This window comes from Copidosoma floridanum, unplaced genomic scaffold (genome assembly GCF_036245765.1).
Source record: "Copidosoma floridanum isolate Cflo_tuat_1 unplaced genomic scaffold, Cflo_Japanese_pri ptg000014l, whole genome shotgun sequence".
NCBI classification, from domain to species: Eukaryota; Metazoa; Arthropoda; class Insecta; order Hymenoptera; family Encyrtidae; genus Copidosoma; species Copidosoma floridanum.
This window is the reverse complement of record NW_028321891.1, coordinates 1,006,473-1,280,997: the sequence shown is the minus strand read 5'-3', so window position 1 is coordinate 1,280,997 and position 274,525 is coordinate 1,006,473. Positions and strand designations below refer to the sequence as shown.

At 42.2% G+C, this 274,525-nt stretch overlaps 11 protein-coding genes across 23 annotated transcripts in view; 4 read left to right on the top strand and 7 right to left on the bottom strand.

Annotated features, from left to right (window-relative positions):
- The first annotated feature begins 3,423 nt into the window (after positions 1-3,423).
- Positions 3,424-23,609, top strand: nau (myogenic-determination protein nautilus). The gene is made up of 6 exons (XM_014351932.2): positions 3,424-3,852; positions 4,088-4,272; positions 4,641-4,941; positions 5,017-5,208; positions 9,201-9,279; positions 22,956-23,609. The coding sequence occupies exons 1-6, from the start codon at positions 3,676-3,678 to the stop codon at positions 23,099-23,101; spliced, it is 1,080 nt and encodes a 359-aa protein (XP_014207418.2). The 5' UTR covers positions 3,424-3,675; the 3' UTR covers positions 23,102-23,609.
- An 11,797-nt stretch (positions 23,610-35,406) lies between these two features.
- LOC106638689 (uncharacterized) lies at positions 35,407-48,612 on the bottom strand. The gene is made up of 11 exons (XM_014351996.2): positions 48,518-48,612; positions 47,465-47,543; positions 43,503-44,088; positions 41,369-41,731; positions 38,935-39,516; positions 38,464-38,558; positions 37,767-38,003; positions 36,974-37,214; positions 36,284-36,410; positions 35,878-36,065; positions 35,407-35,693 (listed from the first exon to the last, which is right to left on the bottom strand). The coding sequence occupies exons 1-11, from the start codon at positions 48,558-48,560 to the stop codon at positions 35,448-35,450; spliced, it is 2,787 nt and encodes a 928-aa protein (XP_014207482.2). The 5' UTR covers positions 48,561-48,612; the 3' UTR covers positions 35,407-35,447.
- A 12,342-nt stretch (positions 48,613-60,954) lies between these two features.
- Positions 60,955-68,676, bottom strand: LOC106638626 (putative fatty acyl-CoA reductase CG5065). The gene is made up of 10 exons (XM_089591900.1): positions 68,491-68,676; positions 67,257-67,469; positions 66,864-67,112; positions 66,604-66,749; positions 66,412-66,521; positions 66,150-66,342; positions 65,793-66,041; positions 65,538-65,714; positions 64,989-65,069; positions 60,955-61,216 (listed from the first exon to the last, which is right to left on the bottom strand). Exons 2-10 carry the CDS (start codon positions 67,467-67,469, stop codon positions 61,087-61,089), a joined length of 1,548 nt encoding a protein of 515 aa, XP_089448026.1. The 5' UTR covers positions 68,491-68,676; the 3' UTR covers positions 60,955-61,086.
- Positions 68,677-71,696: 3,020 nt separating this feature from the next.
- LOC106638603 (dynein axonemal intermediate chain 7) lies at positions 71,697-80,040 on the top strand. Its single transcript, XM_089592096.1, has 15 exons — positions 71,697-71,800; positions 74,007-74,083; positions 74,149-74,335; positions 74,563-74,703; positions 74,862-74,936; positions 75,295-75,494; positions 75,649-75,821; positions 76,464-76,730; positions 77,038-77,199; positions 77,790-77,943; positions 78,854-79,130; positions 79,209-79,304; positions 79,387-79,608; positions 79,668-79,772; positions 79,861-80,040. The coding sequence occupies exons 1-15, from the start codon at positions 71,756-71,758 to the stop codon at positions 79,999-80,001; spliced, it is 2,322 nt and encodes a 773-aa protein (XP_089448222.1). The 5' UTR covers positions 71,697-71,755; the 3' UTR covers positions 80,002-80,040.
- Positions 80,041-88,185: 8,145 nt separating this feature from the next.
- On the bottom strand, positions 88,186-229,176 carry Syt7 (Synaptotagmin 7). Of its 9 annotated transcripts, none has more exons than XM_089591985.1 (11): positions 229,093-229,176; positions 227,123-227,476; positions 216,053-216,214; positions 187,400-187,638; positions 100,333-100,498; positions 98,787-98,927; positions 97,444-97,591; positions 96,014-96,123; positions 94,524-94,692; positions 92,480-92,692; positions 88,186-90,119 (listed from the first exon to the last, which is right to left on the bottom strand). In XM_089591985.1, the coding sequence occupies exons 4-11, from the start codon at positions 187,630-187,632 to the stop codon at positions 90,019-90,021; spliced, it is 1,281 nt and encodes a 426-aa protein (XP_089448111.1). In that variant the 5' UTR covers positions 187,633-187,638; positions 216,053-216,214; positions 227,123-227,476; positions 229,093-229,176; the 3' UTR covers positions 88,186-90,018. The 9 variants fall into 9 exon arrangements, with proteins under 9 accessions (XP_089448111.1, XP_089448110.1, XP_089448109.1 ...); XM_089591984.1 differs by having other exon boundaries at positions 228,835-229,154; XM_089591983.1 differs by having other exon boundaries at positions 228,839-229,154.
- A 3,908-nt stretch (positions 229,177-233,084) lies between these two features.
- RpS7 (ribosomal protein S7) lies at positions 233,085-235,030 on the bottom strand. Its single transcript, XM_014351895.2, has 5 exons — positions 234,938-235,030; positions 234,161-234,325; positions 233,507-233,688; positions 233,272-233,422; positions 233,085-233,193 (listed from the first exon to the last, which is right to left on the bottom strand). The coding sequence occupies exons 2-5, from the start codon at positions 234,323-234,325 to the stop codon at positions 233,116-233,118; spliced, it is 576 nt and encodes a 191-aa protein (XP_014207381.1). The 5' UTR covers positions 234,938-235,030; the 3' UTR covers positions 233,085-233,115.
- A 427-nt stretch (positions 235,031-235,457) lies between these two features.
- Positions 235,458-237,981, bottom strand: LOC106638625 (ataxin-3). The gene is made up of 5 exons (XM_089591820.1): positions 237,427-237,981; positions 236,957-237,121; positions 236,693-236,829; positions 236,401-236,555; positions 235,458-236,318 (listed from the first exon to the last, which is right to left on the bottom strand). The coding sequence occupies exons 1-5, from the start codon at positions 237,448-237,450 to the stop codon at positions 235,666-235,668; spliced, it is 1,134 nt and encodes a 377-aa protein (XP_089447946.1). The 5' UTR covers positions 237,451-237,981; the 3' UTR covers positions 235,458-235,665.
- Positions 237,982-239,612: 1,631 nt separating this feature from the next.
- Positions 239,613-245,284, top strand: LOC106638632 (BTB/POZ domain-containing protein 10). 2 transcript variants are annotated; one of them, XM_014351896.2, is made up of 8 exons: positions 239,615-239,964; positions 241,120-241,245; positions 242,097-242,195; positions 242,495-242,638; positions 242,708-242,979; positions 243,109-243,306; positions 243,398-243,784; positions 243,879-245,284. In XM_014351896.2, the coding sequence occupies exons 2-8, from the start codon at positions 241,130-241,132 to the stop codon at positions 243,935-243,937; spliced, it is 1,275 nt and encodes a 424-aa protein (XP_014207382.2). In that variant the 5' UTR covers positions 239,615-239,964; positions 241,120-241,129; the 3' UTR covers positions 243,938-245,284. The 2 variants fall into 2 exon arrangements, with proteins under 2 accessions (XP_014207383.2, XP_014207382.2); XM_014351897.2 differs by lacking the exon at positions 242,097-242,195 and having other exon boundaries at positions 239,613-239,964.
- Positions 245,285-245,813: 529 nt separating this feature from the next.
- LOC106638661 (protein nervous wreck) lies at positions 245,814-263,914 on the top strand. Of its 3 annotated transcripts, XM_089592184.1 has the most exons (23): positions 245,814-245,970; positions 254,614-254,711; positions 254,981-255,026; positions 255,115-255,197; positions 255,278-255,422; positions 255,509-255,645; positions 255,928-255,991; positions 256,072-256,200; positions 256,296-256,418; positions 256,666-256,769; positions 256,848-256,992; positions 257,062-257,139; positions 257,203-257,254; positions 257,335-257,438; positions 257,519-257,675; positions 257,859-257,879; positions 258,358-258,542; positions 258,611-258,949; positions 259,032-259,313; positions 259,649-259,751; positions 259,849-259,983; positions 260,070-260,104; positions 261,106-263,914. In XM_089592184.1, exons 1-23 carry the CDS (start codon positions 245,950-245,952, stop codon positions 261,664-261,666), a joined length of 3,147 nt encoding a protein of 1,048 aa, XP_089448310.1. In that variant the 5' UTR covers positions 245,814-245,949; the 3' UTR covers positions 261,667-263,914. The 3 variants fall into 3 exon arrangements, with proteins under 3 accessions (XP_089448310.1, XP_089448312.1, XP_089448311.1); XM_089592186.1 differs by lacking the exon at positions 257,859-257,879 and having other exon boundaries at positions 258,611-258,913; positions 259,080-259,313; positions 259,858-259,983; positions 260,070-260,128; XM_089592185.1 differs by lacking the exon at positions 257,859-257,879.
- scu (hydroxysteroid 17-beta dehydrogenase 10) lies at positions 262,747-270,709 on the bottom strand. 2 transcript variants are annotated; one of them, XM_089592187.1, is made up of 4 exons: positions 269,004-270,709; positions 264,626-264,790; positions 263,958-264,333; positions 262,747-263,412 (listed from the first exon to the last, which is right to left on the bottom strand). In XM_089592187.1, exons 1-4 carry the CDS (start codon positions 269,040-269,042, stop codon positions 263,195-263,197), a joined length of 798 nt encoding a protein of 265 aa, XP_089448313.1. In that variant the 5' UTR covers positions 269,043-270,709; the 3' UTR covers positions 262,747-263,194. The 2 variants fall into 2 exon arrangements, with proteins under 2 accessions (XP_089448313.1, XP_014207430.1); XM_014351944.2 differs by lacking the exon at positions 269,004-270,709 and adding an exon at positions 265,270-265,423.
- Positions 270,710-272,976: 2,267 nt separating this feature from the next.
- The window catches only part of brp (ELKS/RAB6-interacting/CAST family member bruchpilot), a 24,213-nt gene continuing 22,664 nt past the window's right edge, over positions 272,977-274,525 (bottom strand). Inside the window, exons 23-27 of the mRNA XM_023390103.2 lie at positions 274,459-274,525; positions 273,604-273,864; positions 273,351-273,538; positions 273,193-273,247; positions 272,977-273,112 (exon numbers count right to left, since the gene is read on the bottom strand). The exon at positions 274,459-274,525 is cut by the window's right edge and continues 557 nt beyond it. Of these exons, the coding sequence (XP_023245871.2) occupies positions 273,077-273,112; positions 273,193-273,247; positions 273,351-273,538; positions 273,604-273,864; positions 274,459-274,525 (607 nt within the window). The 3' untranslated portion in view covers positions 272,977-273,076. The remainder of the gene's footprint in view (positions 273,113-273,192; positions 273,248-273,350; positions 273,539-273,603; positions 273,865-274,458) is intronic.

Sequence of the window (274,525 nt, the reverse complement as noted above, 5' to 3'; positions counted from 1 at the left end):
ATCAGTGGATAGTCATGTATTGTACATATATACGAGCGTGTCGCAAAAGGCGCCGGGAGAGCTCGTAGAGCTTTATAGGATGATTTCGCGCAATTCTTTGCTGTATCCACACGTGCCCAAGTACCGTTCGCTCGCAGCTGTGTGCACACTTTTTTTCTCCGGTTAGGTGATGGGGCGAACATCGCTGTGCCTCGAGGACAACCTGCTCCGCAAAAGTTGTTTGTATACGGTTGGTGACCCGAGAGACTCTCTTTTTCCTTTTCATAGCCAGCTCTTATGGGCGAGAGAGTCCTGTTTATCGAGTTTGTTTCTACGCGCGCAAACTTGGAGTAATTTCCACCTCCCCCCCCCTTTTTTCACGCGATTTCGTCGAGCGGCTTTGGGCGAGTTGCTCTTTTTCCTCGGGCTTTCGTTCGTCGACGCTGCACCGACGGATTTGCTGTGTATATACGCGGACTTGCCGTCGTCGGGCCTAAATGTGTTTTAATTTATCAGCGGGACAGAATCCGTGGCGAATCATTGCATCAAATTTTTATTTATTTTTTTTAATTTCAAGCACCACCTGTGCATGTTGGTGTACGCACTTTCCACATTTGTGCCATCGATGTTGTCGAGCACTCGATGTGGACATGTGTCCTGGGAGTCGAATTCGTTGCGAATGACGATAATTCGTATTGTATGGACAAAAAGTGCCATTGTCGTGCATTGTTTCCGTCGAGCGAAAAACAGCGATCCGATAAAAAAAAGAAGAAGAGAATGAAAGGGGGCAACGAAAATGGCTTTCCGTCGAGCGACGACACCCGATCGGGAAAAATAGCTCGCTCGGGAGCGCATTGGCGCGCTTTGGGGTATTATCATTTAATCACTTTTCGGATTTCTGTCGTTTCCACGAGCCAGCGAGTATTCATTTCATTCCCCTCGTTACGACACTCCACGCCGATAAAGTGACAAAAAACGTGGATGCACGTAGAAGTAGGTGAGTGTTTTTCATCATCGTCGACTGCACTTGAGAGATTTTTCTCGCTCAAAATAGACCTGTATCCGTTAGATGGTCTTATTGAGTTTGGAGGAGAGGTAATATAAAACTGCCAACCAATTTAACCGATAAACTTTCAACAATTTTCGATATTGTACAGGAATAGTTGATGCACGTGACGTATAACGGAGGTTCCGATGATAGTTTCACAAGTCACGCGTGATTACCAATATTGATTCCAGCGCGTGTTCCTTTGAGCGTTTTTTTGAGACAAAAGTTTCACCGTTAAATGAAAAAAGTACAGGACCGGGCTACCCCCTGGCAGCAAGATGGAAATGGGCTCTTATACCAACAGACCCGCGCTGAGAAAGGGAGACGCTTTTAATCGAGTGCACGACGTATATAAAGCTCAAAGTGCCGCGGTCGGTTCGATTGGTTTTCTCTTTGTGCTCTTCTTCCTCCCTCCCTCTTTCTCTCCGTCGGCGACCCCATATTGTCCCTGCACCGGATATGGATTTCTAAAGTCGTCGCCCGGTGATAAATATACAGAAACTACTTTGGCTCCGTTGGCTGTTAAAAGTCAAATGTGGCGCTATTGCCTTACTTTCGATTCGCAGGAACAAACTTTTTTTTTTTTTTTCATTCCGCGCCCAAGGTAGCAAAGGGTACTTTTACCCACACCAGCAAAGAGCACTTTTATGCAACAGCAGTACAAGGTGCCATTATTACTTGGTTCTTATTACCTACCACTGGTTTTCCCTTGTAGACGCGAATTTTATTCAAAGCTACGTGAAATTGGACTGGAGCTGCGCGTTGGAATTAAAGTCACCGAGGAGCCGTCGTTGCCTTTGAAAGACGAGCTCCTATGATACGTACCAATGATGGGATTTTTATTTTTTCAGCGAATGCCAATAAAATTGACGTTTTCAAATCACACATTCGCTAAGGTACACCTGCGAATCCCCAATCACAAATATCCCAAAGAAAATCCTCTCGATTCGAAAAAATCCGATACTTTTGCAAGCAGCTCATATAGCATCAAAATATTCCCTCTCGTCTCTGAGAATCGGCACTTTTTTGGCACTTTTTTTTCATTTCTCACGTTTCCTCCCCTCCTGTTCCGATACACGAGTTACGCATCGGCATCCACGCCCCATCCATCGCTCACGCGCGTAGGTATACGCTACTTCCGGGACCGACGCGTCAATTGGCTCCTCGAGAAGCAGTTGATTTTCAAGCCCTATACACCCGGGGCACGTTCCCTCCCTTTCCCCCCATGGCCATTATTTTATCGCTCTCAAGTGGGCGAGGACGTGTCCGATCGTGTTTTCCTACATACTCCCCCGCCCGGGTGTACTTATACACCATAGTCTCGGATTTCCATCGGATATCCCCGCGTGCAGTGTGTATACACGATCGAGTGCACGCGCCGCTCTGCAGTAGGGGGGAGGCACTCTTGAGAGATATGCGGATAGGAGTAAGAGGTTTTTCCGTGCCGCGCATCCAATGGATACACTTCACACGGGACGACGTTTTTCACTATTCAGCTGCTACCGGATGCCGCCGCAAGAGTCGGCTCCTTTACCTTCCAAATGTGGAATCTGTTATTATGCTCCCCCCCCTCCTATCCAAAGCGAACTTTGAGACGCTTCCCCCCCCCCGTGTCATATTTGCACCGTTTGATTAGCGATGCGATAAAATACCGGGGAGGGAGGAGGGGGTTGATGCATGGCGGCCATCTATCAACTCGCGCCCGGATCGGCTATTTAAAGCTCCAGTGGTCAAGCGCGCGTCGTGCTTTATAATCGCGGGGGGTGGGGGGGAGATAAATTTTCGGTAGTCTCGCGCCATATCAATTAAAATTCTTTCCGCGGCCATCCACTTTTATTTATAGAAAGTAACTCAATCGCGCGAACAAAGTGTAAAAGAAAAAAAAAGAAAAAAAAAAAAAAAGAAAAAAAAGAAAAAGAAAAAAAATAGGCTCTCGAGAGCAATACTTGACGAGTCGTGCGTGTACGTATGGATGGAAATAAGCAATTGCATAACGTCGGGGCGATACCAAAATTAATTCGGGCTCGCGATTTATCTCGTCTCGGGGTGAAACATCGAGAATTATGGCGCGAGGGGGAAAAGAGAGTAGAACGAGGCGGAGAGAGGAGACGAGCGAACCGAGGCGTGAAGAAAGAGGAGGAGTTACCCAGCGGGCCGGAGCTGGTAGGGGTCGCCTCTGAATCGGTATTTCTGTCACTGTCACGCGCTCCGTCTCCCCCCACCCCACCTATAACACGCGTTTGGCAGGACCGCGTCCCCCTCCCCTACCACACCACGATCTCCATCTCTCGCTCTTGTCGAAAGAAGAAAAAAATAAATAAAAAGGCTAATAAAGAAAACGAGAGAAGGCAAGCCAGCCGAGGCGAGAGACGCGGGCACATGTGGGCTCACTCGACACTCTGACCTCAAACTCGGAGGATGAGAGTCGGACGAGCGCGTGACCGGCAATCGTGACCCGTCGATCCCATCGGGTACAGTTGTATAGTTTTAGTGGTGCTCCGTTGGTTGGTTGGTTTGTTCTTGTTGTTGTTGAGTGCAGCTTCCAGTTGTTGTGCCGTTACCGCGGATGCCCCCGATGCGGTGAGAGGGACGTCCCGACTGATGCCGAGACCGCGACAACCACCAGCGGCGCAGTCCCGAGCACGGAAATGATGACTCTGATGTCGGAGGTCGGGACTTACCTGCAGCAGTACGACAGCCTCGGCCAGCGTGGCTCTGCTTGCGCTTACCCCAGCCACCACCTGCCCCAGGATGTCTCGGTGTACCAGGGGAACAACATCCCCCGGCAACACGACCAACACCACCTACCTCAGCAGCACGTGGTCGTTAGTATCTATATATACAGCGAGTGAAAAAACAAAGTACTCGTTTGGGGTACCACGCGGTAGCTCTTTGATACTTTATTCACATTGATTTCCCTAACCCATCCTGTCCAATCAACCCAGATTTTACAAGCCGAAAGGCAAACCAACTCGATCAGCCGTCAAAGAGCTACAGTGGCACGTAGGTACATAACGAATTCCGAAGGCGACGAAATCGAATTTGTAAAATCTGTCGCAGCGACCGCGCCACTACCAGCAGCCGTACTACCCTCACCAGGAGTCACCCCGGGAAGCGCCCCGTCCAATAGGCCATCACGATCGGGAAGGACAGCACCACCGAGCCCCGGAGCTCGACTACCTCGGCTCGCCGGGCAGGGGCAACGCGCCCGAGGCCGCGGCCCACTATCGGACCGATCACTTTGGGTTAGCGTCGCTCACACCCCCCTCCCACCCTCCCATACTCAGAGGCAGAGAGGGTGTCCACCTTGACGCGAAACGACGTCCTCGGCCAACTCGACACTTTTGAGAAAGAGAGGAGACAGCTTCCGAGTTCTTCCCCCCATCGCCCGACAAATGGATCAAACGGCATCGAGCGACCATCTAGTGCCCGCCGCAAACCGCGATCCGGGGGTGGGGCGAATGCATCGGTAATCCGTAGGGATCAAGGGACGAGACCCGAATGCTCGGCCATTGAAACGAGACAATTGGACTCGTGTACACCCTCTCTGCCTCTCCTGCTTCCATATACGTACATTTTCCCGTTGACCGAAATTAATCGGCTTTGTCCGTAGGGCGCGTCAGCCGCATTACCAGACTGACACGGACGAGGAGGATGGAGAGGAGGACGACGACGGCGACTCGGTGGTCTCGGCGGCGACGACGACGAGCAGCGGCCTCGAGTCCCCGTGCACCGGAGCTGCGGAGGAGCGCCACGTGCCCCACCCGGCCCTCCATGCCCCGGACAGCGGCTCGACGGCCGAGTGCGGCCAGAGGCCCTGTCTCCTCTGGGCGTGCAAGGCTTGCAAGAAAAAGACCGTCACCGTCGACCGGAGGAAAGCCGCCACCCTCAGGGAGAGACGCCGGCTGCGCAAGGTGGGGGAACGACGACTTCTCGATGGAGGGGGGAAAAATAAAAATAAAAGGTTCATTGGTTGGTAATGCTCGAAGGTGAACGAGGCGTTCGAGGTGCTGAAGAGGCGGACGAGCGACAACCCGAACCAGCGGCTTCCGAAGGTCGAGATCCTGCGCAACGCGATCGATTACATCGAGAGTCTCGAGGCACTGTTGCAGGACAACTGCGAGCCTGGCGCCTCCGCCTCGACTGGCTCGTCCCAAAAACGGATCGCCCTCCACGGCATGGTGAGCATCCCCATTGAGGCGATCCATTTTTTTTCCCCCACTCCTAATGTTGGTCACGTGCATAGTACCTCTGCATCCGGGTTAGTGATTTCGGGGAAATCAAAAACCACCCCGTGAATTCGAGTTTAATAATCCGCAAATCCGACCTAGTTTATACTTTGGCGCCCACTCGGCGAGCGGTCGTTAAAAATGAGCGCCATCAATAACCCCTTACCCCCTCGGGGGAAAATTAAAAATATTCCTTGGCGGGGCGTACAGGTATGCCAATCGATCGAAACGCAAACGCCTCTATACATCGGTGGGGGGTATAACTTTACGGCTCTCGTTTCAATAATTCCTCGTTCGTCCGCTTCATGGTATATATATATATACGTGTATCCCCGGACACACATGTGCTTTACCACCTATCGCGTCGAACATCGAACGAACAAGGGTTATTCATATACGTATACATACACACATACAACGATATTCCATGATTAAATTCCGCACGAGCGGGTCGAAAGTTTTATACCTCCCTCCTTTGGCTCGGTGTATTTGGTACGTGTACCTCTCATCCGTTTGAACACGCATGTTTGACCTATTTTCGCGCGTCCGTCCTGGCTGCAGGTCCTTTGTGCCCCACGTTCGGAGGAAATCGACAATACGTCACCTGCCGGCCTACACACCCCATCCCCCTCATTTTTTTTTAGTTTTACGGTATATACCTCCGAGCACTTTACCCCCTCGATTTCCGGTGCGTTTTATGACCATGAGTTTGGGAGGGTAATATTTTCTCGCGGGCTCGGAACAAATGACGTTCCGTGCTAAGGGATTCGGCAGAAAAGCAATTGTTTTTTTTTTTTACGGTACGCTTCAATCGGAGATGCAATTCGCCCGTGGGGGGTTGAATAAAAAAAAAAAAATAATAACTCGTAAACTGTTTAGCAGTCAAACGGTAGCCACTTAGCACCCTCTTTCCGAGCTCCGCTGATGCCTCTTGTCTCGATTCTAACCCCCCCCCCTCCTCCAGCCGCTTCCTCGTTGCGCGAAAATGATGCAGCGCACGTGCTAGACACGTGCTCCGTCCCGGCTCTTTTTCTTTCCTGCTTGGCTATACTCATTTTCGCCCCTCTACCGCGCTTTTATTTTTCTCGCTTCGTTTTCACGCGGAGGCAAGGTCACGAGCCTTCCCCCACTTTGGGTAGCTATATGTTGTCATTGTGTGCGCACTGCATACGGAAACGATGTAGCCCTTCTCATTCTTTCACAATCAAAACACGTCGTTACGCGGCGTTGGTTCGAGAATAGAGGCGACTATATAGTAGTGTCTTAGGCCTTGCTGTTGGACCTATTTTTTTTTTTCTAACTGATTATAATCTCCCCAAAGACAGCCTGTCGAGGGATTAATTCGCTCCGGGTCCGTGGCTCAGAGGTACTCAATTACGAAGCCTCGAATCGATAAGGAAATAATAAATCGAAAACGTCCCTATCAGACGAATACATTTAATTATGTGTATGTATGCACTTGACCCATATATCATCAGCCGAACGGAGAACAAGGATAGTGTAATAATCTCCAATAAGGGAAAGTTTTCGGTTCTCTTGTATTCCAAGACATTTGTACCAGTAAAAAAACTAGTTTGTTTCTTTGTCCCCTCGATAAAACGATGTAGGGCAACTTGATGTTAGCAATTGCTGGAAGCCAAGAGCAGTGTATAGCATCATCACGTAAGGACATAGGGCAATTAATGAAGCTGCAAAAGTACACTGTCACCAGCCGAAGTAACAATAACAATATAAAGGCAGGGCAATAAGCATATGCAAATGCAATAAACGAGTCGAGTGTGCGAAGGCGGGGGGAGGAAGGAGGGATGATACAAGGAGTCCCGCGATGGTCGTATACGAGAGCTGTATGTACAAGAGGAGGAGGCGGCACATCGGTGAGTGCGAGGTGTACATATTATACTTATTATACTTGCAAAGCGAAAAAGAGGCAACCCACGCCTACATTCGTACACCGTGACCATTTTCCAAGTGCCTACTCCCGCGGCAATTGCATTCGGGTATACATACCTGCACTTGATGTATAAATTAATGTGCAGCTGTTACACTTACAAGAGTGTGTGCGCATCGAGACAATCCGCTCGGGTTTTGCCAGAGTGAGAGATATATCATGGTAGAAGGGAAATGTATAAGGCAAAGAGAAGCGGAAGGGGGTATTATTACGCGTCCCCCCCAACACAATGTACATCAGAGTTTCGACGAGAATAGAGTTCCCTTGGTGTATGTATATATACATATCATATAGAATAGCACAACGTGTACATCAGCAGTGCGGTCGCGCGGCCTCTATTTACTCATCGGTAAACGTCGAGCTGGACGATCGGGGCTTGATTGGGGCTAATGTTACATTCACGCGATGCCATTCGGATTAATAGTCTGGTGCATCTCTATAACGCTGATTGCTCGCGCGGTTGAATGGTTGGATTTTTAACTTTCCGCGTCCACGGGGAATTTCGCGAGTTCCAAGCCTACGCAGATTAAAACTACAGTTGTTGGGATGTCGTATCCCGAGAAAAAAGCATCCCACACCGATGTGCAATTATATTCGAGTTGGTCTTTTCTCGCGTTGTAATTGCTAAAAACGTCCAAAGCGACGACTCCTCCGAGATTCGACGTCTGTGCTTAACGAGCGACAGCAACTTACTTGCCCTGCAAACGCACACAAAACGCCGTTAAAATCAGCGCGCAGCTCGAGAGACGGCGGCAACGCTTTGGGATACGTAATGAGCTGACGAGCGCCTCCGCGTGTACTTGTTGGTGCAGGCACTCTTGTAGCATATACTTACATAATTATGTAGGTGTGTACAATCCAACACGTGCATAAAGTGCACTACTGCATTTGTGTTGTATGATGATGTTGGTGATGCGCGCGGCTGAGCACATCATCATGAAAAGCAGAGGCAGTGACCCGAATTCTTGACCTTTGACCGTCAAACACCGCGTTACAAATCCCGGGGTAATAAGGTTCGTATCGCGTGTCACTCGTATACCGTGCACTTCCTTTCTTTCTTCAACAAAGTGTAATCGATAGCATAAATTTTAGGTGATTACGTGTATATAGGGATATACTGCAGGTATACCGCCGCGCATTACCTATATATACGTGCCGCGGTGTGGCATATTATGACTTACACGCTATGTATATATACCAGTGCGATCTCGATTTTTCACTCGCATTCGTGCTTTTGGTCTGTAAAGCTGATATCGAGGTCGACCGATTGGAATAATCGCGGTCGACTACTGCTCGAGTCGTTTTCTGGCGTATTTGGCTATTATCGGGGTTGAGTATTATATGCTGAGCGTAATAGTTGGGCTTTCGATCGGAATTTTCATTTAAATCGATTTTTTATACATTTTCATTAGTACCGATTTTATTGGTGGACAGAAAGATACCTTACTTACCTTACAGGTTTAGGGAGAGCAAAGTGAGTCGTGTTTTAATGCTTTACGGTCAAGAGATCAGCTAAAATATAAGCCTTGTTTTCACACATAAATCGGTATTTATCGAAAATTCGACTGCTTTGAAATAAAGAACCAATAGACATTTCATGCACACCTCTACCAATGAATGCAACAAAACCTCGAATTAAACTCATTTATTGAGCTTTTTTCCTCTCGTACAAGAGGCGTTGGGCTAAATTAACTCACAAAGGAAATACGTAAATTAAAATTTGAAACTCTTTTTTCAATTCTATGCGTTTCAGGACGAAACAAAGGTAAAAAGTCATGTTTGAACTGTTTATCTGGGCTTTGCTCGCACACGAGATGGCTCTAAAAGTAAAAATAATATCCCAACTCGTGCGCAAAGGTAAAAGTATGATTGAAACAAATGACTTTTCACCATCTCCAACAATTGCAATGCCAAGCACGCCTTATCGCAATCTAAATGAATTTCACTCCCTGTACACGTGTACAAATATACGCGATTTATGTGTAATATGTTACAGAGTGCCGGTTCCCCGCAGTACGTGACGGAAAGGCTACGGCAATTCTCTGACCCACTGGCGAGGTTTCAACCTATCGGTGGTGAGTATATACAAACCGGAATTTCATTTTTCTTGAGTACCTTATCTAATTTTTCATATTTCTGTGAGGAAAGGAGATGTTGCAAAGGCCTTATTGGATTTTTCTTTTTTTTTTTTTTTTTTTTCATCTTCCTTTTATGTACACGGAGAAAAAAACTGGGGTAACTTTTAATGTGAAGCTACGCCGCGACGTCAAGCGAGACACCACAATATTTTCACTCGTATTTCGTTTACCATAGTTTAACTGTATATTTTCACAGTGTCCAAGCATTACCGCGTATAGTATCAAAGTAAAAATGACCGCACGTCCATTATTTATGCCTCGGGAGGTAGTCAGAAAATTCATAGCTTCCGAGCCGATGTAGTTGTTGTTGTTCGGACGTTATCAAACTGATCCGAAAGTTGTGCCGGTCAAACGGAGTTTGTGAATTTTCGAAATATTATTGGCCACCGCCCGGAGCGATATCGATTTTCCCCTCCGCACAGTACCTATACCTCGAGTCTCCTTCGTGCGGAGATCGAGCCCACCGCATATTTCATCGACGGCTGGGGCATAAAAGCGCCTCTTCCCGATCTCCTCCACGAGCTTATTTTTCACCACGGCGCGGATAAATCTTTCTGCAAAGTGGCCTCATCCGTATCCGTAAGACCACGGGGTATGGGGCAGTTTTGAAAATTTCAAAAGCAAAGAGGAAATGTGCGCGAGGGAAAGGAGTTATCGAAAGAGAGTTGCGGGGCAACTCCATTAGCTCGACCGAGTCGTTGCCAATACAACTTAGCGCGCAAGGAAAAAAAAAAAAAAAAAGTCTTTTCTGGGTCACTTCCTGGCTTCGTCACTCAATTGACCCATTCCGCACCTACTCTCCACTGCCACCTCCTCCCTCGTTTCCGTGTTTTTATTTTAATTTTGTGGGTTATGAAAAACAGTCCATCCCAACGCCCCCGAGGTTTTTATGGTCGCGTCGGACACCAAAGGGACAAATAACTTTGTGGACTTATTTTATTATTACATGTAAAACTAAAAGAGCTCAACTTTACCATACTCGAAAAATCTTTGCTAAAAAAAAAAACCTGCTTCGCAGTGGCACGTATACACTCGAGTTTCTCCATCTCCGGTCCCCCTTCGCGTCAGTCAAACTTGCCCCCCCCCCACCCTCCGGTGCTTCCACGCGCGTAAGCTCATATTATGCGCTCGTCCGCGACGGAGCTTTCAGCGGCTAAACGACCTCGCCTGTAACGCCGATTAACGAGCTCGGTTATAAATCCTTGTAAACGTCAGCCCAGCGCTGCCGACGAAAAACCCCCCCCACCCCATGGAGAGATACCTTGGGCTGACAAAAAACCAAAGTGAAACAGAGAGTGCTTTCCCCCCCCCATTTTTTTTTCTTTCGTTCGCTCCCTTCTTTTCGCCAACATCTTTTCGGTTTTTACCTTCCTGTAGTCCATTTTTCATACTCGTCTCCATACACGGGATAACGGGAAACGAGGGCACGCAAAAGATAAACAGGAGATCCTACCAAAAAAAAGAAACTGGTATTTGTGATGGAATCTCGATATTGCATGTTGAAACAACAAGCCTCTGGCAACCCAATGAATCTCAAATGAAGGAAACCCCGATTTGGTCGGATAACTCACGTAGATCGTGAAGAAAAACCCCGCACTCTCTCTCTCGTCTGTCGCCATGATACGTATGCATGTGTGTATGTATACTAATCCAAATCATTTCACTCGTGATCGAAGCGATGCTCTCAGCGTACGTGGGCACAAATCCCCGTGAAATCCCACTCGGGCCGAGTATAGCAACTTTTTCCACAAAAATAGCTTATATTCCCGATGCTTCGGAGGATGGGGGTGAGACCGTACGTATACACGCGGATTAGAGATTCCCGTGGAGCCCACAAGTCCCGTAATCCCGGCTTGCCGGTAGGTAATGTGACCGCTACGTGTAGGTGTATATAGATGGGCGCGCGAGAGCGATGCGGGACACATTAGGAAGATCGGTATTAATGAGCTTTGTCAAGCTCGAGCGACGCGTGGCACGAATTCTCGCTCTTCTTTGGCCGCATGCATACGTATGAGAGTGCCCCCCTCTCGGCTTTATATATTACTCATCCACTCGTCCACCTCGTGTAACTAACCCATACTCCTCTTTCTATACATAGCCCACACACGGCGCGCGCCTCGAGCTTCTCTTTCGTTTTCTCATAAGTGCGCTTATATGATGGGAGGATGGGGCACGACTGCCACCACAACTTTCTTTAAAAAATAATATAGGTACCGTGCCAATCATGCCTCACTCTGGGTGTATAGGACTAATCAGGAGTGTAAAAATTAATATGGATAAATTCCACCCTTGTATTACGTAGATTTTTTGGCCAATAACGTCACTTGGTTGGACCACCCGCACTTTTTCAAGTTTTCAAGCTTGAAAGATAGTACACCAACTTTTTTTTATCGCATAAAATAACAAAACGATCCCGTGACAGTTGTACCCTACGACGTGGTTATTCACAAGAAGAGATTGTGACGCAGCCATCACCTAATTCTCGAAATGTTGTTTTCGATGCCGGGAGACTTTTTCTCCACCCGACATTGTTTTCTCCTTTTAAACTCCTCTTTCCCCCCAACTGTAGAGGACGCATATATACGTATACGTCAACTCGCGAACTTTTCCCAGCTTTTTTTGTTCTTTGGCACACCCTCGTTTTATATCATTCTCGAGCACGCGTATACGAATTTATATCACGACTTTTACGACCATCCAACTTTGTACACGTACAAGCGCGTGTTTAACAGAGCGGCGCATTATACATGCTCCATTGAAATCATAAAATATATGTGGATAAACAATTCATGCGAGTAACAGCAGTAGTGACGTAAAGGGTAATCATCAAAACGCGAGTAATACGATTTCACGAATCAAATCGTCCGGCCGTTCACACTCGACCGGAGCCCTGATTTACAAGCAGCCCCCTCGTCCCTCTGGCCGTTAATCACGAATTGTAACGGCCCGTGAGCCGTACCTATGCACACATCGAATCGAGGCCCATCGAAACTTGGTTTTGCACGAAAGAGCGCGGGGGGGTAGCGCCAATACCTATTTTTGTAATCCTGTAATGAAAGAAAAACCGAGCGGAGCCGCGAAACAATCAAACCGCAAAAGAATATATACCTCGCACCGGTCGACCCGATGACCCAGATAAAACGTCCGCGCCCGAGCTCCTCGTCGCCCGGAACGGAGTGCCGTGTGGTCCTGCTTCATCTCTACTTTTCCTGTTTTTTTTTTTTTTTTTTTTTTTTTTAACATAAAACTTCACCTGCTCTGCTCTATAAAGATCTTCCGCTCAATTTGGTAAAAATATACTCGAAATGAGGGCCTTACGCCGGTGGTTCACGTGATATTACGCGGCGATTGCAAATAAAATGATGCTGATTGAAAATACCGAAATTGGGTCGCCACGTGAATCGGTAGCTAGAAAGAGTGGAAGATAAGCTTGGAAAAAAAAAAAAAATTAATTTTCCCACTGACGCTCCGATCCAAGGGAGTACCCCCGATTAAAAAAATCTCCGAAGCGCACTTTCGACGGATAGCCCCCTAACCCCCGTATGGTAATCGAATCGTCCTGCGCAATCTCTGAAATGTCACCTCCGGACCATAAATACACACACGGCCGTACGCGCAATTTTCCCTCTGTCCTCCGTGTCGACAAACAAGCGCACATATGGGTACGTGGGTATATATACCATCGGCGCGGCGTTCACAAGTGCAACGAGGAGGGCAAGATAGTGGGGTGGGGTGTATCAGCCGAGTTTTCCCTCGCGGCGGCGCTCCGGTTTTGTTCGGGCGGGGTCATCCTCGAGCCCCAGGGGTGGGGGGGAAATCGATCGCGCCTCTCGGCGAATATACAGCCGCACCGCGCGAAAGGATGCTGCTTCTCTCGCGCACACTCATTTCGCTCGGTGAATCATGCACGAGCGCAACGTAAGACCCCCATGGTTATTTCAATCGTGTTCTCCTTCACCGATACCTACCTCATTGCCGCTTAACAAAGAGTACCGTAATTCGCCCTCCTCCCCCTCTTTGAACTGCACTACCGTATAACATATTTTTTAACGCGCACCCTCGGCCTTCCGGGGGTGAAATTTCGAGACGTCAACCCTGACTTGCGACAGTTGTAATCTTTGCTCCGGAGGATTGGGAGCTGCTCGATCAAAAAAGCGTCTAATGTACCTTTACAGTCTCGAGACCCCGGAGCTCCGTATTACATAATAACGGATGTACATCCCCCCCGTCCCACTTTAATTGCCCATTCGCAAGAAGTTTCTTCCCAATTAATTGTGCGCCAAAGAACCATCGAGGCAAGAAACTTGCATGCTCGCGCTAACGCGTACGAATAGGTACGTGGCATTCACTTTGCAAGAAGTTTGCGCGGAATCGGGCCAGTCGAGGGTATGTTGGGGCGCATGACAAAACCACGACGCTGTTGAACCACTTACACGAAGCTGCTATCGCTCCACGCACTATATACATGTATAATCCTTTCGCGGATGTTATATAACGCGTCCCCAACTTGTACGATTACACACACATAATATGATTTGACGTTAATTACCTTTGCCGTGATTTCCACGTACTCGTTGTTAGTCCCGGCTCGTCTACTTTTTAAGGGAGATATATAAGTACACGCGAAGACGAATCGTTGCTGGCTGTTTATGGATTTCCGTACTGAACACCCGAGCGCTCTTGCGATTGTCACGGAATATTTATACCCCCACTGAGCGCGCGGTGGCTCAGTCGGCTAGGTCTTGGATTGGCACGCGGGAGAGACCGTGGTTCGATTCCCGTCCAGTACGACTTTTCGGGCAAGTACTTACCTCTGTGATTTTTCACATGTGCTTTTTCATCACGCAATGCTTCTCGAGGAGGGTTTAGGCGACCTTCTCGCAGCATAATTGCCTATTTCCCCCTACCCCCCTCTTGTAATGGGAGGCCTCCTATCCCTCTTCCCTTCCTTCTCCAAAGTGCTAAGTGCCCATAGATAGTAGTGCCCTTATTAAAGGAGCCGGACGTAGAGCACTATAATATAACAAAAAAAAAAAAATTAATACCCCCGCGGTAAAAGTTGACGCGCCAATGAATATGGAGATCATTGCCGGTGATGAAGCGCGGAGTGGCTGCCGATGGAAGAAGCTCTCCTCGTTACGGGAAACATATGATTTGTGGGAAAAGTGTCTCTGTTGGTTGGACAGCTTCGCAAACGTACAATTTTTGGACGGAGAAAGAGTACACGTATACTTCGCTAGCTCGAGGTTGAGAAAACCGGTGCAGGATCGATGGGAGCCGAAAAATGACCATACATGCGCGGGGGAACGTACCGCCTCTCGTCCCGAAATACGCAGCTGCCGGATTGTTTTCAACTCCACTCGTCAGATACACAAAGTTTAGGTAATTTTGCGGGGGACTGTTTTTTTTTTTCTCTTTTTTCTTTCCTGAGTCTCGCGTTCGGACACGTTTTCCAGCGCGTGAGAGATTTCGTGCGGGGACGCCTTGCAATTGACGTCGAAGGGCCGGCAGTTGCCGACGCTGAAGCGACGATGACAAGGGAGCGCGTGGAAATAGCGTTCACGTGTAACTGATTTCGTTGGGAGAAAATGTTGTTACCGCTGGCTCTTAAAAATATCATCACTTGGGGCTACTTTTTTCTGACTGTCTTTGTTTGCGGGTGCAGGGCGTTAGCGTTGCGTGGCATAATTAGTGTAAAATTATTCATCAATGGTACAACAGCAGTACATGATGATGAAAAACGGCGCGACTGCAAGCGACGTGCGTGTACGCGTACAAATTAATAAATCAATGAATTAATTAGGATGTACATCATTTTCCGCGGGTATATAGGGAGAGAAAAGCACCGCGGAGGGGGAAAATCTGAATTATTATTATCATTTAACAAAACGAAACTGGGTCGACCCCATAAATTCCCGCGTTTAGCGCTTGGCGTGATTTTGCATAAAATCCACCCATTCCCGCTCGCGCACGTGTGCCTTTTTAAAGAGCAACGCTTTGAAGGATTTTTTCTTTTTTCTTCCTCCCTCGTCGCGTTTGTGTGTGCGTCAGAGGCACAAAAGAGTGGCTTCACCCCCTCCCAAGTGCTAATTAAGTCGAGTGCGCCACTCAATTCTACAAATTAGTCGTCACGGCCGATCACGGGCGGCCCAATGGAGATCATCCGGTCTCTGCTTTCCGCACTCGCGTGCTCTCTCACCAAGTGCGGAATCCTTGTGTCTCCTAATTAGCGTGTAACACTCGCTGTGCACGCTTTGATTCGCCTGCGTCGAATATGTATACTTTTTTTTGTCTCGCCACGACCGGGATGTACAGTTATTTAATTGGGTGGGGGGTTGTTTGGCACCGAGCAGATGGGGAAACATAATCGTGGGGTCAATTTCACATCTCGACCTTACACTTTGGCAAAAAGTTTTAACCCGAGTGTATAATATTGGCTGTACTTGTCACAATGACGGGAAGTAACAAAATCATCATCCCTGAGCACAAGAAGCACGGCTCGCAGTTAAAAGTTCCGTTCCTCGCCCCCCTCAAATCGTGTAGCTCCTTTAAAGCCCGTGTCTCCATTCACAGAGACAGCTCGCCTCTAATGCGCGTGTAAGCCGCGTGCGCGCCGACAGCCGGACACAAATCCAAATCAGCGTTTCCGCGAAAAACGCGGCTCGCACTCGCGAGGGCATCAACTGCGCTCCCTATCCCGAAATCCGCTGATACATCACGCACCACGGTCGCAGCGGAGCCGACACGCGCCCTCCCTCCTGTCTATTAATAAATCACCCCCCCCCCTACCGAGCTTTTACGATTCCGGCGTGTAGAACACGGCTGTTCTCTCCACCGATGGCGGCCGCGTCGTTTTGTTTTGGCGCAAAGACCAATGCGCGCTGACAACAACGACGACGGCCACGAGCACCTATATGTATAAATAGCCGAGCGCGCGCGTATTAATTAGCGTTAATGAATACCTGAAGCGCTAAGCGCGACCAGATATTGGCAGAGCCCGCTGGTGCCGATCTCCTCGCCTCCCTTTCTCGTGTCCCCCGATGGTCCGCGTTGCTGGTGGTCGGGAATGCGCTCGAAACTTTTGGCGAGCACGTTACGCCACGGACGCCCTGGAATTTCACCCGAGTGCTCCCTTCCGGGGGGTCGAAGTTTAGGGAGCTTTTTGCATCGTCAGAGTGTGTACGTAGCTTTATTTTGCGTACACGCGCGCTTTTGTACTGTGAAGCACCTGCGGGTCGCTTGGGACCAACTTTCGTTTTCGCGGCAGGGGAAAAAAGTGCTTTTGACGTCCCCTCCCCGCTGGAAACTTAATTACGTGCTTGGTGAGCGTGATTAGGGTAGTGGGGGGGGAACTTAATTTTTTACTTTTATTTTCATCCCCCTTCCAAGCGACAACCTGAAGCGCGAAAAAACGGAAATTAATCCGTTTGCCTTGGCCGAGCTGTGCACACGGGTTTCCCATATCGCGATGGCGAAGATTCGTCGCGGCCTTTGGACCAAAAGGGCCGAGTATAATTAATTGCGGGACGAGAGCTGGGTTCGTCATTTTTCTTCCGGGGATCTCGCGCTTTGGCCGCTGGTATGATTAATCTCGGCCGACCGATGAGTCGGTGGGAATCGAGAGGCTCCTACTCGCCATACACACCATACACCGGAGTAACGAGTTGATCGATGTCTCTTTCGCGCAAAGATGTTTTATACGGAAGAGCTCCCATGATGATTATTTATCGTAACCTTTTTTACCCTCCGGAAAAGTGTATTATTTTAATGATGCGATGGAAATTACCAGCTATAGCGTATTGGAACGGACTTGCTGCGGCGGTACGGCCCAAGTGAGGCTTTTAATAAAGTTTAAAAAGTAGAGTAATGAAATTAACTCCGTGCGGAAGCGCCCGTCGGGGTGGTTCGATATTTTTTCCCTTCCTCGAAATTTCACGAGGTAAAACTTTAATAATTTTATATTCAGCTTGAAAATAGCTTATTGATACATTTTTTGTTTTTCATACTTTATAAGGTTTAATGTATAAGATGCACTGTCGTCATTTGTATTCATCTGTCGTATAAAAGTGTTATTAGAGGATACGAAGATTTGGAGAAAATCAATTTTTTTTGTATAAATTGATATTCAAAAAATCACAAACCACCCTGATAATACATACACAAACATTGCAGGTCAAAGCATTAGATTTTTCCAAAAAATTCATGTACCTGTACTCTGTAAAAATAAAAACCGATTAATTTTGAAAGCGCAAACCCAGAAGTGCCCCTCACAGCGCTCGATTCAATGGATTTCAATGGAAGCAGCGTAGCCACATAAATCTCGAAAAAAAGAAAATTCAACTCCCAACAAACTGAAAGCCCCATTCAACTCCGTCGATGGCAAAACTAGGAAACGCCGGGTAAATAAAACACGACTGTGCAGGGGCACCCGAAATTCCACGCAGAGAAAATTGACATCACGCCCCGCCCTCCGTGCCCCTTTGTGCGCGCTCCTCGGACAGGCAAGGCGCTCGAATCGGCTTTAATTAACCTTAATCGCCCCGCCGGAGGATTTATTATGATCAAAGTTTACCCGACGCGCACACAAACACACGCTTGTGTATTTTGGCCGAGGCGGGCGCGCGGCATACGTATCCGCACTTCGATTCACGGCTCTCGGGCGTGGAGGCAATGCGTCATGCTAATGTAGCGTGTACCGGAGCTCCGGCACTCTCGCCGATTCCAAGGGGCGCTGTGACTTTGAGGAGGGAAAGCCACCGGCGATGCTGATACGCTGCCTCTTCGCGGGACGTGTGTTTTCTTTGCCGCGCGGTTCGACCGACACCTCGGACTTTGCTCTTTGAAGCACTGAAACCTGTACACAACGAGTCCGCCCATTGGTACTTTGATGCTTTTTACTTGCAAGCATTTTCTTTAATTTCGATTCGTTTTTTTTTCGTTTTTTTCTTTTTTTTTTTTTTTTCTTTTTTACTTTCCCCTCCCCGAAGATCTTGCAACCAACTATTCTGGTGACAACATACGAAATGCATTACACGGAGCTTGGCCTTTTTAAACATTTCATTTTGTTAGTCTATACCGCTGTTCTTACTTTAAATTAACCAAGATCAGCTCCAGTTTCGACGAGTAGGTATACCTAAATGGCTCCCCTTTTCGTTACAAGATTCTCTTTTTTTGCCAGCGAATCCACCGTCGGATGTAATCTTTTTCCCTCAATTTTTTATCATTTTCTTTTTGATCGTATTGCGCAAGGAGAAACCTTTTCAGTCACTGTGTCAAGATACGACTCTTTTTTTTTCCCTTACTCCAATTACAGTAAACTCAGAAAATGATAAAACGCCATGTCTGCCGGAAAACAATTTTATGTAATTACCCGCGTAGAAGTACATTTATAAAGTTTTTATGAAAGGCCTCGTACAAAAATTATATACTTACGTTTGAAAAATCCGAAATTCAGTGTGTTAATACTATTTTGAACAAAAAAACAAATTACTTTACTTTCCATCCCAAGTGTTTATAGAGTTTCCATAAAATCTTACATAGAACCAAATGTATGTAATACACGAGATCTTGGAAAAAAAAAATTTTTAAAAGAGACGTTAAAACAATCGATGTTAAGTATTCCAAGGAAACGATTTTCCGTAGCTGCTTGATACAGACTTGTTCAATGGAAATACAAATTTAATTCACTTTTACTTTTGATTGACATTTACGTGATTTGTATTATAAAAGAAAAAAAAAAAAAAAAAAAAAAAACCAAAGCATGTGATTCTCCAACTAAAACTCGGACGCTCGACTATTACACTTAGTCCCAGGGGCGCCATCAGCAACGCGGACAAGAGATAGCCGTCAACAAGCCTAATCTAAATTGCAAAAAGATAACACGGGCCGGCCCCGCAACCCCGTTTCCCCGAAAGGCGGAAAAGAAAAATCCCATCTCCAGTGCACACGTATCAACACCAGCCCAGCCTCTACCCCCTTGGTTTTTCTCCTCTCCGCTTCAAGCATCGGAGCGGGGCCGCAGCGACGAGTCTCGCTGAAAGGCACTCGTCTAACCAAGACGTGCATATTTAACGCGCTGCCCGGAAAATACGGGAATTTAGGGCTGTCTCTCTCTCCATTCGGGCTTTCACCGGCACCCACGGAGATGAGCCCCGAGAGAAAATCAATCCGCCTCGCGGCCTTTTTCTCGTATACCTATGTAGCCATCCCCAACCACCGGTGGCCCCCGGGACTGCTTCCAAAGAGCGTATAGGGAACGCTTCCTCGGGACTCGCGCTTTTGACTTACGCCACTCGCCTCCTATGCCCATTCGATACAGGTAAGCAGCTCCCAACTCGTGTACACTTTTATCATTAGCCCGATTAACGAGCAGAAATTACGTTGAATTTGTATATACGGGCATAAAATGGGGGGAACGGGGGGGTGTAAAAAAACAGCGGCGTGTTTCGTCTCTCTCTCTCTACTCCGACCGGGAATGATTTATGCATCTCGCCGACGTGGAGTTTTATCCGAGAGAGACTCACTTAGAGAGAGTTTATTTTCGTGTACGCACTTTCCTCTGTTGGTGTGTACAAGTGGGTTTTCTTGATTTAAGCGACTTTTTCAGCGTCTACCAAGTGCCCCTTTGTTCGAAAGCCCCCCCCCCCCCGTGGATACATATTTACTATATCACAGGAGTAGTGGCTCTCCGTCCCTTGGAAAGCCTGCAAAACTTTCGGCTCGAGTGTAGTCGAATAGAGTCTGTTTCGGTCGCTCCACGTCAACCCGAAACTTGACTATACATATATATAAATATACACCTGCGTGGGAAAAGACGAGGGACACATCGTAATATACCTACTCGCTTAATAGGCAAATCCGCAGTTTGTCACTCGGAAATTTCCGAAAACTCTATCTCGAGTCTCCGCCGACGAGCCCCAAGCTGGTGCATCACGTACACCAGACGAGACGGCCTTCACGGAAATTAGCGGAACAAATTGCGTTTTCGCGGTACCCCTCCCCACGCCCTAGGGGGGAGGGGGCTTAATTAATAGCCTTTGTGCGTTATTAACTTGTTACGCGTCAGCCAAGCCTACTTGACAATTAAATCAAGGCCTTTTGTCTTTCCTCCCCTGCACGTGTATTTATACAGTATTTTTGCGAGCAGATCGAATCCTCGATTTTTCCAAGAGGGGGGGGGGGTGTAAAGTGTATCCCATTTGGCACATTGCAGGTACATATGGGTCCAGTTTTATTTTCGTGTACCACTAATTATGCGCATATACATGCGAAAATCGGAGCACTGAGTTATAGATGCGCGCGAACGTACATAGCGGCGCGGCCGAGACTAACGCGCGACGGACGGGATCGCTCGCGATTTGTAACGCGCCCCCCGACAGCCGAGTGTGTGTATATACCTACACACATGCCACACGTAACTCTCGGGGTTTCTCTTGTGCGGTGTTTTTTCATTTTATTCCTCGCTTGTTCCTCGCCTATCTGTCACAAGTGACGTCACGCGCGGCGTGTATGTGTTTTTTTTTTTTTTTTTTTTTTTTTTTTTTGCTTATTTCGACTCTCTTAGGCTAAAACGTTACAATAACTGATGGGCAACGCCAGTGGAGCGTCGGCCGTTTTGAGCGATGGTACGAGCGGCGCCACGTTTGCGTCCGACGCGCTCTGTCGAGCTTTTCTTTTTTTTTTTTTTTTTTTTTTTTTACCCTCAACCGCTGTCTCTTGTCCGGCTTTATGTCCACGATCCGACGCGCAAACGCATACTTACGGACATTCTAATTTAACGACTCGTGACATCATTGCAGCCGGGGGACAATGCATCGGGCCCCCGTCGGGTCTATTCCGAGGCGCGATAAAACCACCATGGGCACACGTACAGCACGCAGATAGTGAGAAATATCAAAATTACTGTTTCGCACTTGGAAAAAAATACCCTCGAACGCCAGCAATTTACAGTTTTTGGTACGGTTCACATACGATTGAAGCTCCACCCCCTAGTGGCATCCCTGCTATAGCTGCACACACGCACAATTCTTGATTGCACATAAATTTTCGTCAAAGCTTCCGAGAAGCTCTATCCATATCTGCTTTGACTTTTAATCCACTGTTTACCCAAAGTCACCGATCCAAGGGGATGGCGGGGGGTAAGGACATCGCTTATACTTATATACACGGTGTATCCAAAACACGCGACGGATTTCATCGTAGGGCGGAGCTTATAGCTGCAGGAAATCATTTTTAAGCACGTCCGCGTCGAGGCTTCTCGGAAACTGTGTGTGGATCTCCCTCGTGTTTACAGGGCCCTTTTTTTTGTGCACTCGAGCGCAACCAAGAGGAAGAAGAAGAAGAAGAAGAAGAGAGGGGACGTAAGAGCCTCGGGATCATCGACGTGTGTGTCTCGGCTCTCCATCTTCCTCATCGCGCACTCTCGGGCGCTTTCATTTATAAATATATCTCTTTCCCCGATACGTGCCTGCGCTCTCGGCGGCTACGTTTCTCTCGCCGCAGCCCTTGTTCAACTCCGTGTACCCAAAGTGGGTACCTATACTTGGTTGACCAGTTATTTTCGCCGCTCTCAGGCTCCGCGTGATATGTTGCGACGACCGGGACGGACGATTTATCGAGCCGATTAGATGTCCCACCACCGTCTGCTCCCATACACCATACCCCCTTGTGTCTTCTTCTTCTTCTCTCGGCCCGCGGGCTTTTTTACTTTTATTGTAATGGACGCGCTCGACGACGCGGTTCCTGGGCCCTATACACCCATACTCTTGATCTATCGAGCCGCGGACGCGGGGTGTTAACTTTTCGACCCACTTGATCTTGCAAATGATCGTTTCTGTGGACGATCGGCTTAAAAAATCGGCAAGAGACCTGCGTATTGAAAGATCGCTCCACTCGCACAGGCCGATTTTCTATCCACGGACGGGTGTGCGTGTACGCGTTTTATCGCTCATCGGGTGAAATCAAACGCAAATCCCTAATCTCTCTCGTTGCCGGGATTTACCAGTGGGTGGGTGTGCGGTCGTAAATCACAAACTAGGGCTCTCCAGAGAGTTTTGCCGCGCCGGACTCGCAATTTTTTTTTACTTTTGGGATATAGGTACATATATGCATGCGATCGCGGTAGAATTTAGGGGCGATTTTTCATTCGCACCCTTGTGTGTATTGAAATACATGGCATCCACTCTTCGAGGTACATACATACAGTGTTGGATGATGCTTGGCGGGTTACGGTAGGGGCGGTGGAGCAGAAAAAGGGAAATTATCGCTGATTCCTGGAACGATTGTCGAACGCGCGAAGGTAGATGAAGCTTGACTAATTGCACGATTTTCCCGTGGGACGCGCAGTGATGGGTAAAATTGGCGCAGAATTTTTTTTTTCTTTTCATTAGTTTAATCGAAAAAGTCATTACGATATGTAATTATATAGATTTCTTACCATATATACGTATATGTCTTACAAGTTTACAGTCGACAAATTTTTAGTTAAATTATGGAGTAGCAGTAGCGAGATCCCTATGGTTGAAAAAAAATATTTAATCACAATTTCGCTCTGCAAACACCGTTTTTGAACTAAAAAAATTATTATTATTTTGATGGACTGCGTTTTGTTTCAGGATACGATCAGAGCGTGGAGTCGCCGGCCGATCAGAACTCGAGTAGCAGTTTGGATTGTCTCAATTTGATAGTTCAGAGCATCAGCGAGACAACGGCCGCGACGACGACGCCGGCGAACAGAAATCACTATTCCGTCCAACATTGAAGGCTATTTTCCTATTTTTGTACCAAAAAACGTTAACACGTTGCCATATTGTAATAATAATAATATACGATTGACACCAAAAAAGAACGAGATTCTAAAATAATAATAATAATTAAAAAAAAGACTATAATTTTGCACGGGAGACACGACTGATGCGTCGATTACTGGGGCAAAAAGTGTGCAAATGTTGCAAATTTTTTTATACCAAAAAATTGTTTTCTCGAGTATACAAGTTTCGTACCTAAAAATTTTTTTTAATAACACATTTGCTTGTCTTTAAGTACAAAGCAGTAGTGCCTAAAAAAATTTCATGACGAGTATCGAGCGAATCATTAGCTGTATGTACAAGTATCTATGCAGATATGTTATATACTATCGTATTTTCTAAATACTGTAAATGTATGTTTGAATAGGTGATTTTCAAATTAACGTTAGACAAACTGAATCAAGAGTTAGTTTTGAAAATGAAAAAAAAAAAAAAAAAGTATAATGTGCCTTACGAGCGTGTTTCTCGACAAATTCATATTGAAAGTATTTTTTATCGCTAGTACATAAGTAAGATTTGGTTATGCAACCACTTAGAATGTACACAATAGGTTAAACAATAATATCATATAATTAGATGGAAAGTATTAAATAAAAATTTCAAAGTACAAAATTTACCCCACAAGTGTTGACTTTGTTTTAACCCCAAACACCCCAGCATCCCAGGGGAAAATGGCTCAGCGAACCATCGGTATTGCACAATCCCCAAAACGTGCGTGCAAACGTGACGGAACAAACGAGAGCATCGCGACACTCGCCATCGACATTCATCACACGCTCTCGCGAGGTGTCGGGTTTCGCCAAATTTTCGCGTCTATTTCCAGCGATGAAAGGATGAGCACCGAGATCCGTCCGCTCCCCCGTGGACTTCCTCCTCGGCACCAAAGTCGCCGTCGTCGCATCACCGGGGATATTAAAGCTCTTGGGATGACGTTTCAAGCGGACACCTACTCGTCGCCCGCACCTTTCCGCCTCGCGCCGAAAATTACCTTCAGCTGTTTGGACAAGCTCGCGAGTCGTAATTTTGGCCCGGGAGCTGCCGCGCGGGGCAAAAGGGGCCGATGGGTGTTTGTAATGTAAACAGCTCTCGTGTCGCGCTCGATGTAAAGTTATTTTCCCGAGCGATGGACGCATGTACCGCTTGAAGTGTACCTCGAGTTGAGCGAGATTTGCGCGTCACAAGCAAACTTGGGGAGGGGAAAAAAAAATGTTCTTCGTTGATTCGATCCTGTTGTTGGAGGATGCAATTACCACGAGGAGATTGTGAGAGTTCACTCTTCGGTTGATCATCACTTTTCCGCTGGTATTATGATGAACGTTCTTGCATATAGCGGACGAAACGAGGTGAGCTTGAAATGAAATTCCGAAATTATCGATCGCGAACGCGACGCTGTTTAAACTGGGGTACAAGGTCATTTTTTATATACATCCTTTTTCTTCACCCCTTTCTCCTCCTTTTTACTTAACACCCGGGGAATGTATTCCGCACACGTGCACTCGATTCACTTGCGCATTTCGTGGATAAAATGCTATCCTTGACACACTTTTTTTGTTTTCTCTCGCGGAAAGTCGATTTTTCAGATGCGCTTTGACCGAGTGGTGCTTCCAAAGCTAACAAAATCAGAGACCTGCACCATTGCTAGCTGTTTGATGATGGTGATAATGATGAGATTGCCTTTTTTTATCCGCGGATAAAGTCTTGGGAGACAAAGAGATGGATTTTTCAAGCTAAGGCAGTGTGGAAAAAGAGAAAGTAAATCAAAATATATATAAGTAAGCGGGTGATGGTAGCACCGAAGAAAAAAAGAAAAAAAAAAAAAACTGATACCCAGAGAGTGGGGAAACAAAATGCATCCACTTAGTAAAAACAAGAGGATCACTTGGAGAGAAGAGAGAAGCGACGCGCTGGAAGAAAAAAAAAATCCATTTGTGACCCCGCCCTAGTCGTAACTTGATCCGCTTGAACTGCTAGTGTATATAGTCCTCCTTTTTTTTATTTTTGAAATGGATACACTTCGTCTCGTGTCAACGTCACATTAACACAAATGTGACATTGATGGCACTACGCAGATACAAAGTTCCTGCTTAAACGTGTATATGTATATAAATCCCAGGGGATTACGTGTGTGCAATATTTCATCTATTGTATTTTTAAGCTGCTACATCCAACGATAATGGAGGTAAAAAAAATGTACCGTTTCCATTAAAGCCGAAATGTATGGATAGTAGGATTGTTTGACACTTTTATACAAATCAATTCCCTGCATTTCGAAAGTGTCACCGGCAACACTTTTGTTACCAGAATATGTCAATATACAACACACAATATCACGACGGAGGGGAGAAGCGGACTCGTTATTTTTGTTGTTGTTGTTTCCCATACACACAATCGCGAAAAACCCACAACCGAACGAATCCTCTGTCACGCGCACATGTGCATCGCAAAGCGTTAATACCAAAAGTTGGGGTCCGTGGGCGCACTCACGTCGGCATTTATCATACAGATACAGGCACTGTACGGGAAGTAACAGCCAAACTTTCCGTGTACGTGTATATATATACGTATACGCAAACTACTCGGTTTAATTAAATTTCTCGCAGCGCAGCTCATTTGGATGTACGTCCTGCACGTAGGTATATATACGCGACAACAAAACCAAGTTCGCAACGGTAAAAAAAAAAAATAAAAAAAAAAATAAGAAATTTATCCTACTCGTACAAGAGCGTCGACTGAAAGGCAGGCGGTGGAAAATTAAATTTTCGAAACCCGAGCCCTTGAGCCACTCGATTCGAATAACAAAGGGGGAGGGGAAGGGCTCGGCAAAACTTTCAGCCGTACACGCGCACCGTTTCTCTCTCCCCTCCCTGAGCGCGATTTCACTTCCTGACTTTGGGAGTTTGTAAAAATCACCCTCAGTCCATTAGAGCTAAATGAAAAACACGATGGGCTATACCGAGCCCATGGAAGTGCCGATACATCGAGGCGATGAATAATGTATCGCTCCGAAAACGCTCATCTATCCGAGCCAATATCGATTTTGGTACATGTTTACCAGGACCTTGGCAGATGCTGTAGGAGCTTGTCTGCATTGTACCTGCACCACCTGTACAGTGCACATAAGGGCAGGGCCGTGGTCATCGCGATCCTCTCGCAACATCACGGAATAAAAAAAGTATCGAAAGCGCGGAACAAGATACAACTCGCCCGGAGCTGTGCGGATTAAATTTGTTATTGCTCGGTGGGCAAGTAGGGAGAAATCGTAAGCTGAAACAACAATGAGGGACAAGGAGCAAGGACGCGGGGGTGTAGGTACGTGAAAAATGTAAGGACTGCCGTGTAAGCGAGGAGGAGTGTATATATACACGGAAGGAGAGAAGGGGGGGGGCGGGGATAGCATCTGTGGCCATCGATCAGGAGAGACCGCGGAGGAGGCCCGTAAGGCGTGTGTCTGAGTTGTCGAGCTAAACGCTCTCTTCCGGCCAGCGCGCGTGTAGGGGCGATACCGATCGGCCGTTTGGACGTGAGACTTTTCAAATTCCCTGTCTTTGCTCGGTACGGAGTGGGTATGCCTATACTTGTGTGCCGGATACCGTCACGATCGGGGCTTCCGAGTGTTTTTACGTGTATGGTGTCTCCGTGGGGAGGGCGGGCGCCCTGTTGTTTCAAAGTGTTTGCGTGTGTAACACTTCATGGTGGGGTCTTTCGAGTGGCCGGGTATTTATTGGAGTCGATAGTTTGAAAGGTAACGAAAATTGGGGCTTTATTTTTATTTATACGCGCCTTGGAAAACAGGATGCGGATTTTTACATCTAATGCTAACGTGGGCTTCGTTTCCCGGGAAATCGTGGGCATTTTTTCAACAGCTTTAAGTATAAATGAATGAATGAAGTACTTTAAGTATGAATGAAGAAATGTGGAATAAAGTTATTGAGTTTTCAGTCGAAACTCATCTTGGGTTCGAAAGGGAAAGAGGGTTTTTGTTAAGAAAATGCTTGCATGTGTTGACATTTTTTAACTGTAAATAAATAGTTTTAAGGTAAAACAAGGCGCGATCTTTCGAAACGGGGAGTGTGAAAAATGCCGATCTCGCAAACTTTTCCTCGTAAAAAAGCCGTAAGTGCAAAGTCGATGAGTTCCTCTTTCGATTCCAAACTGAAAAAAGCTTTTTTTCTGTTCGGGGCTACTCTTACTGGAGAAAAAAAAGCGTAAATGCCAAAGATTTCTTCAGTTTGGGGTTTAAAGCTGAGCTCACTGACTTTATTTGGAAAAAAAACGTTATGGTTGCCTGCCCGGCGTCAGTTTAAAAAATTTTTTTTATCTTTTTCACTGATCTCAATTCAAATATTATCAATTAATAAATTAGTTGAAACAGTATTTTCAGATCAAATGGATGTGTGGTATGTATGACTACGAAATATTATTAAAAAACGGATTGGTCAATAGAAAAGTGACAAGGGATCTTTTCTCTCTTTAAAAACAATTCTAGTATCACCAATTACGATAAAAAAAAAAAATTGAAAACTTTATTCGGGTTGGAAAAAAAAGATACCCAAAAAGGTTTAAAAAAAGTTGGACACTCTTCGCGTTCAACTTCACACCGTAACTCTTTATCGCAGTTTTTTTTTAAATAGCTCCTGCACCATCAGATCTTGAAATTTCTGATTCACATACCCCCGACTTTCATTAGTTATCTCAGCTCAATAAGTAGGTACATTATCCAATATCTCGAGTGCACTAGCCACTACCCCCAATCCCCACTAGATTCGGGGATATACATATTGAGTTCGTAACAGAAGTTTGACTTCCCCGCCGAGTTGATTCCACGCTCGAGCTTCCCTAATTCCAACTGGTTTGTTTCCGGTCTCAAAACACGGTAAGATGAACGACGACGCCTCGAGTTTCCCAACTCCGCAAAGTAGCAAAATTGACCCGCGGTCCAACTTTTCGTTCAAGGGGTGGGGGCTAAAACGATTCAACGAGAAACTTTTTACTTTCTCCCCACTTTTTTCCAAGACAACAGTTACTTCGGTTTACAACTTAAGCCGTTGGAAACGTTTTTTGCCCCTCCACCCCTGCGGAGCAAAGATAAATAACACACCAGTGCGCCATGTAGCAACGGGTAAGTACTTGCGATTCAAACAGAAATTAATGTTTAATCGCTCCGGCGAAGAGAGAGAGAGTGTCTGAGCAAACGTACAGCGAGGAAATCTCAACGTCGTGCATAGACATTCCAATTACCGGGGTAAGCGCTGGAAGTAGCGTCGCTCGAGCTCGTAATACCCCATTAGCCGAGCCCCGGAAATTCGGAAGATTAGACGCGAAAAGGCGTCCCTTGTTTCGTATGGGTGTACAGTCAAAGGCATCGCGGGGTCCGAAGACCCGATACTCTCGATTTGCGATCGAGTGGCTCCGTGCGCCGGTCCCCCGAGTCCTTGTTGCTCAGTCCATCGACGAGGGACGCCCACTGATGAATTACAGCTCGTCACACCCCGAAGCCGAGTACTCGAAAGCTCTCGAGCGTGCATAATATACACTCTCGTGTTGCCCCGTACGTAGAGGAGCCAGTCTCGTTATAGGTGACTTTCGCTGGCTCGTCAATTCGCCGTGAAAGGGGTTGAAAGCTGTGCTTACAATGGACATGCGCCTCTAAAAGGTAGGTATATGTTTTGTGAAAGGATTATTGACACGGAGGAGCTTTACATGGAGTGCGAAATATATATATATATTATAATTTCAGATAAGCAGTCGAGAGGTCTTGTGTCTTGTATTCGATGGACCTGGTCGATAAGTAGATCCAATGGCAGTAAATAAACTTGGAATGTGAATTTCGTAACATTGGATTGAAAGTGCAAAGTAATAAAAATCAAAGTACACATCCCAAAGGAGCGAAAGGATGTGGATGTCGGCTATACGGTGGTTGATGACAGAAGGCATGACGTAGTAAGTAAACAATGTGCGGAGGAAAGGCATGGCGTGGGCTCTAATCAGCCCTGGTTTTCTCGCTCACGTGCCCCTCATTTTCCGGCGTCGAGATTTTACGAGCTACTTGCTCGAGCTGCTCAGCGGGGGACGCATCTCATTCTCCCCCCTCCCGCTCTCGGGTTCGTCTAACGCTTTAGGCTAATTCCCCGGACGATTTCAAAGCGTACATGGAGGATCGCGTCTCTGCTCTCTCGCTTTTATTTTCTCCTCTCCCCCTCACCCGTAAATATTGGACTCTCTCGGGGGCTCCTCGAATATTTTTTTGGCCTTTTACCCGGACGAGAATAGATGGGTTTTCGAACTTATATGGATTTTTAATTTTAAATTCATCGGAGTTGGACGTTTTTTGTTATTGAGTGAATCTCTTTAAAATTGTCGAAATGAGAATTTTTTTATTCATAAATGATAAAAATCTGTACAAGACTAAGGTACGTTGAGTTTTTAAGTTCATCGATGGTTTGGATACATATTGCGTGACCAGACTTTTTTCGAGATACGAAAATAATTTTAATGTGTATATTAATACACGTGAATCCTATCCTTCAGTTTGTGGACCTAAATCTACAACAAAATCGAGATATTCTATGAAAAGAAAAAAATGTTGTTAACTTTGCACATTGGCATATTGACTAATGTAAAAATATCTGTTTGTATGTAGAAAACTGAAAAAATGTTCATATATGTGTTTACACTAAAGTCACACAATTCGACAATTATTTTACCAGCTCTGTTCAATGAAGCGGTAAAATTAAGCGGGGCATGGGAAAACAACCTCGAATTATCCACTATTCCAGGATCGAGAAAGCATGAGAGCCACCGAGTTCAAAGGCTGTCTTCCAGTAAGACACTTTCTCGGTTTTGGCAACAGAAATCCCTCGCGGCTTCGAGTACAATCCGCCCTCTTTCAGGAGCTCTTGGCGGCAGCTGCGGAGATACGGCGCAACGCCGCGATTACAATCTGCTCTTGTTTGACGGAAATAGGCTCTCGCTGCTCCTCATTATCGCGAATATTCTAAAGACATGCAGATGCGCGGTAAGAAAAGGATCTTACAGGAAATTGTGACGTGCCGCGGGGTTGGCCTGTGCAGTACTCCCCGCGTGAAGAGGGGGGACCGGCAAAAGATAAACAGATCTAATTATTTTGGTTAACCGGAATACTGTTTTATTATTAGTTGGGATTATTGGCTTTGCTTGGTAATAACTGCACTCTACGGAGACATATATATATATACACGGATTTATTGGAAATTTTATATACGCGCGAGGAAGGGAATGTTCATCCAGTTGTATTGATCGAACAATAAAACTATCTCCCATGGTTTTTTGAAATTTTTCACTGCTAGCTTTTTTTTATGTTTTCATGAGGAGAAATATTCCACACGATTTTATTAGGTAACATTTGGCATACATATAAATACGTCATTTTTTAAATTCCTGAATTGGTTCATAAAATTTTAGTGTTTATTCTCTAGACCTCTTTTACCTCTGGACCCTCTACTTTTCATTGTTCGTAAAAGTACACAATGTGATTGTACGTAAACTTCCCGGTAAACTGTTTCACAAGAATACATAGAGATATTCTGTTTTCGGCACCATTTCAAGAGGTAAATTTATAGTTCATCAAAGTTCCGTTTGATATCTTGGTAAATTTTTGTTAACAATTATATAACATTTTTTAAAAAAGGCAAACAATAATATCATACTATTGTTACTGGTTTTTAAAAATATTTTATAAGCATAAATGATTATTGAAATTTTTTTTTCAACTTACGATTTTTCTAAATAATAGAAGTTTATTTTTTGTAGTGGCCAAATTAAAAAAAAAGTTAAGCTAAAATAGTAAATTACGTCACGAGGAAGAGAAGTGGCACATTCTCGTACATGCGTAGATTGCTCATGTGCAATGCTAATACGTGGACGAAGATGTACGACTTCCCTACCGAGTACGTTAGTGCGCACCACGAGAAGGAGGAAATGCACTTCTTCCCTCCCGTTCATCAGGTCGGGAATGCAAACTTACCATCAAAGCTTGATAATAAAATAGTTTTACAGATGTCAATTTCTTATGAATTTACTCACAAAAAAATAGAAAAATAAATTATAGTAGCATTTAATTAATAAAGCAAATAATAGTCTAACAGGACTTCTTTTCTCTGTAGGTGGTAGGCGGTGCTTATCGCCGTAAACAAAAAACACTCCTGTTTTTAGCTTCCAAAAAATATTTCCGCTTATTTATTAGGGAAAAAAACCTGTTTTTGCTCGTACATAAGTATAACATTTATAAGCAAAAGATATCCTGAAATTTACAACCACCCTAATTTTTGTTAAAGAACCTTTGTTTTAAACATTTGTAAAACCGACTGTTTTCTGTTAAATACCTTAGTTCAGGATGAATAGTAATAATAATCAAAAACACACCTTGTTTTTACAAAAACCATCAATGCAACGGCAAAAAAGTGCCGTCTAGAAAATAACAGGGACATGTTTAGCTGGAATCACTCGGTAAGCACAGTTATCACAGCACTTGCTATACGCGCTACTTCTCTGATTCTTAGTTAGATGTTGTCTTTGTCATGCCATCGTTATCGTCTTCAAACTTGTCATCATTGCCGCTGTCGTAGTTTGTTATCGTACTTACAGAAACAATTCCACGTCCAAACATTTTGTTGCCACCGTCGATATCTTGCACAGACTTCTTTAAAAATATCAATTACCAATAAGTAAATAATTATATTGCCATGATTCCTACGGAGCAATTCTTAAAGCATTAAATAATAGGTCTTAAAACCTCGGGCGTTGCAACAGCTGAGATATAACGTAGAAGAGAAGCTACCGGTGTATTGTTTCAATTTCGCATCATTGATTTTGAGCGGCAGTAGCAGAGAAGCTGTAGGGATGTATCAACACCACCACCACCAGTAGAGAGTCTGCAGCCCACAACTACAAAGCCGCTATACCATCACCTACAAAAGCCACTCCTTTCTTCCTTCTGACTTCTTGTCAGGGCGTGTTCCGTACTCCTCTATACCTACCATCCAGCTTAAAGGAGATGCCAGAGTATCTCTGGTCTACGGGCTTTAACACCATCATAAGCTCGAGGATGTGGACTCTTCTGCAGACGTTTATTTTATTGCTTGGACAAACTAGTTTTAACTTTGGAGTATAGCATTTTAACAATAAACACCCATACGACTTGCAAACTGCTCCAAACACATCTCGGCTTTACTTCGGAATGAGGAATCGAAAATAGTTTTTTTTTTTTTAATCCCCTACCTTTCAGATTGAATGATAATAAAATTTTTCCCCAAGGTAGGCAAACATTATTTGACAATGACAAGAACTAATAGAAAGTGGTTGTCATACTGTGGCTAGATAACTCTCAAGAGACTCTCAAAGCATAGATCTTGCGTTGCGGAGGTCACTCCTGTCAGTCGTGTTCGTCTACTTGAACTTGGTCGTGTGACGATTGGGTGGAGTCGCTGTCGTGTTCAGGATCACGTATCGATTCCTCAATGCTTTAAATGTTGGGGATTGGGGCACATTGCCGTAAATTGCACGGGTCGGTTATCTTGTGAGCGTTGTAGTGGGCAGCATCCTGGTCGTGAGTGCACACGGTCGCTGATAAACAGAAATATCGTTGCGTAAATTGTGTGACTTCAAAGCTGAAACCTGTCGCTTATGCTGCTTCGGATAGGGCAGCTTGCCCGCTGTTGTTGAGATTCATCGATCGTACAATTTCTTCGACAAACGATGTCACGTGATACCAATTTACTAAAAGTGGCACATTGTAACGCGCAATCTATTGAACCGCATTTTCAGGAAATTAGATCGATCATTCTTGACAATGGTTTGCATGTTCTTGCTGTCAGTGAATCGTGGCTGAAGCCGACTAAACATTTTGGCCAATTTGATATTCCGGGTTATACCCTCGTTCGTCATGATAGGCTCTGTAAGACCTCGTTCTGGATGATTTTAAGCGTGACCTTATATCGGTTGACTGGCATTCTATTGCTCGTATGTGTCATGTTGACGAGAAAGTTGAATTTTTTACGACTGCTCTTACAAACCTCTTCAACATCCATGCTCCTGTCCGTGCTTTCATTCCTCGGCGCCGCCCTTGCCCATGGATGACGGATGAGATTCATTCTCTCATTCGAGAGCGTAATAGGGAGTGGAGGTTGTATAAGAGAACCAGGCGTGATACACATGGAGTAGCTTTTCGCCGTCTGCGTAACAGGGTGCAGGTGCTTTCCAGAAATGCGCTTTACGCTTATAATAGAGATAGGCTTTTGTCCTGTAGGCGTCCTGCGGACATGTGGAAATGTCTTCGTGATATTGGAGCATCGTCGAGTGCGAGTGCATCACCTGCTATCGCATTCGATGGTGACGCCCTTAATCGACATTTCGTGGGTGCTCCGTTGGTTACTGGCTCCTTTGCTGGCCGATCATGTGATGTGCCATTTGAGGATAGATTTTTTTTCGGCCATATTAATGAGTTGAGTTTGCTTGAGGCTTTTAGTGGATCAAAGACCAATGTCTGTGGAGTAGAAAAAGACAAACAATGTGTACCTACGTATTTTATCAATTTGAAATATGTGGCTTTGCGCTGGGTATATATTTGGATTTCAACTTATATTCAACTATCTTCAATTATCATTGCTCGCTTTTCTACTCTATTTTTTTTTGTTTTTTTTTTCACAGTGTTAGGTCTCCCAATATCAATGCGTTTTTCTTGGACTCTGATCGATTGAAAAGCTCATCTATGAGATCGGAAATACTTCCAAAGATTTTCTAGTCTTGTATATTTTGTATGATGCAGTTGAATATTGATAGTGAAAATAAAATTGTATAACCATAAATGTTCGTAACAAATGGCCGATTTTTTATTGAGTTAATTTTTTTTTTTCCTTTACAACTTCTATAACACATCATTTTTAACATACTTTGTGTCATTCGCTTGTACAAAAAATTACAATGAACATTGCTTGCACAGTTGAAAAAATACGTACATTATATTCGGTATATGTATATGTTTACTGACAATTTGTCTGAAAACAGTAGGCAAGTACGTTATCACAAAATTTGATTCATCCCTTCTTCCTTTGTCGTTTTAAAATCATTGTTCTGCTTATATATTATAATTGTAAGATTTGGTTTATGTGATGTATTAATAAGTGCTCTAGTTTTTAGAAATTAAGAAACAAAGACTATTTTACGCATATAAGATGTTTGTAAGTTAAAAAAAATTATTTTCTATAACTCGTTGAAATGATTTTATATGCTATAACAACTTTCTGTGCATTATCGTTAACTCTATTTACAGTTATATGCAATTATAAAAGTTTTTTTATATAAGATAAAAAACAATTTTGTTTGGTATGACATTATGTGGAAGACTGTTTTTTCTTATGTTCTACACAAAATCTAATTATTTGTAATAATTATGTTCATCAGCTATAACAAAAAGGTGATACTAGTAATAATAATAAAATACATTAAGATGAATTTGACCACTTTAGTTGACATGTACATATACGTAAAAATATACGTATAGATAGTATCTAAGATTTTGAGACAAAAACGTATCGTACGACTACTTAAAAATATGTATGGAAAAGTAAAAACATAGTCACAACCTATGCTTTATTTTGGATTATTAATAGAAATAAAGTCTGTATGTTGCTATAACATCCAGATTCATTTAAAGTAATATTCTATAATACAATGCCCAAATGTATTTTGCTCTAAACACCTTATTATGTTCCTGTTAATCATATCAATGAAAAAAAAAAACACAATTACAAATACAAATATTACGCATTTGAGTACGAGTGTAATGATAAGTGTTTTCTTTACTACTCAGTAGTAAAATGTATCATTTTCATCCACTGTTTGCAGGCAAGTAAAATTGATTTACTTTTTTGATAAGTTCGCTGCTGCGTGTAACAGTACGAAAAGTCTAAAATATCGGAGAAACAGACTGGGTAAAACTATTTATAATTATTATCAGCCACTATATACCATCGTCAAACATGACAGATTCCTAGTATACACATATTTATCATAATAATATCTAAGATAAAATTTTAAAGCTCACGAGCTCATCACTAACCGACGTTCCAACATTTCACTGTTCATACTGGCTGTATTTAAATCAATGTTGATTTTTTTATTTTTTTATTAATTATATCACATCGATAGTTATTTATAAATATCCACCGCAATTATATTACAAAATTATGTACAAAAATTAATATGAATGAAAAGAGTTATGGAACAGACAGCACTATATAGATATATGCTGCGGTGGACGAGCAACTACGTAATTTTGTAGAAAATCCGTCGGAGATGCTCCTTCCTATCGGCCGAGACGAGCGCCAGCGGAGTTTTACCTTGTCGATTGGTAATGTTCGACCTCGCGCCCGCGCTCACCAGATGCCCGCAAATTTCGGACTGTCGTTCCAGGCTCGTGCGATCTGAAATCGACGCGGCCAAGTGTAGAGGCGTGTTCCCGTTGTAGTTGGCAATGTTCACGGCCGCGTGGCCTCCACCAGTCAGTAGCGACTGTACGAACATAAAGTTTTACAAAATTTGTTAAAAAACTGCAGCAGTCCTACTTTTTCGTAGATACACATTTGCTTTACATTAGATTCAAAAATCCTCAAGGAGATTTTCAGCAAAACCATTTTAATCCGCAAATTTTGAATTTAGTGTTTGAAAAATGAACAAGTTGGAACTGGTTTTTTACCTTGACGAGGGAGGGATCACAACTCAAGGATACGGCTATGTGTAGCGCAGTGTCGCCAGATCTGTCTTCACGCAATGTTGAATCGGCGCCGCTTTCCAGCAACAGCCTCACCGTAGCTATCGATATTGTCTTGGAATTCCTTCCCCGTGACTCGTGGGCCTCGGCTGCCACGTGGAGAGATGTCCTACCTTTTGGCCGCAATAAAACAAAAAAAAAAACGAAGAGGTTGTTAAAACATAAAGTTGGCAATCATATTGTTAGAGTGGTTTTAACGGGATACTTGTGTAAAAGTATATACACATTTCAGTGTTGTCTCAGACATCATGTTGTTTGGTAAACGAGGCAGATTTTTGTCTTAACTTTGGGTTATTAAGCACACTTTATTGGTAATGGCTCAGCGACTCACCATCGTAATTACGCTTTGAAAGGTCGAAGACTGCATTTTGTTGCGGTGTCTTGAGTGAAAGTAGCTCCGCAAGAACTCCACCGTGATTGTCGCCTTTTGCTGCCAGCGCGTGGATCAGTGTATCTCCCTGCATAAGCAACAAGTTATAAAATACTTACAAATAAACAGGACTCACTATGCACTTGTTTTTCACTTCATTTTTAATCTTTATTAATAATCGTAAAACTTTAGCATATTTACTCACATTACTTATTTCCTATATAATTTTACAGTCGCTTAATCGGCGATATTTTGTTCAACAATCAAAAAAAATGCACAAAATTTTCAGCAAGTTCAAATAAGTTTTTTATTTTCAATTGGTATGATTACTGAAAAAATACGAGTTTATCAAATCAAACCAATTTTATTTAAGGATATATTTCGTATAAAAATGAGAGCAGGTGTAGAGAGCTGCATTTATGTTTTTAATATAATATCCCAATGAATCCCGCAAAAGTTTTACAGAAAAATCGTTCGTCTGTCGTAATTTGTAGGTTTATATTATAAAACTACGCGCAAAAGCTGAAATCTCGCGAATTTGATGCTTGTATTATTTTCAACAGTTGCTGAAAAAATTTTTTGTAAAATCATGTTTCCGTGGCATAACCAGACGTGGCAAATATTTGAAAATTATAACTCGACGTAACTAACCCTGGATCGATACAGTCTCTGTCCGATGTCGATATTATTCTGCAGAAAGGTGGCCGCGAGGTAACCGGTTACGAAGGCCATTTCAGGACAATTCATGGCAGCGAGGTAGAGCGCGTCCTCGCCTCGGCAGTTGAGCATCGATAGAGCCCCGTCTATCGTGCCTAGCCGCTCCACCAAAGGTGCCAGGTACGCCAGCTTCTTCTTTAGCTCCGTAGGATTTCCCACCAGGCACATTAGGATTCTGAGCAAAAGTTGATGAATTTTTCTTTTTTTTTTTCACAAGTCATTTTGTTTGTTTTTTCGAGTTGCCCAATGGTATAGGGATGGCCATGCAGGGTTTTATTGTCCTAGAGCAGGGATCAAATGTCAAATGAGTTGGAAAGGATTTATTTGATGTTTTTAACTAAATGATTGGGTATGATGAATTTTCTTGAGCTCCAATCACAAAAAGGAAGGTTCGTTCGAAAGCCGTTAAATAACGCTTTCATTTTTTAAGATGAAAAAAAAAATTACTCCTGTTGAACTGTACGTCACCGATTCGGCATGAAACTCATACTTCTGGGATGGCCAGGACAATAAAGTGCACGAGAACCGATGGGGTGTAAGGAGGGTTTGAATGAAGATACCTATAGAGTCAATCTCCAAAGCAAAGAACTAATTTTATCTTAAGTACCAGCAGAATCGACGAGAAAAGAGATGCAAAAGTCATGAAAGGGAAGAAAGAAAGAAAGAGTCGATATGAGCCATTAGGCATACGGTGCACTTGTACAACTAGGAATACACATATACTCACGTGTCTCCGTCCTCGTCCCCCTTGGCCAGCTGGTCGAGCGACCTCTTCAAGAGGCTCTTCATGGCCCTCGCAACTTCGCGCGAATCGGTCGCTTCCTTCAGCCGCTCGCTTGCCTGCGTCGAGGGTAGATTCAAGAACGGCCACGGCGCGAGGACACGTTCGCCGGGACTTCCTCCTTCCTCCCCTGTTTTCCCCGTCCTCGGGGTGCAATTGAGTCTGCCACTCCCTTTACTGGAGCTACCACATAAATTCAATTCTCACCGTCTGGCGTGCTTGCGTTCTATGGGTTTCACCACTATTGTCAATTATACCCATTACGTCCATTTGCGTGCGTGATGCAAAAATTATTTTTACTTTTATTTTCTATGAAGCGTCTCAACCCTTATCACATCAACTATTGTTTGGACCTACAGTGATTCATCCATAGAAACATAGTGGTGGAAAAGAAAAATAGTTTTTCTCTATTTTTTGGGTCAACAAATCGACAAATAATAATAACAATAGATACTCGTGCGGACTTTCTCGAAAAATCCCCACGGTGAAATTAATGAAAATTGTTTGAAAGTCTTACTTATCGGAAAATTTTAATAAGGAGTTTGAACGTAAGTATATACATCTATAAAGTGTCCGAGCTAGCTCCCCTTCCATCGCGAACCTCACCAAAGAAAAAAAAGAAAGAAAAAATAAACGCACTCACCCGTCAGATCGTTGAGAGCTGTAAATTGGCACTGATTTTGGTAACTGGAACTCGATGTGGTTGTTACCCAAAACTGAGCTAGACTGGGGGAACACCTAAAATCCAAAAGAGCTCTTTAAAGCATTGTTATATCGCTGCTCTTGTGCTTAAATTTGGCTAATTTGTAGGTAGACATTAAAAAAAAAAAAAGACGAGCCTACGCAGTGTATGAGAAGAAAAGGAGGAGAGAAAGGAAAAAACAAAAATTACATCTCGTGAGTTGATGGAAAATCACACTTGGATGCAAGTTATGTTTAGATTTCAGTAAAAATTGGTTGAGGGGGAAGGTAGAGATACAAGGTGTATTTATCAGAAATAATCATCACCCGAAATCGATGCTTTTTTCTGTACATGACAGCCACGAATACTTAGATTAGGAGACTTGACAACGACCCTGCCACTAACTTGAAAATTCATCGAAATATGGAGTACCTGCGCCTGCATCCTCGAGGAGAATTCGAGCCCCGCCCCCAGATCCGGTTGGCCACAGCCAAAGTCGCAAACTCTCCTGGCCTCGCTACCGGTGCTGCTGCTGCTGCTGTAGCCGGAGGTCGAGTTCTGGCTCGGCTCTGGCCTATCCCGCGACCCCAAAGCCGGTTCGCCGCAACCACCGGTGAAGCGCACCAGCGACAACTCGTCCCCGTCGTCCACCCCGTCCAAACACGAGGCGGCCGGCGACACCACCTGCTGGTGGTGGTGATAACCACTCGTCACCGCTGGTATCTGGTTGGGAGTCCTCAGGTCGCCCCGGATGACCTCGTCGACGATCTGAAGCTGTAACTCGCTGCTGATCAGACCGACGGTGGTGTTGACGAGGGTCTCCGAGGACTCGAAGACCTCGTGCCAGGCCGGCATCTGCGTCATCATGTGCTCGCCCAGCTGCTCCTCCAAGTGGTGGTCGAGGGGGCTATGGTAGTTGGCCGGGCTCGGGGTCTCGCAGTACGACTGCCCGGACGAGGAGGAGGACGAGGGCCGGGGGTAGCAGCGGAAGCCGTTGTTGGCCAGCGGTGACACCTAAGACGAGCACTTTTTTTTTTTAGGGTCTGCATCCACACGCGCGTCATCTCTCACGAGAGCGTGTTTCCACCGCGACCGAGATTCTAGCGCGAAAAATCTCTCTCTCTCTCTCTCTCGACTGATAACGCCGCGGTCGTTGCCGTTCAAGGCCTCGCGTGTGCGTTATCTGCGCGCTCGTGCAAAAAGTCAATGCAAGCAAGTAAACCGTGTCAAAATCGAATTAACGAGTATATCGCCCGTACAATAATGTATACGCGACTCGGGTCCCTGGATATACATATGTATGCGCTTTACCGATGGTTGCCCCGGCTCCAGCGCTACAACGTAACATTCTATCAACTCGATAAAAGAATATATATATATATATACATACGGGGCTGCTGCAGCGAGAGCACGTGCTTCTCTCTCCGATCGTCTCGCGCTTGCTCGGCTCGGATAAGAACGCTCGTTACGCGTGTATATATAGTGTGTTTATTATGTAAGTGCTCGCGAGAGTAACGCGCCGAAGGAAGCCCTGTTTCTCCGTAGGGGAATACCTTGGTCAGGATGAGTCTTTTCTTTTTTTTTTTTTTTTTTTTTTTTTTTTTTTTTTTTTTCTCAAGGGTAGGTGTGTATGACGTTGAGAATCGGGGATTCCGGTGACGCGACGATGTAAAGGAGCGTCTGAGGAACAAAGAAGTTGTCTCGCGCGGGGCCGATAAGCATCTTTGGTCGTGTTGTTTCACGGATTGCTTCGATCGCGGGCAATATTTTTCCCGCTCTGTTGACCCAAGATTGACGAATGTTTTTTTTTTTTTTTTTTTTTTTTTTTCTGCTTTATTTTGACGTTGGCTGTGATAATAATTTTCAACAACAAATGTGCAATTCATCTTTTGACACATTACTAAAAAAAAAAAAAAAAAAGAAAAAAAAACGATCGTGCAAACTTTGCGTCAATTGTTTTGGTATTATTTCTTATTGCGGATTAAAAAAAATTGGGGCAAATAAGCGTGGTGACACCCATACGTGAGATTTTTAACAAAAGTTTTATGTTTTGTAACTTTTTTCATTCCCTACCCGCGACGCGTTGTCTACAAACTCAAAGACCGTCAAATACACAGGACGAACACTTAGTGGTGTGTGTAAAACAGCAAGATTTTTGGTGTCTTTAAATACTTGAAGGATACTTTTAAGAGTAGGTGTAACGTAATCTTTCAAATATAGAGTTCGTTGCAAAAACAATTTCGGGTAACCTTCGCTGAAAAATTTGTCTTAAGCTTGCAAATATGGACGATGGATCGGTTGTTGATGTCGCGTCTGTCATGGCAATTCAACATGATATTATACGGTCGGGCAGTAGTATATAATGCCTAGCGCACGAATTTGCCCCACTTATTGTTTGCATATTTTTACAGAAGATAAGGTATTATTAAACAAAACTTGTTTGTTGTTGCTTAATAAAAGACTCGCGCGAGTCGTATATTTTTTTTCACTTCTCACTGACGCGAGCACACCTTTATTATCAGTTGCGTTGTTCAAAACTCGATCTCGGCTCGAAAAAAAAAGTACGCGACAATCATCAAAGACAAGAAATTAAAGTTTAATGAGATTTTAATGTTGTTTTCCGAGCTCACCGACAATCGAACTCCACACTTGGCGAGGGAATAAAAAAACCAACCGATTCCACATAGCGCGGCTGCAATTATAGTAACCGGTCGTGCGAATCATCGCTAGAAAAATGAAGATTGAGCAGCAATTTTGGTCTTCGTGCCACATACAGGTGGAGTCTGTTATGCTCGCAAGCATTGTATAAAGTACAAAAACGCGGTGCGCATGTTATAAAGGACAGATTTACCCAGTCGTGAATTACCTGGGGCGATCCGATGGGGCTGCCTACGACGTTGAGGAAAGAGGGCCCACCGTAGACGGAGCCGTTCATGGACCCTGGGCTCTGCGCGGGGCTGGAGGCCTGACTGCCGGGTCTAGAGGCGGCACAGGCATTGTAACTGCCGGCCGGCGAGTCCGGGCAGGTGTCTAGGGCGATGCAGGCCACGCTCCCGGTGCTGGTGTGCTCGGGCGTTTGGGCCGACTGGAAACCTCCCCGCGACAGGATCTCGAGTAACGAGGACTCGGACTCGCTCACTGTGATCGAGGGCACGAAGCACGAGGAGGACCCGCCTGTGGGCGATCCATTCGACTGCTGCCACTGGGGCTGCTGCTGCTGCTCAGGTGGCTGTTGATAAAACAATATATTTATGTACTTATTTATGTATCTGTTTCTTAGGTATAGACTTGGTTCGCTTGTTGGAGGATTTTGCCTTAAACTCTCTGGCCTGCTATCAAATGCACAGAGCAAGGGTTGTTTTACAATAATTTAACGAGAAAAACGAGGTTACTCTAATTCCCGACGTAGACGTGATCTTAATCGTTAGGTCCGGCGTGATAGCTTTTTCGAGATATTAAATGAGAAGGGATGTACTTTTATCAAATTTAGATTAAAAATTATACCCAAAAAGATTAGTGCCATCGATCGAAGCCATAGAGGATAATAAAAGTTTCGAAATAGTTGTTATATATTTTTTTGGAAAATACACATATTTTTGTACAAATCGTATGCGTCTGTCGTCACAATTCATCCATTAACATATATCAATTATTTATCCCGTAACAATTGCTCATCTGCCGATAAGTGTACATAATTATATAATAGTAATGATTCGCCTGGGAATACATAATCCTTCGATTACCAATTCATGTGTATGCGAATAATAATAATGATATGAAATAATAATAATAATAACAATAACAATAACAATATCAATAACAATAGTAGTATTGGTAATTGCTTGTGTTAGGATCCATACTAGTATAAATAACTGTTTATTCTCACCTGTGTCTTGATATTAATTATGAAAAGGCCATATATTGCGTAATTTCTTCAACAGTTTGTTTCTGATCTAACAGTATGATTGTACCATACATTTTTTATGTTTGAGGTGGTTCAATACTTAAATAAGAGAACGCAGATTAGCATGAAATTTTAAAAAGTTGTCATTGTAAAATTCAATTTTAATAACTTTATCACAGACTTTTATCGGAGTTCTATTGTTCTACGTACTTTCCCTAATAGCACACAACGTTTTAAAAATCTTAAAAATATTTGTTATCCTTAAAACTTTGAAACGTTTCAAAAAAGAGGTAGTAATAAAGTTGTACAAAAATGTTGATCTCGTGGAAAATTACTGCTACTATTTTTGAATTAAAAAGTCCAATATCCAAACCCCTTTATTCGTACATTTGCTTGTCGTACTATGTGGATCATATCACATCAAGTCAATGGGAACAATACATAAATATTGCTCAAAATCATCTCAAAACAGCTTAGTTCTCGACTACAGATGCTATCATCCAGATGTTAACCACCATCTGCATGCACATAAACTTATAAAGAAGCCACAAGTGATTTTTTGTTACAAAAAGGCAGTGATCGACGTATCAACAACTTCACTAAAACCCTTTGTTAAAACGTTACAAAGTTTCCCAAATACAGGCTCTATGACGTTCTTAAAACGTGTGCTTTTAAGGTCTGGTTGCAATTATTTCCGACACTGCATAAGAAATAATTGTTTCAGAACGGTGTGGATACCGGACACACGTATACTCTTGATTGATAAAGCCCGAACGGTGAAAAAACTGTGTACTTGCAGGTAATGGCATCCACAAGCAAAACCAACTCTTTCGATAAACGAGAAATTGATCCAATGAAACCTAAGCCGCCCCTTGTCAAGTATTTTGTTGTCGACGTCGCTGCTGTTACATTGGAGGACAACGACCGCATTGGAACGACACAGAGATTTCCATAAATAGATAGACGACACAGTCAATTAGCTCGAAAAAACCACTGCGGTATCTGGTTCTACCGATCAGCGCGTACCCAACCAGTTTACCAAGTCTTTGTCAGACATTGAATAGGAAGCACATCGTAATAGAACCAATCGACTCACCGAATACGTGGATGAGCTGCCAAAAGTCGAGTCAGCCGGGGACGACGAGCTAACAATCGGGGACATTTTCGAGAGCTGGTCCAGGCAGGAGTGTATCTTCCGCCGGTTGCCTTGGTCCATGAGGATCTCCTTGGCACTGATGTCGTAGTCCGTGGAGCTCTCGTTTGGTAAGACGCAGTCGACGTATGGTCTCGACCTGTTGCTGTACATCGGGTACAGCTGGGGCCGGACGGGTCCGCGCTCGATGAGACCCTCATCATCATCATCATCATCCTCGTCATCACTGAGCTTTTCCAAACTCTCATCGTCGGACGAGTCGATGTCCCCGTTGTCCTTGATGTCGATGTTGTGAACGGTGTCAATGAGGCTTTCAATCTCGTTGATCAGCTTTTCCTTGACCAAGGGACAGACGCCCGAGTCCTCCGGACTCGAGGAGTACAAGCACGTGCTCAGACTATCCAGGCTCACGGACTTTTTGATGATCGACGCCAAGTCGATGCTGTTTTCCAGCTGAAGGGTCAGTAACTTCAGGTCTAACTTTTCTGGCGGCCGTAACTTTGCCATTATTGACACGCTAGCTATTGCACTGGAAACAGACAATCATCACACTTGGTTACTCGGTCTTGAATCGATAAGAATTTTTTTAAGTAACGGCACCTTTGTTAAAACTTTTTCACACGAATTGTGCAACAGATGTTGCCGAGAGTTCGATCAGTTTTTAAACATAACAAAACATTCTATGAATTTGGATTTTCATTATGAAACAATATAACCAGTCGTTATTTAGGGACCTTACACTAGGATTTTTGCCTTTGATCCTTATTTTATACTGCAATTTTTACGTACTTTTAGAGAAAAAAAAATTCCAAATTTCTTCGCAACGAAAATCGTTAATAGTGCCGATAAAACGAGTTGAATTTATTAGGAAATAAAAAAGTCAACTAACAGACGTACATTGATGGTTGTAAGAAACTTTGTTGCAAGAGTGTACTGCCGACGTAATTTAAAAGGCTAATGAAAAAAAACTTAGGAATTATACGCACGAAATACCATTCTTGTTTCATAAGAGCACCAATTATTGTTCGTGTTTCTTTTCGTTCAGCTGAACTTCATTAAGTTTTGCATTAAAATTCAAAGACGCGATATTCCAACATTGCAATGAACACGTGTTTCTACTTCAATTGTAAAAAAAATTTTAATCGCTACATCCTAGACTGTTGCTTTGTTATTAAATTGCTTATAAACATCGACTGTATATACATATATGTATAATGAAACAAAAAGATAAACAATTTTGAATTAACATAATCGCTGAGTCATGAAAAAAGGCAATTTTCTGATACATACTCTGCTGGTTTGAAGTTGATGTAAAAAAAATATTTTTATACAATAATATACCGTTTCGGGTAATAAAAATTCTTCCATATCTTGGATGGAAATAATAAAAAGAAAACAATGTTTACGGATGTATAAACATCAATTATTCCTACCCATAAATGATTCGATCGTATTAATGTTTTAGTGGCGTCAAAGAGTCGAAACACACACGCGTGCAAATTTCAATGATTCCACCGAACAAAAGAACCAAACTGTACTTCCTGTGCATTATCAAAAACGCAAATTGTCGTTTACATGATTATCTAATATGGAAACAACAGAAATTATCAACAAACGAATACTTTTGAACATATTCTACTCACCTCCATTACGCGGGTAACGTTATCACTCGATTAACACTATCTTAAAGCAACTTATTTATTGCGCATTGCTAAACCTACACAAAAATATTTGGGTGTATGAATATCCTCGAGGAGCTACGAGGTAAGTATTGGGGGAGAATCGCGTAGCTCATTGACGTCAACAACGAGAAGCTTTGGAAGAAAAAAAATTGTATTTCCCAGTGCGCCGTGAATATTAGTTAGTTAAAAAGGACGCGAATTCCTTGAAACACGCGAATTTGCAATATCCACGTCTCCGGTCTCACCTTAATCGACCAGCTGTCGTATATAGCCATACCATTAGTTGCAGTTGTGGTGGTAACTGTGTATAGTATTGGCATCCTCATGCCATGGTATAGCGATGACGCGAGATAATAGACGAACGAGACTAATTTTCTTGAATTATGTTGTACAGCGCAATCGACGGCAGATCGCTTGCCGAGATAATAATGCTAGCTGTGTGTGTGTTTATTAATAAACGCACGATGCATTTTTTCTTTTTTTTTTTTTTTAGTGTTTTTTGTTGCCGGCGGCATTTTTGTTCGCGTGCGAGGGAGAGGAAGCCACCACCGTCAGGTTGTTTTGCGTTTTAAAAGTTGTGTCACGTCCGATGCGCCATAAATTCGTGGACAGCAGGAGTTGTTGGTACTGTCAACGACATAATTGACCGATCATTAGTGTTAGCATAGACGTACAAACATTGTTTATTTTTTTTCTAGTTATTACATCGGCTAGAGGATATGTGTTTGGTTTCCAAAACAAGTATATACCCTTAAAAATTGCACCCAACAACGTTGGGTCGGTAGGTTTTGGTAATCAAAGTAATACAACGTTTTGATTATAAATTATTGTATGCATTGTGACGCAAACTATGCGCGGAATCGGTTAAAATTTTTCTGCTCACTTTCTCTGATTAAAGTACGATTTGCCGTATTGTTGGTTCCCTTGTATATTGATTTATTAACGCGACTACTGGCCATCAGAATATCATTTTCATTGAATTTTGAATACGTAATCAACATAATTCCATGAACTTAAAAGACAAGTATAGAAGCGACCGAACTCGGGGATTCCCTGGAGTGGATCTTTGCGTGGAAGACTTTCTTTTTTATATCAGTGATACAATAATTGCAAACTACGAATCATTTAAAAGTATACGCACTCGAATCGGCGGATGAGTTCGTGGTGTGATTTTTTTGTCTTACTCGAGTCGAATAATATGTCACGTTCTTTTTAATCTCGCGTTGTCTTACAACAGGGGAAATCCACGGGAGCTGTGGAAATGTGTACTTTCAAGTGGATTTGCGGGCTTTCACGTAATATTGTAGAGCAGTGGGATGCAACGGTACGCTGCTGTAGAAAGCTATCACTCATTGACTAATATAAATTTTTTTCAGAAATTCAAGAGTAAAATAATGCATATACTCTCCCACAATAGAATTTTGGTGTTTTTTTTTTTTATTTATGTGATAGTTTTATTCTCAGTCAAAAAAGTACACATTTTGCTTTGATATTTATGTGGGTGCTCAACGGATAAAGTTGTGGTCTCGATGAAAAAAAATTATTTTAATTAATTTTGGGCAACCGGATAACATGCGAATTTGAATAACAGAAGCGTTTAATTTATTCTCATGAAAAAATAGTGGAATCCTGAAAAAAAATTTAATATGCGGTTCTGAATGTAAGACAGATGTATTGAATATGGTTATCAAAATTCTCGTAGGTAACTTATTTTTTATTCTGTAAAAAAAAACATGCGTTGTTGATGATTAAAGAAACACCCGCATCTGCGTATTATTTTTCGTTCAATTAAATCAAACAAACGATAATTGAAGTTCTTATTATTCTGGGAATGAATTTTTTTTTTTTTTGAGGTATACTACAGACGGTCATAAAATTACTTTTTAAATTTCGATAAAAAGTACGATCAATACGAAATACCGATTCGGAAGTAAGGAGCAAGCATATTCTTATTGGCTGCCACACTTTTTCGTGCGAAGTGGGTTACTACTTGTATTTATTATATTATGTAGTTAGAATCGTCGAAAACAAGGTTAAATGTGGTCAAACACGAGAAAACGAAAAATTTTAGCTATGTATCGGCAGTTCTACCTTGAAGATAAAAAAAAAAAAACTTTTTCTTGAATAGTTACTAATGCACTAGCTTGGAAAGATCAATGTCCTAAATAGCGATATAGTGGTAAAGCAAAAAAAAAGAAAGTTATTTCAAGCGTTATCTCTTACCTGTTTTGCCGAAAATTTGAGTTGAACAGCGTTTCTTTAACATCTAGTATTCGTAACACTTCCACTGATTTGCACATATCTGGAAAAAAATTTTCAGCTTGATATTTTCATTTTTATTTTCGTTGAACGAATGAATTTGCACAAAAATATTGCTGAGAGTTTTTAAACCCAAATAATTTCAAAAATGGCAAACCAAAATGCTCACATGATTTTGAAAATTCATGATTTTCTGGAGAGTAATATTTATCAGGTAATAGTCAAGGTACAATCGTAGAAACTTGTTTATCCATTATGACTGTCGCTCAGTTCTTTTATAGCGAATGAAAAAATATCTCGAGACACGTTAACAAATTATATTACCTAAAAATTTATTCGATATTTTTTTCAATTATATTGCCCAAGATGACGGACATTTCAAAGAACGTGAAACTTGTATTGAAAGTTAAGTATTGTTTTTCGTTTGAATTTTTACGTTCAACGTAACAGTACAAGAAAGAAAAAAATTTACATTAATAACTTATTTTTATCAGCCAGAGGCTTTAGTCAATGTTTTTCATGGCCTTATTAAAACACAATTAACTGCGTCAGCTTTTCGGTGCACATCTGCATAAACACATATATTGTTCGATATTCTCAATAATTTATGCAGATTTTCTCAATATACTTTGTCGAACAAATTAACTCATCCGTAAAATATTCTTAAAAATTATGATTCTCTTGCATTTTATCGATTCATCGAACGTGCGAATAAAATAAAAATTTCATGAAAAAAAAAAAATAAAAAAATAATGTAAAATATCGAGCCCATTTTTTCAAAAGTTTGCAGTTAGATGAACCGGCCCATTGATTATTATTTTTTTTTTTTAATCATTTTGAAATTGGGTTTTCTCTGCAAACTGTTGACGGTTAAAATTAAATAAATTTTCATCCGAAAGAGCGAGCATACAATGTGGATGCGAATTATCTTCCGATGCATCGAGCACTTGTGGATCGAATCTATATTTCACCTATTAGTAAAAAAACACACACACGTCACACTCAACAGCTACGAACCATTGTTGTTATTAGCAATTTTCATAACGGCACCGTCCAGCATTTTTTTATCGGCTCTTTACTGCACGCATTATCGCCTGTCCGTTCATTAGTATCAAAAAATTGATCCATCCATCCATCAACAGACAATTTCTCCGTAAAAGAACAGCTACAGTCTCTTCCTTTACGCAGTCCCATTCAAATTCGAGGGCTACGCTGTCTCGAGCCGCAGCGAAGCGAAACAAAAAAAAAAAAAAAAAAACTCACAGTCGTGCACACGCGAAAAACAGTTGAGCAAACAAGTAATTACGGGCGAAAAAATCAATAAGACGATAAAAGTGATGTTGGAGAGGCAGAGCGGAGCGCAAGAACGATCGGCAGCGTTCACGCGACTGTGGGGTCCCTCGGCTGATTGCAAATGCGACACTTTGTCGAGACAAGCAGAGGCAAAGAGACGAGATAAAGCGGTGGCCGGAATACCCGCCAGTAATGTGCACTTACAATGTTCGCGATTGCAGTCTCTCTCTCTCTCTCTTCCTCGCACCCGTTGTGTGTGCATAATCCGAAGGAGGAGGTGGGGAGGGTAAGTAGTTGCCACCGGCTATACAGCGCGTGTTAATTGTGAACCGATAAAACTGGTTTGCTTCTTCTCCTTTGGCTTACGCGCGTGCAGTTGTGCTTAATTCTTCGTGATGCACCCCCCCCCCTCGTGACTCCCACCGGCTTGATCGCGCTCACTTTTCGATACTCCACCTTGTTATAATTATTTTTTTGCCTTACTTTAATTGCAAGTGTATCATATAATATATACATGTGTACGCGCAACGAGATTCACGCGTGTTTATCTTACGGAAAAACCGAAATGAGCAATATAATGACGCGCCGATGCGCTCGTTGTTTCGGTATTTTATGTAATTAATGTTAAATTTGCATACGTCGATGGAAGAGCTACGCGACTGCACCTTTTTTTTCATCAAATTTTATGCGGTTCAAAGTTTTTTTTTATAATTTAATACGTTGAATCGGGAGATTTACAATAACTATGATCAATATTTAGACCGTAAGGAAACAATACGAATTTTTCTATATTCGCTACCTCGTGATTTATCGATCAACAGAGCTGTAACTCATCTGAAATTTCGTTCTCGCATTTACAACCTGTAAACAAACAACTCTCAATTTACAAAGATAACAATTTTGAATGTACTCCTTTGAAGCTTTTTCGAGTCGAGGTTACAATGATGACTACCGCACAAATGGTGAGATTTTTGGTTTTTGGTTAAAAACGTTGTGCCATTAAATTTTGAGACGAGACAGCAAGTCAATGGTGACAGTGCATCGCTCGGACGCTCAGTTTATTAGAGAGCTCCGAGTTCCATGCCGCGTGTATCGATGATTAAAATTATCTGGCACCCTTGAAACTGCAATCGGCCGGATAACCCAAAGACTGATTGATTTATCCATTTAAACGAGACGCCAAAACAAAGATGGGCAACGGCCAAGAAAAATAACATCATCTACCGCCAGAGAGACTGCACGGAAGACTCTCGTTTGCCGTGTGTACGACTAATTATATATTCGCTCAAAAGTATCGACTTTTTTTTTTCAAATGACTTCCGTCACAACTCGTCAACAGTAGCTGTACTTTGTTCACCAAGTACTCGTCGTACATTCACAAGACCATGTATTTATTGATATTAATACCTTTTTTTTTTCTCTTATGATTTCCAACGGGCGAGAAACATCAATTATCAGGGATAGAAATGTACTCCACTCCAAAATTATCCAGGTGTACAGGCTACGCGTTCTCTGAATCTACCTTCGAGTTGGTCTTGCTCAATGATGGAAAAACTATCATTATTTGCTCCAAGACTGATGTAATTGTTCCAAGAACGGTGGTAAGGGATAGTTATTATTGAAACTCAGTTCCGCATCTACCTGTACCATCAGAGCTCATACTTACTTGTACGAGTCGAAAGAACTTTGTAATGCACTCCAGCGCGCAGTTTAATCGCAATTTCCACGCAAACAAATAAACATTGAGAAGTTATTAAATAACGGCGTTTCGAGTGGCTGAGAAACCAGGTCTCGCGTATTTTGTCTGTGCGGTGAAGTTGAGTCTTTTGAATGGATGGAACGCCAAACTGGAATGATAATTAGCGCTTCGCGCCGAGAGGGAGAGCAAAACGTCGAACAACTTCGCGGTCTCTTGCGTCAGACGTTCGGCGCGCGTGTTTGTAATTCTCATCTTGTAATTTGATTAAATCCGCGATTCGCTTACTTCGCGAGCCTTGAGCCACTTTGTAATCGCAGCTTCGTGAGATCGACAAAAGTTGAAGGGCAACGCGCGGTTTGTCAAAAAATCAGGCATTTTGGCCATTGTACTCATCCCTTACTTTTTTTTTTTTTTTTTTTTTTTTTTCACATCTTTCGTGCAAGCGAGTGTCCCTCCGTACTTCGTAACCTCACAATATTGCAGCACGAGAAAGGCTAGTACCCGTTGAATCGGAAGGGCACACCCGAGCTCCATCAGTGAGCCAACGTTTTAGCAAGTCTGGCAGCTGCGGTGGGGCAGCTTTGGCTCTGTCGACGCGGATCAAGCCCCGGAGGCGCGAAACTGACTGGCGTGTGGTGCTAATTTTAGGCTGCAGTGGGCCTAACGCGCAAGAAAACCGGAACAATTATGAGCCGTGCAAAGAAAGAAGAAAAATAATACATATGTATATATACGCTGCTGCAGACTTTGGGTGACTGCTCTATACAGCTATATATATATATATTTATATGTACCAGTGAGTAAGGTGTAGATTTTTGTTTTCTGAGCCTGTGCCATACGACCACGATGACGCTGAAACATTCTTACTTCTTTTTTGGAGATGAGGTCCGGTTATGTGTTGTTTGTCAAGTTAAAAAAAAAATAAATAAATAAATACAAGTCAAGATCGCTGTTGTTCATTGAGTTTTATGGTGATGGAAATGGTTTGCTCGGAGCAGTATACTTGAGAAGGACATACAGGTAAAAATTTTTTATTTCATAGTGTTCAGGTTAAGAAGAAAAACAGACCTGCAAATTGATTGGCATGGACCTTTCTGGGATTATTATTCGCTGCTATTTTAACCCGAACACCTCGTTAACATTTTTGACGTGTGTGAAAAATCTGAATTGCTGTAAAACGAGGTGGAAAATAAAATGTTTCATCCTTAATTACTAAATCTGGTTGAGAAGATACTTAAATATAAAGGATTACATATTATTCACTATACATTACGTATACTGACAAACGGATGTACACCACATTACACGCGCACGTACGTACAACATACAGACGGTTGAACAAATTCTTTTACTCATGATATTGTTCAATCTTTGAATGATAAAATTAAATTTAAATTGGTTTTAAAAGTATTTTATTGTTATTTGCTGAGAGACATTTTACAAAAAACGTTTTTGAATTTTTTCTCTAATAATTTAATTACTACATTAAATAGTTGATACCCAACCATAATTTTTTAGATTTATTTGAATATGAAAATTCATTTTTTGAAAAGATAAAACAGAAATTTTAAATGATAATGTTAAATAAAATTTATCATTCCGAAAAAGTAAATATAATCCAAGCAATGTCGGTAATTTGGAAAAATTGAATAAAGTACACATTATAATAGTATTAAGAAAGATTATGACTCTAAAATATGCAATTTTTATAAAGTATTTTTTAAATTTCATATAAAATTGAAACCCATTTTTTTTCTACACATGACTAGCAACAAGTTGTAAACTATTCTTCTATAATATTATAAAACGGGACAGTCTTAATGAAAACTTCTTATCTGGTTTTTTGTAATTTCAAAGTTTGATGATTCCTCTGCAATTCATTCTAGTAACGATAACATTTTCGTATGGATCGTTCATCGTAAATTATTTTACAGCTCGTATTTACTATGTACGAGCTCTAGGGATCGTTATTTTTTTCGTAATCGAATCTCGGTTATCAACTAGCTGGAAGGTCTCTTTCTTTTTCTCTGCTCTCCCAACACCTATCATAAAAATTATTGAGCTGAAAATTTTTCCGTCATCATGTATCAGGGAAAAAATATGTAAACACAAATATGATTTACAATGGATATAAAAGGCCATGAAAGGTAATATAATGTACAATAAATAAGCTATAGGACTGTAAGTTATAATTAAAAATAACTTTTTTGATTTATGAATAAAAACATTTGACAAAAGTAAAAAATTTCTTACGTGCCAAGAATTCTCATGATTTTTCATTAGTTAACATCTTGTTATAAGCCCATAAATTGTATGAATTACAAAAGCAATCCCACAAAAAGCTAATAATTTCTTAAAATTACAAAAATTTTCGAGATGCATGACACATTATCAGAATTAAGATTTTGTTGTCAAGAAGCAAAACTCATTTAATAGCATGAAAGCGCTTCAAAAACATGTGATATATTTTATTTGTGCTACGTTAAAAAATATATTCCTATATTATTGGAATAAAATATGAAAATTGTTCATTAAGCTTTTCCATCATGAGAGACTTGTAGCAAGAAATTTCATAGAACTAATAATTAACATTTTTTAGATAATCCAAACAATTATGAAATATAAAAAATATTTCGAGTACACATAATATTGTTTATTTAAAATTTATTTAATGAAACTTGTTTCTCTAATTTTTGCTTACTTTTATTTTTTGTAATACTTAAAATATTAATAAAAATATTATTACAAATAATCTTTGCATGCGATTGAAAAATAATTCAGTTGGAGACACGTGCAGTTTTAACAGAATTTTTTTTACAAACATAACAATGTGCCCAAAACAATTCATTTAATCAGTCAGGACACAAAGATTAAATACTCATATCCAATAAAATGTATTTTTATCGTACAAGCACAACATTTTTTAATTTTTTGCATATTAAACGTCGTAGGATCATAGTAATCTTAGTTAATCAATTTCACAATTTATAAGAATTAAATAAATATAATGTAATGAATTGTTGTAATAAATTTTACAGATAAAGAAAAATATTTAATAATTACCTATAGGTTTGCAGTTAAGCAATAAAACTCAATTATAAGGTGTTATCATTGTAAAATTTTACCATAAAAATTAATGAACAAGCTTCGCTCTAGATTAGGAATCGTTTAATTTAATGCATTACTTGTAAAATAACAGAAGGATAATTTTTTATGTGTGAAGAAAAATGTGTCATTATTTTTAAGTCCTGAGAAAAGTTGCACAACGTAGATGGAATTTTGAACTAAACGTTTGTTGGTAAATGTTATTCAACATCCCAAGTGTGTCAAATAAGCTGAGAAATCAAATGTTTATAAATGTTTTGGTATATTTAACAGGTTGTAAATTTGTTTTAATCGTTATTTTAAGAACATACATTTAAACATGCATTTTACATTAAATATCTGCAAACTCCCTTCACTTGCTCCTTTGTCATCTAATAATATATTACTTCACATTAAAGTTGAATATTATTATTGCCCATTATTCCTTAACAAAATTTCATACTTATCCACTGTTTCCCTGACTAGAGCCTAACATGACTTTCTTTTATCATTTTTTTTTATTTATTTTTTTATTTTTTTTTAATTAATTAATTATCATTTTCAAGCGACTTTACAAAAAACTTTTTTTTTTTGCAACTCACATTTCAACTGATAAAGTGTTATCTTCAATGAAATATTGTACGAAAAAAAAAAACGATAATCGCAATGTTACTTCAAGCAACCTCGTCGAAAGTAAGTACAACACAGATGTGAATAATACGTAACAATTCTGTACAACAGTGCTACTCTTTCAGATTATAAGTTGATAAAAAATAATTAAAATATCTCTTTCATTCGACATCACGCACAGATAAGTGGATAAGTCGGCAAAATAATCAAGAGAGCGCGAGAATACAGCCAAAAGTGTATTCTGTATTTACTCGATTATTTATCAATTTGACCAAACGTTAAAAAGCAAACGTTCCTTAACTCAACAGTTTTTCATTTGCGTCAAAAGCGCTAATTGAGCAGGACAATCGAAAATAAAAGCGTGATAAAAATACCAAAATAAGCTTATAAAATTTTTAGCAGCTCTTACGCTATAACTCGATGTATAAATAAGTTAAAGATATTTTCTAAACTTACAAGTATTTAAGATCAGTTTTTGTAACATTTTGTTTACTATAAGCGTACAAATAATATACCCACATCACGTTAGTGATTACATGAAAAATGGCCTTGAATCGTTTGAAAATTTATAAATTTTAGTGACCATGAAATTATAATTACTTACGTAGTTTTCATACAACTTCGTTTAAAAAGCATTATTAGCATAAAAGCTCCAGTTATCCACTTATGAGTAATCTTATCGTTACTTGAAAAAAAAAAAAAAAAAAAAAAAAAAAAAAAAAATATACATATACGTATAAAACTATAATGAATACATTATACATTCGTGTTTGAAAAATACGTATATATGCGATATTTTCGATATGGCAAATACGTCATTTTGGCTTTATCTGTTAGTTTCGAAGTAAGCTCTTTAGCCGTGACTGGCGAATCGAAACAAAGTTTGGCCAGGTGACGATTAATGCTCCTTTATTTGATAATTAAAAGTTTGAGCAGTCAAACGGGCAGAATAAGTAAATGTTAATAATTGTTTCAATTTATTGGTCGCTCGTTGTGTTACTCAAATCACCGCGATCAGAAGGGCGCTTGCAGATAATCGTACCGATCAAGACAGATAAGATAAAACATCTTGTTCTCCATTGTTTTGATTCTTCAGTTTTTAAAATAAATCACGAAAGACCGGAAAATTCGAGTAGAGCAAAAATATGTGCGTCAAATCCTTGGTCACGTTCATACGCGTAAAAACAACGGTCACTGCGAATAAATCATCGCTCCCGACTTGTTAACTACGTAATTAACTTTTGCGTGAATCAATGCCAGTCGAGCGAAAACGAATTCAATCCAGCTGTGCAAACACGAGTCGAAAAAAATGCACGTAGACATCCACTACAGGCGAATCCGTTCGGGGAGTCTCTTATGCTGGGTCCCCATCGGGGCCACGTAAAAACTACACCGATCAGTAGCAAACACGTCGTGCAAATGGTACGATAATGGGCGAGAATACCACCTGCTCGTCCATTATGTTATTTTCCTGGATGTGCCATTGGCAAGTATACAAACTAGATACCAAAGCGTGGACGATCGGATGAAAAAAGGGAGGTGGGGTGGATGAGCGATCTCTCACCTTCAAAACAAGCCGATCATGACCGATTCCTCCTTTTCCGTCCGGATGAAAGCGCGCGGTTGAGCGAAAGACCAACAGTTGGACGGGGCACGTCTCGTGTCAGCACGGGTATATTCCACAGCTGGAGGCATGAAAACCACTGCGGCGCGATCGATCGGTTGCCGTGGTTTGTTACTGCTACGGTAGCTCTTTGCCCGTGTGCATCGTCAAAAGAGTTTTCTCAAGAGTCAGACGGACGGGCAGATAGGCAGAGTTAACTCGTCTCGAAAGCAACAAACTACTCTGCATACATTGTTATGCACATATACGATGTACGGACAAATACTCTTGCATCGGTGTAGGTATATATGTTAAGTATCATACTTGGCGATATCGGCGTGCGCGCGTGCAGCTCATAGCCGGGACTCGCGTCAAGTCCGCGCGCATGCGCCCGGTATGATTCTCATCGTTTCGTTGCTCTCCTTCGCGATCTGTTTTCTCTGCTGCGCTGCTCGTAAGATGCTTCATCTGATGCTCTCTCGAGGCAAGTGTGTATAAGTATATATATGAAATGATAATCCGGCAAAACGGGGGAAAAGCGACGGACGGACGGACGGCAGTGACGACACAGTCACGGTAGCTGCAGTCGTTGTGGGGCACTAATAACACAACACATCCTCGTCATCGGCATAAGGCTGCTATTACGGCAACCGGTCGCTCGGGGAAAAAAACCGGTTCGCACAAAAACACTTGCTTCCTTTCGCACAACTGCAGCACAGACCGGCACCGCAACGCGCGTGTTCGCATTCTATATACCAAAACTGCCGATCCACTGCAAACTGTATTATGTATATATGTTGTACCGTGCACTTATATTTATATGTATACAGCTGCACTGGCGGGGACCGTACAGCTTACGATCGGTATCGCGTATTTACCGATCTCACCGGTCCCAGACGATTTTACGCTCCGAGGCGGGAAAAGCTCTCATCTCCGAGCTTGCAAGCAGCCGATCAATGTTGCACCACACTGTTGTACACGAGCTCAATCGGCGCGATCGTATCGTTATGATGATGTAACAGCGTAGCTCGGTCGGTACTTTGCGATCGCGCACGATTTTGAGTGCAGTTTATGTACGTGTATATAATATACGTATGTGCACAGCCAATAAAATGCATGCACTTGTATGTGCTGTTACGGGTGTACCGATCGCGGTGACCGCTCGGCCAGTACTAAAGTGCGCCGTGACTGATTAAAGTAGTCTCGCTCTTCTTGGGGCCTCTGTTGCGACGTTTGTGTGTGCACGGTTTGCTCGTACGACTCTGCGCGAGTGTGCATGATTCGTATATGCGAGAGCCAGAACGGCGGGGACGATGGAGAATTACGCGAAATAAGTGAAAATAAGCCCGTGCACGTGTATAAGTACGTGTACACAAGGGAGCCTCTCGTCGCTATATGTGGCTCTCGTCAGGCGACCGGCTGTTGGTAGCGATGCCGATTAGCTCGAGCCGCTGACTGCATGGACGGATATATATTATGCGCGTGTAGCAGCGGCAGCAGCGCATACAGCAGCGCTGTCGCGTTGTCTTCGCAGTAAGGACGGTCAAGGACGGCTGGTGACCAGAGGAGGGAGGGAGCGCGCGAGAAGTTGCTCTGATAAAGAAACAAAAAGTTCATACCTACTCTCGACTATCGCTCGGCTGCATCTGCTTTTTCTTCTCGCTTATCTTGCATAGTGTTGGTGTTTTTTGGGTTTCTCCCGCGATTTATGCTCAAACTTTATTTCGCTTGGTTTGACGAACCGATTTTTTGCCAAACGATTTCGGTGTTTTCTAAGTTATCCTATACTGTGGTTAAATAATTTATTTAATAAGTTTATGTTGTATATCGTGGGAGCTCGAGTCGAATCGTTAATGTATTAATTTTTTTACCGATTTATTTGCCTCTCTGGCAGAGTACGATTCTAAAAAAAAAAAAAAAAAAAAAAAAATCAAAGCACAAGCTGACACTGCAACCTTATACCATTCACAATGCATGCAAATCATACGAAGCGATGCTGTCGCGCGTGCGGAGAGACACGTTCGTCGCATGAGATTGGAAAATTCGAATATTTTTGCATATTTCCTCTCTTGGTTGTTAAACTTACAATCTCGAAATACTTTTTTTCTTTGTCCCGGTTACATAAAAAAAAAACACAAAAAAAAAAAAACAATTAATGTACTCCAGTCCCGTAGCGAGTTCAGCTTTTTATTTGATGGGTTTGTTTTTTGTTCAAAATATTTTTTCATTTTTGAGGACAATTGTGTGCGCATCGTTAAGTCCCATACACAATTGTTTAGAAAACGTGATATCAATAAATGTACTCCAAGACATTATTCAATGAGTATCGCTTAAAGTATTTCGAGAACTCGAACGAATATGCATTAACGACAACTATACTTGGACCGGCTGGAAAATAAAATATCGATAAAATTATCTAGATGAATTGAAAAAAAACAACAAAAAAACGGTAATACAATTTCAAACCGAACAGTGAGATGTCTTGAAATTAAGTTGCCATAGAGTAGTACTAGAGTTCTTCCTGGCGTGCAATCACGTACCGCCAATAATTGGCCATTGAAGGAAAAGTTGGCCAATCTAAGCGGTATACAACGCGTGCGATCAAAGTAAGCGTTAGGTCTTGATAGGCGACTCATGCTGGCTTATTATCCACGTACTTATAAAGTCCTCCCGAAACGGGTCTTCGTGCATAGAAAAAAGAGAGAGAGAGAAAGTAAAAAATCCCGAACGAAACGCGTTTGTTGACCGTTGGCGTGTAGTTCGGTGGATTGACCCGATTGCGCAATACCTCGCATATGAACGATCTCCAAGATTAATATGGTATACCTACATGTATTGCGGTAGCAAGTACACTGATAAGCTATTGAGTACCACCGGTGGTAAGAAGAAGTAGGTAAGCAGTAGTGATGCGCTGGTTGAGATAACGCTGCCGCGAAACACTCGCTCGCCATACTGACCCTGGGGTACAAAAATACATCCACGTAATAATACCACGAGGAGCGACTATATACGCAGAAAAACACGCTCTATACGTACGTTTTTCACTTTTTATACTTTGTGTGTTTCATGAAACATTTTTTGCCTCTTTCAAAGAATCCGTGGTATGGGTTGCTCAACTTATCCCAGCAAACTCTTGCAAAAGGAGTGCAGAGTGATGAGCCGTACGATAGAAATCCAAATCACGATTAAAAAATGTGATTCCCCTGAACTCGTGTCCATCGTTGTTATGTAGTTACAGTTTCAAAGAATCATGCTTAGGTGAAAAGATCTCGTTTACTTCAGATTCGTTTGCTAATCGACTATTATTTCTTTGGATAAAATTGAGTCCATCATTGTTTAATAATTTTGCATGATTTACGTAAATGAGGCGAAATGGAAGTGAACAAGCCTGCAAGCACTACAGCCTTACACTTACTTTGTACTAAGATGTATTTACGAGTAAATTTTTTTATTTCTATTCAAGATGGTTGTGTCTTAGTCTTCTTGCGTTTGAAAACATACTTTTTTGAAAAAAAATTACTCACTTTTGTTGTACAATAATTTTTTATTTCGACAGAATAATAAATTCATGCATGAAGTAATTTAAATAAGAAGTAATTTGAATTCTTATAAACATTTGAAAAAAAAAGTATTGCAATAAAGAAGTTACGTAAAGAAACCATGTGCAAGATACAAACTTTCATCCGATGAGTTAGTAAAAAAAAAAATTTATTTTGTGGGACTCCGAATTGAAGTTTTGTGCAGAATTTCTCATGTGTACATTAAGGTAGTTATGAGAAAAAGTTACAAAGTTGTTTAAACAATATTCCACTTTAGTTGGATGTTACACAATTGTCATGATTGTAATCTAGATTAACATGACATTCATGAATTCTCTACTAAAGAATTTTTTTATGCATTGTATTTTAATTTTAAAAAAATTTATTATTTTTTCAAAAAGATTCAAACTTAAAATTTCTTAAAATATAAATTGTAAAAATTAAAACAACACTTTCAGTTTTTGCAGAAGTCTCAACTTTTTTTTTCATTTTAGACAGTCAATTATTATATAACGAATTGAAAAATAAAACAAACTTTGCTTTAAAAAAATTGAGTATTGTATTACGAATATTAATTACAGAAAATATTATTTTCCACGCACATCCTACATCGATTAGCAAATCATCAGGAAATAATCTGAAAAAATTGAAATTTATCCCACAATTATTAAAATAACATACATCATGACTACAATATAGTTACATGACATCCGAGCGTTTTTTAACGTACGTATGATGAATTTATTAAATTATTGATTCGAAGGTAAGGGGAAAAGTTGTGGTAATTAATTGTGCTTATAAAGAAGACATCAGGAAATAGTAAAACATTAACGAACGACTGTTGACTAAATAAGAAAATTTTGAAATTTTGTTTTTTATTTATAGATTAAAATACATAAAAGAGAGTTTTTAGAATAATTAAAAAAAATATAGTCTGGTACAAGTATTTGTTTCAATATGTCGCAAGATGTTTAAGATGCATTACAAAAATATTTTAATTATATGTCCTTTTGGTTAAAAAAAATTCTTCAATCCACGAACGCCTTACAATGTTAAAATATCCAACAAGCGAACGGTTGGTAATAGCTACTAGTGTGAAATAAAAAAGAAAAAACACTTTTTCTTCAAATAATAACAAAAAAATTAAATAATATTTTGGTCTCCTGTCTGTTGTCATACAACGTAAACGAAAACAGCTAAGTATTGAAACAAAAGCTTTTGGTGACACCTTTATGCTTTTATTATGCGACTATCCGGAGAATAGGTACAAAATTGTCTAACGTGCGCGAAACAATGTGTCGATTGGCATCAGGACTCACTTAAGCCACAGGATTCCATGATTTTTTTTTCTATTTTCCATTATCTACGTAAAAAAAAAAAAAAAAAAAAAAGGAACAAAAAAAAAGACCAGCCACTCGCGTGCGCACGTTTCCCGCGATTGAGCTTCCTCCTCAGCGTTATTATTACGCTCGATCACACGATTGTATTTTTACACCTTTGGTGTGGTAACAACAATAACAATATTATTACAGGACAGCTTGCGTCTTTGGAGCCATTAAATTAAAACTCGTCGATTACACCTCCACTGACGTCGTGCCGTGGGTTGGTTTTCCTGCTCCAACGGCGTCTAATTATTATTACCGATCGGTAGACACACATCTGAAAAAGAGAGATGCACAAGGCGCCCGTGTACACACGCCGAGCAGCTATGGCCTAATTTTTTTTTTTTTTTTCCCTTTTATCCTGTGAATGTTTCGACGGTCGATCGGTAGGAGCTGAAGAGCAGTCCGAGAACACCGCAGCGGACCAGCAGCCACGCCAGCATCGCTCCCAGCCATATCTTGAAAAATCTGTCGATCAAGTGCATTCTGAAACAGACAAAATGCACATTAGGTGTACGAATATCGGCCAAATACGCAAATCGAGAGCTGCTTCAGGTTTCATGGATACGCGATATTATGGTCTTTTGGTATTTTCTCGATGTTAGAATGGAAATGTCTGATGTAAATTGCGCAATACACCACGTTCCAACGAATCGATTTACCAAGTTTATGTGTATGTGTGTGCACGTATACGTCACAAGAGGAGCCCAATATCGTGTGCAAGATCGCAGCGTTTACGTGAAACGATGTACTCGACGATTCGATTGACGCGCTCGTGACGCGATCGAATTAACATAAACGGGATACGCGAAGGAAAATTCTAAAATTACCGGGTTATCACTCGATCACGGAACGAAAAGCGCTCGCGATCGATAAATCGGTCCCCTCCGCGTATATATAATATATCCCAGTTACCTTCCAAGGATTTCACGTTCGTGTATTTATAATATGCATCCTGGCGAGACTCCCTCGGACTAACAAACAAGTACATCGGCCGCGCATTTTTGAAAGATCGGCGAGTTTTTTTCCTCCATCTCTACTCTACTCCGAGATTATCGTTTCGATCATCGCTTATGCTCGAGAGAAAACTCGCGAGCGCTAATTTATGTACAATCGACTATCGGTGCCATTCTCAGCCTTGGATGTTCCAGTTGCTGAGCGCGGAAATCGGCAACTTATGGCGAACGGTGGGTATTCTCCAGCATCCGTTTCCCTACAGGAAAAACAAATGCGATCGAAAAAATGGGGGGAAAAAACATTGTGTTACTGCAAAACTTGAGCATTTTAGAAGCGTGTGTACCGCGCTTTGAAGGCAGGCACGGGCTATGAAAGTAGTTTTAACGACAGCTGTACGCGCACTCGAGGCACGTATCGTCCGTTTCGATGAATCGCGTACACCCTGTTTTTTTTTCTTCGCGCAAAGAGATAACACTGGAAAGGCTCGAGCCAAGAGCTCCGTAGGCTAATTCATTTGTCTCTCTCGCTACTCTCGTTGGCCAAAGTTTTGCTTTTTTTCGAATCAAGGCACGCGGGAAATGCTTGCTGCCAAACGATGTGTCTATAAGGCGCGTGTGCGCTTCACTGCTTTGTAAGTATACATGGCAGGTTGAACTCGAAATGTTCCGTTCGACTGTGAGAAAGGAGTGATTTCAGTGCGTTACAGTGGAAAGTCGAGGTGAGGACCGACAAAAAAAAAATAATAATAAATAAAATAAAGTAACAGAGAGGAGGAGGAAGAAAAAAAAAAAAAAGTATGTTTGCATGAAATCAGAACGGGCGGCGCTGCTCATTAAAAAGCGCACTAGCGGGTAAATAGAGGCAACCATTACAGCTGCAGTGATTATTCTCTTCAGCTGGAACGCGCTCGCGTGCGATGATGACTAACGAGGCCGGAGTCGGAAATGCGGGTCTCTCGAGTTTTGCAACCCTGTGTATGTGTCGTGAGGCTGCGCGCAGTGGGCGATGAAACAATGTATATAGTATATATTTGCACTTGACAGAGCAAATGAGCGTCTGTTCACTGTACCTCTCGCGGACGGACCCCCCGTATCGGGTGCTCATTTCACAGGCGCTATTTTAATTACGATGATCAGCGTGATATTTTTTTATGGGAGAAATTAAACTATATAAAACTATACGCGACAAAACGATACAGTTGAACTTAGTAACGAAGTATGTACATATATGTTGAAATAAGCTCTGCTCGTTTTTTATCGCTCACTCTCCTAACGGGATGGGTTAAAATACGGAGGGAGGAATAAAGAAGAACAGCCTAGCTTGGATGACACAAAGCTATGATGCCAAATGACAAGCACGAGTGATTGACTAATCTTGTTCTTTTTTTTTTTTTTTTTTTTTTTCATCATCATCATGAAATTAGCCAAAGTGGCGTAGAAACCACCCCTATCTTTGTTCCCCCCCAGTAATTAGATATATCCTTCGCGAGTAAATCATCCCATGCTGATTGGCTCGGCCCTCCCTGACCCTATCGTCCTGTAGTAGACAAGAGGTGCACTGGAATTAGTTTTTTTTTTTTTTTTTTTTTTTTTTTTTCTCTCTATATACCCCTAACTTATCCGTACATTAGCCCATCAGGGTTGACCCAACAGTAAAGTCCAGAGGGAGAAAACCTGTCTCGATGCATTGCGCACGGCCTACCCGAGTAGTCGAGTGTGAAAAAGAAAATAAAAAAAAATCGTAATCGACAATTGGTGTTGTAGTCAAGGCTTTTGGGGGAGGAGGGAGTCAGCAGCACCGACGAGACACCCTGGCAGCGGCCAATTGTACAATCAACGAGAAACATTGAGCAATCACAGGGACTCTGGCAGAGGACACTCTCCGCTCGGTTGTCGCGTGCCGTGTGGAGCTACCGTCCCCCCCCGTCTTATGTCTCTCTTTACGAGCGAGAGCGAGCGCAAAGGCCAGAATAAGGTGGAAGGGAGCAGCCGAAGAAAGAGGAAACGCCGCGACCCAGTTGGGACGATCGATCAAACGCGCGACGACGACGAGTATAATACGCGGGTACGACAAAGGAAACTCCCCCTGTAATGCTGCCTTGACAGTTGTCCTGCGCCGCGCGCTCACTAACCTACCCCGTGTACACCGCGCGCGGCAGTGCTCTCTCCCTTTTCAAGGTACGGCTGATCGGTGTTTATTGCCGGATTACCGTCGGATGTCTATAATATACTGTGGAGTTCGCCTTTGTCCAAAAGGATGTATGGATCGTAAATCGGACATTGGTACTTTAGGTGAGCATCCGTCCCTCTCTCAAGGGCTTTTCAGTTTTTCAAAGGGTTTCATCGATGGACGACTTTTTTTTTGTGTGGGGGATTTTTAAGTTATCCAGTCGCGTGTTTATCGGATGATTTTTTTGTATGTGCAGCATTTAATTGTAAAATTATTTGGCTGTTTCCAAAACTCGAAGCTTCAAAGGTTGCTCGGAATAGCCCAAATACAGACGATATTGACTTTGTTGTTAAAAAAAAAAAAAAAAAAAAAACACTTTCAATTATTTTGAAGGGAATAATTTGGAAGGGGGAAAAAAAATTGTGGGCACGTATCAAGTTTTCGGCACGTAACTTAAGCCCTTTTGCCGCGAATTCCCACTCGGTATGATCATTACAGCCCTCGTATGATTGCAGTACTCCCCGGATCGAGGCATCAAATATCGAATGCACGTACACCTATTTACATGGCACACGTGGGCATACACGCGTATATAAATACAAGATAGGGATGCAGGACGAGAGAGGCTCGAGTTCACCCAGTTGTATCCAGGGCAGCGGGTGTAACGAAGGGAAACGAGGGAAATCAGGTCAGGGGGCTGGTGCGCTATGCTTCCACTTTCCTTCGCCCCCTACGTGTATATACATAGCACACGCCTCTAAACTCGCGCGCGGGAACTCAGCCATTTCCTCCTCTCTCTTATCCGTGCGCGCAAAGTCTCTTTCAAACTCTCCCCTCTGTTGCGGCATTTTCCCGCGTTATACGCAACGAAGAGTCACTCTTTGGCTCAAGGGAAAATATGATACGTATATGCTCATGAAAAAAAAAAAAAAAAAAAAAAAAAATCGAGGGCGCTCGCTATTCTTCCGAAAAGATATCATTTTTCTATTCATTCTCTTTTTTATTCCCCTCGCTAAACTTTACCTATTCAACGAGAGGTTTTACGTGGGGGAACGGAATAATGAAGGCGGTGAAACTAAATATGCCGTGTACGGGATGAATATCGGAGAAAAATGAAAAGACGGTGACTCACCTATTGTAGTGCTTTCTGGCATCGTCCAGTCGGTTCATGTTTTCGTGGAGCAGGTACTTTTTCGCGCCGACGATGCACGTCCTGTCGACACAAAAGAAACTCATTGTATATCAGTAAGGTCTTACTTTTTATTGGAGTATACACTTTGCCATTTGGATCCACGTCAATAATCGTGCCCAATTACTTGTAAACTAATGAGCATGACAATGCAAGACAGTTTCCTCTCGTGATTTCATTAGAATTCGTAGTAGGTGTATGACGCGCTAACTTTGGCCAAAACTGCGGTTCACGAGATTAGATGAGATGAGAATGGATCCTTCGGATCGATTAGACCGAAATTAGTTGGGGAAGTAAAACCACCGATTAATTAACCGCGATACCGAGACCCAAAGCTATGAGAGGTAAACAAATAAAATTTTTAGGGTGCACGAAAAGATAATTATAATTTGTAGATGTAAAAAAAAAAAAAAAAAACAGTCCTCGATACAGATAACGTGAGTGGAAAATCGACCAAAAGATTTAGTCACTAAGCTGTAAAAAAAAACTCACTTGAAGTAGTTGTATATGTCGAAGCTGGCGTACTCAAAGCCAAAGGAGTCGAGGTCGGCAGGTGGAGTGTCGACCAGGAGGTTGTGCATCTTGGCGTTCATGAACTTCCACTCGTTGGTCAGGAAATAGTGCAGCGCGTTGTTCGCCACATACACTTTTCGCTGCAACTTCAGGAGCCTGGAATTCCCACCGATCGATCATACGAACATCGTGACGCATCGATGTAAAAGCAAAAGGATAAATAATCGCTCATACATGGGCTTCCTTCCCGAGACCTTTAAAATCGAGTCGATCATGAGAGCCGGCAGGATGTGCAGCAGCATTGTCAGGATGTAGTAGAGGAATTTGTTGGTCGAGATGGTGATGTTGGGGATCCAAAGGATGCCCTCTAGTGGTATGTCCTTGGTGTGAAGGAGACCCATTTCCACGATCTCGGACATGCTGATGCTCTTGCGATCCGAGGCCGAGCAATTATACACGGCAATGTTTGGATCCTTGGTGATCCTGCGTTTATAAAAATCGGAAGAGTTAAGGGCCATTGTGATGAAGCGATTGAATTGAGTATTGAAAAGAAAAAAAAGAATGAAAATTGATGGGGAACGAGCGCGGTACGTGATAATGCCCCGTTTCCACGCAGCGGTGATCATCGCCTTGATGGCCACGTCCACGGGGATAAAGTCGGCCGTTTTGTGCCCGTCGAGCCAAGTGACCCTGAGGACCCCCTTGCCACCGCCGATCATCAATCCCACGGGCCCGTTGAAGTTGTCCAGCCATCCGCCCAGAGGTTCCAAAATCGCAGAAATCACTGTACCAGAACATATCGAAGCTGACGTTAGATCGTCTCCAGAGAATTTTCATCCCCCGATCGGTTTACCTATCGACGGCCTGAACACGACGATCGGCAGTACACCGGCGTAGTCGGCGACAACCCCCTCGGCCAGTCTCTTCGTGAACGTGTACGTGTTTGGAAAACAATCCAAAATCCTGGAGCACACGAATCAATTTAAATGACACGAAATAAATTCTATTTGGTTGGTAATGATAGTGACATCGCAAAAGGCCTCACTTGGGTGTAAGGATTCTCAGGGTGTGGTCGTCAACCGTCTCGGCTATCCTGATGGCCTTCTTCCAGTCCATCTCGAAGGGGTAGATTTTCTCCTCCACGCAGTACTTGTCCGTGTGGCTGTAGGTGGAGCTCACGTGCACGAGAGCCTAGAAGAGAGCGCATGGACAGAAAGAGAAAAGAAAACACTCGGTATGAGTGGCGTTGTCGGCGCTGCTGTTAATTTGCAGAGGAAAAAAAAAGTGTCACGATGAGTGACTCACCACCAGTTGCTTCATACTCGCGGCGAGGATGCAAACGTCTCTGGTTGACCGGGTGTTCATGAAAATGGCGTTTTTCAGCGGGTCGTCGAACCTTACGCTGGCGGCCACGTGGAAGACGATCGAGACCCTGTCTATGAGGTACTGTCTCTCGATGGGTGGCAAGCCCAGGCCCTCCTCGGTCGTGTCGCCCGTCACGGGGATCAACTTCTCGAAAGCCCTGGGACGGTTCTCGCGCAGCCTATCGAACAACTGCGGGGGCAAGGAATGTACGATTTTGCTCAGAGATGTCTGATGATGCGTTGGTTACGATGGATGGGTGTGGGTGACTTGTCACTCGTAGGAGATGGGGGAGTATTATCGGTTGGGCAGGGCGTGGGGTGAGTGCTGCTTTACCGGCAAGCCCAGCATTTTTTTGAGCCGCTCGTCTATGGACATGTCCTTCTTCGGGCGCATGAGGAGGAAGATTTCTTTAATGTCTGGACAGGACCAGAGTAGCTTTTCGATCAGCACTTTGCCCATGAATCCCGTGCCGCCTGTGACCAAGATGCTCCGGCCAGCGTAAAAGGCCGGTATCGAGGTGGTCGGATCTACTCGATTGAGGCTCATCTGGAGACACGGGAATATTCTGAACGTGACAGCAAGCATATATTTTTTTTTTATGTTTAGAGTGTTATTTTAGATGTCTTAGAACTTTCACTGATATACGTTTTTCTTATTTCACGCGGTAGGAAGAGGAAACAAAATTTTCCAAGCAATTGATTATTTACATGTACCTTGGATTACCATTTTATCGGTACGAATACTCTATTGTATTATTTAACATATATGAATTGCATATGTTTTCTGTGGTGTAAAAAGCCCGTACTGTTTGAATTCTCGATCACATCTTTTTTTTTGTTCGATAAGAGTATGCATTTAAAAGTATGTTACGTTTATAAAAACAAAAAAAAATGTGCCATTTTTACAATCGTTGCATCAAACTTGGTATTGAAAATTTAAACTTGACTTAACAATCACATGGCGCTTACATCACACTTTGGGCTTCTACGCTCGTGCATGTCGTTATGGAGTGATGGTAACTTTTTTTTTTTTTTTTTTCATTACAACAATAGTAGCAACTCAAACATAAATAAATATATTACGAAACAAACATCACGTGGTTTTGATTCTTTAAGAGAATTAAACACGCTGCGATGTATCCATAGTATACAAGACCTTTTTGTATTAATTACTATTTAACTTACCATTTATACAAGTTACGTTCATGTTTTTTGAGACGATATCTGTGATGGGCGGTGGGTCACATTTTATTACACTACCATCAAATTTTTCTTGAAATTTTTGTGTGTTAACCAAAAAATTTTAGTTTTAATATTATTTTTTTGTAAGATTTCTCATCTAATTCAGAAGCCTCAGCTAATTTGCATAAAAATACGAACTTTCAAATCGTAAGTAATACGTTGAGCTAGGCTAACTGCTTACTTCAAATTCCTACCTCAAATTTTATAAAATCTTCCAAAAATTCGAAAGCCTTTTAAAGATCCTTAGTAACAAAAAAAAAAAAAAAAAAAAAAACCAACAACCGATTTTTGTAGTATCGTTAAATGGCCACAGTCATAATACTCACCTTGCACGCTAAAATCACTTAAAAACTGCAATGTGAGAGTAAGGGTGGAAAAAATATCTCTCCAATTACAGCAGGGAAACCACTGTTGGGAAAAAATTGCACTAACGTGTATATGAAAAAAGAAAAGAAGAGAAAAAAAAAAGAGTAGCACAGTTACACAAGACGATAACGATCGCGATGCGTCAACGGCAGCGCGACGAAAACGACTCATAGCGAGGCGAGCTGAAACTTTGGCCGCGACATCGTGGATTTTAGAGGACAGGAAGTGACGCTCGACCGTTTCATACAGGCAGCAACATCAAAGTATAGAAGATAGACCGAAAGAGCCCATCGCCGTCGTCGGTTATACCAGAGTCCGAGCGCGGGGTCAAAAGGTTCATTGATTATTCATCAATACAGCCGGTGCGAGTCGAATTGCCACCACCGCACCAACCGCTATTTGCATTATTGCTTCTTTCTCTCTCTTTCTATTAGCGATGAGGTCTCGAAAGAGAGAAAAATACCGACCCTCGAGGTGCTCTGAGAGTAGTCGCTCGAAAACGCCAATGGAATCGATAAAGATCGGTACATCGTGCAAAAGTTTAGTATTGTTATGGGATGGATAGTCAATACCATACAGTGTTACATATATTATACAGAAATACTCAGTACTCCTCCTGCGGTCGTCAGTCAATTTGAACTCTATCAGGTTCGATTCGGTTATGAGGAAATATTATTTATTGCTACTATTCGATCATGTTATTTCGTGTCAGTATCGCACTTTTTGTGTTTTACTAAAAATTATTTATTTATTTGTTTTTTTCAGTTTGTTTGTCTACTTACTTGTTTCCACTATCTTTACATGTTGAGGAAAAATTTATACTTCAGTACAAATGTATTATTGCAGTTTATTCTTTGATTAATGAGTCTACATTATAACTACTTACACGTTTTGAGCATAATTATGTATATTATATATTATACACGTTAGTTATCGCTTCGAGTATGTTGCGCTGTATGAATTTATTAGAAAATTGCGTAAGCAGTGAATGTGTAAAAAAATTGTTTGTTGAAATTTTACAGAGTATATTGTTAACTTTTTTTTAAAAATTGTTTGCAAACACACTTTATCCCGTGTATCTAGTACTTGCCTCAATTTATCCATACCTATATTTAATTTTTTTTAAATGCGATTTTGTACTTACATCAGGATATGCGTATGAACAACACAATCAATACGATCGTCTTTTCAAGTTCCAAAAAATAGATTTTAAAAATTAGGAAAAATCTACCTGACTCATATGCTAAAAACATTAATTATTAGCCTTAAAACAATATGTTGGTATTAAAAATGTAGGTAATTCACATTTTAATTAACCTACTTGATAACCCCTTATTGTTGCATTACTCGATATTCATTTACCATACAACGACCTCATATTAATACTGAGGTTGAAGCATATTTAATTATAAACACAGTACGGCTTTTGCACAGTATTGACAAACACGTGTTTGTAACTAGAGCAGCTAACAACTTTATTTTGCCAAATATAAAATCATATTATGCTTAAGTATAGTTTTCGCGTAAAATTGTATTGCATCAAAAAACAAAAAAAAATCCATCGAGCAAGAAGAGCTGTAAGTGTGAAACCGCAATAAAAAAATAATTTGAAATGTAAATGATGTTTTGTCTACCATTTAACTTATTAATTTAAATAAATTATAATTGTTGTGCATTGTATGTACCAATTATTATGATAATCGATGCTTTCACCCAATTCACGGTGTATTATTTATTATTCCACGAGGAAAGTCGAGCACCGCACATGTAATTATATACCGCGTCAGGTCAACAATCCAAAACGGACATGTACATAATGACCATGCGAACATTAAATCTCGGCGATGCATTGGACACGAAATTGCACGTTGTACAGCAAAAACATTGAATATATTCGTCATGTACGCAAAAAGGGTGCGCGTCTACCGGACATCTGTCAAATTGTTGTAATTTTACTTTTTGTTTGCGAGGAACAGAGTTTGGCGATAAAATCACCCTGATATCGATCGGGAAGCGCAAAGTAACCAAAACCAATCAAAAATTCAATCTCTGCCAAAGCTCTCACCTAACCTCTCTCTTAACAAAAAAAAAAATAAAAAAAAAATAAAAAAAAAAACAAAGGTACCATGGAAGCGGTGTCGGCAGTCACATCTCGCGCAAACGACGTGGATTCGCTGCAAAGAGTCACCGATGCCGGCGAGGCGGAGAAGAAGGATGGAGAGGACGAGGCGGCGTCGTCGATCAGCATATCGTCGAGCGTCGAAACGATGTCGACAATGACGACGACGACGACTCAGGAGTCGAGGTCTAAGCGACGCAGGGGCAAGAAACACGCCGGAAGACGGGGAGATAAGGACCTCGGGAATCAGAAGCTCCTGTCGGAGTACCACGAGTACGAGGAGGATGGCTCGAGGGACGGCCTCGGCGTGCCCGTCGAGATGGATTACTTCGGCCTCAAGCTCGACAAGCTTCGGGAGATCATCGTACTTTGCCCTCTATTTCTCCCCCTCCCCCTTCCCTCTCTCTCTCTCTCTGCTTTTGGTGAGGATTTACGGGCTGGCTTGTGCACACCCGCGCGGACCCGAATGTACTTCGAATAATCTTTTAAGCTCGGGTGGAGAGTTATTTTCCGCGATAGAGACGTGCTTCGATGAAAATAAGAAAAAGCTCCAGCGGGTCTTGACTTATGGAGCTTGCACGAGTCCGGGCTCCGATCCTTTACTCGTACGCCCCAACTTCCCTCCTACGTGAAGATGCATTGTTGTCTTTTTTTTTTAGCGAATCGGTTAATTTCCAAGAATTCGTGTGCCACACATTTGTGTAGTCCTATTCGAGAGAAAGAGAGAGATAAGGCGCTGCAGCTGTGTGCTTATTGTTGCGCGGTGCAGTTACCCCGAGGTTGAGAAACGACCGGCGAAACAAAACCCCGGGAATTTATGCTCGTGGTGTAGGGAGTCGGGAAACCGTAACCGTATATTTTCCAAAAGGGGCAAAAAAGGAAAAAAAAAATTTGTCTTCCAAGACGAGTGATTAAAAGAGCTCTCTGTATTGCATTATATATCTTCCCCTACGGGTAAATTAAGAGCGAAGCCAATGAATATTGTATTGTGAATGAAATCGGTCCTCTTGTTTACATGTCCATCATCCATGCAGGCATCGAGCAAATCGAAAGTACAAACTAAGGACAAGAAGACGAAAAAGGAAAAGAAGAAAAAGAAGTCGAAGATGCAGGAAAAGGCAGCAGCGGAGACGAAAACGGAGAACGCAGGGGTGACCGAGATGTTTGAGGAGAAGTAAGTTGTTGGTGTCTAAAGCACAAAAATCTATACATTTGTATGATAAGTATATGTATATCAATGTAGCGAAAAAAACAAAAAAAAAAAACAACCAGCGCGTCTTATAATTCGGTAAGTAGAAGTACAACCGAACGGAGCAGATTCGCGAAATGCGAGTGCTCGCGCGTGCCCGAAATGTCATTTGCAAGCACGTAAAGCTCGTCCTTGCTCTCTCGCAGCGCTGCTCCGAATACCCATTATAATCGGCCCATCTAGTTGGTCATCGTCCAATGTACGTTGTCTTACACGTAGGCACAGAAAACCCAAAAACTCCGTCTCGCGACGCGGGTAGGTACACAACTCTATATTTATGACGAAACAAATATCCTCGTACGCGTGGGTGTAAGGCGAGTGCAAAACCGTACAGAGTAAGCGCAACGACAACGCTATGTGTGTATATAGGCTTTTAGTGTGTTGCGTAAGTGGTGCGTACCGTCCGAGTGTGTCTGCGTAAGAAATTCAACTAAACTTCCAAGACCCGTGAGTATACAGTTGACACGATAGCTGAAGTTGTATGTACGTCAACTTAAGTGCTGTAATGGTTTTTTTTCAACTTTCAACTCGCTCTCTCTCTCTCTCTCTCTCATGGCTAAAACCATACCTGCTATTTTAATACTATTATTATTAAGACGATACGAGATTTTTGGCACTGCAGCCTATAAAGTTACTCCGGGTCTTCAACTTACACGTCCAACGTCCAATCGTCGTCTTGGCAGAGGTAAAATTATTAAAGGCACGTTCCCGTGTAGCCCGTATTTATAGAGAAATTATAGGTGCATGTATACATACAAGTATACATGTACGTGTATGTATAAACATATTTTTATGCGTACGTGTATGAAATCGTAAGTATGCAGAGTGCAAACACGCTAAGCCCTATATATTTCACAGAGGGTGTATGCAAGCTCCTCGTATGTTTCTCGAGGATACATACAGCGTATACCTTATATATACGTGTACGGTAGTGTATTCAGCAGAAGCGCTCGTAGCTCTATTTTATCTTCCCTCGGCCGTATTTTCACGCAAATTCAAAGAATTTTAAACTCCAAGGGCTCGCTCGGCATGCAAACTGCGCACGGAACTATGGGAATGTACATTTTCTTTTCATAAGTCAGCCAACCCGACATAAAAATACATAAAGTTATATATGGTAACCGCCCCCTGTACTATCATTGGTTAGACTCGAATTTTCGTTGGTGAGCAGCCTTAAGTCTTACAAGTACTTATGTGAGATTAAATGGATCGTGAAAAGAGATACATGACAAATAATACCAATAGCAATAAAAAAAAAAAAAAAAAAAACTGTGAAAAGATCTCTGTCGAATTTTTTCAATATCCGTATGTGATTCTTGTCCTTGCGTTAATTAAATAATTTCACGCAAGATGCATCACCTGCTTCGATAATTATTAATCAAATGTAGTAAGCTTTTGTATAATGATTCTCATGTGATGTTTTTGTATTTTGAAATCCGTCTACATATGCCTATACGATTGATTAATGGTTGACAATAACTTGTGATCGTATCATATTCAGCTTATCAATGTATTGTCATGCAAAGTGATGAACATCATCCCCGCCCCCTCGAATGAGCTTTCGGTTAAGTAGTTGGCTCGTGCGTGTAACACCAAGAAGTATGTATATACAACACAACGGTGCTCCCTCGTACATGCTCGAGGTCTGATATATAGGCGCGTACATGCATTGTGGCGCACCTACACGGGCGCGCTCACTTGGGATTATTTTGGCCGACTTCCAGCCCTCCCTTCTCGAGCACCAGCAAGCAACTCTGCTCAACTGGGTGAAAATCTCACGAGGCGCTCCTGCACCGCACACCTCGTTGCTACCCCCCCCCACGACCAGGGAGGGAGGGTGTAAAACAACGGGGTCGAAAGGAATTAGCACGTTCGTGCATTCCAGTCGCCAATCGAACCCCGAACGCGCAGCTGTGGGTATACGCCACCACCTGTCCCTTTCCCAAAGCCCCAGGCCTTTTTTTCCTGCACCGGAAATTAATTGCCGTTTGCTTGTTGACGCTCCAACGCCGGGATTGTAAAAAGCGCCACCGAAACTCGATACGGTCGATGTATAGGATTGGCCTTTTTTTTGTTGGGCGGTGAAAATGATGTCAACGATCGGCGAGTTTCTCGAGCAAATTACCTTCTTCAAGAGCTACGTGACGACTCGCAATGCCCAGAAAAACAAACGACAGGACGACCGGTAGAGCGCCTATGAATGCGTTTTGGTAAAAGGGTGTGTAAGTGTATTGTTGTTTTTCCCAACAGATCGAAGCTCGTGGAGGAGCTGCAGGCCGAGATAGAGAACGAGACGAGCAACATCGAGGCGAGAGCGAGGTTCGAGGAGGAACGGATGCAGTTGAGGAGAGGCCAATTGAAAAAAACCTCGAGTCACGTGGCCGCTCGGAGGGACGCTTTTACGGACTACGCGCTCGAGTGCTCGAAACAGGAGGAGGTGGGTCGTGCCTATCTCTCTCTCTCTATGTATGTGTATGTACGTGTAATTTATTTGGGCCATTTGTATCGGGGAGGAGGTAATTGCTTTGCTCCATTTTGTTCGGAAGCTGGAAACAAAAAAACAAAAAAAAGCACTCGATCCTCAGGTTTTTTTTTTCCTTCCATCCGTATTTTTAAATGCAAAGTAAGGAATATCGTCTTGATTTTTTTTTCACTTCGCTGCAGTGGTCCTACTACATGAGCTGCGACGGCTTGCCAGATGCATCGGTTCTCCCGGAATTGAATGCGTTTCTCTTCCTGTGGTCTCTCGACGACTCGGCAGCCAGCATGGAAACCCTGCCAAGACAATGCGAAATTGTTACATACGTGAGTTCGAAATACGCGTGCTTTCGAATTTTTTTTTTTTTTTTTTTTTTTTTTTTTTTTTTTTTTTTTTTTCCTGGCGCGATAAGTATTACAAGTATGAATAATGTGCAGTTCAAGAATTCAGGTGCAGTCACGTGATTTCTCTCGTATTTTCGCAGCTGATTAGGCGAATGGACGACATCATAGCATCTGCCAGGGAAACGGCGTCAAACTACCTGGAGAACTGTAAACAGGTATATACATATAATATCCCTGTGACTTTATTTTTTATTTACCTCCCAAAGATCAAAATCCAATACATCGGTGAAAATGACCGACTCGGGAGAACAACATTGTTTTTTCGGTGTATGTACCTTGACACGTGGAAAGCTTATTTTCTCAAAAAACTTTTTGTGCATCCATACGTCTATACATACATAAGCAGCGTATTTACTTTCCTGAGGGGGTGGGGATGGGTTTCTCCCTTGCGGGGAGTATGACGATCAATATTGTTTCAAAATACGCAAATGTAGGTTACCCGCTTCTATTATTATGAGCACAAACTACGAACAACCATGTGTACGTGTACATACGTGTTCAAAACAATCGTAGATACGGCAAAAGTTTCGAGACAAGTTGGCAAAGTGGATCGACATGGCGAGTTACTGTTTGCTCCGGGAAATCGAGAGAAACACAGTAAGGATTGATTTGAAGAATGCCAAGTACGTGCGGCAATTAGCTCCGCTCGTCTGCTGCTTTTGGGCTCTGATAAAGCTACCGATCAGCATGAAACAGATCAGCGAAAAGGACAAGTACATTTTTCTTTTTTCAATGCTATCGACTATTTGTTAAAAACAAAAAAAAAACTTTTTTTTTCCTTCTTTTTCGATCTCGTTTATTTTCGACTCTGCTATTTTCCCTTTTTTTTCTATCATTTTTCAATTCCGATTACGTGATAACCCGCAGAAAGGCCGTGGAAGTGTCATTCGAGGAGGTCGAGTTGTCGGTGAAGATGCCCATCGACCTCGACTGCTACTGCACCGCCATCCGTGTTCTCTGGCTCGGCTACGACTACTACTCCGACCTCACCGACTCATTTGCCATGCCCCACCTTCCAGAGGAGCTTCGCCCGGATACGGGTAATTACGACTTTATCGCCCCACCCTTTGGCTCCGTTTTTGTCGTTCCTACCGTGTATACGTTGCTACCACGTCTCGATATTAATGAGCTCATTTTTTTTTTTTTTTTTTTGCGCTTCAAAAGATACACAAACCTACCGGAGGAGCCCGTAATTACACGCATTTAACTGTCCAACAACGCAATAAAGCTCAGTAGCCGAGTGGAAAAGTTTTTTAATCGAACTTTCAAAGAGCAGCGGTACTCTGCACTCCTCGTTGAGCAGAGAAACTACATTTTTTCTTTTTTTTTTTTTTCCAAATGAAAACCCAAGTTTTTCATCGGTAGCATAAACTTTTCTCGCCATCACCGTGTAAGCTTACACTCGCACCCTCGGAAAATATCACTTCTTTGGGAGCCTCCGCGAACAGTTGCAATTTATTCACGAAATTCCCAATGAATATTCAGGTTCCGCTATATGTGTAGCACTTTGGCCGAATTGCAAAACGATTATACGCTATTTGAAAAGTTCACCCAACTTTGTTCATCGATTGTTTTACCTCGGGAGAAGGGGGGGGGGTAAACTTATTTTCAAAAAATACAATATTATCGCAAAGGGGGACGGAGAGGGGAATAAAAGCCTGGGAAATGACATGCCCGTGCAGATCTGCTGGAGTTTTGCCAGCGCGAGCACAACACGGTGAACGGCATCCAGGACGAGCAGCGCGACGAGAGGGAGCGACGGAGGGAAGAAAAGCGCGCCCAGATCGAGCGGCTGTTGCATCCACCGGCTACTGAGACGAAAGCCGGTGGGAAGGCGAAGAAGGCCAAAAAGCCACAGACCAAGGACAAACAGGACGACCCGAAGGAGCACGGGATCGAGGCCTTGCCCTACTTACCGTCACCCGAGGAGATAGTCCTGCAGCGAGAAGGTGAATTGTCCTTCCTCCCCCCTTTTTTTTTTGTTTTACGGTTTACTAGGAGACCTAGATTTCGCAGCTTTGTCCGCTTCCATTGTGATTTTTTTTTAAAATCTTTTCGAGGAATTCCAAATGTAAAAAAAAAAAAAAAAAATCTTTGAGATCCTCGGAGATATATACTATTGGTATTAATTCTAAAAATTCATCGAAACAGTATTCAGCTAATTTGATAATTTATCGAGTGGTAATTTTCTCGAGGATTAATCGAGTTACCGTGCAACACTTGGTTTGTTCGCAAAAACGTTGATTGCCCGTCCAGATGATATCAGAAAGGAAACGAGGCGGTTGCTGTTCACGAGGTGCAAAAAGACGGAGATAAATCTGCGCAAGTACACGATCCTCGGTGGACTCTACCAGATCGATCTGATAGGCCAGCCACCCCAGCCGAAGGACATGAGCCGCGACACCTTCCTCACGACTCGTAAGTGAGTGTATGTATACTAATTACTTATCGATCCTCCGATGGGCCAAATACACCGGTTATTTGATTTACGTGACAAGTGGGATACTATACTGTAGACTGGATGAATCAGATTTTTTTTTTCTTTTGTTACATACTTACATATATTGGGAAAACGAAGTTTTTACTTGTAACTTGTAAAAAAAATGGCAACTGTAAAACTATTAACAAAAAAGTTGAGCTGACGTGTGAAAAAAAAAAAAAAAAAAAAAATCTCATCCAACCACTATGAGTACCTGCAAAAGTTATAATTTCACGAGCGTTATAACAGTACGGGGTGACATTGGGATGGGTAAAACTCGGAACAACCACCTAGAAATTATTTTTGCAATAACCGACATTTGGAGCTGACTTTGCCTAACCGAATGAAACGCAAGATCATCCCTATAATATAACAGTGAAAGTGCGCAAGGAGCACTTGGAACAGGATAAATAAGAAAAGTGGGCGGGTGAGCGAGAGTAGGGAGGGGGTGGGGGTCGTAATTAAATTTGAACTCTGTCGTACATATAATGATACGCTGGCGTCCTATCGCGGTCGCTACACGCTGCAGTGCAGTTGCCAAAGGAGCTCGAGTTCGTAAAGTTCTGGAGGCCGTACAAGGCGCCGCCCCCAGCTCCAGATGCCGAGCGCACCCCGGAAGTCATCGAGGCGGAGATTAAAGCGCTCGAGGCTGCGATGGAGCTCCTCGTCCTCGTCACTCTCAAGTATGCCATCATTCCCATTATCAGTGCCATTGACAAACGTATACAATATCCATGTGATGTATATGTACATTGTTGTGCACACTTTACAACTTGCAATTCTCGGCTCACGCAGGTGCAACTGTCTCTCTCTCTCTCCCTCTTTGCCCCCTCGACGAGCATTTTCGCGCGCTGCAGTGCTAACCGAGAGGTTTTAACTATACCTATATATATACGGAGATAGGTTTTCGTAGGTACAGCGTCAGCTTGCTTATTAACTGCGCAGGCAATCCTTCCTGCAGCCGAATGTGTGTTAAATTTACGCTGGAACGAGCCATCCGCGCGTACGTTTCAACTTGGTTTATTATTCGTTTGTACAAGTGCACGGCCTGGGAGCTATTCTTTGACTAACTGTATGCTCATTGTACGAACGTGTCTACGAAATATAAAAAAAAAAAAAAAAGAATATCTTGGAAGTGCCCGAGTCTCGAAAATAATAGTTTTTCAATCTCGGAATATGATTACGTTTTCCGGGACTCTTGGGCTCGTAACAAGCAAAACGTGTCGTGGTCGTTTTTTTTTATGAATCCATATTGCACTGTTTTATTTGAGATAAATAACCCTAAACAGAAATCTATAAAATGATGACAGGAATGACACAAAGTCTTGATGAAACGGAGAAATGTCGATTTATTTACGTATTACGCGAATTAATTGTTTTCTATTATTTCGCTGAAAATGTGCGAGACGGAACAATTCTACGTCGAAAAGAGGTACTTTAAAGAAAATTGCCAATTTCACCTTTTTTAAAGCGTAAGCCGAGGGCACGGAGAATAAAAAAATAGATAAGTTCTCTCGTCACGCCATTCACTCAGTCGGGAGCTATATACATGTATCCTTATACCTGCCTCCCTGTATCGCATGCGTCACCCAGGCTGCCCAGCTCGGTGATATGGTTCGAGCCGCCGCTCGTCGCCCACTGGCTGCCGGAGCAACGGCTCTGGTCGACCGAGGACGTCCACGACATCAAGTACAACGAGGAGAAGCAGATCATCACGTTTCGCACGGGCAGGCTGGGCGTGCACGCCCTCGCGGGCTACCGATTCGTCAACCTGCCCTTCCAGAGTTGGGAACTCAAGCCGGAGAAGGGCGGTACCGGCGTCCTCCTCGGTCTCACGGGCTCCATCGTCCAGCTCGAGTTTCTCCTCAGGGTAGTGTACCACTTGCCGCAAATCGTTTTTACTCTCTTTCCGTTCGATCGTGGGTCACGGGATCGGCCGTAATTTCAGGAGGACTTGGCCAGCTTGCACTGGGTGGCTGGTGGAGCCTTGACTGCCCTGCGGGAGCTAATGGGCCAGTTCATGAGGCTCGACCTGCTCGTCAAGGTGAGCGGAGTCATGTATTTTTTTTTTTTTTTTTCGAGACAATTTTTTTCGTGGGAGTAAAAAGGGGAACCGAGTCGGGCAGAAAATGCGAGCAGCCGGCTGTGATGTCTTTCCCGAGGCCGACGCCGCCAGTTACCTCAAGGGGATAGCATTGAAGCACTCGGTCACGTTGGGCCACCTGCAGACCTGCATGGGACTGCTGGCCACGAGCTACGTCTTTTCGTGGTCCCGGTGGAACGCGACGCGAGGCCCCAGAGAAATCGTCGTGCAGATCAAGGAGGTGCACGGCTGCGTCGCCAAGGAGGTAAGACCACGCAATTCAAAATGTACAACTCAGTGATATTAATTGTTGCTTCAATTTAGAGGATAACGGCGATAATGCTGGTTACTCCGGCGTCTACGTCGATTGTTAATTGCTTCGAAATCAGTCCGGAATTCACGACCGATCCGGCCGATGCGAACGACAGGGTGAGAGCAAAATAGGTTTACTCGAATTACGAATATCAAAAGTTTGAAAAAATAATAACAAATAAAAAATCAATGGTGATGTTTTCAGTTCTACGCCGACGTTTACCACTACGCTCTTCACAATGCCGGTGTGAAGAGTCGACTGACCATGAAAAACACATCTTTCAAGCTTTCCACGGTAGTGACGAGTCTCTTGGAAGCTACGAATGTTATAAACATGTCCGCCTAGTGACACCGCGGTTGCTGGAAAATAAAGCTCAAAACATTCCTAAAGTGTGATTATTTTGTGATCAATAAAACAACTTTTTCTTTTTGTTATAACTATTGTAAATTTATTGTAATATTAAGTATTAATATTTTACAATGTAACTTTATAATCCTAACCATGGTTTTTTTTTTTTTTTTTTTTTTTATTTATTTATTTTTGGTTTTTATTCATTTGTAAGGTAATCGCAAAATTCGTGTTCCACAGACAAAAATGCACAGAAAATCAACATAATTGTTATGTCAGCTTTCGATCATTCGAAAAATTTACAATCACCGTGCAAATACACAATTATCAGAAAATCCACGGATTGCGCGTACGATGTGCATACACGTCCAATCCACAGGTTTTTTTTTTTTTTTGGAATAAACAAACAATGATTTGTAGCGTAAAATTTGAAAATTTAACGAATCTTGCCAACTTTGTAAAACTACGATCGCACCAGCATATTTTTTTTCCCTCCAGTTTCGCTCTTTTCTTTTAAAGCTCGACTTCGGCTACTGGCTGCTTTGATATCGATGTCCCGCACGTAATCTAATTTAATTTAATCGACCGATTGAAATTGATGAAAAACGGATGATGTCACGACTAATCATAAAAAAATATATATACACCTACAACTACAGCAAACTAATTTACTTTGTTCTACGCGATTCAATGACGTTAATAGATTTTGAGATACAATTTTCAAAGTCGGGCGATCGAATAAAACAGCGAGCAGCTGAAAATTCCCAACAACCACTGATCCATCAGTAGGTGGTACGTGTAACGCATGTGCGGAATAATTCCCGAGTCGACGCAGATTTTCCTGCAGATTCGAGAATTTTTCGAGTTTTTCTCACGCCTCCGCTCCACTGCCTGACGTTTTAGGCGGCAATTGAATTGCACTTTTACCTGGCACGCACACAATTTACACGGCTACGCACATACAAAGAATAAATGCTGCTTCTCAGGCACTACAGTTGAACCTCAAAAGCTCGCGCGCCTTTTTTTATGTTTTTCTTTGTCAATTTCTGGTTTTTTTTGTTTGTTTTGGTTTTTTATTTTATTTTTTTGTTTTTTTTCGTTAAACACATTTCTCGTATTTGTAACAAACGCTTGAATTTTCGCGAAAATCAAAATTGCGCACATCGCATCTCGACACAACATCAACTACATTTTTCACTGTTACATTTCTAAATAAAAATCATCGGTATTATCATCATTATTATTATTATTATTACAATGACTTTTATTATTTTCAGGGAATTTTATCTTGTCTAAAGAGCTTATTTTTATTTATTTGTTAATTTTTTTTTTTTTTCTTACAATGTAATGATTTTTTCATATTAAAAAACAACAAAAAGCACTTTGAAACTCCTACCAAAAGTCTGACGAAAACACAGAGGGAGAATATCTGGAAAAGGTTTTATTTAATAACACTTCTTTTCTTAATTACTTTGTACATTTCATCAGACTTTTTTAAGGACATCCCCTGGATAGTTTCAAATCTCTAGCCATTTTAATCAGTGTGTTCTTGAGGACCCACAACAGTTGTCTTTTAACTGCATCGCAATCGACACCCTTGCCCCATCAGGTCCTCGACGACTCTGGAATATTATGTATGTAACTAGTATATGGTATTATTAACGAGTTTCACGATGAATAAGCAACGTCTTTGTTTTGTTACATACCCCGATTTTTCTTTTTTAATAATCAATAATTTTACATACAGTCGTGTTACTGCTCAACTTGATGTGCACACCAATAGTGGTGCTAACTCATGGCACTTGCAAAGAATTTGTTTTCCATTTTATTACAGTAACATCATCAAATTATCGTGCAAATAATTTGGGTTGCATTTAAATTCTGCGAACAGACGTGTTATCGAGTATTCGCATGTACATTGATGGATTCATTGGAAAAAATTGTTTACCAACTACACGTACCAGAAGAATTATATTCATGAACATTGATTTTCCGATGAATGAGTTCAAAGGTGCAAAATACGAGAAAAACCAGAAAAGGAAATATGGTTGGATGTCTGGGGGGAGGGGGACTTGTCAATGTAACATCATTGTGTCACCGTATATTATTATCGCTCCACTCGTCAACTTTGACACGCGTTTGAGCTTAGAGTAACATTTCTTTTGGTTTTTTATGATTAAATTCATCCTGCCACTGACAAAAAAAAAACTAAAAAATAATTATAATAATAATAATCATCTGACGAAAGTCTAGACAACCACGGTTTGACTCGTGGCGTAAATTTTATCGCTATAGACAATAGACAACGATTTTTGCGCTACGCCGTTCTTATATTATAATTATATACGAATTATACACTGGCACACACTATTTTTATATCATTTTTGGTTTGACTTATATTCAATATATTTTTTTTTCATACATAAGTTTCATGTCCCTCTTTTTTTTTTCTTCCGCTTATTAACGCTAAATGGGTAAAATGATGGGAGACACACACATATTATGTTGAGTCCTTTGTATCTGATGTTTCGTGCACTCTTGATTTTTTATTACAGCGGCCTCGTCTGCCTTTTCTCCCTCACTCTTTCTTTTTTTTCTACTTTGGTAAGAAAAGTTTTACAACTTCAGGGTCGCAGAAGCACAAAGAGAAATCAATTGAATGACATCGATCGACTACGCTCAGTAGATTTTGACTTTGCTAATCACTGTTTTGAAAAGTAACTACTGACCAATTTCTTATTTCTTTTCATTTTTTTTTTTTTTTTTTTTTTTTTTGGTGGCACCGATCAAAGTCGAAAAATCTGTTTCCTTTCTCGGCAGAGAGTACTTTTCCACGAAGTGATTCAACAAAACTACGATACGTAACTCGGCTATTACACGTCTCGATCAAAGTGGCGACCGAATTCCTAGAGTAACGATTAATACAATGCAGCTCGATACTTTTGCTCTGACGGGGGCGGATCAACTGTTTCTCGAGCCACTTGGTTTTTTATTATTATTATTTTTTTTTTCTCAAGCTTAGGGAAAAGCAGTGGATAAATTTCAACGAGTCGGACTTTGTGCTTTGCATTTACTAATGGAATTGCGACTTGACACACACAATTTTTAATTTTTTAATTACCCATTCGCTTAATCATGTGTCACGTCATGACAATTTTATACCGTAGAATTATAATATTCGTAACTTTTTTGTAAATACTTTTGGGTTCCTTCTAATTACTTTTTTTTCACATCTCATCTAAATGGAACATTCATATGCCATATCAATAGATTGTGTATAATTACGTACTATCGTATCGGTGCATAAAAATTTCTCTAAAATTAAGGGAATGTGATAATACGACTTTACATAATCATACAGAATTATTATTTCATTCCAACATCGATAAAATTATACAGATAGTTCAAGTCGATTGATAACATTTTCATTAATAGTTTTTTTCTTATGATCAAGCGATAATATAAATGTGTATACAGTATATACTCATAGTCACTAATATCAACTGCTACCAAATGAACTATGTAGAAGTTTAGTTATAAAAATTTCATACCATCGTACGTAACAGTAACACATTTAAGGTATTTCAATTGATTGGTGTTTAACAACTAATCATAACATGGATCTTTCGTTAAACGTCGAAACAGTCGTGTTTTGTGTATTAAAAAGTAGTGCGAATCCCTTTTCCTCCTCACTTTGCCGAATATTTAAAAAAATATAGATTCTTTTCTCTCCCCGCTATCGATCGTCCATTCCATCAACTCTTACAAAATTACACACCATTTCTGATTTCGGAAAATCTGGCCGTAATGCAATTGCACGGTTGTATATCGTTTCTAAAATATATATGTACATGTATGTATTTATAATATGTAGGTTCAACTTTACACCAGTATATCATCATCATCATCATTATTATTATTATAGCACTGATCACTTTCTTTGTCCTAATTGCTGGCGTTGCCATAATCATCGAACGTCTAATTTTCCCTCGAGCATTTCTTTGCTAAATTGCTCAGACATAAGCACAATCATACATGTTTCAATCGCATCAATGTTCCCCTTTACCGCCTTCCATACAATATGTTTGTAACTTTTTTGTGTTTTCCCCCATTTGCAACATTGGTATTCTTTCTCGTGGCGTCGATTGGTTTTGCAATTCGATTAGTAAATGAGCTTTCGCGCCGATTCATCGAAAGCTCGTGTTGAGAGTTGGTGCACGGGTGATGTACATTACATATAGACATAGCATAACGTGGCGTACACAGTTTTGCCCCCCGTGCGGGCCAATAGTCGCAAATACACGGGTATAATATAATTATCGCTATATAGAATTTGTCTGGCGACAGTCGAGAGTTTTATCTTTCGGAGGAAGACAGAAGAGCCGAATGGTGCTTTTTTTTTTTGAGCTTTCAAATTTTTTAGAGTGATTTAGCGTAAGTGCGCGCGCGCGTGTGTATACATATATTTTTATTAAAAATAATTTGCAGTATAGATATCTCTTCGCTATCACTACGTATAAATGTGCTCTAAATAAATATTTCAACATACAGACACACATGTATCCATGTATGTATAAGATCGATGAAAATATATGTATATGTATGTATATGTATATTATATGCTTTGGATCAAGGAATGTAACATCGGTAAATATTTCGTTTTCACTCTAAAAGACCTGAATTACGGTAAGAAAGTCGCGGAGCGAGGAATGAGAAGAGATAACAAGAGACGCGGGTATATCATCAATATGTTCTTTTGTCTCGCGTTGAAGCTACCTGCGCAGCTGTACGCAAGGTTTTGCGCGAAAGTATAATCACGTGTATCGTGCGATAAACTTTGAATACTTTTTTTTGTTTGTTTTTGTTTTTTTACTTTTTTTATTTATTCAACAACATTCATTTAGTCAAACGTTAACGTACGGAAAGTAAACGATCCTTATGTCAATCGATAACCTCTGGAAATTAAGCGTCGTCAACAACAACAACAACAATAATAATAATAATAATAATAATATAAATAATCATTTATAATTTTGTACGTTTCACCTACTTTGTATCTTTTTCCGCAGCACATTCATTGCACAGTGCGAGCATACAGATATTTTTTTTTTTTGCGAGAAACATCAATATAGCGTGCACTTGGGCGCGAGTTTGCGACATTTGCGTGCTGGTGCAGTGTTATATTCATACTCGAGCAGGTGTTGTTCGTTTTTAAAGAGTATACGGCGCTAACGTGACATAGGCTATTACGTGTGATATCTCGCGCACACAAATTGTCCGTCCCCCCCTCGGAGCCGCGCGTATACGAGCCCATCAGCCAATTTTCACTTTATCCACGTATCGCCCTCCTCATCAATACGTACAGACGAGTCGTCTCGCTCGAAAAGCTACGTATTTGGGTATATGTATATATGTACAGGTTTACACGTAACTATATTGTTCCTTATATAATCACACTTAGTCGCGTAAGTATTAGACACGTGGCTTGACAAGTGGGTATAATATGTATGTGATACCCGTTGCGCGGAATACTTTTTTTTTTTTTTTTTTTTTTTTTTTTTGTTGATTTTTCGACAAAAATTTTCCTCGCTTTCCATGCCTCTCTCTCATGTGTATTAATTGTGGTAATGCACGGTAATACCGGCTTACTCGCATGCACAGATTCTTAAATGTATTTACGCACGGATGATAATAATAATAATAATAAATACATGTTTTTTGTTTCTCACTCCTCGCGATTGTTCATCATGTACGCACGTGTATATAACATAATATAATATGTAAGCGCTTCACTTTTATATTACTTTTGTACATGTATTAATATATGTATACTGTAATGGGTATTCAATTCGTATCACCAATAATATTATCCTCGTCATACTAATGATGATAATAATAATAATAATAATAACCGCACAGACGCGTCATCGGTAAAAATGACCTATTTGTTTATGTTGTTGTTGCTTGTTTGCCTTATCTTAATTCTATACGACGTTCATTATTTCAATATACACGTATTTATATATAGTTATGTACTGCTTTGCACTTGATATTACTATTAATATTTTTTCTTACGCATATAGGTAGTAATGATAGCGATTTTCAGTTGATACGTGTTAATTTTATCTTGAGTAAACATGGGGGATGACGGAAAAAGAGAGTCAGAGGGGATATAGAGCTATAATGAAACGGGAAATATTAGTTGGCGCAAGTGTTTGTTTTGGCTCGCGCTTTGAAATTTTTTTAGACTCTCGTTATGGAAATCCACCATAAGCGGCGGGCGCGCTTGGTATACTTCACACGCGGGCCCACGTAAATATGGGTTTGGAAGTCTTCCGTTTTGCACTCGATTTTTGTGCACACCTTTTGATACTTTCACTGTAAGTATACTCGCGTGTTGTTTTTTCCTTTTTTACTCATGTCGTTCGTTTCTCGGGTTACACATTTTCGACGCGCACAGCTCTTGAAATTGGAAAAAAAATTTTACCTTAATCTACACATCGATGCGCTCGCTATACGTATTTTTAATATTCACATTATCACTTGACGCACTGCCTCGTACAACAGCTACGAACTTACAAATTTTTTTTTTTTTCTCACTTCAAAAATCACTGACACAAGTTTCATTTGTATCCTTTCATGTGAAAATTATACTTTAGTTGTAGATGTACGCAATTCAAATGTTACATTTTAGAATCAATAAGCGTTTCTTTTACAATCACTTTTTACTCACGTCACTTACCGATGTATTGCAAACACTTTTTTCTTTTGTTACTCGTGGAAATGCATGTGAGGACCATTTTGAGCTTTGATCGATGTCAAAAATTTGTCAGTATGGTATTTACAAAAAAAAAAAGCATCTAGATGTTCCTATTGCATATTCGTGGGGTATTGTGCCGATTTTGATTTGCGCGATATTTAATGCCAGAGATACAATGAACGTTTGATTAAACTCTGTTTTTTTTTAAATGGAAATTATTAGATGGAACAATCAATTTGAAACAGGTGTGAAAAACGAGAGTCCATAAAAGTTGTAATACTAATGCTGGGAAAATCGATTTTTTGAGGTTTACACTCGATTAAAAAGTATAATCAGTCGTGGTACAGTAATATTAAAAAAAATTTCGCCCTTCCATCTGTACCGCTCTCTTTTTTTCACTTTCGCCTCTGCCCTCGGATTACGAAAGAGACCCCCATCTCATCTCGGAGTCACCTCTCTCACTCCCCCCACCATCAACTTTACCGACTCAAATTAGTTTCCGCGCCGAGGAACAATCACATTTATGTCTTTTTTTTTTTTTTTTTTTTTTTCATCCACACGTACAGTATATACTCGAGTGATACCATTGTCACGGCGACCGATGCTAATTCACTCACGCGTTACACGGCAGGTGCAATTGTTACAAAGCCGGCATGCAAATACGAAACTGGGTAGGTACGTTCCGCATTCCGTACACAAATGCACGCGCACAGCCTCGGATGAATACTTACTCGAGTAGTATCAATCAAGTTATTTATCGCCGGGTCCTATATTAATCAAAAGGCATGTTTGCTCGGTCCCAGCTGGACTTTGGCGAGTAAACGGAGACACGAGACAGTAGCACCGAGGATTAATTAGCCGCGGGGTACCGTTGAGCGTCGGTATAATCTCGGTGCATCAAATCGCTGTGTTTGATCTCGATGACGGAAATGAATGTCGAGTCGTACGAACGAAGAATTGAATTTTTGCTGAGCTTTTGGACCACGTAATCCACACCGTGGCGGACGAAAATTCAATTACGTGCAAGTGCGTTTAGTCCATTGTATGTATATTGTTATCGATCTAAAAGTAGCTGCGACGGCAGATACATGGATGAGATGAGTACTGCAAGAGAGAGGGGGACAGGGGTCCTGTGGAACTTTTCAATTTCACGGTAGCCGTCAGCGACTCTGGCGCGCAAAAATAATAAAACAGAGACTGCACGTGCACCTCGAAACAGTTGTCCGCGCGTGTGATTTATGGAAACTGACAGACTCTTTTTCCATCTGCTGCACCATCTTACTGTAATGAACAAAGAGATGGAAAAGTGTCTTTTTCGTTTATCGCGTACATATATCATAAATATGGTATTACTCCATCTTACAAGAGCATCAAAAGGTCTTCAAAGGCATTTCGTTTTCTAGTTTTGTCTCGATTTAAAAAAAATTATTGTTAACAACAGCAACAACTTTTTGCTCACAACCACTCGCGCCTCGTTATCTGGCACTTGTTGCTGGAATACCCGCGGTTGTGCTCAAATTTACCCAAATGCAATTAATCAGCGTCAAAGATATGCGTCGCTTGTTCCCTCGCGCGAATCGATCAAACTTTTTCCACTACACTTGTGTTGCGATATTTCTTCTCCACCTGATCGAGTTTTTTCATTGCAGCAGGACTGTATTTTCTCCTTTTTACTTGTTTTCGAGTTTTGTCAAAATGTCTTTTTGATGATTGGTCTCGAATTCGCGTATTGTTTTTTTTTTTCATTATTTTTTCACAAAACTTCTGTATATAAATACTGACCGAAAAAATTAATAAATCAATGATCGGTAAATACCATGTATTTGTGTATAAAAATTACCCCGATCGGTACGAGTAGGTGAAATTCCACTACCCCGTCTCACATTGCAATTCATTGGCGTGGAAATTTATAACGTCAAGATATTTTCGCACATTAAAATCGATCGATGGCAATTTTACATTTTCCTTTGTTTGTTAATCAGACGTTCAAATTTAGTCACGTAAACGCAGGTTCCAGTAACCGCCTACCGTATACCATCACGTTTTTCCACTCAACTCTCCCTTCATCCGTCCAAACGTACATACCATAAGTTTCTCATACTCAAAATACGAAAAACAAAATCTCCAAAACAGGCAACTAATCGCAAATACACGTATAATTAGTCGTCGCATCCAAACGACAACTGCGCCTTATCCCACTCGTATCGACTTCTATGTATGTATATACAGTACATCGCACGTGGGTACTCCTTAATATTTACGAAAGCTACTTACTTATTGTACGTAAAGTCAAGTGCTGACGCTGTATGTATATGAAAAAAAACGGATGGGGGTTGGGGGATGCCCTTTCACACCCTCCGACCGAGCGATCAATGGATATACATCGTGTACTTTTTACAAAACTACTTTGTTTATCCGCATCGCAGCCAACGACGCGGGGGACTCGTAAATTCATACACATATATATATATAGATATATTTCGTACGAAGTTACGCTATCAAAAACACTAGCGAGCCTTTGAGTTTTGTCCGCTGTGTGCTTTATGTCGCCCTCTTCCCCCTCGACTTCTTACAAGTCGCGAAAAAGAAAAAAAAAAAAAAAAAAAAAAATCATCTATACCGACAGACAAAACTGCGACACATCTTATCTAGCAAGAATATCGCGGGAGTACATAATCATGTATGTATGTTATATATATACACGAGAGATAACAAAAACGAGAGGTAATAATGTACACTAGACGACAATAAACAGATTATTTGCTACCCTATTATCGTAACTACGGACTATCTCTTATATAATTGTAATAATGATGTAATATTATTATTAGCCGAGGACAGCGCTGCCGCTCCTGCCAGTATCACACTCGGTTCGACGATCTCGGCCCTCGGGTTTGCACAGGTAAATCGTGTTGCAGCGAGCAACGAAAACTGTGTCTCCCCCTCCTTGGTGGGGCGAAGATATATTTTTTTCTCCCCCCAAAGAACTCGCTCCTTCTCCCCGGACATCCTTGGAGCAGCGAAGGAAGACCTGTCGTGCTCACGGGCACGCCGCGAGTCAAAGAGAGAGAGATGGGTGTATAGTAATATCTTTGCGTGCTCGTGTGAGAGGGAGATAGAAGCGTAATAACTTCGTCGGGCTGCTTGGCCTTCCGGCTCGCCTGCGGTGATCGTGTACCGCGCCAGAGCCGATCGCTACCGATGTTGGGCTGATTGTACGGCCTTTTCCCTGGTGTGCATCACACAGGAGAGCTTTACTCGGGCTTGAGGCGATGCCACTGCACGATTGTCTGCCTCGGCTTCGTTATCATGTCCTGCCAGTGCTTCGTCTCGCTCGCACCGCTCCCGTTTTTACCTGAGAACATTTTTTTTTTTTTTTTTTTTTTTTTTCCTTACAACTTTGCTTCGAAAGGACGATGTATGATGTATAACATTGTGCCAACTAAATTTTGCGATGATGATTTATACTTGCACCCATAGTGGCGTCGAGTAAAATTAATGTCACAATAATATGTGTCACCCGCAGTGATGTATATCATTTTCAAAAGTACATACATATATGTATACCTATAGTACGTGTACCGATGTATATGGCATCGCGCGTTTAGTGGGGAGACTCCCGGACTCGGGCTTAACTATCGTCGCGCGCCTATTATGGCTGCCAAATGGGCAACCCATTGATTACATATACACACGGACATATCTGCGCGCCATTGTACACAGTCCGAGCATCGGCAGTGGCTTATTAGCGAGTCCAAGCCGAAATTGGTGTGGCTTTGTCAGCCGGACAGGTACATCGATCCACGCATACCGATATGCACAATGCTGTTTCGTCGAGCGCGTTACTTATACTCGTTGTGCATGTACTTTTAACGATGGACTCGCACGTTAAATTTTACAAAGTTATCGTGAAAAAGTGTTATATGGAAAACGATCGGTACAAAAAAACACGCCTGGGATAAAGGCGTTTGATGTCTGGGGAAAAAAAGGTGCCCTGCTATACTGCGCGGAAATCTGATTCATTAGCCCTCGAAAACCATCCGTCATCCGATAAAAAAGCGAGCCCTCGGTTACATCCCTCCGAGCGTGGATGAAGAAGAAAAAAAAAAAAAAGATTGGCCAAATGCACAGATACCGTGGACAGTGGAGAAAAGAGGGCTCTTTTTTCGAGGCGTTCGTGCGTAACAGCCGTCACTTGTATCACGTACACATATACACAATTTCTGCTCGTCAAGGTCCGCGGGCGGCTTCCACGCGAGTCAAAAAAGTAAAAAGCGAAAAAGAGGGGGAAATCTCGCGCGTCACATCGACGCCGTTTTCCTAAAGGGCCTCGCTGAACAACCGCGGCTCGAAGGAGATCCCTCGGCCGAAAAATAATCGCGAGGAGGATGCGCGCGTGCCTTGTACACACATACAGAGATCTCGTCTTACTCCTTTGCTCATCTTTACTCGGCGTCTTTTGTTTTTCCACGTACGTGTACATGTAATATGTATGATGCAGTGGCTACATGCCACCCCTTTGGCCTCTCCGTACACACGCTCAGCATCCCCGGACGTTTTCTTCAAAGTCCACCCCTCCGGCCCCTTCTATTTTATTTCGCATTACTTTGCGGCTGTTGTACCTCTGTTTTTGTTTTTTTACCCTCCCCCCGCTCCCTTGTTCTGCGCATGGAACACGTACGAGCTCGCGTATTGCACGCGCGACGATACTCCGCCTCGGTTTTTACCTCCCCCGTTTTTATGCTCCCTTCCTCCCTACAACGTTTCTCTTTTTCGTTCCACGTACACCGCACGTAACGAGGCTAATGAAGAATTGTCGCATACCGCTCGTTCGGCTCTATTTTTTTTTCCACCCCACCGGCGGGGAGTATACTGTGTACCTCACCTTCGTTACTTTGAATGACCCCCCGTCTGTGGTGGTGTCGGCGTCGTTTTATTCGCATCGCGTGCTTGCCAAAACAATTATATGCTTGGTTCCGTGCGTACGACAAATAGTATACTTACAGCGACATTTATACTTTTTTGGATTTAAATGGCAAGTAATCATACCCAGACCATGGGTGATCAGATGATGTTCCATGGCTCCCTAAGTGAATTTTGTCACGTGCCCCGAGATGGCGATTCGTCAAAGGATACGTGCTGTTTATTCGTCGGTCGTACTCGAACTAAATTCTCCCCTCCCCTCCCCGTCTCGTGTACGTGCAGGTGTACTCAACGAAAAAGGACAAACTTTACGGCCAGCGGGGGTTTTTTGCCATAAATAATCCGACTCTCGGCGAGTAACGCAAATGACGAAAGTTCCCGGGTGAAGTTTTTTTTTGTTGCTTTATTTTTTTTTTTTTTTTTTTTTTTTCACGATGGTGGTGCGAGCCCGGAAAAAACGGGGCTGGGATCCGAGAGCTCGCAACACGGGAATTGCATTAATTTCCCCGTTGTGAAGCTAAAAAAACAAAAAGAGGTAAATACCGAGAGATGCGTTTTTTTGCGCGGTAGTTGTTTCTCGATGACGGAAATGTTACTTTCGGCAGCAACAACGGGTAATTCGCAACGAGGCAACTTCGTGTACCATTGATTACCGTTGGTTTCCTGTTGCGAATGGGCTTTTTTTTTCTAGTTCAAACGCTGGAATATGCGTGCCTATACGGTCTAATCGATTGTTCAATAGTTACGTTATAAATGTGTCAATAAGAATGAAAAAGATAAAATGTGATTTACCTGCAAGGAGTATACGGCCGATGAGCTCGTTGCGGCCAATGTTGTCAAAGTCCATGACCATGACGTCGAGCGAGCACTCCCTGATCTTCTCCCACGGCACGGTGAAGGAGAAGGCCTCGTTGAAGATCGGGTTGAGGGTGCACTTGAATATCGGCGTCTTGCGCTTCTCTACCCTCTTTTCGCCAAACTGCAGCCACACCTTCACGTACGGATCTGCGAAAACCCCCCAAACGTCATACATGTATATCTACCCTGAAGGGGAAAATAAAAAAATAGAAATAAATGCAATCCAGGGACCATCCGTCATTTACTCCTCGGTGATCGTAAATTTCGCATGCCACGCGCTCGGGACGCGCGTGCACGCGAGCAATATCTCCGAGAGCGAGGGTACGTGACGCGCAGACCAGATACATTGGTCCCCCCCCCCTCTTGGACGCGCGTGCGAATCATAACCATTGGACACTGTATACCGTCCCCTTCCAAAGTTGCTTTTTTCCTTCTTCTATTTTTAAAGAGAAAGAAAGTACACACTGTTCGCTCTTGCATGGTTTTGATCGAGAGAGCATCAGCTTTAATTTCAAATTTTCGGTCCGGCCAAGTATAATGGCATGACATTTGACTCTATCGGGGCGATCTTTTGCTGATAAAACGAGCGGTAGGAAAGAAGAAATTTACTTCGAATTCGCGTACATCACCTGCAATGTGTATACCTACATGATACGCGTGTGCAAACGAGTTTTTCCTCCAATAACGTGGGGGGAGATATCGAAGATTGGACCAAAAAAGTATAGGAGCTCTTGTACCCCCGGCGTCTATCTTATCACGTTTTATCTCGTGGATAAGGAATCTTCAACAACTTTTATCCTTGGTTGTACACTCGTGAGCAGGAATTTTTTTTTTTTTTTTATGGGAAAAATTTATTCCCCACAGGAATACCGAAATTAACTCTACCAAGGGATCGGGCTTGCAAAGACAAACAAACAGCATAGGTTGTACTTTTTTTTCTTGGTGATGATTCAACACACGAGATATATTCAATTTAATATTTCATATTGGTAATATGTATAATAATGAACCTTGTCACGACGAGCCCGATCCCATGATACAGTTTTTCCAGGAACGTCTTTGAAGCACGCAATACAAAAAATACCCTTAAAAAATTCAACGAAGCAAATACATGTCGAACGAAATTCTCTCCCCCCTATGTATATGTACATTGAAATATTGATGAAAGCTCGTGTAACATGAATAAATGAAATGCCGGTGCGATTAATTTGTATAAGGGTACACCTGCGTCACGCGCTGAATTTCGCATGTACCAGTTTTGAACACACGTTGGATATCTGGTTAAAATTAATTTTAATAACTCTCGCTCCGCGTGCATATACGCGATTCAAACGCTTTGATTAATTTAGCAAACGATTTTCCTATAGGTACGCCCTCTAACTAATGGCCATATCGATTTCTCTCAAATATTTATAATGATTATTTTAATGTTTGTTCGAAAAGAAAAAAGCTACAAATCGTGTAAAATCCAACGTTATTCCCGTTTACCGCTGAAAAAGCAACGCGAACGGTGTAGTGTAGATATTATACTATTTCACCTCCCATGCATAAGTAGCTCGGCAGCACTGACCGCAGGCCGCGCACTCTGGATTCGATTGAAGTTTATCGGTATGAAAGCGAGCTGTTTATTTTACTTGGATGCATCGGAGCGAGTACGGTACACGACAAAAATACAAGCCAAACAGAGACGTATATATACCTCACTCTCTCTACGAATAACCAAGATTTAACGTCACTCTGCCGGCTCGGAGCAAAAGTTTTCGTGGCGCCGAAGCCACCGAGCTGCCGGCTCTAAAACTCGCGCGCCCGATTTATCCCGGATCAAAGGGACTCTGGGGGAAAAAGGCTTTTCCATCGCTATAGCTACAAGCCCCAGAGAGAGAGAGATAGAAGGGTGCGGCAGACAAGGGGGTGGACGGTACAAGCGTAACGACAATGACTATACGTATGTATGGTATACATATATACGGGGACTCACCCGATTTCCCATTGATGTCCTTGGCTTTGAGGTTCCGGGCCTTGAGCAGCGTGAGCGTGAGTATGGAGTTGCTCGGGTGGTAGCAGAGCGAGCAGAGCAGCTCGCCGCACTTGTCCTTCGCCGGTGGCTTCAGGGCTTTCCAGAACGACGGCTTCTCCGAAAGATCGACCTGCACACACGTGCGCACGTGTCATTAGGTACACGCATAGACTGTACACACGTACGACCCGGCTGTCCTTCTCTCTCGTGACAGACGTTCAATTACGCGCTTGTCTTCCCTCAACCTGGATATATGTATATGTTTATCGGAAGGGAAGAAGCGGTAGAGCCTCTTTTCCGCTTCGTCTTGCAGACGCGTGTCCCGTCCCAAAGGCGCCAGACCCGTCATCCAAATAACTGTATTCCTTCCGTCGCGTGTACTTTCATTTCGTTCTCTGGCAATATCTTGCGAATATTCCCGACGTCAGCTTCGTACGTGCCGTTTCGCAGCGTCGCGTCAGGTGTTACCCGAAAGATGAGTTCGAACGAGCGGTTCCCCTGTTCCCGTCTCGCAGACCGAATTTATGGAAACACAATGGAGGATCGCTCGACGGCACGGCTTTCGAAATAGTTTTTACGAGTCGAAGGGGACACCCGAGCCGAAAATTGCATCCTCTCCGCTGCACCGAATTGGCGTATATTAACCGGTGCCTCCGAGTTTTTTACTTTTTCCTCGCGGGTTTTACGACGCCGTAAATCGTCGAATTGGTGTGATTTTCAATTTTTGTACGCAATTTTACCTTTATCCCGAGACGAACGGTATTACAAAAAAAAAAAAAAAAAAAAAAAAAAACAAACAACAAGTCACGAAATTTGATACCGATGGCAGTCATGGAAATTAAGTGGAGTTTTAAAATTCAATATTACAGAGCCAGTCGCGTTTGCTAGCAACAACAAAAAACAACACCATCACCAGGGTTGGGTTTCCCGCAACTGGCGCGTTATATTCGGCTATCGTGGTAACGCATATTTGCATTTTTATTTTACAAGGATACGTACGAGCGCAGCGGGGAAAATTTTAAAAAGATACAATACCTGTTTCCAAGTGCCACGATGGAAACGCATACTGCGTTTGAGAGAATAAAAGCGCAAGGCAATTAGTATCGGAGTCGCGTTGCAAAACAATAATAATAATAAATAGCAAGGGGTCAGGCTGGAAGGAGAGAAAAATACACGAGTAAAATTCAAAGTGTCTGCATGTACAGCCAAAAATTGACAAGAAACCGATGCAAAGTACCCACCAGTGGTGGTTGGATAAGAGTGAGACACGCGTATATGTATAAACACACACGGTGGCACAGGGGGCTGATTGTGAGTTATGAAATTATACGAGGCGCCGAGAGCGTGGATTTCCAGGCGAATATTGAGTTATCAATGGAGAGCTTATAGGATATTGCAGTCGGGGAGTTTCACGTCGATAGAGAGAGAGTACTAATGGAGGAGCGACTTACTTGGCAGAGCGGCAAGAACATCTCGCCTATGGAGTCGTCCCTCGAGAATCTATCGTAGTCAAAGACGTGGAGGTGGAGAACGCGGCTCTGGAGCTTCTGAATGGGAAAACCTGGGGGAAGAGAAAACGTTAGTGGATTCTTATACTGTTTTTATTGTCGAGATGGGACCCACTTGGAGTGCCATTGACAGTCACATTACATGGAGCTACGAATTGGAACACGCGAGCAGTTGCTAACATAGGAAAATCGTTCCATTCCGTAATATATTTAGGGTAAAGAATAATAACCCCCCACTCGAGACGTTACTGGAAAAATCCCGGAGATTTTTAGATTTTCGACTTGTCTCCCATCCACGTGACTTCTTAAGAGGTAAAAAAAAAAACAGCAAGATTTGGCTTCTCTTAGCTCGTATGTACATTCAAGTAGTCAATGTCTGCGCTCGGTCAGACGGGGGAGGGAGCAAAAGCGCTGAAAGCTCCTGCACGCCCGACCGAGCGCGAGAGGTGTCAAGGCCGCGAAAGAGTGCATGTATATACATACGTAGTCCCCCCCCTTCCCTCTTCCATGGGTCGTCTCATTTTCCTCTCGTCCATCTTCCCCCCTCCCAGCCCCGTTGCGCGCGCTCGCTTAATCTTTGACTTGAAAAAAAAAGCTTTTTCTTTTTTCACTACCGCGTATATATATACCGGAGGAAAAAAAAATATGGTAGTCGAGCCGGATTTTCCGCCAGGCTTCTAATTTTCTTGGAGACTCTCTTTTCCCTACTCTCGGATCTCGCTGGCTAACGGAGCTTGCAACTCAAATAGTTAACTAATTAACTACCGCTGCCGCTGTTTTTTTCCCCTTTAATTATTTCCCCTCCTTACCGTGCCCTTTTTTTTTTTTTTTTAGATTATTGTAAAAATAAAAAAATAAAAACTAAAAACTCTTACTCTTACCCCCTTCCAATGAATTTCAATAACTAAAGTCAATCGACGCGACGTGTACAACAGTTTGATCGAAATTCTCGTTAGCAGTTCAATCCGAAATTAATTTTCCGCCAACGAGTAAAAACCAGAGTCACGGGAAAAACCAAATCCAAAGTCTCGGTCCATCGGAGAAAGAGTAACGCGACCCGGCATTGATTACTTGGCACATGCATCATCCCCCGACAGCCGAACCCGAGAAAAGTTGGAGACGCTCCATCGGTTTCACCCAGCATCCGTACAAGACGGATCTCTCTCCGGGGCGGGAAAGGCGATATACATCCGAGAGGGGAAAAACGATCCCGTCGCGCCTCCCTACCCACCATATCATAAACAGCCATGGAAAGAGTGGCCTCGAGTTTAGGGGGATATTCTTCGCGACGCTGTACATCAAATCTGTAAACCAAACATTGGGAGCTCGATGGCTTTGCCCCCCCCGTTTAAGGATGCGGCTTATGGGGTTACCTTCGAAGTAGAAGGTCTCGTTCCACCGAGGGTTCAAGGTCCTCCGTTTGATCTTCGTCTCGAGGCGGTGCTTCTTGTCGGGCAGCAGAGTCACCCTCACGTAAGGATCGGACGTGCCGGACAAATCCTTCGCTGGCAGGTCCTTGCCCTGAAAACACGATGAGAAAAAATTAATCGTTCACACGTAACGGTGGAGTGCGCTCCCAAGAGCTAGTTGCGCTGAGGTAAAAGGCATTTCCGAAGGGGATCAATGCTGCAGCGCAGAGGTATTTCAAAGATTTTACTCTCAAAGAGCGAGAAGGGGAAAAAAAGAATCTTCTTCGTCGAGATCTCGGGGAGCATCGATATTTCATCGCGACGAGCTAAAATAGCTGTGCACTAAATGAGCGAGTGAGGGTCGAAGGACGATTGGAAAAATTGAAAAGCCATTCCATTTTCACCTCGCTGACGATGGAGCCGGGCTGTTTCCCAATAAAAGCGCCGACGTAACACGTCCCGTTCGATAAAAAAATGCCAAGGCTTTTGTTTTAATTCCATCGAGCAGCTCAACGCGCTGTCGAAGCTGCCACGTAAAAAAACCCAGCCGACTGGACTCTTTTGTTTTTCTCCCTCCGCTCTTTGGTGCATCGACTGCACATGTATACGTTATACACAGCTTCGGTGAAACACCAGCGGCGATCGAGCGGAACAGCTTTTCCTTCCGTTTCCCGGATGGAAGTCCCTAGATTTGCAGCGCTTTGTTACCCCAATGTTTCCTCGATTTTTTTTCCCAGCGAAATTTGGGCTCGAAAATCGAATGCGGAAAAAATATGGGAGAAGCACCACGAGAGCCCGATTGGAAAGTTTGAAATCGCATTACACGTATAGATTCTCGCACGGGTATCGGTGAAACGATTTCGAGCAACCTTATATTATCTATGGGTGCTGGTATATTTTTAATATGTACATGTACTTACAGGAGGTTGTTAAAAAAAAATGTATTGTCTTAACCTTCCGCGCATACGTGCACATGCTCCGATCCGATCTCGTGGGGACGACGAGAGGGTAATTGATGGATTGAAAATGAACTTGTTCAAGCTTGGCGTTGAATTCCCAGAAAAAACGTCTAATTTCTATGATAAACAATGGCGGCGTTCGAAAAGAGTCAGAGCGCTTTATCTATGCATGCGCGCAGCACGAGACGGGGAGTATCCCAACTAAATAATGCAAAGCCGAGAGCATGTCGTACCATTATACAGTCGAACGGAACGGGGAGGTCGAGTGTACAGGGGAGGGAGGGAGAAAAAAAAAATTGTAGCCCTCTTCTCTTTTACCGCATTTACCGTCGACTACCCCCCGCTTACCTGTATGATGCGCAAAATGAGCGTCGTGCTCTGGAAGTCGTACTCGAGGCTGAAGTGGATCTGCCCGACGTTCTCAGTGGGCTCCGCGTTGTCGATGTACATGTCGACCAGCGAGACGGATCTGCTCTGCAAAAAGGCCTTCTGCAATGCACAGGAGAGAGAGAGACAAAAAATCGTTAGTTTGACGATTATTTTACCGCAGCCCACTTTACTTTTAGCCCCTGGATATGTCGCCTTTTCTTTCGGCTTTGAGAAAACTTTGCTCCATCGATCGCCTCCGACATTGGTGTATACGTGCCCCGTGTTTATCTGTCGGCTGTATTCATATCGGCGTCGAAGAACGCGGTGCTGAATATTTTCGTTGTTCGTCACGTTTCTTCCAAGCTCCATCCGAGAAACGTGAATTGCGAATAACAAAAATTTGCTTCTTCTCGCAAGTACCGATATATACTTTTACTTTGAAAAAACTTTAAATTCCGTGTATGACTTGGCTGCACGCGAAGCTCCCTTTCATTTTGTCGTAAAAATTTCAAAGGGACAAAATATGTTCAAAGTATATACCTACGTAGTTCGTACCAACGCTTTTTAATCGCAACTCTGCGAGTAAAAGTTACGTGGAAAATGCAGTTGGGAGTAAAGGAAAAAATGACATTGGTTACGAAACCCTTCGAACCGAGAAATGAAAAAGTATAAAAAAAAAAAAAATATCAAAAATTAAAGGAGAAGAACGAAATTGGTGCCAGGGTCTAATTTTCCCGTCCTTCAGCAGTACTACGCCATCAGCTCGGGCTCCCTTTGTCGCCCACACTGTCCTTTCACGCCAGAAAACTGTCGGGTCTCGTTTAGCGACGCGCCCGGGATAATCGCTCATTAATTCCGACAAAAGGCCACGAGGAGAAAGAATTCGGTGTCGTTGATTAAGGAGAAAAAAAAAAAAAGAGACAGTGTCTTCTTTGTGCAACTTCAGGCGTACCCTCGGAAAGAGACGAGGGAGATAAACGTTTAAAAAGTGGAAAATAATATGAGAGAAGGAGCTGCGCGTGAAATCCTTCCTGCTGTTGATCCTCCTTGCAACGCCAGTGGAGATGTACGGATTACGAGGTGTATCACTGGGACAAGGAGGAGAGGAGGATTAGGCTCGGTTGGCATTTTTCGGGTTATCCCGGACGTGCTTGAAATATCTCCGCGTACACGGGTACAGTCGGAGTACACTTTTTACCCTTTGCTATTACGTGAAAATTTCGAGTCCCAGTGACTGTGGAAACCAAATCGATAGTACACTTTGGCTTGTAATTTAATATCGGTGCAGTTACGCAGTCAATAGTATGCAATATTTTCAGTTCAAAGGAAATGTTAACGAATTCAATTATACCGCTCATAACGCAAAGTATAGGTCGCGAGAAACTTCAATGAAAATGGTCCCAGCTTCGCTTGTAAATCGAAAAGCTTCAAGTACAGATGTACAAAAAATACTTGCGAAAAACGTCCTCCGAGAGGTATTGGTACTAGTCCGTTGTTTTTTGCACGTGAAAAAAAATTAACTTACCGAAGGGTGTTCGCCCTTGACGTTCGCCAGCTGCTTGTTCTGGGGGCCAGTGGTGGGCGTTCGAGGCTCTCCACCGGGGCCCACCGCCGTGCCACTGCTGCCGGTTGCCGATGCCGGGCCACCGCTTACCCCCGCCGGCGACTTGCTTCCGGGACTGCCTGTCGTTCTGCGTTGGTGCGGGAAAAATAGAGCCAATTAGTTTTTTTTTTTTTTTTTTTTTTTTTTTTGAGGTCGTTGGTGAGTGCTAGGATTGTTTTCGTTTTGGTTTATTTTTTATTGGTCCATTTACGTGAACAGTGTGACTGGAGTTGTTTTTGTGCGAATTTTCGTGTGTGGATGTACATACGGGTCCTTTTTGCAACATCCAATGCTTGTCCGTGATGGATTCGATAAAAATAAATTTAGTTTGTGAGAAAAAGGTTATCGTGTTGGATCGTGGCTGTGGAGTGCTTTCACCGGTGCGAATGAAATTCGGAAAAAGCTCCGCTAGTAAAGTTGGCAGTTTTAAATGGCTGATGAAATTACGATGATTTTATTTCCTTTTTCCAAATTTTCATTCTTCCCTTCGTTCGTCGAGTGGAGTGTTGTGCGTGTGATCGAGTTTTCCGGTGAAAAGTGCGCCAACACAGATGTGAAAGGTTTTCGTGAAAAACTTGTTTTGCACAAAGTATTTTACTACATCTGCGTGGCGGTGTCGTATTCAAAGTTCAGTAGAAAAACACCAAATTGGTCAGACACGATATATTTTATACCAGACTATCTCGTATATGTTATAATAGTTTTTCAGGGTATTCCCAAGGTGTGGGCAATATTAATAAAAATGAAATTGATTGTTCTTCTGTTCAAGCGTATTATTCGAAAGAAAAACGTAGACTAGAACGGTAATCCTATAAATCAAAGGGGCGCGCGTACACACGGCGATATTGAGTTAAGCGAGGAAAACAAAAAAGGAAAAAAAACAATCAATTTCGCTCAAACTCTTTGTATAGATACACCAAGAGTCTTCTACTTTGCAGGGAGGAAGTAAATAATAAGATTCACGGGGTAGAACAGAAAGTGAGATTGTTTTTTTCCTCTCACTCGCGGGAGGGACGCCCGAAAGGAGGGAAAGTTCATTAACAAGATGAAAAAAAGTACACACCCCTCGGTGAGGCGAAAAAAATTGTACAGATCGGAGGGAAGGGAGGGAATAAAAAAACACACTTTTAACGAAAAGTGTGTAAACAACAGCCCCCTTCCAGTGTGATTGAAAGGATGAAAAGACAGAATTACGATGTACAGCTCGAGCAATATAAAAAACAGCATGCACAGGCAGGCAGGTTCGTACAAACGAAAGCGACGTTCCGCTTTCAAGAGGACGCGTGCCAATGATAAAATTTTATCCCGAGAAAAAGACGGGTAATGCCGTTGCCTCGAGACTCCCTCGAATATCAAGTAAGTCTCGAGAGTCGCGCAGCGCGAAATTTAGCCATTTTCGAAATCCTCTTAAAAGCAAACCAAGCGCTTAGCCAAGCATTTGTGATAATGGCGCGAAAGAGGGAGCTCCTCCGCTTCGCCAACGGGGGAGGCAAGAGAGAGAGAGAGCAAAATGCCGGGATGGGCGTCTCTCTTCCTCCCCCTTTGTTTTAGCTCTTTGGCGACAAAGGGTGAAAAATGTGTACGGATTTGTATATGTAATGTGTGTACGTGGTTGCGTATATGGTACGTGGAAACACAAGACATTAGATATATGTTGTATATATACAGAAGCGGGTTTTTCAAACGCTATGCGGATACTCACTCTAGCTGCGCTCTGCGTATGCGTTACACAGTCGAGTTTACACACACGATCCAAGAAGCGAGGCGGGACATGGAACATAAAAGAGGAGGAAGCACGTTAGCTCTGTTTTGTACGCCCGCAGCTGCTGGGCTGAATATATATATATGTATAAGTACACACACACATTATGCGTGCAGTGTTTGTTGCGTTTATGGCTTTTGTCTTTCCGCCCCACCCACCCTCCATCCCATTTAAGTTTTAAGTAAAATACCCGCGCCACTGAACAGCAGGTGCACGCGGTTACCTTAGCCAATAATCTACCCTCGCCTCGCATTCGGGAGAATAAGCTTGCCGAGATTTTATTGTACACCGTAAGTTTCAGCGTACAACGACGACGCACGTGTGTTTCCATAGGAGCGTTGGCAGCTCGTTGAGATGGCAGGTATACAGGTGCAGGCAGTGCATTTCACGAGACCGAGTGCCTCCGCGCTTCGCTGATCCGACTTAATTTCGAAGGTGCGAGGAAGTCGTTTGTCGTACACACTATCCGTGTACCGCAGCGTCCACTTTCTTCCCTCTCGGGCTCTTTGTTTTTTGGCTTTCCATTGCACTGGCTCACTTCTGTCTAGTCGTGCCTCCTTTGCGTTCCAGGCCGGTGAAGCTGAGCGCGGGTGTCTTGACTTTTTGCTGGACGCGAGGATTTCCATTTGTTTTTCCGTCGCTTGATTAATTACGCATGTTCGAGTTAATCCGTGTCGATTCAGCGGAGCGAGATTCGCTGCAGCGACGTGATATTATGCACTCCTCGACAAAACGACGACGGCATGCTTGTCTTGTTATCGTTACAATTCTGCATGTGGATACACCTCGTATCAGGTCTATGTGGTACATTATTGGAACCGAGACTCTTGGCAATCTCGAAGAAAAGTATAACAAAAAAAAAAAAATTTTCCAAGTCCGAGAGTCTTGAGCTTTTTTTCGAGACTCACAGAAAATTTTCCAAGTGAGACGAGAGAGTGTAGCTCGTAACATTTCTCGGTATCACCCGTGCCTATCGCGTGTACGTATTTATGCAGTAATTATATACCATATTACCTCCGTACTTATTTATTTATAGCAGGTACATTATATCTTCGTTGCGTTCTTGTATGTGGGGCGCATACAATTCATGACAAAAGACACACTTTTCCGTGCGTATAAATATTATGTTGATGTATATTTATGGTACAGGTGTAATATATGTATATATATGTATGTATCTAACGATCGTGCGTGCGCTCTATAAAGAAAAAAAAAATAATAATAATAATACCGTGCCGTGCGTGCGCTACGTTGTACGAGCGATAGCTCAATGGCAGACTGGAGATAACTATTGCGCGGCGCGCGTGCAAGCACTGGTATATATAGTATAAGTGTGAACAGTATAAAAGAGGTTGCAGAGAGATAATTCATGTGAGGAAAAGAAGTAATAAAAATAGACTCCCTAATAAAGTTGCGTGGCGGGCAATACGGAAAGATATGGATGTTCCTTGATATTGGGATTGCCACTATTGTGCCTTTTTTCACCATCTTGTATGCTTCATCTTTTTAATACTTATAAGAATTTCTCTCGTTGCACGTGTTTACACTTTTTCCAGCTTTATTCGTGAAATGTAATTTTCAATGCTCGAAAAAGTCCCCCCGGGTAAATCCTAGTCCGCGGATCGATGGATCCCCTTTATCCGCGCTCTGCCGGCTGTAATGGAAAAACTCGGCGAGCCCTCGTTTTTTTTCCCCCCTCATGCATATTCATTCGTGAATCGATAGCTGCTTTTTTAATCAAGCCAACGTTGCCAGGCTCGTCTTATTATTATTATACAATGGCGCTCGCAAGGGTTGATGACTTTCGCCGGAGCAACCGGATGAGGAAGGATTTTGTTGGAGGAGAAGGCAATTTCCGAAGATTAGCAGGTACTTTGGCGCGATTTCAAAGGAAAACTCGGCCGAAAGGACAGGTGTACAAGGGAAGGGGGTTGATTGCTGGTAATTTGCGCAGAGATAAAAGTTGACGCGCCCCGAGTGGTGGGAACTTTTAAAAAGATCGTACATCTCGTTTGGCTGGGAAAAAAGTTGGCGAAACGGATGGCGGAGGTCGAAACTGGAGATCAAGTTTTATAATTTTTTAAAGCGTGATTCTCGTCTCTTGCGTGTACGCTAATTTGACGAGTGGCGGTTGTGATTCTTCATTAAAAGTGCGCATCAACGCAACATATGTGCATTAGGGTCATAGCTGCGCGTAAATCGTTGGGTTGATTAAAAGTTATTTCGTTTACTCGCGAAAACGCATACGCATAAAACAGAACTAAATTTCTAAACTGAACAATTCACATTGTAGTTGTGAGAATAGTATGAATAACACATTTTGTGGGATTATTCACCAACTCTCGAGTATATACTCCCATGGAGCACAAGTCATGTAAACTGTCTTGCTTATCTCGTAACCAGTTCACTCCTTGAAAGAAAAAAAATTGGAGGAGGAAAGAAATTGGCGGAGCCGGAAAAGTCAAGCATATCGGTCAAAGTGGATGATGGTACTGGGACGTCTCCCGTGCGAGCTATTTCGGTGGTGTTTTCTAAAGTCTCCGTTCTTTTGTCACGCTGTCCGAACTCATTGGACCGGAAAGGGGTAAACTCGCTGCTGTTATAGTGTCGCGCGAAGTAGAGCGGAAACGTGTTTCGGACAAAAATTGAGATCGTTCCTGCGCTTTTTTTAAATTTTGTAATCATATTCATATTTTTTGACGAGCTTCCACAATCAAGCCACGTAACGTTGCATGTATCATTTCAGAGTTGCGTATGATTAAAAAAAAAAAAAAAAAAAAAAAAAAATAGAGTTAATCGCGATGGACAATTAAAGCGAGCTGCGGGTCATGAAAAGGGGGTGGCAAAAGAAAAGAGGCAGCGTCGAGATGGGCGCGCGAGGCCGTTAGATTACACGACGCTCACACGCGGGAGGAGGTAATAAGCGAGCAGAGAGAGCAGCCGCGAGGGGGGAGAGTTATATCGAGCGGCGAGATTGTAGAATTACGTAGCGCGTGCACCGCCCCGATAATATAAAAATACATCGAGCACCTACGTACAGTTCACCGCCTCGACAACGTTGTAAGAATAGCAAAAGCTGATTTTCTCCCTTATCAAGTATTAATTATATTTTTCCGATAAAAGTATGTTTTTTTCTTTTAATTTGCTCACTTGGATTTCCGAACGCATATATGCGACGGAACGTTGTTTGCACTGGCTATTGTATCCTTGTTTAATTAAAAATTTAACCCCGTCTCGGGGTTACTTTAATTTTTATTCTTCATCGGTACGAGGAAATGCATTTTGTAACGAGCCCTTTGAATGCACAGAAAAATATGTATTCCGGGATAATCGAGTACAGGTCCACTTTCAAAAGACGATGGGAGAACGTACATTTTCCTTTGCACAATTGTTGATACATTGAATTTCAGAAGGCAGGTATACGTTACCTCTCCTTTTGGTGGTACACCGCATAGACAATGAGTAATTTGGATACATTAGCTTCTGCACTATGTATAGCTGCTGCTCGTTATATTCGTGTTCGTGCTCCTTTATTTTACTAATACGTACAAACATACGTGACGTAAAAAAAAATGTGAAGAGAAAAAAATTTATTGTAACCTTTAGGGTGTTGAAAAATAGTGTCATCACCTCTCGACATGCACAATGTCATTAAAATTGATCACTCTGTGACTACGTCATCACGTACGAACATTATTTTTTAACACTCATTGTGGGAAAATTTCGACTTTGCGTGCCTTTGTGCATCAGACACAAGAAGATGAACTTCGCACACGGAACATTAGTATTGCTTTTTCAACCAGTGCTTGCCCTGGTTGGATGTATACCCGAGAATGCAGCAAACGTCAGAGGTTAAAAAAAAAAAAAAAAAAAAAAAAAAAGACATTTATGTACACCCCATGTTGCTGCCAACATAAAATAATCTGCTCCGAAAGTATTGCGATCGCATCAGGGGCAACAAAAAATGGCACGGGTCCTACCATTATTTTCAAGAGAAACATTTGTGCGTGAATGAGGAAATTTTACGTACCTCACGGTGTAATACTCGAAGAAGGCCACCAGAATTTCCAGAGACCGCGTCACTGTGGCCCACATGTTTCGACCGTTCTCACGACCAAGTTCCTGTGCACACCCACACGCAATCATCACATGGGTCATGAGCATTGGTATGGGCTCCGACTCTCGTCTTTCGTTGGTCGTCGAGTCGTATTGTATGTACTAATATCGACGTCTATCGATACGGCGCTCAACAAGTCGGAGAGTCGGGCTCAACCTTCTCTTTTGTATGTGTGTGGTCGCACTTACTACATAACATACTGTATATATACGTTTGACTTTACTTCCGCTCCTACTCAAATTGTCGTATATAAGTACGTGGGTATACATTCGGGTTAAGAATTCTTGACATTATATTCGTACCGTGTACGTATATGCCAACGACAGCAAGTGCAGAAAAGTTTCGAGTACAAAATCAATCCACCCCGACATGTAGCTGAATCTTCAGTTTTTTTTTTTTTTCTTTTTTTTTCTTCATTTCATCGCACCCACATGTGTATGTAGGTACCTATGAAAGTATGCTCTTATAACGAGTTTATTACTTTTGATGACGTATCCGATTTCTCTCGTTGGGTTACCGATGGAAGACTCAAGGAGTCTAGTTCCGATATTATTTGTTTTCCCTTCACATGCGAATAAGGTCGTGAACAATAACAATGTAATAATTGGGTCTTTCCAAGAAAAATCCTATTTGGTACGTGCAAGTGGATCATCGAAAAATACTTTACATGGGCTTTACATTTTTTCTTACAAACAAAAACTGGCGGAGGTAAAGCGTATAAAAATTCGAAAATCGGGGGTATGTTACAAATCCGACCACTTTTATGATGTCACGCACAACTTCATCGTCCTTGTATCTTTGTCAGTTTTTATTCATAGAGATGTATTATTTAGTAGATATTTCACTTATTTTCAGGTATCGTTTCATGTATATATATCGAAATGTTGTGAAGTTGCAATTCAATTTGTTATACGCCTATGACTCTACAGAATGTGATTTTTTTTTCCTCCCTGCCCCGGGCCTATTACACCGGGGGGGTACAAGGGGATAGTTAGGGAGCGATAGGCGAGCAGGGCAAGACGAGGCCCTCGGCAACACGTACGCGCTTCTTCTCTCAAACGAATCAATAATGGATGCTAACCATCTTAATTATTCGCTAGATCTTCCACACGTGTGAGTGGAAAATCTAGCGCGATAATTAACGAGGCCAAACACCCGATTCCCACGGCTCAACACGCCATAATCGTCAGACGTGGGGGTAAAGACAATTAATTATCGCGGTAGTCTGAAATTCGATGGGCGTGAAGCTTTGGGATTATAAGGGGTGACTACAAAGAATGATAGCCTAGCCAACGGCAAAAGAAACTAGCAAAAATGATGGCTATCAGAATGATGTTTCCTAACTGTTCCTTTTCCCCCACTATACATACGCAAAATCGGTAATATTTTCCCCCAAGTCCATACGAAATAAGAAAATATTTCAAATACGTATAACTACAGACAAAATTGTCACCGAAGCAAAGATCCTATATGTATAGATACACGTGCACTCTACTGGGTGGACGAGCAGAGATTTAGAGGCCCGGCTTCGCGCCTGAATATCCCCGCAGGGGATTCCCAGCGGCCGGCGCTTAAATCGCTCGGCCTCGTGTACCCACCCGGAGCCTTCGTCTTTGCCATTGCTACGTGCCCGCGTACATTACGTAATTAGCGCGGCTCCCGTTCGATATTCGATGGGACTATATTTGGCCGGTTGACCATCGCTTAATCGATTCGCCGGGAATAAGGTCCAGCCGAGCGAGCACTACCGCGTTTCGGTGCCTCCGATGTTGCGCCCCTTCGTGTTTTCCAGCGGGATATTTATTTATAAACTCCATCGCCAGAGTTGGGAGGAGGAGAAAAAATAGTTGCGCGATAGCCGAGTAGTGGCAAACAACGGGCCCGCAAAGTTTGAACGGTACAATAATATAATACTAAACTGAAATAGGCGTTCAAAACTTTTCCCCATTGTCTGTAGTAAAGGTCTACTGCATTGTGCCGCTGGAAACAATGAACTCCGGAAAGAGCTCTATCGCTTTACTCAGGTACATGTATACATATATAAATATGGTTGGTGTTTTAAAAACGTAAACTCGCTTGAAAGTCAGTGTGAGGATTATTGAAATCAATCGGCCACGTTAACGTAACGGTCGTCGGGTTCTTTCGATCGAACTTACTTTATGCCCGCCCCCGCGTGCCGCGGAACGAAAGGCGTTCGTTCAATTTAAATTCAAATCCAATCGAAATTCTGGCGAGAGCTCGGTATTTGCTCCTCCGTTAGATTTGAATTTTAGATTTCGCGTATGAAGAATTATCATACCCGCCGAACGTTTCTTTCCTTCGAATCGTGTACGACTCTCTCATCCCTGGAATTAAAGATTTTACTCGTGAAAGAAGAAAAAAAAAAAAAAAACATTTCTCGGTCGAAGCTGTATTGAAAGAAAAAAAAGGGAGGGGAAAAGCAGTCGATTGGCAATGAACGAGGACGATTGCACCTTTCAGGCCTTCCGACGCTCGTGGGTGGTTGCAATGAGGAAGGGCAATGGAAAAGTTACGCGCCACGTCGATACGTGATACATCCCCCCACATCAACCTGTGCGTTATAACGCGTGTATTGGCTTTCTGTCTCGGGGTTTCCTGTGTCCTTCGAAACGTTACAGCACCGCCCGTCGATAGACGCGTTAATTTCTAACATATGTGTGTTATCAGTATCTACTTCTTGGCCCGAGGCGGATGTAAAATTTCCTGCGAAGCATGTTTGTGGGCTCCGAGAGAGGGAGATATAATGCACTGCACTCTTGGCTCTTGATTAAGGTGAAATTGCGTTCGAAACGTCATTAAATCGTTAGCATCCGTGAGCACAGTGAACACGCGACGAGCTTTGCCGATTACGGTTCGTTAATGCTCCCTGTTTGAGTGATGTATTCATACGCATTTCAAAGTGTGAGCCTTTTCGACACGCACTGCAAGATTTGGGCACGATTGTTTTTCATAGATTTTTCAATATCTGTACTTTGTAATAAAACTCGCTATCGAAAATGCTATTTTGCTAAATGTTATTTTGCCGAAAATAGTTGTAGAAAGTATTTTAATCCATATTCAAGTATAAATTGTGAATAAAAGCAACGCTCGACTTTAGACTATATAAATACACTATTACCGCATCCAAATGTTTTTCGGTCTAACGAGCAAATAGCAATCTTTCCACACTCGTTTCCCAAATCTCCAGAAAGTAACTTGAAACGAAATTTTTCAAGACTCCTCGAACACCTTCTTATCCCCTTCATAGAATTTTTGCATTTTCCTCCCCCATCGTAAAGCTCTCATTCCCATCGAAATCCGTAAAAATCTTTCTTCAGCGAATCGCAAAGACAGCCGGATGCACGCGCCCTGCAAGCTCCGCACCTGCGTCCTCGAGCCTCGGAAGCGTCACTTGTAATTTCGTAACGCGTCAATCGGAAAAAAAAAAAAAAAAAATCGGTGATCGACACAGTGACAAAAGCCGTCGCGCTCGCTCGGGAGTCCATAGGGAGTACCAACTGCTGAAATATTGACGAGCCCGAGGAGGTGAACAGATGCTCCTGGTTTTGCGATGATGCAAAAAGCTCCCACCGGGGACAGAAAGGAATGTAAATTCGGGGTAACTCGAACAAAAGTGCCTCGTCTCGCGCAGAGGGTATAAATATACCGTGCGCATTGCCTCGAGTATTTCCTTTTTCGCGGGAACAAAGTAGTCATAATCTTCGAGTCATGATCGAGTTGGCGTTAAAACTTAGGGAAAATGTACAGCAAAGGAGTGGACAACACCTGTCGCCGGGAATCGGGGGAAGCTTGCCAGAAGAGAGGTGTATAAAGGGAAAGCTACCGCGCGAGGAGTAGCTAGTCTAGCCGGAGGGAGGGGAGGGGGGGAGCTCACGGGAGTGGAAGCGAGAGCGGAGAAGCGGCGCGGATCGATCGTAACCGCGGCGGCGGCGGCAGCCTCGTTCACGTCCGGGTCCGTGTGGTGCTGAGTATACATGTATGTATCCTCGAGTGTATAACTCGGTGCTCCCACCCCACCCCCCTCCTCGCCTCGCAGTGCATCTCGTATTATTCATTGTGATCTCTGCTCACATTTTTTCAATCCTCTCCTTTTCTCTTAAAGGGTCGCTAGTATCTTGCTTTGCAACTTTTCTTTTTTCCCCGGGAGACTGCGCAGTTTGGAAAATTCTACGAACTCGGGAAACGAAAAAATTAAATAATTTCATTCCTATTTGGTAGACTGGTATTTTATGGAATGTATTTACCACGCGAGGAATGTCGATTGCGCTTGGGTATGCTGTCGCGTTGGATTTTTCAACTATGAAATACCGCGGTCTAGAAGGTATTCGCGCGGTCACGTGTATTATACGTACTTTTTTAATTGGGAAATTGAGACAGAATCTTTTATTCATAATTTTTGATTTACAATTTTTTTTTTTTTATTTGATAAAAATGTACCTGATCCTTCGGATGCTTCATTAGTTTTCGTTGTGAAAAAAACTATCGTAAAATTTTTCAAAGTTCCTCCGTGAAACCTTGATAAGCCGAGTACGGATTATTTTACGTTTAATTAAAATTCTTTAATATCCAACGTGGAGTTTTTTGGTTATTAAATAGATAATGGTACCGTCTCATCTTTTTTTTTTTTTTTTTTTTTCTTTCTTTTAATAAATCTAAAATAGTAATAAAAGGATGTATTACTGATACTCTCGATATTACGCTCAATATGAATATTTTAGGGTACGTTTTTTTCTTATTTTAATAAAAAATTTTGCTCAATCCGCTTCCGATTCCCAGAGGATTTTTTCAATAGTTGATGACTGATTTTTTTTTCATCCAACCCCAATTTTCTGCAATTTATTCTTATTTTTACGTAAAACCCTGCCATTTTTACGTTACATTCAACCATCCAAAAATTCGTAGGTGAGTTTAAAATTCATCCCCAAAAATAATAGTTTATTCTATTTTCCACGTTCGCCAGGAGATGTTTTCAAACGAAAAAAAAAGAAAAAAATTACCACCACTGTTTACACGGAAAATACGGGAAATCCCAAAGTTTTTTTAACCACCTTTGCCAGCCCCGTCTTACCTCCGACCCTACCAATAACAATAAAAATATGAAAAAAAAAAAATATAATAACGTTCCATCGTAAACAACCCCCCCACCCTCCACCTGGCACAATTCATTAAATCTCCCCAAACAACCCTAGGTCTAATCCTCCGAAAGAGTCCGCATCTCATTTTTGCTCTCGTTTCAAATACCCATCGCCAGCATTTTATAAGAGAAAAGTGCGCCGTAATACGCCCCGAGCACGCGACCTAACGCCCAAGTGACTGCTACCCCCTGTACGGGCTATACCGAAGCGGGAGGGAAAAAAAAAAAGGGTGGGAGCAGTTATTCCCCCGGGTTATTTGACGAGGGATGAAAAAAGAAAGGGGGAGGGGAAAAATTCATCCTAGAAATGCGCTCGGCCAATCACTCTCCGCCTCCTTCTTTTTGTTTTACCCGATACGAGGGAGATTATTCGCTTTTTTTCCCCCTCAGATGGCCCGAGATTGTTTTTTAACTTTTCGCGCAAACACGCCATTACGTACCGTTAATAATTCAATCTCCTGCTATCGTAAACTTTTTTTTTTTTTTTTTTTTTTTTCACTCTCAGCTTAGAAATGCGTCAAATGTTGGTGGGTGCAGCGCTCGACGAACCAACAAGTAAATACATCTCGTATATTCGCTCGAGTGACTGCGCCAGTAACAATAATCGTGAAAAAATTTTATAAGCGAGTATAGATAGAAACACCGTGGCAAACTCACATGAAAAAATTGGCACAGAAGACGATGCTTCGCGTGAGATCCATATATATCCCAGGGTGAACCGCAAGGCAGCCGAAGGAGAGACACGGGGAGCTAGCCAAAGTGAAACGGCAGTAGGTACTGGCAATAAACACGCAAACACGCGCGAGCAAAGGAATAAGGCTTTGCTCCGCGGCCGTGGGGGAATCACTTGTGGCTGCGGGGCTCGGCCGCGTCGGTAATTTTCCGCGTAACGTGGGCGCAGGCTTATTATTCCGACATAGGGATGCGCAGAGACTGACTCTCTCTCTGCTTGTCCGTCTCTTGTCTCGAACACAACAGAATGGAGTCGCGAGTGTGGTGGTGGTGAAAACAAAACGTGCGATGATGTACGCCCGATAGGACGCTACTGTGGACGAGGAGCTCGTACGTACACGTGCAAAGTTATACGTGTGCGAGAAAACGAGCTTCGTGAACTTTTTGATGAGCCACCGCTGCTATCTCCCAGCGCCGAGTAAATTAAAACTAAGTTCGATTGGGTATCAGAAATGGTCTTGCCAGTAGCCTTAGCACCGCGGTCCGATTGATACCTACGATACAGATATACCAACTATTGCACTTGATTTTTTTTCCTTAAAATAACACAGCGGTAAAAGAGACGGTAAACAGTAAAGGTGGAAAACTTTGGATAGGTGAAACGATTCGAAGATGCACGTGGTGGAAGAAGCTCATCACGATCTCAAAAGGGGAGGGGACGCGAGCTTGGGTGTAAGTGCTCCGAGGTCGAGCGTAACCGTACCTGCAGGGGTAGCAGTGACAAAGTACGAGAGGAAAGGAAGCCGAGAAGCTGCGAGCGCTAAAGTAGTTGCAGCTGCTATACACTTAGCAAAAGGGGGAAATGGATAGTTTCGAAACTCGCGTGTAAGATCGAAGGGTGTGTGTTCCTTGATCGCCTCGACTTCGATGAAAAAAACTTTTCTCCGATATCACACGGTTGGCTCTGGTGTTTTTGGTCTCGGTGGTGCAGGCGCACGTAGTAGTTGGACCATTGTCTCCTTCCTTCGGTGGCTTAGCCACGACTTATCCCCTCCTCCTCTCTGTGTGGGTAACAAAAGACGCTCTATTGTCGGAGTAACCTTTTTTTCCACCCCCCAACTGCTCACTTCCGCTATCGTTGTTGCTGCTCTTATTATTATTATTATTATTTTTAAACCTCGGTCTGTACGGCATTCGGCTCGAGAGAATAATTTTCCTTCCTTGAATTTTCTCCGCCAAGCCCGACTGGGCTCCCTCCTCGAGTGCCCGGCTCGCTGGGTATTAAAAATAGAGGAAAACGGGAGACCCACTCGTCGATGAGAAAGAAAAGGAAGTCCCTTTCACTCGGCCAGAGTCATTAGGGATGCCCCTCCCTTCTCTTGCTTTTCTTTTTTTTCCTTCCCCGAGCGACGGTAGTAACAGCGAAAGCGCGTACACTAGGAGCCGTGTGGGTTGTACTATATTAACTTTTTTTTCTTTCTTTTTTCCTGAGCTATAGCCACGCTACTGCTTCCACTGTCGATGAAACGGTTTTTATTCGTTGTGATTGTTCGGGGAATGGTCGTGTCGAATGTTTACGCATTTTCATCCGTGCGTCCGACCAAACTCGGGCTGTACTACTTAAATCTCCCTCATGAGATGTTTTGCTGTCCCAAACTGTTCGGGTTGAGTCCTGTTGAAATCACGTACGATATAAGTAGGTAGAGCCGTCAGGAAGAGGGATAGAATAACACATTTACAAAACCAATCGGACAGAGCCAATTCGAGCCGAGTGATTTTTATGATTCCATTATCGCTTCGGTACATCCTTTTCGAACGCAACGTCACGGGGGTGTCGAGAAATCCGAGATCAGCTGAACCGAGGCACGTAGTGGTAAGTATACCACCGTGAACGACTTTTGTGCGCTCCTCGAGTCGATCGACGTTGGTGGGAGCTACATTTCGGCCCAGACGTGGTTATAACTTTCTCTAATAACTCATCTTGCGGGGGAAAAAGGACGATCGCTGGAAGAGGGAGCGAGAGGATGCAACAGGTACCTCATATCCGTGCTCGAGGGTACCTGCGTACGAAATTACGAAACTCATTTTCCGACCTCACTAGCGCCTTTTTTTTCATCAATTTCATCTCTCTTTTTGTCACTAACGAGTTCTACAGCTTAAACTGCTGCGATCCTAATATTTAACTGTTCCTGTGGTATGAAAAAAAAAAAATCCTGCATCGATAGGTATGGCTCGTGGATAGAGAACTTGTGCATTTTCATTTGCCAACCAAAGCCGTTGGAAATTACTTTCCAAGACCGAGATGCGCTGGCTCTCGAGATTCCGCCGGCAGCCAATCCTCCCCGTTTGTAACTTTATTTACTCGCGCGAGCGGCAAATAACACGTCCAATTAAATATTGTTTCGACCCGCGAGTCCCTCGGGAAATACGAGAAGTCGGCAAACAACGCTAATTGAAGAACGAATTACATTGGGGGTCTATATACGCGGTCTGACCGTGTCGGGGCTGTTCTACTTGGCGCTCGTATATAAGAACAATTATGCACTCTTAACTTGATTCCGCACTTTCTTGTGGACAAAACTGATACATTTTTGTATTTCCCCGATGACGGAATTTGCAACTCTGTTTGATAATTTAATATTTACCTTCGTACAAGTGATATTTATCAGCGGCCAAAACCAATCTCCACCTACGAAATCAGCGTCAATCAGCGCGTAATTTAATTTTCAAACCAAAGGACCGTAGTGAGTTCTTTTGTTTGGAGTCGAGCAGCGAGGATTGTTTCCTCTCCAAATTCTGTGTTGTTTTTGCCCCATTTGCATTAGAATGACCTGTCTCGGGCCAAGCTAACTTTGTTTTTCCATCGGCACTATCTATTGCCTCTTGTACGGTCTGTTTGGTGGTGTGCATATTCATTGGACGTTTTTCAAGTACATTGGTCCCATATCATCCTAATCTCACGAGGAAAAAAAGGAGACACCCAAAAATTGGTCTCCGAAAAGGGCGGCTGTCCACAAAAGCGAGTACATTAATGTTCGAAATCGCATTCAATTGATCCTCATCACCATAGATGTACCTACGGCTGTCGATAATATCGGCTGGCTCGTCACGCCGAAAACAAAACATCATCGCACGCGCGCGATTGCAGGCCATTCAGGGCCCGTTTCATTAGCGCTCCTCTTTATACGCGGCGGCCCATCGGCTCTGGAAACTACTGCCATCGCAAATTGAATCTCGAATCGTCCGCGCAAAAGACCTCCGTTTCACGCGCCCGTAACGACTCGCCGCTGCGCAAGAAGCTCCTCCCGGTCATTTGTTTCAATTTCGAATCCCACGGAGCAACCACTCCCGCGATGTTGCTTTACGAGCCGTGAAATTTGATGCGCCCCGCTTTTTATGTACATACTCCGGTTAACCGGATAAAGAATCGCCCATCCATTCCCGTGGGTGTACATGCACGACGTTTTGCTAAACATCATCCACGCCAAGTTTGTTTCCTCGGATTAAATTTATCGTTGGCACGTGATCGCAACTTGGACCCATTGACACCAAAGGCTGTAGTAGTTGACGAATCGGCCGTAGTGCTGTTACAAAGTTTGGATGTTTGGGTATTCGACCGTGGGTGTCTCCGTTAACTGGGTGTTTCACTCCGAGGTAATCGCAACTGTCGGCCGTAGGCGAGGGGGAAAAAGGACCCCCGGAACGCCTGCCCCATTGCGTTGATGAGAAACGTCGCTGGGGGTAATTTACGACGATAAATGCTGAGGTGGCCCTTCGCTCGCCGGGTGGACGAATGGGTCGTGCGTCGGGGGCAGGCACGCACCGACTATTAATTATTTCCCGAAAAATTAGTCCTTTTCCATTTGGATCCTCGAGCAGCCGGGCAACAGCGAATCCACGGGAAAAACGAACCGAGGAATCTCGGTCCGAAGGGAAAATCCCTTCTTTGCGAGGGACTCTGACTTTCCGAGACCATTAATCCTCGCCAAACTCTCCCGTCTCCTCCAGATGCTTCCTGCTCGTCGCGAATGATGTTTAATCGCGAGAGCCCACCGCTTGTCAACCATTGGTCAATCGAAAGGCGAAATTGATGAGCGTATAGTTGTGTGCCATAAATAAAAGTACCCCACGGTGGAAAAATTCAGTAGCTCGTCCCTTCGTGCCGGTCGTGAAGCCAAGGAGAGGTATGTGTAATGGTCACTTTGGCTTCCAGCTGCTTTTTTTTCATTCGGACGGCTCTCGTGACAATCGTCCGTCGCGGACCAAGGACAGAAGCGTGGATCGATGGGAAGACTCGGGAAGCTCGAGACTGGAGTGGTTCAAGTGGGTCGTGCGCCCCAGGAATGCGCATATCGAAGTTCAAGCCGCGTCTGATCCTTGCGGGGTGAGACTGGGATGCCTCGGAAATTAGCGGAGATTTTCCATACCCCGTGAGTGATTGCATTTTTATGGATTTTCTCATCTGAATACAGTGGCTGAAGAGTTGAAAAAGGCTTGGACAGGCCAAGCGAGACCAGGTTCGCTGGGGCGAGTGGAGCGATTTGGTTGGTGCCGGTCGAGCGACGATTCTTAATCGATGAGCTAACGAAATCGCTCAAAGTGACGTGTACAGAGGCCGTGTCGCTGACAAAAAAGCCTCCGGCGTACAGGAGCAGGGGGGTCCTTTGGTTAGCGCTATTTGCAGAGTTTGCGTGTAGGTGCGATAGCGCTCGACCACGTGTTGCGCTCGCGTGATTCGGGAATTCCGTCGGGCTTTTTTTTGGCTGCCAGGGGTAGGCGCGCTGTTAATTGAGCCGTGAAGATCGAATAAAACCTTTTTTTTCCGCCCCACCAGACTCCCATAATCGGGTCTGGGAATTTATTAGCGGGATTTTTTTTTATCGTCTGAGCAACTTCGTTTTGAGAGTACGCTCGAGGGGGTGGGGTGACTACGGCGTGTTCGAGAGTACTTGACGGTGAAGATACAGTGACTATCAGTTGGAGAGGAAAAGGGTACTTGAAAGATGAGAGCAGTATCTCACTGCGCGAGTTCTGGGATTATCTTGCCTTAAAAAAAAAGGGAGTATACGTCGAAAGGAGCATCGAAGTAACGAGATTTAAAAAGGCCTCGAAGCGCAAATATACATAACGTCCCCTACATGCGTCCGAAGACACGTTGATTTTTCAAATGGCCTCCCTCCTTTCCTGCCTGTGCTCGGCAAAAATCTGACTTTTAAGAATGCGAATATCTCTCACCCCGCGGTGGAAAAGAATTTTCGAGCGAAATTGTCTGCTTCTTCTGGTTATCGATTTTTTTTTTTTTTTTTTTTTTTCAATGGCGCGTCACGTAAATCGATGGGGTCTTTTTTCTTATTTTCTGTAACGGATATCGATTCATGGGCTTGTAAGTGAGACCTTGTTATTGGGAGAAAAATTGTGTAACAGCTTCAAACGCAAAATATATTATATTATATGATCAATTTACAACACTGTGTAAATAGTAGTAACACAACTAATGACTTATTACGCATTTAGATGTAAATTCAATGAAATACTATATCTTATATCTGATCTTATTACACGCGTTGATTAAACTTTATTATTTTCTCTATCAAATACAAAAGAGAGCATTGTGTATGTTTTAATTCATAAAATTATTCTTAATGAATCAATCACTTATTAAATAATAATATTTATCGTTGTCTGTAAAATTAGTTTTTATTTTTAATTTTAAGCAACCTAAATTTAAAAAATCAGCGCGACCTATGAAAACGCGTTTTTATGGATTTTATAAACAAAGTTACGTCTTCAAAAAATTGAGCGTAAATTTTTTTTTTTTTTTCCATACTCAAAGTCAAAAAATAGGCGATCAATATTTTCATCGATCAGTGTAATACTTTCTCTATATCTACCTGTTTCGAGGTAAAAAGCACCGATAGTTGTTACCATTGTATTTTTTAACATCAACGACGCAAAGTTGCCATTAAAATCCATCACAATGCTGAACCATAATTTAATTCTCACGATTTAAAAAATATAACTTTAATCGTAAGCGCGAATAAAATGCCATGATCGGAATGCGAAAGGAATTTTTCATCCCTCGAGTGAAGCTGGCGTTCTGAATAATTGCATTTTTATGACTTCAGGGATTTTGAAAATTCACGCAATTTAAAAAAAAAAAGAAAAAAAAGAGGGGTACAAAAAAATCCTAATCGTTTCATCAAGTCGAGCGCTAACTACTGATACTTTTCTGCACTTGCCGCGAACAAACCACACACATGGAAAAAGAGAAAGCCATGAAAAAAAGGACTGTAAAAGCGTGAAAAAGTCAGGCAAACCTCATTGATGGTCGACCCCATTTAATCACAGCCGACGCACAAAGTCCATCAGGGGCCGCAAAAATCCTGCGACGCCGCAACTCCGGAGCCCGAGCACACACTCGCCGCGAAAACAAAATACGTATACGCTCAGCTCGTACTACTCGCTACTACGCAACCCAGCACCGCGTACACAGGTGTACTAGCACTGCGCGCGTGCAATAACCAGCGGCGGCGCCCCAACCCTGCTGGACTCGACTGACGGCAGAGGCGGCCACCGGCAAAAAGTCCTCCTGGATGGCATACTCCTTCCGCGAGAAAAAGCCCCGAACAAAGGTAACACCAATCGAGCCTGTTGCTCCCCCGAGTCTTCCACCGCGGCAGGTCTGACCCGAGCGGAGTCGTACTACTTACTGAGCGTCTGCCGGCGAGGCTCGCCGTGTCGTGTATATACGTGCAGCCGTGGGTATACGCCCCGTGCGCCCAGCGCTGCTCTCCCCTGCTACACCGGGCTGGGCTCTGGACCGCCAGACGGACAAGCTCGTGTCGTTAAACCCACCCCCGCTACTGTCAAGCTTACTCCTCACTTGTCCGCGTGATGCTTACGAAACTTAATTATTATTACGGTGCATCCGCTGCAACGCCATTACGTATATCAATTTGGCGCTTCTTTTCCTTTCCTCGCTCGCACGCGCGTGTCCGATGTGGGGCGCGTATAAATAATACCGCACGTGCCCCGCCACCCCCCCTACGGGTGTTTGTAATCATGCGTGCGTGAGCGAAAGGTGACTGCAGCGGGCTCCCTTGCGTGAGCGCGTTAATTAATAGCGTTGCATGTTGATACGCAGCGTTAACGTGCTACGGAGCTTCCAACGGGGCACAATGAGTATATATACGTAAGCTCGCGTTTACGGACTGCTCTACAAGTGGCGCGCCATCTTGGGGGAAAAAAGGGGGGGGAGCAACGGAACGTGTATATGGTGGGGGCAGCTTGCAACGAGCCTCTCCTCCGTCTCTTTTCGGGCACCCCATGAGTCGGTTTGGGTATACGTGTACCCCTGCCTGCGCGTGCCAGCTGGTGATGTTTATACATGCGGTTGAGCTCAAGGGGGGGGGGCTTTCTTCGAGGCCCGTGAGTAATGGCACGTGAAAATTAAAATATTTCCCTCCCGGTGTGACCTTGATTGTCTTTGGGGGGTTTTTTTTACCTCCGATTCGTGGTTTTCGACAACTTTTTGTACACATCGCGTAATTTATGGCCCATTGCCATTTGTGCCTTTCTTTCCACCTGAAACCATTTCTTTGGATTGAATTTCACTCTCGTGCAGTGGGGCATCGGGATTAACCAAATAAATCAACATATAGATCTCGATTCAATTGAGATCGGAAAATACGTCCCATTACGTGTATATATATATATATGATACATTGAGATCGCGTAGGCAAAGGCGAGAAATTAATCGCATGGATTTATAAAGCCGATAATTTTCGCGGAACAGCGAGCTGGGGGCATTTTTGCCGTAGACCATCTCCCGCTCGAATGTTTAATGTAGGGAATAAGTGTCAGCTCGGAATTTGAAATTCACGCTGCAGTGCCCCGAACAAAGGATCGAGATTAGCAGAGTTAGGGGGCGGGGGGATAAAAGTGCAGCGCGTATTTCTCGCGCCATGTACGTATATAAGGGATGGGAGGGAAGCGTAGCGAATTATTTATGGCGAGGCGCTTCAATTTTACCCGTTTGCTTTGTTCTTGGGCTTTTGATGTACACGCACGCAGGTGCACCTCGGCTTTCGTTATTTACGGCCGGGCTTATAAATCTGCCGAAGAGCGGCGGGCTTTCGTCGCTGGTTCGAGTAATGACGGCACGTCGCTTACGGATACGTTGTGCAATTTTTTTTTTTTTTTTTTTTTTTTTAACCTAAGCGAAATTTCTCATCGCCCCTTTGTCTTCTCGTGAACAAATAGTTGCAGAGGGTGAAATGGAAGCGTCATTTTTTTCGAAATTTTAGAGGATACGTTATTTCACGGGTTCGGCTGAAGGATTCCAGTCTGTACTTGTGGCAATCAGCGTTTACTTGATTTTTCCATCCGATTTGATCATTCGGGCGTACAACCATGTGTGGGCTATGCACTTTGTCTCAATTATGGTGTTAATGACGCAATTTACATTTTGCCTAAAGTTTTATCGATCTCATTTAACTATCTCATAAAACAATTTATCTAGCGAAATCCTCAATTAAACTTTGAATATTCAATCAAAATTTTAGACTAAACTTTGGTTTTTCGTGAAATGTTAAATTTATTAGTCTTACGCAAGCACTAACCAGTAGATTTATTAAACGATTTAGAGCACCATTATTTGTTTCAGTAGTATTATTTAAGTATCGAGTCTATCAATTTGATTTTAAACTTTAAATTGGTTGTAAAAGCTTTGATTTACGCTTTTATTGTATAGTACAAAAACTGCACTTTTTAAAATATGTGGTGATAACAATTTACAGAGTATTGTGTCGTAATGAACTTTTAAAGATTTTATTTTTGTGAAAAATCTTCGTTACATACTATAAATTACATACTAAATAAACTAAAACGTTTGAACAATGACAGAAATCTTATATTTTTTACTACCTTCGTAATAAATATTGTAATAATATTGTTTTACTAATTACTAAAATTGAATGTTTTAACATACGCATTATCGTAATTATTTCCCATACAAATGTAGCCTCGAATATAACATTACATATTGATTTTTTTAAAACCAATAATTGGATAGTACTTAACAGATGTATATATTATTTGTATTTGAAATGAATGTGTACATTAATCCTGATTTTTTGATATAGATTAAATGGCCAATAATAATCCTATCATCGCCATATTACTCAGAAGAAATTGTAAAATGACAACTTTGAAAATATATTTTCTGTAAAAATTAGGAAAAACAAATTAGTTAAAGTTTTGAACATAATGATATTTGAGGTGACAAAACGGGTATTAATAAACATATTTCACTTTCATCTAAATATAATGTAGATGCTATTATAAACAGGGTACAGTTGTTTATAATTTTACAATACCGTTCCAAATCTGATTTCTTGTACTTGTTTAAATAGCAAAAAAATTCATAGAATAATTTCTAGTTTGAACAGTCAAAAAATTAATGACATCATAAATGTAGCATTCACTTTTAAACAATATTTTAAGAAACATCAATTTAAAGTTTGAAAAAGATAAAATGTGTTTTAAATTTTTGTATAAACATGTATAAATGTAAATAAAATAATTTATTCGAAAATAAATGAAAAATGCATATTGAGTTTTGATAAAAAACAAATTGTTCACGTTTTAAGTATTTCTTCATCACTTTCAACAAAAACAAATATATTTGATGACGCGAATTCAGCTGTTAGCTATACGTTAAAAATTCAAAACATCAAGAGAGATATTGCTAAGCAAATTGGGAGATTAAAGTTGAAAATTGTCCTGGCACTATTTTCCAAGTGGGTCTCGCATGTGCGTGTCGAAATAACCGACGCATTAATTTTCTAGCCAGTACGGAGTTAATCAGTGAGATTCATCGACGTTGCATGCATGTCGTTATCGTCGTTGTTGCGAAAATGTAGAGGAATAGTGGTGCTCGCTAATTTAAGGCAACGGCAGTTTAAATCAAAAAATAAAACACGCTTTTGTACGAAAAAGTTTGAATGCACTCACAAGTATTAAAATAATAATAATATGAAAATCCTCACAATCAGTCTTTTTTATTATTTTCATGTTAGAAAAAAAAACACAAAAAAAAGTTGCATGAATCTCAACTCTATTTAAATCGCTAAAATAACTGAAACTTTCATGAAAAAGACGCTTTCTGCTCAACTCTGGCAAAAGAAGGAAAAAAGAGTTACTTACAGCGCCAGAAAAAGACGATCAATGCTTGCAAGACGAGACTTTGCTTTGACACACAGAGAATCGCGCATATGTTACAGAAATACGTATGCTTCTAAATACCTTGGTAACAGTACACGTATCTGGGTCACGTGCATCAGTACGAAAGAAATTTTTTACTTTGAACTAACCAACCAACGCAGTTTTTTTTCACTCCCTTTGAATTATTTACCTCGTGATTTTGACAATTTTGCTTTTTTTGTCAGTCGTTCGTTCATTTTTCTCAAAGTATTGAAGGAATAAAGCTAGTTTTTTTTTTTTTTTAATATTTTTTCTAATTTTACTTTATAGAATTTTAGATTTCCATACCATGTGATCCAATCGTTTGTATTAAGGTTGAAAAACAACTAATTATTTCCAATTTTTTCAAACAAAGTATATTTATCCCGTATGACCGGTAAAATAATAACAAGTGTAAAAATTGAATTTGATGAAATATGATACGAGATCAATATTTTGTGAATAAAATTACCATGAAAATTTTATAAATTTTTTTTTTTTCATTATAGTGCTCTACGTCCGGCTCCTTTTAATAAGGGCACTACTATGGGCACTCAGCACTTGGATGGGAGTCCTCCCATTACAGGAGGGGGGGTAGGGGAAATAGGCAATTTTGATGCGAGGAGGTCGCGTAAACCCACCTCGAGGAGCATTGCGTGGTGAAAAAGCACATGTAAAAATCACAGAGGTACTTGCCCGAAAGTCGCACTGGCCGGGAATCGAACCACCGTCTCCCGCGTGCCAATCCACGACCCAGTCGACCGAGCCACCGCGCGCTCAAATTTTTTAATAAACTATGAAGTGAAACTAAGCTTATTAATTGTTAAATAATTTTAGTATAGTTAAATAAAACTATTCATAAGTCAAAACCAAGATTATAACTAAACCGTAGATTGTATCAAGTTTCCTCTAAAATACACCACATACGATGGAAGCTTTAATATTGACGTTATAATATTTTTTATGTTGGTCAGTGGTAGCGTTCCAAGTACCCAGATAATAAACGCTCTCAATAATTTTATTTTTACACATATTTCATGTGAGTGCATTTTTTCCAATTTTATTTTCCGCTTGAAAGAACAATTTTACCACAATAACGATCGAATAAAACTATACTACCTTTTTTTCTGAAATAAAAAATATTATGTAGCATCTGAACAGTAAACTTTTTAAACTCTGAATATCTACTGTTTTCAAAAGTTTGACCTCAAGACCTCATCGAATGTTAATTATTATATATTAGTCCAAGCAAAGTGTTGATATTAATTGTTATAAATGAGTGTAGCGCTATTGATTTTTACTTTTACAGTAATAATATTTAGTGGTATTTCGGCCGCCTCAAGCTTTAGCTAAACCCTAAAAATTTATTTAAGGGTATAATTTCAGAAAATCAACAGATTTAGAGTTATGATTATTTTCAATTAAAAGTAGTTTCCGATGATTTTAGTAACATGTATATTTGATACAGATTTAAATGTATATACATTATTACAAATGTTTTTTCCATTTGAAAACTGAAATTATTTATTAGGTTTGTTTTATATTTTTCCGATATTATATTTCAGACGGTCAAAGTATACAGAGTATAGACACACACAGCATTTAAAAAAAATTCTGATTAAGGTTTGTAAAAGACTAAAAAAGTTTCAATTTATCGAAATAAAAGATTTTTTCTCATTTCGGTAAAAAGCAATGAAAAGGTCCTTTAAAGTTTTTTTTTATCGTCATCTAGAATCGTTAAGGATAAAAAGTACGCCATTAGAGCAAGTAATATTGTGATGTTAAGAAAGTAATTTTCTTTAAAAACTGGTTGTAACAGGTTAAAAGCTGCTTTCAATTAAATGTAAATTAAAAAAAAAAGAAATAAAAAAGAACTTTCAAAATTACGTGTAAGAAATCGCTGAAAAAAAGACTTGAAAAAATATCATGTATTCGAGTAAAATAGCCATCAAAGCGTCAAAATAACCCGTATCGGTGTAACAAGTTCCAATAATGTCAGTAGTAATAAAAAATTGATTCCACACAATCCGCTGTCTCTTCCTAAGTTATAAACGTATGCACGTATAAACATGTGCAGATACGACGCTGATGATTACGTTTTTCTCCTCAGTAAAGTAAACTTGGTCTAACCTCGGGCAATGGTAGACATCATCGACCGGTCAATAGAGAGGCGTGAGCGCTTCAAAGACGCCATCTCTTGCGATGAAAAATGTATTCCCAAAGAAAGCCCTGTGTAAGGCACAGCCAACTGCAGCTTCCGAGAGCACACTCAATAATTTTTATCCGCTCTCGTTGGCTCGAGCAGATCGCAGCACGACCCCAAAGTGTCACATTTATATTATCTTCCCTCGGCTCGGGTGAATTTCCCTCTTATCTCCGACCACCCCTGGAAATATACCGACAGCTTGCAAGCTCTACCTTATCAGCTGTACGATACGTGGAAAACTTCCTGCTTTGCTACCAGGAAAACCATATCGTCGGAAAATTCTTACGTTTTTTATCGATTTTTATTCTTCTCGAGATAAAATTTAACAAATTATAATGAAAAAAAAAATTTGTTGAACATTATTACGAAACCTAATAAACAATCAACTAAAAGCTGATGAGTTTAAATATTTTAACGCAAGATTTTAATTCGAACAAAATAAGCAAATCCTGAGAAGTTTATAATATTGTTGCTGAATTAATTCATACAGCAGTTGAAATTAATAAAGTTTATGTTGGTATACATGCAATCGGGACGGATAGTGCGATCCATACTAGAGGACACAAATGAAAATTCAAATGTCATAAAACAAAATTTAAAGTGTAAATTTGTTGATTTAAACTTTATGCGAAAAGATAATTGAGGATGTTGGTAATTATTTATACTATTGTGCAAGGTATTAAAATTTCATAAGTTGTAGAAATAGGACGAGTTGAAAAGTTCTTGTGAATAATGCAGTCATTAAAAACCAAAGTATTTTTGAAGCGAAAATAATTAATTATGTACTACATGAAAAATCTTTGTTGGATTCTTGTGCTAGTCGGAATAAATGGTATGAAAAATGCAAGAGCTAAAAATAAGTTTAATTCTGGTGTCAAATTGACTCTAGAATCCTGGGCAAGCTGCCAGAATATTAAGGTTACGTTTTCTAGCTATATTAATTTTTTTTTGCCTCGTATGAAAGGCTATTCAGAAAATGCATACCGACACCAGCTTGAATGCAAGAGATAGGGAGTACAGCCAAATATTAATTCCCAGGTTAATTTTCAAGATTCGCACGTCGTAGCAATAGATATACTTTCAGAAATGAAAGAAAAAAAAAATTGTATTAAAAATACGTCATTCAAAAAGTGAAAGAATCATTGTTAAAAATAAACGGTAGAGATGATAGAAATAGTAATAAAAATATATATGCCATTCCTATATATCATGAAAAAAAGAAAGCATCTCGGTTGCTCTTGTGTTTTGTCGGTGCATAGGTACCACAGATAATACTAATGCAAGTCATTGTGAATTTAGATAGCTATGAAATAATCGTGATAAAGAGATACAAAGTGGTATAGCATTCTCAGCACGTTATATGTGCGTCGCATCCACGTGTCGTTGAAAAATGCAACTCTGACTGATTGGAAAAAAAAAAATTATTCTATGCATATTAATATTAGTTTCCATAGTCAACAAACGTTTCGGTAGGTTGACACATGCATTTGCAGCTAATACATCGGTGCTTCATTGCGGACAGATATAGAGATTTCTATATAAGAAAAAATGCAGAATCTACTAAAGTTTTATACGTATATACTTAACTCGTTTTCGCTGGCATTCGGACGAGAGTGGTTTCTGTAATTATTAACGATTTGATTACACATGATTATTGAAGGCAAAGAGAGAAAAAGTTGAAAGTAAAAGTTCTATTCAAGCGCATAATATATCTTTCGCGTGTAGCCAGTCCGCTCATCAGCATTGGAATGCAGATGAAAGGTGAGTGCTTCAAGCTAGAGTGATAAGTGCCCATCGTTTTTCGAACTTTTGACATTTTCTACTTTTTTCCATTGTACGCCGTGCCATTTGGTGCACTCGAAATTCGGGGAGAAAATCTAGCGCGTGTGAAAAGAGGAAGCGAAGAAGAAACCAAACAAAAACACTCGCAACTTCGAGCTAAAAATCGGCGGAATCACGTCGCGCGAGAAATTAAAAGTTGCTCGAAATAACCCCCTCTCGGCAAATTTAACTACCCCCCGCAGGCGTGCCGGGCATCCCCGAAAGGGCCGCGCAATGAAATTATCGGCGCTCGGTCTTTCCGAACACGTAGCCTGGCTTGCAATCAAAAATCCCCGGGAAATTCAAAGTGCGCGCGCCCGCCTCCCCCGAACTCGAGCGATCCGATGTTGTACAGAGAAAAATCTTCCCCGCGGGTATCGACCGTCGGCCTCGTGTGTCGTTGTGTTACGATAGAAGGGGCAAACTTCAAAGTAGGTGCTGCAAAAACTTTCGCTCCTCTGCCGCTTGCGTCTCTCCCACTCACCGTACTATAGTGACCTATGCTCTAATGAGGGATGTGTGCCGTTTAGCCTGGCTTAGCGTGAGTGCTAGAGAACGTGAGAATGCACGGTAGTGTCCTTCGACCTGCCCGAGATTGAAGGATATTTTCTAAATTTGATTCAAAAAACGATGAAATTGCATATTTCGTGGATGGGTCACGCGTTTGTTCAATCTATGCCTCCCGAAAGTCGCGTCTGACTATACTCCGTTTGTACTACTTGTTTGTAAATGAGTATACTGTTACTTTGCGATTACTATTTTTTATTGGCCCCGCGTTCTGGTATATAAGCATTACGGAGCAATAGAAATTAAAGCCAAGAGGAGCCATTGTTTGACATTTGATTACACAATGTAGGGGGACAATAAAGTTAAATTGAATCTCCGGTGAGCAAGATTGTTCAATCAAATTACTAGTCGCTCAAGTCCCTTTTAAACGCTGCGTGGTCTCCCTCCCGTACATTACACAAGTTATTATGTCATGGCAGATCTCGAGAGAGCAATTTCAGGAAAGGGTCGACGATCGATACGCGGGTAAATGCGCCGTTGGCTCGGGCCGAAAGTTACGAGAACCGAGCGTCGTCGTTTTAGATGCATCATACAGCAAACGGAGAATTTTCCCATTCGTTGTACCCATCGAAAATTTAGGTTAGCGATCGTCGCGATACACTTTGCCACTTGCAAACGCACGAAATCGTACAAACGAGTGTAATTCAATATTCGCGGGGGCATAAATTTTCCCCGGCAATTATTCCTCCGGCGTCGAATCGAATTTCGCTCTCCCGAATAAATGCATTACACTTTTCGTTGGGCTCCTTTTCTCGGCGAGCGGGCCAATTTCGAAATTTAAGTCGCAGCAATGGCCATAAATTCCTCGATACGCAGCACTCGAGGGTGGAGGGGGGTGGCCTCTACGCTATGATAATGTAATTTCTCGCGAGCGCCATTTCCGAGACGAGGAATGCACTTTGTTTCGCGAGCGCATAGGTGCACCAGTCGATTTTTCATCTCATCGAGGCATTACGCATTACGGTCCTCCACTCACACACACACACACACAAGGACAAATATTTCCTATGCTCCCCGGTTAAAACGGAACGTGAGCGAGTGCTGGAGAGCACGTGGGAAATTCCCAACAAGTACATATTCCGTAGCGAGGAATAATCTAGTTCAGTGATGCGGTGCGGTGAAATTTTCCGAGAACAGTGTGTGCACTCGGATGGATTGTCTGAAGGAGTGCTCGGTGGTGGTTGATTGCTCATTTTTGCCAACTACTTTTTGATCCCCTCTACATACTCATACAGCGAACAAAAGCCGGGATTGTGAAATGCTGCGCTCTTGCCGATCAGCGATAACTCTGCCGAGCCAATGAGGCATGCACGTGATGCTTTCCAAGCCAAGCTCATGCTCGCGCTCTAGATCGCGTGAACGCGCCCCCTCGTTGCTGTCGTGTTTTCACGTGCACGCCAGGGAGATCGAAACTCCCGAACGTTGCGTTTTCACTACCGGTAGTACCGTAAAAACCGGTAAAAACGTTCCGGTTACGCGAGCGCGAAAATGGTAATCATTTTCCCCCGAGTTTCGTGAAATTTGCGCAGGAATCGACGCAAAACAACCGTCCATGGAAATACACCGGATTCCAGGGTTTACAGCTTCGAGTTGTAAATTACGACCAAAGCGAGGTGTTCCCCCGTATCCGTAATTCTGACGGTTTGCATCAATATTCCGCTGTTGTTTACTCGGTGGAAAATAATTTCCACGTGTGTAGGTGACTTTCATTCCTCGATAAAATTGTAATATTCGACGCTCGTTCCTCGAAAAACGGATGGTTTTTATTATTAAAGAGGTTGGTGTAATATATAGAGTTCACTGGTATATAAGGTCGCCATTTCTCGAGGAGCGAGCGTTTAAAACTTCTTGGCTAACTTTTAAAAGTCATTTTATCGGGCAAACGTGGTTACGAGCAAAAAAACGTGAGATAGCGGCGATGTGGTTGGGGTGAGGGGTGGTGGGGTCAAAGCTGCAATAAAAAAAATTGCGCAAGGGCTTCGTGATAAAATGATGTTTTGTCATATCCAGCGCGCAGTGGATGAGAATAAGAGAACAAGTCGTGCATATTTGTATAACATGTGGATATGTGAGCTAGAGCTGCTGTTGCTAAAAAACTGCTAAATAAGGTGGAGAGTCGTTTTAGAGTATACCTTTTCTCTTCGATAGCCGGCGTAACTGGTCTGAAACCGATAAAAAAGTCATAATGTAGTAATTAATCATGTCTCGGCCGAAATGGCCCTCGAGTGATCGATTGCTAGAAGAGATAAAAAAAAAAAAGTAAATACATTGTCTCCTAAGGATCACAAAACAATGTTTGCTCTGTAATGGGGATGATCTCGAGAGAATGACGAAAAATACTGATGGACAAAAATTAAAGTTTTTATTTTTTTATTTTATAAACTATGGACAGTTGAATGATGTTTGTGAATTTTTCAGAAGTTTTGGAGTACCCATGAAGTTAGTTGGTGAAAAGAATAAGTTTCCGTGTTTTTAATAATTAACTGCCTAACTGGGACAATTACTCGCAAGTTTTAATTAAAGAAAACCTAATTGCACTACGCACGAGAAACTTTATGAATTGTTTACTTTCATAATGTCAGCTGTTTCTTTACACGCTATTCGTATATACGGTGCACGTGTCTAAGTAGTAGTGAAAAAACTAATTCGCAATAATTAGACGAGAGCCATTAAGTTTGTACAATACGTTCTGAAGTTTAAAGTTTATATCTGGTGCGAGGAGATAACTTATTGCGAAAACTTTTGGTTCAATTTTGAGTTTTCACGATCAATTACTCGAGCATGTAGCACATTTCCTCTCGAAACTTTCGGGAAGAGTTCCTCTGACAACCTGTTGCCAAAATTTTTTTTTCTTCGTTCTTATTACTGTTATGTCATGAAAAAAAAAAAAAAAAAAAAAAAGTATTCACTCGTGTGGAAAACAAGCTTTGGTTCGGATAAATTTGATTGCTATAGTGACTTTATATGGTACAAAATGCAGCTGGTGCAATTATTTTTCGGAAAACAACTAAAAATTGATGAAGAAGTTTTTATTAAATTTTCCACTCCACTTTTGAAGCGCGAAATATTCGATGGATAAAACGAGGCGAAACAAAAATACCTAGTATGCGTCACGTGTGGGAGAAAAAAAAATATATACATATTCCGATTCGAACAAAAGAAAATTTTGCCACACATGTGTAAAAGTGACAAATTCTCGATAACCTCCCCAAAAATAACCCATTTCACTGTCAATCAGAGCCGTCGGTGTAAAAAAATCACACGCAAATCCCGTCGACGATAACAAGCGGTCGCATCCGGCAAAACCAAGCCAAAAAATGCTCGCAAAACTCACACGTCACGAAAGAGCTTTCAATCTCGCGCGTCGTGAGTATCACGTGTCGCCGTCTGGGCCATTTTAAAGTAGCGCCGAACATTTCAACGCTTTTGCGCACTTCTCGACCCCCTGCACACGTACATGGAACCGGGAAAACAACGCTTCCAATTACCACCGCGCTATTTTTACATAAAATTCAATGGCCACCTCCCGCTTCGCGCTCGGCTGCTTTTCCAAATTAACACGCTCACTCGCAGCTCCCCTCATAGTAGTGTACAGTCGTTTTCTTTCCGTAATTGCCGATCGCTCGCACCCAGACTTCATCATCACGCAACTTGGAGCGTTTATTCCGATTTTCACGTTTTCATCGGCGTTACCATCGCGCGTTCAAGAAAAAGCAGAGAATGCCTTTCTTTCGAAATGAAACTACGACACACGCGCGTGCTTCCGACACTTCCTCATGAGTACGGGCTTTTCTCGGAATGCTCATTGGACCGTGATATCAAGCTATTTAATTAAAGCGTGCTTTTTTTCCCTCTCAAACGGTCAATCGACGCAAGTCCCGATTTTTTTTTTTTTTTTTTTTTTTTTTACCAGTGCATGTATGCATTTAAAAAAGAACAATTCGTGCACGAGCGCGGAATGTGTTTATTTTTTCCAATTTGCAGTACTCTTTCCTGGTGGGGATGCTCGAAAAAAGCACCGCTCGTCCAACGTCCATCGGCAAACATCAGTGGAGCGCGAAAATTTCACTACCGCGTAGCCTATGCTTCCATCCCTCTATTTTTCCCTCGAACCTTGTACGCCGTGAAACGCGCTGTTCCGCGAGCCCCTATGAATATGGATAACTTTGACGTCAAATCGAATGTCGACGGTGTTGTATTAATTCAATCCATCTGCTCTTTCGAAGCATTTTCGGGAATTTCATTTGTTCAAATCCAACTGCGTGCACTGCGAGATATGTACCTACATACAGAGAGTTGAAATTCAAAGCCGGCGGGCTGTATGCGAAAAATGTTGTTTGGAAAAATTTTTTAATACTCGCGCAGAGAAAGAAAAAGGTGAACGCAATATTTCCCGTAGCACGTGTACTCTCGAACTTTGCACGTCTAGTATCGAAAACATGACTTTTCATATTGAGCTGCAGTACTGTGATGTATTATTTCAACAAAAATTACAACACGTGAGAGAACGTTATTGATGCAACACCACGTGCACCGGATTTCCAGAGAGTACAGTGCGTTTCCGTTGCGAGCCTAGTCCCGATGATTTATTCAAGTAATGAAAAGCCATTAATTACCGGGAAAAGCCAAGCCAAGCCCCCTTATCGGAGACTCCGCCGCGGGAACCGACGCATCTGGATGGTGTCGCGTGGCCCATTTTGCAACTCCCGCGACACACGATACTCGCACACGTCGGCCCCCCATTGACGATACGACACGTTAAAGTTATACACACGACACGCAAAGTGCATTAAATCCGACGACTCGGCTCGGCGTAATTCTCGCCGGAGCTGAATCGCACGGAAGAGGCGGGGCCGAGTCGCGGGGGTGGGGACACGCTACGTGCCTAATCGAAGGTACCATCCTTCATCCTCCCCCGAGACCATTGGAATCCGAAAGCACTTAACTGATGGTACTTGGCGAAAATCATGCTACTCCCTGCATCCACTTGCACATACATTAGCAGTTGGTTGGTTCAATACCACCCTACGATACTACCAGTCAACTTTACGACCCGATTTTCGATAGCTCGCGTATCGCCTCACCATGTTCTACCGAAACACGTGTTTTATTTCTCAGCTCTTTACACGCCCAATGATTAAGAAGGAGCGATCACTGGTCTCGTTTGGGGGTGGTTTGCCGTGTCTACCGGCTGATACGCGCCCGCAGGTACGTAGCGTGCGAGTTTGCACAAATTGAAAACTTCAACGCGTATCTAGGTATACTTTCAATTTTTTTGATCTCACGCGTTTATACGCAACGGTACAACGGTCAACCGTGGGTTGTTGTACGCCAGGCACCTGTGAGTAACTTCCGTGAGGCGGATCGCCGGCAAATCGACTCGAGGTGGCCTGCGACATTAACGCCTCGGGCGAGTATAGTCCATGCAGCGACGGTGATACACGCCACGAAGAAGGAGGAAGCTGCCCGGAGGCTCGTGAATTAATCCACGCTCCAAAATTACCCTCGTTACTAATAACTCCCGCCGCGTATCGATCTCCCGTACCGTCTCTCCTCTCCTTCTTCTTCTCGTTCCACCCGAGGAATGGTACACGTATGTATACGACATCATCAGGGGCTGCGACCACTTTGCGAATTCTCGTCATACCCGACGCCTTCCCCCCTTACTCCTCATCGATCCACGGGTCTCTCTCTCTGTGTGTGTGTGTACACACATAGTCCGATAAACTCCCGCTCGTGCGCGTACTTTGTGTAATTGCTTGATGAGCATTGCCAACCTTCGGCTCTATAATCACGAACACAAGCTGCCGAACGACTTTGTCGCGGTATAGTATTCGAGACACATACGGTGAAAGCCAAAGTGTTTTATTTTTATTTAGGATATTTACTATGGAGGAACATTATGTACATCCCACGAAAAAATGACGATTCGTCATTGTGTGATGGCTACATCTTATATTTCCTTCCCGGCACCTTCGATCCGAAAGCTGGAGGCCAGCCCGCGTGTCGTCATTGTAAACACAATAACAATCGGCAAACATGATAACAACGAGTTACAACGCGGTTGGTACCACAAGCGGAGAAAACGATGAGTCGTCGTTGCCTCCATCGATCATGAATTATTATTCGATTTTGTTGTCGACGCAGCAGCACCAGCAGCAGTGTGGTGGTGGTCGGGAAATTCACGTCGTTGGGTAAATTTGCCCCGTGCGATCGTGGTTGGCCGGCTCGGCTGTTAATAACCTTAATGGCTTTTCATCGGGTCACTCATTTTTCTCGCTTCCGAACTATACTTTGTTGGTATACTCCTTGAGCTTTTCGCGCTTTGCTTTTCGACTGAGCTCTGCGCGAACTATTGTCCGTCAAAAGCACGCCCAAGTATGTATTTTCGTGGATTGTAATAAAAAAACGTCTTTATAACTGTACTCCGTTCATCGCTGCTTTCAAACAAATTGACAATCGATTCGTTGGATTATTAAAGTGGTTCGACTGTGGGTGACTGTGCCAGCCGATGCAAAAATTGATCGTACTAATTTTTAAGATAATCAACGATAAATGAATAACTAATTATCGTGGCGGGTGATAATGATTTTTACATCGACTACATTATATTTTTGCGTGATGGTTTCTCGATGCAAAACAAATGTAACCCACCCAGTAGATACTTATAAGAGTGTGTGAGGCAGCCACAAGAGCTGTGTCAAACGCGGACCATCTTTTTAAATATTTTCTCCGCAAACGAGTCCCCAATTTAAGGTAATTATTCTTCGAAACTTGATTAATTACACAAATTAATATATCATAACTTCATAGCGATATCGCGTGTTCGAATTTACCGATGAATCACCTCATTTACAACTTTTCCAACTCATCGTCAACTTTTCTTTTATGGCTGTTGATACAGCCTTCAAGACATCAGAAACGTTTTACTTATAAAAAAAAAAAAAAAAAAAAAAAAAAAGTAACCCTGAATTTGGGTTTCTGTACGAACCCCAACTGCAGGGTACAAAATACTTTTTGAGTATCTCGTCCGGCCGGGGGAAAAGCGATACAAAATATAATAAGTTTCTGCCGGAAAAGTTCCGTCGATAAAGTTTTATCGAACCTGGAGTTGTACTTAATTCAATGATCAGCGAAACTTTCAGGGGGAAGGGGGAGAGGAAAGAGGAGCTCTCACGTAGCAAGTGGTACAAGTCCGAGTTTGGTCCGACACGGGTATAAAAACCGAGGCGAAGGGTAAGAAAAGGGCGAGCGCACCACACGTACTTCTTTATCAATTCCACTAATACGGGAATAGATACTGCGACCGTAAAAGACAATAATCGATCAGTGGATGGCGAGCAGCTCGTACTTATAAAAAGACACAGGCGCGAAACGAGAATGTTCGTCCTTTACCATTCGAGAGCTCTTTGTTACTCGAATCTCGATTCTGACACATCACCTACACGTCTCCCACGAGTTTTCATTATTATCACGTTCACCCCTTTTCTCGATTTATTTTTTTCATCCAGTCGAGTTTCGACGATACGTTTGGCGCGCTAGGCCAACTGATTAATTGTAGGGCTCTCCTTTTGAAAGCGTGTGCACGTGCACTATGACGTGGAGGCTGACACGCTTCTGTTGCCGTTTCTCGTCGGATGGAAATAAAAGCTCTTTGTTTGATTGTGCGCTGCTGCAGCTTTTTATATATGCTTTTTTTTTTTTTTTTTTTTCTTTTCCTCGTGATTTTAATGAGACCGGGAACAAACGTTACTTTTCGAAAATGAACCGAAGCGCATTAATATTGAAATGTACTCACTCTCAAGTTATTTGGTGGATGTAACGAAGCTGTTTGAAAATTTACCTAAAATTGGTTTTCTCAAAATGGATCACTGAATAATTTAATGAAAACTAGACTGGTCTGATGAAATAAAAAAATTTCTCGAAATATTTCATTTTAATTATTTATAACCTTGTTAAAGCCCGTAGCAATGAATGCTTTGACATTGTTAGTTGACAATAAAGTTCCATTCAAACGAATGAAAAATGATAAGCAAAATTTTGCAAAATTCCAGCATTTTTGTACCAAAATTACTCGTAACGAGGTTTTAAAACTTTCAAAGAAAGGACTACGGCGCGAAGCTTACGTGGAAAACAAGAAAAAAGAAAATATCCGGCGCCCGCTTGGATGCCCCACGACAAATTTTCCGCCTGGCAGTCTTGGAGGTTTTATCGCGCCTCAAAGAAACAAGGCATTTTTTAGTCTGCTAGTTGCACCCAAAGTAAGAAGGATTACTCGAGTTTACCGGGGAAAACTTGAGTAAGCGTGTCCCGAAAAGAGGCAACCAAGATCCTTTTTTTTTTTTCTTTTTTTTTTTTTTTTTCTTTCAACTTTACCAGCAGCATAAAACACTTTTGAAAATTACCGTGACCCATTCGGAAATTTAATATAGTTCCACGTGAAATTACTTTTGTACCAGGCGTAGTGAAGGAAAATTACAGTTTCCGTTGAATCGATTGATGTTTAATTATTTTGTAACTAAATTTACACGACAATAAACTCGACCACGTCAAACAGTTAATTTGAAAGTTGTAAATGAATATTTGATGAACATGTCGTAGCCGCCGCATGAAAGGTTGACTCGTACCACTGAAAATATCGAGCCGCACAGCAAAAACACGCTGTAATTAACCCTGGAATTTAATCACCTTCAATAATCGACGCGTTGGACACGAAACGATCGCGCTTTTAAAAAAACATTACACGGCCCTTGTATCTCTCGATTTTCAACACGGCCCGTACGGCCAAACGCTTTGCGGCCTTTTTTTGGCTCGACTACGCGCTCGAGTCAAAACGAAAAGCACGGCACAGCGAAACGAGCAATTAGCCGCGGAAGCCTCAAAGAAAAAATCTCTCGGCTCGAACAATCGTTCGTTAGTAGCACAAAGGTACTGACCACAGCCCCGCGTCCCTCCGTTTTTTTTTAAATTCCTTTGTCCACGGCTGTTTCGCCCAGCTAAAAGGTTAAACAAAAATCCTCGACTCTCTTGGTCGTCGTAATCAACATCGGCTTGTAGCTCGCGAAATCGCGCGGAGCCGCGGGCTCGGGTGCAAGGCACAAAGGCCTCTTTTGCCGTTTGACTGCGGCGGGAGCAAACTCAAAGCAAACAATTTAGAGCCGCGGCGGCTGTGCGACATGAAACGCGATAAAAAAGAAAGGGAGGGAAGGGAAAGAAAGCAGAGATAGAGCAGCTCGCTTATGAGGCGGAAGTTGGAACGCTCGAGAAGGGCTCCCGGACCTTCGATGCAGTATCTGCTCGAGACAAAATCCATTTGGAGGGTGGGTGGCACACTATCGGCCGGATAAAAACTCGGCGCGGGGCCGGTTAACTGATATTGGTCTTCGGGGGGGTTATTGGTAGTGGCTTGCTCGGCGAGCTTTTAACTCGAATGAGATTAGAACGGGAGCGAGGCTTTATTTTTGCCCCTCGCTTTGCCGGCGATTCCTATTGACTCGTTCGTAAATGGATTGCAAAGGGTTATCGCGATCGAAGGGAAAAACGACAAGTGTTTTGTCGGATTCTCGGGGTGGCGGTCAACATTTCACTTTGGCCTCGGGTTTCAGCGAAAATAATCCAGAGATTTTCAAAAGAATCGGGCAACAACGGAGATTTAAAAAACACGCGAGCGTCATCCGTTCCTTCCGACACAATGGAGCCCGCATCGCAACCCGAAAACCATCACCGGAATAGATATCGCAAACTCGCGTAGGCGCAAAAATTGCGGATTCGAGCCAAACCTCAACCGCAAGCCAGCCTCGCGAGTAAATTTCGGCTCCTCGGGGGAAACCCGCGAAGCGCCACCACCATCGCGACTCTCGCAGCGGATTAGCACGATAAAAATTTGTGATTAATCGATGCGGACCAATAGAGTTATAGTGAGAGGGATATTATTAACGCGGCCCACCGGACACGAGTACGTCGATACACGCGTTGGCCACACGCACTTCTCGTTCGTCGCGTTACGTGGTGGGAGCCAAGTGGATTGTAGTCCGGCCGGCGACGCGAAAGTTAATGGGGCGGCATTAGCACCCAGACGTTGCGATATTACTGCCGTACGAGGGAGGACATTGCTACATGGCACTCGGAAACGCGGCCAAACGTCTGATGAATATCCTCAGTTTTTTTTTTTTTTTTTCTTTTTACTCCACGGGAAACGACGGTCCTTGGCTTCACGATACGCGTACGCGACGATCGATGTTTTTGTCGTGAGAGAGAGACATATAGAGAGTCGGAGGGGTTTCGTACGGGTCAATGTTGCCCGGTGAAACAAAAGGGGTACGTTTTGTTTTTTGTGTTTTCTCGTTTGGTCGCAATTACACGTACGGCGGGTGTATCGATCGCCAAGAGGAGCCCACGTTTGTAAATAAACAGCGGCGCGGGCCGAGCGGGAATCGATCAAATATTCATATTTTGTGAAACACGAAAAGACGTGGACACGCGCGCCCGCTGCCGCACGCGATACGGATGGGTTACAGTGTACCGCATACGGCGCGTGCACTTACCCCCCTTGGCTCGGGTTAATTGAATTTTTCAGGGCTGACGCGACTGACTGTGACACACAAACGTTGCATCCACTCCGAGAAAGACGGTCAACTGGAAAGTCTCTCCTGCTTTCGACACCAATGAGCACCTCCTTTGAACATACATATATGTATATATTCGATTCCCAAAGGCAAACCGACATCACTCGTTTGTATATAAAACAAAGAGAGAAGAGAGCCCGGGTTATTTATGTACGCCGTGCACGGGAGGTTGTTTGGTGAAAGATTAATGATTTACCGCGATATGTCCCGAAACTCGCGCGTACAAGCGGCACGCATAAATTTCGAGGGGCAAAAAAGAAAAAAAAAAAAGCTCGACGAGGCGACCGCTTATCTCCGCTACTTTTGCTGCTACACCCACTCTCGTGGGAGATTATTGCTGGCTGTCGTCGTTTATCTCCCCCCGCTTGACTCATAACACACTTGATATTGATTCAAGCCGAACGCGCGAGTGCCCCTCTCTACACGGTAATTTTCCATTTTTCCAATCGATCCCATATTTTTCAAGCTATCAACGCGTGTTTCTGATGTCTTGACACAGTTACGATGTTTGTTCCAATGGAACCGAAAATTCTCGGTTAACGTGTAACGCGCAAACAAGTCCTCCACTCCATCTTTTGTAGTAAATTTCGTGTCCTCGAAAACGCCCGGTAGCCATATCCCCTCCAGTTCTAGTCCCAGCTGTAAGGTATATCTGCTCCAAGTGACATTTGTAATGTACCAGCAGACAAAGTCTCGTCGAGCCGATCGATAGCGCTTAGTTTCCCGTACGTACATCGATCGCTCTATACCCTTTCCGACGATGAAACACGTGCGATCACACGGTCGTTCGTCAAACACAGCCCCGGTCGAGAGTAAAAATCGGTCCCCGCCGATGTACACGTACAAATGTGGCCGGGGCCTAATAAAAATGCAATTTTCTCCCGTCAGCCGCTCCCCATGCACGGCATTCCCCGCACGAACGCGGCGCGCATACCTTCCCGGCCCCTCGGTCGATCGAAGGATGATGAGATGCCGCGTCGCGGGGCGATAATGACACCGATCGAGGGCGAAAGAGAACAGAAGAGAGAAAAAGATCACAGGCGAATGACAGAGCGATGGTATGTACATGTGCGTGTATGTATGGGTAGTCTACTCACAAGCTCTGAGAGAGGAACTTCGAGAGGGCGAGCTTGCTGATGCGGTTGTTCTTGAGGCCGTCCAGCATAGCCGAGGCCGCGACGTCCATGTTGCCGGCCGAGCTCCGCGGGACGTGTACAGGGAAGGTAGAGGTTGGGGGCCTCGGGGCTCTCCGTCTAAGTTCCCGCGGCGCCGATCGCCGTCATCCTCATTATTCGTTTCGACGTCCAGCCGAGGCTCCTTGGATAGCGCGCTGGAAGAGCAGTGCTCCCCTCGATCAAGCTTTCATGGAGTATTTGTCCTTTGGTGGCTTGACTCCGCTACGGTCGGCTCCGCGTCGAAATTTATCGTCCCTCGGCCGATTGCTCGCCAACGGGGGAGCGAGCACGTGCTCCCTTCCTTTTTTTTTATAGACTATGTGATTTTATAGATTACTCGATCCTCTGATGTACGCCCTTCGTACTTTGGGCGACGCTCGACGCTAACGGGTTATTCTATAGTTTTTTTCAGTTTTTTTTTTTTTCTTGACACTCGTGCAGTTAGAGCAGCAAAAAAAAAAAGGAATTCGTGTGTGCTACTTATTGATGTCTAAAATCCGCTCGTTTGTATGGATATATATAATATGTAACACCTCGTAGGCCTTTGGAAACTCTATGCTTTTTCGTTCGCTTACAACGTAACAGTATATATTACTATTTTATAATAAACACATAGTACTTGAATATTTTAACAATACTATAAGCCGCGTAAATCCAGAGTTGCGCGTGTAGGTGTAGTTCCCCGGCGTTCGGGGATGGATCGAACCCAGTCACGATTTCGTTTTCACAACAAGGTTGCACGATGTGTGTAACACGAGCTCGTAACTTTGAGCATGTGTACAAATAATTTACACGCAATAATACATGTATATATGTATGTATATATATATATCACTGCTCGGCTCGGCTCGAACGCGTAGATCGAGGCAGACACGCGCACGCACGCACTCGCACACTTAACAATAACTAACTCCTGCAGTAACAACAACAGCAGCAGCAACAACAACAAAAACAACAACAGCAACAGCAACAACAGGAACAGGAATATCAACAACGAGAGCAAGAAGGACGACGGCACTCTATGGATGTGTCGGGCTACGAGGAGAGTGCCGTCGATGGTGACGAAGACGACGACGAGGCAGCGTAGGCGGAGAGGAAGAAGAAGAAGAAGAAGAAGAAAAAGTCTGAGAAGGAAGTGAAAGTAGAGGCGGCTGGCGGGCCCGGGTGGCGGTTGCAGCTGTTTGTCCTCTCGTCCGTTCTCGGGGCCCGCGTCCCCTGCCGCTCGAGCCTTGGGCAAGCCCGCGAGTCCGGCATCTCCCGGGTCCCGTCGTTGCTCCTGTTGTGCAGGCCGTCCTCCTCGTCCCTCCCCTCTTGTTTACTCGGCCCTGGTGGCGTGCGGTTTTACTCGGCGTCTCTCGTGGGGGGCCATTGGCACCGATCGTGGACGCGCTGGCCACCACGAGCCAAACAGCGGGAGGACGAGTCGGAGAGTATAGTATACACGGGCCGAGCTTTTTCGCGGGGAAGAAGAGGGATCGGCGGAGGGTGGCGCGTGCGACTCCGTCGACGGTCAGCGAGGCACTGAACAGAGACAGCCAAAGCTATGATATCCTCCTCCACCTACCAGGAACAGCTAGATGTATATATACGCACGGCGGTACTTATACCTCCTCCTCCTCCTCGTCGGCGCACTCGCAGTTTGCACTACTGCGCGGCCGATCGTTGCGCCCCGTGCAGCTTTTGCTCCGCCACCTAACATCGATATACCGATGAGACTGTATACTAGTGTGCACACATGTGCCATCACATGTGTAGCCGAGGGGGAGGACTATTGCAGGTGTATTGTTGTACGTGTGCCCATAACGTGGCTGGTATCGGTAAAAGAGGGAGAGGAGACTCGTTAGCGCTCCTTTGTGATGAAATTTCGACTGCGGCGGTATACGGCCATATGTACGCTTACGCGAGAGCAGGAGAGAAACGAGACAGGCGAGTCCACGTTTTCGCGAGCGGCGGTTGTGTATCATAGCGGCATGCCTTGATGTTTAGGTACAGCCCTACACTCTCTCTCTTTTTGCTCCTGATGGCTGCGGGGCTGGTGGTGGTGGTGTGCACGCACGCAACCCCCTTCCCAAGCACACCTGCGCGCAGGTGTTGTACATCCACGTAGCTTGCACGCCGGAGCTTTTACCGCGTACATCCACGTATACACATATAAGTACGAGTACACGTTTGTATTAAGACGAGTAAAACGGACGGAGGGTAAGAGCCGTAAAGTTTGCCTGTGTATAGTGGGCGGTCGAGCCCTCTGCTGTTCGGTGCTTTCAAGTGTATGTACCTGATGGTAGTTGGTGGTAACACCCTGCACCTCATTCGACTCTGCCTGCACTGTTACGTATATATGTATATACATTTATATACATCGACTCTTTAACCAGAGAGTATAATACGTATATAGGTATAGGTACGAGTGTGTATACACTGGGCTTTGACCTAGTCGCGCGTTGCACGGTGCGCTCTCTCTTTCTCCCTCGAGGGACTGGGCTTCCGTAGTGTGCGTGTGTCTGTACGTGTGCTTATGCACGTTATGGGTGTATGTAAGACTCACCGTTGGCCCCCGCGCCCCTCTGCCAACCTGCCACCCCAAGCTGGTTTCGACCTCTCCCTCTAGCGCATCCGCGAAGCTTTCCGCCCACCTCCCTCCCGCTATTCTTTCGCTCTCTCTCTCTCTTTTACGCAGACTCTCAAAAGGAGAAGAAGGAGTGTAACGAGGAAACGAGAGAGGAGGCACCGGAGGGAGCAGGATCGCGGTGAAAAGAATATAGAGCTAAGATGCCCCTTTCTTCGAATCCCCGTCCGTATCATTCGCGCCCTTGTGTACCGTATGCGTTTGTTCGCTCGTGTTTTTCTTTTTCTTCGCTTCCTTCTTCGATCCTTGTTTTTATTTCATTATTATTATTTATTTTTTTTTTTTTTTTTCGCAAACATGAGAGAGACAGACTGTCGCACGGGCGTCCCATCAAAGAGTTATCTATGTCTTGCATGTACTTGGAGAGCGCGAGGAAAAAGTGTTTCTTCCACTGTTATCTCTCTGAAGAGCATAATGAGCGGTCGAGGTGTGCGCGTATATATTATACGTAGGTACACGTTGTACGAGCCTCGAAAATGTATACACGTATAATATATGTGTATGTGCAGCCTCTTGGGGCCGCGCTATTGTACTTGAGTATAACTTGGAAGCTCTTACGCCGGAGGAGAGTCGAGGGGGAGCTTTTATTTTCCCTTCGCACGTGTACCGTGTGGCATCCTAAGACTCGCATGGACACGTTGTTTTTGGCTCTAGATGGGCGAACCGACGAGATTCGAACTTTCACAGTTTGCATCGGAATAATATACTACGTGTACCACCTTGAACATATAATATACGTATTTCTTTTTTCTTTTCCTTTTCCTTCAGCTGAAATGATTTGGTATTTTCATCTATATACGTGCTAACTGCAGTTAAGTTCAACTAACAAGTTTCCCCGGAAGTGATCTCCGTGGGTGACGAAGCGAGCTCCTTTCTTTCGCTCCGAACTTTTATAGATAACGCAAGTTTTTGTTCCATTGTGTGCCGTTTCGAATGAAAGGAAAGGCTTACGACAAGGAAAAAAAAAAAAAAAAAACAATCGACACCGAATTTCGATGGTTAGTTTATCAAGGCTCTTCCTCGACAGCTCCAAGCATCCAGAAGCGAGACACACCGTTTTCGTGATGGTGGGCGTTGTGGTTTCTTGTTTTTCCCGCAAGTCATTGCGTATGATTACGTGTCACGGCAAAAACAACCACCAACCGAACAAATGGACGGAAGGTGTACACGCTTGTCTCGACGAGAAACAAGGAGGGGAGAAGGGGGACAAAACAATCGAGAAAAAAAAAGCTCAAGAGTCACGATCGACCCCTCGCGCGAGCTCCGATGCTCGGCCATTCGAATCCCCCCCCCCCAGGGTGCACAAAGGGTGTGCGGTCAAAGGGACACATGAGAGACGCCGACAGCTACCCCCCGTAGGACGCGCATCCCCATGCTGAAACCAGATATCGGACGCGACCGGATTACCGCCCGCGTGATTCAATAGGCCCTCGCGTTTGATTGGAAATCGCTCTTGGGCTTACCGTTACGCTAAAAATCGAGTACCCACTGGCACGGAAAGAAATTCGGTTCTGTAAACTTACGCGTATCTTCTTCCTCCGCGATGAAAAATCGATGTCGGGGGGAGGGGAGGGCTCAGATTTCGGGGAAAAATGATGAATGAACGTGTACAGGAAACAAAGGGAAACTATGTTTTACGAGCGATTGTGCGTCGGAAAAAAGCGATTCTGGACGGATACCGATCAAGTATGTTATTCCTCTAAGAAACGTTTTGACGACGAGGGTTGATGAAAAATCGCGGACTCAAGTGCGGACTCAATCGCGTGCCTATGGAAATGAAGTTTCAGCTATCGCTAAAGACGAAATATTTTTTTTTCTCAACTCGGCAAACGTATCAGTTGTGAAACGAAGCCAGAGCGCGTGCAGGTTTTTACGTACACAGATGTCGGGCCATCAATCCACTCCAGATCGGAGGGTCGCGTAAAATGAAACGCCAGCCCCTTTCTCTCTTGGGTCGAGTGAAAAAAATTAACGTTCCGGGGATCCGCGATTAATTTTCGTCAATCTAGCGCGGTCGCGAAAGGGGAAGCCAGAATTTACGACTCCCCCGCCCCCTCAAAAAAAGGGGCAAGCCGATAACAAACGCTACAATGGCAGCTGCATCGGGTGAGCTTAAATCACTTCCGATTCATTACGCGGCAGACCGGGGCAGTATAGTCGGGAGGCATCTGCAGAGCTCGTGGGCGCAGCGACTCGTAACGGCTCCGTCATAATGCATCGGTGCGACGGAGCTTGCGACGTGCGCTTGACCGATCGAGGAGGGATCGCGCGCTCGTCGAAGCGGTACGAGGAATCGTCGCGCGACTGATTCGCTCGAGGAGATCGAATTAAGGATCATCCGGGACTCGAGGCAAAATAGACATTGTCCCCGGATTTCTACGGTGTGAACAAACCTGTGGTCACATTATGATGGATCTCGGGTGAGGAGCAGATATTACGAAATTATCAATTAAAACAAGTGTAAAAAAATTAATTATAACTCGTTATACGTACCTGAACATGAACTAAAAAAAACGAATGTACTCTTCTCATGTTCGCAAGGGTACGCAAGTTATAGCTTGAGATAAATTCGTAGGCAAATAGACGAGTCCTCGGATGCTCTGGACTTGAATTCACATCAGGAGACACACATTACAACCGCGTACGGAGCAGTTGAGTACATATACTAATGTAATTCTCCCTCATCTAGCAGAGTTAAAAAAAATACAATTGCAATAGAGATTGTTTGTATCGAGTCAAGTATTTACACGAGACACTGGATCATCAATTACTGGAAGAAAATGATCGGCCTGTGTGGAGTACTTCAAAGGCAGCAGAAGCAGGAGTAGTGAGCTTGAAATGCTAACGGGCGCTCCGTAAGAGCGGACGATGCAAAAATGCAAATTTCAATAGCTCGGTAGTTTCAACTTATCGGTGTAGGCGAGCGTGTACACGAGTGTGCGAGGCAGAAAAAAAAAGTACCACCGGACAGCTGCAGTTGAAAGTGGCAAACGAGGGTCCGGCTACCGGCGAGTAAATTTTCCGCAAAGTCGAGGGAATCGTTTGCCACCTACGTCGTACATCGTACCCGTAAGCCGTCAGTTTTGGAGAGCTCGCCAGGGGTGTTTTTTTCGAGTGCCGTGTAATGGGCTCTTTGAAAGGCGGAGGGGAAAAAAAAAATGTGGGCGATCGTTATCCCCGAAATTACGAGCCCTATTGTGCGCACAACCGTGTACGTGTGTATCGGTACGCCCGTGTATTTTAGGACAATTGCTGCGCCCTGCACTTTTTTTTATTTCAACTTCTTCGCCCCACATTTGTAATGTACCTACATCGTTTTTTAACAAATAACCACTCGAAGCTCGTATTTTTCAAAAAACGTGCTCCATTTAATGACCGTGTCCTCGGGCGACCTTCTCATCGGTGGCAAGTCTCACGAGTGAGGGCTGGTTATTAAAATGTAGGTATAAATATTTTTGGCACCATAATTAGAGCGATTAGACTCAAAGCGTATACACACCACGCTGCAGCGCTAAAGAGAAGTGTCAAAAATAAGAAGAAAAAAAGTTCTCGTTGACCTACCTTGTATTGAGGAAAAGACGGAATCTTTTCCACGGAGGTCGATGATCAAATGTAGATATAATCTTTGGTACTTTTCAACGCCTCCGAAATTACCAGAGTACCAAGTTTTCCCTCAAACCACAATCTTTCAAACAACACATGTAGATTGATAAATTTAAAAATTCATAGTGTTACATATACATGCATTATACAAATAAGCTTTTACACAAAGATTATCGAAATGTGTAAGATGTTATATCGAAAGCTCATGCACCGCCTATCCGTATAACTTACGTTCACGTACATATATAACATTAACGATATTGACTCGAATAAGCTATTGAAAAAAAAAAAAAAAAAAAAAAAAAAAACTAAAGATGGTAAAAGGACGACAAAACAAGGGATAATGAAGAGCTTGAGCTGACCTCGATGTAAAATTCTCTAGAATACAAAGGATATGTATACGCAGACGAGCTCACCATGGGAGTACCGAACAGTTCGCAGGAGGCAGCCACAAATTCAACTAACCCGTTGCCCGGCAAATCCAACCCGAGAAACGTAAACTATTTATCCCTATGCCTCCCCCCCCCTCGCTTTCCTCCTCCGAGGAATTACGTATTCGCCACTCGGTTAAACGCGCCCCTACGTACACGCTCGCAACCCCTAAATTCTCAAAAAAGCCGGACCGCAGCCTCGCCCTGAATTTACGGGCCAAACGGAGCCGGGGAGAAAGGAGGAATATCCGCAGAAAAGCGATTAGCCAACCCCGGAAACTCCATCACCTTTCGACGCGATACCCATACGTGTACCCTCCGCAATTCCATCGAACGGCCGAGGTGGGCGCTTGGGGAGAAAACAGCCCTGGTCGCAATCGGCTTAGGGACCCCGTCTCTGTATGTGCAGGAACTGGGCGTTTCCGTGTTCAAGAAAAAAAAAAAAAAAAAAGATGGGTCGGGGTGGATATAACCAACGAGGAGTCCCGTACCACACGGGCCGGCGATGATAAGGCGCGCGCCCCGGGGAATTGCATTTCAGAGGAGATAGGCGAAACTGCTTCTCTCCGTTGATTATGAAGTGGGGGCGCCCAATTAAATTGCCCCGCGTTCTTATACCACTGTTGGCTCTGGCTGTTTCGTTAATAGAAATTCGCGCTCTCGCGCCACTGTTCTCCCCTTTGTTTTGACCTCCCTTTCTTCATTTTCTTTTTTGTTTGTTTCACGGAAAGATAAAAAGACCGTATTAGGTGTTCCTGGCATGCCCGCGTCTTCGTACACAGGCAATGGTATTAACCAAGTACATACTTTGATGTAATTCAAACGAGGAGGTCGCCGAGCCATCGTTTGAGCTTCGCTCGTGAATATTTGGGTAGCAATTAGCGCGACACGCTGATGTCACTTGCATCATAATTATACGGCACGTATATGTAATTGCATCGAGCTTGACGTCAACGTGCACGCACATGTATATTAACGCAGCCCATCGGAAGAGCTCGTAGTGATTAAAAAAATCAATCTCGTTAATTTTTACCTCAACGCGCGAAATCTTATCCACGTACGTCTTCTAACGAGGGACTGCAAAATTAAATTCCCCGCCTGGCGTATGCAGTTGTACACTGGCCGCGACCCTCTAAAACGAGCATGATTATCTCGGCCCATGCAATTGGCGTATGCGCAGCGGCACTCAACCGTTACGGAAGTCATGAATACCTAACTAGCCAGTGTACATGCAAGTGACAGACACAGACAGGCGCGTCTTTCCCCTTTCCAGATTCGCTGACGATGTGCTTAAGGACCAAAGTCCGATTACTTTGTTTTGGCATACCATAGTACCCCGGATGGCACCTGGAGGGGCAGAGTATGCCCAACGGAGTCGAAGGAGCTCTCAACGACGCTCCAAAAAAATACTCCACTCGATCAAGGTGGAAGCCCCATCAACGATATCGTCGCGTTTGGCTGGAAAAAGAGCGACGCCAACGCTGCCAAGCGTGGGGAGGGGGTGGCAGCCGTGTCCAGGATCGATCCGCGCCTTTGCTCCGGCCGAGAGAAATTGAGACAAAAACTGCTCTTGTCCCTCCTTTCGACAAAAGCGACCGCTCCCCGCTGCTGTACACGGGCGAAAAAAAAGTGCTATCGGTCCGAGCTCGCGGGGCGGAGGGGGGTGCATCCTGCGACGGCAAATCGAGATCGAACGACGAGCGGAGGTGGGATTAAAGTTTGAAAGGACGCTCTCGTCCTTCTCGCGGCGACGGTTCCTCTTTTTCTCAGCCCCTCGAGAGGTGGGGGTCTGCCAACCGTGAAAGCGAAGAGTCCGTCGTTTTTCACCCGAAGCGCGAACTTTCCCGCGCGTGTGTATGTGTGACCCTCTTTTTTTCCCCTCACCGACGATGCTGAGGTGTTTTATTTACATCGCGAAAGTGAAAACAGTCTCGATTTCGCTTCTTCCTTTTCGGGGGTGTGAAATTTAATGCCGCGCAGCGGATCGAGGTTTTTCCCGTTTAGTGTTTTTTCAAAGGCTTGGGTGCGGAGATTTTATTAAACCCCCCCTGTTGCTTCCGCCGCAGTGATTTTTCAGCGAGGGGTTTTGTATATTTCCGCCAAAGTTATCGAAAGACAATATTCCTTTATGAAACGATAATACGAGGGTGTGCACCTGCGCCGGGGCTTAGGTTTTAGAAATTAGGTTTCGGAGTGGTTTTTTTTTTTTTAATTATTTCAATGCTTGCTTTTGTTCTTCAGGTCCAGACTTGGATTTGAAACTCGGATACTTTTGGATTATCTACGCGTATGTTACTTCACAATTAGTATTGACTTTGGATAAGCTATATTTTTCTCAAATCTGCGTTTACTTGCGAATAAAATTGAAAGGAGAAAATAGATGGTGCTCCGTTCATGGGGCAAAAAGGTTCAAGAGCTGTACACAGAGGGTACACGAAGCGCATGAATAATCATCGCGAAATACGTTTACGCGCGGCTGAGGACAATAAAAATTTCCGAACAATACTCGCACCGGGTCGTACATGTATATTATATGCAAACGGTGCCATTGCAAGAAGACCATTGCATCCCAAGTACCCGCCGTTAAACTAACCCGTCGTCGCGTTCGTGTATTTGTAGACGTATAAGATAAACAGACCTTTTTGTCGTGGCCCCAACTCCACCTTCTCGTCTTTACATATGCAAATCAAAGTTTACAATTGCGGTTGCGCAAGGAATGGGCAGGACAAACTCAAGTCAAACCTCGACGATTCGCTGATTTTGGCTACGAAACGTTTTTAAAAGCCACCAGCTTATTTTAACACCTTAGTATCTAAACACCAATATTTTTGGGAAAAACACTGATACTCTACATATACGTACGTTAATTGTCAACAGAGAATCTTTACGCATGTGAGCACAAATTAATTTCTCGCGGTCCCCTGCGGGTGACAGGTTGGTATTTTTGTATGGATACTCCGTTTGAGCGATAAGCCGAGAGACCCCCCCTGTGCGGGTGTACCCCGAGTGTTCGAGTGGCGCGTGGAACACGGAGATTTATTCCTACATCGGGAAAAAACTTTGATCATAAGAGTGAACTGTCTCCGTTTGTAAATTGATTGCGCGCTCCTTATTGAATCGTAAGAATGGGGTATACATATAGTAGTAGGTGCTGCGAGGAGGACGATAATGTTAAGAAGTGCAGGAGGATGAGGAGAAAAAAAAATAAAATGAACGTTCGACTTTACGTACACCCGCGTGGCCCAAGTTTTTGGCCATTTGTTACCGAGTAAGAGTCCATATTTCAGACTTTAATATGACAAGCCGCGCCCGGGCCTCGGACATTATCTACTTGTACCTACGGCGCGTTGTTACACGAGCGGATCGATAGAGTGGGACACAAAAATTTAAGACTTGGAATATCGCGCCGCCCTCCCTCGCGCTTCCTGCATATTATCTTGAGTTATGAATTGTCCTGAATCTCGGACTTTATTGCCGAACGTTACTCACGAGAATCAAAATGTCGAATTGGGGGTTTTCTTAGGGGACAACCCCACCGAGTCTCCAAATTTCTGCCAACGTCCTTATTCGTATGTACATAGTTCTGCTCGTCTATTATCGATTGGAATGTACCTAGTCCTGGACTATCGTCGCAAGAGAGGAACATTCCAGCGCCTCCGAGCAGATAAACTTTGAAATCGCAAAAATGAAAAGGCTATACGTTGGGAAAAAGGGGGCGTTGTGGCCTCCCCCATCTTTTGCTACTTTTTTTCAAAAAGTGCTTGAATCGGCTGAACCCTTTTTTACTACCTACTTTCTCTTCCCCAACTTTTAACCACTTTAGGTGCCAGTACAAAATCACGCGAGCTCTTACACGTACACACATGCGGGTTGGTACGTTGCAAGCGGTGCAAACACGTGAATATTGTACGCTCACGCGTGTCCAAAACTTTTTACCTGTAACACATGATGGAAGTTAAACGGGAGCGCCGGGCAAAAACGGCATTGTATACACGTGGTTTTCAAAATGATCGTTAAAAGTTGTAGGGTTTTTGATGCATAAGTAAAACCATCGCTTACAACTTTTCGCGGCGACATACCTGCTACGGTGTTTTTATTCAGAATTGAATTTTAATTTGAAACTACCTGCCTTCTACTGTACGTGCATATTATGAGGAAGAAGTTTTTAGACTCGGTAGCTCTGTTTACTTTTTACCATTTTTTATATGGAAAATCCCCTTGTGTCGATTCACAGTTGATGAAAAAAAAAGAGTTACGTGAAACTATTTCTTGAACAGCATCTGCCAACCCAGAAATGGTCCGCACACTTGAGCACGATACGCCCAGAGACGAAGGCTAGACCCCCTGGGCTATCATCAAAATAAAAAAGGCACCTCTATTCCGCGGCCCGCGCGAGGAGATCGGAAATCACGCGTAAATAAAAGAAAGGAAGACCCGGTAGGCTTCCTCGTTATACGCGACGATGGGGCCGCGCGGCAATCACTCGCAAGTACGCCTCCCGGCTACTGCTTGTGGTCGGCTCTTTATTCTCTTCCCTTTCTCTTGCGTGGAAACACTCTCGCTCTTGCCGTCATTTTACTTGAGCACGTCTTCTTCACGAAGAAAAAAAAACATTTTCATCGCAGAGCTTGTGACTTTTTTTTTTTATTCATCGGTTGACACGGTTTTCGAAAATTACAGTTAGCTGATCCATTATACGAACCTAATGTGACTCGACAACTTTTTCTTGGTTTTTCTTTCATTTTCCAAGCTTTTCGCAATTTGCGTGTATACATGATTGATCCAACGAGAGGTGCTTTCAAAGACGCGTTCTCGCATTTAGTACAAAAATGTATAGGTACATCCCAGGCATTATCGAATGGTACAAAATTGTTAAAAAGAAAAAAAATTGCAGTTCTAAGCGAAATAGCTAGACATACAAGGGTAACGTACGTCAGCTCCAGTCGGCTGTATATATACCCCGGTCGTATTAGCAACGTATAACATCCAAGAGAGTCACACGACATCAGTCGCCGTATACGCCCTAATCAAGTACGTATATATATATCCGGCTCTCGAGTGCAAATACGACCTTCGCATTGTTATTGCGCCGACGGCCTCCCGTTTTCGGCAACCGCGGTATAGCATCATCCCCACCCCCGCCTATTTCCATCACTGTTACGTACGTGTATATAACTTTCACTTTCGCCTCCCGCCCTTTTTCCTCGCCCGCTCGCTTTCTCGTTCGAGTCGCTGAGTTTGTGGGTCAAGGGAGACTGGATCCTCGATTCGGGACGCGGGAGCCTAGGTTGGGGGGGCGAGAGAGCGTCGGAGGGTTGACATTGGAATTTTCGGAGGAGGAAGGGGGGAGGCGCTCCCTCGCACTCGAAATTTATTAATGGGGCTTCCCTCCTCTCCGGCGTCGAGCCAATCGCCCCGTCTGTTTTCGGAGCAACGTAAAAAGTACAGCCCATCTATTGGGAATAAAATTCCCCGCGAGCAATCTCTCCTCGTTATCAATATTGTGTGTATGGAGCACGTCTATAGGAATGTTTTTAATCGACGATCCCGCTCGGGCCGGAACAGCTTGTGCATCACTAAGAAGAGACCCCCTCCCACATGAAAGGAAAATAACAACAGCGTCTTCGTGTAACGAACCCCTTGGCCGAGGGGAGGAAGGGCGCTTATCTCGAGAGCATCTTGGAAACGAGTGCACGCATGTATTTTCGGGGGCGACGCGGGCAGTCAATTCATAAATTAATCTCCCGCGAATAATCTCTGGACTATACCGTGGCTTGGATGGCTGTGGAATCAAGGCGATCCCCCCGACCGCCACGGGACATTAAAATGGAGATAAACGAGAGAGACACGGGCGAGGGAGGAAATCTCGGGAGCAATCTCTTTTGGTTTCGTTCCTACGTGGCCGGGGAGGGAAGAGCAGCGGAGAAAGAAACTCGACGCTGGAGAGGAAGAGATGGCACTCGGGAAACACGGCCAAGCGCGCTTCGCGTGATTTTGGAGTATAAAAGGAAACAACAGGGGGGAGGTGGAACAAACACAACTTTGGGGGGCCACGCCTCTAATGTGATTAAAAATTTATTTAAACGAGTTGCTTGACCCCACGGGCCTCTTTCATTTCGTTCAACTAATTTCCATTCCCCCCCTTGACTATATACGACCCTACCAACATTTTTCTCATTTCCGCGTGGATATTCAATTTAATTTCTGAGCTTTCCCCCCCCCCATCTCAACTGCGGTACGGAGAAGAGAAGTTCATGTTTTGTTTTGTTCATTTTTACACCGACAAACTCAAGAAGCAAATGCAATTCTGGAAAAAAAAAAAAAAAAAAAAAAAGTAGAAGGAAATGGAGCCGGAAATGCGATGCGCAAGATCCGAGATGTTTCCGTCGGAGTCGTGCATTGCACAATACGTCGTACGTTTTTCCGCGTGACAGTGCGCGACCCAGAGCTCGAGTTTTATTACCAAGTCGCGAGTATTTACTGTCACAGTAGAGCCACCACTGCCACAGAGTTCAAACCAGTGGGTATGGATTTAGCGACCAGTGAGGACTTTGATGGCCCCCGGTGAATTTCATAAGAGGAAAATCATTGTAATCGAAATCGATTTGTCATTTGTCGCGTAAATATTGTTAGCGTTAAAAATTAACATGTTTACCGAAAAAGTTGGGCCAAAGCCGTGGCATTATTTTCGGTGACGCATCTGCCGGCCCAGCCGTCGCTCATGTCTGACAACGTATTATTTAACAGCTGACCTCATTTTCCCTTTTATTAATGTAACCACTTTGACTTCTCCTCGGCGGGGGTGGATGGCCCCTACGGCCATTATTTACGTTTTAATGATTGGCTTTTAAATGTTGCTGTTGATGAATAAATTTATTATCAAAATCGTTGGGGGGAGTTTTATTTCCAGACATAAAATGACTATTTAAACAGTTAAACGGGTCCAAATATGTTTCTTTGTAATCGAAAAAAAAAAAAATTCAATATTATTGTACCCCAACGGAATGGCAACTTATCCCTGTACCTTTTAATAGTCATTTGAGAAAGTAAGCCCTTTTATTATGTAAGAATTTAAATAACAATGAAATCTGCGGTGCACCAAGTATTTAACTAGTTCTACTAAACTGTACACTTTAAAACGGGGAAAAGCCAACATAGAAAAGCAATTGTTTAGTTCGATTGGTTTCGCAATGTATTAAAAAAAAAAAAAAAAAACAACAATTTCAACTTCTGTACGCATTAAACGTGCAGTTAAACACATTTGAATGTACAGTGCCCATCCAATAAGCTTATTCGCCATCACGGCTGCCAAGTCCTGTTTCTGCAAGTTTCAGCATCATAACTGAGAAAAAAAAAGCCGCGATCATAAGCTCCTCCCTTTCCATTTCTCTCTGGAAGCCGATGTACATATCCTACCGTCGCAACGCGTCGCCCAGACACTCGCCAAGTAATCCTCTCATCGTTGGTACGACTTTTCCTGCAACCCTCCTAAATAAGAGCTACACCGGGGGAGTTTGTGGACAAACATCGCGCAAACGCGTTGGACTCCAAAAGAAAAAAAGATGCGCAATCCCCCCGGCGGCGTCTCCGGGTCCCGCGTGCGTACATCACTTTGCCTACATCCGACGGCCGAAAGCTCCCCAGCCGGTCACTACCGTGCCACGCTCCGTCCTCCCGGCAGCGCGGCCAATAAGCCGTATCGTCGCGAGACTGTGATTTCGGGTCCACCCCCCCTCTCCGAGTACACCCATGCACGCGGGGGCTTAACTGCTCGGCTTTATCGAGCGTTTTATACCTCGACGGCTCTTGGCGCTTTTTTGCGCCTCCATCACTGAAGTAGCAACGCCCCAAGAATCTTTGGCTCCGAGTCCCTGTAATTGTTGAGCCGAGCTTTGTATATACATATACGTGGGCTGCTCCGTAAGTGCCTCTGTGCGCCGCAGTGTTTTCGAGACCACTCGGGGGCTCGTATTATTTATGATCCCCGGATGTTTTGCCGTCGAGACGCGTGTGTGTGTGTCCAAGTGGACGAGGATATGCAGCCTAATTTATGAGGCTACCCGTGTTGTTTTTATTCTTATGAAAATCGAGGAGGATCGCTTGGGTTCTTGGGGAGGACGTTTTTTGTTTTTTTTTTGCGGACCTGTAATCGATGGAAGTATAAATGAATTTGGCTTTACTTATCAACTCGAATCGTCGATAATGCGGGACGAGCCAAGTTTTATGAAAAACAACTTGTTGACTGATGAATATGTCATTTTTTTTCCACGGAAACCCATCTACCCATTACATGGATCAACTTATTTCATTGAAATATACGAAGTTAAAAATAAAGGAGTAAGTGCAAGTCGACAGCCAAAAGCCACACATGCCCCTCCGACGAGCGCGAACCTTTGGTGGCACGTTACACGTACCTACGGCGCATGATGAAAAAAAAAAAAAAAAAGATTTGAAAGATAGAAGAGAATAAACGAACGACGTCGAAAAGGAAGTAGGTGGAGCCAGTCTGAATCTTTTTCACCTCTCGGGCAGCTGTTACCCCGCATTGTCGCGTAAAACGACCCTTCCATCCTTCCGCGAGCCAGCAAAGAAAAACGCGTGGAACTTTGAAAAAAAAGAGGGGGGGGGGGGAAGAGACAAAGAGTAGGCACGTCTGTATACACAGCAAAACACGCACGACCTATATTATTTCTCCAGGGCGCGCGCTCGTTGCACGTGCATACACGGGGCCAGCGGCTTTCCGTGGAAAAGCGGCCCCCGGGAGCTCGAGTAATTTCGTTACTCCCTGCGAGTCCCCCGTTTTTCTTTCGTTGTCCCTCTACATGCACGCGTACACACACATGTTTGTTGCGCAGTTGCGTAGTTGTTGGGCGTTAATAGAGTTTTACCGGCAAATTTCCCCCGCGCTCCGCAGTGCCACCGCGTCCAAGTTTTTTAATGATAAAATGAGTGGATTACTCGCTCCCCGCGTGACGCTTTGATGAGGAGACTCTACACGAGGGAGTATCGTTCTCAACCCATTTTCTGTCGCATTAACGAGCGGCACACGTAATCGCAGGCAAATCCAACTGGATCACCTATAGGGACGTAAAAAAAAAAGAAAAAAAAAAGAAACTGTGTCGACTCACATGTCTGACCAAACGCGGGCTTTACTACTTTGAGTCCTCGATCGCTTCATATTTCATCCGTAAATAAGATACGCTCTCAGCTCATTTATATACATACGCACTTCAGCTCGAGATTCTCGACACATCCTACGTGCCGGGATATTCGCTGTACAAGTTTTCCAGCTTGGTCCATATCTCTCGCGCGCGGCGCAAAAAATTGATAATCGATGGAGGCCCGGCAACGGCGGGCTTCTTTTCGGCCATCATGTCCACAACGACATCGTCGTCCCCGAGGACAAAGGGAACTTTTTCTCGCCAACAATCTCGCCCTATTTTTCGACCTCCTTCAACGGTGGAGCGCTTATACGGCCAAGCTACATCGGAGATGTACAAACCAACCAAACAGATTAGGGGAGAGAGATTCCGCGCTTAACTTGATTTTTTTTTTTTTTTTCTCACCAAGGATATCATTTTAGTCAGACTTGAAGCTTGAAAAGCTGTCGATCGCCATTTTTTGTAGTGACGAGACGTCGATCACTTCACTCTTATAGTCGTATAAATTTTGCACGTGCACCTCCTTCAGGGTCACCTTCATTAAATCGTTGGAGACTCTAAAAGCGAATACTTCGACAGGAAGTAGGTACACTTCCTTCCAGCGCAACGTTAAACGAATCGTGCGCAATAACAACAATAATCATGACAAGCAGTTTCTGATGAGCGAGTGCGTTTATCCTTGAAATATCCAAGCACGAAAAATTAATGAAGAAATCAGTTTGACTGGAGTAGACGATAGCGCGTACGGAGCTGCGAAAAATTATTGTCCATAGCACCGCTGCACGGTACAACGGAGGAGTATCGGTTTGTTCTAACGTGCGCCGGCAGCGTCGACCCAGGATCGCCTGGGATTTACATACGAGCGCTTTATAATTTTTCTCCGAGTCGGGCTGGTGTATGTGTGCGTAGTGGCGACTGAAAGTCGCAAAAAGTCGTTTATTAATACTATAAGCCCCCCACCCTCCACAACCCCCCAGCCGCAGGGCGTTCTCCTTTTTTTTCCTCTCTGTTGATAAATATTCATGGCGATATCTGCATAGGAGCCTTATTTGAAACGCCCGTTTGTTCTCATTTCTGTGCATCGATGCACTTTTATATATATAATATGCGAGTTTATTGGAGATGATATATATATACATATTTATAGACCGGGATGGAGTCTCGATTCCGCTTGCAAATGTTTTATTGGCCGGAGAAGCCGTGATTCAAAGTTTTCTCGTTTCACAGCGGTGAAAAGATGGGTTCATTTTTTTCGCGCGCGTTTCAAGGAAAGGGGAAAAAAATACGGAAAAACAGGGCACCGACGGTGGGCCAACAAAGGCGCATTAAAAGTTTTCCTCTTATCCCGTGGCGGCTGTCCTGTCGCTGGCCTTTTCTCATTTAAAAGCCCGGGCTCCGCTTTTGGGCTTAAACTTTTTGCGGTCGGCTGGCGGCTGCAATCGCGGCGAGTCCGCGCACGTGCCTCGCGGGATCTCTGATTGGGGCTGTCCAGGAGATAAGTTCTAAAGACGAGGCGTCAAGGACGAGCGGCTCAATCGATTCGGACCTTTTTTTTTTTTTTTTTTTTTTTTACTAAAAGTTTGGAAATTTTTTCTTTCGCGATCAATGTAACTTTAACTCTAAGAAAAAATGAATCCTTTAAATGAAACTTGAAAATACCTATGAAAGGAAACAAAAAAAAATTGGAAATTAGTAAAAGTATTGAAAAATCTTGAAATGGCCGTCTTTTATTTTAAATGGATATATATCCAGAGTGTGGGGTATTTTATTTTATAGGTTTGGACGGAGTATTTATTCCACACATAAAAGCGGCGGACGAGGCGTTTATTCTCGGAGCCATTCGAGGCGTAATCCGTTGAAACGCGATACTAAAAGCTACGGATTTGCCCATTTTTATGACATCCCCCTGTAACGCAGAAACCATTTCATTCTCGTCGAATAATTTTTGTTTTACCATTCTCGTCTTTTTTTTCCACCTTTCAGCTTTTCTCAAAACAAAAAATGTTGCTAAAATCACTTTTACCGTCCTTGTTTTTATTTACAAAACGAGTGTATATGTACATACGGAGTAAGTGCTTGATGAGAGGGATTTCAATTTATGCGCTCGGAAAGAAGCCTTTTAAAACTCGGGAATTTCCAAACCAGCCCAAAGAGGCAGAGCAAATAGTTTCGCATCGGTACTAAGTAACAAGTTTCATTTACCTCCTCTAAGGGGAACTTCCACCCCCTCCCCCTTTAGCTTCTTATTTTGCAGCCTGAAACTTTGAAAAACCTTAAAGAGCTTCTCGAGGCGAGAGCAGAAAGAGCAGGGGGAGATAAAAAAAAAAAGTGTAACAAAAACTCAAGACTTTTTATCCTCACGCTATATTCGAGGTGAAGTGATTTTCCCTCGGACTACAGCGTAATCCAAGATCGGCAATTAGCACGAACAACTGCAATTGAAACGTAGTAGGTTGGTACTTTTAATGAACGAGCGGAAATTTCAAAATAATGTTACCCGTGCCTTTGGCAAGGCTGAATGAAAAAAAAAAAAAAAAAAAAAATTCAGCACCAATTACTAATTGCCCTTTCGTTGCAATATCGTGAGTACATCAACCATTGAACAATCGATTCTTTTACTCTTCACAGTAATTCAACGATGCTTCACTAAACTATAGGCACTACGGTTGTGAGCGGGAAAACTCGACGGGTTGTTATCATTGGTTCTTCATCGATGTCGTGGGTTGTAGTTTTTGTCCCTCGGAATCGTCCTCAATCGAGCCCACGCGGCTATATATAACTTATCGGCCACCGCAGCTCTTTTGTCCGATAGCCACGAACAAAAAGTTGGACTTGCTCCGAAGCAGTCGAGAGAATCTAATTGTAATCGAACTAAATTAATTCAATCGATGGACTCCCGTGATGGGTATAAATTTACGCGAAAGGAAGAAAATACCTTAAATTATCCAAAAAATGATTTTGAAGTAACAAAGTCGATTAGATTTCGCGGTGGTTGCATTAGCAAAACAAACAAAGTTCATCGGCTGCAGTCCCTTTGGCAGCGCTCTGATGAATAATTCGAAAACACCGAAACAAAAACAAACAAAACCCACCGAGCGAGGGAGGAAAGGAGCCGGAAACCACAGCGCGCACAAATATTTTAGCTCGAGTTCTGCGGCGCCCTGAATAAACTATGCCTACGTACCCCCCGTGGACGATAGCAAGCGGCAAAAGTGAAATTCAACTTTTACCAGCCAATGTTCGACGGCTTTAATTGTTTGATCCGCGCTACGAAGTACCGTATAAAGGATTGATCCATTCGCTCTCCTTGGCCTTGGTCAACAGCCTAATGAGACGAGGAGGCGCACAGCGTGAGATTGATGAGTCTATACCAGCGGCCCGACGGAGACGCATTACAGGAGAAAGCTTTCGCAAACCGACAGCAGGAGCGTGTATTTTGATCGAAAATGACAGGACTCGATAAAACTACCCCTTCCACGATGGACTGAAAATTCATCCCTTTGTCGAGAGCTGCGCGCCCTTTTGACGTCAGAGAGCACGCGAGCTATATTCTCTGCAGGGGGAAAAAAAAAGAAAACAACTCAACAGCCAGCCTACGGCTATCAAAGAACGACAGAGCCCCGCTTTGTCTCGTCCCGGGACAAAGGGAGCAGAGCAGCCCCACGTATACGCAGTCAAAAACTAAGCGTCCCCTGCTCGTGCGGGAGTATCGGGATGAACTGCCGGGGGGCAATCGGGCGAAAGTTAAACCTGGTAGCCGGAAATTACTCGCGCGAATTTTCTCGGCCGAGCCATAGGTTATACATGTATAGGTACTAGCGTAGTTGGACGGACGTGAGTCATTAAGGTTGCGGCGAGCAACGACGAGTTTGGTTCTCGGTGGATCGCGATCGATTTGCGCGCCGTTTCCGGCCGCCCTTTGATTATGCATTGTCTACCAAACTACGGCTAATGAAATTGCCGGGCTTCCAAAGGCCAGAGTTTTGCCCCGTAGGTATCATGATTTTAATTGAAATCGGATACTGGAAACACACAACTGCAACAGCATAATTTTAGTCCCCGGAAAATAGATCAAACCTTACAATCTTGATTAAATCCATTACACGAGATTGGAAAATTCGCACCGACTTTTCTCCCTGGCTAATAATTTGATTACGCCAAAGACACTCGCCTTGCGATGGTCATATATACGTGCATCTATAATCGGAGCTAATTGAATTTTTCCTAAGGCTTCGTCGCTCCGAGTTTGCACCCCTTTCTTTCACTTGCTGTCATCGATTGCATTGTCGTTTGATTGCTGCATACTTGTTGTTTGTCCCAAAGTAGGTGTACACGTGCATTATATTTTGAGGGGTCTTGGTTGGCTTGTTTTTTAATTCTGTCCAAACTTTGCAATTTCCAAAGTGCCATGGAACAAAAGGGGAAGGAGCTGTCGGCCAGAGACTATTACACCGGCAAGTGTATTAAGACATGATATAAACTTTTTGTGGCTGTATGCGGGTAAAAATCGGCACGACAAGCCTGGACATGAAAGGAAGAATCCAACATATTGTTCACGGCTCGTGTGACCGTGAGAAAATTATTTTTAAAAGACGTCCAAAATAACAACCCTTTCGCGGCATAGTGGGTCGAAGCGGAGGTAGCCGAAGATTGCAAAATTCACAGGCGGAGCTGGGATTCAGCTTCTGTAGCAATCGATAGCGAAGAAGGCCAGATGAACCTGCAGTCGGACGGTTTTTGCTGATTGAAATACGAAAACTTGGGTGTACACGTACACAACGTACCATTGTACTCATTTTTCAAACTCCCCTTTTCTCTTGGTTTGGAAAACTTGGAGTTCCCTATTTTTTTTTCAAATGATATTTGTTCATCGATGATTAAAAAATTGTATTACACGCGAACTCAAAGTCATAAACAAAAGAATCTCGCTCAATGTAGGAGTAATGGACAATTTTTGCCGAAAAAACAAATCAACCGAACACAAAAGAAGGTCGAATTCATCCAGTGGGTGCCTCCTGTTCCCGAGCGCTTACCCAAATGTCTCCAACTATAGCAGCGTATGCGTCTCCTCCTGAGATCATTCTAAACTGTAAAAAACGAGCACAGCCACCAGTGCGCGACAGGAGGAGCAGGAAAAAAAAATTCTATAGTATATACCAGTGACTCCAGCCGAGCCGATCCCGCGGGCAAATTGTTTCCCTCCCACAGCCACTTTCTCTGCACGTACACACACACACAAGTATGGGTATTCGATTTCACGCAAGGGCTAACCCGTCTCGGTATAGGAGGAAGAAGAGACGCTGACGTCGGCCGTATACAGCACTGCAGACAGCGGGAAAAAATCATTTTTTTCTCATTCAACCATTTCCCGTTGATGCATCAGAAAAACTAGCGCGAGACCTGCGCTAATTGAACGTGTATCGCTCGTCGTGCGATGGCTTTTGTTGGAAAATAATCCTCCGGCACTTGCACACGCTCCAGCGATATGCAGCTGTTGGGGGTATACGCGTTACAAACAGCGTTTTAGTGGCTCGAAACTCGGTGCGGTTCGCGTATACGGAGTGACGTGTATACGAAACGCGGGAGATTGCTTTGGGAAATGAGCGCGATGTATTAAAGAAAAAAAAAATCTGTGCCCACCCAAACGAGCATGCGTGCGACGGGAGAAAAAGAAAAAATCGTCAAAACACCTGGCAATCGGAAAATCGATGCGGATTGACGTCACCCCCGATGTAGAGTCCACGTGACCTTTTCCCTTCCCCAAAGTTTCCCTCCTCGCTCTCCGGCAAACAAATTCGAGTTGACATGCACACAACGCACACTCGCGCGCAAAGTGCCTCTCCGTTGACTAGCACCTGATTGAGTACAAGAGACTAATCGATTTCCTCCCTCGTCCCCGTACAATACACATAATGCGAGCGACTGCGGATCGATCGATAATTTCACGCGCATTTACACACACAAACCATCGCCGTCCCACATATTGCGGATGTATATCTGCAGCTACATGCCAAATATGTATATATTTGTACAGTGACGATAGGAGTTCGAGCGCGAAATATCCATAGCCGATATAATATGCACAAACGCGCGCGTCGATGTACACTGCACAAGCGGAAACACACTCCTGCAAAACTTATTCAGTCGTACACAGTAGTAGAGCGTATAGCAGCCTCGCGGCGATATTATACACGAGCGAGTGTTCCCAGGCGATACTTGTTTCGTCTGTCTGGATATACACCGTCGATTTGCCGTCTTTGAGAGGCCCCCCCGGCGTATACTCGCGTGTATGCATACACACGGTTATCCGGCCTGTCCCGCATATTGCTTTTCCATATATATAGACCGAGGAGCCTTCGATAGTCGCGAACTTTTTTTTTTTTTTTTTTTTTTATTTCGTCTCTCTGCTCGCGCTTCGGTTGCTCCTCGAAAAGGCAAAGTTTAATTGCGAAACTTGAATCCTCGGCTGATCATGATGATGATGATGCGATAACACCGGGCGTGTGTCTATTTCACACGAGTTACAGAGTTAATCGTATAGGCGTATAGGCGTTGTGGAAAATCCGCGCTATCTCGGTGTATTACGTATATGCTCGCGTATAGGTATGGGCACTGGCGTCCAAAAAGCTATACCATACTGTTTTATAGTGGCCATCAAGAGCACGCGCTCCCTCACGGTATTAACCTCATTGGCCATATGTGGCTCATCATCAACAACACCCAAACCTTGGAATCGAAGCATGTGCCCGGGGGTGCAGTGTATACGTCATCGAACGGGGAGGGTTCATCGCGCGAGTAATCGGCAATTTCCGGTTAATGTATACCTGACACGTGCACGTGTACTTGTGTATACATGTCTCCTTTGTGCGACGATGATCCTCGTTGGGCCGTATCCAATAGATGAGAGAAGCCACGGAGATTCCGTAAAAAGATGCCCTCGTCGCAGGATCGGAGTGCTCCTGGTTAAGAACCGATAAAAACGTAGATGCAAAGTGCAGCTTCAATGGATAGTCGTATATCTCGGGAATTCCCTCGTTTCTCGAGAAGCGCGAGCGAGTTGAAGTAGACGCTATACCTACTTAGGAGGAAATATATACATGTATATACGTGGAGGGGGGGGTGGTTAAACCTTTACGAGCTCCGGCTTTCACGGGCCGAGTCAACTCGAGCGAGAAAAAGTAAGTAAGTAGCTTCCGATGCTCCGATGTACGTATATGCGCGTAGGTATACGTATATATAAAACTTACGCACTCGAGCGCGCTGGAGACCGGGAGATGACTTGGCCGTGTTAGGAGTTCTTGCCGTCACCTGTAGCTTCCTCCCCCATCCCTACTTATCTCGAGAGCCAAAAATAAGCATGGAGGGGGAGAAAGAGAGTTACCAAATTATTTTCTCGAGCTCCGTGAAACGCGGACGCGCACGTGTAGGCGCGAATCCAGGGAGGCAAGAAAAATAGTCGTGGCATCCTCGGGCAGGAGCGAGATCTTCAATTTGAACTCGATCCATCATCCGGGCCGACATTCGCGTTTCTCGCACGCGCGCGTCATTACCTTCATTAATCACATCGCTGCGCCGTGGGTGGGGAAAAACCATTCGAGTGAACGCCCCGCAACTGTACTTTCTCCCTTCGCCCGAAACTTTTGGAAAATTCCGGGATGGGCTGCCACGGGGACGGGGAGGAAGTCTCGTTAGAACCGCCAATTGGCGTTGAGCCAGTGGGGAGGGACAAGTCAAGTGTGCTCCGTCGAACGCAACAGATGACACTTGTTACGTTTATGAGGGGACCGGCGTCGTTACGGCCGCTCCGCGTAATTTAGTGCGCGGCTGTACACTCGATGCCTTTACTGCGGCAAGAAGATCGATCGGGTTCGGTTTTTTTCTCCTCGTTCGACACTCGGGGCTTTGAAAAAAGCTGCCGAGACTTTGGCTACAGCTTAATCGCGAGGGTATATACGGACGATTAACGAGGCTTCCCTAATTAGGCATTCCCACGGTCGTATTTGGTTTCCCCATCGCCATAGTAGACGTTGGAGGTATACCGTTGTTTTGAAAAAAAATTGGGTAGGTATACGCGTAAAACACAATGTATAAACGCGCTCGTTAGAAATGCTGTCCCTGAGAACTCGAAACGCTCGCTCGTCCGTAGACTTTACACCGCCTCCACGGACACCCAACTTCCGCGCGGAGCTTCGGTTCGGCGCTTCCCGTGCGTTATGCAGATGTACGGCTCCCCAACTCGCGGTCACCCCCTCAGCTAACCAAACTGTAAAGAATACACACCTACCCCTGTGATTTTATCTGCTCAAAGGAGCCTCACCCAGAAAGGACAAACGGTCTCTTTTCTCTATAAACAAGCTTGACATTAAATGCCCTTATAATCGATCTTTCCAAGAACTGGCAGCGCTTAAAAGTCCAAATGAATCCGGAGTATCCGCAATCGTTACGTGCACGACTCGAGCGATTATTCGGGGGGGGAAAAAAAAAAAAAAGAAATCACTGGTACGGACGAGCCAAACGAGGAGCTTTTCACCGCGACACCGCGAGTACATGGACTGCAGCAGTGTAGCCGGGTAGCGAGTGCCAAGTTCGGGCCGTATCTATCGATGCAAATTGGCGCCGAAATCGCGTCCTCGTTATCCCTTATCTGCGGGAGGGGCGACGTCTGCACGACAAAAGCCCATGCTAACACGGAGGCGAACATCGATTTACATGCACACACACGCGCGTATAGTAACCGTGTCTACCTCTACACATACACGTACACGGGAGATAAACAAAACAGGAGCCCGGAGCAGAGATAGAGAGGAAGCCAGCAGCTCAAGGTCCCGAGGTAGCCGATATCTCTCTCTCTCTCTTTCATCTATTTTTATGCACTTGGGTGAGAGGAGGATAACGTTTCCTCTCGCTGTAAATATACACGTAAATGCACGTATATATATATATATCCCTGCAGCCCGGGGCTACGCATCGACGGACGAAGCGTCTCGTGGGAGATCTTGAGCCGAGCGTGTGTGTCCTCTACCTGTCGCCTGCAGGCTCTGGCGTTATACGTCACGCGCGTTATGCCTCCTTTTATCCGCGATGCAGATATATACGACTGAAGAGAGAATAGTAGCTGCTCGGAGGGGGAAGAAAAAAATCGCGCGTAGGAGGATATTGTGTTGTTTATCGCTCCTTTCGTATCTCCTGTGTCAAACTCTTGTGGCGCGGCAGTGACGATTGTTTATTAGGGATCATCGAAGATCCCGCATCTGACTTTGGAGTGGATGATTTTTAACTTGCAACAAAAAAAAAAAAAAAAAAAAAAAAAACCTAGTCAGCAGTTTATTAACCCGTGTACCTTTATAGGCTACTGTTTCCAACTTTTTAACGCCCCTTTACACGTAAATAACTTTGAGAATACACATTGGGCTTCCAAAAAAAGAAACCACTACAATATATTTTTTTTATTGTGCCTCGAGCGACTCGAGAATGCAAGAACCTTAAATATTTCAAAAGTACAAGCTTTGGGGAAAGAGCGGTGGGAATTTCAAGAATTTTCAACAGATGACAGGGCAGACAATGGACCCTTCAAAAAAAAAAAAAAGAAAAAAAAAACGCAGGAGCACAGCGAGAGACAGAGAGGAAAAAAGGATTGTGAAAACGGGGGGGAGGTGAACACTATTTGACGCACAAAGTAGAGAGAGGCTTCAAGTGTCTGCAGCGTATACGAGACCAGACACTGACGATCGCATTGTCCCGAAAATCACCCGGATCCCACACACACGCGTCGCTCAAAGGACCCCTTTTCTTTTCAGACATTGTAATCACGAAACTAAAAGAAAAAAAAAAGAAAAAAAAAAAAATGTTCTTCAAAATCGACAAACGACCTCGTATCAGCTGGGCCAAATCTCTGTCGCGATGCCACGCAAAGGTAACAATTTCCGCAATCAGGCGCAATAATCCGCGGACGGGCACCGTTACACGGAATCCACTCGTAAAACACGTAATCCCCCGCTCGCGAAGCGTAAAAGCTCGGATACGATTTCCCCCTCCGCGCATTGCCAAACCCCGCAAGTTATATTTACTCGCAATTTTCAAAGCGCCCCCGACTACTACACAAACGAAAAAGAGCTCGTAAAGTGTAACTACACGAGCAACAATGGCCAAGGATCGATATTGGGCGCGAACGCTTCGTCGTGTGTATCCAATTACACCTGCGTCGTTATCTAGATAGGCAGTTATCGCGGCCGTCAACCCGACCACCAACACCTTTACTCCTGCCCATGTATATAATACGTATATACCTACACGTAGAGTTACGCCACGAGTGAGGATAAGCCGCTCTGCGGTGGCCCACACGGCTCAAATAATTCACCCCCTCCCCCCCGGACCCCGTGGATGTACATACACGGACGCGCGTGTAGCTTTTGCCTCTGTTACCGTACATGGAGGCCATTGGGAATTCATTACGTCGAGGAAACAGATAACTTTGTCCAGCTGATTGTATCTTCGATGGCTCGCGAGCTTTTATTTTCCCTCTGCGAAAAGAGCACGTATACCCGTGGAGTGTATGTAGAAACAACGAGCGTCAGCTTACAAGTCTAACAAGCCCGGAGTCGTAGGGGGTCTGCGCTTTTGTAGACGTGATTCTCGACAAACGGAGTTAATTTCGAGCCAAATTCCCGTGTGCGCGTTCATTTGGGGGGGGGGGGCTTGGCAGCGAGAGGCGTCATAAAAATTTACAAACTCCGTTAACTCCCTTTTCACCCCCTGCAGTGGCTGCGCGGGTATGCGCGAATTCACGGGAGTAAATCTCAATTATGCCGCCTTGGCTTCCCCAACGATTATACGTACACCCGAGAAACGAGAGGGGCGCCGTTACCGTACACACACTTGTATTCTTCTTCTTGGGGTCATAAGGAAGAAGTTACCTCGGAGCGCTGTGCTCGTCGTAAAAAAGTATTAAAGAACGATTCGTCTCAGCTGGGGGTAATTGAATTAAACCGTCGTATATTTCTCTCTCCTCCGGCTTAATTTCTTTTCCCTTTTTTTTTTTAATTCCAAGCAGATGTAAATTCAACGGCACCTCCTTTGGCTAATATTCAAATTCGGGGGCTTGTCCTCGTCCACGCTGCACGGAAACATTTATGCAAACAACTTTTCGCGATGGTGCACATATGCAAATTCGAAAAATGATCCACCGTCGATACAACCTAGTACACCGATGGACATCAGATTTTTCATTTTTTTTTTCCTCCCCAAATTGCATACAAAAAAAAGAACTACAATTATGTATCAGATAACCAAAACAGTCTACTATATAGGCTGTGTAAACAATGTCCAAAGTCAAGAAGATTTGTAAAAAAACTTTAATTACCAGCGAGACTGGCCGAGGCTAGTTTCAAAACAAGTACACACACACGAGAGAGAGAAAAAGCCCGAGCTTTGAAACGTCAAATCGGAAAAGCTATTACCAGAGATTAGTAGGGAGATTGCTGACTGCCATGCTACGGAGTGTGCCCACTTTTTTCCAGTGGTTCGAGCGCCCCGCCGCGGCCAAGCGGCCGAACCAGGCGCACATTTTTTTTTTTATTTGAGAAGCACGGTAGGGGTATGAGAAGAGTGGATTCGCGTGGAAATGTCCATATAGGCGCACATTTTGGAGACGCGTGGAAGGGGTATACCGAATGTGCGCCTACGAGGAGAGGAGTGGAAATATCGGCTATATAGCTGTATATATCTGAACGCACAGCCAAAGCAAGCGACGACACGAGTTTTGCTTTTTTGAGAGTCTTTGGACTCAGCAACTGAGTACATGCTATGTATAATATGTATATATTTAACTGACTTGCTCTCGCTCTGGCTTCAGTGTTATCCATAAATCTTATTTAATTAAATCGTGGAACTAAATGCTCATTAATTATATGCACATAATTTTGATTTCAATACATTATGTTTTGACTCTCCCGTACTCTTAAAATTCCCAAATCCATTTATGTTTTCAAAAAATTAACCACTAATTTATTAATTTCACACATCCTAACTTCTGTAAACTGTAGGACAAGCTCCGGAGGATATCCATGAACATATGTGACTTCGAAGGAATTACATTCTGTCCTTCGGATAGCTGAGATGGGTAAGGCTTATGCCCTTACATAGATTATTTTGCACTTAAGGGTTCAAATCCACTTTATGGTAGATATTTTTTTTTTTTTTTTTTATTCAATGTATCATTTTGTCTTCATTTCTTTTATTTATGTTTCGTTAAAATATATGTATGTAGTCACCATTTTTTTTCGGATACATCAAAACAAATTAAATTAATATTGATACTTTGATACAAGGCAATTCTATAATTTTATAATACTAAAATAACTTTTAAGGATTTCAATATAATTTGTGTATTTTAAAACTCTACATAGCTCTACACATTAATTATTGATAATCATAGCTGAATTAATTTATCATAAAGAAGTATGCATCATTTACTAATTAAAATTTCAACATTAAGTAAATAGCAGTAAACGGGCGGCTTGTTTTTGTCGCAAATAGGATGTTCACAATTTCTTAGGAGTTTTAAAATACACAAATTATATTGAAATCCTTAAAAGTTATTTTAGTATTATAAAATTATAGAATTGCCTTGTATCAAAGTATCAATATTAATTTAATTTGTTTTGATGTATCCGAAAAAAAATGGTGACTACATACATATATTTTAACGAAACATAAATAAAAGAAATGAAGACAAAATGATACATTGAATAAAAAAAAAAAAAAAAAATATCTACCATAAAGTGGATTTGAACCCTTAAGTGCAAAATAATCTATGTAAGGGCATAAGCCTTACCCATCTCAGCTATCCGAAGGACAGAATGTAATTCCTTCGAAGTCACATATGTTCATGGATATCCTCCGGAGCTTGTCCTACAGTTTACAGAAGTTAGGATGTGTGAAATTAATAAATTAGTGGTTAATTTTTTGAAAACATAAATGGATTTGGGAATTTTAAGAGTACGGGAGAGTCAAAACATAATGTATTGAAATCAAAATTATGTGCATATAATTAATGAGCATTTAGTTCCACGATTTAATTAAATAAGATTTATGGATAACACTGAAGCCAGAGCGAGAGCAAGTCAGTTAAATATATACATATTATACATAGCATGTACTCAGTTGCTGAGTCCAAAGACTCTCAAAAAAGCAAAACTCGTGTCGTCGCTTGCTTTGGCTGTGCGTTCAGATATATACAGCTATATAGCCGATATTTCCACTCCTCTCCTCGTAGGCGCACATTCGGTATACCCCTTCCACGCGTCTCCAAAATGTGCGCCTATATGGACATTTCCACGCGAATCCACTCTTCTCATACCCCTACCGTGCTTCTCAAATAAAAAAAAAAATGTGCGCCTGGTTCGGCCGCTTGGCCGCGGCGGGGCGCTCGAACCACTGGAAAAAAGTGGGCACACTCCGTAGCATGGCAGTCAGCAATCTCCCTACTAATCTCTGCTATTACCTCGTTCCCTTTGAAACGACAAGACGCCGAGAGTGATCCAAGACGGACTTGATAAAACAGCGGCCACTCGCCGAGCGGACAAAAGAGGGGGACCGGACTCGAGTGTGAGATGGGGGGGGGGAGGGCGAAATTGTCTTCTAGATGAATGTGCACTTCGCGCCGCGGCCAAGTTTTTCACGAGGGCCAGCGTCACTTCTCCACCGGAGTACGTACTCGAGAGGGAATGTGAAGTTTGTCATCCCACGGACGCGGCGCACGGTAGACTCGCGATGTGTGTGTGTGTGTACAGAGAGAAGGTGCGCTGATGGAGATTAAGTCGATGGGATAAGAGCGACCGAGCCAGTCGAGTGTGGGAGGGGGGGGGGCACGACGTAGACAAGATCGATTAATTGCTTCGGCGCCTCTTTTTATCTATGGACGCGCGCGGGTGTACATTTTTTACGCTTGAACCGATCATCATTTATTACTGTCGGATCAAAGTAATAAATTAAAGGATCGACCCCTGCTGGTGTGAATAAAAACAAATCCCTGTTTGAGTACACGCGTCTGACCAAACGCGCGCTCGTACTACTGATGATAAATTTTCGCGCGAGACACTATGCCTCGTTGAACATTAGTAGGGGAATTTTTTTTTTTTCACCGACCCCTACAACAGGTTCGAGGGATGGAAAATGATAAAAATCGTAACAGTATACGACCTCATAACTTTTACTAATCGACATGCAGTTCGAGACAAACTCATAAGTTCGTGGGCCACGAGGTTGCAATTTCGTCGACGCAGCCATTCGGCAGTGGGGGGTATAAAGCGTAATCCGAGTCATAACGTAGCAGAGAAATCCAATAATCCGTAGGAGAAAACGAACCCGCGAGAAAAAAAAGTAAGAGCCGTCACTTTTTTTTTCTTTTGTTTTTAAGGAAAATAACCTTTTTCATTTTACGCGTCCGATATAAAGATAATAAAAAAAAAAAAAAAGAAAACAGGGATAAAACGAAGTATATGGGCACGGTGGAAGGGATTTCGGAAATGAGGTTCGTAAAATTTTACACTCTTATTTCGATGTAAGCCGGTTTGCGTCGCAGTCGCGGACGGACTATTATTTTTATTGTGATTGGAAACAAAATCAACCCGCGACCAGCTAAAAGCCCCCACCTGTGAGTGTAAAGTAACGAACCCTGCAATTGAGAGGAAAAAAAAAAAAAGTATCGCGCGTTGCAAATTAATCCAAGGGTATTCGGTAGCAGCTGGCGTCGTCGTTGAATTAAAAAATGCACTCGAGGATGCCTGAAGGTAAAAAAAAAGGGTCAAGTGCAATAATGGCGACTATATGTGTATATAATGTACCGAGCGGTAAAAGTCCCACCGCGAAAGCAAGGGAGAGCGGCGTCGAAGCGGAGGGAGCTGCAAAGTCGATAATCTCTCGTGGGGGGGCTTTCTCCTCTGTACGGAAGAAAGGCACGAAAAACCAGGGTCCGCTCAAGCAAGCCGCGAGCTAAGCCGAGAAGAACGGCGGCATCTCGATCCGAGGGGTGGGCGAGACAAAGAAAAAAAGCCCCCCCCACCGGAACCTCATTATATTAGAAAATTTCTCGGGCCACTCGCGTGTACTCGCCGCGACTTCATTACTCGCAAATTGTCGCGGAGTATTATATGGGCTCCCGCGTCACCACCGCTACCTCGTCAACAATAAGCAGGGGGCGAGAGGACCCCCCAAAAATAGAGCGGCTTTTCTTGCCTCTGCCCGATTTTTCCCGGCTCTCCTTTAGTCCGAGCAGGGAGGGAAAATAAGGTCAAGTAGGAAAACTACGCCTCCGAACTCTCACGGGGCTAGGTGGGGGGCACGTGTGTGGCAGACTTCCTCCTCCCGCCCCGACTATCGGATTTTCTTTGTCGACGACGGCGCTGCGGGGGCGAAATGAAGCGGAACCGTGGAAATAATCGTAGCCATTTGATTAGGGAAGGTCGAATTTTTTTTTTTTTTTTTTTTTTTTTTTTTTTTTTTTTTTTTTTTTACAGCCAACCAGCAGAGAGAGGAAACGACTTTCACGTACTATTTTTCAAGGCTAGTTTAGGTTTTTTCGCGCGTAAGCTAGAAGCGGTACCCTCACCACCACCACCGGCATGATAAATTGGACGTCGTAATGCGTGCCTGCTGTCGGTAATTCCCAAGAAACGCTGCCAGTTTTCCCAGCGAGAGTGGGAATATTGGGAAAATCGTCGGCATTACCGGTGAATTTACTTTCGTTGGAAAACTCGGGGGATTAAAAGCTGTTGGGAACGAAATTTTCTGGGGTATATGGGGGTAGCTGATGTAGAGACCCGAGAGCAAATAGCCATCGGAAAGTATTTTTCTTTTTTTTCTCTTTTTTGTAAAATTTACCGAAAATGGACGTTGTATTATTTAACGATACGCTCTGTACTGCGTGATAAAAGAATTAAAAAAATTCCCACTCGTATTTTATTGTTGGATTGCGTGAAAATAACAATGAATAAATTATTTGGAAAACATTGAAAAAAAAAATTTACAAATTTACAGCTTGTGGTAAATAAATATCGTGCTGCTATTGTATTCACCACGGAATAAAATAACTCAAGTTTTAGGACCATTGCAATATCCTGAAATCGAGTTGTAGATGTGAAATATACCGAGGTATAAGTCAGAAATACAGCTCTCGAACTTTCACCATTAGACAATCAGCTGCGGCTCCAACATCACCGAGGGGTTAACGAGCTCGACTATTTTCCGCTTCCCCTCTCGCAGTTTGTTCATTTCGCTTGCGGTTTCGCTCCGTTGCGCGACAAAACATGCTGGAGAAAATTTTTTCTTTTCCCCACTTTTTCGCGCGAACCACAAGAATAGACGATAATTCACGCGTGCCACCATATTTTTGCGAAACAAAAATTGTGTTTGAGAAAAGTAACCACACGTAATTTTTTTTAAAGTAACTCACTTGTGGTCTATTTCTTTTTTTTTGTACCTTACAGTTACGCGAACTAAAGGTGGGGATCCAATAGGCATGTTAATAAAACACCGTCTGACCAAAATCGACCTGTACTACTGCGACTTTCCGTTCACCGTAGACTGTAATAATCCATCGGTGGTGTGATGGTGTTGGATCAAGAAACTTTGGTTTTCTGTACCAGAGTAGTCGAGTTCCCAGAGCCGAGACGGAGAAAAACAGAGGAAAACAAATATACACGAAAAGAGAGGGTATTTAAATGTTTCCTCGGAAGTTTCGGGAGCGTAAAAGTGCTCGAATCGCTTTCGCGTGATTCCGTGCCACATCCGTATTCTTACACATATAGTGAAACAAGAGAAGCAAAGTCGATATCCAACGAGGGAACACCTCGGGCTTTTGTTTCCTCCGTATCGCGTTCTGGCTCAGTTTTCTTTCCCCATCCAGCCATTTCACAAATTCGTGACTAAAAGGACTACAACTTGTGCGTACCAGCGTACCCCATTAGACCCGAGCGGGAAAACAATCCGGAAAATCTTTTCTACCAAAATGACATCCCTACCGACGCCCAAAGCCACGTGCCCCGAGAATGTGTCCCAGTGGAGCAGCGTACCGGTGTCCCTCGTATGCGACACGTAACACACGCAACCACGACCAGGAGGGCTAAAAACGCGTTGCGCAACCGCTCGATACGCTCATCTGCATGTATAACACGTACCTATAGAATCGACCCGTCCGCGAGAAGTTTCCAATAGCATCGAGCTGAAACGGAGCAAAAAAGAGAATCGAGGCCTAACGACGTCGTCGAAGGGGGTGGGGGCTAATTACTCATGCGGGCAACAATGACGGAACAACGGCCACGACGCCGCGGCGCCAGCCATCGGCAGCACGTACCCATACAACGTACGTACAGTCGACTCGTTATCACGACGGGCGGTAAATGGCCGTCGATGGCTCGGAACGCGGGTGGAAGGGAGGTAGGGGCTAAATAGCATCACGTGGAATTGATTGATTAACTTATAACGAGTTTCGCCGGAGCCGGTGCTCAATTTGTTGCGATTAATATTGCCGCGTGCGCGTAATCACCATGACAATGGACCTGTTGACGAGCGTCGGAGTCGTGGCTTTTCCCGATCGCTCTTTGATGCACGGGATCTCTTGGCTGATTGACAAGCGATTCGAAAATAATTTTGTTTTGACACGGGGGTACACTCACGACTTTTGGTTGAAAAATCTTTGCTTAGAGATTCATCGCCAATTCACGTGGATAAGTCGTTCAATCGGTCACTCTGTTGTTCCAATCGGAGTGAGGCGATCCCTATTTTGAATGAAAAATTAAATATCTCCAGCGCAATTGACTTCGCTACAAAGGTGCTTTTATCTCACCAAGAACTTAGGACTTGCTTTTTTCCAACTTGAGTTTGGAATTTCATTAAAAATTTGGCCATATGCAAGCCAGTGCGCGTTAAAAATGGTGCAGCTCCAGTTAACCCGTTATTGTATGGATGAAATCTCGAGATTGGCAGTCCATGACGTTGATAAAAATCTTGACGCAAAAAGAAAAATAAACCAAGTCCCCTATTCTTTCGAAATAAATGTACCCTTGAGCTATTTACTCAGTTGTGGATGGAGCTTCATGTGCACTATTAATTGTACACCTCTATTTTCTACTACAACTAATATCACACTCTCTTGGTTAACTATATCATTGTTTCATTAATTTTACACGTATGTACAATCAAACAAAACTCACTGTATAGTTGTGATACAACACCGGAGGTGTACAGTAGTAGAAAAGCGAGTCCGATGTTTCGGCAACTTCGCACTACTGAACCTCCCATAGTTGCCGGTCTCGGCTCGTTTTTTGCAGCACCAGAGGGGATAATAGAGCGATAGAAGGCGACGCGCGCGTACCCGCTACTTTTCACGGTGGAAAAAAAGGGAGTTCGAGCGAAATACCCGGCACTTGCATTAGCGCGCCACTCCACCGAGAAGGGATTATTATTTTTAGCTTTCAGGGGGACTCGGCTGCTCTCTTTATCAGAAATGGTATGGGAGGGGGATAAAGTGCCTCCGGATATGGCCGGGGGGGGGAGAGGTTCCGTGAGCCGATTGGTAAACACACCCGTAACAAATGCACCCTGTCCCGTTGAGACGATAAAAACAGAGTCGGTGCTTGCTTTTTATATATTACCCAATTTATTGAATGAAATTTCTATGAAATTCCCTCGCCTCTTCTAAAATACAAATTCCCCCTTTCCCTGTCCTTGTCTAATAACGGATTAATTATCGCGGTAGTCTTGCGTTTTGTAAAACTATGCGGTGCAACAGCGTGTATGTGGATGCTATATAATGCGGGAGTGGTGTATAGAGAGCTTGTTAAGTGCCCACAGCTCTACATGTACGCGCAACAACAGCTAGCGTGCGGTAGTCGGATATCCATCATTTAACAGAGGCGATTCGCGCGATGGTGAATAATAATCACGTCTAGGTGGAAACTCGCTTGTTAACGTTGAATAACCATTTCTTTCTCTGGAACGTAATCAGACTTGAGTGGGTGTTTGTATGTATACTTATAACTAAATAATAAGATTACATTGATTGAGAGAGTTACACAGAAAATAGCCAGCGTGAATATGTGCATTTTTTTTCTCCGTACGCACAAAGCATTATTTTTCAGAACCAAAACGGAGAGTAACTCTGCCCTCAAGGGTGTTCGACAGCGTCTGACGGTAGACTGATCTCTTCTACTTAAAACTGATTTCGAAACATTGTAACGTGTCGACTGGTTATACTAAAAAAAGGTTATTGGGTTATTGGTTTCCTTCGAAAAGAAAAAAGGCCACTGAAAATGTTTTCCAAACGAATACAGATGAGCACAGTAACCGAAGGATGACGAGCTAATGCGTCCCAGGGACCACTCCGACGATTTCCCTATACCTCCTACCTCCAAGTCACTGGTTCGCCGAGTGGTCGAGCTTCGGTCTTTCATTAGCATGCAACGGACTCTCGAGTCTCTTCCGCTCGAGCTCCGAATGCCTCGCAGTTAACAGCAAAGCGATCGAGAAGGGGACCGTAACAGTAAAACCGAAAGTGGTCATTGGAAGGCGCGCCCTACGGAATCGTCGGTGCGTATAACGTAAAGTGGAAGAACGGAGGGAGCAGGGGTGGAAAAACCAGCACGTGCGGGCCTACATTTGGAGCAGAGTACGCTATCCACGAGTGCATTTTTTCCCCCTTCGGTCGTCGTGGTCCAATGGTATACCGTGCAGCTCACTCTTTGGAACGAATGAAAAAAAAGTCCGAGGATTCAAGGGGTTAGTGTTGGTGTAATAAAATCAAAGGCACTGCATACAAGTGCTACCTCATTTTCGTGCTAATGTCGGTCGCTTGTCACGGTGTAATTATCAACTCCACCGCTCCCCGGCGGTGCTGGAAAGTATATCCAAAGCGCCTCCACCAACGAGTCATGCTGGGGCTAAATTTGGTGCAACGTCCCTCCACCTTGCAGCGCTACCTGTTAATAATAATGGCTCGTCTCCGTGAAAGGGAGCACAAAGGACATGGAGGTACCTGCAGCGATATGCACTTTACTACGCGCCTCTGTAACTGTGTGCACGTACACTCAGCCAAGACGGAGGCAACGCGTAAATCACTCTGGCATATTCCTTTTTTTATCCCCCCCTATCGAGAGTAGCACATCGGGACTATAGGCCGGCATTTCCCGGCGAACGGCTGCACGGGCTAGATTTATCGCTGTGGAAGTATATAGGTTTCCCGGTAAAATTTTTGCGCTTGCTGTGCCTCCCGCGTTTCGATTACTCGGGAAAAAAACGGATGGGCGATTCGTTGCAGAAATAACGCATGGTGTACTGAATCGCTCCGATCGTTGCCCGGACTTTTTTGAGGTCACGGTGGGCCTTTTACAATCCTATTATATAATATATGTGTACGCGCTGTGCCGTTGTAATGACCTATATCGTTCGAGGTCCACTCGAGTTGCGAATATGCATAAAGTCGGTGAGCACAGAATTTAGCGGGACCAACAGTCGTGAGCAGCGTATACACATCGTATCCACATTAGTGGAAAAATCGATAGCACACGTACGGCTCGTCGATGCGGGGGAGTCCGCAACAGCTGACGCGGGCGCGTAACAAGGGCAAGCTCCCGGTATGTATTTTCGCAAGCTAGTGAAAATATTTTGCAGCGGCGGGCGTGATTATTCATTTCGCGGTGAGGAGACGCCGTGGAAACGACGGCGGACACGCCTCGTGAAATTCAATAAAAACCGCAGGGGCCATAAATATGGAGTTTGGTTGGTTGGTTGAAAAAAAAAAGGAAAAAAAAAAAAAAAAGAGGAGCTCGTCGAAAAATCAACGATCCGGGAAGACAAACTGCGCGGGATCCGAGATGTAAGATAGGGAGGGGGTGAACGAGTATACCTAATAGAGGGAAACCCGGAAGAGGAAGCCTGTCCGGGAGACCGCCGCCGATGTGGCTCTTGATCTATATTTATTTACACGACTCCTGGCGTACCGATGTATATACAACTCCCTGTAGGCGGTACAATACTGTCGCGAGAATACACTGCCTCTTTTTCCATCCTCCTCCTTTTGCCCTTCTTTTTTTTTTCCTTTTTTTTTTCGCCAGACAGACAGCACTCTTTCCCCAACGAGGATGCCGATTAAGTTTCCGGGTTACGATCCCTCGTTTTTCGTTTCGCTTTGTTTTTCTCCCCCCGTGCGGCGAACAATTGAAAGCACGAACTTTTTTTTTCACTTTTTTTTTTTTTTTTTAATATTTCATCTCCCTCCTGTTTATTTCACGAAGGGCGCATACTCTCGCGTCGCTCCTTGAATACTAAAAGCTGCAAAAGGGGCGTGAATCGAACAAAACAAAACTTGCTCCCTTTGGTCCGGCTCGAATACTGCCATTGTTGCTTAAACAATTAAAAACAATAACAATAATAATAATAATGATGATGATGATGAATCTGAGCGTATTGTGCAGTAGACCCCTCTGCTCTCCAAATACAGGACGCATGGATGATGACGTATATTATATGTATGGATAAGAAAAAGTAAGTCAAAGCTCCTCCCTCCAGCTGTTGCTCCGTTAAAACGTGGGGAAAAAAGGGAAAATAAGGGAAGAGAATAGAAAAGTAAAACGCAGTGGTTCCGCTGTACTTTTACTTTTATCGTTGCCCCCTTCAATCGTGCACATACATACAAACAAAGCCACAAAAGCGTCACGTTAAAACTCGCAATCCGTATAAATATAATGCACGCGGAGGTTTAAATATACGTACGCGCAGTATTGAAATATCGACGACTGTGCTTGTGTATGAAAAAAGACCAAAGCCGAGCATCGGAAAAGCGAGGGGGATGGAAGAAAAGAGAGAAAAAAAGGAATAACGAGAGAGAGAGAAAGGAAGAAGGTACTGATCGTGAATTCTGAGGAATCCTTCGGCCGACCTCGTCCTATACACCAAAAGTCGCGCCGAGTCCTTCGCCACGTGCCTGTGCATATGTACACACACACACATATATATATGTATGTACGCCACGCAGCACGACTGCATGTGTATATTGTATATATGCACAACGCCACGGGCGACTTGGGGCCGCATTAAATTATCACCAGTGGGACAGGTCACGATCAATCGGAATAATAATCCGGCCGAAAGTTTTTTCTCTTTTTTTTTTTTGTACCCATCCTCCCTTACCGAGAGATAGGCACACAGACCAGAGGGACACGAGCGCGATGTAGGTCGGATGCACCGATACGCGGGGGGGGGGGACCGTGTATCGCTCGGAAGATTGTTATTTACGAGCGCGAGTCTTTTTTGACGATAATTCCTCGCTCCTGCAGCACATCGATCGAAAAGCAGCAAAACGAAGGGCGAAAATGGAAAAAAAAAAAAAAGACTCTGATGGCGAGTTAATTGAAAACAATGCGGGGGGCAGAGAGAGGAGGGAAACCAGACCGGTCGGAGGATTGATGGAAGGGCATCCGTCTCGGCAGCACATCTGCAAGTGATGCATCGCGTTATACGGCCAAAGGGGCCCTCGTCATCATATTCTCCTCCTGCTAGAGGGGGTGCATTCAATTACGCAAGTTCCGCGGGAGACAGCTGGCGATTAATCGGAGCACAAGAGAGAGAGAGGGGCTGAACTTTTGGAAGAGTCTCAACCGAGGCCGAGTGGGATCGCAGCCTCCGGCTCGAGTCAAAAGCGAGCATCCGAAGCAGAGGTAATATTTATACGCCTACGCACCCAGTTGTCCCTTTTTACTGGCTCACTTACTTCTAAAAGTTCATTAGTGATATTCTTTTGGATTGGCGTCGCTATACATGCACGCGGACCCAATCTTAATTTCCAGCGCATCGGTCCCTGCAATGAAGCCCGAGTGGGTGAAAAAATCCGCATACATGCACGGATGGAAATTTCAGTCCCCTCTTTCTTTCAATTCGTCCGCGTATTTCCCAGCGGAGGGAAAAACTTTTTTAATTAACTCCTCCTATCGCCCTCCTCGGATGCTACGACGCCTGGGTGGTAAACTTTGGATTTCGACAGCCTGTACCTATACCAGCGGCTGCCTGCATCGCGCTCTATTGGACATCTTGTTCCCTGCCACCGTATTTTCCTCACTCCTTGGTTTTTTCTATTAATTTTCTCTTCGCTCTCGCGAACGCGCGAGTATGTATATAGGTGTATACGCGGGACGACTGGTGATCTCCGAGCTGCCCGTCCGACTTTCCCTCGCTACCCTGGTTATCCTTCTCCCGCTCGCTCGCTGCGGATATATATAACTGCCAACTTTTCGCGCGTCAATTTGCTCTCGAAACAAGAGCGCCCCGCCGTCTCGCGATCCTTTGCATTGCGTTGGTATATCTGTACACGGGATGAGAGCTAATAATCTTACAATATTGGTACTGTGGCAGTATACACGGGGAGAGTAATGGGCGCGCTCGCTCTGATGGGTTTCACGTACGAGTCTCGAGTCACGTGGGTGACGAGTGATTCGAGAGGATAGTTTGCTCAGCCAACTAACGTATTTTAACGAACGGGAAAGAGGGTATCGATTTCACTCGGCTCCGCTGTACCTATTGATAACTACACAGATGAGGACGCGGCGGAGGAAAAGAAAGGAAATTCGCTCGGTAACGCTGGTTTTTTTTTGGCTGTACGGCCCTTCTTTCTTATAAAATGAGAGATTGATCGACGTTGGTCGACATTTTGGAATTTTCCTCTTTACAAGAGCGACACCGCGAGCGCTGATAATTGAAATTCCATCGTTGCAATCAGGAATACTAAGTACGGGAGTCGAGGGACAAAATGATGCACTTTGATGTCAAGTGAAATTTATCGCATAATGTCTGCTGTATATTGCTATTGGGATTGTTAAAATCAGAGCATGCATCGTGTCACTGGAAAAAAAAGACCCCAATCCCATATTAAACCTTTATATCTCTCCAAAATTCGCAGGTGAGATGCACGGGTCGGATATGGAATAACGAGGGGGAACTACGTGCGCATAACGTGGGGCGTAGGAAAAAAAAAAAAAATTTGCGTCACGTAGTACGACTCTGTTAATTAGAGCTCTCGCGGTGGCCGGTACTGGGGAGCGAGTCTCAGCTTGCCGATTAAAATGCATCGCGTGTGCCACGCGGAGACACGGAAAAAAAATGCGCAATCAGCCTCTCTCGTCCTGGACAGGTGAAGACACGACTCCCTCCGCGATAACGATGCCGCGAATGGGGAGGCCGACGATTCTCGTAATCACTGCCCCCCAACTGCGTTCGCGGGGGGAACAACCTCGGTTAGTCTTTGCAAATAAACCACCCACGGCTTGTTTTGTTGCTACTCTGATTACCTACGTCTAGCACGATGATTGCCGATATTATCCGATACCCGATTCTGATGAAAAGAGACGTCAATTTGAGAGGTATATTTTACGCATTTTTTTTTTTTTTTTTTTTTTTATATGTATCCTGGATTGAATTTTTTTTCTGAAATAAAATAACGATAATTCATCTCCACGATCATTTTCAACGGTAACGCTCGATCGAGCGGGGTATTTTATCATCAATGTTGAAGTGATGCACTCTCGAGTGACGGAAGCTCGCAGATAATTGTGCTATACCGATCGGCGAACAAAACGAAATTTGGAAGACCATTTGAAGCACAGAAAAAAATACGTTCGTAAACGGCGAAATTTTCAAAATTGAGAACGCAGTGTTCGATGCCCTGGATTTTTTCAATACACGCGAGAAAGAACTCGCTTCGTCCCTTAACTTCGCCAAAGATTCCTCGAGAGCTGGGATTCCCCAGCGCCGTCGATGTCCAATGATCTTGAATTCCAACGGAAGCTCGATGCTTGGCGAAATTAAATATTTTCCCCAAGTTCCAGCTTGGTTTTTCCATGTACACACACTCACGACCGTTTGTTTGCTACAACTGCTCTTCGGGAGTACAAAAATTCCGGCATAAGCTTCTTTTTTTCCGTTTCTTTATGCTTTTTAATTAGAAAAAAAAAAAAAAAGTTTTTTTAATGGAAACAGCGCTCTTCGTACCCCACAAACACGCACTCGGAGCACTGACTCGAGTCCGGAGCATCGCGTTAAAATGGAAATTCATGCTCGCCTTGAGAGAAAAGATATTCCACTTTGAAAAATTAGTTACTTCCCCGCGTACTCGTCTCTCGCATTTTCTCGTAAAAGTATGCTACCGTTTGAGGAGTTTTAATCATCGCTGTACCAATTACATACGAGGAGTGAAAAACAGCACATTTTTTACCAAAAGTCTGTTGAAGGGAAAAAAAAAAAAAAAAAAAAAAAAAAAAAACACTCGTGGTAGATACAAGCTTCACGATCTCCCGCGCATTGGGCTAACTTTTTAAGCGATTCCGCGGAAGCAGTGCATATAGGAGCATCGGAAATTGCAACTCGACAGGATGAGGCCAGCGCGGTTGAGCGGGTGTTGGTCCACTATATACACTGTACAGCGCGTAACTTCATTAGGTGATCGGTATGCAGACGCACCGCAAACGATACCCTTTATATACGTATATATATACATAGGTATGGCTCGTGCAGAGGCACACTGCAGGGCTGCGGGCCAAAAGTGCACTATGGGCGCCAGAATCAGGCATTCGTGGCGCTTATCCAATCAAGGGACAGCCACACATCGGAAATACCTAATACGGGGGGAGTGGGCGCGGGAGCACGGGTAGGCACAGTCCTCTCCCTATGTGTATACCTGTACTGTCCTCTCTGTTACGAGCACAGTAGTCGGGGGCGCGTGTAATGCAGCCGTACATACCTATCACGGGGGTGTACAACCACACTAGTATCCATGGGTAGCGAGACTCCACTGCCGAATGAAGCCCAAGAAAAAGGAACAAGAGGGATGGGAAGGGAAAGAGACTAAAAGTGATCCCTTTCAACTGCTTCTCTGACTCCGGAAAACTTATATCGCTCCGCTTGCAAGAGTAGGGAGGAGAGACTACTCTTGATCACCTTTGCCCCAATTCCCGCAAGATATGTATTTTTTTTTTTTTTTTTTTATATATTATAGTGCTCTTCACGTCCGGCTCCTTTAATAAGGGCACTACTATGGGCACTTAGCACTTTGGAGAAGGAAGGGAAGAGGGATGGGAGGTCTTCCATTACTGGGAGGGGGGTAGGGGGAATTAGGCAATTTTGCTGCGAGAGGAGGTCGCCTAAACCCTCCTCGAGGAGCATTGCGTGGTGAAAAAGCATATGTGAAAGACACAGAGGTACTTGCCCGAAAAGTCGCACAGGCCGGGAATCGAACCCCACAGTCTCCCGCGTCCCACTCCACGACCTAGCAGACTGAGCCACCGCGCGCTCTCGCCGCAAGATATATATATTCTCCGTCTGGCTCTTCTTCGCGCTGATGTGTCTCATAGGCTCATGCCAGCTTTTCTCGTCACCCTCTTCCACCCCCCCGCCCCTGGACTTTTTGATTTCTTTCGCTTTCTTTAAACTCAACCCCTGGTACTCGTCGACTTTGGCGCAAGGGGTGGATTTTTTCCACTTTAAGTTTGTATACACTCCCAGTCCCTCTCTCTCTCTCTCTCTGTGTTCCAAAGTTGCTCTAAAACGGAAGTTTGGAATTTTGGGAAGTGGAGTCGACCTACCTCCTCCGAACTCACGGAAGTGCAATACATGTATGCATACCCTACACCCACTTATGAGTCAAAAACGCCCCAAAGAGAGGGGGGGTTAACCTTATTTTTCGTTATCTCCTGGCATCATCGGCACCGACTGCTTCTTCCAAATTAAAATTTTAATCTCGGACGAAAACAACGAGCGGCCGGCTGGTTTTTTTTTCCCCCCCTCGCCACCTTCATCCATATTCATGCGGAAATTTTAATCTTGAGAAAAATAGGAGTGTACCCACACTATGAGCCAGCTGCATCCATCATCCGACAGCACGAGCTCGGATGAGGTACACCGGGCAACTCGCGAGCATCGACAATGGGTACGTAGCTAGCTCGCTCCGACTTTTCAGCCTCGTGAATATGCACGCAGCCGTTTTACACTCTCCATCGGTATCTCTCGATGCTCCCTCGGACCCTCGGTGCACCTTATGCGTTGTGCTGCAATTTCAACACTCGTTCTCAGTTCTTTCAACGGATGACATCATGCTGTGCTAAAACTCGAAAGTCACGTCGACGGATGTGTTATGTAGGTATACCCATGCTGATGCGGAGCTCGGTGATGGAGAGACGTTTTACAAAACACGATATCCTCGTGCGCCGTATGTAACCTTACCGGCCTGATGACGGTAATCGAAGAAGATGAGAGCCACAGAGACGAGGAAACTCGAGCTGTCGATATTACACGCTACGTACTTCTCTCACCCTCCTCTACCGGGAAAATACTCGGGGCTCGGGTAACCTCGGACGTCGGTGAACAAAAACTATCAGCATTAATTATGCACGACGAGAGTTAACATAAGCCTTCAAATTCGCTCGATGTAGGCGCGACAACAATGTCTCGTCCGCTCGTTGCCAACGCCATCTAATTTTATGTATTGTGCAAGGCAAATTTTTGACGAGACGAATGAGCGGCGGTGTGTATCGATTGCCACGTCGGGGCCCTGTAAGCTCGTGGCGTATACGGTCTCGTTCCAATTAGACGACGCCGCCCCGAGGGATTTCCAGAGTCCAAAGAGCTGCTTAGCGCTTTAAGGCGCTCCCGACGCTCCTCCGTGACCTACATCGCCCTTGTTTCGGTCGACAACTCTTCGAGCCAACTGAATTTTAAATTAAGCAGCGCCTCCGAGCTACGAAAACTTTTTCTTCTTCTTTTTTCTTTTTTTCCTCTGTTTTCGAGGAAAACTCATCTTTCGGGGGCACTGTTTTTTCACGCAAGCCCGTGCAAAGTACGTTATACACCAAGCGTGGCCGAATGAAAACGCCGATGAGGAATCAACGGCATCATAATGGTCCGGCATTTTCATTGGGAGTGACCCTCCCTGTAGCTCAAAATCACAGCGGTGGAGCCAACAAACGGAGGCTTCGCGAAATTTATTGCGACGATTTCCGACACTCAGAGCCGATCCGCTCTCACCTCTCCTATGGGACGCGGCAGCGCCACCGACGATTAAGCCGATCTTATCGGGAGCACGAGGTAAGGAATGGTCATCATCATCATCATCGTTATTCCCCAGCTGGAACACGCAGTATCGGGAACAGCTGCTGTCGCCCGCCCCCATCTGGGGCAATTTATGCCCTTCCCGCGCATTATTCATCCCACCCCGGCTCGTACTTTCGCCGCGCCATGGCGACACTTTGGCCGGAAGGGCGTATACGTGTATTTAAGAGCATACATGTAGGTGCCAAAAAGCGGCAGCGCATCCCGCGAGAAATTCACGCGAGGGCGAGCGGTAAATCACTCCCCGGCTCTTCTGCGTGTACGCGTATACGCATGTATGTGTAACCGTGACGTGTGTACCATTATATTTATATACACTGCCGTGTGCAAACTGTCTCTCCCTTTTTCCTTCGAGGAGATGAACCACGCGAGCCGTACGCGTCGTGTGCAATGGCTTTTCTTTCTTATAATCCAATAACCCGTGGAATGAAGGGATAACTGCGGTTTGATTACTTGTATGTCCGGATCTCCGTGACCTACTGCGACTCGAAACAGCCCCCCCCCCTCTGTTTATCGAACAACGCCGCGTTCGCGTTACCACGTGTATATCCGTTTGTAACAGGGTGGGCTCGTAAATTCGCGGCTCATCGCCGATTCAGCCGCTTGGCTCGCGAATCATGAGCTCCCCTGGTGCATATTGCCTTTTACGAGCTGCCGAACAAGGACCGGCACGAGAATGCGAGACGAGCTCGTGTGTATATAGGAATTTGCACCCGAATTTTGCCCCTATGTATTACAGTAGATGCGTACATGTAAGCAATATCTCGCTGTGTATAGCTAGTGATGCGCGTGGGAAGGTGAACGTCAACGCTGCTCTCGTGCTGGAAATTATAATCAATTAGCGCGTTTACCAGAGCAACCGAGTGTGTTTGTATACGGTGCGAGAGTCCGTTGGCGTATTTGACACAAGTAGACTGCATCGAATAATATTTACTTGTCGTTGGTATAACCAGCTGGAGGGGGTCGGCTGCTGAATATTTTACCAGTAAAAAACTACGTTTCCTCGTAAATATAAAACTCATTTGTAAGTTAACAAGGGAATATTAGAGTTTTTCAATTGTTTCATTTATTTATGAGTTTATCGAAGTAAAAAAAAAAAAACAAAGTTAATAACATTTCGTTGTGTGCAGTTTGTCCCAAAAACCAGTATTTTGCTTGCAACGGGCCAAAAAATTCGAAACAAATTGCATCTTCCAAAGACACTCGAAGAATTCGGCAAAGCTTGGAGTGACCCCTCTTGAGGGCCAAATTCGTTTCTTACATGTCCCCTCGCTGGACTGTAGCTGTTTAACGTCTGAACTTGAATACTCGACCGCAGCAGCACTTATGCCGCGAGTAGGTAAACTAGGCAGGTACGGGGCCTACGAATAAAAGCCACCTTAATCGACACCGGAATTTATCGTGCTCGGATTCACTCCCCCAATCGCGTGCAAATTTACCTACGTAAGTGAAATATGAAAATCTTCCTCTTTGCCAAGTCAAACTCGTACAATGTATAGGACGTATACGCTGTATCTTAAACCAAAGGGGATCGACGAGTAGCACTGGGAGAATAATTTCGTTGAAATAGTATACACTACTGATCCTTCTTGTAAAATATTACATTTTTCATCGATGTATTTAATATATACATACATATCGTTCCCGGCAAACATATGAGTATGCATTCCGTGGAGGCAATCGAAGAATGGTTACATTTATCCTCCGCACGAGCGCGTGAAATTTATTCAACAGCGCGTACGATATACCGCGTGTACGTATACATATACAGTTACGATTCGCGAATCCCATTCTCCGTCCACGTACAAACACACGCGCGAGAGAAATCTAAATTCGCATATCGATGGAACATATCCCACGGTATACATATACACAAGTACGTTATACATACGCGCGCGGCGAGGCGGCGGGTGAAAGGCGAACATTACGGACGTTTTGCATGCATGTACGCATGAGAGTGCACCGGCCATTCGGAGCCCGTTGGGAAATGGAGGGAAAAATTGTCGGGTGTACATAGAGCACGTGTATTATGAAAGGATAGAGGCTCTTTGTGTGCGCGTGTGTGATGTATCCCGCGCATTTTCATAATAACCGGATGTTGGGAAAAAGGAGACGAGGAAATGAAAAAAAGAGAAGAAAAAAAATAGTAAGTGGAGAGGAAAACGAGGTGAAAGAGGCCGGGGGACAATAAAACGCCGAGGGGACGATCAAAAGGGAGGATAGTACACGAAAGTGCAGATTTACCATTATGCGTGTAGCTTCAAAAATAGGCTAATTCGCACCCGAGCGTGGGTCTTCCTTTCTTTCTTTATGTTATTTCCCCTCCTACATGTGACGTATGTGGATCTCCTTTGAAAAGGAGCAGAGCCGTTGTACATACATGATATATACACTCCCACGATGATCGTCGCGAAAGAAATTGTTCCCAACGAGTAGGTATATATTATTCCTGCCTCGATGTACATTATGCGCATATTTACGGGCGCGAAACGCCTCGGAGGGGGAAGAAAAATGATCGCGTCTCGATTAGCGGCTCTCCCCGGAGGTAATGGCTCTTCTTGGGGGGAAGTTTCGCAAGTCTCGCTCCGGGCTCCCTGAATTTTGATAACTTTTCTGTTGCTGTCACCAACTGAGGTACCCCCTCTCTCGGAAAAACTTTCCCCCGCTATGATTATGAGAATAGATTTTCACCGCCTCGAACGGGCAGTCGACTCCTTCCGAGTCATTAACTTTCGTATACCTTTTTTTTTTTTTTTAATACTTAAGCTAAAGGAACGACGCCCCACTTCTCCGGGGCAAACAATGGTATTCCACGTAGAGCGCAGCTTCTTCGGACGGAGGAAAAGAAATGCCGGGGATGTGACACACCGGCGATCCATCACGTTTGCTAACGGCGGCTCCGTGCATGGAGCTGTGCTAAATTTTAAATTGCCATCACCTTGCAGACCGCGGATCAACACATCCACTATTTGCGGGTGCTAAGTGCAGTCCCCAGCGGACGGTGGTATCGATCGGCCGAAGGGGGGGGGGGGTGCACGGGAGATCCAAAAATAATGTTTGAAAAGACGTGTCGCCAGGACGCGCAGAGGGAGCGCCGAAAAGTCAACCAGGCAGCCTCTCTCCGGGGAGCGCGCGCGACGCGAACCTTCGCGAAGGGTCGATAAAACCCAAAGTCATCGGAGGAGCCGAGCCTGACCTGGAAAAACCGACGCGAGCTCCGCGCCGCGTCTTCCCCGCCAACTATACGGAGAGAGGGGGCGCAAGGACTATCAGTGGAACAAGTCAGCGTCCTGTCGGCCCTGGGGTTGGTAAGGCAGTGCTCCGCCGGCAACCGGCCAATGGTATAACGCGCGAGTGTCCTGAAAGGCTATATCCTGCGGTACATGTACCTACTGCAGTAGGAGGTGGAGTTAACAATTATTGTTACCTATATGAGCAGCAGCAGTGTGTCCTATCTCCCTCCTCCGCGCCGCGCCGGTCGTGACGCACGTGCTGACGCAAGTCGCTCGAACCCCTTTTGTTGTCCCTCTGCTGCGCGTTGATTTTGGCGTTTGTTTATTTTGACTTTCTTACGCTTCCCGGGCTGCTTTCTCACTTTCATTGTTGACGCGACAATGGTGCTTTTAGGCCCCGTCGAGGCAAGTTGGCGCACGCGTGTTTGTAGAGCGGAAAAATAATGAGGTGTGCAAATACAACCGTGTTTAGGTTGCACCGTTGAGCACATTCGGAGGAGGAAGCAGAAAAAAGGGTGAAGGGTGCGTGGATAATTTTCATTGCAAGCGAATTTTTTTCTTTTTTTGTTTTATCCATACTCAACAGCAAATTTTTTTCTTACTTTCTGAACCTTGAATAATTATACTTTGATATCTAATTTCAATCTAGAAAGTGATAATATACTCGTACAGTGAGTTGTAAAAAAAAAAAAGTCTGGATCATATCGTATTTTGCGATTCCGTATAAAAATTAATAAGACCAGAGAAAGGTAACCTGAGCCGCCTTAGTAGAGCAAATTCCGGATAAAATCCCTGCTTCGCCGGTCGCTCGTATCATATGTACTTCGTCTCTTTTACCTTATATTCCCTCCAGCCGGAAAACTTAATTTAACCCGTATACTGTATTTTTTTTTTTTTTTTTTTTTTTTTTTTTTTTTTTTACTTCAGCAACCCTTTGAGGATAAATAATGCTCGTAAGCTATTTATGTTTCGGGGTTAATTTCCTTCCGGCAAGCATGACACTCGTCCGCTACACCACCGAAATTTTCATCTTAATGCTCCAATTAATTATACAACAGCTCACTTTGCCCGACCGCGCAATTTCAAAACGACCTCACCCACCATACGCGCGTTGAGGAAACTCTTAAATTTTTTTAACGCAGCTTTTCCTTTATACGTCGGAGGAGATTTTTAATTTTTAAACTCTTGCTGTCACCAACGAAACACCCGCGGCAAAAAGTCAGCTCGAGCTAACGACGCCTCGAGGATATATACCAGGCTCGCCGAGCTGCGAGTTAATTGGCCGGGAGAGCTGGAAAAACAAAAATCCCACCCTCCACTGGGCACGTGGCTGCGCGATAAGCCGAGCATGCAGTCCACGCGCAAGAGCGTATACAAAGAAAAAAGCCATAATCGCGAAAAAAAAAAAAACATTAATTATTTTGGGAGTAAAAATTGAAGCGAGACTCACCCGAGGGCCTTGGTGCTGATGAGGGGCGTCTTGAGGTTGAGGAAGCCGTTCTTCTTCGGGGGCGGCTGGCTGTTGGGCTCGACGGTGTCGCGGCGGTCCTCGAGGTCGACGTCGCGCTGCTTTGACCGCTGGGCACGCAGGTACAGCCACACCGCCACGCCCACCCCCAGGAGGACGCACAGTGCCCCGAGAGTCCCAAACACCGCGGTCAGGATCACGTCCCTTCGCTCCATGTCGACCTGCGAACGGTTAATGGATTTTAACGTTTTGCACTCGAGGTTTACTTTGTGGTTTGGATTTTATTGTTTGCCTGTCAGAGCGTTTTTTTTAGGTCGCTGCGAAACGACAACTCCAACTTTCGTAAGCTGCGGTCTATTGTTCGAGTCTGGCCGACAAGACAACCATTATGCTTTTTACTGATTATTACTGAGGGGGTCCCTGAAAAGTGGCGTTTATCTTTTGTCGTGGGGTCAGTGTGACAGGTGGGTAAATTTAAAGTGTCACCCGCACCATAAGCTCAATTGCCACGTCCATTATTGTGTATTCTTTTATACTTGATACTTTGCTCTGATGTGTGAGGTTGCTGTTAAGTTTTTTGGTCGATTAAAACGATTTTTGTTATTTAGAGCGTTGGAATGATTACTGATATTTAAAAAAAAAACTTATTCTTCGACAACTAAAACATTTGCATTTAAGGTTTAGTTCTATGATTACAAATTTTTTTTTTTTTTTTTTTTTTTTATAGATTATATACTAATTTTTCTACTGTTTAGAGTCGTTTTTCGATCAGGACTCATCAATTCATAAGGCTTGATCCTGTAAATGATGTAAATCACTTGGATTACCCTCACGTTAGATTTGAAATGTGTTTTATACAAAATACACTGATAAATTAATCAGTTAAATTTTACTGCGAATCAGTAAAATGTCGTCTACTTATCACAATTAGTAAATATAAATAAATAAATATAAAGTGTACGGATGACAACAAAGTAATTAGAGAAAAAAATAACAATATCGAATGTTGACTCGAAATGCTTTTAAGAGCAGTGAAGAACTAGGTACTGAAGATTCAAGATAGTAGAAAAAAATCCCATGTTGGCACATATTTTTCGAATTGATCGCAACTAACTATCTACGATAGTTATAAAAAGTTTACGATACATACCTTGGAACGGAAAAATATTTTCGTTTAAAAAAATAAACATTTTGATCCATGGGACATGATTCTAACCATTATATAGAAATAAACGTATATCTTTCTCACAACGATTCTTTTCTCAGAATCTTCAAAATAATCAAAAATATAATGTTCCGTGATTAGCACACATAAATTTTAATTTAAGTGCAGTATTTTTTATTTGGCTATCTCATACAAATAGAAGTAGAAAATTTCTAATTGAATAAATCGCAGCTTTATCTCAATGAGGGTATTGGCTTCGTTAATCAGTTTCATCAATATTGACACTTATACTCGTAAAAGTTCATTGACATTATACATCATCAAGAATTAAAAAAACATTATTCTCATTTTCGTTATCGATATGTTGATATCACATTAAAGGTAACACAATATTTTTCATAAAAGCAGAATAAATTATTCATCGCGAATACCAAAGTTTAGCACACGCAACAGGCAAATCCATGAATGATTAACCAAGTTCAAAACAGATTTATAGCTATTCATTAGCCACCCGTACCCGAGTATATATACTAAGTATTAACATCGATCTTATCAACTTTTGACGTATTTCCTAACGTCTCGGTAACGGACAAGTCAAAATTCATTGTTATTTATTGAATTTTTTATTCCGATCATGCACACGCGAGCAAACCAGACTTGCTAAGCACTTTACATACGTTTTCAACTGTTTTCGTCGCGTTTCGTGCTTCGTAAATATTCCACGAGTTAACTTTTCAACTGTCCTTCGTGACAAATTTTAATTACCACTTTAATGTTTGCGGCAGATAACCGTAAAAACTGTATCAAACTCGTATGAACAAGTTGCAGACAAGTTCAAAACCCATTTGGGAAAAGTTTCCGGTTTATACTCGTAAATAATGATTTCCCGAGTAACATTAAGTACCAAAAAAAAAAAAAAAAAAAGATTTAACATAATGGGTACAAAGCACAGCTGTTAGTCGCAATGTCGTGCGAATATAATATTCAAGCGACCAAAGAAAAAGTATCAGCATCGCGGCAGCAGCACGGAAACCTTCAATTAGGCATATCTTATTGCGCGATCTGCTCGAGATGCCGGATGGACAAGCTGGGGGTGAGGGGGGGGGGGGATTTATCGCTCTCGTGTTGCGACCACCAGCATTTTCCGCCGATACCCATTCATGAATATTTATCCGTGCATTTGTTTCGTGTAGGTTAAGGTCAACATCTCGAGCGGAGCAGCGGATTACTGCCAAGGACGGGAAAGGCGAGAAGGATAGGAAAAAAAATTCAAAAAGTAAAAAAAAAAAAGAAGAATAGAGCAGCAGCTGTGGCCTCTGATGGAGCCACGGAGACGCTTAATCGAATTCTCGGAGCAGATGCACCGCCACCACTGGTTTCCCTAAGTGCCGGCGACAGCGACGACCTCTCGGCTGACCTCAGCTTGACTGCTACTACTGCCACTCGGCTATAGTAGCGCTGGTGCACCTATACGTATGCGCTTAAATTAATTAGCAAACAATTTTCTCGGAAAAGTGCAAATCTCTCCTCCGTTCCTTTTCCGCACTTACCTCTCGTGCCATCGGCACCTTCTTCCGTGAGACTACCCCGTTGACTCAATAATTCATGATTAAATGAACAACGACTTTTTTTTTGTTTTCGTCATCGTGACCAAGGGATATTTTTTGTTCAATTCATGGCACTCTGCATTTTTTATCCTAATAGGAAAGTAATTTCGGAAACGACACGCAGAAAATAACCACAATGATGTTCACTACAGTAAATGTAATTTTTTCCTGTTGTTTCAGGATACTTTTGTACCGTAATTTTACTGCAGTGAAAATTCCTTTAATTACATAATCTCCGAACATTACTGCAATTTTACGGAAATAATTTAATTACTGTAGTTTTTTTTTCTCCTGAGTATAACTGAGTAAACTCCAGAGTGTGCGGTTTTTTATTCAATACTTTGTACAGCGAGTGTGAGTAGACAGTGGATTGGGAGCAAAAGAAACGGAGTAAAAATTTTTTTGATACACGTGTACGTTTTTTTTATTATTTTTTTTTCCCAAGCGTTTTTTGCATTTCGTTCAAGTCCAGGGAATAAATACTTATCTGGATTGGAAGCATTTGAGAATAACTTCAAGGCCTTGAAGTGGAAGTAAATAATAAATAAAGAGTACAAATATTTGATAGCACAGAAGCAGAGTAGTGTTGAAAACTTGAAGGAACGTAGAAAGTAAACATATGTTGACAGGTACTTGCAAAGGGTATTTATCGTGTGTGCTGATTTACATATTACAAATAAAATGTAGTCCTTGATATTTATAAGAGAGATTTTATTTACAAACATTTTCAGACATTTCATACATAGAATTTTGTAAAATATACCGTCGCAAGACAAGAAAAGAGATACATGTATATATATAAACATGAGCAAACTTTGCGCAAGTGAAGGTATATGTATATATAACACATTCAGAGAATGGCTGGTGTTTAAGAATCTCGCATACACATGTAGGAGAAAAAACAAAAAACAAAAACAGAGATAGAACCAAGCCATATCGCATGTCGCTGCGCGCAAGTGAGCAAAAACAGTATCACAGACATGTTCAAGTATATATGTACAAAAGTGCTTTCGAAACCAAGAAAGATAGTATGGACAAAAAAAATAGGTGAGCAATAAAGTCTTGACGCTCCACAGTGCATGTACAAAGTTATTATAAATACAGACAAGAGCAGGACAAAGTTGCACGTCCTTCGTTAAAGTCAATCAATCAAGATGCAAACACAAAATAGTTTATATCCAACGAAACAATAAACCCTCGCACTGGATATCGGTCAAACGCCGGTGCCTGTATATATATGTGCACATGGATACAATGACAATGTGTACACACGACGTCGGTATATATTTCATTTCGTTTCATTACAATATGCTGCGTATACGTGTGGGTACACGCGCACACACGCGCGGTGAGCTGGAGTGATGTATCGCTGCGGGGATTGAAAAATAATCCCGAAGCAAGTGATATTATTTATCTCGAACGAGCTTCAATCTTCTTGGGGGAATAAATTTTTTTTTTTTTTTTTTTTCTCTTTTTTTTTACGCACGCGCGCACACACGCGACGAAAATAAACTGCGGTGGACGCCGGGCAAGCAATCTCCTCGGCGATACTGGAGGTGATACCGGTCCTTAAATACAGTAAACATTTCTTCGTGTCACTTTTTTTTTTCTCTCTCCTTTTTTCAATAATAATAATACATTTAGGAGCCTTGTACGTATGCAACTCATGCGCAAAACAATGTGCGTGTTTGATATTGTTCGGTGAATGCATACACATTATGATATAGCGTGGTGACAGACTTGGGCAAATGGATGTTCTTACTTTGCGTTACGATTTTTTTTTTTTTTTTTCCGCAAACAGAAATTTCGTAGTAAAAAGTATTTACTGAATTATGAATGCGTCAATGGAAAACCCATGGTTCTGTCGCGTTGCAACGATGAAACTTCGTTTTCGGGCGTGCATTTGCCGCTGTTTAATCAGCTAAAGCAGTAACCGTAATCACGTTTGCTCGACGCACACAAGCGCGCTCGCAAGCGAAAATCTCCACGAAATAAAGCGACTCGCGTGTTTCAATTACCTTGATGAACTCCAGCGTGATTAACTCGAAAACGAATTTTTTTTTTTTTTTTTTTTTTAATCCAGCCGAGATCGAGTGATGATAATTTAAATTTTCACCCCCACACCGCAAATCACCGAGCGCTTATTAAATTAGCGCGAACATCAACTCGTCAATCCCCACGCACGCTCGAGGCAGTTTCGTCTTGTTTGCACGGACATAATAATCCACGACTCGAATCGGCGTTCAATTCATACTATCGACATTGACTGGAAAATACATTTTCTTTTTTTTTTTTTGTGAAATCGTATGGCAAAAAAATAAATCCCGAAACAGCCTGTAATTGAGTATAAACCGGGGTAAATGTCTTTTTTTTAAGCTCGTCATTTACATGCCGCAGCTGCCTCATTGTGGATTCCGAGCGAGCGGGCGTAAGGAGGTTCCCAAAGATTGCCCGTATTTTTATATGCAAATGAGCAGAAGCAGACGACTTTACATTTATACACGCCGAGCAGGCAAAAAAGACAATATCGTACACGCGTTTTCCGCGCGTCCCTTATTTCAATTTACAGCCTCCAGGAAATGATTCGAGATGCAAATCTACAAAAAAAACAAAAAAAAAAAAAAAACAAACAAACAAACATTTCAACGAGATTTATTAAGATAAAAATCTGAATGACTTTTTAAAGAGTGTGGAACGAGCAAGACGTTTGGGTTTGTTCGTGCTCAGCAGGGGTGAAACAAAGCAAGCTGCACGTAAGGCATCGCGTTTATTGTCGGACGAAAGCGAGCGAGGCAGATTGAGTGTAGAGTAAGTAAGAGAGAGAGAGAGAGAGACTTGTAGCCGTATAGGTAGGTTATATGGTGGTACTCACGAGTTTCCTCGCCTGGACGGCCGGGTCGGCGGCTCGCGGCACATCGTCGTTGGGATCCAGCTCCGAGAAGTACTGGCCCGTCAGACCCACGTGAACCATCTTTCTTGTTCCTTCCGAGAGAGAGAGAGAGAGAGAGGACTGGCCTACCACCAGGTGCCACCAAACCACAATTGGCGACGAGTTGCTGTACTACGACTACCGAGGACCCCTTGGTGCGGCGCTCCCCGAAACTGGGCCAATCATTCATTCATCCGCCACGAGCTGTTGCCCCCCTCCACTCCGTGGTTACCAGAGCGCTCGTGCACGCGATTAGCCCCGATGTACGCGGAGCACCGTATGGTGTGATGCCGCAAACCAAACGACTCTCCATTCAAGAACGAGATGATGTTTGTATCCTCCTCTCCCTCGCCCACCTGCGCCCTACTTTCTACCTGCGCGGTAGGTGTATGGCACTTTCATCCCCTCCCTCCTGATGCTCGTCGTCCTCTTCAAGGTTAGGTTTCCACGTTTGTCCTGCCCTCGGGGTAATACAGGGTAATTATTATTGACTCGCACGCGTGTGCCCGTGGGTAACTATATTTTACAACCCGGCAACATTGACAACACTGTATTATTATTATTATGTCCCGTGAACGGGCGAGCTTGTCTGGACGAGCCGAGAAAAGCAACAGTCACCTCCGCTTCGATGCAGTGCGCGTACAGTTACCGTGTGTGTCCCCTCCTCTCCCTGCATCGCTTTGATCAACAAGTCGAGCTACTCCCTGTACGCGCGCGCACACGGGCCGCTAGTTTGGTGGTGCACCCCCTCGCGATGCTGCAACGTATCCTTACACCTACGACAACGTGCACGTATACGTGGGCACACCGATGCTGCAGGGCGGGTGACGCAGGCCCTCACCTTTGGTACATATATATGTACTCCCCGTGCGTGCGGAGGGTCTCGGAAGCGCGCCCCGAAGCCGGCTTTATGCTCTCGCTGATCGTCCGTGTCCGATCAAACGCGCCCTTGTACTACTTGCCGCGTGTTTTTTGCACGCAGCCTATAATATACAGGGGGGGGCAGATGACAGGAGCAGCCGAATCTACAGAGTATAAGTATGGCTCTGGGAAACATGAATCGCCTGTCTACTCCGTAACGTCTACGCGGACCCACCAATGGAGTAGAGAGAGATACTGGTTTGTCTCGCTCGCGCGCGTTTCACCTTCACCTTTTGCTTCTCGTCTCGGGAGGTACTGCAGGCGCCTGCGCGTCCAGCTTCCGTTTGTTGCGTGCTATCGATACTCCCCCCGCATGGCTCTCTGCCTCGCTCGGTCCACCTTGAACTTTCTCGGCGAGCTTTGGCTCGAGCGAAACCCGCGTGTGAATCGAGCCACTCCGGTGCGTTTTTTCCCATCTTTCTCTCTCTCTCTGCGCGCGTGTGTACCCGGCAAACATGGCCTCTCCTCTCTTTCTTGCGTTTGATTATATAGTTGGGTGACCGAAGCGCCGACCTCGGGGGGGACGGGGCTGCGACCCAGCGCCGGTTGCGTGTGCGGTGGGTCGCACTTTTCGCGGAGGGCAACCGAACCATCCGCCAAAGAGGGGTCAAATGGAGGCACTCGCATTTTTTCCGGCGTAGGTGAACAAATTTCTTTGGGTGGGGCCTTTGGGTTCTAATCGAATATAGGGAGATTGAGCAGCGCGCATCGCGGCCAATCGGCACAAGAGATATACACGAGTTTGGACAGCGCGCACTTCAAAGTTGTTTTACTTTTTACCAAGTTTAATCCGTTTGTTGGAGGAGCCAAGGGGGGAGAGAGGGGCTTTTCTTGCGCCAACTTTATTTCGCTCCGAAGAGTTTGCGATGCCGAGCTGCTCCAAGGGAACTCTTAATGGTGTTTGCGCTTTGCAAAGTGTCTGACTTCCTTGGATTTTCGATGATAATCACAATCGACCGTCCGTCGTTTTTCGTTTCAATTTCGCTTTACTTTTTCTCTCGATGATTAAAATAAACGGTCACTATTGAGTTTATTCGTTCATTTCAATTTCTTTGTTGTTATTATTATTATTAGCATTGAACAATAATAGTTACATCGATATTTGAGGAACAACATTACGATACCCATTATTTCAATGAAAATAATTTTTTTTCTCAAAGGCAAATATCAAAGGAAAAAACGATTGAAATGCCCAGGTATAAATCATCATCAAATGAATGAAGTACGAAATCTTGAAATGCCAACATAATATACGATCCTCGGTAAAACAAAATTGGACGAACCAACACAGAAAAAGCTCGTCTCGGGGCAAACGACAGTCATGAAAATGTAATCACTCGGTAAACACGTTTATCAGAGATATCAAGTGACAATTAGAGTCTCGTGGCGCAAGCTCTGGAACCCGCGAGCGACAACCGGCAAGCGTCAGAAGCTTCGACCGCTTTGCCACTTCTGTTTACCGACCCTCGACAAGGAGCCATCGGAAAACGCTACGCGCGTGTACCTACCAGCGGAGGGAGCTTGCAAGCTCACGTATCGGCCGAAGCTGCTCTCAACTCGCAAGCTCCGTCGGTAAGTAGGAACACTATTTGGAAACTGGAAAAATCTGTTGATGATACGTACGACTACTTTTTTCGTCGAAACCTCATGGGTATATTATGGATCCGATGGGGGTGCAGTGGAGCGTATAATTGGAGCGAGAAATATTTATTGGAGTTTTATGATGCGTAAAGTGATATTGGTTTCCGGCACACATTCGTTTGGGCGTTAAAACTTTACCACCCTCGATCGTAATTCGCTTCGCATATTGGTGTCGTCAGTGCGTATATATACTTGTGAAAAAAAAAAAAAAAAAAAAAGAAACAACTCGAGAGGAATATCGTTTATCGCAGTTCCGATGTAAAATAAATTGATATACTCGTCATACTCCAATATGCACATTATTAACAGCCAGTAGTACGAGAGTACCGTCTAGCTCTGAAAAAGTTCATCGAATCGGAAATACTTTCACGGTTGGAAAGTAAAAGATTTTACTCTCAACGAAAACTTAATTCGGTCAGAGCTAGAATTTCTCGCTACATACCTTTGAAAAGGGTTTTTCAAAGTATCGCACACGCGCGCGGGCGCCTCGCACCAAACGCCCGTCAGAGAGTTGGAAATTAGCCGATGTGAAATGTGTCGCGTGCAGCGAAACGTATAGAAAAGAAAAAAAAAAAAAACCACCGGGTTTAATAGGTACTGCGGCAAAGCTGTGCCGCTCGATAATTACCCTCGGCTTATCAAATAAAAAAACGCAGAGGAAAAAGGTCCACTCCTGCACTCTGTTCTACCTATACTTCGTTCAAATGCAGGAGGCAGAGGGTGGCCTCTTATCTCGACAGGAAGAGCACACGGAGAGGCTCGTATACGCACAGCGTGAAAAGTTGTGCCGAGGGTAGGGAGCTTCGCGCAACAGGAGATAAACAGCAGGTATGCGTATGAATTTTCTTTTTTTTCTCTCTCCTTTCACTGCGAACTTTGTTTCGAGTTGTTTTTGGTTTTGTTCTCTGTCGATGGTAATGCAATCAAGGGAAATATACACACAGAGGGACAAACGCGCGTGTTTTACGACTGGCGAGCTTCAATCTGCTGTTTGTGGATTTTATGGTTCATAAATTACCGTGTGGGACGGGAGCGATAATTTTCCGATCGATGCCCAACTGCTGCGTAACAATACGTTTTACTATTTCGCCCACGATGGAAATTACACGCGGAGCTGGAAAACTCCAAACAAATCATCAGTTTTGCCGCGTTGGATGGTCAAGTGGAGTTGTATGGTTATATTTCAAATAAGTAATCGTGATTGCATGAATTTTGCTTGGATCCTTCGGGTGATTTTTGTGATGAATAACAGTTGGTTCGCAAAAAAAGGAAAAAGGACCCAGAGATAGCGGGTTTGGGAGAATAAAACACAATGCTCTTGTCAAAAGGGGATACTGATGATGTTTCAATGGAGGATTAACAGATCGTATACATATTTATACCAGATATCTTTTTCGCGACTGTGCCTAAGTATGGTTTACTACACTTGTTTTTCGTTTGACTGTATAACTTTAAATGTCATACACTTTTCTAGGATATAGAAAGACAATGTTGTGCAATTGTATTTTGCTCAATAGGCGAGTAAAACATACATTTCTAAAATAGTCCGAAATTCGGTGGTAGATGTCATAGGTGTTTATTCATTCAGGAGCATCGCTAATGTCAAAGTCATTAATTTTTACGTCAAGGTGTATGGAAACAATCGATTTTCTTAATTGTAAAGAAAACTTTCAATGTTTTTTTGCTGAAAAAGTAATGAGCGTAATATACATATATATTCCTGGAGAAAACAGCTCGGACACGTTATTTTCGAGGCAAAGCAAAAGAGACACCTTAAAATTTCAACAATGGAAAACTCGGTACAATACTATAAGGCGAAGACACGTGCGCATTGTCAAGTGTCGGCGGGGACTGCTGCTGACAGCACCTCGGTAACGATCAAACACGAGACTCAAGCGTCCGTTTGTGCACGAGAACTTGGAAACTACGCAGGACTCGAATTTCGTGTCTGCTCTGCATCAGAAAAACTTTTTTTTTCTTCCCCTCGTGTCGCTAATACACGTACTTACTTGGCGTATTGGTACGAAAAGTTAACTTTCTTCAAACTTGTTTGGATGTCAAAATAACATTCCACGGACGCGTACGACTGCAAAGTGCAATAATTTCATATGCCGTCAGGGTACAAGTAAAGCCACTCCTTTTGTCAAAGTGAGTCGAGGAGATATTATATATGTACCTACTTTATCGTTGGGAACAAGAGTAAAAACCACCACGTAATCAGCGCGTGGCTTATTATTTGGAGACACGAACGCATAATTGGGACGAAACACAATACGTAAGTACAACAAAGCGGATACACGGCATCAGTTGGTCTAGTTAGGTTATTTTTTCCAAAAAAAATTAGCGCGATCGAGCTTGTTTTCCACTTCACGGTAAAAACCCAAGCATTTCAAAGCCTCGGCGACGCATAAAAGCAAAGCCAAAAGCGGGGGAGGGGAAAAAAGCTCGAAAAAAAGCTTTGGCTCGCGTAGGAGCCAACGGAGGACTGGTCGACAAGCACAAATTACTCGGCGGTCCTACACGTGGAAAAACAGGGACATCGATTATTCATCGATCAAAACACAGCACAGCGACGAAATTTCCCTTCATTCCCACACAAGGTATGGAAAAAACCCCAAATAGCCAGTGGCGTAGTTGAACCCTACCTATAGCTGCATAGTTTGGAGGTGACGGGAAATTTGAATTTCCTCCAGGTAGAAATAATGCATACACACCAGACAATCGATACTCGCTCGATGTATATTTATAAACCAAAAATCATGAGATTGCGTGGGAGGAGAAAAGAGGCCAGAGACTTACACGTAAGACGCGCGCTCTTCGTCGGTTACCAGCATCGTCGCCATCGGCTACTCACCCCTACGTGGCCGGTAATTAAAACTCCTCGCAGCAGGTCTCCCCGGATGGATTGCGAGAACAGAGTGATCGTAGGCGCGAGGAAGAGTCACACTGTGCATTGCGTTGGCAACGCGTGTTTTATCGCAGCGGGAGTATCGCTCTCCATTGATTGACTTCGTTTCAACGGACGTACGCCGTGTACTTTTTTGTTTATTTTTCGCGTGACGTTGGCCTTTTTCTGTTTTCCTTCTCCCGAAGTGGTGCCCTTGTTTATTTCAATTGACGTTTTTGTTTTGACAAAATTATGCCTGCGTTTGGATTTTTTTCCCTCGCCGATGGCATGCTCGTATTCAGTTCGACGGGCGAGTTGAATTTATTCCATCAGATGGATTCGAAGAAGATGAATGCAATCTCCATCGATGTCGCAAAAAGTTGCTCCGACTTTGCCAAAGTTGTGCCAAGTATATATAATTAATTTACCGAAGCTGGGGTGGAGCGAAAAAATTGAGTTGGGCAATTTATTACCTACTTTTTATCGCGAGTCTTTGACGTCAAACGAGACACTGATTACTTTTTATCGGAGTCTCGAAACGCGAGGGCCACCAACTTTCCAGAGAATTGAGTGCAATCGCAAGAAAAATTTTTAAAAACTCGAAAGTCGAAGCCTATGCTCGATTATCAGAAGTGTTTTTCTTTCTGCACCCTGCACCAACATCCAATTCAATACGAGGTTTTGTTTGGAAAGCTTTTGTTTCCTAGTGGGGCAACGGAGAGCGAGGAAATTCCAAACTGGAGGCACCATATGGCATTACTCGTTCGATATAAAGAAAGAAGCACTCGCGCTATAAGATATGTATAAAATCAATGATGACGATGAAAAGAAAAAGAAAAAAAAATTGTAACATCACGAGTCTTCAATGAACGCAGAGTTCAGGAGTGAAACGCTTTGTACGAAATCATTCAAACTTCTCTCGACAGCTGGATGAACGGAGCAAAAATTTTCATTAACGTGGGCAATCGATCGGCCGACAATCTCGACGGCAACAATAATAACATTCCGCTCGGAAGCAATTAAATCAGAGTCCACCGTCAAAAGTAAATCCCAACAAACCATAGACACGCTCGAGAGAGTTGGTATTCGCGGGCTAGATATGACACTGTAGAGACAAGATATTATCATCTCGGGTAAAAGCTGGAAAGTTTACAAGCATCGAAATCCCCCCAAACCCGCTTCGATCCACAGCTCCACGTGTGCCCACCCTTTGACCCCATGTAAGTCCAGAGTGGATTGTATTTACCATCGGCCGCCTAATGGAGCCACTCGTGAGTTTCGTGCTCCTCTACGTACGTATATAGGTACCATATACATATATGCATATAGGTATAGAATCCAAGTTGGCGATTGTGTACTCGGCCATTATGTACCCCCCGCCGTCCCCTTCACGCAGGTACTTGCAGACACTTCAACCATACACTTTGTGAAAAGCTGGCGCTCGTTAATTTACACGCGCGCGCTTTACAACTTCCCTCTCTTTGAAATAGGTGCACTTTGGTACACGTCGACCGACACTCGGGATCTAAAACACCCCTTGCTGACAAAGCCGACTGTTCGTCTTCAAACGAGACTTTCAATGAGGGCGGCCCCCGGCTGTAATTTGTCCGGCTGATCAGTTTAAAGCACCGGCAGTCCCAGTGGTGGTTACAAACGACAAAACCCTCGTCGGCTCGATTATCGACTCGGTCGGAATTAACGTGGTGCTCCGGCGTGGGTTGCTTGACCAAATACGCGCATTACCCCCAACCCCCCAATATATATATAGGTGATGCATGCACGCGTGTGTATGCCTCATGGCCACACAGTGCGCTGGAAATGAGAATTAGTCGGCTGTACCGTGTACCATGCTGGTCACACTGCACGTCTTTCTCTCTTGCCTGCCTGCCCTCTCGACTCTGTTATTGAGTCGAATCGACGTGGCAAAGGAACATTACCCCCTCTGCTCACACACGTTCGTTAATTAACGACCCACGGCGTGTGTACTTACAGTACACGATGCAAACTTGAGTTTTTCGAGGGGGGGGGGAGAGAGCTCTTATCGATCCGTCCTGTCGGCCCAATTGGTCGGCCATATGTCACCGTTATCTCGTTATCATCACTGCTGTCTGTACATTGAAACGTCAACGGCTGTTGTTGAAATTTCTTTCGGAACAACTCGTCGTTTTTCTCCGATCCCCGAATAAATAATAGCTAAACGATTTTCTGATTATCCAATCGTGGCATTTTCCTCCCAATTTTTTTTTTTTCTTTTACTTGTGTGCAGATTCTCTCGGTAACGGCGCTGTTTATATAGATATTCATTCCAACTTGCTACATTTTTAAGCGAATGTAAATCTCGGATCTTCTTTAACAAGTGCTGACTTGCAAACATTGCGCTATGGGTCTTTTTTTTTTCTTTTTTTTTTCCATCGCTTTGGTACCCTTGTATTTCTTACATTGTCAACTGCAGCTCTTGAAATATCGAAGAGAAAACTAAAATTGGCAATATTCCGATCGGGTGATTTCACTATAATATTAGAATTAATATATTATATGATATTGAAAGTATTAAATTTTACGATCTAATTTTCAGATGATTTTTTTTTTTTTTATAATCAATTTCCGAATTCAATCGAAATCCTCCATCAGATGTATTTTTTTTTAATTTTTTTTTTTTCCAAAAATTGTTTTTCCCGAATTTTATGTTTGACGTCACAGCAGCTTCAATAGTTTTTCGACATAGCAAGCTGTTATAGGTATAACTTTGCCACATGACAATTAGATTTCGTTCTGAGTCTGCTCCGAGAAGGTCAGCTTATTGAGTTTTCAGCTCAAACAACAATTTTTTGCTCCCCTCGTGCCAACAAAACTCCCGTCACGTACTTTCTCACACATTTTCTCTTGCACGATTCCATCTATATTCATGTTCACCTCGAAGCAATAAGTCACAACTACATGTACTTACATATATATATGTAGACGTTGACAACAGTTTAAATGCCAACACCCAAATCAATGAATCCCAATTTGACTAAGTTACGTGTATCGGGTATACTTTCGTAGCTTAAACTTGCGTGTTCATCTTCTCTTCGGGATCAAGTCTGACAGCTGCGGTCGGGGCACCGATGGTTCGCCAAACTACCAACGCCACAGCTCCCGAGTAGCGCTCGAGAACGGAGAGATGAGGAGATCCAACGGACTAGCCCCCGCGAGCGAACAAGTAAAGCTCGAAGGCGCTTCCTCCCCTCCGGTGCTCCAGATGAGTTGAAAAATGAAACTGTAGACTACAGAAGCGAATATATCTACGGCCCCTGGATCAGCGGGTGGGATCAACTCGTACAGGTAGTCTTACCCCCGTCAGCTGAACGCGCTACCCCTCACGCGCGGGTACGGGCACGGTACGGACGAGGAGAAAGAAGATGATCTACGTGAACCCTCGCGACGAGTGTTGCACAAAAGAGCTTCTTTGGCTGTACATGTCTGCTGATGAATACGGAATTGGCCAAAGAGAACAAGGAGATGGAAAAAGAAACTTATTCTGCAATTCTTAAAAATATGGCGAGCGGTGATGGCTCAACATGGCTATTCATCGGCAGTATGGGGCAAAATGGACGCGAAATTTTACCTCTCGCGCATAAACATGTAAGTACGTGTGTGGGTGCGTGTATCCACGTATACAGCCCCAAAGTATAAGCCGAGGGTGTATTTTGCGAGTTGTACCTTCGAAAAGGCTTTGGGCGAAATAAGTCATGACGAGCACGTGCGGAGTACACACACACGATGGAGATAAAAGAGCCAGTGGTTTGGGGGCTCAGGTAAGCTGCTTCGGATCCGATTTTCGCCTAAAGTGCCGTCTGGGCTCATACGGTATTCATCCACCCCCCCTCGACCGCAAAGCCCCCCCCCCGTCTGTACGTACATCTATGTCGATTGGCCCCTCGACTATTCATCTTCGGGCTCTTACGTTTACGACGCTCGAAATTTAGCTGCCGGAGAACCCTTGCCTCGTTGCGGTACAAAGTGGCTCGTGAAAAATTAGGTGACGGATAAAACCAAGTGGACGGGAGCTAAGGTAATTTCATTGATGGAATTACAACGAGGACTCCCTGCTCACGTTCATGGGTACACGGTGTGTGCGTGGCAGGTGCTCGTCCGACTGAGAAATCGTTACAGCTTTACCAGATTAAAAAAAAAAAAGCAAATCATTGGTCGATGAGTACAACTTATGCGCTTGAGGGAAAAATCTGTTTGTCCATAATACAAAGGGGTTTATTTTGCGCCTACAAAACTCGTACATATATATATTTATGAATTATCAAACGGCACGACGGGAACATTGTTTGCCCTGCCTGTAGGCGACGGGGAAATTTATTCTTCGAGACATCTCCTCGTAAAAGGTTTTTTCAGGGCTAAGGATAACCTTTTTTTGATTTCAATCAAATCGAAATTGCATTTGTTTAATGATAGCTCCAGCCGCGTGTATAAATCAATCGCCACGATTCAATACCTCGAGGTAGAAAAAAAAAAAAAAAGACTACAGAGAGTTGCTTGGAAATTTCAGAAAGTAACTTTAGCCCTCTTAACGTACTGGTGGAAAACAATGTGAAAATTTTATAGAGTATACGGTTTCTTGAAATTTTCACGCAACACGTGAAAACACGTGCACGAACGTATTACTAGACGTATTCTTGGCCTCGAAGAGCACTAAAGTACTTTGGGAAAGCTATAGGGGCACTCAAAGGCTAGGGAGGCACAACAAACAGCCGTGGATTAGCGAGACTCGAGCTTCCATTTGCCTTCCACAGTGGAAACTCGGCGCGATATGCACAACTAGTCCCGCGACTAATGCAGTTTATTCGTCCCAAGCCGTGTACCACTACGCACGTCTTCTCTAAAGCGTACGTCGTCCAAGAAAGTCTGAAACTTGGAAATCTAATATTGGCATGATATGCTGCAGGTGGTCGCCTCGAGTCGAGCTCGGCACTTGTCTTGGAACGGTGTTCCTGAGCACTGGGGGAAAATTCAATTCCACGCGAGGAGCGAGTATAATATTTTTAAAAGGTTGTTCGTTTATTTGTGTTTTTCGGAGTTTCTCTCGATTTCTCCCGGATGTACAAGTGTATCAAAACTACAATGGTTTACCGCGGATTTTTTCTATCACATTTTCCAAAATATTAGTGTTACTACAAAAACAGGGGGTACCCCTTCGAGTTTTGTAAAAAAAAAAAAAAAAAAAAAAAAAAAAGGATCCATGAAATTGTAGGGCCTAACGAGTTCGTTGAGTATCATTTGGCTCTACTCTGCGGTCTCTAATGGAAGTTAAATAAGTTTTGTATGTCATCGTCAAGGCGTGCCTCGTTAGGCAAAAACTAATATTTGCTCTTACGGTTGGCAGAAATACGTGAATTGGTACTACAATAATGTAACAAAACAAAGGAAAATTATTTTGACTAGTGGTAAATTTTCGGTAGTAATCCGGCGAAGAAAAAAGATTCACCAGCCTGTCGAGGGGGATACACCAGAAAATTAGCTCCAAGCAGCTCTTTCTTTCAACCGCTAACGAAAAACGGAAGTAGAAGAAAATTCCAAATACGCGGTCTAAATACGTTAAAAAAAAAAAAAAAATACTACAATGCTTGACAAGAAGAAATGGTGAGTTTCTGATCCACCCGAGCCCCGGTCATCTTTGTGGCTTTGGAGAATCGATGTACTTATATATTTTTGTATATTTATACGTATACGTATACAGAGCGACACGAGAAAAACAGATGGATTACGCGGGATATTGCGCTCCTACGCGTGCAATATCGAGCGAAACGGTACGGGGGTGTCATACCTGTAGGATTTAGCAATTGCGTTAATCCCGCGTTGTGTGATTGTACGACGCGTTGCGTGGGTATTATCTATCTGCGTGTGGTAAGCTTTTCGCGGGACCGAGTGTTATTTTAGTATACGTGAATGGTCGGATATGTGGATAGTATAAATGTACAGGAAGTAGTTGCAGCCGTGGCGTCTTAATGACGAGGCCGTGTCGGGAAAAAACTCACACTAGGGATCGCATGTTTGTCCAAACTGTCTTTTCATGCGAAACGGATAAATGTTTTTTTTTTTCTTTGGAGGGTCTAGCTTGTTTATTGACTCATCGACTGATGCGGAAGCAGACGCTGCCTCGAATGTAAAGTGTTTGCTCGTCTCACGGAGTGACATCGTATTAAGACTCTCGAGCCTTCTCTTGGGTGTCGCTCGAGTCGGTACGCCGCACTTTATCACCCAAGGTTCGATTTAGAGCCAAATTAGCATGAGGATTGTTTTGTACGCAAAGTAATTTGTAATTTTATCACCTTTAAATCACGAAAAATTCGATGTCTTACAGGTAAGCTCTTGTTGACACGTTGTCCAATGTATTAAGCTGAAACGATTCCAAAAAAATGTTGTTCCTCCAACGCCATCGTACGAGCGACTATATTGAATTTCATGGGGACCGACCGATTCTACCGGGAGCAAAATGCCACAAGGTTCAACTAGACGACTCGTTGAACTTACAGTTGAAATCTCGCCAATGAAAAAATTTTTCTCGGGTGGGACACTCCGAGCCACCGTATCATTCCTGAGACCGGCTAATCCGACGCAATATCGCCCCTCACCTTGTATAATATGCCCCCAAGCTCCTAATTTATCGTGCACCAAGTTGTACAAATGTACAGCTACGATTAACTTTACTTGCCCACTTTTTTTGAGTATAACACCAGCTAAACCGCGCGTAGAATTTTTTCTCCCCAACGCAACCATCGAGCCAGAGGCTTGGAAAATATATATATACACAACATATTCCCGCAATTTCCTCGGCCCGTGTACCAGCACGAAAGGAATTGTTACTCCGTAATAACACCCCCTGGGCGCGCGTCGAGCGCATTACAAACACGTACATCTCTCGTGCGCGCGCTGAGGAGATAAGCCGGAGAAGAGAACAAACAGAGGAGGAGGAGCGAGGTCGGGGGCTACACCGCGTCCTTCTTATCTTCCGCGCCACATATGGCCGCTGTTATGTTTCTCGTCGCCGTCTATGGTGTAATAAATATATGTGTATATGGATTACATAGGTCTTGTTTTGGTTGTGGACGCGCGAGCGAGGTTTTCCCATATCGGCGGATCGAAACTTTTCCAACTGAACGCACAAGCACCTGAATATTCATCGGCATACTTATAGTGAGTGCCAACACGACCCAAACTCTCTCTCTCTCTTGGCTTACGAAGAATTTACACGAGCGCGAGTTTGTTGTAGCGAGGATTATCCGTCTGAAAATCAATACGTAGAGAGGGAAATTTCGTTTCGATTAAAAAAAGTGTCGAGCGTTTGGTTTTGTATCCGCTGCACGGCTTTTAATATTTCCAGCGGAAAAACTCTACGCGGATTATACTCGCTCGATGCCGGTGCGGGATAACTCGTCTGGTATACACTTTCCCGAGCGTGTTTGGCATCGGTGGGAGAAAAGAGGCCAGTCCCACTCGACGAGCTTGACCCGCCGACGTGGGGGAAAAAAAAAAACTTACCAACCTTCGAAAACCTTCTTTACGCACTTTGACTCAGGAACACCGGCTTTTCGAGTTAACTAATTCTGGTGCACGCACGTGAGACCATTGGTATGGGGGGGGGGGAATCGATCAACAATAACACGTTTTGCACAGGTGCGCTGTGAAATAACAAATGAGATCCGAAACAGTGTTTATCGGGGCAATTAGAGCAACCGGCAATTTATGGTACACGAGACTGACAATATCGTACACGCTGGCGTATAATGCACGGCCCAGCGGGGGAGGAGAAAAAAAAAAAAGAAGTTTAGTCACAATCCTATAATTTACTCATCCTATGCTATTTGTACATATTATACCCCCAGCGGGCGGCTATACACGCAGTGGCGATGCGACAACGAGTCTAGTTTTTTTTCATTGCACTCGCGCCTTTCAAACTAGGTTAAACACTCGTGTCGAACGTCACCGAGTTTTTGTTTCGCATTCCATACCTGCAGGTACAATAGGTGTATGAACGACCAATAACTTTCTCCCGTTTGCTCTTACACGCGTGCCTTTCCATTTTCACGAAAAAAAAAAAAAAAAAAAAAAAAAAAAAGAAAGCTTTATTACTCTGCTAATTTCGGAAAAGTTTCATCATCGCGTTGATCGTGGTAAGTTGTAAAATTCAGCGCCTGCATTGTACAATTGGAGAATTGGGTGCACGTACGCGAAAGAAGATGTAAATGTATTGATTTGTTGTTATCGAGGCGAGGATGATACTCTGATTTGAGAAATGTGGATTCGAGATGAGTGTATATTTATTTTGAAAATTGAATAAATTTCGAGATGAATTTGTGATTCCGAATAAGGTATATGGAATAAATCACTTTGCATACGGTTTGGAGATTCGACGTGGACATTGTAGCTTTTTGCGTTGCGTGATTTTGGCAAAATACGAGCTCAAAGATGTATTGTACATACATTCGAAATGTCGAGTTTGTTGATAAGCATCTGCCGGACTTTAATAACTCTGGTGTTGTGCCAGCGATTATACCTCCCAATCTGTATAGTACATTGTATTTTTTGTGCGCGAAGAGATGTAACGTTTGTCGGATGCGAACAAATCTCTAAACGTATTACGTGAGTTTATTTTTCTGTGCGCAATACATTATCGGATTCCGTCAGATTTTTTTTTTCAACGCTCGGATATTTCATACTAAACGATATACGTGGTACGTGTAAGTACAGTTTACAGCTTGAAAAAAAAAAAAAAAAGTAAAATAAATTACAATATCTCTTCTTCTGGTTATCTTTTACTATTCCACAAGGAATCGGAATCACGTCTGGACATATAGTTGTAATTTTTCTTAAAAATAAATTAAAAACATTTAATATTAATTTTTTAATTAATTCAAATGTATGTTCAAAGTCAGTGTAACACATGCCGATTATACCTACCACTTGCGTATCTTGAAATATTATACCGAATTATATTATTTCAAAAAAACAACAGTTTTATTCATGATTTTACCGAGTCAAAAAAATTTTCATGAGTACATTCGTGCATAGCATCGATGCCTTTCGATCGTTACTATCGCTACAATCGAATAGACACGATTACAATAAAACCCTTAGATGGTACGTAATCTACTTTGTACAGTCGTGGTTTATCTTTCAATCAACATAGTCACGTCGCTTTTTCATTTACTCGAACAATGGCATCCCGAACGAGAACAAAATAGACTTACAGTGCCAAGATAAGTTAACACGTGTCGATAGCAATCTCATCTTGATGCCGTCTTGACTTTCAAGACATGGACAATATAGTTATTTTGTTGAACTTTTCACAACCCCTATAGCCCAATCCAAGCATATATAGCGCATCCCAACGTATCGATTATCACCCGGTACTGCCTCCTGTGTTGTCTGCGTTTCGAAAATCAAAACAAAGGGCTTTGATGCCACATGGTATCCCGGCTTTACTGTGTCCCAGAGCTCCCGATAAAAAATTTGTCGCCCGCATCCGGGGAAGGTGGAAAATTGCACGCTCCTTCGTGTATCCACACCCAGGCTAGCTCGAAAAACAAAGTCGTGTACGTCTACTTTTTTTTTTAATTTCCATCTTTTTCGCACAACCCGCGTTGTAGCTCGTAATACCGGTGTACCGGCCGAACTGTATATTATAAGCCAGCTTCGAAAGGGGCCCTCGAAAAATCCAATCGTTTCTCATCGTTACTTCCTGTTTGGTGTAAAAACCGTCCTTTTATATTCCGGATTCCACGCGCGTGATGACAACGGGACACGCGGGGCATCGGCGACTGGAAACCGGTACCATTGGCTTTTCGTTCTCTTTCCGCGTGACAATCCCCAAACAACCAAGATGCATGAATCACACAAACCCGAGTCTTTCCGATGGATCGTTATCTCCGATCACGGAACGGCAAACAACTCGATCCCACAAGTACATATTTATTTCCACGCACACGAGCTCACCAGATATATATTCATCCTTTCAAAGATCTGACACTCCGTCCTAGCGCGAATTCAACCTCCACCGCGAGAAAACCGTTTTTTTTCAATAGCTCCCAGTTCTGTGCGTGAAAAGCCGTTCTTGGCAAGGCTATTATGGTATATATGGCTATACCAGCGGAGTATTTATACGCACGTATTATAAACGTGTAATGGGTCTCCGTCTTTCTTGTCTTTTTCGAGTTGGGAGTCAGCCAGGTATCCCCTGCGCAATCCACTGCACGTGTCACCGCTCTCGAGTGCCATTGCTACGTGCATTCTACTTATCAGTGCTGCCCGGAAAAAGAAAAGAAAAGGACATATGCACTGTGTTTTACTATCTTTCACGATGAATGAAGGCGTGTGTCGTCATGGTCTCACCGCGTATTGGACTTTTCTTGTTACTTTCAAGTGAATTGTTATCTTTTCGGGTGGATTAATTTCAGTACTTTGCAAATGGGAAGTCAAAAAAAGGGGGAGAGCTGTACGAACAACGGGGTTGAGACGAAAATATAAAACATTCTCAGTCACCCCGACCCGAGAGAGGTTAAAAAATGGCAGAGTCGAGACATCCCATGTTTAGCCGGAGATAGAAATACAGGGGGCGGGATGACTTGTAATTTGAATTTTTCACGTTCCAGGAGACAACAGCGCGAAGGAGCTCCGGTCCCGCGAGGGATTATCGCTCCACCATAATTTTCCACGGCAGAGCGCGTACAAAAATAACTTTTCAAGCGCACATGCATACACTGCTCTTCTTTCCCTTTTAAAAAATTTACATGGGCTCAGCTTGCGTTTGCGCCATGACCCCCGAATCGTCATTCGTTATCACAACTGCTACGCTGGTTCGCTCTATTCTTGAGGGTTGGAAATCGACTGAGGTGCCCATCTGAGGGTATCCTTGCGAGCATCGATCAAGCAAAGTTCAATCTTGGCCGTGGCTCTCTCTCGCGAGTCGACCGGTCAAGGCCCGGAGCTGCGGAGGGAGGGGTGCCTCTGAATAAGTCAGGGGGATCTTTTATTTAGGGAGACAAGCTCCCGCACCGCACTCGCGGGACTTGCGTATCGCGTGCCCCGTACAATTAAAGCTCGGCGCCGTTGTTGGAAATTTGCGGGTAAGGAAAGCTTACGGTAAAACGATGAGTTAGGCACTGCAAAGAAGCTAATTGATCGCGAGATGGCTGTCCGCGCCAAAATTGATTTCGTCACTGGTACACAAAGCCGGAGAGTGAAGGGCTGAGGGGAGGGGCAGAGTTTGGTATCACTTTGAAATTTAAGAGCTAGCCCACCGGGAGCCAATTACGCTACGTTTAACAGAGGAATCGAGACAAATGCAGGGGTTGGTATTTGGTATATGGTTACGTGGCGCTATTATTGCTCCCGATTCTTGCACGTGTATCCTATGTTATGTACGTGGGAAGGATCCGGGCGTTCGAGCGTTGATGGTGTCTCGAGCAGCTGACACCGACAGCACCACCTCTCTGTGTGGCTTTTCTTTGCTCCTTCGCGTTTCGATGTCGTCCTTATGTGCACAAGGCGCTGTTTTTGGCTTTTGTTCGACTTTATATGGGGACAAGTGCAGGGAACTAAGAAAAGTGGCGGAAATGTAAAACATTTATTTGCAAATTCATACAAATTAAAACAAATTTTTTACACGGTTTTCCCTTTCAAAAACAAAAGGCTTAAGAACGCAGATAAAAATTTTAAGTAAATAATGGACGATTTAAAGGAAGAATGAAAAAAAAAGAAAAAAAAGTTGGAAAGTAAAACGATTAGACCCAGTAAACTGGATATCACGTAGGCCGGAATTGAACCAATAATTGATGAGCTCGAGTATAGTGCTCTGCTTGTACATCCAATTACATCGCGACCCTGTTTATCGTGCATGCGATGCATCTACTTACTACGCGGGTGTACTCGATGTTCCAAAAATCGAACGCATCATCGAAAGCCTAACTCTGTGTTATGATTGACGTTGTGCGTATGGTATTTTACATTGACAGCAGGAAAAGATGTAGAGGCACCAAGCGACCACCTTGTATAAATATCCAACAGACAAACCGAGCTTTGAGTCTCAAGTCGAAATCGCCAAGAAAACCGGAAGCAGCACTGTGTAAAGATAAGTGCACATATGTATATATATACATATGTTATGTCCCTACAAAGTCTTTTTCGCGCGTGCTTATGGACATGTGCGTGCATGTGTGTGAACGGCTTTTTTTTCGCAAGCTCGAACATTGTGAATAAAAAACGCGCCGATCCGCCGTCGTAGTCGTGGCCGTGGCGAGGTAGATACCGATGGTTGCGTGTATTTATAACCATGCTATACTCGCAGGGTATAGGGGGAGGGGGGGGACGAGAAAGGGGGACACTCTCGCTATGTGGACGCAACCTTGAACGTCACATTTTCTGCATGATTATCGATAATCGTTCATCCACGTCGCGAGGAATGGCAGCACATCCAACAACGCCACCCCCTCCCCCCCTTCCGACTATACTTACGTCCATTATAATGCCTGCACGAGACTCGTGTGCTCCGACGCTTGAGCTTATAGTTGGCCTAAAGTGTGGACATTATGGAGAGCTACTCTGAACATACAAGTGCTGTGAGCGAAAAAGTTTAAAAGTGACTGTAACGCCATTGCGACAGAGAGAGATTCGTCTTTGTCGCGGGGGTTATTTAAAATAAATTTACCTTACAAGATAAAAAGTGACTCGATCCAAACTTGGTTGAGCGCGAGACCTTCCGCAACTCAAATTTAATATAATTATGTACACACGCTCTATTGGGGGTTTCATTGCAATGGCCCACGTGAAAGTGGTCATAGCTTTGCATCTCGCGATCGTCAACTCTTGGTTAACATAGCACCAAGCTAAAATTGTAATTTGCATGTAAATTTCGCAGGAGGATATACGAAGGGAATTATCAGCACGAGAAACGATGGGTGTGTGAACCTTACTTCAATTTTGCAGTTCGCAAAGTCATGCGGAAAAAATTTAGTTACGAGGTATCTTCGCTCTATCGCGTACCCATTATTTTTCGTCTCCTCTAACGATCGGTCCCTCATCTTCGCTACATCGTAGCCGCTTGAGCCGAGCGTCCTCTGAGAAATTAGGATTCAAGGGGGTGAGTTATTCGTATTCGACGCGACTCTTTCGTTGTGAGGCGGCCGTGGTGCAGTCCTCCTCGAGTCCTGGAACGAGGGATTTCTCGCTGGAGAATCTAAACTCGAAAATTCTGGGACTCTGGGGGAAAATTACCTTCGTTCGAGCGACGTGACGAAACGACGACAAACTACTTTTCTCCCTCTTTTTCCTCGGGGTGACTTTTGGGGGGAGCAAAACACACTGCCCGAGAAAGTTGGTCCTGATGGGCATTCGCGGGATTCCCCGGGAGTTCTGGCGCGTGCTTGTACACTCGAGGAGAATGCCTTACTTACAAGTACGCGGGAATGTGTTTCATAATTTTCGAGCATGACAAGCTAGCGAAAGTTTTTCGAATATCGACACGTTATAGAAAATCGCGACCTTTCTTGCAATGTAAAAAAAAAAAAGTATTCCAACTACCACTCGCAACTTGAGTGCTTGACTGAATTTTCTTTCCATTAAAAAAAATGCACTTTTGGGTCAAAGTGTTGAAAAGTCCTTAAAACAATTGTTCCCCAGTCTGCTCGCGTGGACGTTGACTTTTATTACTGATTGCGCGAAAATTGTGTTACTCGTTTTAACGAATCGAGTTTCCATTTGAACATTCATTCGAAGATATTCAGAGTAGCCCGATTATTTATGAAAGTTATCAACGAAGTTGGCGCTCCGATGAAAATCGCGGGTCGAGTTGAAAATGCAAATCTTGTGATTTGCCGGGCGATAAGAAAGGACAGCGCCGAGTATTAATTGGACAACGCGATAAAATCCCAACGAGGGGATCGGGCTGTGGCTAATAGACTTGGAACGAGGTTTACTCGGAAGTACCTAAGCTCATCGAACAGTAATATTGGAATTTTCGCCTTCCTCGGTGTTATCCTTGATTATATGCAATAACAATAAGTGTGTGACATTAACTTTTACACACGCGTCCAATACCATTTTTTTTTAACGAAACCTCGCAAGTTGGGTTATTTGAAAAATACCGTGTCTTCTGGTCTACGACTGTAGGTCCACGCATATAATGGAGCTCTACTCCACCCGCAAACGATGTATATTTGACGGTTCGACCGGTACTTACACGTATTCGCCTCGACTACTCAATCGGCGTATGAATACAAATCGAACACGTCGCGTAAATGCCACTCGTTCGCCCAGCCTTTCGAGCAAAGTTCAATTTGCGGTCTAATTTTAGCACAAGTAAGTGTAGACCGAGTATTAACGTCGAGTGGGAAAATTTCCGTTAACAACGGACGCGCTTTTGGAACTTTGATGGCTAAACGCGTGGAAAACCCCGAAAATGGTACCCCAATAGGCAAAAAAAAAAAAGAAAAAAAACAAACCTCGGGTGTACATACACGCGAAATGAAATAACAACAGAGACAAGCTTTGCCCGAGGGCTGAGTAAAAAAAAAACCGACTTTCACCCTACATTCCATTCAATATTCTCATCCCAACGCACGCGTGTTTTGTCGAAGGCGATCGATGGGAGGCTCATTTGCATGTGCCCGTAAAAAAAAGGACCCGTCGAGGGGGACGCAAATACTCGCTTCCCTCCGAAGACGGTTCTGCCCGCGCGTGCCTTCACGTGAAAAGAAAAGGACTCCCCCCCACAACTGACCTTCTTTTTGTACTTCTCTGGGGAGGACTGAAAAATCTCCACCACCTGCTTCTTTGTTTTTTTTTTTTTTTTTTTTTTTTTTTTATCAAGCTGATTTTGGGTCTTTGGGACCCATATTAGCATACTTTACTTACATTTAGTCAAATAATCAAGCATACATATTATAGCTCGAATATATATGCAGCATAAGGATGAGGAAGAAATTTTAGTGCTTTCATGAGTCGTTGATCAATTTTGTACGATTTTCACGCGTAGCGACAGTGACGAGACAAGGAATAACATTCAGACTGCAAAACAGGAGGAGACAGGGCCGTGCAATTACTCGTCTTCGCGAGGAGGCTCTCCTTTCGATACCGGAACTCCCGAGGGTTGGCTACTAGATGCTCGTTAGAGCGGCCTTCCCCGGGGACGTCTGACCAAGCGCGTACCTGTACTACTTGGAAAAAACGGTATCGCCCACCAAACACCTTCCGTTTGTATGTATATGTATAGGTATATAAACACGAGCGATTGCACAATTTAATACGATAGGTACACAGCATAAATGCACTCGGTGTTGCGTTTACTATCGATTTCCAATGTTTTTATACTCTGGATTATATTCGCTAATGACAGTACCTATATACTTATGCGGGTAAAGTAATGCCGCGTGATGATGATATCGTGTATTGTATACGCTGCTCTCAAAGAACGGAAGGGTTTATGTATTCAGCGATTTGTTTTCAAAGCAAGAGACATTCAATCCGGCGGTGCAGCGATGCTACCATCAGGTGTGCACCCATGTTCTCTGATGTATATTGGGTTCCCCCCGGGGAAAATCTCGGAGGCAAACGCAGATCTTGGGTGGAGTCTCGAGTTCCCCCAAAGAGCCGTGTCGGACAGTTTTTGCTTGAAACCCGACGACGCGCAAAATGGACATGAGGAGAAGCCACCCCCTCAACGTGTTTTTTTGAAGATTAGAAACCGTGTCCCCGATTTTATTGATTCGAGTGTTACCAATGTTAGATTGCTTTACTTTTTTTTTTTTTTTTCTACCCACTTCAGAGTTGCTCGATCCGTCTTGCCGTAGGGTGGCTTCTCCACCGCGTTCACAACCGGTTAGGGCCGACGAAAGGGGGACACCCGATGTCCGAAATTGGATTGGGGGTCCCGAGGGCTGCGATTGATTTACCGGCTGTCCTTTCTCGTGGGCGACAGTTATCGGGGGTATGGATTCGCCGGGGGTGGCGCCGGAGCTTTTAGAGCTCGGGGGTTGAAAAACCATGCGGGCGGGTTTACGAGGAAGGGACGGTTGGCACATTTCACTGCATCGAGCTAGTTTTATGGGTAAAGTCATAATTGGCCGTCCGGAAACCGAGTGATTTTTACGCGGAGATTTTATTTATCCGCGGACTTTCTCGTGAAATTTCAATCACGCTGATTTGCACGATGAAAAAGTATCCAAAAATATTTTACACGCCGCTCGGTCCAATAAGAATGTTGTAAGAACTTTAGGTGAAAGATACAGTAATCATTTCTACAATGATCGTTTTATAACAGCATCACGCGAAACTTTTCCATAAGTAGAAAACTCGTGGGTTCTGAGTAAAAATAGTTTTGCCTTAATTTGACCTTCATCGTAATGATATAAAATATTCGTGTACTTATAACATTTTTACAGATTCTTTTACGTGTGATCTTTTTTAATAACTTTCATTTTACAAAACCAATAGAACGTCAATACCAATGAATTCGATCGAAAATAAAAAAAAATAAAATTTAAGCGCTATTATTTAGGTAAGTATTACAATTGGGATGGATTTTTTTTTTCCGTCTCTTTCTGATGCACTCGGTGTAACTAGATCGGACGAGAGCAGTATACGTATAATATGTTGCCCATCAACGCGAGGAAGAAGTAAAAAGATATGACAAGATTTTCCTTCTACCTCGCGTTGATAGTAAAATACAGTTTCAATATTACTTATGTTTTCGGACGAAAGCGTAATTTCATAAATTACTAAGGGAAAAAAAAAGGTCTCTCGGGAGTGCTACGAGTCTTCCTCCGCCGATCTCGGCTCGTTTATTCCCCGGAGCCTTATAATTTAATTCTCCTCGGGCCGAAGCACTCGAAAGAAAGTCAGAGGGGAAATTGCTTATTAATCCCCGCGCATCAACCCTTCCTTTCGCCGGCTCTTCCGAATATTTATCATTTCCCCGCGAGATGAAAAACTCCTCGCTGGGTCGCCGCGAGCTCGACTCAAAAGCCATTTTTTTTTTTCACGGGACACTGAATGTGCCACCAATGACACCCAAACCAGCCCAGAACAGCTTCAACTCTGGCAAAGACGATCAATCGGATCCAATCGCTTGTCACCTTGTTCGTTTTGATGCGAAACAAAAGGTTATACTTACACAAACGAGAGCCACATTACCTGTGCACATTATAACTCCCGCATAAGTAAAAAAAGGCTTTTTTTTTTTTTTTTTTTTTTTTTCACCTAACATGCAACGCTCCAAGCATGCATGTCTATAGCGACGATGGTAACAATGAAGCATGTACTTACACAGCAACCTCGACTTTATAAGGTCAACAGTGGTATTGAGAGTTGGGTGTATAATTGCGCTGTACGTAAAGCTTGGGTGTTTTTTGTATGATGGTAAGAAACATCCCAGAGTTGGTACATATATATATATATATATATATATATAGGTTTGATATATGATAAATGCACGACTCACCGCGTCCAAACTTCCGCTCGGCTACTGCATTCGCGGGTCCAGCTGTAGACGCAGACTCGTGGTGGCGGAGAGAGGAGCCCGAGGACAACGAAAGAGTGTAGGTATGGTACTGGTATGGGCTCACATGGCTCCCCTCGACTCTTCCGCAAAGGCTACACACACCTGCAAGGGACAAAAGAAAACACGTGGACTTAAAATATTAATGCCCATCGTTCATCGTGATTGTCGCGCTTCCGCGATCATCCATACCACCGGCCGTCGTACAAGCTACGGATTCGCGTCAATCAACACGTGCTCCATACGAAATGTGTATAATGGCAAATACCGTCTATTGTGGGATGAGGGGGTCGACCGATGGGAATCATCCTGCGCGGGGGCTTTCGATTGATTCGATCGGCTAATATTGACTCGGCCTATCGAGAAAAAAAAACATACTCGCGCTTATTGGAATCGGCTTCTATGACGGGGACATTTCAATCGTATGGCTGGCTCTCTCTCCGATGTCGATTCGGCAACTCATGCGCATATTGGAGCGCTAAAGTGATTCTTTGCGCGTTTGTATCGCCCGACGATCTTTGATTTCGCTCCCCTGTGTCATACATGTGTGTGTGTGTGTGTGTGTGTGTGTGTACACATGTTTGTGTATTATTTGCGTCGACAATGGCTAGGTTCGTACGGGTGACAAAAGGCTACGAGACGTTCGAAGAACCGATCGATCGGTACAGAGAGCTTACTTACATACATGTGAAGAGAAATTGACCGAGCAGTAAAGTAAAATTACAGGATGGCCAGGGAGTGGTAATTGCTTTGAGCAATACCATATTACCACTCTGTCGTCGCGGTCTTTTCCTTATATATGTATATACACATGTATACTCTATCATCATCGTCGCTGAGCGCAAGTAAATGTACGCCGGAGAAGCCACAGCAAAGCGAACTCCCGCGTCTATAACGACACTTGCAGAGAAGTGTACTGATGAGTACTGACATACCTACGTGTATACATATATGTATGTATAAACAACCCGAAAGTACAATATATATATATATATATATATATATATATATATATATATATTATAGCGCTCTTAGAGCACTATACGTATACGTGCGGCTCCTTTAATAAGGGCACTACTATGGGCACTTAGCACTTGGGAGAAGGGAGGGAAGAGGGATGGGAGGCCTCCCAATTACTGGGAGGGGGGTAGGGGGAAATTAGGCAATTTTTGCTGCGAGAGGAGGTCGCCTAAACCCTCCTCGTGGTGAAAAAGCACATGTGAAAATCACAGAGGTACTTGCCCGAAAAGTCGCACTGGCCGGGAATCGAACCACGGTCTCCCGCGTGCTAACTGGAGAATACCATCTAGGAAGTGTCAAGAATCGGTATGCAAAATTTCAGCAAAATCGGTTCAGTAGTTTTCGTGGTTAGCGATTACAACGGTTTTAGCGACTTTGCTTTATATATTAGTAAGAGTAAGATAAGATAAGATAATATACATCCAAGTAGGAATTTGCATTGTATATCCAACACGTATACTGCCCGCGCAACAAGACGCCTCCTCCTCCTCCTCTTCTTGACAACTCTCGCTCTTTGAATCGGCAATTAGCCCCTATACTTTTCTCTCTTGTGTACGCGCCTCTCCCTCGATGTCTTTCGCATCCTAACAAGTTGTGTATACACGGAACACGCGTCACAAGCTCCGTTGAGGACTATTCGCGCGGCGCACAAAAGCCACCTCCCCCCCGCGCTTCCTCCTCGGGGAACTTGTAGTATACACTCGAGCAAATGGGCCCTCCGCTCTTTCTCCACCCACCGGGCATTGCTTTGATTTTTACCGCAGCTCGCGATGACTGTACCAAGTGTATTCTCAAAAATTTATACCAATCTCTTGCCTGAGTTTGGATTATTGAGGATATACATATACCGTTAATGTGTCCCTTTTCCCCCTTTTTTGTCTTTGTCGTAGCTTTTGTATCTCTTGGTACGCTTATACTCTTGGATGAAGGTGTTTATCATTTTATGGAGTCACGCCAACAAGAGATGCGACGAAAATAGACTTATTTGCGCGGTGAATCGATGATCAATGTGTAGCGGCGAAGAAGCTGAAGTTAAAAAAAATACCACCAAATGGAAGGAATCGACTGAACGAAGAATCAATAATTATTGTGTCTGATGGCCGAGGGTGTATGAGATATTAATACCGTGTAGTGCCTCCACTTTGTCACGAAGACGCCGACCGAAGGGAGTACGAGTATGTTATTATATACCGCTGGCAGGAGAAGAAGGCGAGGAAAAAAGTAATCGATAAAGGGTGAACGCTCCATTATCCCTCGCCTTAGATTGAAGTGTTACTTTATTAAAAGCCCTGTGATGATGAATTGATGTTGCTTTTTTTTTTTTCTCTCTTCTTGTATAACCCTACCGCGTAACGAATTATCGCTCCCGGCTTTCGTGGTATTAATAGGAGTTTCGATTTTTATATTAGATTTTTTTTTTTTTTTTTTTTTTTTTTTTTTTTTCAATAAATATTATATTATCGTTTATTAAAACGAATGATAAACTCAAACGACGCATCGATCTGTTCACGTGTCATGAGTGTACTTTTATTCTGCCCCATGCCCCGAAAAAGTGGAGAATGAGTATACGCCAAGGTCAGATCCATCGTGCAAAACCACGCCCTGTGTGCACTATGGTACAGGGCACGGCTGAGGCTTGGCAACAATTTGCTTCCACGGTTCGTTACTGCTCGTGTGTGCACTCGAAAGCTCGGACCCTTTGGCAAAATAGTACTCCGAAGCTCAAAAAAGGGAGTGGAGCACACGTCTGGAAGGGACTGGATGAAAGGTCGGTTATTTGGGGCGGAGGAAAACATATGCGAGAGATTATTACGTTTGGTAATGAGGGTTTTGTTCCATTTTTGGGGACTACTGCTTCAAGGTATTCCGTACAACTACAAATGAATCGTCTATTTTTAGGGGGAAAAATAAATTTGGGACGAAAAATTGAGTGTGGTTTATCAGGGTGATCTCGTGGTTTGTGTTACAACGTTTATGTACGAACGGGAACATGCGTGGATTAAAAAAAATTTTTTTTTCAGCTGTGCCAATGAAAAAAAAAGCTTTTTGAAAAATTGGAGAAACCAATTTTTTCGCCACAGGCAAATGAAAAAGTTGAAATCTCCTACATTCTACTCGAAAAAAATTGCAAATTAAAAAAAAAAAATTCATTTTTCAACATCTGGATCAATGCTGTTAAGATAATCGAATTATTATACGTTGAAAATTATAAAGAAAATGGAGAAGTTTTATACCTCATGGGTGAACATAATTGTGCCTCGGCTGTAACTTAATAATGAGTATTAGTAACAAAACTGTTTAAAGATTAACAGAAAAATAGTGAAAGAGTGATGTTTTTGTTAATTACAGTTGTAAAATCAAGGTTGTGGAAGTAAAATGTAGTTCATGTTCACTTTGCTCGACGTGCAAAATACAATGGACAAAAAAATGGGACAATTACGCCCACATACGCGCGTGAGACAACAATTTAACGATGCTTCGTACAAATTTTACAGGGTAAAAGCTGCGGGATCATCGTGGGAAACAAAAAGAAAAAAAAAACGTTCCCCACCGTTTCTTTCTCTATTGTACAATATATTATGTATTTATGCAGGAAAAGCGCGTTCGCACAGAAGTATAAGTGCAGGTACTGTGTGGTAACGGACCGTTAATCTCCAGCGCGACGATAGTCCTCCGTTTGCATTGGGAGCACGTACGTGGGCTTGCACAGACGTCGACAAGGACGAAAATCCAATTATCAAAACGTGTACCTACTGTTCGATTTGCCTCGCGATTTGCCGTGTGCCATTCGATCATTTTGCAGCTCACCGTAGCTTTATCTTCGCGTTAATTTGTACATCTCTCTGTGTTATTTATTTGAAAAAATTGTGTTTACTTGAATGAAAAATACCCATGTATTATGTTTCAATGTTCCGCCTCGAAAGACACGTGGGATGGACGAATCGTAAGGATTCGTGTTGCGCAGTAACAGATAGAGGAAATCCAACAACAAAACAGTCGGAGCGAGGGAGAAGACCTGCTCTTTGGGATTACCGATTTCCGCTGAATACATAGACACGATGGCTCGTAAGGTATCTCTCTTTATCTTGGAAGCTCCGTGTGGTCATTTATAAAACACGCATCAGGAGGTGCGGGTCAAGGCGAATCTTGAGCTCTCTTTGAGCGCCTCCTGTATATGAAAAATAAATCTAAAAACACTCGGACGAGAATAACTGAGATGAAGATACATCGAAACAGGTGATGGACGGAGGGCGCTGGAACGGCGCAAGGGCCGGTTGATGAGAGAACGGACTCGTTGAAACGTACAGGGTAACTTGTTATATATATTATGTACAACCACCTCCTCCGGTATTCTTCACTCTCCGATGGACAAATTTCAGCGCTGCCCCGGATGGAAATCAAGTTAGGATAAAGAAGGGCATTGGAACTACTTGGATCACGGTCACTTTGAAAGTTGATAAGTGTAGGTGGGTATACATGTAATAGGTACACTAAAATCTCGTAAAATCGCGTGGACGTGGATATACGTAATCACATACCGTGTGGATACCAGCATCAGGAATATTCGGTGCGGGTGTAGTGTCCAATCGTATGTAGGTGCCTTGGAAGGAAGCATCCCGGCACGCTCGTATGGAACGAAAATCCTCCTTCTCTGTGCTCGATTACCGGTACGTGGTATAGGGGGTATACCGTCTCCTGCCGTGCACGTTATACGTGTACACGGAGCATTATCGAATTCGTGGGTCAACGATAGGAATTTCCGATTAATCCCCGGTACAATGTACATTTTGGCCGAGGCGATGTACAGTCGTACACACACCAGCGTAGTGACCCGAGAATTCCACATAGAGCGGAAGTACTAGTAAATTTTCAAGCTCAACTCTGCCGTTATTGTTACTGCCTTAGTTAATGAGCGGCTCTCTCTCTCCCTCTGTTTGGATGTACCCGTATGTTCGGTAAAACATTAACGCGTCTTGGTAAAATAATACACCACTCGTGGGTTGCTGCGTGGAAAATTTGTGTGCCGCGATTAGCCGTGCGCCAACGATAAGCTGTGGAACGGCGCGACGGAAAACGTGTGTACCTTGTGTAATTGGAGTCGCTTTGTATTTGTTGTACGCCGCACGTGGTATAACAATTAATATTGTGCTTGTGCAGTGCGGTTGTCGAAGAGTCACGAGCTCTACCTGATGTTCAAACACCTACTACGTTATATTGTTATACACTTTACGCTGATTAAACACGCGTGTTTTTATTTGTTTTTACATATATTTAGGTAATATATTTAAGATTAAAAGATTATTTCATTTGTATGCATGTACAGGGTGTACCAATCGATATTGATCGGTATAACCATATCATGTATATTTTCCAGCAAAATGAATGGGATGGCGTTGTGCGATGCTCGCGTGTAGGGGTGTAAAAAATATATTTGAATCAATTTGGAGTTTGTTTGTGTCGGAGAGTCCGAGAGAATGACATGGGAAAACTGTTTCCACTTTTCCGGACATGGAACAATACTTTCCCGTATACCAAATGATCCGAACTGACCCACCCCCCCATGGGATATCTCTTGAATAAGTTAGCCTTGGATTGGGGAGTAACGAATTCATGTCTCATTTCGTATGTTGATGCGACAGAATGATGTATGCAGAGAAATGGTTTCAACGCTCGATGTACGTCATATAACTCAGGGTTATTGGGTTACTCGATGCTTCTTAGGATTTTTCTAAATGCGCATAGCAAAAGTGAAACTCACGCTGCCTAGCTGAGTGCCATCCATTAGTTTTTTTATTTTGTTTTGTTGTTTTGTTTTTGTCAAGATGTCCTATAAGCCGACGGTTTTTACGCGTGTTTTAAAAATGTTCATTGTTTACCTCTTCACAATTGACTATCGATTTAGTACCAAGGTGGTTGTAATGATGTTTATTTGGTTAAATTTTTATTTTAAGATTAATTATAATTGAAAAATTTTTTTTTTTTTTTTATGAAAACTGTGCGACATGCTAAAGTAATTAAGATTTTAAAAGGAGTTATCCGTGTGAAATCATTTAGCATGAATTTTGAGTGATTATTTTTGCACTTAATTGACGACTAATGAGGCAGCAACAGTGTGTGTGTTGATTATCCTTTTAAAAAGGATACTTTCGATCATCCGGCTAAGAATATATCATCTCTTTACTTCTCATTTGCACACCTCAATTTGCTAATTAAAACGAAAATCATAACACGAAATAATATCGTCGTAAATTCAACACGTAGCTGTATTGTGCGGAGGTCGTGTACATAATACTCGTTTGCATTTAAATTGGTACGAGGAGTCGATCGTACTTTTACCGAAAACCCAATAATTTTTATCGCCAACTCGAAGGTAATAATTTTAATTGAAACAATTTGTTTCACGCTCGGAAAACTACGATTCATCCAAGCATATAGTCTCCTCAAATTAAATATTTTTCAATCGATATTCATAAAAGCAAAGCTTCTCTCTCCCTAAGATGATTGAAAAAAATTGTTGGAAAGGTAAGACGAAGCTGCAGCAAAATGTGACTTTTTTTTTCCTCCACGAATCGCGGGAAAAGAAAAAAATTCGTACGGCTCTGTCAATGCAAAAAGTCATCAGCGCGTGTGCACTTGCAAATACGAGCAGAGCGAAATGTAAATACTATACGTGGCTCGTATGGGCTCGCTATTGCGTTTTCCCCAGTAGTATGTTTTCTCTCTAGCTACAACCGCCACTGGCAAGTGAAAAAAAATCAACGCACGTTCCATTCGAAAGAGATGTTTTTTCCTCTCTTCGACGCATTTAGCCATTTCAGTTTGACTTTTACCAAATATTCCGCTCTACGTGTCGAAAACAGGCGAAAACCGGTCCTTCGAGATAATAACGTGCACACGTGCTTCCGCCGATACGAAGAATTATTGTGATAAAGGCGAATCGAGGTAAGCAGTAGGGGGGGGGAGGAGATAAGCGCAGGTCGATCGATAGCGCGCTTCCCCCGACTCGCCCGCAGTGACGGTCGAAAAAAACAAAAAAAAAAACACACGAAGAGTAGAGAAACGAATCTGGCTTGTCAAATCACCTTGGACAGCCAATGCTGCCGGTGACGGGGAGTACGGATGTTTTTATCACTCACGCGTCACTTTTGTCCTTTTTTATTTATCATTGTTGTTGTTGTTGTTGTTGTTGTTTATTGTGGGTTCTCCAATTTACTCTACAACTGAACCTTATTTTGGTATTCATCGCGGCAAGGCAACGGACTCGTGTTCGAGCGTCATTTTTCATCTCGACGAATCGATTGCTTCCACCTCCGCGCCGCGACAGAGAAACCTATGATGTCGACCAAATTTAAATCCCAAAGAGCTCGCGCGGGATTGGTTTTTCAATCCACGTCATTGCTCGTATACATTTTTCGAAAAATAATATAAGAATTAAAGAGTACCCAAATAGTTAGAGCAAAATCAGACGGTTGGAATGGCACCACCTTTGGGATTATCGGTATATCTTTTGACGGTTGTTCCTCGTGTACCGCGATAAGTCGAAAATATTGACGTTAAAATTTAGCTCCGACACTTGTGATTTCGAACGATTAGCAACTCCGCGATCACCTCGCAAGTCTCTCGTTTTCCTATGGTAAAAATCGAAGCAGTAAATTAATCATCGTTCGCAACTATGAAAAGCGCAAAAGACCTTGTGCAAATTTACCAAAAAAAAAAAAAAAAAAAAAAGGCACTCGACCTGCACACTCTTTCGACGCGGCGTAAAAATTGCCCACTTCACCGCGTGTATACACGCGCATGCGAGGGACGAGCAATTCTATTCGCCTCCGTAACTGCGTGCTCGGCGTTTTCCCGTCGCAAACCACCTTTTCCGATTTCGCATGCATGGAGTGCACAAATTTCCAGAGAGGAAAAAAAAAAGAAAGAGGCAGTATGGAAAAGCAGGAGCGCATCGCACACGCGTAATACGGCCGGAACTTCTTATTCGCACGAGCTACGAACTTTTTTTCCTCCCTCCCCTTCGTTTCCACTTTTACGCCTACGCGACGACCTCCTTGGTTCCCCGTTACGCTCCATCTCTCCCGCGTTACTATTTTCTTGATCGATCCATCCCCGGCAGGTAGAGCTTGTTTTACATCCAGGGGGTCAATGAATCGTCCGACCGGCTGTTTTCCGTGCTCGTTGATGTTGTTAACAGTTTCATTTTTTTTTATGCATATAAGCACTCCATTGTTTTTACTACGGGCTTTCGGCGTTGGGCGTGAATATATATTTTTTTTTTTAAGAGCTAAAATGAGTTTAAAGAAAAAGAAAAAGGGAAAAAAACTGTGATAATTAAGAAGCTCGTTTGAGATAAACCCACAATTAATGGTAACCATCTCGCGGTTACAGACATTAAGGTTTTCATGCAAAGCTCCCTTGGCTCCCACTGAGAGTCGCGGTAACGCTAATTAAATTATTTTTGCGCGCATAACGTCAAATAATTACAGGTTTTTTTAAAAATAATATCAAGCATGATTAAACAAGCATAAAAAAATCCCCATGAAAGATTATTTGTACAAATTTGTACGTCGAGTTTGAACCAACTAAAGCGATGAGGGAACTCTACATTTTTAATACAATTTTTCTCTCATCTCGAAATAGATTGGTTGGTGACCGGTGACATTAAAATTCGATACTTTTATTGACGAATGTGACTAAAATGGTTTAATTGAAAACATTTTTTCTTTATTTTTGGCACTGTCAATAAATGGTTGTATTTATTTCAACCCATCAGTCAAAAGTGCTGCTACTTTTTGTTTTTATAGTGCTTTTAATAACTACTTCTTTCTCATATACTCTTTTTGTCAACGAAAATATGTTTTGTATCGCTGGATACGAAAAGTCAATGATGCGTTAAGACATTTTGTAATGTAGTCTCGTTATACTTGATGAAAAGGTTTGAAAATGGTATAATCCAAAACAAAACTCGTTTTTTTGTACTCGCATCATTCCTCGCGCGTCATCCTTCTGTGTACAACGTCAAATTACCGAAGGTTAAAAGAGCACCTGTGTCAAGCGGTTGCGAGAACACGAACATTTATACAACTATAGCGAATTTTGGGCTTTTACGCGCGTAGTCTCTGATGTTTACTTAAAAGTAATGTCGAAATTGTCAGACAATAACAAGGTAAGACGTTATTTTCATAGAAAAAAATAAAAAATAAAATATCGTCCTATCAATGGTTCAAAGCAAACCTCAAAATTCGAGAAAAAAAAGAAACGATGATGCATCGACTACTCGGAGGAAGCGTTGCTGTCCCGTGTAAGTGCAGCTATCCAATTAAAAAAGCCAGATACAAAGTCCACTTCGCGGCAATCCTCGTCCCCTCCGGCGCGTCGGAACTCCAAACGTCAACTGTCGCAGCTCAAGGAGCTCATTGCCCGTCCGATGCACGCTCCTCGCCTACACATATAAGGTACACACCCAACCCCCGTGTGGCTGACTTTCCCAGGCGGAGCTTTCAACGCGCAAGTGATCTCTCTCGTCCATCGTTCGTTATACGAGTATATTCATGCAAAGCGCGGAAAAACCCACGGAGCGCCGGTCTACACGCGAAAGGCCTCGATGGTGAAAAGCGGCCCGCGCTCGTCATTGGATCTCCTTCGGCTCCCAAAGTCAAAGTTAATTCGGGCGAGTCAACTTCAGCGTGGGTGGATGAAAAAAAGAAGGGGAGGGGTAATCGTGCCCTCGCAATTATAAGGATTCCTGTGTATACGTAACATCGATCTTTGGTTTTGTGCGTGAGAAAAAAAAAAACAAAACCAAAAGTTGCGTAGTTGACGAAGCGTGAAAGCGCAAGTGTGAAAATGTTAGATGACTGTTTGTCTGTACGTTTTTAAATGTTTAGTTGGTCGATCACTTCCAAGAGATCCATTAAACCTAAGGCTCGTGTGTTTAATCGTCATGGCTTTGGAATAGCCTTCTCTGAAATGATCCACAACTTTGTCGGGCAGAGCGAAAAATACGGGGGCACGTATAGAGACGCCAATTACACAGAGCTATATTTATTTATAAGTATTACTTTTACAACTTTTAATTCCTACGCGAAATCGTGTGAAAGCACCTATATTATACGCATGCATTTACACCCTCGAAACTTTCGACTCGAATCATGCATGCCACATTTATACTTGACTTTGCTGCGAAAATTTCCATACTTGGAACTCTAGAAGTTTTCGTACGAACACGAGTTTTCTCTTCCACATAGGTATAGCTTCGCAATATTTTTATCAAACTTGCATCCGTACAGGGATATAGCCACAGCAACATTTGTGTGGGTATTGAACGGGAAAGGCTTTTCTCTGTCATTTACAAGAGAGGGAGGGAGGGACTGGAGCGAAGCGAAAATGAGAGACCCATCCGCCGGTTAAAACAAAAAAAATTAAAGCGCGCGTGTTCGCGTCAAAGGGAGAGTTAGCGGACGCAAGTGACGCTGTTTTATGCTACGGGCTCCGATGAGCGTCCCTTTTAGGTGGGTGGGCTTTTTTTTTTTTTTTTTTTTTTGAAAAAATTGGGCCAACCAGGGAAATTTTTTATTTTTTCAACGAACATTTTCAGAGTATGGAGTTGAAGTAAGCCATCCGATGCATAATTGTCGAACAGAGTCGGGACGGAGGCACGACCGTGAAATCCCTAAAGTGTTTCGGTTTGATGAATAAGATATACGCGCACGGAAGCTCGGACTTTGAAAGGAGGGGTTTTTGCCAAGACCGGCAGCCGCAGCCAATAAATTCCGGTGCGGCTGCACCGTTAAAAATTAACGCGTAAACAAGAAACCCCCCGGGGTTGGCTCGCGAATTTCTTTAAATCTCGTAAAATATACGAAATAAAACGGGAGAGTAAAAATTTACCTAAAAATTATTTCACAAGCGCTCGATCCCCCCTCTCTCGCTCTGCCATCCCCGATAAATGTATATAAATGTAGGTACAACAAGCAACATTAAACTCACTTGCACAGCTTCTTGTTCTTACTGCGGGTGGTAGAGCTGATCAGTCGGCAGATGAAAGAAACAAGTGTTTCGCGCACCACTAGGTATATAATATGTATTGTGTATAGTGCACTCGCGAGTTCACCGCATTGGTACAGTCACCATCATATTTTTTCTTTATTTTCTTCTTTTTTTTTTTTTTGTATGTAAGTACACCACAATACGCGCACTTCTTTAGCTTGAGAGCACTCGGTTCGAGCACGTCCTTGAGAGAATCATCGAGTCTGCTCGTAACAGCATCTGTGTCTTCTTTGTGTCGTAAAAAGGGCGCCCATGCGTGGAGAAATCGATTAGTCTCGCGGGTAGATTTTCGTGCTGGAATAACGTGTGTATACAGACGTGTTATTGATTCGCCTTGGATGACATGGGTTTAAAAAATGATTGGGTTGGGGTTTTTTTTTTTTTTTTTTTTTTTTTTTCTCGCGATAATGAAAAAAAAAAAAGAAAAGAACACAAATAAAGTGCCACTTGACGCAATTAACTGAATTGACGAACGGGTTTGGACGGTGATAAGTATGATAATTCGGTCGTCTATGCGCGCACAAAAGGAAGCGGCGTTGTATACTTTCTCTTGGGTGAGTACGCGAGTCTTTTGATCGACTTCTTTTTTCTTTTTTTTTTTTTTTTTTACTTTTATTTCTTTTATCGACGGAAACTAAAGGACAAGTTGTATTACACGTCGTTCGATGTGTTTTTCAAGATCACTCGATTGGTCCGATTTTTGTCGCGTTTGTTAATTCTGTACCTTGTAATGATATATACCTATGTGCGCGTGAATAACAAAACGACATGAAAATTAAACTATTATCTTGTGAGTATTTGATAATCTGTTAAAGCAGATCCAAATTTTCTAGAAAAATTGACAACTTGTTGCGTAAAAATTTTTCAACCCAAAAGCTTCGACTGTCGTGTACAATTCATTTAGCGAACGCATGCAAATTTTTGTAACGGCGCATTTACATATAGGTACACGAAACATTCGTGTAAATAGTAATTAGCGAAAGAAAAAAAAAAAAAAAAAAAGACAAGTTAATAACATGGCACGGCCCGCAGTTCCTCGATGCCACGTTTCAAACAGTTGAAAATTTTCCTACAATTTAAATAACGTTAGCTCATTTGCGTAATGAAGTCTATTGATCGCTTCCGAGCCGATGCGTCCCTTCGTTAACGCCCGATTGAACATTTTATTTTTAAGAAGCCATGGGGACCAATTTACCCTCGACAGCAAATTTATGTATTTTTTCTTCATTATAATTTTTTTTCTGTTTTTTTTTCTGTTTTTTCAATAATCATACAAAAAATGTAATTTACTCGAGAAAGCCCACAAATATTTCACGAAAGGACACTTTTATCTCGAGTTTCTTGGCACTCTCGATTGGAAAAAAAAGTAATTCAAGCCGAGTTGGATGAAAAATAAATAAGATTAATCTATAAACGCAAACATAAAAATATTCGTCATTCACCCGGATTCTTCGAAATACCCCAAATGAAACAAAATAAAATCAACGAGTCACCATTATGAATTAAAAATAAAATGGAGTAACGTGCACACGTACACGAATTCGCAAGATTGACGAATCGAAAAACGCGCGCTTCTCGCAAAACTTCCGCACAGCGACGAACCCGTGAAATCGCGAAAGAAAAATAAATAAACACAAAGTAAGTGTACCTACGTACTTGTATGAATGTACACAACAGCTCCTTTCCCGTAAGATCCAAAAGCCTCGTCGAGTCGCACACAATAAAACGTCACACCGCACCATGGAAGTAAGTACCGAAAACAACAACCGATGCCGCGAAGCTCTGGATGGAAATAGGACGGAAAAAAACAAAAAGAAAAAGCGAGGCGAGAAGATATAAAAAGGAGGAAAGCAAGTACCACAAAGAAGGAAGAAATTGAGAGCTACAGAGGGAACAAATATAGGTATTACAAGAAAGAACCAAACTGCCGGAAGGCCGGAGAGTGGCGGTCGGCGCGGGTTGCACGGGCGCGCAACAACCGCATGGTAGACAGCGTCGCGTCGCACTGCCGCGTCTGCTGCTGCGCGCCCCCCGCACACACGCCATCCACGCCAAAAGCCCATGTGTGTATAGGTAATAGCTGGACGAACGGACAGAGTTCCCTCGTTCCCTCTCTGACTCTATTTTTATGTACACCGCGCGCCTCTATATACAACAATATATACTTTTTGTGCACCTATATATATATATATAAGTGATTCCTCTTACCTTTTCTTATTTTTCTCCGTACTCTTTTCTCTGTTAATTAGGATTGTATACGTATACCCGCGCCGGTAGTTTGCTCCTCTTTTGTTCCGAGGGAGGCCATACTTACTTCTCCTCCTCCTCGCGCCCCTGTATTTCGAGTGTAACTCGCGTACTCGTACGAATGGCCAGTGATTGCGAAAGTCATTCTCATGAAAAATTTAAGCACATGTGTACTTATGTGGGTACCTGCTACCAGCGAATTACAATTTGTCTCGTTTGGGTTGGTGTTATTTAGCGGGACTTGTGCGCACTTGTGCGTTTTTGGCCACTTCTTCCTGCAGGGAAGCAACGAGGACGTCAAAATGTTTATGGGTTTTTTTCACAATTAATCCCATATGTACGTAATTAATGATTCAGCTCTCGCGTATAATATTACGTTGGACGAAAATTCAGTTGGCCCGGACAAACTTTGCGACGGCAAATTCCAAAGCTATGCACTTTAGGAAATGCATGTACCTATACATAATATACGATGTACGTGCAAAACATGCGTATTATTTAGGCACTCATATAATATGCATTGCTTTTAAGGTGTTTGTGTAATCGAAAACGGAACATACATCGGTTTTTAATTTAAAAATATTGATTTGTAAAAAAATACAGATTTCGAGGCCGGGAAGAAGCACATATAAACGTAACTTTGAAGAAATTTATGGAGCTACGTCGCCAACGTGAAATTATAAGGGGCGAAGCGAATCGAGTTTCGAACCAAGGCTCACTGCATTATCGGCTGTCATCCGCCGAATCGAATTCTAGATCTTGGGGGTGTCTTAACGGACCGCACCCTGCACCCGTATGCTGGCTGTCGTTTTCTTCTCCACTCTTGCTATCTTTGTCTCTTCGACTCGAAAATGCCAGTTACCGGCGCATCATCAATTACCTTCACTCCCTCCTCGCTTCTATTACTGCGTCCGAGAGCTCTTTCAACTATACGCGTGTACCATTCGTTTATCTCGATTTAACTTATAATTATTTCCATCATCTAAAGGTATGGATATTATTCTTTGTGGCTGTACAGTAAAAAAAAAGTACATCTTCTCTAGATACAGGGATAACTTTGTCTTGGCAGATGCATTGCGCTGCACAAATTGCTTTTCCCGGTACATTTTACTTCGGTTAAGCCGGACCCAATGCGATTTCTCGGTCTAGCGAAACGCTCTCCAACTCTTTCATTGTATGTGTGCAACCTGTTATAAGTAGAGCGTAACAAAGTTGTTTGTTAAACATGTTACTGACGTTTTTTTACGAGTAACTTTTTAAACGTATGTTTACGATCTGTGGACTTGTAAATTTCATAAATTCCCGTCCAATATTTTTTGATCACCGTTATTTCTTAGGGAAAATTGTTCACATTTCATTGAACATTTTTTGTCTAATCTATGGTTCTATATTTATGAACCGAGTTTTAATATTTTTCTTGCATTGTCTTATACTTCAGTAGAGTTAACAAAACATCATGAGTTACTTCATATATAATAATTTTTTAATAAAATATCACGTCATCATATATTTTTTATATAATGTTATCCATTGACGTAATTCATCATTCGTTAGAAAATTTTTACAAAACTAAATTCATTTAAGTTGAATACGACTAATATTATGTTGTTTTAAGAGTCAGTAAATTTTCTGTCCATGAGTTTTATCGAACGAATGTGCTCTTTGATACACTTGTGATCGAGAAAACTCTCTTGTCAGTCACTACTAACTAATATTTGCGAAAAAATCACTTTGTACGGAAAATAATAGATATGGCGAGTAAAATTCAAATATCTTTTGCTGTTATTCTCCAAACGGTAAAAATATTTTTGCAAATTCTTAACGAAATTTTTTTTTTTTCTAAAAATGATAGTGATATGAAGAAAAATTAATACTACCTAATGCTGACAAATGTCCTCAACGTCGTTAGACTAAAAAATTTCTTTTCGTTTATTCATTAGAACTATAAAACATATGTTTGTATTTTTTTTAACTCAAAAGTCGAAAGTGTTGCGAATTTTCGTTTTCAACATTTTATTATATTTCTTTTGATTCCAATTATTTATGCACAAATAACTGCTTCTTACTCATTTTTCTGTCAACGAAAATATGCTTTGCTCCGCTCGATACGAAAAATCAATGATTCTTCAAGTCTCGTCATACTTAAAAAAAAAAAAAAAGGTTAAAGATGATATAATCCAAAATAAAACTCTTACCTATTTTTGTACTCACGTCTTTTTTTCGCGCGTCATTCATTTACGTAACGTCAAATTATCGAAAATTAAAAAAGCACCTGTGTCAAGTGATGGTGAGATCACGTACCTATCAACTGTAGAAAATATTAGGCTTTTACGCGCATACATCAGAAGAGTCCCATGTTCACTTTAACCTAATGTCAAAAATTCCAGACATTACCAAGATAAGACAAGACCACAACAATATTCCCATATTTATGCTTTCTGTATTTAAAAAAAAAATAAAGTATCGCCACTTATGTTTGTTAATTGTCCTAATACCACGAAGCCCTTACTTGACATAAATCATTTTTAAAAAATAAATTTTTTACTTATGCAATTTTTAGTACTTTAAGTGTTTTATTTTATGAACAAATAATGTGACGTGAAGCTAAAAAAAAAAAAAAAAGTTACGATGATACATACTTAATAAAAATAAATTATCAATTTCAATGCGCTACGCACCAAATTGCTACCGAAAAAACCCATAAAACAGCCCCCAGCTATGCTAAAATCTATTTATTAAAGGGGGAAAATTTTCTATTGTTGGATGTTTATTTGTGCTGTGTTAGTAATACCTACTAGTATTTTAAATTAGCTTTAACAGTTAATAGTGCATGAAAATCGTTTGATAGATTAAAAATAAATTAGTTCCATCATAAGATTTTCATTGACTAAGATCTCAAGCTTATCCGTACAAAAAAAAATTTTTTTTAACGAAACTGGCCCATTTACAACACATCAAGTCAAAGGGACTTGACAATTTAATCAACTTCATTTTCGATACTTATCTTTTTATGTAAATAAATAAACATTACACTATTTAGCGTAGAACTTCTTTTAAATCATTGTAATAATGAGTGCATATTTAAAAAATATATTACTCAAATTGACTTTTGAAAAATGATATACTTCAATCAACATAAAAATTTATTCAAAAAAAAAATTGGTTTTTTTATCCTATATAAATCAATTGTAATACTTATGCATTATGGAAAATCTAAAATGTTAATCAATTTGGCAAAAAAAGTACTAGATAATTGTAATAGATTTTTTTACTATAACATGTACATTAAAATTTTTTTTGTTTTCATCTAAATTAGACATTACTATGTCGATATTGCTTATAACACAAATGATCTTCGCCGAAGTAGCTTTAATCATTACGTGTTGACTTTTCTACCCACATTGCTAATTACTCAATAGATACCTATCATTTGTGTCCAAAAAAATTTTTACGTGCATCCATTCTTAATTTTCAATTAGTGAATCAAATGAACTGTGTTACTACAACATTCAATACGGGACAATATTAAAATTTGTATGCTCTACTTTGCATTCATAATTACGAAATTTTATTGAAAACTATTTCATGATAATTAACATGCAATGTAAAAACTAAGTTTGATAGAGGATTATATTCCAATGAAATATAACAAAAATAAAAGATTAATGTTTTTTATTCAAACGAACTTATACATAGGATTCTGGGAACTCAAAAGTGACATCACGACCAGTCAATTTTTTGTATACACTGGCGAAAGTGTCAACCTGAAATGTATTTAAATTACATTAATAAATATGCATTAGGAAAAAATGAAAAATTCATTTAATGGAGAGAAAGTCTACCTTGTGTTCGATGTTGGTCTGCTCATTTTTGTCCAAGTGAACCTTGATGAGCTGTGAGCCATCAAGTTTCACCCTGATCCTTTTACCTACAATTTCGACTGGGTAAACGAGATCTTCCAGTAACGCATCGTATACTGAAGTAAGGGTGCGGCTAGATAATGAAATTATCATTAATTGAAAATGTAAGAGATAAAACAATTTGAGACTGCAAATACATGATAAAACTCAAAACTACCTTCTTGGTCTCTTTTGCTTGTTCTTGGTTCTGGTTTTTCTTGTGGGCTTAGGCAAGATTTTCCTCTCACCAACAAACATAACGTGCTTTCCAGAAAATTTCTTTTCCAATTCACGAACTAATCTTGTTTGGACCTTTTGGAAAGCTTTCAGCTTAGGCATGGGCACATAGATAATGATTGACTGTAATGAAATAAACAAGTATTTAGTTAATAAGTAAGAATTGACATGTTTAAAAAAAACTTGAGAAATAGTATAAGTGATCATTCCAAGTAGAATAGTAGACCACAGGTAAAATTAATTGGATTGTTAATGTATTTTTAAATCACATTCTCATATTATGCATTGAGAAAAAATTCTAAGCGGATGAAGCATAACACAGATTAGTGACAGCAAATATTATATGTGACAGATATTAAATGAAAATTTACAAAAATTATGTTAAAGTAAGAGAAGAATGAAGTAAATTGATAGTTAAAGACAGCAAAACCATAAAAAGTAGAAATTTCCGTCAAAGTTATATGCAACATATTTAAATCTTTTTCATGACCAATACAGAAAAGCACAATTTCAAAAGCATTTAAACATAACAGTGAGAATATAGAGTGCTGCACAGTGAACGATAAAAATTTTGATTGAAAAATAAGAGGCTTACCTTTTTGTTGTTGGTTTCAATCTCACGTGCTTTAGTTATGTACAGCTCTCTCAGGTTAGACTTAAGATCACTGTTGGTTTCAAGTTCAAGCAGAGCTTGAGCAATGCTTGACTCGAAGGTACTGGGCTCAGCACCACCACTTTTGATGATCTTTGCCATCGACATCTAGAATGGACACAAGTAGGGATGATTAATAACTTATGAATCCACTAACAAGCAAATAATCAAAGCCTAGAATTGTGTTATCAATGCAGGACCCCAGACTCTCGACACAAAAATCTGATTTAATCATTTATCACTTTTACCTAACGAACAAAACTTTCAACTCAAAAATCCAAACAAAACAATCTTTGGACAAATAAATTTAAAAAATACTAAAATCAGAAGAATACACGACAAAAGGTTAAGACGTTGTTTACATCGAGCCTAGCCTGGACCAATAACTTCAAAAATTCTTTAAAACCACGAAATCCGTAGTTCAAAAAAACAAAAATTTTTTTTTAACTTAATAGATCACTTGAGTAATTATTGTAAAATAGCCGAAAGTGAATAACAAACTATAACTTTACTAACAACCGATCAACGAAACGGACGACAGTACACGCGAACCAAGTCGGTTTCCTCGCGAAATCCACGGACATCGACGCGGTAAATCAACATCAGCAAGATACTCAATCCAGGAGGGCTCGATTTGATTTCGAAGAACAGTTTCTTGACTCTCATTTCGGGATCCTGCATTAATTTTCACTGAATATTCACTATTTCTCGAATACACACCTTGACTCGGGCGGAGCTTACCGCAAAAGAAGACCTACACGCACTGAAAGAATGACGACGACGCGTACTGCTCCCGAAGAGGTTAGGTTTTCACTATTTTTTTTTGATAATCGCGCCACCTTTAGCACACTTCAAACTTTTAATTTTTTCCATTTTTGGAGCAGCATTTACTTAATATACTTCAGTCTTTCCTCAGTTTTTTTTAAGATTGTATATTTAATGAGTATTTCAACAATTTTAAAGGAAAAAAAGTAAATCAACTAAATTTTACTAAATATTTATCAGTAAAAATTAAATTTATTATTTCGTAACTTAAAAAATACTTTGGACAGTTTTACTAATTTCTTCTTCAAGTACAAATATTAATAGAGTATTTTGAGGTAAAAAAATTGATGCATCTATAAAGTATAATCATCACACGAAAACTAAACATTTCTAATATAAATGAGGTGAAAATCCGCACAAATAGCTACTCATTTTGGGTTATTTAAATAACAAACGTGATATTTCATTAACAAACTAATCGCGAAATAGATTTTTGTTTATTAAGTAAAATTTTACAATAATAGTTATAGACATGTTATTTTGGCGCCTGAATGATCATTCAAACATTTGCAAATAACCCTTTGCCTCGAATGTTAGTCACAGTTACAGTACAATTGAGATTAAGCTCAAAAACAAGTAACAAGATAATCATTTAGTAACAAAATCACAAACAGAGCCATTTGTTAAGTATTTAGCTTGGTTGAGCTCTCTGTTTGCTGGCCCCTGGAGTGCAAACCCAAGTAAGCCAGCCGATGCCAGCGTATGTCTTCTTGGTCTGGTGTTTGCGGTGCTGTGACACATTCTAAGCTTAACTGAAGGGCTTTTCTCAGATCATCGTCTTCGTCGTCTTCTCCTATTGCTACTGATGCTGTTGGCGCAGCTGAACAGTTGCTCGTAGAAGCCAAGGAATCGTCCAACCTCAGCTGATCTTTTTTTTGCTGTTCTGCCTCGTAATTTTCCAAGCTCAATGCAAGGGCCCTCTGTAGCTGAGCGTTTTCGTCGTCATCATCCTCGATCGTGTGAACTTCTTCGCGGCCTTCGATCTGGATAGGAATTATTCTTTCTCGCGGTTGTCTTTGTATCTCGGAAATTATTTCTACTTCTGACTGTCTGTTGATTCGCGAAGTTGTAGGAACCTTGACGCTCTCCATAGCTTTCGCCGCTTCTAAAATTTTCACTTCGTCCTCTGCCTTGGTGCCTAGTCTGTAACCCTTCGAAGGGAACTTTGATTGTTCAGTCACTGGTTTTTGTCTTGTTTGCTCTACAGGATTCTTCAAGAGAATCTCATCAGCTTCACAAGGGGGAAAATTACCTATTACGATGAAAATTGAGTATCCTAGAATAGACAATAATATAATGTACTATCCCACTTTATTACAATGTATACACTTTCATAAAAAATTAATCTCATGACTTACCTTCCTGAATGAGCTGTGTTAAAAACAATGCAAGATATGTATCGGATATGAGGTGTGGGCCACTGAGCGTAGAGTTTAAATTGAACCACTGTTTTCCAAGTTTTCTTATTGTGAACCAATGACCCTTGTAATTACAAATATACGCTTTCATCTCTCTGAAAAGGGAAAAAAATAAATCAGATAAACTAATTGCGATTGATGAATAGTTCCTTGACAAAATAGCAGTCTTTTATTTTTTTGATTAAAAGAACCATACTATTTATAATCAAGTGTGCCAGAATTTCAAACCTACGATGGATCGTTTTGTGCCATCAATGCTGCTGGCTCGGTGCTGGTGTAAGGTATTAATTCTAAATTCCAAACCTTTAAAGCACTGCTGATGACTTGTACTGAAAAATATCCACTATCGTCCATATTACCTGATGGTTGCTAAAACATAAAACCTTCTGTGATTATTCTTTCAAATAGATTGCTAACTTACTTAAATTTGGACATTGAACGAGTTATAATAATAATAAATATGATTTGGAAAAGAAAAACAAACAAACAAATATACCTCTATAAATCGTTTGTAATCATCTGTGTCCTCTCCACTCTCAGCCATAGCACGTCTCTCCTCTACGTCTAGCTGTTCAGCAAGATTGGCCAGATCAACTGCATTGAAATACTGTCCCTGGAGCAAGGCATTGAGGCAGTGCTGGGCACAGAGGTAGCCTTCTTGCTGTAACAAGTACATAAAGAAAATCCAGCAAATCAAATAAGATTATAGATATCATTATTCATTAACAGGTTAAAAACAAAAAACAAAACACCCCACCACACCACCACTTATGAATTACTCAATACTGAGTATGGTCAAGGCAACCATAATAATTTAAAGATGTTATATAGAGCCATGAGTAGGCCTGCACACACGGATGTTTACATGAACGCTAAACAACGGAAAAACGCTTTTTCCGCGGCCATTACGACATTGGTGATCAGACCGTGGTGCTTGGGTTAATAATATAACATTATTTTGCATACCTTTTCGTGAAATATGCTCTCCATGACGTGACAGCTACGACGACGAATCTGCTGCAGCTTTTTTAATAACACCTAACGCTGTTCTACACTCCACACACACACACACGCACACTCACGAAAATACCAAAATCAACTCTGGAGAAGATTCGAAGTCAAAAAGAATTGAAAGTCCCGTCTATGAAATATACTTATTTGTTGACAGCAAAACCGCGAATGCCACTGACTGGTACCGTCTACCGTCTGACCTGCTGGCACTTGGCTTGCCAGTGGGTTGGGTTGTACCTGTCGGTAGTAATGCAATAATATATAATATTGTGTACCCTCTCTCTCTCTCTTTCGCGCTTACGCTGTCGTTATATTTTACGTGTTTTCACCTCATGCGAGTGAACAAAACAAAACAAATTTAATCACCAGAGCGGGAAGTGAATCAGACGCGTAATTTTATACATTACTATAAATATATTTTAATACCCAATACTGTGTAACATACTATTAATAAGTATGGCCAGGAGGCGGAATTTATATATTATATAGATGCAGTGGACAGAGAGACACCAAATGCATGCACGACAACTAAAGTAAACATCTGCAGATCGAGGAAACTCGCGGATTACGCTACTGGTGAATTGTAATCGTGATATATGTTAATATATATATACCTTATTACCCCGGTCGGTAGTCAAGTGTGCAAATTTTTCAGATGATGAGTCGTGTTTTATTTTGGAGAGGGTACCTACAGCAATGCCAATATTATATATATATGAGTCATTCTTTTACAAACCTAACGGATTTTGCTTAAAATTAATCGTCACCTCTCCGATTCGGCTGAAAATTTTTTTCCAGTTTCTATATTGAAAAATAAGAGATACGTGTCCAAGGAATTTTTTTTATCGCCTATTTTCGATTTTATAAGTTATAACAAATTTCATATAAATAGTGGTTGGAGACTCATTTTAAACAATGTATAGCTTCGAATCCTTAAGAGCTACAAAATTTTCACCAATGGCACTTTTGTAGCTAAAGGGCTGAACTTTGAGAAAAAAAATTGAAAAAAAAAATTATCCACAAATTAATATATTGTTATTAAAAATTTAATTGTTTTAATCGATTTTTAACAATTGCCCCCAAAATGAATCGAGTTTTTATTATTAGCATCGTATTCTGCGTCAAATTTTACGTAAAAATCATGTTTTTAAAATATGGAGACTTTTCAATTGTTATTGTTAAAATATTATTTTATGTAGCGCGTAAAGGTAAAAAAACTGTTTTTTGAGTATAAAATGATATCTGTACCTCGTATCAAAAAAAATTGAATGTAAAAGTTGTAGATAATTTAAAGATCTACAACTTTTGTATTTACCATTTGTCAGTATAACCTTAAAATTTTGTATTATCATGCAAAAAAGGGAGAAATCATTTTGAGGGCAATTGTTAAAAATCGATTAAAACAATTAAACTGTTACTAACAATATTAATTTGTTGATAATTTTTTTTTTCATTTTTTTTTTCAAAGTTCAACTATTTAACTACAAAAGTGCCATTGGTGAAAATTTTGTAGCTCTTAATTAATTCGAATTCGAAGCTATAAGTACATTGTTTAAAATGAGTCTCCAACCACCATTATGAAATTTGTTATAACTTATAAAATCGAAAATAAGTGATGAAAAAAATATTCCTCGGACACGTATCTGTTATTTTTATATAGAAACTGGAAAAAAATTTTCAGCCGAATCAGAGAGGTGAAGGTCAAAATCCGTTCGATTTGTAAAAGAATTACCCATATATTATAGAAAATGAGAAAAAATGTACCGCAACAAATGTAACTTTATGTAACATGAATAAGTTACCCCGGGAAGAAATGGTCCCTAAAAATTGAAGTAAACGGGTATGGACGAAAATAAGAACTGAAATTTTTGTTTTAAAAATCTCAATTCTCAGTGATTATTCACATTACTCGATCAGTTGGCAACAAACCTTATTATCATTTTGTTGTTCCCTTTGAACTTGTCATTGAAGCATTGAAATAAAGAAAGAACCACAGGTATTAAAAACACGGAAGTAACTCCGTTATCGGACAAAGGGTCATTTAAACAGGACGCCTTTTGTCATCATATATATATATGTGGTGTATGTTGTGTGCGCAGGAACAGCTGTTTTTCGGAGTCGCGGCGAAGCAGTGGACAAGGGAGAGAGTTGAGAAACAACATATTTATTAAATTCAACGAACTTTATGTATATATTTGTTGCTCTATTCGTATAGGAATCTATACACGATTGTTCTCGATGGAAGTTATAGGTTGCCTACGGAGAACTGTGTACGTATATGTGTAAAGTGAAAGAGATTCGAGGAATGTGTCCTGTCGCCCGTTGGTCGCAACTCTATATACGCAGTAGCAGAGGGTGAACAAAATCACAACATAGAACCATCGACGCCGAGAACAAATTGCAGGCGTCGGAGGTGCTGCTTGGCAATATTTGTTCATTGTCGAAGTGGCTCCTCGGCAACTTGAGCTGGCTCATTCTCGGCGCTTTCCGCACGTAAGTTAACAACATTTTTTTTTTCCAATGCTGATACTCTAGACGAATAGAGCAATAAGTTGTACTATACTGACCCACCGTTGTTGTGTGTCTGCCTTCTTTTTCATCTTTGCAACAACTTCTGTAATTACTTGCTGTAGGTCTATATAGTACGATACGGTACGGATACGCCATCACCATCTCCGTGGTATTTGCTTTTATTTATTGCTAACTTGCTCGATAGGTTGGTCCCTTCAGTTCCATTTTTTTTTCTTTTCTTTGTTATCATGAAAGTGGCACACGCTCATTGTTTGCCATTGAAGGTCTTGATCTGTCCGCTCGTTGTTTTGGAGTACTTATCATTGAGTTTGGCTTGCCTCATTTGTCATTCAGATGTAACTATATACATTTATTGCTTGTACTCAAACAAGTGTTGGTAGTTTTGTAAATAACTAAAGGAACGTCAACTCAAAATTAATCTGTTCATCCTTGTAACAAGACCTTGATTACTTTGCTTTGTTCTGATTCTGCTTTGTTTTTTTGACAGCCAGAGTTATTTTTTGTTTATTTATTTATTTAATTAATTAGTCTCCAAAGTTCTGTATCACTCGACACAAACTCATATTGGCAAACCACATCGATGAACTCAATAAGATGCCCATGAAGCTCACAAGGACCTGAAGTTGCGTCTGTAAGAGCAGGCTTTTAAGTTATCTCTTTACCAGATGGTTAATCCATTATTTAAAGTAATAACTTGATTTATTTTGGCATATCGTTATAACTTTGTTTTATTTTTAAAATCCTCACAATTTCAACTTGGTACAATGGTGGAAAAATTAAATTTATATATTTCGTCATCAATAGAAATATTAACATGATGCATATGTAATATCCTTTCATTGATTTAAAAAAATAGTATAATCAAGTTGAAATTATCATTTTCAAAACAACATTCCAAATTGTACAATAAGATTTTTACTCAATAGTAGTTATAACTCAACGTCAAAGCCTGGCTTGGCCAAAATCAAGAAGCTATAAATAATCGTGTGCATTCCGATTAATCATTTTCCTGTGAAGTACGCAGTGACAGACTAAATTGTCTATAAGCGTGTATGTCCTTGAATTTAAATTAACTCTTAAATACATTGTTTTCTTTCTTTTGTTTGATGTACATAGGAGACGCGAAATGTCAAATCCTGCAGATCGTTTCAGTTACCTGCAGGACAGTAGTAGCGACACAGAGACCGATCACAAGGAGTCGGATGGCCGTGGAAGGCGACGCACTTACAAAAATCGATTGAGGTAAATAGCCACTTACATATTATGGATAGTTAACTTTATGATACATGGCGATGCTATATTTGGTAAGTATATAGCGGAATCGGCTCTAGCACACGAGGATATCGGCGATCCACTTCCAGGCCTCTGCTGATCATTCGGTAATGATTATTATTGATTTTGGCACGAAAATTAATAACTTTCTAACTCGTATTTTTTTTCTTATTAATATAATAGATATCAATGTAATGCACCGCACATATAGTAAATGAGAATAGCAAATTTTTACATTAAAATTATCTTTTTTTTTTTTTATATATATATATTCCCCTTTTTTGCAAGAAATTTCATCAATTAGTCTTTCTTCACATTTACTGTATTTTGTTAATGATGTCTTAATCAAAATAATCTTAATAATAATGATAATAATATGTAGTAACACAATAAACACAACATGATCAATTAAATTATATTTAAATACCACATAATGCATTATTTGAAGCAAATTATTTGTCACTTGCATTAAAAACAAACTGCTTTAACAGAATTACGTCCAAGTCTTTGATATATTTTGTAAACTAGCAAACCGCTGTTGTTGTTATCATTATTACTTTTTCTCTTTTGTTTTTGAGCCAAAATCAGTAGAAATTTTTTCACGTACACATATGTATTAGTTGAACTTTCATACCATCATTTTTATATAGCCAGTACGTTTTTTTCACCCACTTTTTATATGCATTCAATTATCAACAAGTCCTGGAATAGCTCGAGATCCCCCTTTTCCAAAGCCATGCAGCATCAAAGCAAAAAAAGGTCGAAATTTGATAATCATAGGATCAAAGTTAGCTAAGGAAATGTGATTGTTTTGCATGTAGTTGTGGTGGCTCGACCAAACCAAAATCTTGCTTGGCGCACCGGGATGGCAACAGCAAGCATCATACTCGTTCATACGAAACTTTAGCACAACACAGCAGGTAATTTGTCACTTAGAACTTTTTTATTTTTTCTCCTCACTCGTTACATTCATTTTATTTTTTTTCTCATTACTGCAATGTGATTACTCGCTAAGTGTTTGTCATATATCGCTGCTACAATTAACGTGTAAATACATATAGTATGTATGTAAAAAGTATATATATATGTGTGTGTATAAATAAACTTATCAAACAGACATAAATATAATAAAAGTCAAATATTGTGTATACTAAATAATGTACAATGAGAGTCCATCAACATTAAGCGAGAGATGCAACCTGTAATTCTTGTTTCTTAGGATTCGTCCAGGCATGGGATTGTCGAAGAACCAGCAGAACCAGAACCGTGAAAATGTGACATCTGGGGCAAACTCGTCGTCCGGAACGAGCCTCCATCAGCAGAGCAGCGACGAACGGATAACTCTCATCGTCGACAACACCCGGTAAAACACCGCACATGTTTACTCGGGCTTGGCTCCAATCACCAACTAATGATTAACTGTATGTTGCAGCTTCGTGATGGATCCAGCACTGTTCACGGCCCATCCGAACACAATGTTGGGTCGGATGTTTAGCTCGGGTATCGAGTTTGCCCAGCCGAACGAGCGGGGCGAGTACGAGGTCGCCGAGGGTATCTCCGCGATGGTCTTCCGCGCGATCCTCGAGTATTACAAGGGTGGCGTGATCCGTTGCCCACCCACCGTCACCGTCCAGGAGCTGCGCGAAGCTTGTGACTATCTCCTCGTGCCCTTCGACGCCAACACCGTCAAATGTCAGAATCTGAGTAAGTGATTTATTCATACATGTTCGCATTTGTAATGTTCTTTGATTTATTCGGGCTTTTGGCACCTCTACCCATAAAACTGCGTAAAAAAATGGTATCAATAAACATTCTCTCCTTTTGCTTTTGAAGGAGGTTTGCTACATGAACTCTCCAACGAAGGGGCACGATGTCAATTTGAAGTATTTTTGGAAGAACTCATACTGCCTTTGATGGTGAATAGCGCTCGTAGAGGCGATCGGGAATGTCACGTCGTTGTGCTCCTGGATGAAGATCGACTCGACTGGGATGAGGAGTATCCACCCCAGATGGGCGAAGAATACTCCCAAAGTTAGTTGCTATGTGCATCTTTTTTGAGCGAGCTCAAAGATATCGTACCTCTTAAAATGAAATACGAATTTAACAAATGAAATTTTTTTAGCTGTCAATAGCACGGTGATGCATCGTTTTTTCAAGTACATCGAAAATCGCGATGTGGCCAAACAAGTGATGAAAGAGCGTGGATTGAAAAAGATCAGACTGGGGATCGAGGGCTACCCCACGTACAAAGAAAAGGTAAAAAAACGAGCTGGTGGTCGTGCTGAGGTCATTTACAATTACGTCCAACGGCCGTTCATCCACATGTCCTGGGAGAAAGAGGAGGCCAAGAGTCGCCATGTGGACTTCCAGTGCGTCAAATCTAAATCCGTGACGAATCTCGCTGAAGCAACTGCCGATCCAATCCTCGACTCTGCTGGGAATCCCATGATTCACTTTCAAGCGCCGGAACAGCATCCACCCCCCGAGCCTTCACCGTCAGCCGACGCAGGTGATGATTCGACTGCGAGAACTTTAGCGCATACATTGGTGATTAAATGAAAAATATGAAAAAAAAAATTCTTTTTTTTTTTCTTTTATCACAGATGCCGAAGCAGCGGGACTTATTCCGCCGGAGCAGGATGAACCTCAACAACAGCCCTGAGTAAAGCTTCCGCTGTTCGCACAGCAACCGAGACGACAGCACTTGAGTGGAGCACGTCGCACCGTCTCCCTAAACAACAGCAACAATAACAACGCTCTGGCCAAAAAGAAAGTAGCCTGGAAAAATAAAACTAGCACTCTACGCTGAGTTCATGACTGAGAATATTTAAATGACTGAAAAAATTTATGCGTACACTCTTTTTTATAGTAACTATTTATTTTAACGATACATGAGAGCGATTGTATTCCAATTGGAATATTTCATTATTTGAAATTTTTGGAATAATAAAATTAACTGCAGAGAAATAAGTACTGTTTTCATCAAAGAAAATGCTGTATTGTATTTCTCTAGTGCTTTCTTCAAGAATAATCGCGTTGTTCCCCTATGAAATATTCCAAACGTTGGTGTTAATTCATATTATTTTTTTCGATGTATACTTTTAATTCAAAAAATTTAAATAAGCAAGCTACCGTTTTCAATATCAACGTTTTCAAATGGGCAAATATATAATATATGCACATGTGTGTAAGTCTATGTAATGTGATTTCAAAAGATCCACTCGTTCAATGTTTTTAACATAATACCATGAAATGTAGATCTTTTTATAAATTGTGTACGCGAGAAAATATGTGTTTGCCCCTGAATTTTGTACGTCAATATCAATGTAATTCTAAATAATTTAATTCCATTAATACTAGAATCAAAGATTGAAAAGTATTCTAAAAATTATGAGACAAATAATGATTGTTAAAAAAATTTTACACTACTCATTTTATACGATCAAAGATGACTCGAGTGAATGATATTTTCACAATTTCATATTACAAATGAACGCAAATGGTTGAGAAAATAATTATGAACGGTTCCGTAAATATTTGTGTATCAGCAGTAAACTATGCCGTACGACTTTCTAAACGTGGTGCTAAGACGATGAAAAAGGAAGTAGCTTCGATTTTAAAAGGGTCAGTAATACGTTGATAGAAAAAAAAAACTGTACTCTTCCGTTACTTTGTATGAAAAAAAATTATTTGCCGAACTGCAAATCTCTTCAAAATCTAGTTGATGATGCCGATTATAAGCATACGCATATACATGTAAAAAAAAGGGAGGTTCGAATCAATTTAATTTATTTCAAATCTAACCAGTGCAAATGCCAAAGTGTTAAACAATTCCATATCATTTGTATTATCATCGCACACAAGTGCGAACATGTTTAAAAGTGTTCCCGTCAATATTAAAAAAAAAAAAAAAAAAAAAAAAAAAAAAACGTATTCTGTAATTTAATGACGAGCAATAAAGTATCGTCGAATAAATAATTGATAATAAAACAAACTGAAGCCAATGAAATTGCCGGGCAAAGGAAATGTATTTGTGATTCCGTGTGAGTTTGTTGTTTGTCCCGAGTAAATCTCAAACTCACAAGTGTCACGTACCATTGCCGCAACATTTTTTATTGTCCATACCCAAAACAATTTTCGATTTAATGCAGCTCTTTTTTAAAAGACAAAAAAAAAAAAGAAGATTCTCTTTCTCGTTGGACACAACTTGTTGTATAGGTAAACTCTTCACCAGCCAATAGCCAACCCCTGGAGTCCCGTCAGCTCATCCCCGAGGAGCGCCATGAGGGAGCACACAGCTTTTACGCATAGACCACGGGCAGTGCAAAGGAGATAGATACGCAGGCGCCGTGGGGGTGGTGGTTTCGTACGTAGGCGGTGCAAGCGTGTGCGCCGACTGCGACTGTGAATCAATAAGGCCTCCCTTGCCTAGGGGTTGGCGGTGTCCAGAGAGAGAGAGAGAGATTGAAAGCGCACACCAGTGCTCTGGGGCGTACGGCACACAGCTTCGGGAGCAGTAGTGGCAGTGCCGAGCGGCCGCGTAGTTGTACGTGCGACGACCGCGGGTGACGAGGACGACGAAAAAAAAGCTGGATCCGGGAGCCGGGTGAAAGGGTCCCCAGCAGGAGGACATCGGGCTTCGGTTGTGCGTCCAGCGCCGTCGTCTTGCCAGCCATGCAGCCGCCACCGAGAAAAGTAAGTGCCCCTCTCTGTCTTGCCTCCGGATGAAATTTGTCCTCCGATGCGACGGTGGGGTAAAACGGTATAAAATACCCGGAGTGAGGGGGGGGGGGTGGACGCGTCTGGCCCTACTCGGAGCCGTTCTACTGATTTCTGCGAGACGCCGCTCACGCTGCCTCTCGTTTTTTTTTTTCTTTTGTTTTTTTTTTTCTTATCGATTCGCCAGAGCCGAGAGGATTACCTACATCGGTTCTACACGTAACGCGTGTACCAAAATCATCCTCCTCGACACTTTGTATCTCTCGTGTACTACGAGGTGCGCATCCCGCGATGTGCTGCCATATAATCATCCCCCCCGTCGCGTTCGTTTCTATGCTCCGTTGTTCACTCGCGTGTAGGCCTCCTATACTTTTCCTTCTCGGTAAATGCTTATATGTATCTATATACCTCGCACGCCACACTGTGGCCAAATTAAGTTTCGCTGCGAGTTTTTTTTTTTTTTTTAATATAATATCAAGTCCGTGCAACTAATACTTTGTGTGTGTGTGGCCGAGCGATTGATCTCTCGCTGGTTCTCTTCTCCGGGTATTATAAGTATACCTACGTGCGCCGCGATCCATAAACTCTCGATTCCGTGGTCGCGCGCGAGGAAACGGAGGGGGAGGAAGAAAAAAAAAATGGTGCCTCATCTCTCGGTGAAGCGGAAATTTTTTTCTTTTTTTTTTTTTTTTTTAAATATCTCTCGTGAAGGCGGTTAGGGGGTACTTGCTTGCTTTTCGAGTAGGTGTATAAGTATATCGAGCGCGCGGTGGCTCAGTCGGCTAGGTCGTGGATTGGCACGCGCGGGAGACTGTGGGGTTCGATTCCCGGCCAGTGCGACTTTTTCGGGCAAGTACCTCTGTGATTTTTCACATGTGCTCTTTCACCACGAGGAGGATTTAGGCGACCTCCTCTCGCAGCAAAATTGCCTATTTCCTCCTACCCCCCTCCTGTGCTGGGAGGCCTCCCATCCCTCTTCCCTTCCTTATCCAAAGTGCTAAGTGCCCATAGTAGTGCCCTTATTAAAGGAGCCGGACGTGAAGAGCACTATAATATATAAAAAAAAAAAGGTGTATATATCATCCGCCTCTTGCTCCGTTGCACGTCAATTTTACGTGTATCCTAGTAGGGGATAAATAAACTCACCCTTTGACTCACTTCTGTAATTGTACAATGGGGTTGGTACAGGCTTTGAAAATCGCGACGGCGGACACTCGATGATTAAGAAATCTGTGAGGGTCTTTAACCAACTTTGTTTGGGGGTTGCAAACGCGCTTCCATTACATATAACAAGCGAGTCGAATCTACTTTTCTGCGGCCTTGTTGCGTCAATTTTATCTCCGGTGGGGATTATCCGGTGAAATGGTGACATGCCCTTCCGAGTAGAGGCTATTTCGAACTAAAAATTATTTCTTATCCGCCCATCGCTTTGTTTTTCCTCTTTTGTGAAAAGACAGCTCGCCAAAGCGTTCACCGATTCTGATTAATCGCCGGGAAGACAAAGAAAAAAAAAAAAGATATGAATACGAGAGCTCGAACGCATGAATTTCTCATACTTGCCAATCTTCATCTGTATACTGTAGGTACTTCCGCGCACACGTGTCGTTCGCATATATATGCACGCGTTTGCACATTTGTACCGCAGACAGCCCATGTATATATAATAGCCTGACGCGTCGTAATTATTTTCAGGAATAAAACACACGAGACCCGATCGATATATATGCACACGCACCGTGTACCCGTTTCGATTATTGTTGATCAGCTCCGATTGAGCCTATATACCGTGATGCCCTTTGCATTTATTAATTGCTCAACGATGCATTCAAGAGTATACCTTAAGTTGGGTTTCTGTTTTTTACCTTTCGTTTGACAGACACACGCCCGTATGACCCTTCACGGAAGAGATGATGGAAAGCCTACTGTCACGTATGCACGTGCGTGTAAATGCGTCGCTGGGCCAGTCGTAGTGGTTGGCCGTAAAAAATAATTCGCATCCGGACGGGGAAACAGAAGTATATTTATCAACCGTTGCCTACTTATCGCGGGTATTTTCATGTGTAGATACCTGTTTTCACACATTGCTTCATGTATATGGGGTCGTTGAGAGCTTGAGTTTAATGAATTTTTAAAACAAAGTCTCGGTGCTTTTAGCCGATGGCGAACATCACGATTCACTTAGTACTGCTTACATTGATGATAAAATTTTGGTCCAAGGAACGTGTTTTTTTGTTTTTTTTTTTTTTTACTTCCAACATTTACACTGAAATCAGGATATTTTTAAATTTTACAGCGTCAAACGACATGCATATTTGCCGATATCTCTATTAGAAAAATTCGTCACTCTATAAGATATTTTTATCGCGCGCGCGTGAGTTGGTTCATACGGCGTGTGTGCTAATTAAACTTTGGCGCAACAAACTTTCTCCGACGGGGTAAAACCATAAATTTCGTAAGAAAAAACATTTAGCTCGGACAATGGGGAAAATAAAAAAAAAAAAAAAAAAACTTTTCGTTCCCACGAAGAATCGTTGGTTACACTTCACGAGACGTGACTTTTCTACGTTCTTATCTTCTTCCCCAACTCGCGATGAGCACCTTCTCACGCTTACACATGTAGACGTACCATTTTACACGCGCAGCGGTTAAACCGAACAAGGCCCCACTATATGTGTACAGTTTTGCATAAGATGACGAGCGAAAACAATATAGAGTATATAATTATTATATGTGGAAAAAAGTAATCACTTGCCCGCAAGTAGATAACGACAGGATATAGTCAGCCGTGCCTTGGGTGCACACACAGAGGTATAAGGTATACATGCGGTTCAATGACAAACCGTACGAACGAACAGCAGTCGTTCGTAATAATAGCTTAGTGGAAAACTTTCAGCTCGACAAACACCGCAGAACTGACGTGGTTACTATACTAATGCTAGAAAAATACGTTATACCCTACTGACTTCCCCCCTTTGGCTGATATTTATACCCATTTGGCTGTTCTAGCTTGCACTTTGATGTGCATCGATGACCAAAAAACACAAACTTATAATAATCAACGGGGGACAAGTAAGAAACGCACTCTGTGCATACGTTCAATTGTCAGGACGACGTAATCGTGGGGTCTGCAAAGTGGCAAGTGCCTGGTTATTAAAAAGATGAGAGAGAAAAAAAAAAAGCTCACTTACGCTCGTGCGATCATAATAGGACGGTGCATTTTGCAATTAGCTTGCGTCCCTCGTGGCTCATCATATTTACGACAGGTGGGGGGGGGCACACATATACCCTGTTTAAACGGTAGGTCGGTGCGGGGGGGGGGCTTGAATCTTCCCCAGAGAGCGAAGAGATGAAAAGTGCGGAGGAACCGGAGGGGAAGCCGGTAGAGAGTATCGGGGTGTATCTGCACCTGACGGAAGTTTCTCCGGGAAAGGAGCGACGACTTTTTGCGGGGCTTTGTGCTCCTCGGGATTTATCCTCGTTATCGCCTCGTAAACATTTTGGGGCTACCTGGGAAGCTCTCTTCTAATAACGAAATGGCCTCACATTTTCATTAGGCCGAAAAGTATGGCCACCGTGGGCATTTATTCATGTACATCCTTGTTGGTGTACAAAAATAAACTATACGTCTCAAAAAGCTTACATCCACTTGAGCTGGGCTATGTGCTCACAATCTACGAGAAATTTCTATGTAAAAGTTATAAATTATGGGTTGGAAGAGTATACATTTTTTGCGTACCCTTTCTTCAAAGGGATGGTTATTTTTTCTCACACAAGGTATACACCGAGAGGAAACACTCATTTTTGTCTCGATTCAAGGACTTGGGAAAAAATGAAGCTGTGCCGTTTTAGTTTTAATTTTTGTGGGTATTTAGCAACTTGTTTCTATTAATATATGGCAATGATCCAACGAAGGTTGTCACTGACGCTAATCAAAAAATCAAAAACAAATTAACAAACCCCACTCTTAATTACCTCAATTTGAACAACGGCGCATCGATGGCGGATTTTTTAAATTATCTTTGTTCGGAGCAAAACTACCGAGATTTAATTAAACTTGTTTACAAGTCTTCGAATGGACATTGCTGTTGGTATTCAAGTTTCAACAGGCCCGAAACTTCTGGCGAGTCAAACTTTCGAGCATCAGGTTGATTATTATCATCAGATGTACACACGGAAAAAAAAAAAAAGAAAAGAAAAAAAAAATCATAATTAAAAGTACATCTCTGTAACCTTTGCGGGAGAAATAAGCATAAGGCCAAACAAAATTTTAAAGCTCGGCTCAACTGATCAAATTATTGTCAAAAGTTGCATCGTCATGCTGATTGACTTGAAAGCAGATGTTTTTTTCTTGTGCAAGAGCATAAACTCCTTTAAAAAAGCTCTACCTTGACCAGCGGTACAAATCCACGGAGGAGGCACGAGTTGTTGGGGTGCCCTTTTGATTATCGGTCCAAAAATTCTCATTAGCTTTGGCAGATCATATTTTCTAACTAAAATTTTTTTCACCCACGACCCATCAAAAGCTTATCTCACGCCCGTCGCATCGAGCTCGTCGACGAGAACAAAAGTCCGTCGCACGAGCGGAGAATACACCGCATGTGTATTACTCTACTCGGCGAGACTCGACGTTTCCGTTTCCACGCAGCGCCAAGAGAAAAGCCTATGCGTTATCGCGACTTCTTTGATACGGACGCGCACGCAAGGCAAACTGCAAAGGTGAAAATATTGTGTCCAAGTGTAACCACGACGTATACAAGCAGGTGGTCGGATTGTTCCGCTCTTTTTGATGCATCTTCTAGTCGTTCTCCCTGTATGTCAGCCTAGAGATAGGGTGACGAACGAAAAATGCTACCGTCGTGGAGCAAATTTACACGCGGGTACCCGAACCGAGTCTCAACGTAACAGGTCAAACGTGCGCTGAAAAGATTTTTTTTTTTTTCCAACTGTTTATTCGTAACGCGTTGGGACGTTTTTCCATATAAAATAACGTAGATGAGACTATTGCAATGGTAATACGGGTTGAGTTGATTTAATTAATTAGAATGTTCATTTGTCAATGGAGTAGTCCAATAGGAAGGGATTTTTATTTTCAATCCGATGAATAAATTATAATATATACTCGCTCGCGCCGGGATTAATTAACTGCGCGTCTATTTCGTCAGTTAAAATGGTACCCTTGCTTATATCATCATTACCATACTAATTTTGTGTTGATTGAAGAGCTTTTATGCAGTTTCGCGTCAGTTCGTTTATTCAAAGAGCTGCCGTGAAAATTGGGGACGTTGACTTGAGTTTTGATTATCAAGCTTTCTTGCGATTCGTGTCTATATGTTACACTGTTATCATAAGATAAAAAAAAAAAAAAAAAAAAAAAAAGAGATCGAGTGGCACGAAGAGAAAATCCAGCGCCGATGTAGCTTAAAAATCCGTCCCTAGGAAAAGTCGTTCGTTGACTTAGCAAAGCTCGAGGGAGCACGCGATGGGTAAAAGTATAATGCCTATGTGTACCAAGTCACTGTGCAGGACCAAAGTCAATAATCACCCACTCGCTCGGTTTTTTAATCCAATGGGCCACTTGAGAGAGCACTTGGCACCGCAAGGCTACAGTTGGATTTTGAGATATGTGTATTCAAGATTTCGGGATAATTAAGATATATTTTTGATTCATGAGTCCGTTGGGCGATTAATTTTCAGTGGAAACATTTTTTTTAGACTTCCGTTGAAACTTATCTTCAATTTAAAACAGGTGGTATACTTTTATATATATTTGATGTGATGGCTTCATGGCATAATTGTAAGGGTATAAAAAAAAATATACAAATGTTTATAAAAATTCGAGTTAACGTAGGTACGAGTTTGAGAAACGTAAATCAAGTATCAATCCGGTAGCTTATGGCTGCTGCTGCAGCACATGTTTCATATATATACCTATACATATTTAGTGGTGTCTAACCACATCTTGACCGTAACTACTGGCGCTACCATATGATACTGTTGGGGGCATATCTGCGCGCGACGAACCACTGTTCATCCCGTAATTTGTCAAAACGTGCACATTAAATCCAACTTAATTTTATAATGTATGTGTATTTCGGTCTAGATAAATAGTGTTACGTACACGAGTAATTCCCGATTCTGTATTTATTTATAAAACGTGTCCTTATCGATACAATATGTATATTGTAAACCCAAGCGGGTAAAACTAGTTTTATCAAATTCACACACAGACATACACTCAACGGTAGTTCTAACAAATTGAGAAAAAAAGAAATAAAAATCAATCTAATCGATGCGTCTGGCCGTGCGGATAGACTGGTAAATTGACCTATAGTTGAGGGGCGGTTTTGCAACAATCCAAAGGTGTATGTACCTACGTAATTATAACCTCGACTTTCTTCTTGTCTTGCTCATTTAGGAATATTGGAACAGATAATACATATACGTGTATACATACGGAATATAAAATTATGCGACAGTATGTGTTTTGTTTTACGCGCATAAATTTTGTACAATTTGGCACGTACCTATACAAATAATTAACGACTCATCTATTTATTTGCGATATAACTTGTACACTTTTTGTATAATTGCAAAGACGACATGTAGATATATGGGTATAAGCACACTTGTATTAGCAGCGAGATGGAGATGAGGTCTTTAATTCGTTGTGAAGCTGAAATTTAAAAACCGTCAGCGTGGAATGTTCGATAAGCGTGGGGGGTATGTATACATATAGTAAATGTGGACTAAATATATAATAATGCGAAGACGAGAGAAGAGAAGTTGCATTCTACGTCTGGAGTGTCCGGAGGCCGGTACGTAGTTGTGTGTATCAGCTGCCCATAGTGCCCCCGCTTCAAATTCTCCAATGTATATTTATGTGCACACACATACACAGAGGTATCTTACTCTCGCTTGTTCTGTTTTCTCGAGTTTCGCATTGCAAGCAAATACTTATACAAGAGTAGCAAAACGCGCGGGGGTGGGTGGTACACAGGGTAACAGAGAGAACGGGTGGTACGTGGTGGGGCTGTATACGTGTAGAGGCTCGGGAGAGAAATCGATCGACGCTGTTGACCGAACCGCTATACTGTGACTACCTGCACCACCACCTATACTATTAGTCCTTTCGTATATATGTATAACAGGCACTACACTGCTTATTACACAATACATGTATAGGTGTATAGGTATAAGGTAATATGCTGCCATGCGCGCACCAGCGATAATGCGTCGCCCTTCCCGCACAGCTTTTTCGACCCTCCTTCTCCACACATCAGCGCTATGCGAAGGTGACGGTGTGCATTACATATACATATTAGGTGTAAGTCTCTGATGTACGTGTGTGGGCGCGATTATGAAATGACCCCGGTAATTGGATGCGCCGACCCGATATGCGTCCACAGACACCAGATTCAATTTTCCTCCTCCTTCCCCCGCCCTTAGCTTTATGCATGTTACCTTGATCTTTTTTTCCCCTAAAACCGCGTTATAATATATATACCTACTTCGGGATGAACAGGTCCATTGATGTTCTCGCAGATATAAGGTGCATGGGGTAAATTATATACGGTTTGATCAAATTCATCGGGTGAATTTTATTTTTGATACATTAACGATCGAGCACGCAACGTTTTTCGGTAAGTATACCGCAACTTATACGCGCAGTTGGCTCTTTTTGGCCGATTACTTTTCAAATATTTCGTAAAAGCGTTAACAATGATGAATCGGTAATTAAATTGAGCGTAAACGTATAATCAAATCAATAGGCTAATCAAAATTTATGTTTTTTTTTTTTAAATGGCGATGGAAGAAAGTTACATAGTTATATACTATAATTGTTCCCGGCACCCCTCGAGAAACAAACTGTGTGTGACGTATAGTTTTACAGGCCGAGGCTTCGAAACTTTAAGAATTCCTTTGGACGCTTCCTATAAAAGTTGCGAGCACATTTATTATGAATTTGAGTCGAGTCTTTGCGTATATAGGTATTTTGTATTCACTTGTGGTTAACGAACTCGATAGCAAACCAAACATTTAAATACATAAAAAAAAAAAAAAAAAAAAAAAAAAGTATCAGGGGAACTGAACGTACGATAATTTTGGAGATGCTTAGTACAGCCTGCGTCTCGACAATACTCGATTGACGAAAAAAAGACAAGTTTTTTTTAGCTTACTTATGTTGCCCAAATTCGTTCAAGATCTTGTCCCCGACGGAGAAATCACTTTCAAAGCTCTTGATAAGGTAAACGATGTCCTCTATTCCCGATGAATTTTGATCCCAAATTTATCATTGCATACGGCTATATGAGGTTAGGCGATAGTATTATATATACGTACACACGAAACACAAACGCACAAGAATTACAAAATCAACAGAGTGGCGTTGATTAATATAGTAATCTATCAAGTTTTTGTTTCTATAATCGGTTGGAAGAAAAAAAATGTAAGAAAAACACTTTGCGGGGATCGAATCGAGCAATCTAGTATAGGTAAATAATGCACTTCGCGTATACTGTTATAACCTATAAAATCCTATAGAAACACAAAGCAGCGACTAATCGATGAAAAATTGATTATGCGAAACGAATGATCGAATACGTGCTTGTCTGATTACAGGGGAATTACGCGAAATTCCTGAAGAACGTGCACTCGGAGCAGGCGGCTAAGCTGCTCCTGAAGAATCAGCACGAGTGCGACATTCTCGAAGACATCCGGTGAGCTTTTTTCTTTTTTCATAGCTTTTACACCTGTAAGTATGGACATATCAGCGCCACTGCTGCACTTGTCTTTCGCGAAAGTATGAATGAATATGAAAATGCTCGATCATTTTATTACGCGTTTGATGCTTTTATGTGCTCCATTGAGTGCGCAATAAGTACAATGGGTGCTTGTTTCTAGCGAGGATTTAATTATTTAGCTCTTGAAATTAATACCATTGAATTGGGGATGTTTCGTTATTTGTTGTGATTTTGCTTGCTTTTAGTACATTCCTGGTCAAAAGGTCGGCGATCGAAAAGTCGTACGCAGATGTGAGTGCATGCATATAATATACTTATTACGTAAGCCAAATATTAGGAAAAGTAAAGCGTATAACGATTAAAAATCAATGTCAAACAGGCGCTGTTGAAAATCTCGTCGGCGTACTTGAACAAGAAGATTCTCAACATTCCCGACCTCAAGGTCGACAACGTCGAAAGATGGCGAGTATCGGAAAAACAATTTTTAACTAAAAATGCGCGAGCAAAGTGATGTAGGTTATTTTAAATTTTGTCATCCACAGGAACATGTGGAACGTTTGGAGGACGGTTCTCGAGGAGAACGAAAAGATAGCGAACGCACGGCTCGCGGCTGTCGAAGTTTTCCAGACGAGAATAGCCGACGAAATCAAGGTCCTCAAAATGCATAAGGTTCAGATCGCGAAAAAGGTGTGCTTTTGTTTTTACACTATGGGTATACAATTTTCAAACGAAAATTAAAAACAAAAAAAATGTCTTTGTGCGTCTGCATACAGGCAGTCGACCAACTGATGACAGTACAAAAGGAGCTGCAGACGTGCGTACAGGACGTCGATAAGACGAAGAAGCTGTACTTTGACGAGGAGCACAGCGCCCACGACGTGCGCGACAAGGCAAAGGACATTGAAGAAAAGTACGTGCATGCGCGCGTCCTCCTCCCTTTCTTATCTGCCCCCTCACCCTATACTATATATTTTCCACTCCCCTCCATCCTTGAAACTCGTGACTTGGCTATTTGAGGATACATATGCTGAAAGTGCTTTTCAAACAGAAAAACGAGACGTTGAATTTTTTTTTTTTTTTTTTGTTTTTTTATCGGTCATGGTTGTCACGCTAAATAGAATAATTTACAGGAGTAACTTTGATGAAATTACTGAGACTCTTCGTTTTAATTATTTTCTCTCTCCAATTACAGATTGAAAAAGAAGAAAGGCTCTTTCTTCCAATCGATAACGTCCTTGCAAAAGAACAGCGCAAAGGTATGCCGTGTAAATTGCGTTTCGCTGATTATAATTCTAACAAGAAATTATTATTTCCTCTTTTTTTTTTTTCAACAAAGGTGAGCTCGAAACGAGATCAACTGGAGGAAAAGTCGACGGGAGCGCGCAACGATTACTTGCTCGCGTTAGCCGCAGCCAATGCTCATCAGATCCGATATTTTTCCATAGATCTGCAAACAGCGATGCAAGTGAGTTGAAAAGAGAAGAAAAGCCTCCGAATCACAATTCACAGTGGGCCCAGTGCACATGCATTTTAATTAATATGACTAACTTTGTCTCTCAGACAATGGAGCAAGGGGTTTTCGACAAGATAGCCGACTACCTATCGATCATGGCACGGACGGAACTGTTGACCTGCGCGGCCATCAATAACAGCTTCACGACGGTCAACAACCAAGTCTCACAGGTAACTCTCCGATTCCCAACACTTAAATATTTTTTTGCTCGAGCCACTGATGAACATAGAAATCTATAAATCATCCCTGGTTACTCAGACAAAATTATTGGTATACCCTTAAAGACACTCAGGGCGCAACAGAGCGTCTTCTTTTGCGGCTCCCGACCAATTATCAAGAATATGCATATACCATTGTATTTATTGCACGATTAGCTAGCTCCAACGCATAAATCGCACGTCCTTGTCTCTGTTGCAGCTAACGAGGGAGTACAACTTGCAGTGCCTCTACCTGTACTTTCCCGTGTTGAAGCAGCACATACAGTACGACTTTGAGCCCTGCGACAACGATCAAGTGGAAAGGTAAGGGGAACCTTTGTTTATCGCTAGAACGAAAGAACACCGTCCTCAAATTACTTTTGTTTGCATCGGACAATTAAGGATAACGGTGGACAACGCGGCTGCGCAGACATTGACCAAAGAGGCCCGTCGCTGGGCCACGAAAATCGCCCGCGAGATCAACACGTACAACGAGAGCAAGAGAAAACTCAAGGCTTACCAACAGATGCGCGAGTCCGGCCAGAAGGTAATGTGGTTTAATCTTGGGATAAAAAGATGGAGTACTCATGTGATATTTTTTGGTTTGATTTCGCAGACCGATCCCAATGATCCCAATGGCCCGGACTTGGAAACAAAGATGGAAGAGATGAGACAGGCGATGCGAAAGGCCGAGGTAATGACATTCATCCGTACAATTATCGCCTCAAGATCTAATCGCGTTAACTTTATCTTTCAGACCGCAAAGATGAAGGCCGAGGCGCGCATAGAATGCCTGCGGAAGGGCGGAGGTTCGTATCACTTACGTAATTGCTTACAGTCTTGATTTATCATCTACACTTTTAAAAAAAAACTTATCTCTCGAAAACAGTCAATGTCGAGGAATTCTTGCAAGAAGTGGATACGTTGAGCGTTTCCGAGATGCCTCGGTCCGCCAGCTCGCTGTCCTTGAAAACAGATGCCTCCGGCAACGTGGTAATTGAGCATTTTTTATAATGCCCATTTTCATTCAGAAGGCAGCTTAAAATGCATTGAATTTTCCAATAATGCGGCAGGAGCAGCCGTCGTCGGACTCGTTCTACGACAGCGACAACGACGCGGGTAGCGATCTGACCACGGTAGAGAGGCCCGGACGAGCTTCCGCGGCCGGCCACCACGACGAGGACTCGGGAGCCGAGGAGCGCCAGAGAAACGACAGTGCCGAGGTCGACGGTGAGTTGCTTCGCTGCACCCAATACTATTTTTCCCCCTGACAGATACTCAATACCACGTGATTTCCCCTTTGTTTTTCAATTATTGAGTGTACTACGAACTTTGCGTTTCTCTTCAAATTGATGTCTGATTAATTGCCTCTATTTTCTTTTGTTTCTCAATCTTCCCCCTTTTCAATCGAAGGTACAGCGTACGATGATCCAGGTAGTTATTACAATACTGTACTTTTATGAATGTAACGGCTAGAATGTGTGTGTGTACTCGTCACATAGTACAGCAAAGCTCTGCCTCTCATGACTCACATCATACATACCAATATGTACTTAGCGATATAAACTTATACGCTCTTCCCCCCCCATAAAACAAAAGCTCCATCTCATCATGTCGTTGCATATACTATGCATCTATGTGTCGAGAACAAGACTCGCTAAGATATTACGCATACGCTGTAATGTATATAAGATCATCGCCATGAAATACCTGTATAAAGATGAGCTCGGCATAAAAAAATATTAATGTGTGCTGTCACGTAACGTGCACCCTCTCCCCTAGGCCCCTCGCTCGCAGTCCAGTGATATTTCTAAAATCGATTCGAGCCAGCCTCGATACGAATATGATAGATGTAGCATTGGAGAGGGTACGGTATTTGATATAAAAGCATGTAACGACGCGCGCGTTGCAGCTCTACTGGAGGCGGAGAAACAGAGAATAGACGAGATAACGGCCGGCTGGGACGACCCGACCACGGCAGACTGGGGCAACGACGAGACCGCCGACGAGGTGGCCACCAGCAACGAGATTCGCGCCACCACGGGCGTAGCTCCCATCGAGAACATCTACAAGTGCACGGCCCTCTACTCGTACACCGTAAGTGCACCTATAAGATCATCATTAAATAGCCAAAGGTTGCTCGAGCGTCTTGTTTGGTCGTATAGGCCCAAAACCCGGACGAGCTGTCGATAGTGGAGAGCGAGCAGCTCGAGGTGGTGGGCGAGGGAGACGGCGACGGGTGGCTGAGGGCGCGCAACTACCGGGGCGAGGAGGGCTTTGTGCCCCAGAACTACCTCGACATCGAACAGGAGGCCGAGCCCCAGCAGAGCGGCCTCGTCTCCCAGAGCCCCGGCATCGTCCAGCAGATATCCTTCTCCTCGGTCGATTACACGGTCGACGATCACGACGCCGTTGACCCCGACGCCCACCTTCACCAGCAGCAGCAGGAGCAAGAACAGCTGGAACAGGTGCAAAAGGAGGTGCCCACCCACCGGGAGGCAACGGTATGCGTTTTATTATCACTTGGGTTTTATACTTGTCAGTTATGACGTCAATCTTACTTGTGCATGGATTTTCCATCATCAGGTGGTGGTGGAGTCAGCGGTCTCGCCGGTCCCCCCGGTCGCACCGCAGAGTAATCACGTGGACGACGGGCGCGAGTACTGCATCGCTATGTACGACTACGAGGCTACCTGCGACGAGGAGTTGAGCTTCATGGAGGGCGACGTGATCGTGGTGCTGAAGAAGGAACCCCACGACGTCGACGACGGCTGGTGGGAGGGAGAGTTCGAGGGCCAGAAGGGTCTCTTCCCCTCGCTCGTCGTCGAGCCTTGCGCGCCCGACGGCACCATCCTCTCCGATGTCGAGGTACTACTATATTTTTTTTTTATTTAAAAATTTTTTTTTTAATTGGCTCTGACAAAAGAGTAAGGGACTTTTGACTGAAAATTCAGTAATAACAGTCAAGCTTGGTCGGGCAGTGTATTCACTGAATTTTTTATCTAACATATACGTATTTAAAAAAAGAAGAAGAAAAAAGACTCGATAAGATGTAGTAAAAAAACAGCCAAGGTCACGGGAGTTGATCGCTCAATCGATCTCGAAGCGACGAAGCCCGACAAGTTTTCAAGTTTCAGCAAATTTATTTATTCTCATCAAGCATGTTGTAGCAAAAGACCGATGGGTATAATTTAATTTGACAGGACGACGTAACGCCGCCCAGCACCTCGGCACCGCCTGTATTCACACCACCCGACGCTCCAGAGTTCGTTTTGAACGAGGAACTCGCCAAGTCGCTCATGAACGGTACGAGCTGACTATCGTGATATAAATATCCAACTGTTGTTAAGTAATTGCTAGGGGGAAAAAAAGAATTTAACGATGACTGTGTTAACGCTTGCAGAGATGAGAGAACGTGGCTTCGTAAACGGCGATCGACCAGACAGTTTCGACATGAATTTAACAAAGGGCCAGAAAAATCAGTACGGCCTGCAGTTTGACAGCGAGAAGGATACACCGCAGGCTCCGGGGATCATAAGTGAGTTTTTTTTCTTCTTCAGTTCGTAATGCGTAGCGAGTGGTACGTTTATTTGGTTTTTGCTGATTCAATCAACTTGTTTGCAGTTGACGAAGCTCCAGACGAAAGCAGTGACAAGGAGGTACGTAAAACGATAATCGCTTTCGCTCATCTCTTATGTATACTTGTTTCTCTTGAAAGAGTCATTACTTTATTGTGTATTATATACTTACTTCTGAGTTCAAATGCCGCGACGGGTTTTTATTTTTCACTAGAAAATGCACACGATTCTTCTTTCGTTTGAATTTAGTTCAACTTATCGAAAGAAAATTTTGATTTTACTGTATTTATCATTGTATGATTTCGTCTGGTATTGATGGCAGGCTGATGGTTTAGTTTAATCACAAATGAAATGATTGTCAATAAAAATTTTTAATTTTTAAATCCGTTCTCAGGAATAGTTAACGTGGGTATGTACGTCTTACGTATTAAAAGTTATTGCATGAATTTTATTACAAAACCTACAAAAAATTGATTTTTTTTCTTTCTTTTTTTACATTTTTAAATATTTTGAACTATTTGTTGCAATTATTTTGCAAAAAAAAAAAAAAAAAAAAAAATTTAGACAGTAGCATCGATAAAAGTATAAGATTAGCGTTGATTTATTATTTGATGTAGAAAAAAATGAATGAGCCTGCTGTTGAAGTTTTATTTTCACATTTATAAACAACATGTATTATAAACACTTTTACAACTATTGATTAAGTTGACATTTCTCTCTGATTCTTTGTAAAAATAAAATATTTCACCACTCTCTTTTATCTCAACAAGTTGTTCGTGTAAAATTCCTTGTAATAATTTAAAATGAAAAAAAAAAGTTAATAAATAAATAAATAAACTTGTAATACTTAAGACACAAAAAAACTGAGTTTTGCAAAATAAAAATTGTATTAAATTCATTTTTAACACTTTTACTACAATGCATTCGATAAACCCGTCCAAAGCATCTGTGACAAACCAAGTAGATTTACACCCACTTTTTATTATCATTATATATCTATTTCCAAGCCTTTGATAGCGAAACGAAATAGACAACACCGGAACAGCCCGTAACCAACTAAAATAAAAATCACGATATTCCAGGACGAGAACGGGGACGTCGGCCTCGGGGTGGCCCAGATAGTCATAACAGCTGCGACGCCCATGGAAGAGCCAGACAGACCGTTCCCCGGCACAGAGCCAACAGAGACACCCGAGGAGCAAGAGCAGCAGCCTAGCATCGAAAGCGAGAAGACCATCGAGCCGGAAAAGGCCAGCGAGCCTCAGATCCTGGAGGAGGAGGAGGAGGAAGTGGAGTCTGCACCACCGCCGCAGTCAGACGCGCTGAAGAAGGCAGAGTCCGAGGAGAAGATGATCCCGGACGACCAGCCGACGGACTCGGCACCCTTTCCCGTGAGCAGCTCCTCGGGCAGCGACGCGGAGTCGGTGTCCGGGCCGAGCACCGGCGATAATTCGCAGTGTCTGCCAGCTGCGCGCTCGGGTGGCCCAGCTGCCGCCCCCGCGGAGGACCAGCCAGCTGAACAGTCGCCGCCCGCGGAACCACCCAGCGGTAAGATGCTCGTCGGCGGTAGGGCAAGCATACCGGACGAGCTCCAGCCCGACCAGCTGCAGAAGCTCCAGGACCTCAAAGAATCAAACGCCTAGGGCTGACTAAAGCTCGGGCTTATAGTGATCTTCGAGGGATGCGTTGCGGGCATGACGAGGATAATAATGATGATGATGATGATGATGATAATAATAACGAGCGACAAAAACGCGCTGCGCTGCCGCTGCTCTCCTGCCTTAATAACTGCGACGAAGCAAAGGAGGAAATTGGCTCTTCCGTAAAGTCACCTGCTCGAGTTCTGGATTTCTCTCGAGGTTGGGAAACAAGAAGACTAAACAAAACCTATATATAAATTTACATGTATAAAAACAAAGGACATATAAATACTATACATAAAGAGAAACGAATGGGATGAACGAATATTTAATGTGAAGAAAATGGGAGATGGGACACTGAGTATCCTATACATTATAAAAGCTAAATGATGTTTGCTCATTCATTCAATCACAATTCACATGTATACACTTATACACATCGAATTTTCCCTTAGAATGTGTTAATGCATCGGTTTAATTAATCATCAACAGACGTTAAAAAGACTATATAATGATATATTATAACATCACGTAACGCTTAAATATTTTCATGTTATAGCGCGAAAAGGACAACAATAACGTATAATTACGTTTAAAGAACAAAACACACATCCACAATATCTACACAGTATAATCTGAGAAAACGTTCACAGAGGCATAAAGAGGCGAAAACACCGATACGTAAATAATAATAATTTTGCTAGTGTATGTAAGTATATCATATTGCGTATCTTTGTTTTCTCTCCTAGTCTTTTAGCGAGTTTATAACACACATAGTAATAATGGTAGTAATTACAAAAAGACAACTCAAAGCGACGAGTTGCGATTTTTGCAACGTCATTTACAAGGAATAATTATAACGCAATGAATTGATAAATTATACTAACCATGTACAGCGTGTTACAAGCAAATAACAGAAAAAAATAATAATAATAAAAATGAGAAAATGAGGATTGAAAAAAAAAAAAAAAAAAAAAAAAAAAGGAAACAGCGTATCAAAAAACGACTGTGACCTGTAATAGCCTACCCCGAGTCCCGAGTTAATTGCTCGTGTAAATTATATATAGAAGAATTACAATGGTGTTAAGTGTACAAAAATATTTGTTTATTCATTCATTAATGACATTGCACTGAGCACAACGAGGCAGTTGTTTCTTTCTCATTGATATTTGAATTCATTCACATGTAAAAGTACAATTAACAATTTGATCATATAAAATACTTAAAAAAAAGCATTGTAAAAGCCCTGCTAAAAATTAATGCACTACGCTCCAACATTTAAAAAATGTTATCCAATCTTATGTACAAATTTTTTTCTATGCCTACTGGTAAACAAGAAGTAACAAAAATTGTAAAAATCAACTTTCCGTATGATTTTATACATGAGTAGTCATTTCTAACTTCTACAAAACTATCAACCCATTGCCACACAAGTGCATTTATTTTTAGTAGTAAAAATTGGTATAAAAGAAAAAAAAAGGCAAAAAAACAAAAAAACTAAAAAATAGTAGAAACTCAATGTAAATGTCTCTTATGGCTGCATGCGAAGAGCTCCATCCAGTCTTATAGTTTCACCATTGAGCAATGGATTTTCCACGATAGCCTGAACCAGATGCGCGTACTCTTCTGGCTTGCCCAGTCTTTGGGGGAAGGGAATGCTTTTGGCGAGGAAAGTTCGTACCTTATCCGGTAGCGCAGCTAATAATGGAGTGTCAAATAGTCCAGGAGCAATCGTTACCACTCGAACTCCTAATATTGAGATTATATAGCAGCATATAACACATACGTTATGTATTCGTCGTACAAAAACTCAAACAGTATTGTATAAAGAGTATTGTTTAGTATTAATTGTTTGTTTAAGTTTGTTATGTGTCATTGAACATCACAATTTTATTTATATACATATATATCTACGTTACTGATTTTCCTGAATAATGAAAAATGGAGAAAATATGGCTTTTTTGCTCACTTTTCATTGTAAAAATAAGGGTTCCAACAAAACGAGTGACAAAGTAACTTTCTAAGTAATAACGGAGATAGAGAGAAATAAGCTTTGTGCAGCAATCAAATATATCATGTCACGAATTTTCGACAAAAATAAACATAAAATAAATTTAAAATGCCTTTCATCATATTTTTATCAAGTTTTTACTATCAGCTGTTCAACTAAAAAAAAAAATAAACAAAAAAGAAGCTTTGATGTATAGATGCAAGAATTGTTACAGTTAATACAATGTATTCAAATGAAAAATTGTAACTTTTCATTTTTTTAAATGACATAAAATCACACTTACCTATGCGAGACAGATCACGAGCAATTGGTAGAGTCATGCCAACAATTGCACCCTTGCTAGCAGAGTAAGCAGCCTGGCCAGTCTGGCCATCAAAAGCTGCAACACTGGCGGTATTGATAATAACTCCTCGCTGGCCATCCGCGTTTGGCTCGTTCTTGGCCATTACTCTGGCTGACAGTCTGATTGCATTGAACGTGCCAAGAGTATTAACTTTGAGGACTTTTTCAAAATCTTCGAGGCTATGGCAGGAGTCTTTTTGCGAGTTGTACGTCTTGAAGGCAGTGGCAATACCAGCTGCATTGACAAGCACGTCGAGACGACCAAACTTGTCCCTAGCTACATCCAGGGCCTTCAGAACATGTTCTTCTGATGTCACCTGCAAATATAAACTTTTACTTTAAATTCAATCACGCTTTTCAAAGTAGACTGTAGGTTGCCTAATTAAGTTCAATCTTTGCAAATTATTGAGAGGACTTACAATGAAACAAAAACATACAATCCAACGTAAAGAGAAAAAAACGAATACACCTAAGTATCTGAATGAAAACTTCAAAATTTTTGTTACGTTATCAGATTTCTTCTCAACAGTACTTTGTTATAAAAAGTTGGTGAAGAAACTTTATAACAGAGGAATTATATTACTGCTTTTTCAATAAAATGAAACTTACATCCATAGGTACAAAGACTGCTGAGTCCCCAAGTGCACTGGCGACATCATTTCCTTTGGATGAGGGGAGATCTCCAAGGACAACTTTTGCACCTTGATTGACGAATCTTTCGACTGTTCCTCTGCCCAAGCCAGAGGCTCCTCCAGTAATAAGAGCTACCACACCCTAATAAAAAATTGAATCAGTTCAACACCTATTTCATTTCTACCTTTGAAGTACAAGCAAGAACAACTATCAATTAAAAATAAAAGATTCACATTAATGAGTACTTAATTCATAATTCAATAAGTAGTGATTTTTTTCATATACCAAACAACATTACTTCTGCAACATATGCTCATCAAGTGAATAAAAAAAAGTTATATTACTTCTAGCTTGATTAAAACTAAAGTCAAAATACAATATTTTTTTATGAATATTTCATCTTTGGAGTGGAAAAAAAATCAAAACAAGTAATAAACAAATGAAACAAAAGAGGCGTGTCAGTGGAAATGTACAGAGGAACTCGTTTTGCAAAAAAAAAAAAAAAAAAAAAAAAAAAAGAAAGCCGGACCAAGTTATGAATAAGGTATATTGGTCGTGTAAATTGTAAGTAAAGCAAAAAACCACAAAAGCAAATCATAATTATGCATGCAAATACTGACCTTCAACATATTGGAAACTCGTAAAGAATAAACTGGTCGAAATTTCGAGAAGAAGCAAAGTCCACTGATGATTGAACAACGAATACGCCGACTCAAGTAAAGATAATCAAGATTCTGCAACTCTCAAGAAAGAGTCGCAGTCATTCACTAACATATACTTACGTAGGTATATATATGTACACAATGATAAAATCCTAATCACGTGGCGTGGCCGGTGGACGAACTTTTGTCGCTGATTGGATGAATTGGCTCTCACACTGTACTACTGTAGTCCTTTGATCGAAGACTTTGAACGTTTGAACATGTGTTGTTGCATGTTCCTCGATTGCATAAAAATCGTGAATCGCGACATGTATGATAATTCTTGAAGGACAAGAATTAAAATAATACCAATTATCTACAAACCTACGTATATACGCTTTAGGTATTTTCCCAAATTCTTTTATTTGAGTGTCATTGGACATGAAATAGGTAATTTGAGCAAATGAGGTTATGTATGTGTACCGAAATTCAACGTCTTTGGCGGCACTCTCCTCAAACTACTGTGCTATTGTGGAACATAGAACTTATGTAAGTATTATATAAGTAGTCATTTGTTTATTTGCGCATTATACACTAAGTAACGGCACATCCGCAAAAAAACAACAAGAGATCATCAACTTCATCGCGCCGCGTATAGTTTGTTGTTCATTTCTCATTGCGAATTACGACCTATAGCCTCTATAGGGTATGTGTAACGGCTATAATTTGACTTTGCTTCTGCATGGAAATATTCCGTCAGCGTATACGGTAAAACGCTAGGGTCCAATATTTATTAAATAATTCCTGACCTGAACCCTGAAGCTAGACTTAGAACCGAGGACCTGATTTTTTTCAGTTTTACAATATACGTATTTTGTGTTAAGAAAAGTGTATCTATATATACACATCAGCACCGGGACCGGCCAACCGGTCAATCGGACCATCAATGGGGCCGGAACAGGTCTAATATTCGATTTTTTATCATCTTTAATTATTCATGTGAATGCGTATATACTTATATTTATGGTAGCCCGGGAAATTTATTTCCGGTTTCCAGCCCACGATCAGTGTAAAAAAAATAAGATGACAGTCAGAAAGCTTTTCAAAGAATTGGTATTTTCACGATAAGTGATAAAGCGTTTTGTTAAAACTGATAGATGTAAGTGCTTAACTTTAGTGAGTATATACTTACTTACACTATTGGTATACATATAGTCAAGGGTTGTTGAGAAATGACAGTTTTATCAGTTCGACAATAGAGAATATGTATTTATTTAATATTTTGCCCTAAGATTTAAATAATAATAATAATAATAATAATAATAATAATAATAATAATGATAATTTTTTCTATGTCACCGCTTGCTACAACATAATGGCCAAATTTTTATTGTGCCTGGCCTCTCTCTATATATATATAGTACTTATTGTGCTTGAATCTAGGATAAATCAACAATCTTATATTTATTAGTAATTACATACAATTTAATATCTCCATACAATAAATCTGTTTTCATAACTATAGTTTAGTGATGTATTTTTTGTGTGATTCTGTTAATTAATAATAATATTAATATTATTTTCCATAGATAAAAGATTCTTCAAGAAAATTTCATATATTTTATTATGTTCGATTTCTGACAAGTCTTTCATTTGTTTAAAATGTGTTTTGCTCTGTTCAGTGTGTTTAATACTATATACGTGTATGAGATTCAACATCAAGTAATTTTCATTCAACTCCTGTTTTTTTTTTATTTCTTTAAACAAATTTACTTTATTGCCTGTGTAATTTGATGAATTTTTCAACAAAATATCCACCTTTTGAAACATTTTTCAAAATTTTGGCCATGTCAGATGAATGATGAGTATTGGTATGTTTTTAAATGGCATACCTACTTACAGGATTTAGTTTAATTTTCCAGAAATTGGGTTTGAAAAACAAACATGTTCTATGAAACGTTTAGTTACAATAATACTCGTAATTTTCTAAGTATTTACTGTGACGAGTTCAAATCCATGTTCGAACGTAATATTGGTAATCGATAAACAATTAAATATGCTTCTTTTAAAGAAAGCACATACTTGCACGCGAAAAAGAAATTTGTCGGCAAAAAGCACTTTTTTGCTTCTTCATACACTTTTATGGTAATAGTGACTCGCATCAATAATTTAATGGCACACGTCATGGCAGTTGCAACAACCTATTAATTTACATTTATACTTCAGGTAATATTACTTTGTACGCCTATAAACTATAATTCACGCATTAAATTATTCGTTTTCATTTCCTTTTTTTCGTCAATATCGATACGCGCGATACATGTCATGCCCTATGATGGCAAACTAAAATAAATCTTTGTATCCCCATAACAGTATATGATACCCATAAAATGATCTTTTTTATAATAAAAACTTTACTTATCATATACGTGTGAATATTATTTTCATTTTAAAACTGCATCGAGTTGCACTTGTACTTATTTTGTCAACTTTAGTTATAATATACATCATTCTGATTAAAAAATTGGGAATATTATGTCTTTACAATCGAGTGTGACGCAAGTGAAGTCTAACATTGTTAAAAATTATAATCCAAAAAACAAATTGGTGAAAATTAAAAAAAAATTAAAAAATGAACATTTTTTATTTTTTATTTTTACTTCAATACGATTTAATCCAACTAATTAAATTAAATTGATTTAACACGATTTCTTACGTTATAGTTAAAAATTAAAGTTCATAGTTCGAAATTTTTAGCACTTTAGTAAAAAAAATTTGGTAGTAAAGTATGCGAATATATTATTAAGAGTAAATAAAAATACATCAAAGAGTGGGGTGAAAAAAGCGTAAATCACTGATTTTCTAATTTAAAATGTAACATGATTTATTTTTGTTTCAATCAATGTTATAATAATTACTATTCATAAATTTTAATAGATTTTTATAATTTTAATTCATATTTCAACTATCTTAATTATTATGAATTTATTAACATTTTAACAGTTAATAATGTCTTTTAGTGTTATGACGTCTTAATAACTATTTATAAATCCTCGTAATATCAATGAGAAATAATATTAGATTTACACCCATTGATCTATAAATGTTGCTGCAGTTTGGTATAATTTATACGCTGTCAACTCGAAGCAGTTTTTCGATTGATATCGTGATTGACATATTTTATCATCTCAAGTCGATCTTCCGCACGACATTTGACATCACAAAATACCAACAATTTTTCAAACAATAAAACAAAACATTTCTATAAATCAAAACATCTTCGGAAATCCATCAATTTAGAAGAGGAAGGATCAACCAGCAAGATGAAGCATAATTACTTTTGTCGAAAAAATACAACAAAAACTTTATCACGCATTTAACAACTACATACCTTTTTATAACAATGCGATTAATAACTTTATTATATCACGATATAACACGCTGATATAGGCTTGATATGATGGCGACAATATACACTTAATTATCAATAGTATCTCTTATACACGTCTCACACGCAACCATATATTTATATATGTGTATGTATTTATATATTTATATTCAATTAAAGACAGTTATTCTTGTTTTCATATCATATTTACACTTTTATAAATCTTTTACGATTCTTAGGCTTTGTTCTTCAAACAAAAATTTTGCAAAATTCCTTGTTTTATATGACTTTACTATAAACAAAAAGTGATATGGATCTATCCCACTTTAAGATTCCTCAGCTCGCTGGATAGATTTTTATACATAATTTCTCGTGAATTTTCTTGAATATCATATGGTTCGAATTTTCAAAAATAATTAAAAACATTTCGGTACTCGTTGGCCTCTATCGTTAATAAAAATTTTACAAATGTTTTATTGCTTTTAATGTATAAGATATAAATGCAACCCGAAATTTCTAATGCTTTACTTACTTGATTGAATGCAACTAATAGAAAACGTGATACCACGGGTTTCAATATTTAAAGGTTGCCTTGATACAACTGATGCGCAATTACATCATAATACATGGGAAAGAAACATAAAAACAGGACCGTGTCATGTATACATCATAATAAAGTCATATACACATCAAGAGTAAAGTATAACACGTTTCCGAATGATGTTGAAATTTTTCTTATGCAATGCAAAAATTTTCGTTTTCCATCGAATTGGTTTTCATTCGTAGAGGCGAACTTGCAAATAAACGAACCAACAGTCATTATTGTCATCGTGAGAACAAATCGACACCTTTCCCGTGGTGTATAATAAAATTTACAAATTCATTCCTCCGATTAAATAATTCTCATGTGATCCGAAACATTTTCATCGTGATCTTGGGCACCAATAGATGTAATACGACAGTCTTGACAAGCCATTACAATATGTTAATTATCCCCCTATATATTATATGTACGTACGTGCCAGATCCATACTTGTGAAGATGCATTAAACACACTAGTCGTGTATATTGCTTGCTTAAACCACACTCGAATACAAATATTTTTCACTCCAAACACCGCAATTTACTTTCAACTATATATGAGTTCATATTTATAAGGTATTTATATTTAATTAATGTTTACATAATTCATATAAATTTGTATACGTATATACGCTATACAATGACGATGAGCTTTGGACCCGTGATCAGTAAATTCAAAAAATATCATCCCTCTCGTGAATTGCAGCAAATATATATATGTACTCAATGTTGGCCAATTATTTATACTCTAATCGTCAATTGTTACTTGAATTTCGCCAAACTAATCGCACTGTCCGATTAGATTTATTCTTCAACCCCAAAGAATTCGAAATTTTTTTTTCCTGTGTCTGTGAGTGCATTCCTAAAACTATATGTATGTTTTATCGAAAAATCAACAATCCAATTCTGACAAGGACTTTAATTATTATTCGATGTGACGTATTTTTCAATTGTGCACTTGTGTATACGTGAACTAATTTAGCATTGAGACAGTGTCATACGCACATAACTAACATGTCTATTTTAACGTGTCATTGTTGAAGATTTTATCATCGAGGGGCGATTTTGTGCGCAAATCACTAAAGACGCGCTATTGCGTTATACGGTTATATTCATACGATTTCTGTTGTGTTAAAATTTCATTGGAAACGCAAAATGAGCTTGTAACGTACATTTTCATTCGTACATTGACGACATGAATACGTTACGTTTGATATGGTGATTGAATTATATTTAGTGTAGTTTATATTTATGAATACAAGTGTAAACTTTCTTTAATGGTGTTGAAAAATTCAATATAAAACAAACTTATCATTAGCGCAAATCTTTCAATACAGGAGATAAGCCTTTAAATTAAAATAGAGTTAAGACGTCTTTTTTTTTTTTTTTTTTTTTTGTATTTTTGCTTTTTTAATCAATCATATTTTATGTACCTATGTTAGAGAAATCATACGCATTTTAGAATTCATTCTACTCCTGCAGCCACAATAATAATAATTTTTTTTTTTTTTTTACGTCACTTGTAATTTAACCAACTTTTTCACATGCGTATGAATTTATTTTTATTTTTGGACCACGTCATCAAATTTTTTTTCACCTTACCATAAAATACAATAAAATTAATGATTCAACGTACCCCAAAAAATTGATGAACAATTATTTTTTAAACAATGAAATTTCTCAAAATCATAAATATTCATAAATTGATCACAGGGCATTCCTTAGCCTGAAGATTATAATAATTATTATCCATACCCGCAATATACGTGTGTATGTTACACACAAATATGTAGATGTTCTGACAGCACGAATGGAGTTTTCATATACATTCGATCACATGTACAATGTTTTAAATTTATCAATTCGGTTACAATAATAGCTTTGTCGCTTTATCATAAGTATTTTTCTTCTAATTGATCTTGAAAAAATTGAATCAGCCTTTTGTTGCTTATTCGATAATGTCACGACTTTGAATGACAACACGATACAATAACCCAACAACCATTTCCCAAACGATAATTAGTATTATTAATATTATTATTTTTTTTTTTTTTCCAAGTTATATATTTACTCATTCATTCAACGAAAATATTAGAAAAATGTACAGTTATCTCGGCAAAGATACGAAACGCCAAAATACACTTTATAAATAATACGAGAGTTGATAAATTTGTTGTTGCTTAGACACTGTAGCTTTTCTAAGATTATGAATTATCTTACAAATGATATGTGCACACCGATAAGAACAGTTTCCAGCAACATCGTTTATTTAACAAGTTGGAGTACGCATTTAAAAATTACCCATAATAATGTGGTTAAATCCGGATATCGAGTATTTTCTTTTAACGACGGGAGGTCCTGCTTTTTTCAAGAATCCAAGATTTTTGTCAAATTATTTCAAGAAACTCGTTTGAAGTATACATTTGATATATCAACATTGAGAAAGTTTAACGAGTAAATTTTTGTGTCATTCGAAAACAACTGTATCCGGATCGATACGTTTTGAATGCAATCTTGGCATGTTTATTCGTAGTAAGTACTGTTACGTGTATCAGCGATTTCAGTCTTACGAAAAGCAAGTGATAGTGAAAGTGATGAAAATTATTATTTTGCCAATAGTGCATTTTGATATAAAACAAAATTGATCTATTCATAGAAATCGGAAGGATTACACACGCGATCAAGGTACTCTCATTTGACTTTGACTTTTACGACTGAAGCGAGACTTTATAGCAACGTGAAAGAACTTTAAAGACTGCTCATTAGCTTTCGTACAAGTTTTCGCAATGCAACGGCTTTAATTTCCTCGGTGATGAGCTATCTCGCTGAGTTGGCCATTTTTCGTTTTATTATTTTTTTGTTTGGTAATACTTTTGTATTGTTTTTGTTTAAAAAAAATACCTCGTAACGCTCAAACCTAATAATTTACTCCGTCTCGGCGCTTTATTTTTATTTTTTTTTTATTATTATTATTTTTATTTTTTTTTTCTTAAGATCAAACTTACAATCGAGAAAAATCTTACCTTCAGAGATCGTGCAGTTTTATCATTACTGAAAATACTATTATCAAAGATACTCGTAAAATTTAATGTTCAATTCATTAACGTTTATTATTCATTAAAAAATCGTCATAAACTATTATATCGAATGGAGGATTTTTCAACAATTATATTAATCATAAGTTTTTTCATGTACATCATTAATGCGATTGTGTGCGTTTATATACAAGCGGTAAAGAATGAATAAAAAAAATAGGTGATGTTTCAACTTGGAATCGTTCAACCGATATAAAATACAACGAACAGTAACAATTTTCCCTATGCACCTTCAGTTATTATTTTCTCTTGCTCTGCTCGACGAACAAAACAATATACATTTTATATATTATATTATCAGTTTTCTATAGCCTTTCGTGTACTTTTTGCTGATTATCAATAATACAAATGATTATCAATGTTTATATATTCGAATCTACTCAAAACTGTGGTCCAAATCATTATATGCGTGTATAATTTCTCGTGATGATGTAGGTATAGCTATAAGTATGTGTATCCATTGGATAATTTGTTATCTTTTGGTCTTTTCACGTCGACTCGAGCCTGTTTCTTGCCTCCCAGTCGATGTTTGGCCGCGCGGAGTGTGCTCTCGATCAGTATATTATTATTATTATTATTATTATTATGACTATTATTATTAATAATATTATTTTTATTATTGTTATTATTATTATTATTTTTTTTTTTATAGATAGCTAAATTAATATTTATAAAAAATAAGATGCGTAACGTTGAAAGTTTTTCCCAGCAAGACGAGCACTTAGAACAAACTTTTCAAGAAGCCGGCGGGACCTGCCTGCTCAAACGAAATGCAAAAGACAAAGTTTTAATCGAGAATAAAAACACACGATAAACCAAACACATTTCGATACTGACCTCTTGTTGCTGTGCAGCTGCAGCTTTAATCTTTGCTTGTGCGGCTTTTAGTGCTCTAAAAAAGAAGAAAAAAAAAAAGAAAAAAAAAAAAAAAAAAAATTAGATAATCAGTTCAAGGAGCAAATGATTGTTTTTTTCACGCACAAGTCAACACTTACTCTTGAAGATCTCGGATCTGCTTTTCCTTGGAATTTTGCTCCTCCTGCGACATCTGAACGAGCTGCAGTAATCTTTCCGTCTCCTGCGCGCTACGCTTGGCTTCTTCCTTGGCGGCCTCGCGTTCTCTCTCGGCATTTTCCAGAGCTTTTTGCAACTCGGCCAATCTTTTGTCCGGAGCACCGCCGCTCTGCAAGCGATAATTACAATTGTTGTTTGATTGTTTGGAAAATGCATGAGAAAAAGAAAAAAAACCTTCTGGAGTTGCTGTTCCAGTTGGTCCATCTTAGCCTTTCTCTTCTTGAACTCTTGGTCGATCATCTGGAACTGCCTCTCCTTCTCATCGAGGGCCCTAGCCTTAGCGTCGAGGCTCTTGGCCTTTTCTTCGATCTGCTGTCTGTGCTGTTCAAACTGTCGCCTCTGCTCGTCTAGCTGCCGGCGCTCCTGACTCGTGTCCGCGCTACCCCCGGCGGCAGCTCCCTGCTGTAATTTGTTGGTCGCGTCATGAAGAGCAACCTGCGGTATATGCGAAATCGACACACACATACGACGATATTCATGCGGCTTACGACATATATTTTTTTATTACCTATTATTATACGGAATAGTTATATAACGATACACGTTGGGGACTATATGAGTGGGTGATCCATCGTAACTGACTAACTCATTAAAATTTCTTATTTTTTCAAAAGGTCCCAACTGGGCTTCAACGAAAGCTCACATGAAGTCCTATTGACTAAAAAAAACTTTATAGTGCCACCATAAATATCTTATTTTCAGCGATTTTCGTTGCTCTTATTTCTTTCACTTTTGCAAAATATGTCTCATATTTTTTGACTAAGAACTTTGTAGTGGAGTATTTAGGATGGAAATACCATGAAAAAAAAAAAAAACAAATGTTTTCAATTAATTTTTTTTAGATCCATTTTTGAAGTAATTTTGAGTCAGTTACGACGGAATCCGTAAGTCCGCGTGTTGCAGATGATACAATACAAATACAATACGAGGATGGATTTTTTTTAAAGGGAAGGTAGCAGTAAAAATAGCGACGAGTAGATGTATAACATTATAGATGCAGAGAAGAAGGGAGGGAAATGGCCAACGAACCTGATTCTGTTGTAACTCCTGACAAAGCATCTCAATTTGGGCCTGAAATCTCTCCCTTTCCACGGAC

Excerpts from the sequence above, each read along its gene's own strand:
- LOC106638661 (XM_089592184.1), top strand. The coding sequence starts at position 245,950 with ATGCAGCCGCCACCGAGAAAA. Across the intron at positions 245,971-254,613 it reads TGCAGCCGCCACCGAGAAAA|GGGAATTACGCGAAATTCCT; the intron begins GTAAGTGCCCCT and ends GTCTGATTACAG. Across the intron at positions 257,880-258,357 it reads TACAGCGTACGATGATCCAG|CTCTACTGGAGGCGGAGAAA; the intron begins GTAGTTATTACA and ends CGCGCGTTGCAG.
- LOC106638625 (XM_089591820.1), bottom strand. The coding sequence starts at position 237,450 with ATGGAGAGCATATTTCACGAAAAG. Across the intron at positions 236,556-236,692 it reads ATGGCACAAAACGATCCATC|AGAGATGAAAGCGTATATTT; the intron begins GTAGGTTTGAAA and ends TTCCCTTTTCAG. Across the intron at positions 236,319-236,400 it reads AACACAGCTCATTCAGGAAG|GATACTCAATTTTCATCGTA; the intron begins GTAAGTCATGAG and ends TGTCTATTCTAG.
- RpS7 (XM_014351895.2), bottom strand. The coding sequence starts at position 234,325 with ATGTCGATGGCAAAGATCATCAAAAGTGGTGGTGCTGAGCCCAGTACC. Across the intron at positions 233,689-234,160 it reads TTGAAACCAACAACAAAAAG|TCAATCATTATCTATGTGCC; the intron begins GTAAGCCTCTTA and ends ATTTCATTACAG. Across the intron at positions 233,194-233,271 it reads AGACCAACATCGAACACAAG|GTTGACACTTTCGCCAGTGT; the intron begins GTAGACTTTCTC and ends AATACATTTCAG.
- LOC106638603 (XM_089592096.1), top strand. The coding sequence starts at position 71,756 with ATGCAGGAAAAGGCAGCAGCGGAGACGAAAACGGAGAACGCAGGG. Across the intron at positions 74,704-74,861 it reads AATGCGAAATTGTTACATAC|CTGATTAGGCGAATGGACGA; the intron begins GTGAGTTCGAAA and ends GTATTTTCGCAG. Across the intron at positions 75,495-75,648 it reads CAGATCAGCGAAAAGGACAA|AAAGGCCGTGGAAGTGTCAT; the intron begins GTACATTTTTCT and ends GATAACCCGCAG.
- scu (XM_089592187.1), bottom strand. The coding sequence starts at position 269,042 with ATGTATAAAAATCTATCCAGCGAGCTGAGGAATCTTAAA. Across the intron at positions 264,791-269,003 it reads GCGAGCTGAGGAATCTTAAA|GGTGTGGTAGCTCTTATTAC; the intron begins GTGGGATAGATC and ends ATTTTTTATTAG. Across the intron at positions 264,334-264,625 it reads CAGTCTTTGTACCTATGGAT|GTGACATCAGAAGAACATGT; the intron begins GTAAGTTTCATT and ends TTATATTTGCAG.
- nau (XM_014351932.2), top strand. The coding sequence starts at position 3,676 with ATGATGACTCTGATGTCGGAGGTCGGGACTTACCTGCAGCAGTACGAC. Across the intron at positions 4,942-5,016 it reads AGAGACGCCGGCTGCGCAAG|GTGAACGAGGCGTTCGAGGT; the intron begins GTGGGGGAACGA and ends TAATGCTCGAAG. Across the intron at positions 9,280-22,955 it reads GAGGTTTCAACCTATCGGTG|GATACGATCAGAGCGTGGAG; the intron begins GTGAGTATATAC and ends GTTTTGTTTCAG.
- LOC106638689 (XM_014351996.2), bottom strand. The coding sequence starts at position 48,560 with ATGCTGGACGGTGCCGTTATGAAAATTGCTAATAACAACAATG. Across the intron at positions 41,732-43,502 it reads GCAGCTCATCCACGTATTCG|CCACCTGAGCAGCAGCAGCA; the intron begins GTGAGTCGATTG and ends TTTTATCAACAG. Across the intron at positions 38,004-38,463 it reads AGCTCTCAACGATCTGACGG|CTCCAGTAAAGGGAGTGGCA; the intron begins GTGAGTGCGTTT and ends TTTATGTGGTAG.
- LOC106638626 (XM_089591900.1), bottom strand. The coding sequence starts at position 67,469 with ATGAGCCTCAATCGAGTAGATCCGACCACCTCGATACCGGCCTTTTAC. Across the intron at positions 67,113-67,256 it reads AAAAAATGCTGGGCTTGCCG|TTGTTCGATAGGCTGCGCGA; the intron begins GTAAAGCAGCAC and ends TTGCCCCCGCAG. Across the intron at positions 66,042-66,149 it reads TGGAAACGGGGCATTATCAC|GATCACCAAGGATCCAAACA; the intron begins GTACCGCGCTCG and ends TTATAAACGCAG.
- Syt7 (XM_089591982.1), bottom strand. The coding sequence starts at position 193,160 with ATGGTTCACGTGGGTCTGACGGGCCAGTACTTCTCGGAGCTGGATCCC. Across the intron at positions 97,592-98,786 it reads TCATTTTGCGCATCATACAG|GGCAAGGACCTGCCAGCGAA; the intron begins GTAAGCGGGGGG and ends TCGTGTTTTCAG. Across the intron at positions 96,124-97,443 it reads CGAGACCTTCTACTTCGAAG|GTTTTCCCATTCAGAAGCTC; the intron begins GTAACCCCATAA and ends CTCTTCCCCCAG.
- LOC106638632 (XM_014351896.2), top strand. The coding sequence starts at position 241,130 with ATGTCAAATCCTGCAGATCGTTTCAGTTACCTGCAGGACAGTAGTAGC. Across the intron at positions 241,246-242,096 it reads ACTTACAAAAATCGATTGAG|TTGTGGTGGCTCGACCAAAC; the intron begins GTAAATAGCCAC and ends TTTTGCATGTAG. Across the intron at positions 242,980-243,108 it reads CGTCAAATGTCAGAATCTGA|GAGGTTTGCTACATGAACTC; the intron begins GTAAGTGATTTA and ends TTGCTTTTGAAG.